This window comes from Gymnogyps californianus, chromosome 1 (genome assembly GCF_018139145.2).
Source record: "Gymnogyps californianus isolate 813 chromosome 1, ASM1813914v2, whole genome shotgun sequence".
Lineage (NCBI taxonomy): Eukaryota > Metazoa > Chordata > Aves > Accipitriformes > Cathartidae > Gymnogyps > Gymnogyps californianus.
In genome coordinates, this window is record NC_059471.1 from 162,777,649 (window position 1) to 163,014,097 (window position 236,449).

General features: G+C 46.7%; 7 protein-coding genes across 18 annotated transcripts; 5 read left to right on the forward strand and 2 right to left on the reverse strand.

Annotated features, from left to right (window-relative positions):
- The first annotated feature begins 1,085 nt into the window (after positions 1-1,085).
- EP300 (E1A binding protein p300) lies at positions 1,086-65,369 on the forward strand. Of its 2 annotated transcripts, XM_050915368.1 has the most exons (31): positions 1,086-1,517; positions 16,007-16,665; positions 25,453-25,629; positions 27,793-28,054; positions 28,827-28,940; positions 29,826-30,062; positions 32,670-32,763; positions 33,096-33,230; positions 33,602-33,719; positions 34,235-34,409; positions 36,532-36,609; positions 37,481-37,590; positions 38,086-38,241; positions 39,313-39,750; positions 40,283-40,471; positions 41,446-41,602; positions 42,171-42,289; positions 43,532-43,771; positions 44,342-44,430; positions 46,892-46,972; positions 49,486-49,542; positions 50,986-51,063; positions 52,144-52,211; positions 53,702-53,852; positions 54,190-54,336; positions 54,759-54,872; positions 56,634-56,799; positions 57,477-57,641; positions 59,714-59,875; positions 60,331-60,612; positions 61,948-65,369. In XM_050915368.1, exons 1-31 carry the CDS (start codon positions 1,424-1,426, stop codon positions 64,189-64,191), a joined length of 7,356 nt encoding a protein of 2,451 aa, XP_050771325.1. In that variant the 5' UTR covers positions 1,086-1,423; the 3' UTR covers positions 64,192-65,369. The 2 variants fall into 2 exon arrangements, with proteins under 2 accessions (XP_050771325.1, XP_050771326.1); XM_050915369.1 differs by lacking the exon at positions 36,532-36,609.
- A 10,149-nt stretch (positions 65,370-75,518) lies between these two features.
- LOC127029639 (histone acetyltransferase p300-like) lies at positions 75,519-78,492 on the forward strand. Of its 2 annotated transcripts, none has more exons than XM_050915371.1 (4): positions 75,519-75,718; positions 76,090-76,207; positions 76,723-76,897; positions 78,431-78,492. In XM_050915371.1, exons 1-3 carry the CDS (start codon positions 75,603-75,605, stop codon positions 76,786-76,788), a joined length of 300 nt encoding a protein of 99 aa, XP_050771328.1. In that variant the 5' UTR covers positions 75,519-75,602; the 3' UTR covers positions 76,789-76,897; positions 78,431-78,492. The 2 variants fall into 2 exon arrangements, with proteins under 2 accessions (XP_050771328.1, XP_050771329.1); XM_050915372.1 differs by having other exon boundaries at positions 78,410-78,451.
- A 3,307-nt stretch (positions 78,493-81,799) lies between these two features.
- L3MBTL2 (L3MBTL histone methyl-lysine binding protein 2) lies at positions 81,800-97,529 on the forward strand. Of its 3 annotated transcripts, XM_050915044.1 has the most exons (16): positions 81,800-82,063; positions 82,309-82,442; positions 82,801-82,924; positions 83,914-83,993; positions 84,919-85,036; positions 85,398-85,532; positions 86,232-86,320; positions 87,961-88,192; positions 88,914-88,990; positions 89,596-89,700; positions 90,908-91,055; positions 91,935-92,017; positions 93,677-93,911; positions 94,684-94,749; positions 95,693-95,815; positions 96,721-97,529. In XM_050915044.1, the coding sequence occupies exons 1-16, from the start codon at positions 81,838-81,840 to the stop codon at positions 96,828-96,830; spliced, it is 2,085 nt and encodes a 694-aa protein (XP_050771001.1). In that variant the 5' UTR covers positions 81,800-81,837; the 3' UTR covers positions 96,831-97,529. The 3 variants fall into 3 exon arrangements, with proteins under 3 accessions (XP_050771001.1, XP_050771002.1, XP_050771003.1); XM_050915045.1 differs by lacking the exon at positions 94,684-94,749 and having other exon boundaries at positions 88,911-88,990; XM_050915046.1 differs by lacking the exon at positions 85,398-85,532 and having other exon boundaries at positions 88,911-88,990.
- A 1,894-nt stretch (positions 97,530-99,423) lies between these two features.
- Positions 99,424-102,765, reverse strand: CHADL (chondroadherin like). The gene is given in 5 exon segments (XM_050915474.1): positions 99,424-99,649; positions 99,985-100,151; positions 100,855-102,516; positions 102,608-102,718; positions 102,721-102,765. Coding segments are annotated over 5 exon segments (2,211 nt in total).
- Positions 102,766-107,864: 5,099 nt separating this feature from the next.
- Positions 107,865-130,586, reverse strand: RANGAP1 (Ran GTPase activating protein 1). Of its 2 annotated transcripts, none has more exons than XM_050910169.1 (17): positions 130,516-130,586; positions 129,603-129,619; positions 127,965-128,102; positions 126,370-126,497; positions 125,376-125,435; positions 124,532-124,711; positions 123,091-123,225; positions 121,720-121,878; positions 121,417-121,530; positions 119,763-119,862; positions 118,936-119,020; positions 118,374-118,521; positions 117,764-117,877; positions 117,287-117,389; positions 115,386-115,474; positions 113,342-113,463; positions 107,865-108,754 (listed from the first exon to the last, which is right to left on the reverse strand). In XM_050910169.1, exons 3-17 carry the CDS (start codon positions 128,074-128,076, stop codon positions 108,685-108,687), a joined length of 1,719 nt encoding a protein of 572 aa, XP_050766126.1. In that variant the 5' UTR covers positions 128,077-128,102; positions 129,603-129,619; positions 130,516-130,586; the 3' UTR covers positions 107,865-108,684. The 2 variants fall into 2 exon arrangements, with proteins under 2 accessions (XP_050766126.1, XP_050766116.1); XM_050910159.1 differs by having other exon boundaries at positions 129,603-129,625.
- A 3,864-nt stretch (positions 130,587-134,450) lies between these two features.
- Positions 134,451-182,490, forward strand: ZC3H7B (zinc finger CCCH-type containing 7B). Of its 3 annotated transcripts, none has more exons than XM_050892492.1 (23): positions 134,451-134,659; positions 141,053-141,113; positions 143,055-143,088; positions 143,465-143,662; positions 144,532-144,690; positions 148,005-148,085; positions 149,648-149,707; positions 151,113-151,155; positions 155,221-155,480; positions 156,401-156,749; positions 157,680-157,738; positions 158,677-158,839; positions 158,926-159,087; positions 159,957-160,162; positions 163,655-163,755; positions 164,434-164,615; positions 169,303-169,388; positions 174,977-175,110; positions 176,409-176,514; positions 177,938-178,046; positions 179,785-179,918; positions 180,706-180,869; positions 182,264-182,490. In XM_050892492.1, exons 2-23 carry the CDS (start codon positions 141,061-141,063, stop codon positions 182,454-182,456), a joined length of 3,036 nt encoding a protein of 1,011 aa, XP_050748449.1. In that variant the 5' UTR covers positions 134,451-134,659; positions 141,053-141,060; the 3' UTR covers positions 182,457-182,490. The 3 variants fall into 3 exon arrangements, with proteins under 3 accessions (XP_050748449.1, XP_050748463.1, XP_050748456.1); XM_050892506.1 differs by having other exon boundaries at positions 157,683-157,738; XM_050892499.1 differs by having other exon boundaries at positions 149,651-149,707.
- A 12,485-nt stretch (positions 182,491-194,975) lies between these two features.
- Positions 194,976-218,107, forward strand: TEF (TEF transcription factor, PAR bZIP family member). Of its 5 annotated transcripts, XR_007767874.1 has the most exons (6): positions 199,928-200,160; positions 206,010-206,336; positions 207,831-208,051; positions 208,708-208,919; positions 210,841-211,061; positions 216,701-218,107. XR_007767874.1 is itself a non-coding variant. In XM_050913867.1 (5 exons), the coding sequence occupies exons 1-5, from the start codon at positions 194,976-194,978 to the stop codon at positions 210,860-210,862; spliced, it is 885 nt and encodes a 294-aa protein (XP_050769824.1). In that variant the 3' UTR covers positions 210,863-218,107. The 5 variants fall into 5 exon arrangements, 4 of the variants coding, with proteins under 4 accessions (XP_050769824.1, XP_050769870.1, XP_050769712.1 ...); XM_050913867.1 differs by lacking the exon at positions 199,928-200,160 and adding an exon at positions 194,976-195,078 and having other exon boundaries at positions 210,841-218,107; XM_050913755.1 differs by having other exon boundaries at positions 210,841-218,107.
- The last annotated feature ends 18,342 nt before the right edge of the window (positions 218,108-236,449 follow it).

Below are 236,449 nucleotides of genomic sequence, written 5' to 3' on the forward strand. Positions count from 1 at the left end.
GCCGGGGAGCGCCGAGGACCCCCTCCCCCTCCCGGCCATTTAACCCACCCCTGGGCGAGTCCCCCGCCCACCCCCGGCGTAATTTTTCTTCTATTTTATTATTTTAATTTTACCCCCCCTCCTCTTCTCGGAGGGGTCGCTGACCGGCCGCCTCCTTCCCTCCCGACTACCAACCTCTTCGCTTCCTTCCCCACCCGCGCAGAGAGAAGAGGGAGTCCCCGCCGCGCCCGAGCAGCGGCCGAGGTTTTTTCTCCCTCGCTTTTCGCGCCCCGCATAGCCCGTGGGTCCGCAGGAGCGGAGACGGGCAGCCCCCTCCCTGCCCGGCGCCAGCGCTCGCAACCATCCTCGGCCGCCCGGGAGGGGGGAAGGTAGGCAGAGGGGGGGGAGGGGCCGGCTTCTTCCTCCTCCTCCTCCTGCCGCTGCTGTGGGATCGGCCCCTCTGCCTGCGCCGGAGGGGGGGGCAGCCTGCTACTGAGAGCGAGAGAAAGAGGAAGGGGAAAGAAGAGAAGAAGGGGTGGGGGGGCAGAGAGGGTGTTGAAACCCGCCCCCCACCTTCCCATCCCGCGATCGGTGCTGCCTCCATCAGGACAACAACCCCTCCTCCTTCCCTGCACAACAAGATGTGAAGCGGAGACTCCTGGGACTTATCCTCACCCTCCTCATCCTTACAGCTCCCCTTTCTGCAGCCATTAACGACGGGCGAGGAAGAAGCGAGTGGAGCTGGGGACCCCGCGCACGCCTTGCCGCTCTCCCTGCCGCCTCCCCCCCAGCCCTGTCGCTGGCGGTGGGTATTTTTTTGCAGGGTGGTGTTGGAGGGGGAAGGAGCTGCTGCTAGAGGACGGTGATCTTTTTTTCTTTTTTCCTCCTCCTCTCCCCTCCTTCGCCCGCCTCCTTGTGGCGATGAGGAGGAGGAGGACGGCGCCGAGGAGGAAGAGGCTGATGGCGGCGGTGAGGAGGCAGCAGGAGGAGGAGACCCCCCGAAGGATGAAGATGATGATGGTGGCGGCGGCGAGGAAGCACCAGCAGCACAACAGCCGGGATTAATTTTACTTAAAAAAAAAAAAAAACACCAGCCTCTCTTTTTTTTTTTTTTTAATTTTTAAATTTTTTTAATTTTTTTTTTTTGGCGGGGGCTTTACCTGCTCTTCCTATCTTCGCTCAGCCCTTTCGCCTGGGGGAAGAGGCATCTTCCCCCCCCGCCCCAGCTCCCACCTTCTCCCTCCTTCTCCGCTGCCGCCCTCCCGGAGCCCGAGGGGCAGAAAAAGGGGAACTTGGCCCCCCTCCTCCGCCAGATCCTCCTCGCTAGCTCTCGGCGTTATTGTTGTTCTTCAGCTGACTCGGGGCCCGAGAAGAAGGTGAAGGTTTTGGGGTTCACCCCCCACCGTCTCTCTGCTCTGAGTGATTGTCTAAAAAAGAATTAAAAATGGCCGAGAATGTGGTGGAGCCGGGCCCGCCTTCAGCCAAGCGGCCTAAACTCTCCTCACCGGCGCTCTCCGTGTCCGCCAGCGACGGCACAGGTCAGTCTCGGGGGCCCAGGCCCTCCCCACCTCTCGGTGCCGCAATTACTGCCCTTTTCTCCCCTTTTCTGCCTAAATCTCCTCCTCCCTTTTGCTGCTGTTAACTCGTGCCTGCCTTCGTCCTTTCTGCCTGTCTGTTTCTCCCGTTTTCGCTCCGTTTGAACCTATTGGTGTTAATGGCATAAGGAGAGTGTTCGGATGTTTCTGCCGTTCTGTTTTTTTGGAAGTGATTGAAAGCGAAGCTGTTCAGTTTATTGTGCTTTTGATCAACTGCAGATAAGACTTAACAGTTTGTCATTTTCGTGTCTTTCACAATAGTAGTTATTGCTGAGCTCCTTGCTACGCATATACCTTTAATGCGAGTTGCAGAAATACAAAATAGTGCTAAAGATGATGCTTTTGTACACTTTATTGTTGAATTACGTTTGTACGTTCGTACACACAAATGTGTCTTATTTCTTATTTTATTTTGCCTATACAAGGTTTTTTTTACAGCTCGTTTAGAAACGAGATTTATTTCTGTTGTTTTTCTTTTTTCTACTTACATGCAGTCTGCTTATTTGATTTACTTTTTACAATCCTTCTTACTCTTCCTTGCAGAAGGATATTTAAAAACTGCTTTTCTGATTCAAATAGACCATCGACTTTAGGAAAAAACAGCTAAAACCAAAATCCAGATCTCAAGCTTGGGGCATAAGGTTTATCGAGACTCTTATCTTCTTAGAAATGAAATGTTATTTCACCTTATTTGCATTAAGAATCAATATGGAGTGTAGTTCATCTTGCATCTCCCATTTCTTCACCGCGAGAGCAAAATGTCTGAAATTCCCCTGTAGACTTAAGGGCTGTGAAGATAAAGGGGCTTCTCTGCAGTCCTGCTAAGGTCTTCGGTGATGCTGCGAAGGCAAGCTAAAGGTTGGAAATCTTAGGTGTCCCAATCCCTAGCAAATATGAACTGGTTGTACTGGGAGGGGGGAGGGAGTAACAAAGGGCTGTTCAGCTTTTTTAATGCTTCTTGTGAATCAGATGAGTATTTGGTGTCATTTTGCTACGAGAGTACTCGGTTACCTGTCCCACAGGAGTTTCTGAACTCACTTTAGATCTTCTTAGCCTGTGGGATATGGAGGAGGCCTCCTCCTGCCAGAGTCTGGCAAGTGGTGGCATTTCTGAAGCCACCGGTGGTCTTGTTCAATGCAGTTAACAGCTAGCAAGAAAAAGGAAGAGTTGTTTGTTGTTTTTTTTAAAAAAAAGCTCCTCATTTGACAGTAATCACAAGGTTTTAGTAGCTGGGTTTCGGTTGAGCAGTGGATGTGATTCTACTTGGAATCATCTTCAAAATTTTGATTTTTGCCTTCTCTGTTCTTGGTGAATGACGTATTAGTTTTGAAAAGTTTGTGTGTAACTTCTAGAGTATATTAGATACAGGCAATATTATGTTGTAACAGGAGGACATGACTATTCGTAATATCAACAGGTCTCTAATAAGAGAGAAGAGCATTGGAGAAGCTGCTCTTTAGCTAGAGCTAGTTGTTGGGTTTTCTTGTGCTAGACTTGGAAATCAGTACTTAATTCAGTAGTAACCATTTTTAATTTATCTTGATGGTGGTTATCTTCCTCTGTTTAGAGAGGTGAAATAAAAATGTATTTTGTGAGAGAAGTCCTGATACTTGAAAAATATGAAAGTTAAAGGCGTATTGTGATTTAGGTGAACGCATGTGTCTAAGTTAAGACATTTCTGATCAAATAAGGTTTGGATAATTTGTGAATGTATTCCAGTTTAACAGGTGCAGGTTTTCACAGAATACGTAGTCTATTTTAATTGTTAGCTTACTGGGCAGCTTAATTAATGAACTTTTTACAGTTATGGTGAAATACTAGGGATTGTTGGACAGTTTCAGTAATGCACAAATGGGATAATTTTTCTCAAAGTGATTGAGATTGTCATCACCTGATAGCTATGCAGAGGTTTATAGTGGTGCAAACACTTCATATATGCTACATAAAAACTATTAGGATTCTTACTCTTCTGGATTTTTTTTTTGTTGACAACTTATTACCTGGATTTGGGACAGTGCCACTTTCTGTGTTTAACACAATATCATATCTGTTTCTCTAATTAAATAAAATCAAACCTCTTAACCAATAAGCGTGTTTTGAGGGTTATATTTTTTCATTTGCTGCTTGAGAGAGTGCAATTTTTTTTGTCCCGCTTTTGCTGTTATGGAAACTACTTTGAAGTTTACATTTTTTAACCTATTTCCTCCTTAAATTTGCTTTGAAATAGTGCAAGCAGCTTTCATTAAGTAAATTCCACTTATAGAATCTGTTGTATTGTCCCCACTCCTTAGTTAATTATAGAAAATAAATAACATGGTGCTTATGTACTTACTCAAGCACTCTTTTTAAAACTGTTAGATTCACAGCATCATTAGAGAGAGGGAAGGAGAAAGGTAAGAAACTCGCACTGTTGATGACACTTTTTCCAGCACACATGCATAGTGGATCTTCCGGTGTGTTTCTTTTGCTGTTAACTTTTTGATTCATTTCTTAATCTGAAATACTGTTTTAGCTTGTTCGATACCTAAAAACAGTGACTGACTCTAGTTAACTTATTCCCAAACTTGCAGATGTTAAGTGTATTTACATTGAAGACTAAGTTGAGTCCCTAATTCACTCATGTTTTCACTGTAGACCTGGATAATACTGATATTCTGGGCTTGGAATGTACTAAACTCCTATGTCGGCGGTTTTCTTCTAAAAAAGTCGGCAAAGATTGTCCCAATAGGCTTGATTTATTGGCAGCAGCCAAATATAGCTGCGTTTCCCACTGTTGTTGCAGTGCTGCATCTTCTTCTGTCTTTAAAGTCTTAAATGGTTCGTGTGTTCCCTGGTCAAAATTTGCTTTGCCATAGAACATACTGTATTAGTGCAGTTTTCAGTTGCTTTATTAATGCCAATTCCTTCTTTAGGAGGTGAGAATAACATAGACTTAGAGGGAAACTGAAATGTTTGTAGCACATTTTGTAATAAACATTTTGAAGTAATTTAGAAAATCTTGGTATTGTCAGTGTTGTGTAGTGTATTAGAATTTTTGAATGGTTTCATTTTTTTCTTAAATGTTGGGTAGTTCTAGAATAGCTTCAGGAGCAGGACTCTGTGGATTCCCTTAAACTGCTAGAGATTTTTCTACAACTTTTTTTTCTATTTAAATGTTAAATTTGTTGCAAAGAAGAGTGGTAATTATACGTATATGTTGTCCAGACGTTAAGTTTTCTGAGGGCCATTACAACTCTACAGTGGGGTCACCTTTTGTTGGTACAGTATCCTTAGTATGGATGTGAGTTTGGTGCTACCACAGCTCTTCTGTACTAGGATGGTTACATTGGTATAAGTACTTTGCCAGTGTAGCTCGTTTTGCTTATCTTTCCTTACTGGTAGAAACACTGTTTTGATATGTTGCACCTAGTCTAACAAGACTTTCTTAAACATTGGCTTAGCAAACTGGTATACACTACTCTATTCCCGCCCCCCCCCCCCGCCCCCCCCCCCCCCCCCCCCCCCCCCGGCCCAGTATAACAGAATAATTTGAGTGCATCCTGAAGAGTTATCTCCTTGCATAAATGAGTGGAAGTCTTTCATAAAGATACATCTTTAACTGGATGCCTTAAACCAGTGATTTTTTTTTTTATTTGTGAACCCCTCAATTTTTCCTGCAGTAATGCAGGTGTGCTGAAATTGCCACATACAGATTTCTACATGGTATATTCAAGAAGGGAGAGTTTAATCATGTTTTACAGCCCCCCCTTAGAAATAACCTGTTTTCTGTGAACTAGGAAAGCTTTTTGGGCTCTGGGTTCACAACTGCTGTGTTTCGTCAAGAAATAGAAGTGGAGTATACTCTGCTGCAGCATGGTTGTATGGTCTCGTGTCTTTGGGTTGCTAGATCCGAAAATAGGATTTTAAGTGCTTAGTGTTTCTGGCTTGCTGTAACATTGGAAGTCAGTTTTCTACAATTAGTTGGCGTGTGTGTTATATCAGAGATCAGTGTACATATTTGTGGTATGTGCCTTAACATCTTTCAGTTTACTATATCCAAAAGTTGTATTTTTCTGAGTAATAGCACATCTTCAATCTCCCTTTCAGTACCCATCTTTTGTAAAGTTTCTGTGTTCCTTTTTTTTCAGGAACTGCTTCTGACCTTTAAAACTTTACTCTCCCTTACATCAAAGGTCTAAGACTTGTAACGAAACTTCTCGCCTGGACTACTGCAGTTTTGACTGATACTCATCTTTCATTTGTTCCAAATGTATCAGGATGTTTCTTTGCTCGAAATGAATCATATTAATCTTGTCTCACTGCCTTTTCCAGGGGCATATGCATGGTTATCAATTCTGTTTTCAGACAGCTGTGTTTTTTTCCCTAGTGTTTGTATATACTACTTTTAAAATTAAATACTTTTCACAAATGGTTTTCTGGCTAATGTTTAAGACCAAGTCATTAGCTACATTTAACTTACAGCCATCAGTTAAATATTATTATCCCTTCTTGTTGAGAGCCACATTTTTTTTCTATTTTTTTTCCAATTATTAGTTGTTATGAGATGAGAGATGCCTTAAAATATGGTTTGATGGATGGCATATACTGTAAATCAAGTATTGCAATGGTGGATGCTTGTGTGGCAAAAATGGGCATCTTTGCCTTGTAGCTAAGTAGGTTCTCGAAGTAACTGCATTAGGAATAAATCTAAATTAAGAGAATTTAAGTCTGCAAGATTTTCTTTAAAAGTAAACCGATCATTCATATGGTGCTTAGGAACTTTTTAAAGAAAATTTTGCAGACTTTTGAACCTCGTAGACTTCCAAACTGCTATATCTCTGCTTTTTTTGCCCCTTTCACCAAGTGGATTGTGTGTGTCTGACGTAGGTATGTACTTTTTCTGAGCAATGTTAGAAAGGTACCTAACTTTAAAAAAAAAAGAAATCCACTACAACACAAGAACCATACATATCATGCTGTAAAACTGAATCTTGAGCACTTACAAATAAAAAAACTTTTAAGACTAGAAAACTGATTTAAAAATACACATTCACAAATTTGATATTGCAGGGAAAACCTTTGTTGCTGAACTTGGGAATTTAAATCCTAGATTAAAAAAAAATACTAATTTTTGCATCTTGTCCCTCACGGTCCTAGAGCAGGGTTTGGATTTAGTCTAGAGGGTCCCCACTTCAGGTTATTGGTCAGTTGTGTATTTGCAGAAAACCAAAGTTTATCTGGGAAGGGTCTAGCGGACTCTAGGATTTAGTGTACGTTTTTAGGGGATGTGGGTTTCATAAGGTACTGGGGATAAATGCTGAACTTCTACTGTAGGAATTCTGGTTTCTTGTACCTTTACAACTTGGAGAAAATGACTTTATTATTAGATTTTAATTTTGTATGATTTAGTGTGTATTTCTTGCATCTTCTCTGTAGGCTGCTTGATTATCTCCAGTGCGTCACCTCAGTGTCTTGCTTAGCTGCTTTAACAGGAGCAGCCTTTCAGTGCTTGTTCCAACAATGTAATGATACTACTTTAACCTTTCTTGTCACCCAAACTAGTGCCCCCTCTGAGAGGGCTTGGCCAAAAAGCATTTAGATTTATTATTTGACAAATGGAGTAATTTTGCTGTGTAGATTTCACTGACAGATAAACAATGCACACCTGTCTCCAAGGATTTGGCTTTTCTGTCTTTAGTTAAACTGTAGCAGCAGGCTGAAGTAAAATACATCTGTCTCTGCATATGGTTGTATGCACTGACAAAAAACTTCCATGGTTACACTGAATTTGTAGAACTTCAAGTAGAACTTGAACTAGGGCAATTCACAGAAATCCTCTCCCTGAGCCGTAAGTGACGTATCTGACAACATGACTTTGTTCTCTTCCTAAATAGCAACAAGTTTCCTTAAAATGGATTGGCATATGAATGTATTTAAAGTTCTCTTAAAAACTTGATGTGCTATATTCTTCTTCAAGCATGCATTTCTTCCAAAACTTTTTGAAGAAAATCAGAAAAAGAAGTGTTGAATTCTGATTAACTCAAATCATAGTAATTTGTGGTTTAGCTGACTATGTCAGGTGTGTTTACAGGAACAGCAAGGAGATGCAATCATGGTCCAAACTAGGATTTTCTTTAAAAAGTGCAAGTTAAGTACAGGACCTTCAAAACCAGCACAGGTTACTTTCTATTATTGGTGGTTGTGAGATGGGGCAGAGAAAGATTTTGCTTTTTTCCATTTGATGGTGTGAAACACCTCTGTACTGCACCTTTTGTTGCATCTCCATAAGAGATGTAAGTAGAGTTTTGAGCCGTTATCTGTTTGCTTGCAGAATCATGATTTACTGTTTCTTGCTTTGTAGAACTCCCAAATACAAGTGAATAGATAATCTCTCTTACAACGTACTCTTACTGTGTTGATGAACTAAAATAATCTAGTTCTCAGGTTTTTTCTTTTTTAGAATTCTAATAAAAAATAAAATTCTGGCAAAACACTGGTGTATGGCTTGCTCAGTACAAATTCTGCTGAAGCTAAACTGCCTTTTACGTATTCCTGAATACGATTTCAGGAGCTCTGTGGAATTACTGGTTCAAGATAAAGAAGTCCGATCTGCTGACTTCTGTTTTTTGTTTACTTGTATATTTTTTTTTTTACATAAATTCAGCATTGCTTTTTGGTTTTACTTGGGAGTAATGTTGAATGAACTCAAGTCAGTAATACTCAGAAAACTGACTTGACTTTTTGGTAATTGTATATGCAGATTGCATCATTTCAAAGTCGTCATTGACAATGAAGTGAACTTTACTCTTTTCTTGAAACTGATGCGTGATCACTTCTAAAATGAAACTGATTCAGTGTGTTTGTGCACATATGGGTGTTCCCTTCCTATCTGCATGTGCCCATTTTTTGCCCACCAGTATAGCAGACCAGCAAGGCATCTCTAGCTTTCCAGACTTGTGTGCATGGTGGTCCACAATTTATCAGACTCCCAACTGAAATGCCATTCTTACTATTTGATGGTATCACAGACCAACAGTAGGTAACTTAAGGTGGTCTGATGGGAATTTCAGTGGCCTACACAGGATAGTCTTGGGAATATATTTAGAAACTTTTCACTAAAGTTAAAAGTAGCCCAATGAAATTTATGCAAATAGCAAGATGTTCACAAGGAAATTATTAACTGTGCGACTTCAGCATTTTGTAATTAGAATGTCAAAACTTCATGTTATTTGGGCCATCAGTGATGGCAAGACTAGTACCGTTGCATTGTGTTAGGTAACAGCATGAGTAGGCAGGTACACAAACAACAGTGTCTCTGAAATTCCCCCTTAAGTAATGTCAAAACATTAAACGTACCCTATCTTGGTTCTTGTACCCAGTCTTTTCCATATGATTACACCACTTCTGTTTCCCTAGAACAGCTACAATTCCATATTCCAGCATCATAACCATGGAATTTTCACTATGGTTTTCAGTGGTAAACACCTGCTATCATCTGTATCTCTGAATACTGGTTTTTGGAGAACTTTGAATATGACAATGAAAACGAAAACAGTTTGTTATAAATACAGTTTTCTTCTGAAGTTGCAAAACACATGCATCAACCAGAGTCTACTAAAATTGGCATTTCTGTTGATACTAGTTTGGGACAAGTATGACTTAAACTTGCAGATTATTGAGACTTCGCAAAATTGTCCTTAAACAAGAGTTGATGTGTTTGATGCCAGTGTTTGAATAGGAATTAGGATAGCTTAAAAAAAAAAAAAAGTGGAGTGAGGTCCTAATTTTAGGACTTCAGTAGATGTTGAACGATAAGTTGTTGCTTCTTTAGAATGATTTTTTGTTTACACTTGTAAAATACTAATGTTTATACCTGGTTGTTACAAGTAATAGTGAAATCATGTGCATTCTAGATGGTGAATTGGACTTTGACCAACAAATGTTTGGTTGTTTTTTAAAAAAAAAAAAAATCTGCGTCTGAAGTTGTGTGCTACCACGATGTGCTACCACGTTTTGTGCCTTTGCGTTTGTTGTCTTCCAGGGGTTTTGAGTATGTCCTTTTTAGATGTGTTTTCTGCTTGTGTCGTTTGCAGTCTTACTTCAGATTATCAAGTTTCTTGATGTAGTGAACAAATTCAGGTCTTTTCTGGATTAGCAGGGAAGGAAGGAGGCAGTGCTTCCCCACTTCCTTACAGGGAACAGAATTGGTATTGAAGGCTAATGCTGAAGACTCTGTTACCCAAATAGCGTAATACAGAATAAGGGTTCTCAGTTGCCATTACATAAGCAATAGCGAAGACCTCTGCATCATACTTCCACTTTGGGCGTGAGTAATGATTAGGGTTATATAGGCACTGATATCCTAGGATTTTGGAAGCAGTAGTTGCAACGATGAACGTAGACCTTAATATTTTAGGCTGATGTTGAATTTTTGCCCCTTCATTTTGCATCAAATTAGTAGATTAATTTAAATTAACTCTACATTTTAAGTTATGAAAAACAGTTTGGCAGAGTTTACCATTGGGTCATTGTGGCTTCATGGAGGATCTACATGAAAAGCCTTCTCCTTAATGGGCTTTAATGGTAAGAATAAATCTGATCTCCAGAATGCTGTATAGCAAAGTTCTCTCACACCCACCTGGTAGGAATCTTAGAGTTTTTGCCTCTTTCTTAGACGTGGTTTTTTTTCCCCCTGATAAAACTGTCTGAACATGTCTAGCTTAATTTTCTGCCATTGCAGAGGCCTTGGGAATTGATGACTTTCTTTATTAGCACTTTGTTTCAAGTCTGTGCTTCACCTTTGCTTCTGCGTTTTCATGGATACCTGAGAATCATCTTGTGAGAATGTGTCTCCTTATTTTGTTCTGCCTTTTTTTATTTTTATGTTTTGAGTTCTGGCTTTTTTTTTTTTTTTTAAGGGCATCTCAGACAATACGTTTTAGGGCCTGTAATGCTGGTGCTTGACTGCAAGCTTGAATGGCGGGTTTCTCTGGAATATTGTTTGTATCCTCTGGGCACTTTCTCTGTTACATCTAGGCCCTGTTCAATTCCTGGATAGCTTTCATGTTGCCATGCAGGGAAGATACTGACCTCAGCAGCTTATTGTTGTTCATTGTCTGAAAGCGCAGCAAAGGTATCATGTTTTCTGTGTAGTCCAACATCATCTGTGGCTCCTGTCAACCCTGTCACATGCATGCTTTGTATTCAGTGTCCTGTATTAAGCCTTGTCCACTTGTTTCATTGTGAACCTAATAACTGTGATATAATTTGATCCACTAATAGGTTTCTGGAGCCCAGAAACACTTATGCAAACAGGTGACCGTTCAGCAGCTTTCTAATTTGATATGTATGTGTTCAGAATATAATAAATGGGATGCAGGGACAGGAACTGTAAAGTCTCTTACCTCTGTAAGATCAGCAATGAGGTAAGCACTGGAGTAAGTTGTTGTCTTACATGTCTGGCATGCAGGGTTCTTCAGGCGTCACTGTTCACACAGGATGCTGTTTCTCCAGATATACCAACTCTTCTTTGAAACTGAATGCTTGAATGTCTTGAGTCTGAGGGTACAGTACACATGAGAGTAAAGCGTTCTTGCTATTTTGTAGCATGTGGGCAAGTTCTTAGGCTGCAGTGAATAATACTAGTTTCCTATTTGCCAGAACCAGATAATCTCCAATTAGCTAGAAATGCCTGGGTTTTTTTGAAAGGTGACTAGAGGTTTGTTGTCTTAATCCAGAAATGAGAAAATGACTGAATCATGACTGTAGGCTAGAAAGCATGCAGAAGAAACTAGCGTGTGCCACTTAAACCCATATATTGATTTATTTGCTAAGTAGTTAATATGGATATATTTTCCTTGCGTTGTAAGCACTGTCAGAAATGTCTACCTTGCCTTGCATGCTTTGAGAGCTGTTACATCACTGGTGCTGCCAGGTGCTCTTGCAGTAAAACTAGCTTGAAATAAGTACTTTGTAACTTGTTTGAAAATTGATCACTTGATAAGGCACCGATGTCTTATTGACTTAAGGATTTTGATTGCACACTCTGAATCTGTACTAGTTTAAAGTCCATTTTGGTGCCAGGTGGATTTCCAACTCAGGCCAGCAGTTTCTTTGCATCTTGCAGATCAGACACTGTCAAAGGCAGGCTTCTTAGAAGTAGGGTCCAAAACTAAGAAAATAATCCATAGTATGCAACACAAGTTAGGACACTGATTTTTGAAGTTGCTTTCTCACAGTTTAGGGTGCAGTTCATATTAATCCAGTTTAACTGGACTGCTATTGAAAGAAACGGACCTGCTCCATCTACTGTCTTTTCTGACCCACTTTCTCACTACAGACCTAATGTAGCCAGAGCAAGTCAGGCCAGTTTCTTGACTCTACAAAAAAAGAGTTACTTAAGTGTTCAGTAGTGGTACAGTTTCTAAAAGGAATTATTATATGCCTTTGCATGTTGAGACTACCTCAGGTTAAGACTTTCTGATGTTGTTTTGTGGAGGTACTTTCCTTCTCTTTCCTTTGAATCTTAGGTGGCAGTAGCAATGTATTCTATATCTTCTTGTTACCTGTGGAAAGAAATACATTTATAATACCATAAATAACATAATGTGGAATCACTCTGTGCCACTCTATTGAGATCAAGATTTAGCTCTAGCACTTACTGCCTGCATATTACTGGATGTTTTTGAGCTCTTAGGCCAGATACTGTCTGTTCTGTTACATCCCAGTTTTTCTGTGTCTGATTATACCCTAAGATGTCTAGGGATTATGAATCAGGTAGACAAACCTTTGGAGGACTAATCTGCCTCCTTCGCCTTCCCACAAGCTTTATTTTGTTAGTAAGAAATCTTTGTGTTTGTCCTTAATGAAACAGATTGCAAGGCTAGCAGTGGACTCGGTGTGCTGGAAAGTCAATCAGTTCTATGGATATTTATCACCATTGTCTTAAGCTATGCCTTTGGCTCTTGTGTGAGTATGTGCCATTATTTTCACATAGTCTGTGAGCCATCTGGCCTACCCTTGTCCATTTTTGGATTGGTCATAGGTAGAACTCTCTACAATGGGCTTTAGGATACGTGTTGTATGTAAAAGACTGAAATGGATTCCAACTGTTGCTAGATATACACAGTCTTACTGATCTTTATGGTCTTTTGAGACTGTTCGTGTTTCAGTCCTGTATCTGAAAACTTCTGCCTCCCAGCAGTTGACTAAAAATGTAATTTTCATAGTTAACCAGACAACTGAAAGTTTTTCTAGTTTTGTGTTTATCTATTGGCTGAAGAAGACTTTGAAGTTTTGTTTTCGGAAAAGATTTGCAAAAAGAGCAAACTCACACCAGAATATTACATTGTTGGTATTTACGACTTACGATTTTGGCTTGTAGCTGATAGTATTCTTTTATGATGAATCTTCTGTTGTGTATTCTCTAGGATTAAAAATCCTAACAAGTTAGTCTTATATGGAAAGAACAGTTTACATTTTTTGATGTAAAGAACTAATCCAATTGGGATTATCTCACAACCATTTAGGTTTGTTTTGTTTTGGTTGTTTTTTTTTTTAATGTAGCTGTGATTTGTTGTGTTTTGAGACATTAATAAAAAGAATTAAAAACATTTTGAGTTTTTATTACATTTTTCTTCCTGTTCATGGGTGGCACAGAATGACCAGGCCAAGTTGCTCAGGTAGCTTGTACCTGGATACTCCAGTTAGATATGAGCAAGTAAGCCTTAAAGCTGGAATTATCTCCTCATTTATGAGGAGGGGGAATTTCAAAAAGAATGAGGTCTTCAGAGAAGCAGATTAATATTTTGTTTTGAAGAAAGATGAGCAAATCTTTGTCTCTCAAAACAAAAATTGCACTGCCCCTTTGCAGTGTTATATCTGAAATCATCTAAATGGGTCTTTCTGAGAAAATATTCTGTAGTGGTTTGAAAAATGAATTAGTTCTTCATATTTAGACATTTACTGATCACTTCCCAGGTGGTTTCGTGAAAGGCTTAATGTATAATGGTCTTATCTCAAGAAAGGTGAAGTGGGGATTTTTGTTTTGGGACTAGCCATGTCCTGGAAGCTCTGTCTATTGAAGAGCAGAAGTTCTTTGCCCAGCTGCAATCAGTCACAAAACTGGCCTTTGAGCCGTGTGGGCATCTTTGCCTCAACAGCTGTTTTCCAGTTTGCGGATGGGAGGTTGCTGTGTGCTGCCATTATGGTTATGTTGTAGGTACAGGGTTTGTGCTGGCTCATGTTCTTCCCAGACACCTAATTTTCGTTTTCAGTTTTGTTTGTTCATCATTAAGGAGAATTATTTTTTTCTGGACAGCAGACTAACTTCTGAATTACTGATTGTATTTTTTACTCCTTCCTCACTCATGGACTACTTGTCAGGTTATTAGCCAGTGTTGTCTGGATGTAGTGCTTCAACATTTGCCTGTTGAAGGCATCCTGAAGCTATCTTAAACTGTCACTTTTTTTTTATTGCTTTCTTCATTTCCTTGATCTCCTTTCTAATTTGAGGGTCTCTTCCACTATAACTCTTACCATGTTCATCAATATTTAATTCTTAAGCTAACCACTGAGCACTGTAAGTTTTTTTGGGGGGAGGTGTGTGTTTTGAGGTAAGTGTACTGACAGAAAACTCTAAATTCATCATTTTAAATGGAGGAGAACTTGGACAAAGTTTTATTCTTCAGATTCTTCCTTCACTTCTGAATCTTCAAAAATACCAGTCATGCTGAAGAATACCAGTAATGCAAATGAAAGATCGGTCCTCAGTATGTGTTGCAAAGCATAACTTTTAGCACAAGATTTATGTTAATGAAGAATGGGCTAACTGATTTTAATAGTTTAAAACATAGTTCTTTAGTGGAAATTTTAATTCTGTCTCTGGTGCTTTGCAGTAATGAAGAATATATAAATGGAGTTATAAAATCTCCTCTGTTGTGGTATACCTGCATTCTTGCCAACCTCATACCGTATTTTCAGAATTCTTAAGTCATGATCTTATCTATGATAACAGTTGCGAAGTTGTAGAAATTCTGTTAGTATTGGAGCTTGGCAGTTTGGGTATGGTATTGTGTGGAACATTTTGAACAGATTTCTAATGCTGATGAGCTTTTCTGACTTACGCGCTGTTTAACTGTAGTCTTTTTCCATTAATGTTTGGACCAAATCATCTTGCCAGCCTCTCTAGAGTTCAGTGTAATTGACATTTCCTTTTAAATGCAGTTGCTGAGATAATGTGTAGTATTTTAGGTCATTGTCTAGAACTGAAATTTCTGAAAATGCAGTGCAATACCTCCTACAGAGCATCCATGAAATGACCTTTCTGGCAGAAGTGATGCTGAAATATTCCAATAGTTAAGATTTTTACCTCCTTTACTAGGTATTCTCAGATTCCAAATATTAAGCTTTACAACCTAGTTGTGCATAGTTATGTCACACAGTGGCTCAGCTTTTAGCCATAAACTTTCTAGGTTATTTTTGATTTAACTACCGTATATTAAATATACAGATCCAGGTGCATGCTGCTTCTGCAGACATGAGAACTTCTTGTTTTCTTGAGCAAATTGATTCTGGGTACTGTGTAATATTCTCTGTATCTATATATCCCAAATAGTAATCTTTCTCCACTTGGTTCCCTTGGGGATTGCTTTGCATGGGCTCTTGAGATGTGAATTTGATTTTTCATCCTGGCGTTTTTTTCACAGCTTCGTGGCCAGGAGGGTTACTTTTGATTGTTTTTTGACAGTGTTCATTGTGGGAAGATACTGGCTGTCCAGTGAAGTTCAATGGAATTTTGCAATTCTGTGCTGGGAATGACTGGATGTGGAAGATGTAAAAAAAACAAAAACAAACAAACAAAAAAAAAAACCCCAAAAAAACCCAACAAAACACCCAACAAGAAAAAAAACCAAAACAAAACCCCACAACCAAACCTCTATTATTTTATAAACAGTAAACTTTTTTTTGGAAACTATATTACTATGTTAGTTATGTCTGTTCCAAAAGTGACAGAGTTCAGTGAAAGTTAAAAATTAAAGACAGTGCTTTCCCATCAACCTTTTAATTCTTTGTAATAATTGTTGTCTAATTCCATTGGCTAACTCTGTGGGATTTTTTTAATACAGGGGTTTTTTTCCTCTCCTTCCTTGTCAAATTTCTCAAGTTGAGAGATCATAGTCTGAGATACCCAGTGATCTTTCAACACGAACTGTTGTAGGAGTGAAGTAGAATGGTCTTCTCTAGTTTAGACTCTGTAAAGTTTAGAGATTACTTTTATCATGACAAATTGGATAGTTTTCAGTAATGACTGATACGGGAATTTTCCTGGAAGATCGAAAGTGAAGTTTTGCTAGTTACTTGAAATAAAAAAATAGAAACTAATGAATAAGATTTTTTTCTTCAAGACACTACTGATTGCTCTGACCTCTTATAAAATTTGTTTTGTTTTTCAGATTTTGGATCACTCTTTGATCTGGAACATGACTTGCCAGATGAACTGATCAGCTCCACAGAACTGGGACTCACCAATGGTGGTGACATTAATCAGCTGCAGACCAGCCTTGGCCTGGCACAAGATGCTGCCTCTAAACACAAGCAGCTGTCTGAACTTTTACGGGCTGGTAGCTCCCCAAATCTCAATATGGGGGTTGGTGGCCCTGGCCAGGGCATGGCCAGTCAAACCCAACAAAATAGTCCTGGAATGGGAATGTTAAACAGCATGGTGAAAAGCCCCATGGCACAGGCTGGGTTGACTTCTCCCAATATGGCGATGGGTGCAAGTGGACCAAACCAGGGTCCTTCAGCCCAATCCACAGCAGGAATGATGCCAACAGTAAACAGTCCAGTTAACCAGCCTGGCATGGGAATGAACACAGGAATGAATGCTGGCATGAATCCTGGGATGTTGGCAGCAGGCAATGGACAGGGGATGATGCAGGGGCAAGTCATGAACGGTTCAATTGGAGCAGGCAGAGGGCGACCTAATATGCCATACCCAAACCCAGGCATGGGTAGTGCTGGTAACTTGTTGGCTGAAACACTGCAACAAGGCTCTCCGCAGATGGGAGGACAGGCTGGACTGAGAGGGCCACAGCCTGGAGCCATGAACAAGGTAAGACAAGCTAAAGTTGTCTTTGTTACCTTCCTTCTTGTTGTTGACTTTGTTATTCCTCTGCAGTATGGATTCTACAGAATAGGATTTTTTTTTCTTTTAAGAGTCCTGGATCATGTGGTAAATAGTTTATACGCTGCTCAAGTGGAATTTGTGGCAGTCATGGGAGGCAAAAATTGGGTCTTGCACAATAAGCAAGACTATTGCTAGATTAAAAAGCCTGTTTTAGAAATCTTGTGGCAGTATAGATTATCAACAACACTGAAAGGTAACTTGATTGTATTTTATTCTGTTTTATGCTTTGTCTACAAATGTATTTTCCTATCTAATGTGATGCTGGTATTGTGAGTGTGATGGGAATCCATCAGGACCTTTTAGATGTTGTGGTGCTTTTTTCTGTGTGACACAATGAGAGTATTTGTTGTCTGAAATCGGCTGAGTGTTTATGCTGTAGCAGGTGCTAAGAGGCACATACAGGTTTGAATGGATTGGTAACACTATGTGCTAAGACATACATGGGCCTTGTTAAGAAATAGGTATTTGAGTTAATGGTGGAGAATGAATGCTTGCTTAAACACCTGAAGACAAATGTTGGGTTCTTAAAAGACTGTTAATCCAACTCAGTTCTAGTTTTAAAATTTACAAAGGCTTTGTCTATAGAAGAGTAAACCAGAAAGCTGAAAAAAATCTTTTTTTATACTGGAGAGGAAAATAGATGTGCTTTTGTAATTTAGGAGATTGGAAGAAAGTAGTTCTCATGAGTCACTGAAAAGAAGAGAGATGATGAAGTGGTTTAAGTGACAAGGAGATGTCTAAATTTAATTTTTATCATGCACAATTAGCTTTTTTAGAGTAGGGGGCTACTTGAGTATTTCTTCTCAAGTTTTTAGTGTTTTGATCAAAAGCCTAGAAAATACTTAAATGTTTCAGTTCACTTTAGGCTGAGTATTTTGTGTTTCTTGGCTAACGAGGGGAAAGTTTTTTCCCAGGTGTTTTGCAATACCTGAATAGATCTATCTTGGAATGCCTAAAGCCCGTCCGCTTGGAGGGCTTGGAATGATAAGTAACATAGTCTATAAATGTATTAGAAACATAAATGAAAATTAGGCAGTGTATTAATGGTTTTGCTATGCTTTAATGTATGAAGTAAAATGATTTTCGTGTCTCGTGAACATATTAATTATGAAGTTCTTTGATCTTAGCTGTTTGCTTAAGCTCAGTGTGCTGCTAACAATGATTCTGAGAGAGAGAGAGAGAGAGAGAGAGATGTCTAGTAATGAATTGCTTTTGTGGTCTGGTTATTTCAGATATTTTTGCCTGACAGGAAAGTTGTTGCAAAGCTTGATTGCTACAGTTGAAAATTTTGTATGCAGTTTACAGTGGAAAGAAATATGTAACCACTTAGAAGTATTCTTGTATTGGAATTATATAATGTCTCATTCACTATTCCTTGGCTGTTTAAAAAAATAAATAAATAAAAATTACTTTTGTGCTTTTGGGAATATTCAGACCAAATATATGATAACTTCTGGTTTTTAGTTCATAGTACCAGACTGGTTAAAAATACTTAGAGTTCTTTAATTGCTGATAAAAAGCCTTGAGACTTCTAGTGTAAGTATGGTGGGTATAGCCCTCATAAAGGAGTTGAAACTGCTGGATGAGAAAGAACAGTCTGAAATGGAGGCTGAAATTCCAGAATGTCTTCAATTGGTTTGGTTGTTGGCAGGGAGCCTGTGTTTCACTTCATGCAGTGGAGTTAGCAAAATCTGACAACAGTAATGTCTGACCATTTTATCTCTCCACCCATCTGCTTTTGTTTTTTCCCACCTACAAATCTTCAAAAAGTAGATGAAAACAGAGGACCCTAAGCAGTTGTTTTTAAAAGCCAGTTTTTTTAATTGGTAAATTTAGTACTAGTGTTGCTGTTAATGTGGGAGTTTGTGTAATAACTTCTGTACATTTCCTTGTACGTTTCCTTCATCGCTGCAAAAAATGTGCATTATCCAGAAGCTGTCCTTCAGTAGGAGAAAAAAATAGACCAGACACTTTGGTTGTGTTCAACTTCTTCATGTTAGCTTGCCAAATTCAGCCCCTTTAGGTGATGGAGGGTTGCCTCTGAGTTCTCTCTCAGTAAAACAGAGGTGTGTTGTCTGCAGTGGTTTGTATGGAGGAATAGCTTAGGTTTGCTGTGCTGTTAACTAATTGGGAGGGAGGATGTTACACTCTTCTGGCAGTAAAGATGAGCTCCAAGTGGCTAGTCAATTTGGAAAGCAACATTGGTTACATTTCTGCTTTGTTCTGTTGTCCTGTGGAGTTACTGAAGTGTTTTCTTCCTCTCCTCCGAAAACACTGGCTAGCAATATAGTGGAACACTTGCTTTACACATTAGCCATGTACTTTCCAACTTTTCCAGTTCTGTGTGTTACTTTTTAGGACTTGAAATTCCAATTGTCAATGTAAATGATTGATTTGGGGTCACCTGGTACACATAAACTTGTACTGTCATAATCTGCCACTTACATCCTGTGGTCTAATGCTGTAGTTTTATGTATGACGTAAGCAGTCACTGACATACAAAGATGCAATTCTGTCTGCATGCCATCTCTGTTGGTGTTGCATGACAGGCTGTGTTGAGGAACTAATCCAGGCTTGAAACTCACATGGTCATTTAAAAAAAAAAAGTTTTAATTTGAATTGTTTTTCTGGTCCAATTTATACTCATCAGTTGGACAGCTAGTGCTGATATTAGGGAGGGGACATACTGAAGGAGTTGATACTGCCAGTCAGAGGAGGGTGTGGACCCTGCTTTGGTGACAGTACCAGCGTAAAAATGCCTGTGAAAGTCTAGCCTGAAAGGAACTGTTAGAAGTTTGGAGGGCAAAGGAATTGTAACAAGTTTTGCTTTCTTGAATAGCTTTTTGTTTTCTGTGTGCTTGGTTGTGTGCAAGTTAGGAGGACGACAGACATGCCTATTACTCTTAAAATTGAGTTTTGGAAATTGTTTGTAATGCTTAGATTCTTTCAGTGTTTAAGCATTTTTCGGGCTTTTTGTTTCACTAGATAGTTTTACAGCTTTGATTAATTTAAAAGTAAACAGATAGCAAATTCAAGCTCTATAGTGACTTCAGAACAAATTCATGTTTCCTGTTTTGAACCATTCTTCATTTGGAATTATATCTAGCTAAAACCTTCAGCCTGTTGTTCCACTGGGTTCAGTCGAGAGTGCCCAGTTACGGTCTTACTATCCAGCCTCTTACTAGGGGAGGAGGGTATTTTGTGTGTAAGTTGGTGTGTGCATTTCTGTGATAGCAGTGGTCTATCACAAAGTGACTTAAGTTCACCTGGCCTTCAGGTCATTTAGATTTCATCTCCCACTGATTCAAGAAATGTTCTGTTACTCAAGTAATGAAATGGACATGAAGGCAGTTCAGAGTAGTAATGCCATTACTACTGCCTCTGCTATGTGAGTATTTCACTCGCATGTGAAATTACTTGAAATGTTTACAGTTCCAGTAGTAATTCTTTGTCATTTGGCTTACTGTTTGAGTATATACAGGGTTTTCTCCTATTATAATGGATACACTTGGTTTTATCAGTTTAACCTCTGTTAAGAAGAATTGATGGCAATATTTTACAAAGACAAATGTAATTCTTCAGAATCTCTGTAACTTCCTTTAAGTAAAACAATAAGAAATTTCAGAATAATAAAGTTCTGTTCAAAGTTGCAGAGAGATTGAAGATGATGTCACCCTCAAATTGTAAAATTAGATAAAGAAAATAAAAGCACGTTATGTTCCTTAGTGTTAGTATATTCAGTGTCACATTTTAGGTAGGTCAGTGTTCTTGGTTGCCTTTTCATTAGCTGTTTGATTCAACAGGTAAATGTATCCATACTGTTTAGACTCTGTGACCAAGCATACCATACAATCAAGTACAGTAATCCAATTAAAAGTGTAGTTGTGTGTTCTGGTCCTTTGCTTTTTCTTCTTTGGTGAACCAAGGTGGAGAAATGGATAATTGCTCGCTTTATCCTGGTGTAAGGGAGGAATGTTTGTTTATGAGGGAGAAATGGCGCAGTAAAGACTTGTCTTTGAGTCTAAGTTTCTGGGGTGGATAGGGGAGTTTCTTGCAGAGATGGCAGTTAAATAATACTAGTGTCTTGCAATAGGTATCTTAAAACATTATGCAATCAAGTGCAAAGAACAATGATCGATAACAGTCCTTGGAAAGAATGCAGCAGATAGCACTGGCAAAATTTTGTTGTTAGATTATGCCTGGGTCCAGTAATGCTCTAGCAGTCAGTAGAATGGCACTAGAAAGTGATGTACAATAAATTCTTGTTTTTAAAGAGCCATCTGGAATTTACTAAAACTAACTGTTTTGGGAAAGTTAATTAACTTCTACTTGTAAACATGTGGATCTGGAGAGATACTAGATACCATCAGTATGGTCTTAAACTAGTGCACGCACTGCAGTTACCCTGATAGAGGTACATAGTTGATACTGCAAATGTTGGATTATTTGGAACAATGTTATTGAAACTTAATTCCATTTTTTTACTTCTCCATGCTTACGTTTATCTTTGCAAATCTTAAAACTGGTCATTGTTCAATACTATTGCTGATAGCTAGTTGTCTTTCAAATATTAGACTGTCGGTTAAGCAGTTGTTTTTATAGAGAAACAGTAGAATATTTGTAATGTCTATGTGCATAGATATAACAGGTATTCCTCCTCAATTTGTACTCTGTGGTGTCAACAGTAGAACTAGAAGCAGAGTTAGTTGCTTGACCTTCTTCCGAACTGAAGATGCATGTGTTTCATGGCATTAGAACAAAACTTTGGGGAATTTCCTCCACTTCTGTAGTTGCTATTCTTAGATGGGAGGAGTGTCCGAACAGTCCTATCTGATGCTGCTCGTGCTTGTGAACTAGGATGTTTCCTGAACTTGTCATCCATGCTCTTTACATGGTGAGAGTTGCACATCTTCCACCATTCTGGTAATGACAGCCCCTGCTTCAATTGGAGGCAGGAAAGTCAAGTTGTTTTCCACGGTGTATGTAGAAGGTATAAACATTGGATATTACCTTTGCTGTCTATTAGCCATGCATCATCATCTCTTGCCGTTTTCCTTGTTTCCTCCTCCTCCTCTTCTTTACTGTGATGTGGATTTCTGTCTTCCTTGTGTGCAAGTCCTTGCATATGTGATGAAAGTAAGTTGAGGCTGTGAGGTGAGGAGAGGAAGGAAGAACAACAGATGGGATGGATAAGAAGAGAAATGGGAAGAGCAGTGGAAGGAGGTGTTCCTCCTTCAGAGCAGTGGAAGAAGTGCAACCTCTACTTGCCAGGGAGGAGTGAGTAGAGGCTGCACTTGCTGACCTGTAGCTGTGATTCAGCCATGTATGTTTTTGCATGGTATTGCAGATGAAGCCTTGCACTTGTCTCATGCAGTGGTGCTAACACCACCTTTCTTTGGCTGGTTCTTCTGCACTTGGTTGTTTATCTACCCCTCACTCCTAATAGATCATTTAATATGATGATGAACTATATGTCAGTCTTTCTGGTTGTTTCCTACTGATAAAATCACGCAGGGTTATTTTTATCTTCCTTCTGTAGCCATGAAGTCATCCATTTCTTCCTGTTTCATGTTTTCTTTTATTCATGTTTCTCAACATATCACCATAAATGACATGAGCATGCTCCTGCTTCTTGTGCCAGGGTCACAAGGCCACCTTGTGCCAGGTGAAGAATCTCCCAAATGACCCTTCTCTTGACTCAGTCTAGAGTTGCATGCAGGTTGTTGGTGTCAGGTTAGTGGGTCTGGGATGGCAGGACCAGGGGGCATTGCTGTGAGGTTTAGCTGTGGATCTGGCAGGTGTCAGTCTCACCTGGACCAAATGATGGCTGCTGATTTGTGCCAGGACACCTTGAGGCATTTATTTTTTGGCATCCTTCTTAGGCGTTGCTTGAGTGTGTGGCTTCCAGAGTCAGTTTGGCATGCTTGCCCTCCAGCCTGGCCAGTGCTTCTCTGGTCTTTGCCTCTCCTGTAGGCTGAGACAAGGAACTGAGAATTACCCCTGTTGGGAGCAGCTGGGCTGAGCTGGGCATGTAGTCTTCTGCTGCCATGTCCCTGGGTACAGCGGGGTGGAGGAATTCCCTTTGGTAGAGTGGATGATGGTTCTCAGCCCTAGGGAGAGCGGAGCCCTGTGTTTCTGCCATGGAGGCAGCCTTATTTGAGGGGGCTGGTTTTGCACCCCAGACAGTGCCAGTGGCTCGTGCTTGAGAAAACATCAGAGATCGTTGTGCTGGGCCAGCTTGTTTAGTACATTTGAAAAAGCCTGATGCTTCACATAAAGTCTGTGTCCAGCTGTGTTGCAGATACAAAGGCTGATTGGCATGGTCAAACATCAACCCTGAGTTTCATTAGAAAGCTTCCATTTTGGGTGACATAGCAAAGGTGCTTTTTTAAGTCTAGGTTTGGGTTTCTCCCCCTGCAGTCAGCACAGAGCTGGCTCATCAGGCCACCGTTATTCTGAATCCTTTGGTATCAATGTGTGAAGTCCCCAATTGTCTGAGTTGGGCATCTTGATTTCTCCCTGTGACACCAGGGTGTGAAAATGTGCCTTCAGCCTTCAATTCTGAATTGTTTGGTTAGGGTTGGTTGTTTTTTTTTTTTAAGGCTGATAGCATAAGTTGCCGAAGTCATATGGGGGCAGTGTTAGTGATGGCCAACATAGTCTGTGCTTTAGTGTACTCTCAGGTGTCAGCTAACTTTGGGAGCTATGATTGTTAATGAACTTGAAAACTTTGTGTAGATATTTCTGGTTTTGGGGATGTTCCTGCTTTAAAAACCCTTTCTGGAGCCAAAGGGATCAGGCTATCTTACAGGAAAACATATGTTGTTTTCTTAAGGAAATAATTCCCGCTGTCAGTCTTTCACTAAGCCTTAAACCTGTTGGTCAGTTTGAGGCAGCAATGACGATGGGGAAGAGTCCTGAAAGTGTGTTTGCTGACTCCTTATGTTTTTCTTCTCCCTTTCCCTTCTGCTCAACTTGCACATAAGATCTTACTAGTCCTCTGAGGGAGACGCAGGAAGGATTTGAGTCTCACCTGTTCTGTTTTTGGCAGCAACTACCTCATCGGTCACCATATGTGTAGTCATCACAGTCGAGACATGGCAGGGATGGTGCCAAAGGAGACAGAGGAAAGGAAGCTTTTTTTAGTTCTGCCTGATCATTGCATAGTTTGTTTATCTGCCATGTGTAGAGATTCTTTTCATTGCTCTCTAATGAATTACTGCTGTGTGATTATGGTTATTACTTGTGTGTGGAGGAGGGGGGCTGTCCTCAAGGGAATTCACTTGTACATATCAGATGTCTAAAGTGGCAGGTTCTTCAGTGAATTTTGTGTTCCTTTTCCTGTAGCTTGGGTTTGATCCTGCTTTATATTGTAAATGCAAACTGAAGGCTATTATAATGGATTGGCAGATGTTACAACCTGAAAAAGGAAAGTGTTTGACTAATCACAGGTAATCTCCGGGCATGTAGGTTACTTCTCTGTGCAGGTTGGAGAAGCTTGGTAAGGAGTAGAAACAAGGTTTCTACTAGGGGAGGATGCTTTGAGAATAAATGTAGGAGTGATTGGAAACAAACCTACCGTAGGAGCCTGTATGCGCTTTTTGGGTGCAGGAAAATGCCCAGACTTGAACCAAAAAGCATCAAGGAGACTGAACATTGTCTAGTCAAATGCTAATGTGAATTGAAACAATACAGCTGTTTAAAGTCTTTTCATGCCTTTATTATTATTATGAGTTATGGCTCCTTGAAGATCCTGCCTCAGTAACGGTGAGAACTTGGTAATCTTAACAAAGATCTCCAGTTTTCCTGGTCCTCTATGGCTAGTTGTTTTCGTCCTAGGAGGCCAGATTTCCTATGAAAAATAGATGGGAATGCAAGGAATGGAAAAAAAAGTCAGAGGACAAACAACTTTATTGGCAAGATTGCTCCTAACTGTTCTTTAGGTTCTGGGGCATTCCAAGCCAACAAATGGTATATTCTGGTATGCTAAAACTGTTGAATATGCATATAGCTTGTGTGAAATACGAATCTACTCCCCCTGTGGATGAATGGTTCAATAGATTTGTTTTGTTTGCGGAGTTCCTTCCTACCATCTCCTTGGACCTCTAGTACTGCTCACTGCAAACGAGTTACTGTGGCTGTGTGTGGTGTTACCTATTCCTAGGGTGTATTCTTAAATTGAAAATGGTTGTGTACTGCAAGTGGAGACATGCATTGTTACGGCTGTCTGGAGAGGAGCTGTGGGAGGGCTGACAGTTGGGTAGGAGATTTTTGGGATAAACCCTGCTGATATGAATGAAGGTGGTATTTGTCTCCATTTGGAGTCTGCACAGATGCAGTGAGCAGAAGAATTCTTCCAGACTTGTGAGTTACGTAGTCCACGGTACAAATTTGTGATTGGGAAAGCAGAAATGAGAAATCTGTTGAACAAAATCTTTTCTAAAGAAATAATCAGGCCAATTCTGACCAGACTGACCTCAAAGTTTGGTAAGTTGGCTTTGCTGTGTTTATAGGAACTGTCTGGTTGAGGAGTTAATGTTGTGTGACTGGTAAATACATGCACATAATGGAGCAGAGGAAGCATGTGGATCAGTATTGCATTGTGGCTGGTTCATGGCTGTGATCACTCTTGCTTCTCTGAAGCATTCATTTGCCTTTTACAGTGTGAACTTAAACTATCTTACTTGAACATCTTGCCGTTTTAATTCCTAGATGGGAATGATGAGCAATCCCAGCCCTTATGGCCAGCCATATAGTCAGAATACCGGGCAGCAGATTGGAGCCAGTGGACTTGGGCCTCAGATGCAGAATAAAGCTGGACTGCAGAATAGCTTACCACAGTTTCCAATGGACAAGAAGCCAGTTCCTGGGGCAGGAATGCCTAACATGGTGAGTAGAATGAAGGGTGTCCCCAGAAAACATTGTAGTAGACCAAAGTGGAGCAATATGCTCTGGTGTGTGTTTCCATGGTATAAGTTTTTGCAGCTGTCATACCCAGTGTGAATGCATGCTCCTAAAAAGACTGATATAAAGGAGAGGGCCGAGTTGTGCTTTCTCTGTTGATAAGCTTCACCTCCACTCTTTGCCCTTCAAACCCTGTTAGCAGAGCAAATGAAATGGAGCTCCTTAACTGAAGTGAGCTTTGCCACCTGTTTGGGCACCTCTGCTCTCCTCTCCCATCCGTTCTCTTGTGGTTGGTATATTGGGCCCCTTCTCCTCAGTGTAGCTTTGTCTTGAGGATTGTTTTCCTGCTTGTACTCCCTGATGCTTTTGAGAGAGAGAAGTATCCTTTCTCAAACAGGTATTACCTATGATAGGGCTTAGAAGCCCCAGTTGTATGTTCGTTCCTGTTGTGAATTACATGAACACAAACAACAGTCCTGATGCTGGAGGTTCCCTGGCAGTTGTTGCTGTAGTAGCCCTGTTGCCTCCCCCCCCCCCCCCCGCCCCTGTTATTGCAGCAGGACTTAAAGAAAGGGGGGAAGTAAGAGCAGTGGGAAAAGTGGATGGCCAAAAAGTGGATGGCCCAAGCTTATAAATGATAAGCCTTAACATTAGGTTCCATAGCTTGAGCTTAACACTGGTGGCTGAATGTGTTTGCCTCGTTATTTTAGAAGCTTAAATTGGTTAGGGGTATGACATGCAACATGTCCTGCCTTTTTTCCCATACATATATTTTTTAATTTGGGAAACAAATTCACATTTCTGAATATAGCTTGTGTTTCTCTCTGCTTCAAAGTCCACCCTCCCACCCCCTGGGAGGGGCAGTCTCTTGATCTTAGTAACTGTTGCTGAAAAACCATTTCCAGGTAACTTTTGTGCCTTTGAATTAAAAAGAGCTCAATCCTCTGAGTTTTATTTAATGTTTTTTAAGTTGAGCATGAAACATTGGAAGTCTAGCAAACCAGTTGGTTGTATGAACCAATAAAGAAGCAGCTAAAACTTGCTATTCAGAACCCCAGCTGTCAAGCTTGTGTTCAGTGCAGAGTATGACTCTTTTGAAGTTGGACTGCTACCCAGCTGAACCTAGGAATGAGAAGTTGCTGCTATCTTGGTTGTCGTTTAGAATGACAGGCTGCAAACAAGGTAGTTACGGTCATGTTGGAACATATACAAACCCTGAGGGGACTGAGTAATTGGTGAAGTCTCCTTGTAAAATGGAAGGTTAATACTAGTATTGAAGAGCTACGGGAGAACTGGGGTTTAGGAATGCAGGTAGCTGAGCTCTAAAAATCTGGAGATCTCCAGAAACATCCTCTAAAACCCTCTGTGAAGAGTCTGTTAGAAACTGAAGGCTGTTGAACTGAAGTGATACAAGCAACACAGAGTCCCTGAGCCTCTCTTCTTTGCTGAGTACTCCTCAAATGTCACCTGGAAGAAATACGAAGAAGTCTGAAGAAATAAACAGTACAGAAGAAGTACTAGATGTTGCCATACTTGACATGAGTTCTGTGGCGTGTATTATCCTGAAGTTGTGCTTCATCTCTAGCAGAGACTAGGAGATGCTTGTTTTGAATGCCTATGTGCAAGTTTACCAATGGAAAAAGGTTCCCAGAACTTCCCCTTCATTCTCCCTTTCTAGGAATAGTCAAATTGAGGTACTTCATACTGAAATAGAGAGAAAACTCTATTCACTCTAAAAGATGCTTTCTTCCATTAATGCAAGAATTGTGGATGCAACTTTCTAGCCTCCAAAGTGAGGAGGAGATTTGAGGTCTAAGTGCTATTAATATTTTCTGGTTGGTCTAGCACCGCAAATTAACCTGTAAGCATGTACAAAGTTCTGCTGGTCTTTGATAAGGCAAGAGCTAGGACTAGGAGAGTTATATGGGGAAGAAATTGTGGCTGGCAGGAGAATTATTGCCAGGGCTGTTGCTAAGGGGTATATTTAATATGAGTTATCCAGAACTACAGATAGGTGGGCTATTCCCTTAATCACAGAATATAGTAGTTGTTTCTCTTCTTTGATTTTTTTTTTTTGGTTGTTTACTTGCTAAATGGATTATTCTCAAAAATAGATTTTTGTGGGAATTTCCTTTCCACCTTCTCCAGGGCCAGCAGCAGGCTCCCCAAGTTCAGCAAGCTGGGATGGGGCCAGCAGCTTCTCAAGGAATGGGGTCTGGAGCACCGACAGCGGATCCAGAAAAACGCAAACTCATTCAGCAGCAACTAGTTCTCCTCTTACACGCTCACAAGTGTCAGCGGCGAGAACAGGCTAACGGGGAAGTGCGACAGTGCAACCTCCCTCATTGCCGAACCATGAAGAATGTCCTGAACCACATGACACATTGTCAGGCTGGCAAATCTTGCCAGGGTAAGTGGAGGAGTGGTTATATAGATGCGGTCAACATTTGCAGGATGAGAAGGGCTCCTAGAAAGAGATGGAGAACTAGTGGGTGGCTTGGGAAGTAGAATTTTTTTTAACCTATCTGTCCCCTTAAGAATGGAAATCATAAACAACTTCTGAGCCTTTAATGTTTAGGCAAGTTAGAGGAGACAAGATAGCACAAAGATGAGCGATGATCTTTTGCTTAACTTTGTAACTCACTGTAAGATCTTTTGGATGCTGCCTTCTGATAAGGGTAGACACAAAGCAGGAATCTGCAAGTAGGAGTCTACCTGTCTCCCTTAAACGGAAGAGACAAATCTCAAGCAATAGGTAGCCAGGAATTAAGCTGCTACTGGCACTGCTGAACGCTTAGTCTATCCTAGTAGCCAAGGAAAATGTATGCTACCTTTTTGGTAGCCTAGGCTTATCTGGGTTGTGCCAATTGCTGGCATCTCAATTGCTTGGTACAGTCTGCCTGATGTATATGGTGTTATCCTTTGAGCCAGGGAGACGTAGGCTTGGGTGTATAACATAGAGCTTTCAAGTAAGCTTTAGTTGAGCCAATAATACTTGAAGAAATCTAGCTACATTTTCAGGGCTAGTTAGTGCTGAAGTATTTCAAGTAATACTTTACTGACCTGTGTTGATATAGATGTGTGCCCTGAGAGAAATAGTTGCTCCCTACCCAGTTTGTGTTGACCATGTGGAGATACTGGCAGTAGTTTGTAAAAGTTTTTCATTCCCCTCCCTTTCTCAGTGGCACATTGCGCGTCTTCCCGACAAATCATCTCGCACTGGAAGAATTGTACGAGACATGACTGTCCTGTATGTTTGCCTCTCAAAAATGCTGGGGACAAAAGAAATCAACAATGTAAGTGTACTGGGGAATTGTGTATATTGGATAAACCCTAAAATGCACGTTGGGAGGTAAACTTTCTTGCACGCAGGTGATAGCGGTGATGCTTTTGAACCTGAGAACCTGTAATATGATTTTCCTCTTGCTTCAGAGTCGCAGAGTATTTTTCTGTCTCTGATAGCTAGTGTTTATGGAAGCTTTCTAACTTTATTGGATTTTCCTAGCAGGAGAGTGGTAAGGGTGAACAAGTTGTAGCTCTCTCAACCAAACGATTGGCTTTTCACTACCACCTCTTCCAGCTGGGCAGATTCTGGAGACAGATGTGCATATACACAGAGGGTTGTGTCATTTCAGCCCTGATGATATTTGGTTCTGTCTTCATGCTTTGTTTGCATCAGATGTCTCTTCCCCCTTCTCTTTGTGTCCCCTTGGTCTTCCTGCGAAAATCTTTGGCAAGATTTTTGTCATTGTGTTACCTGTATGTTTTGGGCTCTTCTCATGACTAATGTGAGCTATTTCTTTTTTAAAGAAAATTAAAAAAAAAAAAAAGGCATTACAATGGCTGCTGAAGAGCTGTATGTACCTTTCTGGCTTTAGCCTCTGTGACATGGTGTGCTTCTGTTTTCAGTTTGAAGCAAACAGATGTGTCCTAAATACTTAGAGTGAGATTTCCTCTCAACAGCTCAAAGGGAAAACAGCATGTTGTTGGAATGGCTGGTTGGGTCAAAACTTGTCTCCCTGTTTCATGACAGGTTTTCCAGATCTGGCCTCTTCTCTGCATGCTCCTAGAAGATGTTTCAGTTCTGAACAGCCAGTGCACTCTTTATGTTCTTTCTCTGTTTTCGTGGACCTCTTTGGCTACCTCCTGCTGTCCTTATTAACTTGGTGTGTCTCTTCCAGCGCTTCTGGGCGGAGCTGCGGTAGGACTTGCAAATACTGGCTCCGTGGGCGTGGGGCAGCAGACAACGCCCAGCATAAACACTACCAGTCAGATAGACCCCAGCTCCATTGAGAGAGCCTACGCAGCCCTTGGACTGACCTATCAAGGGAACCAGATGCAGACACAGCCCCAGGCTCAAGTGAAGAATCAGCAACAAGGACAGTCACCCCAGGGTCTGCGCCCTATGAATCCTATGAGTAAGTTTATCTGTTAATGTTAAAATACAAAGTACAGCCAACTTTCCTGTGCTCTATCTAATGCAAATTTTCTTAACCTACTAGCTTAATACTGCTAGTTAATTTGGAAAAGGTATGGCTTTACAATATTTTAGACTTGAGATAGCAAGCTACTCAGTGGAATAGGAACATTAGAGGGCCCAGATGCCTTCTCTGGGAAAAGCATTTTCTTTGGAGAAGTGATTTTTTTAAAATTTTTTTTTTTTAGAACCAATTTTCTAAAGCATTTTATTTAATGTTATTTTGTAGCTTTATAATTGTACTGTAATGCAAGTTTTGGGGTTTTTAGGAGTTTTTAATTGGAAATGCATGCATTGGAATGCCTGTATTCCAGTGTACTTCCTTGTCACTCAGACTGCAGCATTTTACAGTTGTATCTCGGATATGTAATATTTGTTTTAAAAATGAATAGTAGTAAATAACAGACTTGCGCTCTGAATCCTGTCATGTGGACTTGTAACTGTAAATTGTCTGGGTGGCTTATTGCAAAATCACAAAAGACTACATAAGAATTTTAATTTGAAGTGCAATTAGTTCTAACCTGGCTATCACTGGTGTCAAATGAAGTAACCTTTAACCATCAAATCTAATTTTGATAGTTTGAGATTACATCACAGGGATTTTTCTCACCCCCTGCTCTTTGCTTAAGTTGCTTAAGTAGAGGAGGTTTTTTAATGGAAAAGAGCAAAGATGAGCTGGTAGAGATCTATCACAAGCTTGTATGGGATTGCAGTGTTCCTGCCTATATGCCCCATGACAAGCTTGCATATGGAATGAGTGCTGTCTATACACAGGAATTCCATGCGGAAGGATTTGAGAGATTGCAGAGGAAAGTAGCAGTTGGTTGCAGGCTGCAGTTTGATGTGCTGTTTCTGCACCAAAGGACATGCTACTTCTGAGTTACTCAGGAAAAGGTTGTTGGGTGGAATAGACTTGTTAATGAGATGACTGGTCCTCATAGGTTGCATGTGACTTGTATACTGCTAAAACTTTGCCTTCCAGTGTGTAAAGCATTATTTAAATAAGGAGAGGGGGGAAGTATCCTGAGAGCTTAGTCTTAAAACAATTAGATTAAAATAATACCATTTTCTACTGTGCATTAGAGTGTTTTACAAATAGAAGAATTTCTAGAAGCTCTAAAATGTTATAGTGAGGGCCTTGAAAGGTTGAAAGGAATGTCATCCATTTTTCTGAAGCAAAATGGTTCTCTGTTTTCATTTGTTTATAGACACAGAGTTTGGCCTGTGCATTCTTATTGGGCACTCCTTGTAGCACTGATAAGAAAACCCAATGAGATAGGGTTGAAAAGCCCTTGGAGAGTGAAGAACTGAAGCTTAATGTAGAAAAGACAAGCATGGAGTGTGTAGACTTTTGACTGTTGTTTCATTATTAGGAGCGAGTGGCTAAGGAGGGAATTAGAACAGGTGAGAGAGGAATTATCAGGTCATGGCTTACATGACAACAGGGCTAGTTTAGGAGAAACAACAGGATTTGGTGAGGACCGCAATGCGAAAAGGTGCAGTCCTAAGTAGATCAAACAAATGGTTTTGGCAGTTGAAAAGGGAGAGTTAAGGCAAAGGTTGACAGTTGTCTTCTACACCAGCTTGCTCTCAGATGGCAAAGTGAATTTGGGAAGAAGAAAGTGACTAAGGGAAGGGAGGCTGGAGGCAGCTTTATGAAAAGACCGTTAAACACTTGGTTGTGATATTAGAGGTATGTATTAGGCTTGATATACTTAATTTCAGTGGATTTCTCTTGTACGCAGTGTCTAATTTTGCTTGAAATACAGATTCTGTAGGATTCAGATGTCCTAAATCCATGTGAAGCTTGGTAATGGCTTTCATGCTACTCTCAACTTCACAAAGTGATCCATTCAGAAGCTCCAGACAGAAATAAGCTGCATTTTTCTTCAGTATTTGAATCTTAACTGTAGTGTGTGAAGAAAATAGGCAATTTTTTATGGTGATTGAGATATGCTGTGATTCAGAAAAGCAGATTTTTGTACATAACAGATTACTAAGGTTTTTCCTGCAAAGGATTGTCAGATTTTCCTTCTTAGTACAAACATTGGAGTTAGTTGTAGGATCCTTAAGTATGGAGTGGGTGAGAGGGGACCTTGTCAGATGTAGGTGGTAGCTGATGTTTTAAGTTTTTGAAGCCTTTGTGAATATATATCCTAAGCCCCTGAATGACAAAAACCCCCAACCGCTTCTAAACAAAAAAATGGAATTGGTTGGTAACACTGAATCTTTAGTTAGGGAGTCACAGAACGTTTGCAGCATATTAGTTTGGTACATAACGTTTGCAGCAAATTGAAATTGCTCATTTGTTGAGAAGTTCAGGAAGATGTGCAGAGGAGTAATGTGGTGTGATGCTTCACTTGGAGTTCACCAGTCTTGTGCCTCAGACTCTTTCTAAGTTTGTGAAAGGAAGAGGGTAAAGAGAGCAACAGGTAATTAAACTCCCTTCACAGAAGTACTTGAAAGTCTAGACCCTTGTTATTCCTGAGCAATTACGGATTTTGCACAGTAAATGGGCTGTTCATTTAAGAATACTTCTGTTTTCTAGGTGCAAATCCAATGGGAGTGAATGGAGGAGTAGGGGTTCAAACCCCTAATCTGCTGCCTGACTCAATGTTACATTCAACCATGAATTCTCAAAAGTAAGTTGACTTATTCTTTGCACCCCAGTGGTTTTGTTTTGATCTTGTGGCACTTCTTGCATAAACAGTGGGATAAATGCCATTGATGGCTATCTCTCTCTTTGGATTTTGTAGCTTTTGTTGCAGTTTTCCAAATCCTTGGGTAGGACAGCATGTACTCTTTCACGGAGTTGTTTTGGTGTCTGTGCAGCTATTTCTGCAGAGTTTGTCCATTGATTAGGGAATGGCTGAACTAGCACTTTGTCCTAACATTATTCTAAAAGAGGCTGTGACTGTAAGATGACTAAGCTTGGACTAGACTTTTGCCCTCAATTCTTGCTCTGTTTTTGAAGCCCCATGATGAGTGAAAGCGCCAACGTTGTCAGTTTGGGAGCCATGCCAACAGCTCAACCATCCAGTACTGGAATTCGAAAGCAGTGGCATGAAGACATCACTCAGGATCTCCGAAACCACCTTGTTCATAAATTGTGAGTAGCTAATATCAAAACAATCTACTGTTGGGTGAGTTGCTGCCTCTGAGGTATATGTGTGGGGCAGGAAGAAGCCTGGCTTCCAAAACTAGGGGGTCAGGGGGTGAGTTTTGTCAGGGTCCGTGGAAGGAAAAGCAGAAGCACAAAAGATGGAGGTGCATCTGCTGGCTTGGAGCTGTTGTATTGGAAGTGTCCCACTCTGTACTCAAGCTATCTACAGGGGGGCAGTGTCCCCCGGGAGCAGTAGCAGTGCCTCAGTCTGTCAGAAGATTTGCTTGCTGCTTTGTGTTCAGATCCCTGGGGTTAGTGCTGATGTCCCGGTCTGGGGATACTCTAATGACTTGCGTGCTTGGTTTTTTTCCCCCCAGAGTCCAAGCCATATTTCCTACTCCTGACCCTGCAGCACTGAAGGATCGGCGTATGGAGAATCTGGTGGCATATGCTCGGAAAGTGGAAGGGGATATGTATGAATCGGCAAATAGCAGGGTGAGATGCAGTCCTCTGTTGTCCAGTCGTGTGTATCTCTGCCTTGATCCCATAGTGGTTGGGGAGGAAGAGGAGCGAAAGCACAGATGAGACTCCCAGGCTGAGGAAGCGTGCGTTCAGGGGCTGCTGGATGGGGTCTAGGAACCAGCCAGCTGCTGGCTTCTGCCTGGGTGTGCCGGGAGTCGGGGTGGTGCCTGTCGGGGTGTGCTGTGCCTGAGACTTCTCGGGGTTCCCTGAAGGCAGCGTGAAGCTCTTCACTGCGATTGTCCCAAAGAAGTGTTGGACACGAGAAGAGACACGTCCGGTCTTGGCCTAATGGTTGCCAGCAGTGCCCTGAGCAGTGCCCCTTTTTGCCCTCCTGTCTGCCCGGCAGCCCCTGCAAAGGGAGAGCCACGCCCACCCAAGCCAAAATGTGTGTGTGGAAGGCTGTTTTCCAAGCTTGGATCACTGTGACCTGTTGCCTTTACTTCACGTGCGTGTCATGTCCTTTCCTGACTTGTATTCCTCCCCAACAGGCAGAGTACTATCACTTGCTAGCGGAGAAGATCTATAAGATTCAGAAGGAGCTAGAGGAGAAACGAAGAACGAGGCTGCAGAAGCAAAACATGATCCCAAGTGCTCCAGGCATGCCACAGGCTCCCATGAATCAAGGGCCCAACATGGGACAGCCGCAGCCAGGGATGTCTGCAAGTAAGAACAGTTGGGTTACTGACTACCTAGTGCAGGGGAATCCTGTACTGTCATTTTGGTAGGCTGGTGACCATTTTGCCCTTCTTTCATAGGTACCTGGCTTGCTCAAAGTTAAACAGAACTTACTTCTTTTTGTTCAGAAGTACTTGTAAAATCTCTGCTTTGCTTATGTGTTAATTAATGACTATAGATGATCTAAAAGCATTTAGTCTTCTGAACAAATTGAAATATTGTAAACCGTTATGCTTACTTTAAGGGTGGAGGGAATGGAGATTAAGTTGCATCCTTAACGTTGTAGAACTTCAGTCTCATTAGATTCACCTCTAGAATTAATTGATTTAAAGATAACTTCAGTTACACTAAGAGAAATATATTTTCATAATATTTAGTTGTGTGGTGTTTAAAATGATCATCACTATTACTATTGTTGCTAAGCAGAGAGAATGATGGTTGGAGTGCTTAGATATTTATGCCTTTGAAAGTTTAGATAGTGCTTGTTCTGTGCCACGTTTGTTTTTTCGGACAAATGGCCTTTCCAGCATGCAATGAAAACCAGATTTCACTTCTTTCCCCATGCAGCTGTCTTCTGTTTCACAGTAGTCGTGTTACTTGAATTGACCTTCCTAATGCTAAACAGATTATTATTATTATTATTATTATTAGATTCCCTGCTAACCATGCGTTTGTATATTAGAATAAAATTGACTTTGGACAGGAGTTAATGATCGAAACTATCATGCTGCTGAAGAGTGTAATGTCTCTTTACAACATTAGGAAGGGACAAGGCGTTGTAGGCTGTCAGGTACCTAGTATATTTTTATTTGGGTAACAGATAAGAACAGGTAACACAAATTATTGTGGGTGATATTTCTAGTTAGAGAGTGGAGAGAGGCATCTGCTGACATTGTAATCTTGTATTTCCAGTTAAGTCCTGTAAATCATTGAAATACAGGATTTTAAACTACATTTCTAAGTAAAATTGCATCCCATACTCTGATTTAACTGTGTAAGAGAACTAATATGTGTTTTTAACTATTTGAGCCACAATCTGTTTTAAGATGATTTTTTTTTTTCTCTGTGATTCTGGACTGACAGCTCTGGAGACTGAAGTAGTCTTTCTTAAAACTAAGTGCAGCAGTTCTGCAAACACACTTTCTAGAGCACTGCCCTTCTTCCCCCCACCCCCACCCCAACTCTCTCTCCCAAGAGCTTCCTTCTCAGAAGAAAAGGATTTTTCTCCTTGATTCTTTCAGTCTTGCATGTTCTTAGATACTTTGCAATTAAGAATGGAGTTCTTAAGACACCTCATGGAAACAGATGTATAGCTGTCAGTGACACTGTTTTAAGTTGTCTAAGGAGATACGGTCAAAATTTCAATTAGTCAACTGAGGAGACAAAAAACTTCCTGTTTTTTTCCTAACATTGCAGAAAGATCCAGTAGCTCCAGGCATGTGCTACAAGAATCTTTATCTGAGTTCTTTTTCTCCTGCTTAAATTTGAATGTATCTTGGTAAATCCAGTTCTGGGTCGTCTTATGGTTGAAGTCAGAACAGGATTTACAGAGATGCATTACCAAGATCCAATAAAGATTCTTAAAGGTTGATGCTGTGACTTTATGTGCTGTAACTTCTGTAGAAAGTTGATCTTCAGCAGTAGATGTGACACTTTTGGTTATTTATCATGTACTCCAGTAGTTCTCAAACTTCAGAGCTTTGATAAATACTCTTTTGAACCATATAGTTTTCATAGTGTTTTAAATCTGGAGGTGCAGTAGTGGTGTAGAGTGGTCTGTAGAAGTTCTTGTGGTCTGGAATGTCCATGAGCTACTGAGTTTGTTGTACCTCAATAACATACTTCAAATTTGTCCTCAATTTCCAAAAGCTGATTATAAGTTAGAGGATATTTCTGTCAATGGGACATGCTTATATTTTCAAGAAAGTTTTTGGTTTTGCTTCACACTTTGAGGACTGTTCAAGAGTGTTTAGAGTTACTAGTCTGTGTCCGTACACTTTTTATGTTTTTACATATGGGTTTTAGTGTGTAATTCTCACTAAAATGTTTGGTGGATAAAACCTGGTGGTCTTCTAAATGCCATAATCTTATTCCAATATCTTTTTTCCAGATGGTCCTCTTCCTGACCCAACCCTGATACGTGCCAATGTGCCAAATCAGATGATGAATCGCATGCAGGCACAGCCAGGTAAATATTTGATCAAAATTCGCTACTGTGATTTTGAAGGAATCTTGGAATTCGGCAGCTCTTGCTGAAGTGTCATAGCCCTTGTTCACCTGCAGTTTTCCCATTTGATTAAGAAAATAGCTGTCTATATTGTATAATACTTACATAACTATGTATATTATATACATAAAAAACTATATATATCTCTAATAGCATTTCATGATCTTGTGAATGTAAGAGCTGCACATTAGCTGTTTACTTTGTTAAATAAAGAACTTGGTGCTTTTGGAACTTCTGATCATGTGAACATAGGATGGTGGGGTCAGTCAAATATGGTAGGCCTAGCCAGCTTAGGTGAGGACATGTTGGTGGCAGAGGGAAGATGGTGAGAGTTATTGCTCAGAAGGAAGGGGCAGAACCTTTGTTACATATTCAAGAAGTATTGTAGCCAATATAGAAGGTACTTAAGGAAGTCAAGGTACAGGTTGGGATTCAATTAGTGAATTTGTAATATGTAATTAAGGTAATGCAACATTCTGTAGAAAGTTGATCAGCAGTAGATGTGACACTTTGGGTTATTTATCATGTATTCCAGTAGTTCTCAAACTTCAGAGCTTTGATAACAGTTAGTGGAAACCAGTCTTTCAGGGAAAAAAACCTAGTCTGTATTCTGAAGAAGTATGGTAGCTTGGACACTTTATATTTAAAATTATTTCGTGTAACTGCTTGATAGAAGGAAGTATTTCCTTTACAGTATTGCGTGCTTGAAAACTGGTTGCTAGAAAACTAAATTAGGAAGAAACTGACAGCATTTCTTCTCCAAATGTTGAATGGTGCCCAAAGGAGAATTCAGGCCTTTGTTTATAAGTGTTTTTTTGGCACAAACGCACAGGAATGAATCAGTTTGGCCAGATGAACATGCAGCTGTCACCGATGGGACCCCGGCAAACCCCTCCTCTTCAGCACCCTGGACAGCTAAGCCAGGCTGGGGCCATGAACCAGGTCAGTGTGTGTTTTGTCCAGGGTGTTGAGCTCACAGGTTTGCTTCTGTTGGCTGTGGTTTCCTTAAAATAAATAAATAAAAGGAATTTTAAAATCAAGCATTATTTCTTCATTCTGTTGACTCTTTGGTTCTTCCTTTTGCATCTCCAGTGAAAGATTTGTCTGGTCTATGGTAAGCCTTTAGATCTTGGTGGTAAAAATCGCCTAAAAACTAAGTTTAAGTGGCTTTTTGTGCTGGTGCATTCATAAAACAAGGAACAAAAATCAATCTTAAGTCACAGTCCCAATCTGAAATCAATATTCTTTTCCTTAGCTTACAACAGAAATCATCATAATTTCTGTCTTTTGAGAAGTTATAAGCAGGCTTTCCTATTGTATCCTACAGACAAGCAGCAAGCATCAATTTCTGCAACAAGATAAATGTTTTGGGTTTTTTTTTAATGTTATGGAGGTGTACGCACATTGTGTGAAATGAGTTCCTTTCTTTTCCAACAGATGGGATTTCCTTCACGTATGCAGCAACCAGGAGTTGGCCAGCCTTCTGGTCAGAATCAGTTTCTACAACAGACCCAGTTCCCTGCTTCATCCCCGGGAATGAACACAGCGAGCATGCCTATGACTCAGCCTGGCAATCAGACACCAGTTTCTCAAGTAAGTTTCTGATTTCTGGAAGCGTTGTCAGTGGGCTTTGTCATATACTGGTTTCATTGTTCAGTTTGTAGTAATGGAGAACAACTTATTTTCTCAAGATGCTTTTGGAATTATAGTCAACTGAAGTAATTTATTGAGACTCTGCATTTTCCTGATGTAGCACTGGGAATGGCAAGGGTGAAACATTGGCTTGTTCTCAGGCTTAAGTTTAAGTGTGATGGAGGAATTCAAGTTTATTTTTATGGAGCAAAGAATAAATTGTTACTCAGCATGCAGTAGTTAAGAATTTCTTGCTGAACAGCGAAGCAGCGTAGCCTGAGAAATTAAGAGATGGTGGAATGAGTCATAAAAAGGCATGTCTATCCAGGACCAATGTGTGTTGCTGGCTTTGGGGGATAGGAGGGTTATCACTACTAAAGATCTGAACTTACAGTCTAGCAGTTTCCTTTCTGTCCTTTCCCTCTCCCTTTTCAGCAAGAACCTTTCAGGCCAGGAAGAAGTAGGGAACGTCAGTTTGCTTCTCGTTGATGCTTCTTCCTAGTTTGCAGGCAAGATTATTGTGGAGTGACAGCTTTTTTCCTTGACGGATACAATTTTTTTCTAATCTCCTAATGGTACAGTTACAGCTGTACTTATTTCTGATGATAAATTCAGTTTCTAGTCTTGGGGGTGGGGGCTTGGGCACACTAAGTGTATTTGAATGCAATTTTTCACTGTGGTGCGTTGTCCCATATTCAGGATGTACAAATCTGCAGTTTTAGAAAGAAATGTTTTGCGAACTGGGAGTGTAGGTGTGCCAGTCTTTAAATATATCAACAAGTATAAGGTAGTCTATTGAAACTTCTCTTTTAGAGCTGAATAAATCATAAAACAGCTTTATGTTCGTGTGGAGCAAAATAAATCGAATAGACTGTTTCTCCTTCTGAAATAAGAGTTTTTAAAAATAAAACAGATAGTTTGTCACATTTTAAAAGTATGCCAGTAACTGTGGGACAGCAGCCATTTGACAGTAATTTCTCTCACTTTTTTTCTATTTCAAGTCATTGCAAATGTGTACTTGTTTTCCCACAGGCACAAATGACCAGCGCTTCCTGTCCTGTGAATTCTCCTGCAATGGCTCCAGGTTCTCAAGGGAGCCATATTCACTGCCCACCTCTTCCACAGCCTCCCATGCACAGAAATTCTCCTTCTCCAGTACCTAGCCGAACCCCAACACCTCACCACACGCCCCCAGGCTTGGGATCACAGCAACAGCAGGCAGCAGCAGCTGCCACTACTGCGCCCACACCTACTCCTCAGGCAATGCCACCTGGACCACAGTCGCAAACTATGCACCCCCCTCAAAGGCAGACTCCAACGCCTCCACAGGCACAGCTGCCTCCACAAGTCCAGCCTCCAGTTCCAGTTACCCCTTCTGCAGAGCAACAGCAGCCCTTGTCACAGCAGAGCACGACTGCATCTGTTCCCACACCAACAGCACCGCTGCAGCCTCAGCACCCCACAACACCTGTAAGGAAATACTTTAATTGTGCTTCCCCTGCAAATGTTAGAGTGTAAGGTTTAATTTTCAGTTGGTCCTTTATTTTTGTGCGAGTCTGTGATAATGGAGGTAGCTCCTGGCACGTTTAATATCAAAATAGGGTTTTTTGCATTTGGGAAGTAACCTTTTTTGCATCAAGACAAGTCTATAGATCATCTAGTGTTTCCAGAGAGGGAGTATTTTTCAGAATTGTAGTGCATGTTTTGAAATTCACTGTGAAAGATGGTTGAGGTCTTTAGTTATGTCTCCATATGCACAGTGGTGGTGTACAATAGGGAAACAGTATGTAATTTTCTGTGTACTAGGCCTTCCACTGCATGTTTCTGTTGCATGTTTTTCTGTAATTGGAGTTGTGCAGCAGTATGTTCTTCAGGTGAAGCAAGCAGAAAGACTAGAGTGCATTTAAACTTGGTGGAAACGTAGTATAGGTAAAAGATAGATTAGAGAAAGAAAAATAAGTTCATTAGAAGCCTATTAGTAATGTGTGTTTTGTTCCCTCAGCTGTCACAGCCAGCCGTGAGCATTGATGGGCAGGTATCCAACCCCCCATCCACCAGCAGCACAGAGGTGAACTCTCAGCAGACTGTTCCAGAGCAGCAGCAGCCACCCTTGCAGGAAGTGAAAATGGATATTAAAACAGATGAAGGGGAACCGGAACAAACAGAGCTGCAAATGGAGGAGAAATCTGAGGTGAGATTGTCGGCCATTTGTTGGGTAGAATATCTTTATCTAGTGCTGCTAGATGCTTTTTGTCTCCATGCAAGCCATTCCTTCCAGAGTTCAATGAGACCTGTAGGTGCTACTTGCTGCTGCTATCTTGATTGTTGTCTTCCTCTACTCCGTCCTAAAACTCCGTCCTAAAGAACGGTCTCTGTTTTCTGGTGAAATGGCGGTAGAAGCCAGTGGCCACAGGAAGGACCATGATAATGTGATTGCAGCTGTGAGGCTTTTTGCTAAATGCAGATGTAAGAGGGCACTCAGGTCAGTCTTTCAGATGTTATTGGCAGCTGTTAAATGTTAGAATAGCAGATATTAGGACGGGAGCAAACGGCCTCGAGTTGTGCCAGGGGAGGTTTAGATCGGATATTAGGAAAAATTTCTTCACTGAAAGGGTTGTCAACCATTGGAACAGGCTGCCCAGGGAAGTGGTTGAGTCACCATCCCTGGAGGTATTTAAAAGATGTGTAGATGTGGCACTTAGGGACATGGTTTAGTGGTGGACTTGGCAGTGTTAGGTTTGCGGTTAGACTCGATGATCTTAAGGGTCTCTTCCAACCTAAATGATTCTATATGTACATGATGGGCTGCTTTACTGGGCTCTGACAGCTTGTCACTAAGGATGGCTAGGAGTGTGGCCGCCAGTAGCGTCATCCTGGCAGCTCCAGTGTACGAGACACTGTTAGACCTGCCTGAAGAGCTGGATGAGTACCTGTGTGTCTACTTGCAGCTCAGAATGGTTAGCAGCTCATCATTGCTACTACTGCAGTGTTTAAAGATGCGTTCTAGCACATCTGCTCAAGTTTTAGGCAAGTTTTGACTACAAAGTAGATACCCTTAATCCTAGGGTAGAGTGGTGTGCAGGTTGGCAGATAGGTTTAAAGGACAGAAACACGGATGGGTGACTTCACAGGAGACTAAGTGACAGGCTCCAAACTACTTTCCAGGTTAAAGTAGAACCAGTCGTGGAGGAATGTAAACCAGACCCAATGGAGCAAGAAGAGAAGAAATCTGAAGTGAAGACTGAAGTACCAGAGGGGGAAGAAAGACCTACTACTCCAGCTACTCAGTCTTCTCCGGCAGCTGGGCAGTCTAAGAAAAAAAGTAAGCAGGAACAGTTTTGACTAAAATTCACTGCATCTCCCTAGGGAAATCTTTGGGGGGAAAAAACCCAAGCTTTCTTCATTGATACTGAGTAGGCTTATATGGATTGTTCTTTGTGGCTTTTGGACAAAAATGTCTAATAATACACATGCTTGTAATTGGCTTTGGACAAGTTCTTTAAGGCTTTAGTATTAGACATTAAGCCTTAGTAAAATTGTCAGTACAATAGAGATTTGAAATACTCTTTAGTTACAGATTTTTCTAGGCAAGTTTTTTCTTGGTACCTCAGAGGGGGGCCATATCTGGAATGTAAACGAGCTCTACTAAATTTAGCAGTGTCTTCCTATGATAAAAACAAGATTCTCTTTAATATTTTGGCCATCTTCTTGCATCCAGGTGATCATTTTAATATCCTCCTCAGAATTCAGTGTTGCAGAGGATAAAGAAGTCGTGCTAAGTACCCTAAACCCATTGTCTGTAGTCTTTTTCCACAGACCTCACATTTTCCAGCAGGTTTCTTCCTTACAGCTGTTTCTGCTATCTTTCTGATGTTGGTTGTTTTTCAAAGTTTTCAAGCCAGAAGAGTTGCGGCAAGCGCTTATGCCAACACTGGAGGCACTTTACCGTCAGGATCCAGAGTCTCTTCCATTTCGACAGCCTGTGGATCCCCAACTACTAGGAATTCCTGTGAGTGTCTTAGCAAGATACTTTCCTGGCTTTAATTCAAAACTACTATATTATGACATACCTGTTTGAGAACAGCTTAAGTCTGTCTTGTTAAACATGCATTTGAAGAGGTTTGGCTTAGGCAGTGTAACATACAATGTCTGACTTAAGGAAGTTTGTTTTTTCAAAAGCTTGTTCGGTTCTGTGTTCCTTCTGATAAATAAGCAGGTATACCATACATTGAAGTCATTACCAGCAGATCCCCAGTGCTGTGTGGGCTTTTTGTGGATGTTGCTTCATGTTGTGAAGCTTCTATTGCTGAATTCCATAGGTGTTTTTCATCATATATAAAACTTCACTGAATATGTGGGAAATTAAGCATATCAAGACCACTTTAAAAAAAAAAAAAGTCCATCAATGATTATTAATCTGTTACAAGCAAGGAAGAGACTATTCAAGTTATAGTTTTTGTTTAGGTCAAATTTTCTGCTTGTTTTAGAATTGTCTTCAGAAGACATTACTGTCCTTCAGCAATCTGTGTTTTAAACTCTCTGGATTGACTACACAAGTTTACTACTTATACACAACTATATATACATAGAAGTCCTACTTAGGTCCTTTGGGCAACATTTTTTGCCTGAAAGGTTTTTTGTTTGGTTTTGGTGTGGGTTTTTTTTTTTTAGGATAGATACTGCAAAAATTCAAGGCCTGCTGTATTATAAGCAGGGATAAATATTGCTAATATTCTTTAACAAGCTCTCAATTGGCTGTCATATTCTGAGGGCTTTTGTAGGAGAAGTGGTCCCATAACTGATGGGGGGATTGGAAAAATGCATTCTTTAGAGGAGACATGATATCTTTTATTCTTTTTGTTTATTAGGTTGTCTGGTCTACTAAAAACAGTTGCTTTCTATTAATGCTCTTGTGTATATGCTCAGATCACAGTGGCTACAAAAACAATGCCATTTCCTACTTTTTGTAATACTTGTTTTGCTGACTAAAATTAGAGTGGCTTTATTTCATCAGGAGTGGAAGAGCAATAGAGCCTGAGAAATAAAGGAATAATGAAAAGAAAGCACTGGGGAGTGATATGGTATTACTTAGAGATTTCATTTCATGTCACAAGCAGTTTGATGATCAAGTCAGGGAGGAACCTGTTTTTCTTGATGTACTGCAGAAGAATTTATATGCTGAGAATGCACATGCTGTCATGTCACAACATAGTTTTGTAGTAGTGTTTTGATATGCTGCGCACTCTTGCAGGATTATTTTGACATAGTGAAAAACCCCATGGACCTTTCTACTATCAAGAGGAAGCTAGACACAGGACAGTATCAGGAACCGTGGCAATATGTAGATGACATTTGGCTCATGTTCAATAATGCCTGGCTGTATAACCGCAAAACATCCCGAGTATATAAGTACTGTTCCAAACTGGCAGAGGTGTTTGAGCAAGAAATTGACCCAGTTATGCAGAGCCTTGGTTATTGCTGTGGAAGAAAGGTAAGAAAATAAATATTTTTAGTCTGCTGCTTGCTTCCTGGTATTGAAGGGGGAAAAATACAGCAGTTGCAGTTGTTAGTAGTTACGGTGTGTCAAAAATTTTGAAAGTTTACCAGGATTTAGCAATCCTGAGTAATCTGATTTTGAGGTTTTTATGGATCTTCTAATTCTATCTATTGCTTAAATCATCTGTTTGTATATAAGCCCTTGGGGGGAAAAAAAGTCAGTAACTGAAGGCTTATTTTGATTAGGGCGAACCCGTTTGCTATTGCAAATTAAACAGATGTGTTTTTGTAACTGCAGAAGTAGTGCTCTCTATTTCACTGTGTATTGAGACTGTATTTCCATTGTCTTGTTTTGATACTGTTTTTCCGTCTTTGGAGAAGAGCTAACTTGAGAATAGCCGCCCACTGAACATTTTTTTATGACTAGCACTTCATACACTTGCTGTACTGTGAGATCTGTGCACAGAATAAGGTGGAAATGATTGTTGTCTGGGTCACGCTTGCTTCCCATGGAGAGCAAGTGAAAACACGTATGAGTATTAAGATGACCCATTCCTCTTTGCAGTTGGAGTTCTCGCCACAGACTTTGTGTTGCTATGGCAAACAGCTATGCACAATCCCTCGAGATGCCACTTACTACAGTTACCAGAACAGGTAAGGAAAACTCACTTGGTGCCGTTTTGTGCATGCTGCAATCAATCTGTTAAAGGCATGCATGTATTTACGTATACACCCTCTTTATATGTGTACTCCTTTGTGTTTTAAGATAAAAAATTTGCTGGAAGTGCCCTTAAATAGTTTGCCTTGTGTGTTAATGATTTCTTTCTGCAAAAGTTCACTACAGCCTTTGCTTTTCCTCTTTTGTTTGCAGAAACATGATGTTTTACTGAATTTTTATCCTGCAGTTAATTAAATGTTCAGTTATCTACAAATCATATATACAAGTCTGTTGTCTTTGCTTCCTACTATGCAGCAGTATTTTTCATGCAGAACACTGAGTAAACTATGCAGCAAGTATATTAATGCTCATAATACATATTATACTTGGCAAGTCTTTTGTTTTTCTCATGATGTTAACATTGAAGAGCAAACTTACTTTTGTGATGCAAATTTTCATTGGAAGATTTGTGTATTCAGATCTTCAGTAGATTGATGCTTGCTTTTTCTCCCGAAGTTTTCTTAAGGGAGTTGTCTTGCAGTAGCTGTCAGCAGCTGTGTAAAGTGCTGTCGCTTCTACAGCTCTTTTGAATGATTTTTTTTTTTTTTTTTTTTTTTTACTTGGGGTTTAATAACAGATTTAAACCTATTTGCCTTCTGAAAGAAGGTTTCTTGCTAGGCATCTCTTTGCCAATTGTGGAAGCGAGGCAGGAAGAAGCAGGGAAATACATGCTTTAATACTCCCATATCCCCTGGCCTGTCACCAGAACACACCTGTTAGAGCGGAGGGCTGGTTACCTCCATCAATTTAGTTCCTGCTCTCCATTCTTTCCAACACCTTAAACAAACAAACAAACAAAACCCCAGAATAACAAAAACACTAAGGCTTTTACCTGAAAGCCAGGAAGATTTTGCAATAATTATAGTTTTCTTAAGCACCTGGTCAGGTGAAAGCAACTAAAGAGCTACAGGAGTTATATCTTAACCTTCTTAGGCTTCATAACGGAGGCTTCAGTGAATGGAGGTTTTTAGGCATGAAGAAGTAGAAAATAAGTTTATAGTATCCCATAATAACTGTTGTAGTTTTAGACTTACATAGTGTAGAGCATTTCATATCATGTCAGTATCTTCTGCTTATGTTTATCTATGGGCAAGCACTAGATGGACCAAAAGACTATTATTCCAAAATCTGATATGCTTTACATGTTTTCAAACATTAGAAGGGAATGTTTGCACTGTAAAAGGTGCATACATGTGACTTGTAAATTATTATATACACAGATGCATATATATCTATAGACTGAAATGTACAATTCCAGAAGTACTGTTCTCTGCATTATCTCAGATAAAAACTGGGAGAGAGGGTTGAGACCTGTCTTTTTAGCCTAACAGCTGCTATAGTGTTGGGTTGTGTGGCTTTCTTAAAAACTTGCTTGATTTTTCTTTTATTTCTTTTTATTTTTAGATGTCTTGTGCACTCAATTAACATGCCTTAGTAATGGAGAGGCCACAGCTTTAGACCATTTCTGAGGGATGGGGTAGAATCTTGAATTAATCACTATTTTATTCAAGTATAAATCTTTCTCTGCAATGCTTGCTGTATTGATGCCTGGACTGTTCGACACTCAAACTGGGCTATGGCAGAATCATATCAATGTAGAGCATTATGCGTGTAGTTAATGTTACGTATTTAGTTAACATACAGTTTGACAGTTCTATAATTAATGTCTAAGATTTTTGAGGACAGTTTTTATTGTTCTTGAAGCTTCTGATGTTTAGCTTTCCCTTTCAACTGGGAGAGAATCCTGTGGCCTTTCAGCATTTATATGTTTAAGATGGAAGACTATCCCTCTTCCATAGATCTCCTGCAGATCCTCCTGCCAACAGAACTGCTGTGCTGATGTACAAGTCAGAGTAGCAGTTCTTCCTTCCTTCTGCTCTTTCCCCTTTCTCATTTTAATTCTTTGCTGTACGTGGCATGGATTATTAAAATGAAGAGGGTATGGGTATGCTAAAATGGAATACTCTTGTTTAATTTGCTTTAATCATTTGCTGCTTGTGAACCCATTTGAGAGATTTAATGCTAATCTGTGCTTTGCCTTGGCTTTCTGCTTTGTGTTGTCTTGTCCTGCTTCTATGTTTTTGGTTTTGTCCTGCAAATCCCCATTTCTTTGTTTGTTCGTGTGTGTGTTATTTTTTTATTTCTCCTTCATGCTTGTCATTGTCTGCACTTGGCTTTGATTGCGCAAAAAAAAAAACCAAACCAAAAAAACCAAACCAACCAAACACAATGTGGGGCCCATAAATCTGCATCATTGAATATCCTTGTCGCCGTTGATGACCTGCTCTCTGCTCCTGTCCCTTCCTTGGCCTGCTGTGATTGGTGGCTCCGTTGCTTGACTTGGGCTGTGTTGTGTGGACGGAGCAGTTCACCCAAATATGGCCTTCTTGCTGACAGGTATCATTTCTGTGAGAAGTGCTTCAACGAAATCCAAGGGGAGAGCGTTTCTCTGGGAGATGACCCATCACAACCTCAAACGTGAGTTATTTGTGTTTGCTTGGGCTGTGCATTCATAAGCTGTACCATGGTCTATAAGGCTTTCTCAAAGAGAAGGAGGTTAGTTTTAGGTAACGCTTGCTGTTTGTAGGCTAGTAGAAGGTGGACCAGATATTCTTCATAAAAGCCTGGAGTTGTGCTGTACATTTTTTTTTTTTCTTTAAAATCTGGACTGAACAAACTGTAGTGAAAAATAAGCACTTAGTGCTTAAAATTGCAACTATACCAATAGAGGGGAAACAAGAGAATCGCTTTTTTGCTGAAAAAAATGTGAAAGTATTCTACTGCAGAAAAATAACCATGCCTGCAGGCAGGTAGGTGATAGACATAGTTTGAAATAGTCAAATGTACCATTCTGTTTATAGACTGGCTATGCTATTAAACTTGTATTCAACTTCAGATTGTTTTTCATGCAAATCAGAAGCAGGCAACCTCCTTTTGCCATACAAATATTTTACTGTTGGAGTGCCATCTGCTTATGAGAAATGCTGTGCAGTTGTTGAGGAGATCACAGTAAAAGGCTGTGCATGGATTTAGTTGCCTTTTCCATGCTGGTGGCAAACTGTTGGGACAGTCTTTCATTCTGCTGTACCCTCCTCATACCTCCCCCCAAAAAATCTTGAAACAGAATTTTGGGAGACTAAGGAAGCCCTTGAGGGACAAATGAGTGCCAAGCAGTTACTCTTTGAGCTGTTGAAGAAAGCTCTTTGGGAGAGGGTATTGCAGGAACACTGCAGATAGAAGCAAGTGAGAAACTTAGGAAAGTCTGAAGCCAAGGGGAGCGTTGTCAAGAGTTGGTAATTGGACAAACTGAGTTAACTTTCACTGGAAGTAGAAGTTGTCTTTAGTAGCATGTTACCAAATCCTGGTTGTGCTGATGGATGTATCTAGAACAGTAGTGAAAGAATCCATTGGGGCTTGGGAAGATGTAAGAGTACATCTGCCTTTCTGGAAGGAAAAAGGAAGAAATAATGTTTGCATGCTGGTCAGTACAATGGGCCATGTCCCTGTGGATAGTATGGATTATTAGTCTAGTAGAAGCAAAGACCCAAAGTTTAATCAATATTGTCCAGTTTTGTTAATATGAGAGGTGGGATATGAAGTACTTGCATATGAGAGAAGCAAGTATCTATATACATGTACATGAGAGAGTACGATCTTTCTCATACACATAAGTTGGAATGGTTTGCCACAAACTTTTGAGTCAGGGTAGAAGGCAGCATAGAGAGCTTTTGATTTTTACACTACATTTGGAAACACAGATGCTGGATACAAAACTTTTTTTTTTTTTTTTTCAATAATGAAGACAATCAAAAGCTCTTTGAACACAAGCAATGGTAAGAAGGTACTTCCAGCTCCTGGTATTCTTTTTCATAGCTGGTTTAAATGCTTGGTTGTTGTGTAGTGAAAATGGAGGTTATAGGCTGCGCGTGAGGAGCAAGTACACTTTTGAATGTTCTCTCACCCGCTTACAGGCTTTCTCTTAGGAACTCATTTTACTGGGGCATAGAGATCCTGCTCACTTCCTCTCTTCCCACAACCTGTAGGTAAAATGAACAAAAGCAAAAAAGATTAGGAATATGTATGTCAGGTCCTGTTTACAGTTCTACTCACCATATTATAATAATAGTTTGAAGTAATTGGGAGATTGAACTTCCCTCATTTATCTGATCAGGAGCTTGAAGTATTCTGCAGGTGGCACTATTCAGAATAAACACTAAAATAAAAGGATAGGAAGGTTAGTGCACCTCATGTAAACTGGATTGAGTCTCTGTCATTGCTTCTCCTAGAGGCATGTACTGATCTTCTCGTGTTATACAGCACCCTCTTTGGGGTAAATTCTCAGAGATCTGGGTGTTCTTGTATGATTTTTTTTTTTTTTCTGGACTATTTTGAACCAGATTGGTGTAAAAGATACCTGGGACCTCACTGTCATAAAAGATGGAATTTCTAGCCTTGCAAATGCTGTAGGGAAGGTAAAGATAGTGTAGAGTAACGGCTGGGCTGGGGTTTGCAGGGTTTGGAAGCTGAAATGTATCCTTTGAAGTTAATCTAGGAGGAGGGCTAGGGGAATCTGAAACAAGATAACCTACCTTTCTCAGTAATCAAAGGTAGCTGGAATTCTCTGCCTTCAGAATATCAGAGAGGCATATCAAATAGTCCTTTCACTATGAAATACTGATCAGACTGATCCAAAACTTGAATGTCAGCAAGTTTTACCATTTATTCTGTAGTAAAACTGAATAAGGGAGTAATGTGGTTCTCTGCAAGCTGTTGTCCCATAGAAAAGAATGTTTTGCACAGGCAGAGTCAAGGGTGGCATACACTTCAGTTGTCTGTCAGTTTGTGAAATACAACTCCTTTCTGTGTAGTGCCAGTAAGTGTTTAAAAAAATCTGCTTGCAAGTTTTGTCTTGGTGTGTGGATATGTGTGGTATGGCATGAGTGTATGTTGTCTTGTGTTAAAACTGAGTTTTATTGCCTGTTTCTCTGTAGCACGATAAACAAAGAACAGTTTTCAAAAAGGAAAAATGATACACTGGACCCTGAACTGTAAGTAATGCTGTCACACTTCGAATGGTTCTCATTTCATTATAATTGCTTTCTAAAAGACATGTTATTCATTCACCATCAGCTTTGTTTTTCAGTATTTTCCAAATTTCATGTAGCTCTGCTAGCCAGCAGGGGCTGCTCAGTAAGCAGCATATCTGGCATTCTGTGCTGAGAACACAAACCACCACAGCTGTACTTGAGAAATATGTAACGCTGTACGTATGGGCTGAAATTATTGCATTTTGTTGTCTTGAATGTGGATTCAGCAGAGGGATGAATGCAGATAACTCTGCTTTGAAACCCTGTTGTGGCAAATGCTCAAGTCTCAGAACTGATTTGAGTCATTTGGCAGTAGCTGTTTTGGTGCTGTTGGCTTTTCTAGTTGTCATATTTTACAGGCAGCTGTAGTAGAAGGAAAAGTTATTAAATTTTAGTCAGCCAGTTCTTCTACACTGCTCTGGAAGCAGAACTGTAGACATTCAGTAAAGTTAAGATGATGGTGACTCAGCTGCTTTTCTTCATATTCCTGAGGGGTTTTTTGAGGCCACTTTACGTGGTCCTGCATTAGACACCTATGCTGCTACTCTGCAAACATTATCTTCATTCTCGAATGAGCAAAAAGGATATTTATTCTTCCCACGCCATCCTTCTAAGGGCATAAGGGTCAGCCAGTTCTTCTGTTTTACAGGGGCTGTGGGAAGGAGAGAGTAGTAACTTGATTGATAACTTTTCTTTCCCTTTGTAGTGAAGATACAGCCTAACGCTAGAATACAAGCCTAACTTACAGTATGATACCATATGCTCTACATAAATGACAGCTATTCATTCAAAGTCTGAGACTCTTACAGACATGTTCAGGAGTCAAATTGTCCTGATACCTGAAGCAACATTAGGTATTTGGAGAATTCTGTTCACCAACATCTGTGAAGTAGACAATATCGCTTAACCTCAGTTGTCCTTAAATCTCTGCTAGTCTTCTGAAAGTGACTTTGATATTGCTTCTGTTTTCTTCCTTCCCACCTTTCTGCAGTGTATTTGCAATGTATGCCAGACTTCCAAGCATAGTGGGGCAACTAGCAGCCAACTATTTCTCCTGGTTCTTTGCTTCTGACACCTGTGAATCCATTTTCCTCTCTTCATTATAGCAACAAGCAGTTTACAGATTTTATCCGTATAAGGGCTTCACTTTAAAAAATGAGTGAAGTGGATGGCAGTAAGGCAAGCAAATGATAATAATAATGTGTCCCTGCGTAGTCTACCTGACTTGAGCTGACAGATTCTTAATTCATTCTGGAGGCTGTTCTCAGCATAGATATGCCTTCTATGTTAAATTGGCTCAAGAGCCTAAATGCTAGAACTCCTCTAATAAAATATTACAAAATATACAAGCAAGTAATAATACTACTAACCTTCCTTCCATTCCCTGTTTTTTTCCTTCTACAGATTTGTTGAATGTATAGAGTGTGGAAGAAAAATGCACCAGATCTGTGTTCTTCATAATGAGATAATCTGGCCTTCTGGGTGAGGAATTTCCCCTTCTTAATTAGAGAGTATATGATAGATTTACTAGCGTTATTGCATAAACTTCCTTATATTGGTTATATTTAAATGAGTGTCTAATGGAAGAAGTTGCATTCCCACCTGAAAATTTTACAGAATCTATAGGGTAACATCAAATTTAGATATCATATCTTAGTGTGTTGTGTGTGAAGTTGTTTCTAATCTTAAATGTTTCTAACATTCCTTTGTGTGGAAGAGGGCCTTTCAGCCTTATGTTTAAGCCTTTTATGTTTAAAGATACTAGTCCTTCATGAAAAGATGTTTTTAGTTCTGGTAACAATTTCATACTGATCTATTTTCTGTACAAATCATATTGCTTTGTCATCTTCAAAAAATTTTGTAACAACTAAAGAATTTAACAGGTGAATTCACTTTTTTGACCTCGGTGATCAGATTAAATCTGAAAAACAATCTAGTCTTCTTTAGATACTCCATAGTTCTTGATCAACATACTGAGTTTTCTTCTGATTGCTTTAAAAGCTTTTTAAACAAGCTGATAACTTATATGTAGCTAAAGCTCTGTAAGAGCTTAAATGTTCCCTTTCTTGACAAGAAAGCTATGACTTACCGTTCACTTGTCCCATCCACGTTGCTGCAGAAGAGAGCAGACATCCTGTAACTGAGGAAGAATCTGCCCGTCATTTCATGCTACAGTGTACTTGGGCGTTTAGGAAAAAACCCCAGCCTTTTGCTTTATGTGTTGCGGTATCTCATCTTCATCAGAGACAGCAGTTTGAGACTATTTGTTCCAAGAATGCTGTAAGCCAATATTGTTAGACCTGCCGGGCTTGCAGGTGGTCACATAGGTGATTGACAGGAGATGCACCTCCTGGAGCTTAGATCCTCCTCTGCAGCTCTGAAACAGTTGGGCTGTTTCTGCTGGCACTGTTCTTTGTGCTGTCTTTTATTTCAAATTTCACTTAAGGTATTTTCCAGACCAGATAAGATCTGGTGAAAGATTTTGCTTCTAATGGTAAGATGCTAAGGAACTTTACGGTCTAACTTGGGGTGGTTTTTCACTTTCTCCAATTTTTGCTTCAGCTTTGTCTGTGATGGCTGCCTAAAGAAAACAGGACGCACCAGGAAAGAGAACAAATTCTCTGCTAAAAGTAAGATTCTGAGACTTGCACCACCAAATCTTAAATGATTTGTTAAGAATGGGAAAGAGGTGGTTTTTATGCTCATTTTGCATTTATTTCAGGTTTTTTTGAGTTAAAGGAGGATACTTTTGGTCAGTTCTGAACACCAGTTCTGTGATGTTCAGAATGTTTGCATTCGCAGGTGGTGTTGTTGGTTAATAGTCTGTTGTAGAGGGTTAACATACTGTTTTAGAGCACTGCTAATGCAAGATACACATCCTTTTATCTCAATTGCAGTATTAATAGCATTGGGAAATAGTTGCTATGTGACTGCAGTCTAACTTAGATTTATGATAACGTGTTCAAGTCACTGTGATTACTGCTGCTCTTAAAAACTTTGATGGAGGGAGATAAAGGTTGCATCACCTGGTGACAAAACTCTCTATAGACTTTTCCTCTTGATCAAGGCAGCTGATTTGAAGGCAGTGTAGGAGGAAATTTGTGCAGTCATTGTCCATCTGTTCTATAAACAAAGTAAGTCTTTCAGAAGCCTCTTAGGTTGGTGTACTTCTTAGAAATAGTGACTATATTTACATTTCTGCTAAAAAAAAAAAACCAAAAACAAAAACAAAAAAAACCTGGCCAACCAATAGCATCAAGATTCAGCAATCCATTCAATGAATGGTTTCAACATTTGAGTCTTTTTCCAAAGTCTCCAAAATCAAAACTCCCTAGATTCACCAAGAATACAGGAAGAATACAAGGGTTCTTTCACAGTTTTTGCAGGTTTTTGATTCTAGCAACCTGTATGTATTGCATACTTAATGTAGTATAGTGATGCTTTACTGAAAGGTGTCAAAGTGGAAAAATGAAAAGCTGATTGGCAGATATGTAACTCTACCAGAAGTAATGGACAGCAATGAGACAGGCCCTGTTACACCGGAAGTCTTAAACTCCCTTTCAGCTTTAGGTTTTTGTCAGTTAACGTTATGCTTGTACTTCTTTTGTACGAAGGTTGTTTGAAAATGAGAAACTTCTAAACTAACTACGTTACTTGCACATACAGTTGTACTTAGTTGTTCTTTCCATTATTGAAATATATTCTTCTGGTAAGTGGAGAGACTAACTTGGCTATTGTGGCTTTATAGACAGAATATACTTTCAAATGCAACATCTGCTCTTGAAGCTATGTCTGAGAGCAGTGTTTTGTAATCCAGTTTAAGTAATTAATAGCTTCTATTCAGGAGAAGCCTTAACTGTGATTGACTTTTAAGACAGATAGAAATGGGGTTGAAATACAGATTCTTTCTTCATTTAAATAACTTATAAACGATAAACGTACCCGCAGGTGAAAAGCAGCTCACCCCAGCTAGAAGTGTTAGTGTTTAAAGATAAAGCTTTCATTTATGGTAACATACTGCATAAATTAAGAGTCACTTTTCATTTAACATCCGAATAGAGAAATCACATTTGAACAGTTCAGTTTTGTATATGTTTAGAGCTGTATTTTTCTCCTGCAGGGTTACCGGCTACAAGACTTGGTACCTTCTTGGAGAACAGAGTCAATGATTTCCTAAGACGACAGAATCACCCTGAGGCAGGAGAGGTTACAGTTAGGGTGGTACACGCATCTGACAAAACTGTTGAAGTAAAACCAGGAATGAAAGCAAGGTATGTTCTTTCCACTTCTAAATTTGCTTTCTTTTGGGGGAGGTGGAAGCTATTTGAATTTACTTACATGGTACTATTTCAAAAAAATATTCAAAACCTCACTGCTGACCAGTTCTTGACAAACAGATGTTACGGCAGCATATTAATTAGTTGTGATGAGTGTCATCTTTTTCATAGTACAAAGCGGATGCCTTGTATTTGAGTAGTCTGTAAGCATCTGACTTTAAAATTGCACTAAAATTACACTTACAGTAGCCCTCATCATTGTTGCCTTTACCTAGTGACATGTATTCTCCAATATGTGAATATATTCCTCTTTACCCTCTGTAATCTGCAGGTTTGTAGACAGCGGAGAGATGGCTGAGTCTTTCCCTTATCGAACAAAAGCGCTTTTTGCCTTTGAGGAGATTGATGGTGTAGATTTGTGCTTCTTTGGGATGCATGTACAGGAGTATGGCTCAGACTGTCCTCCACCCAATCAAAGGTGAGGAGCTGCATGAAAGTTTATTTTATTTTGGTACTGTCTCAGTTGCATGAACCTTCTGAGGCTTGTATAGAGCTTCAGTGTTGCATATGTGAAGACTCTGAGTGCTGTTAGCTTTTAGAATACAAAGTAGCTTCTGTAGGGAATGTGTCAGTTAAGAGTTGCTTCTTACTCGAGATGCTGGCTGGCAGACAGTATTGCCTTAAGGATCAGTTGTCAGTATTCTCAAGGAAGGGATTGGATAATTTTAGAGAGATGAGGCTAGGATATCAAAAGAAAGCTGAGTTCTAGAGGTAAATTAGGATCAGAGGCTTTGAAGATTGTTGTTGTATTGGATGCTGCAAATGTATAAAATGTGAATAAACTTGTAGAACTTCTTTTGAAATCTCTGCTTCTCATCATGCCTTTTTTGGTTTTTTTAGGCGAGTGTATATATCTTACCTTGACAGTGTTCATTTCTTTCGCCCTAAATGTTTGAGGACTGCTGTCTATCACGAAATACTAATTGGATATCTAGAATACGTCAAGAAACTAGGGTAAGTCTTTTAATGTTTTCTTCTGAGCAGCATTTGTGCTAGGTAGTTCTTATTGCAAATGAAATTACTACATCCTCTTGTGCAGAATATGGTGCCTAAATATCAGCTGATGATAGAATAGCTTGGCAACAACTGTGTATAGCAGAAAAGGAGAAAAGACAAAAAGGGATTGCAGGCTTTTCAGGAGAGGCTGATGCTTCAGATATTTTTAGGTTTCCAAACTTATGTAAAACTTCCTTAGGTCTAAGTAGAAAAAGTGAGCCTTTTTGTCTGGACCATAAAATTTTGCTGGCCTTGTTGATAGCGCAGTCCTCTCGTAATGCCTCTGATTTAATCAGGTCATTCCTCTGGGCTGGCAAGTAAGTTCTTACCCATGTTTATAAGGAGAAAAGAAAGTGTATTCTGTCTGTGCTGATTAACTCCTTAACAGCTGTGTAAGGCCACTAAGAAATCTCTTATAGAACGAGTAGTTGAAATTGTGACAAACTGAAAAGTTAGAAGAGAAAGAGGAGCGTATACTTGGGACAGCACGAAAGAGAACACAGAACAACTGAGGAAATGAGGAAGGTGGAAATTAAATGACCACGATTACTGAGGTAGAAAAGGCAGTGAAGTAAACATCAGTCTATTGTTAAAGGTATCTGGTGTAGCTTGGCAGAGTTATTCATGAAGAAACTGTTAGGGACTATGTTTAAAGTAGTTGCACGAGAAAAATTAGGGGAGTCAGAATGGAGGTGGGTGGTACTGTCTTCAGTACCTCAGTGAGATGATATATTCCTTAGTACTTCAAAGGCATACGTTAGACTTCTTTCTGCTTTTTTTATTGTGTATTTTCTAACCTGTGAGTCTAAAATTGCTCATAGAGCTCAGGCCTCAGTTTTACTTAATGGTGTTTTCTGTGCTAATGGGTAACATCAGGTTCTCATTTTGGGAAAACAATATTGGTCACGCAGTATCATCTCTCCCTTCTCAGGCAGAAGGAATGACAACTGGCTGCAGTTCCCAGGGTTTGGGTAGGGTTCTGCAGAGCTGTTTCTCAACACAGCAAGGATGGTTATTTTTCTCTAACTTGAGATTGGATTATTCCTCCTACTGGAGTTCTTTTGAAAAAATAATAGAGAAGAACTGAGGATGAAGAAGTGATCTTTGTGGTATTATATTCTCTGCAGCTGCTACTATTTGGATGTCATCTGTCTTCATAGTACTTAGATTGTACACCCCATAGCATAGGTTGACAGTGACTGTTTATTCCCAGATATAATTGTGAAACCTTTTAAAACTGATCCTCAAAGTTAAAAACCAGAGGATTTACAGTGGAAAAGTGAATTGTGTGTTTAAGTAAATCTGTTTTTAAAATGTTGCTAGATAATGAATGACTGCACTGTCTCAAGGAAAAAGAATTCTGGCTTTTACTACTGAAATACCTAATCTCCATCTTTCTCTTATTAGTTAATTGGGAGGTGGCAATTGCAGGTCTGTATCAGGCTTTGATTTTTATCTAGACTGGAAAACGTGCACACTTTATATAAACTACTCCACATGTAGCACTGAATTTTTAAAAATTAGTGAAAAGATGGTAATGCTATCGCATGAATGAAGCCGGAATGAACACTAGAATTAAAATCTTGGAGAGTTATAATTATTGTCCATCTGGTAACACCAGCCAACTTTGTGGTGGCTCCATCTCGTGGCAGAGAAGAGATCAAGCTCTAGTGTTAATCATCAGAGCCCACATGTACTTTTTTTGTCTAATGATGCTAGGTATACTACTGGACATATCTGGGCATGCCCACCTAGTGAAGGAGATGACTACATCTTCCATTGCCATCCTCCTGACCAAAAGATACCTAAACCCAAACGACTGCAAGAGTGGTACAAAAAGATGCTGGACAAATCTGTGTCAGAGCGCATTGTCCATGATTACAAGGTTTGTTAAGTGTATGTTTGTATTGGGGAGAGGGGTTTGACCAGTCTTGTCTTAGTTTCTTCCTTGCCTGATGCATTGTGCCTGATTCTTGGAGTTTACTTGTATTAGTTTTAAGTGAATTGAGCCCTAAAAGTTTAGAGTTAAAATATATCCTTTTCAAAGCATGTAGCTTCTGAAATCGTTCTAGCCAGAGATTTGAAATGATTCCTTAGAACAAACTAAATTCTTGAGGAATACTGTACAAGAGAGCAAATCTCATTTGATTAATACAAAGAAAATATATGGAATCTTTAATCTTCCTGTATTAAATAAAATTGCAGTGTTCGGCTGCTGACGCAGTTAGAAGTATGTAAAAATCTTTGGAATTATCAGGACTTCAGCTAGTGTTGACAATAGAGTGATCATATTGTCCTATTTGGTCAATATGCATATGGAAGCCTAGCACATGGTAATGATTTATTTCTTCGGAGTGGGAATATTTGAAATGTATTTGACAAACTGTCTGTAACTGATGCAGTGTTAAATCTGCACTTAGAATGTGCTCTCATAAAATGAATTGAAATATTAAGCTCTCCTTTGTTTGATCTGCTCATGCCTTTTTTTATTGCTTCTTGAAAAGGTTGCCTTTACTTATGTGACGTGTAATAGTGGTAACCAAGTGTTCTGCTCTTTTTCAGGATATATTTAAGCAGGCAACAGAAGATCGTCTAACGAGTGCAAAAGAGCTACCTTACTTCGAAGGTGATTTCTGGCCTAATGTTCTAGAGGAGAGCATTAAGGAACTAGAGCAAGAGGAAGAAGAACGGAAGAGAGAAGAAAACACTAGTAATGAAAGCACGGATGTAAGAATGCTTCTGTTATTTCATGATCTAATGTATAAGTTGTGATTACATATGGCTAAATTAAAAAAAAGGGGGAGGGGCCTAAGCACTTTGGTTAACTGGCTTTTCCACCTTTCTAGCTTCACTCTAATATAAATTTCAATTTTACATCTTATAAATACCACTAAGCTACATTCGTATGAGCAGTGGCTGTTCATATGGCCATAAACCTAACTAATTACCAAAGTCAATTAGATTGAAACAGCTGCTAGTTGAATATTTTGCTGCTGAAATCCAGTTGTTATCAATGTTCATGCTGCAACCTCAGCTTGGCTTGGAAGCTTTTTCCTTAAGCTTTAGCTTTTGAAAAGTGGCTAACTCTTCTCTTTCTAACTTAGATGTTATAATACCAATCTTAGCAGAATGTTCTGAGAAAGTAACAGAGCGCTGTGATTTGGTAGTTTACTCTCTATAGGTTTTTTTAGTAGAAAGCTTTAAGGCATTGAGGATCTGAAGCACAAATTACTGCTGAACTGTTGTTGGGCTACTTAAACTAGAGCGATTTCTTGCTGGTATCTTGTGCAATTTTTTTGGAGAATGGGTAACAACTGTGCTTTCCCATTCCACAAAGAACAAAAAAAGGTATGCCTCTTATTTCAACAATAAATTTGAAAATGAACAGATGCAGAATTTATGCATCTGCCTATCCTTGGATCTTCTGAGCTTTTATGGAAGAGGTGGTGAATCTAGGATGAGGTTAGTAGTTTTGCTCACACAGTAGTACTTGTTCATTAACTCTGTTTAAACACTGCTGCTTCATCACCTTATTAGATACTAGATTTTTGTTGGGCTTTAGAATTAATCTTTTTCCTAAAAGACCTTTGGATCAAAAAAGTCAGTTGGGTTTAACATCACAGCTAGACTTTGTGGTTCTCCTGTGCTGCTCTTTGCAATACCTCCTTTCAAGGACTTTGAATAAACTAAGTGCAAGAGTAACCTGGGAATTAGACAACTTGGTATCAAATTTGCATTAACTAACATCTTAGGAAGGTATTATTTAAAGGTTTGTTTTCCACTTGGCATAACTGCAAGTTCCCATCTCTCTACTATACCAGAAACCAGTCGTGAGGAATCTGACCTAGCTCTGTGTGAGGTTGATCAACACTTAGTTGATCCTTCACAGCAGTTTGGCCCCACAATCCTGCGGTGGGGGAAGCTTGCAGCATATTACTATTTAACCTTTATTGTTAAAAATCATTTTAACTCTTTATTGACCCCATGTTTCGCTTCTTGAAAATGAGGCAATGTACTCTCAAATGAAGTGATAGTCATTCATGTTCACTGGAAATTTCCATCCTGACAAAGTTATTTTAAGCTTAGGAAAAATGCTTGTTTGGATAAGAATTGCTTTGATCCTTGATCATCATATGCTGTAGTGTTTGGAGGGGCCCTCTGAGAAGCACAGAGAGGAATAAACTGTTCATTGCTAATTGATTATAATTGAAATTAAGCTGACCTGTTTTGTTCGACTGTTGCAGGATATGACAGGAGGAAGGTGCATACTAGAAATTGTGCTACTAATGCCTTCTGGACTCAGAAGAACAGCTTCATATCAAAATCAGTTTAATGCAGTCTATCAAAAAATAAAAATAAATCTGTCAGAGCTGTAACAAACTAAATCTAGGTGGATTAAGTCTTACTTCTGGTTAGTGCAATATCAGTTGTACTTTTCAGTTATTTTTAGTTTTGAATTGCATTGAGAAGCCATCTGCTGAACCCCTTTGTGATTATCCAAGAGGTTCTTCAGTGTTAAACTATAGCAGACAAACAGGTTTCAGTAAATAACATTTCCCTTGCACCTCCTGAGCATTTATGCTTTTAATATTTTTAGAACTATGTATTCCTCATCTTGATATCTTCGGGAGTGATTCTAATGGGATTAACTTAATGTTTCAGGGGACCCTGGTAAGTGTCTTCGGAGTAAATTATTGTAAAGTGTGTTTTGTCCTGCAGTTACAGAAGATGTGAAATTAATAAAATGCTGATGTGGTGTGACTTAGATACCTGACATAAAATGCCTTCAAAATTAATAGGTGAGCAAGGGAGACAGCAAAAATGCCAAAAAGAAGAACAATAAGAAGACAAGTAAGAACAAGAGCAGCTTGAGTCGTGGCAATAAGAAAAAGCCTGGCATGCCCAATGTGTCCAATGACCTCTCCCAAAAGCTGTATGCCACTATGGAGAAGCACAAGGAGGTAAGAGTTGATAGAATGAGAAATACGTATTTTACTTAAGTAGAGAGGTATACAAAGCTTTGATACTTCAAACAGAGTTGTGCCCTGTAAATTATACAGGTGTAGCTGGAGAATTGAGTGAAACACCAGACAAGTACCAGTAAGCCTGGGCACTCTTTGCTGCAAGGGCAGTGGGGATCAATACAACTGTGCTTGTACAGAACTTCCTAACAGTCTAGATTGTCACAGAAGTTTTACTGTTACTGTTCAGTCCAGTGCTCCTTAGCTAAGGCTTCTGAAGAAGGCGCACCTGCAGGGCGCCCAGAGGTTTGAAATTTCCCAGTCCTTACAAGCACACCACCCTGGTGGCACATCATTCAAGTGTTAGTTGGTCCTGGAATTGTACACTCTGTGTAATGAAGTTTGACCAAAACATCTTGACAAGTGGTGGCATATTAAGTCTTTTTACTTTTCAGGTCTTCTTTGTCATCCGTCTCATTGCTGGCCCTGCAGCCAACTCCCTGCCCCCCATCGTTGAGCCTGACCCACTCATTCCATGTGACCTGATGGATGGGCGTGATGCTTTCCTAACCCTTGCTAGAGACAAGCACCTGGAGTTCTCCTCACTACGAAGGGCTCAGTGGTCAACCATGTGCATGCTGGTGGAACTGCATACCCAGAGCCAAGACCGCTTTGTTTACACCTGCAACGAGTGCAAGCATCACGTGGAGACCAGATGGCACTGCACTGTTTGTGAGGTATGCTTGGTGAAGTTTTCCCTACTTGTGTCCCCGTATCTTTGTGTCCAGAGTGCTCTTTATCTGAACTAATTTCTCAGTATTAACTGATGGCAAAAGATCTGTACAGCTCATCCTCTGGCAGGTCAGAAAGAAAGGAGAGGAAATGTTTTCTGTAACAAGCGATTCTACTAATCTGCTACTTGGTGTGATTTTTGTCTTCTACTTTCAAGCTGTGGAGAACTGAAGTAGAATTGTATTTCCTGTAGTTATTTAAGGTGCTGCTGCTTCTTAAGCAGTTGAACTGTAGCAACTGCTTGAGCTGTAATGGTAGGATCAGCTGATTTTTTTTTTTCTGAAGAGCAATGCATCCTTTCTTCTTCCAGAGTCAGAAGTATTGTGCTGCCGTATTTCTGTAAATAGGGTACTCCATTGGTTTACTGGCATAGAGGTTTTGCTATGCTAGAAGTCAGATTCCTATACTTGGGTGACTCTTCCACTACCCTGTTGTCTCTCTGTAGAATGCTGCAAACAGCATTTTTGTCTTCAGAAGAGTGTGCAATACCAGTGTGTTTGAAGATCAAGTCCAGTGGTGTGGGTCAATGGTGTGCCCTCCAGAAGCTGGACTAACCTTGAATTTGGCTTGGAACTTAATTTTTTAACCTGCTGGAAGTAAATGACTGTCTCGGATTCAGTTCTGAAAAGCTCTGATTAAAATTTGATGCTCCCATTTCCTCATATATACCAGAAAATAAATTCTAAATTTCCTATGGATTAGTGCATCCTGAGGACTCGGATCTTTCTCTTAAAGATCAATTATTGAGCCCAAACTTGTGTGCCGTTGCTTTCACAGAATGTCAATGCTGTTCTGTTCTTCTGTCAGCACGCTCTGCTGTTTAACTCACCTGAAAACTGAAAATGCAGCTTTCATTCTCCTTTCTTCTCTGAAAATCGGTACCTCTCCTGCCACTCTTGCCCTCTTCTTCTGAAGCAGCAGCAGATGGGCAGCTATTTGTTTCTTGCCTTTTTCTTCTCCTTTCCTATCAGGAAAGAAAGGGATTTTTCTGGCCCAGCTGAATAATTTCCGATTTACTAGCTCAGAGCAACCTTGTTTTTCAAGCTATATGTATTTGTGTAGATTTCAGACACCCTTACACCCACAGACTTCCCCTAGCTATAATTTGGATTTATTCCTTCTGTAGTACCTTCTCTCATGGCATGAAAGATTGAATTTTTCCCTAGAGAAACAATTGCCTGGAACAGACTGGGAGTAATTTGTTGAGGTGGCATGACATCATTTATTTATTGTATGGAGTTTCAGGAACACTGATAACTTTTCCTTTGTTGTCTTTCCAGGATTATGACCTGTGCATCACCTGCTATAACACTAAAAACCATGACCACAAGATGGAAAAATTAGGCCTTGGTCTAGATGATGAGAGCAACAACCAGCAGACTGCAACCACCCAGAGCCCCGGTGATTCCCGCCGCCTGAGCATTCAGCGCTGTATCCAGTCTCTGGTCCATGCCTGCCAGTGTCGTAATGCCAACTGCTCACTGCCGTCCTGTCAGAAGATGAAACGGGTTGTCCAACACACCAAAGGCTGCAAACGCAAAACCAACGGAGGGTGCCCCATCTGCAAGCAACTTATTGCTCTCTGCTGCTACCATGCAAAGCACTGCCAGGAGAACAAGTGCCCAGTGCCCTTCTGCCTCAACATTAAACACAAGCTCCGTCAACAACAACTCCAGCACCGCCTGCAACAGGCGCAGATGCTCCGAAGGAGGATGGCGAGTATGCAGCGGACCGGTGTGGTAGGCCAGCAGCAAGGATTACCCTCGCCCACGCCAGCTACCCCAACAACTCCAACAGGCCAGCAGCCCCCAACACCACAAACCCCGCAACCCCAGCCTCCGCCCCAGCCTGCCTCGCAGCCTCAACCTGCACCTCCCAACAGTATGCCACCCTACACCATGCCAAGAACTCAGCCTCCCAGCGCTGTGTCCCAGGGCAAGGCAGGTGGCCAGGTGACTCCTCCAACTCCACCCCAGCCACCTCAACCACCAGTTCAGGGTCCTCCTCCAGCAGCAGTGGAAATGGCCATGCAGATCCAGCGGGCAGCGGAGACCCAGCGTCAGATGGCACAGGTTCAGATCTTCCAAAGGCCGATTCAGCACCAGATGCCCCAGATGCCACCGATGGGAATGAACCCTCCACAGATAGGCAGAGGGCCCGGTGGTCATATAGATCAAGGAATGGGGCCAGCAGGAATCCAGCAGCAGCCACCATGGGTGCAGGGGGGCTTACCCCAAGCTCAGCTGCAGCCAGGAATGCAGAGGCCATCTATGATGTCAGTAGCCCAGCCAGGTCAGCCGATGAATATGGCACCTCAGCCAGGGATGGGTCAGGTGCCTGGCGCTGCTCAGCCCAAACAACCACCTCTGCCCCAGGCGGCCTTACAAAACCTACTGCGGACTCTCAGGTCTCCTAGCTCACCCATGCAGCAGCAGCAGGTGCTTAACATCCTTCACTCCAATCCTCAGCTGCTGGCCGCTTTCATCAAGCAGCGGGCTGCCAAGTATGCGGGGTCCCAAACCCCCCAGGGGATGACAGGTCAGCCTGGCATCCCTCAGGGTCAGCCAGGTCTCCAGCCGCAGCAGGCCATGCAAGGGCAGCAAGGAGGGGTGCACCCCAACCCAGCCATGCAGAACATGAACCCCATGCAAGCAGGAGTGCAGAGGCCCAGCATGCCCCAGCAGCAGCCTCAGCAGCAGCCGCAGCAGGCCATGGCTGGGATGAATCCTCAGGCGCAGCAGATGAATATGAATCACTCGGGGATGGCTCCCCAGTTCCGAGACCTCCTGATGAGACGGCACCAGATGATTGAGCAGCAGCGCCACCAGCAGCAACAACAGCAGCAGGGAGCAGGACCAGCACTGGGGCCGGGGATGGCCAACCACAACCAGTTTCAGCAGCCCCAGGGCGTCGGGTATCCCCAACAGCAGCAGCAGCAGCAACAGCAGCAGCGAATGCAGCATCACATGCAGCAGATGCAGCAAGGAAACATGGGACAAATAAGCCAGCTTCCACAGGCGATGAGTGCAGAGACAGGAGCCAGTTTGCAGCAGGCTTTCCAGCAGAGGCTACTTCAGCAGCAGATGGGGTCCCCAGCTCAGCCCAATCCTATGAGCCCCCAACAGCACATGCTCCCCAATCAGGCCCAGTCCCCGCACCTACAGGGCCAGCAGCTCCCTTCATCGCTCACCAATCAAGTGCGTTCTCCGCAGCCTGTACCCTCACCGCGGCCCCAGTCCCAGCCCCCCCATTCCAGCCCATCCCCTCGGATGCAACCTCAGCCTTCTCCACACCACGTCTCGCCGCAGACCAGCTCCCCACATCCAGGACTGGTAGCTGCCCAGGCTAACCCCATGGATCAAGGGCACTTTGCCAGCCCGGACCAGAGTGCAATGCTTTCCCAGCTTGCTAGCAATCCTGGCATGGCAGGCCTCCATGGTACAAGCGCCACGGAACTGGGGCTCAGCTCCGAGAACTCAGACTTGAATTCAAACCTTTCACAGAGTACACTAGACATACACTAGACACATTGTAGCATTTTGGGAGCAAAAAAAATTAAAAAAAAAAGAAAAGAAAAAAACTTATTTTCTCAAGACTTTTTGTACTGAAGACAAATTTTTTTGAATCTTTCTTAGCTAAAACAACATTTTTCCCTGGAACACATCTGAACTCTGCAGCAGTAGTTTGTGGTTTTAAAAACAAACCAACAATGAACCTGAGGGACAGTAGAGTACAAAGAATATATTTTTGTTATGGCTGGAATCATAACCAGTCCTTTTTCTTGGTTTTTTTCCTCGTGTGCGTTGGGGAGGTTGGGGGAAGAGGGTGGTCTTTTGGCTGTTCACCAAAGGATGCCCTACTCATGCCTCCAATAGGTTTTTATTTTTTTTTAAATTAATGAAAATATGTAATATTGATAGTTATTATTTACTGAGGCAGATGGTAAACATTTTCCCTATTCTGGTTTTTCTTCATGTCACTGCAAAAAAACACAACAAAAAAACAAAACAAAAAAACCCACAGGAGAACCTTTTCCTAAAACCGGAGGACAAAAGGGGTTAATGTTGCTTTAAAAATACATTACATATATAAATATATATATATAAAAATAAATACCAATCTTTTCCTCTTTGGTTGGAAATATGTCAATTCTTTGAAAAATGTAAAAATATTAAATAACTCAGTCCCCTCCTGAAGTCTACTTTTGTCCTCCAAGAATTTTCTATACAAGAGTCTGAGCTTAAAAAGAACTTCAAGTATTAAAATAATTTGTACATGTAGAGAGAAGACAACATTTTTGCAAATACACAGGGGCAGCTGCCAAATGGATGTAGTATATATATTGTGGTTTCTGTTTTCTTGAAAGAATTTTTTTCGTTATTTTTACATCTAACAAAGGAAAAAAAAATAAAAAAGAGGGTAAGAAACAATTCCAACGGGATGATTTTAACCTGAGAAAAAGTCCCTGGGGTTTCTTCTTTATGCTTGCTTTCTCTCTCCCATGCCCCTTTCCCACCCTCTTCCACTTTCTGTAAAACTTGAAAATAGAAAGCAAAAAACCCTCAAATGTTGTAAATCATGCAATTAAAGTTGATTACTTATAAATATGAACTTTCGATCACTGTATAGACTGTTAAAAATTGATTTCTTATTACCTATTGTTAAATAAACTGTGTGAGACAGACAGCCTGTTTTTAATGTTTCCCTTCTCTCCCACATGTGTTGCTTGTTCTTAAAATGGGGGTAGCAGAATATATGCTACTTCAAATGTTCGCTATTTAGACGTTGGAGAGCTATTTAATGTATATGACTGTTTTAAAATGCAAATCTCTAATAAGGGACGTGGAGTAATAATTAGTCTTCTAAATGGACACTTTTGGTACAACTCTGCATTCGCGTTTGTTCCCGGCATGTATCTTACCAAAGAAATGAGGTCTGACCTCAACAGTTGTGCCAGTCAGCTGTACCCCATCCTGCTCTCACAGCCTGGGAGCAGCTGATCTTCAAAGGACCTATTTTGCATTTTGAAATGAGAACTATTGTTTGGATATGTGATATTAAAAGATCCTATTTCACTTGGAATATATTGTACACCTTTTGGCACTGAAGTGTGGGCATGAGGTAAGCTTGTGTGGATGTCCCATAGACACTGCACCGAGATGGCGTGTGGGTGCCCCGTCACCCTGTGTTGAATCTGGTGATCTGCCAGATGTAGGGCATGTGTGGTTGGTTACTGTATATTATATATATTTTGGGGATTTCCTGAACAGAAATGCTTCAGCTGTGGAGTATGTGTGTAGTAAACCCAGTTGTGTGCACGTGGAGTTAATCCCATCATGTAAGAACATGTTGTGTGTTGTGCACTGGCTGGGCACCATGTATGTGGCTGGTCCATTGAGGGCTTCCCAAAATACAGCCTTATTCTCTGCATGTATATACAGTGCTGGCTGCCTAGGCAATAACTCATACCAGGGCATTACACACCTGGAAGACCCAGATGTGACCAGAGCACAACATCTGCATAACACCAGTTGTGTTGTGAGCATCAGCATATCCACAAATCCCAGACAAATAGCAATGTGGGCAAGCTGCCCTTGGGAAACTGCTGGTGGAAGATGATGGAGGGGGGAACCTGGATGGATGGGAGCCTCAGCCAAGTGCCAAACAAAAGTAATGGTGTATTGCAATGTGAACGGACGTTAGAGGCTGTTAGAAAACGGGAGTTAAATGCTTGATATTTGGATATAAACACAAGTAGGACAACGAATCTTGTATTAAAAAAAGGTTTTTGGTAGGAAGCCTTCAGCAAGGTGGTGGAAAGTTCCTGGGAGGCTTAAGGAAAGCAGCCCTGTGCTTCGGTGTTCTGCCTTAGGTAATCCTCATACCGATCACCCCTGCTGGCACAGACCAGCTCTGCACCAAGCCCACAATTACCACATCTGCTTTGCGAGGGAGTGCTGTTGACCTGCTCTAAAGGAGAGTAGAAAACAAAAACCCACATGTTGAGTGCCAGGGCAGCAGCCTGGGATGGTTTAGAATTGTGTTCTCTATGCCAATCACAGCAAGCTTTCCTCTTCCTTTCCCCCCACCCAAGCAAAGCCTAGTTTTACTTTCAGCCTTGAGGGGCCTCTCAGGATGGAGTATAAATAAAATTCCTTCTCACCGCATACTGGCTAGTGAAGTGTAAAGTGTGCCCAGCTTTCTGGCTCGTATGCTTTTTGTGCATCCCAACTTAGCAAACAGCGGTTATTCGTGCCTCTGTTAGCACACAAAATGTGGTTTGAATTTGTCCCGGCCTGCATGGGAGCATCCGACCCACGCTGAAGTGGGGAAGCCTCGAGACCTTGCAGAGCAGCCTTCATTCAAAGAGCTATAGATCTTCCAACTTAGAATGCCAACATAGCAACTGGCTTAAAAGACGCCACGAGGCATTTCATGTGACAGCACAGCTGCTCTGTCCCTCTTTGTAGATGCTGTCTCTGAGCCAAGTTCAAACGTTTTATTGAGGCGGTGTGGATGATCAATGGCCTTGAATTTGCATGGGGTTTCTTTTCCCTACATCACTCCACCTCTGCTTTCCCTGATTCTACTGGAGAACCAGAACCCACCAGCTAGGGAAAAACTATGGCTGACTGGGGAAGCGGCAGGACTTCAGGATGGCAACAAAATTAGGATGTCATCTGTATCGCTGCCATGTGCTCTTGCCAATCAGTTGCATCCAAATTAGAGTAGGTTGTTTCACTTCCCACCTATTTGTTAGACTCTTGGACCAGCAAAAAGAACTCGCACCCAAAGTTTCAGCAATCCAATCAAAGATTTATTGTACAGTTTCAGTGATGGTAATGCTTATAGTCAAATAATACGCAGTTCAGTGATGTAAACTTTCTAACGTCCACCCCTTCCAATGCCCCTTTGAGTCCTAGGGTCAATGACTGAAGTTGCAGGTGGGCAGGGCTTACAGTGAGTTTGTCACGGGGAGGAGTATAATATTTATGGTTTCTCCCTCGGTCTTGGGGTCATCTGTTTGCAAAAAATACTCTGCACCTTGCTCTTTCCTGGTTCATTGTTCCACATAATGTACAAATTTACTGTTTATGGAGTGGTTTACATATGCTGCGTACTTGTTCTTTGTTACACCTAAAACTGGTTTTACCCCAGCTCCCAGTACTCTGATGACTTGGCCACCAGTGAATTCCTTATAGCTCTGGGCCTGCAGTATTGTCCTATGACTGTATGTGTCTACACTGCTTTTTTTTTTTTTTAAATTCTAGCATCATAGATACCCTATTCAATACAGCCACTTGTTATTACAGAAGCACAGAATGGCTGAGGTGGGCAGGCACCTCTGGAGATCATCTAGATCATCTCCCTGCTTGAAGCAGGGTCACCTAGAGCAGGTTGCATGGGGCCATGTCCAGATGAATATCTCCAGGATGGAGGTGCCACAGCCCCTCTGTGAACTCCCCCCACCAAGTATCTATACACGTGGATAAGATCCCCCGAGCTTTCTCTTCTCCAGGCTAAACAGTCCCAGCTCTCTCAGCCTCTCCTCATCTGACAGATGCTCCAGTCCCTTCATCATCTTCCTGGCCCTTTGCTAGACTCAATCCACTATGTCCATGTCTCTCTTGTACTGGGGAGCCCAGACCTAAACACAGCATTCCGGATGTGTCTCACCAGTGCTGAGGGGAAGGATCACCTTCCTCCACCTGCTGGCAATACCCTTCCTAATGCAGCTGAGGAGGCTGTTGGCTGCCTTTGCCACAAGGCCACGTTGTTGGTATATTGTTCAACTTGCCACCAGGACCCCCAGGCCTTTTTCTGCCAAGCTGCTTTCCAGCACGTGGTGGTGCATGGGGTTGTTCCTCCCAGGTGCAAGACTACGTTTGCCTTTGTTGAACTTCATGAGGTTCCTGTCAGCCCATTCCTTCAGCCTGGTGAGGTCCCTCTGGATGGCAGCACAACCCTTTGGTGTGTAAGCCACTCCCAGTTTTGTGCCATCTGTGAACTTTCTGAGGATGTACTCTGTCCCATCATTCAGGTCACTAATGAAGATGATGTGAAACAGTATTGTCCCCAGTACCAACCCCTGGGCTATATCACTAGTGACTTGCCTCCACTGGACTTTGTGTCAGTGATCCCAACCTTTCAATCCACCTTGCTATCTGTTTATCTAGTCCATACTTCCTCAGTTTGTGAGGAAGCTGTCAGAGATGGTGTCAAAAGCCTTAAGTAAATTCAAGATAAACAATGTTCACTGCTCTCCTCTCATTCACCAAGCCAGTCACCTCATCGCATAAGGCTGTCAGGTTGCTTAAGCATGATTTCCCCTTCATAAATCCATGGTGACTACTCCCGTTCACCTTCTTTTCCTTAGTGTGTTTGGAAATGGTTTCTGGCAAGATTTGCTCTGTCACCTTCCCAAGGATTAAGGTGAGGATGACTGGCCTGTAGTTCCCCAGGTTCTCCTCCTTCGAGACAGGAGTCTCATTCTTCCACTCCTCAGGAACTTCCCCCAATCACCATGACCTTTCAAAGATGATAGAGAGTGGCCTTGCAACAACATCAGCCAGCTCCCTCAGCACTTGGGTGTGCAACTGTCAAGTCCCATGGACTTGAGCATGTCTGGTCTGTTTAAATGTTCTCTAACCTGATTCTGCTTCACTGAGAATGTCTCCCTTGCTCCAGACATTCCCACTGGTCTCACGGAGCTGGGATTGCTGAAAGCGGGAAACTTCAGAGAGGCACCCAGATGTGCTGATTTCCCAAAAAAGTTATGAGAGCTTTCCCCAGGATGCTGTCCTCCCAGCACGTCCTTGTTTTCATGCATACACGTGGGCTGGGCCCCCATCTGTCATGTATCAAGATCTCCTGTCCACATCATACTGCAACCTTTGCTTGCCAAGCTAGTCCATCACTTCCTCACTTGATTGTCAGTTCTCCTGTCCCTCACTTGTTGTCCCTAGTTTAAAGCTCTTCTCCACAGGTTGGGCAGCCTTTGTCCGCTTAGCAAAGATGTTTTTGCCCCCTCGGTCAGGTGGATCCCATCTCTTCATAGCAGTCCTTGATCCCTGAAGAGGGTCCTATGGTCATAAAAGCTGAATCCGTATTGACACCAGCTGCAGTTGTTGACCTGCAGGCTGCATCTGTTCCCCCCCCAAGTACTTTCCCCTCACCAGCAGACCACTCAGCTCCCATACTCATGGCCATTGCATCCAGAGCCATGAAGTCACACTTGATATGCTCCGGGTCTCCCCTGGCAGTATCGTCAATGCCCACATGGCAAAGCAGCAGAGGTGGGTAACAGCGTGAGGGCTGGACAAGCCTTGGCAGCCCCTTCGTAACATCCCAGATCTGAGAACCCGGCAAGCAGCCCATCTCCTTAGGCAGGTTGGTACATGGTGACCTCTGTCCCCTGCAGCAGGGAGTCTCTCACTACCAGCACCCACCACTTCTGCACGGTGCTGCTGCATGGCTCAGGCCCAGGCTCAGGCAGTTCAGACATTTCACTGGACACAGCTCCCAGCCTCACATCTGCTGTGAGGGCACTGAACTGATTCTGTTGTTGTCCTGTACGTGTGCAGGTGGAGCAGGAGACATCCTCCTGGTGCCACAAGTCACAAGCTTCCAGCCTTCATCATTACGGGACTCACTGATTCCCAACCCAATGAGCACAGACTCTGCCTTCAGTACAGATGGGGGGTTCAGGCTCTTGAAACTGCAGGATCTCCAAGAAGATCCTGTTATGCCCCAGCCTCAGCCAAAGCAAGAAGCCTCAAACACTCCCTGCAGCACAAGACTTGCAAAGCCATATCCTCCCACAGGAGACCTCAGCCTGGGTGGAGGCTCTGACATTACAGGGAGAGCTGTTCCAGTGTCTGTGGGAGACCATGCCATGTGGCACATCACCATCACTGCTGAGCACGGGGACCCTCACCCTCTCTGTGCACCCCACTGTGCAAACTGCTGCATCTGTTAGCTGCTCTCTGGGAGCTGCACTCTAGGCCCAGCAGTTACATAACCTTCTCCCTAGTACCTGCTATCTATTGCTTACAATAATATATACGCAGTAAGTGTCACACCAGATAATTGCACAAAAACTAAAACAATGTTGGTAACAGTCACCTGTTCATTAGACAATTGCTGTAACAGTGAAACGAGCTACAACACAGCTCCTGGCAGGCCGAGAAAAGTCCGGACAAAGCCTGACAGGGCCCAAGTTACTCACATAATGCAGAGCCTGTGGCCTTTTACAAGCGGTGGCAGCACCATGACAAGGCTGAGGTACATGATGTGACAGTGACAGCCATTCCAGCTTCTGCTTCCTTTTCCAGTGCTTCTTCCAGTGTTTGATACACACTTAGTTCCTCTGCAAGAAACTCCACCTCCTGTTTCCAAGATGGTCTTTTTACACACACCATGTCCTTGATTGTGCTGCTCCCAGTTCCAACCAAACTCAAGGACTCTGGCCCAGCCTCTCTGGAGAGTCTGGAGCAGGTCCTGTATTGAAAGACAGCAGTGGTCAGAAGCATCCGCTCCTAATGACTGGTTCTGCCTAAGTGTGTGAAGAGGCCTCCTACCCTTTAAATGAGCTTTTCTTTGAAGAACAGCCATACGTTGCCCTGGCTGGGGAATGTTTGTTTTTACAAAACCTCTTAGCAGCTGCCTTCATACAACACAACCCTTGCGTAACTGTCAGTTTGCACAAGGAGCCATTTCCTCCCTCAGCTTGTCAAAACAGATCACGTGCTACAGATCCTGGCCTGAGACAGAGCCTAGCCCAGCCCCTGAAAGTGTGAGAGCACAACGAGCTCCATCTGCAGTGGTTTCAGCAGCATCCAGGCCTGCATCACGGGTGAAAAGCCACTGAACTGCTCCGTCAGCCTTGCCGGCATGTTGTGTGCATTGGCATTTGCCTGCCCGATTTTCATCTGGCATTTTGTTTAGAAAAATGGGGGTTTGATGATTTGCTTGAGTTGCCTTAGTTGCACTCCCTTAGAACAGGGTCTTGGTTGTAACTCCCCAGCAGGGATCCTGGGCACGGTGGATGTTTGAAAGGGAAACCTGTTCTGTAACCGGTGCTGTGGGTAGCCGATGGGCAATCAGCCATGGCTCCAGTCTACGCTCCCTGTTGTAGGGAGCATGGTGGATTTAGGGAGGGTGGAGGAATTGCTATTGGCACCATCGCCCATAGCCATCTTTGAAGCCCTTCATAGCTCCTGGTGAAGTTGGCATGGCTCAGACTGTTGTTTTCCCCAGGTGTGCTGGGTGGTGGCAGGCTCTGGCATATCTTGGGAGCACAGAGCTATGTGGGATGCAACCACGAGCTCTGTCAGTGGGTGTTTTGCTTCTCCCCATGCCCCTGCAGTCCCCAGGGCAATAGCAGGAATTGGAAGGCAGTGACAGTGGCATTACAAGAAGAAAGCTCTTTGCAAACCCCGCTCCTCTGGCTGAAAGGGCATAGCTTCTGCTGCCCAGAAAAGCAAGAAGTCCTTCACTTAGGTTTGTTTCCATCTTCACTTTTGCTTTTTGTTGTCTTTGTTGCCCCACACTGTTGCTGTAGCCTTTCTAAAATGGGGAAAGAATGCAGGTATGGCTGCGTACCCTGTGGAGGAAGAGTCACAGCAGCATGGGACTCTGGGGCTGGTGAAGCAAGGGCTCAGATGTAGGGGCATCCCTGGGCTGATATAGAAAGGATCTCCAAGGGCTGGAAGGCAGGACTTGGGTGTTAAATTTTGGCTGGGAAATGAGGCCTGGTAAGCCAGGGCCCAGCCCTCTGCACTACTGCCAGGGGTAGTGGCCACAGGGGTACGGGCTGTGGGGCAGGAGTGGGATCTGCAAACACAGCACTGGAAGCTAGAGCCCCATCTTCTGCTCATAGCAACCCCAGCTCCCTAAGCTGAAGGTCCTTCAGGCATTTGCTTTTCATGTGCTTTCTTGAGATCACAGCGAGAGCAACAGCAGCGGTCGGGGAATCCTGTGTTCTTCCTGTGCAAATGTGTTCTGCTGTTCTGGCAGCAGGTCGGTAACTTCAAGTTTCTCTAAAGAAAACCCTTGGGACAGGTATTTTGGACATTTTTTTTTTAGTCCACCTGCTGTAACCCATGTTCTTCCTCTCCTGGACTGTGGACCATGTGCTGTGTCTTGCCTGAAAAGGTATTACAGGGGCACGTGGAGAGATTTGGGGGAGGAAAAGGATGCCCGTCCCTACACAACTCACACAGCCTGCTTGGTTCATGGAGCAGCACATTTTCTTTTCTGCTCTAAGAAGATCTGAAAGGTTCTTCTGGGGAAAGGAGAGCTAACAACAGGTCATAGCAGAGGCACCAGCCTCTGCTAGCACCACCCACTGTAGTGCTAGATCAGTACTGTGCTGAAGTGAAGAATTTAATTTGCTTTGATCACAGCTGCGGTGGAGATTACATCTCTGTCCAGCCAAAGATTGGGACTTGCTTTTTAAGTTGCTATCCCAAACAGCTTCCAGCCTGTCATCTACACTGAGTCATGCAAACCCACGGGCAAGACAAGTCTCTGTCCTTGCTTAGTGTTGCCACTGAAACCCGCAGCGCACGCTGCCCAGCCCAGCTGGTGTTCTGCAACCTGCAAGACGAGATGAGCTAGATGAGATGAGCTAACTCACTTGTGCTCATCTGGAGTCACTAGGAGCCACCTTGCAGCTTCAACTGCCCTGTACAAGGTGGAAGACAGCGATTAAAGCAGCAGATGGGACTGGTATGAATGTCCTGCAGGATCGGCAGTGGTCTGCAGATGGTGATGTTGGTGTAGGAGACAGGGGCCCCAAAGCAGCCAGCCCAGAGATGCCACTTCTCAAAATGACTGGGGTGGGGGTGGAATGGATGCTGGGGGGAGTGGGGAGGGGAAGTGAAGCTGAACATAAATGGCCCCTCAGTGACTCAAAGCAAGTACCTATGGCACCCTTGTTCTCTTGTGTCTGTTTTGAAGGGGAATTCAGGAATCTCGTCTCTACATCCACCCTGTGATGATCAGCTGTGCAATAAAACAAGTGCCTTGTTTTAAAGCCAGATTCTTTCTTGGATCATGCATTGCTCTGCCATGACGGAGGCTTCTAGGCTGCTCTCTGGTACTTGTGATGCTTCTTGTCAGGCACCTATATAGCCTTACGGAGGTTTTAAATGTGCTTGTACTGCTAGGGCGTGGGTGGGTGGGGGTGGCAGGAGAGTGAGACTAATGCATTTCCATTCCCTGTTAGACTCAGCCATTTTCTGATTACAGAAGCTCATAGCTGTTTCTCCTGCAATTCAGTTAGCTCCAAGGAATCAAGGGGAGAACAAGATTTATTATTCCAAAGCAAATCTTTGTCCAGCACTTGGAATAGGGTGGGGAGTTAAAATCAGGTTTATTTCCAGGATGATTTTGTGGGTTTTTCCTTCCTCCTTTTTCCACCAATAAGGTGTGAAGATTGGAGCGTGGCACTGAAATGAGCTCCCAGCACAATGACTCCCTGGTGAGCAGAGGTTTGGGAGCCATAAAACGGATATTTCACCAGGCCTGTCAATTGAAAGCCAGGGCAGCCTAAGGCCTGAGGTGTGACCTGGGTCTAACAGCACCCGTGCTGCCAGGGCTTGCAACCACATCCACTGGCTGGGTTAGAGCCGCCAGAAGTTAGAACCCCAAAATCGTGAGTTTAAAAATGAAGACCTCAGGTGCTCTTCTGTTTGCTTGCTGTTTTCTCAGTCTGAGTTTGTAATGAAGGATTTCAAGCCTTTTTTCTGTCACCTGGGCCCAATTCCCCAGTGTCACCACAGTGAGAGAGGGCCCTTAATTGTGACTTGGCAAAGCCTATGTAAAGGGGTTTCCACCTTGGTAAACTGCATATTATGTGCCAGGCCATATGGATATTGTAACATCTTGTCTTCTGCTATTAGCTGGACTTACTGGTCTGCCGGGCTGTCCCTTCCGCTGGGGAAGGTGACCATGCAGGAAATGGTGGTGCCTCACATCTTCCCAGGCTTGCAGAGGAATCAAACAGGCAGCACAGCTCAGCACTCAAAAGCCAGATTTCTTGGGGGACTGGGATGGAGTACGTACTTAAAACTGAGGTTTATCTCCCAGACAGTTAACTTTTCTCTCCCCTTTTCAGGACAGCCTTGGAACTGGGCAAAGTTGTTTTTGTTTTTTTAATCTGGACACAATTTTTGTTTCACTTTTTTATTATTATTTGTACATAGAGCTGTGTTGACATATACTGGCAGACCTAGCCTGGTAGTAAATAACAAGAAAGGACAGGCTAACTTAGTATCTGTGCCCTTAACTGGGATGCTTGTTGGGTCTGGGCTTGGATTATTTGTTCACCACACGAACTGTTTAATCGCTATGTCTATTGCACAGTGTGATTTAAGGACAAGTTGCTGTAAATACCTAAGAACATCAATGCAACATTAAGGATGATCTGACAAGGGTTTTCTGTAAGTTCCGCAGCCCATGAGAGAGAACTAGAAAACAGCAATGGCTTAAATCTCCTACCTCTGAGTAGGCTGTTACGCGTTCTTACACAGTGCAGGATGTGCCTTCGCTTGAGGAAACACAACCACCACGCTGGCTGAGTTGCACTTGCGACGTAGATTCTGCCTGAAGATCCCGAATCAATACGGGGGGTATTTTTAAAAAGAAAAAAAAGGAAGAATTCCGTACATTGAGAGACCCTCCGCGCCTCAGAAGCGGTGTTGACCGTTGGGCGGCGCTGCGCGCCCTCCTCGGCCGTTAGTGCCTGAGGGAGCGGGGCCTCCTCCGCGGCCCCGCCCCGGGCGGGGCCGGGCGCCCTCGGCCGCCGTTCCCCCGCACCCCCACCCCGCGCCGGGAAACTCCCCGCCCTGAAGATTTTTTTCCGACGTTTTTCCGGTGGGGGCTGTGGAGTCGGTGCTTTCCTCGGTAAACTGCAGCAGCGTAGGTCGCCATGAGCCGCGAGAAACTCGGCCTGGGGTCAGGGAGCTTCTTCCCGTCCCGGGGCGGCCAGAAGCAGTGGCATGGAGACATCACTCGGGATCTCCGAAACCACCTTGTTCATAAATTGTGAGTAGCTAATATCAAAACAATCTACTGTTGGGTGAGTTGCTGCCTCTGAGGTATATGTGTGGGGCAGGAAGAAGCCTGGCTTCCAAAACTAGGGGGTCAGGGGGTGAGTTTTGTCAGGGTCCGTGGAAGGAAAAGCAGAAGCACAAAAGATGGAGGTGCATCTGCTGGCTTGGAGCTGTTGGACTGGAAGTGTCCCACTCTGTACTCAAGCTATCTACAGGGGGGCAGTGTCCCCCGGGAGCAGTAGCAGTGCCTCAGTCTGTCAGAAGATTTGCTTGCTGCTTTGTGTTCAGATCCCTGGGGTTAGTGCTGATGTCCCGGTCTGGGGATACTCTAATGACTTGCGTGCTTGTTTTTTTTCCCCCCAGAGTCCAAGCCATGTTTCCTGCTCCTGACCCTGCAGCACTGAAGGATCGGCGTATGGAGAATCTGGTGGCATATGCTCGGAAAGTGGAAGGGCGTATGTATAAATCGGCAAATAGCAGGGTGAGATGCAGTCCTCTGTTGTCCAGTCGTGTGTATCTCTGCCTTGATCCCATAGTGGTTGGGGAGGAAGAGGAGCGAAAGCACAGATGAGACTCCCAGGCTGAGGAAGCGTGCGTTCAGGGGCTGCTGGATGGGGTCTAGGAACCAGCCAGCTGCTGGCTTCTGCCTGGGTGTGCCGGGAGTCGGGGTGGTGCCTGTCGGGGTGTGCTGTGCCTGAGACTTCTCGGGGTTCCCTGAAGGCAGCGTGAAGCTCTTCACTGCGATTGTCCCAAAGAAGTGTTGGACACGAGAAGAGACACGTCCGGTCTTGGCCTAATGGTTGCCAGCAGTGCCCTGAGCAGTGCCCCTTTTTGCCCTCCTGTCTGCCCGGCAGCCCCTGCAAAGGGAGAGCCACGCCCACCCAAGCCAAAATGTGTGTGTGGAAGGCTGTTTTCCAAGCTTGGATCACTGTGACCTGTTGCCTTTACTTCACGTGCGTGTCATGTCCTTTCCTGACTTGTATTCCTCCCCAACAGGCAGAGTACTATCACTTGCTAGCGGAGAAGATCTATAAGATTCGGAAGGAGCTACAGGAGAAATGAAGAAGGAGGCTGCAGAAGCAAAACATGATCCCAAGTGCTCCAAGCATGCCACAGGCTCCCATGAATCAAGGGCCCAACATGGGACAGCCGTAGCCAGGGATGTCTGCAAGTAAGAACAGTTGGGTTACTGACTACCTAGTGCAGGGGAATCCTGTACTGTCATGGTCATCATGGTGGTGACCATTTCCCTCTTTTCATTCACAATTACCTTTGTAAAATTAGTCTGCTAAAAGTTAAGCAGAACACTTCTTTTTCTTATTATTTTTTCTGTTTGCTTGTTGGTTTTCTGAGCTGTTCTACCTTACTTTCCTTTTTCAAAGACAGCATTGTGAACGTATGACTAAGGGTTACAAGTCTATAAACACTTTTTCTTCAAAATGGCTGCCATCCCCAGTGCTGATGGCGAAATGTTATCGCTGTTTTTTGTTTTCTTACGGTGTCAGCGTAGGAAGTGAAAGGAGGAGCATTACTAAAGCTGTGTGCCACTTCCCACTGCACTCATGAATCTGGCAGCTGGACCTGTAACCAGAATGGCTGCCTCTTGGTGCCGGAAGTGAAACTAGGCCCATGGACTGCCAGGATTCTTATGAGCTCTTTGAAATGACAGAGAGTAGAAAACTAAAAAAGGAGGCTCTGGAGGAGCAGCGGATGAATTTATGAAGCCTGGGGACCTGGAGCATGAGCTCCCCACCCCAGAGCATGGGTGAGGGGACAGTCCCAGTAGACAAGCACAAAGAGCCAGTGTGCCAGTGCTCCTAAAGGAAGTTGTGGTGATGAGGGATACAGCTGGTGCTGAAGTACAAAAAGCTGCTCCAGCTGCACAGCTTGGAGCTGAGCGCCTGTGTCCAGCTCTGAGAAAGCAGCCTGGCCTCTGTCCTGCAGGAATAATCCCTCCCATTGCATCCTGGACTCCTGTGCTTTCATCTGACAGCAGCCTTTTTATAATGATCTTTCTAAAATTTTTATTTCAAAGGGCATCAAAACCGAGACCAGGCCCAGAGTGGCAGTAGAGAAGGAGACAGGAAAAGTGAAGTCTTACCTAAGTTTTGGGTTTTGGTTTCTTGAGATTATCAGTGCTGTTACATGCCTAAAGAAAGGAGCTGGCTTTACAAAGATATTACAATTAATGTTACATAACAAAGTTTTTATTATTGAAGAGAATATAAATATTCCATAATCAATTTGAATTTGATTCAAATTAAAATGAAATTATTTAAATACTATTACTTATTGAAAAGGTTTATTTAGAACTGCAATGACAAAGGAACAGCCATGGGATGGGGACTGCCTTTAAGCTTGTTCTGTGTCAACACAGAACTCATTTTTGCTTAAGCTTTTCAAGAAGCCTTGAGCCCGCCTGTCTGTGACCTAAGGGAGCAGTGCTGCTTGTTCCGTTCTGGGAAGGAAGCAGGGGATGCACATCAGCAATAGCTCATAATGTGTAACTTGAAAGATTATTGCAGCAGAAAGATGTAATGAGCCTTTGATTTTGTATCTGTGTCTTTTCCGGAAACAGCTTTGTTGTCTGTCATGCAGTGCACTGTCTAGCAGTATTTGCAAGGGAATAATAGCCTTTATAATTTATCTCATTATCAACTACCTTATTTAAATACTTTAAAAGCAATTTTCTGGTTTTTAACAGTGCTGGAGGATTGTTTGGAAAACCTGAACCTAGAGGACCCCTGACGCTACGGAAATTTGCTGATCAAGTTGCACACAGTAGGCTTTGCAAGCTCCCCGCCACTGTCCCTCTGAATTAGGCTGTGACCCCAATCACCACCCAGGATTCTCAGCGTGGTTTACATTGATAGTGACATTCTTTTGCATTTAGTGACAGGCTGTAGCCTCGCTTTAGCGCCTTTGGATTGTCTGGAAGAGCAAGCCATGTGTATCTGTAACATAGGTAAGCCTTTGGAACGAACCTTTTCCATGCTGCCTTACTTTCGCCTGCAACTAAGGCCGTACTATATGCACACGAGAGGAGCTGTGCGTGTGCTTCGCACGTTATTTGTTTAGCTACTCACTACAAAGTCTGTACAGAGTAGGAACGTTCAGTACAGGCTTTTTTTTTTCCTTCTTTTTTCTTTTTACAATGTCAACACAGTGAGGGTGATAACAAAATAAAAGGGGTAGAATGGGAAATGAAACTAACTCCAGGGGTCTTGAGCTTTTGAGTAAAAGAGAATCAATGCCAGAGACATACGGTGAGATGTTTGCTTCTTGGCTGTTCTTGACAGCGAGCTGGGGTGAGGGATGTTGCTACCAGTACCACTAAGACTATACTACTTTTCCATGGGGAAAAAAAAATCCAAAAGGGAGAGAAGCATTTGTACTAGGAAGAAGCTGTGCTATAAATGCATAAAAATTTTAAAACCGATTGCATAGCACAGTAAGCACTTCAAGGCCTCTTCTGCATAGGTAATACTGTCTTTGCCAAATAAAACATCTATTTATGCATGAAATCTCTGAGACTGATCATCTGAGGACACAGGGAGCAGCAGCATTAACTCGTGTGGGTTATTTACCGTGTGATTCTTGGATACGGCAGGGCAGGGTGGGAGTGAAGGAGCGAGTTCTCTGTCCTCTGCACCCTGCTTGCCTGGCAGTGCTTACCAGTTCCCCAGCCTGGGTGACACGCCGATTGTGTCAGCAGCACGGGACAGGGACAAAGGCGTTGCTCGTGTGCCACGCTGAAGGCGTTCCTCCCGTCTAAAACCAAATCCTTACCCACTTACCAAGGTTTCTAGGAAACCGTGCGCATCCTCGGTTATGTTTAAGACGCACAACTCCAGTTGTGCACCTCCATGGGGCTGACGTTGTTGGAGGGACACTCCGTTTGCACCTGCACGCTGGTGGTTACTGGGCATCAAATCCGTCCGTGGCGCTGAAGTTTTGGGGTTTGTTGGGGTTTTTTTCGTTTGTTTTGATTTGTTCACATAAGCTTCTGGGACTGAGAGAGCTAACCCAGAACTACGAGAATGGATGGGGTGGGCCCACCAGTGCATCCCGGCGGCGTGCCCGGGAAGCCAGGAGCTGGGCCCGGCCTCTCCTCCGCCCCTGGGCGGGGACCGCCGTGAGGTGCCGTGGCCACGCCTCACCGCCGTCGTGGCGGGAAAAGAACTACAGCTCCCGTCGTGCCCCGCGAGGAGCGCGGCGAGAACAAACTCTTCGCTGATTGGCTTTCTTTTCCCGGCTCCCACCAATCAGGTGGGCCGCTGAGGGGGGACGTGCTCCCCGCGCGTGAGGCGGGCTAGCGGCGTCTTGGGAGCCATGGAACAGGATCGTGGGGAGGTGAGGGGCCACGGGCCGGGGGCTCCTCCGGGGCCGGAACCGGGCCAGAGGGCGGCTCTCCCGTCCTACGGGCGCGGAGCTGCCCGCAGGGTGCTGGGGAAAGCTTTGGGGCACCGGGCTGGGCCCCCCGCTCCCCTGAGGGAGGGCGCGAGGCCCGGGCTGTGTTAGCGGGGTAACGGCTGCGGTGTGGTACTGGGGTAACGGCTGCCCGCGGCCGGGAGGGGGCGAGGAGCGCCGGGCCGCCTCCTCCTGGCCGTCGTGTTGTTGTGGTGCCCGCCGTGGCCGGCCGCCCCGCCTCCGTGCTGCCGGGGGCCGGGCTGGTGCTGGAGGGGATGATGGGTCTGACCCGGGTGGGATGGGCCTCTGCGTCCCCATCGCCTCTCTGAGGAGGTTGCGGGTGGTGCTGTCCTTGCTTGTCAGCCCTGGGAACTTAACATGTCCGCAAGTTTCATTCGCGTTTGGTGGAAGAGTAACGATCCAAAGACATTCACTTCCGACGAGCTGAAGGAAGGTGCACCCCCAGATAGGGGCAAGAAAGAGATGAATGTGCTTTTTTTGAGGAGTTAAGGCCTTTCAGACGTTGGGAATGCTGTCTGAGGATGTGGATCTGCAGGAGAGCAACTCTGTTCTCAGGGAACAATCTGGGTACCTTGGGTCTGTTTTGTGTGAAAGCCAGGCAGGATGTGGGGAGACAGCAGTGCGTGAAGTCTGATCTTCCTGTTCATGTGTCTATAATAATACCCAGGAGCCAGGGACTGGAGGGAATTTAGCACTGGAAGGTGATGGACTTGCTGCTGATCTTTTGTTGTTGCCCGCTTGGATGAACAATTGTATCCTGGTGCCTCGTGTGGCTGTTCCAATCTACCTTTCTGTTCCATCACTCCCTGTGCTGATGCTGACTTCTTGCTGCTCTTTCACAAGTTGCTAACACCTTTTCCCAGCTTCTTTTGCGCTTATTTGGAGCCCAGTTCAAGATTCTTCTAGTCTGAGAAACAGTCACTGGATTTCTGTGCTCTTTCTTCAGTCACTGCCTCTCTGCTCTGTTGCTGTAACAGCAAGTACAAAGAGCTAGTGAAGATGTTTAGTTGTGGAGACATCTGGTTGTAGGCAAAAACTCTTAACAAACGTTGTTCTGTCATCCTGCTGCTGCAGCTTCTGAACTGAGGTCAGCTATGGACTACGCAGTTTCCAAAGAACATGAACTTTCTCCAGAGTCGAGTTTGTCCTGCTGACATCCAGGCTGTACAGCTCTTGTGAGCTATGGTGGCCAGAGTGTGCAGCTTTGTGCTCTGCGCTGGAAGTCTGTGGTGACTTTAATGTTGATTGTGTCTGCACTGCTGTGCTGTGCAAGTGTGTTTGGAGAGACAGTGCCTGGAAGGACAGTCTCCTCTGTCTTCGTCAGCATGGCAGTGTAGTTCCCTGTATTCTTTCCATGTTCCTCAAACTTTTTTCTATGTAGCTGCAGCTCTGTGGCTGTTTGTTTCCTCTTGGGAAGCAGAATGCAGCCTGTGAAATACCTGTAAAGGGACCTGTTGTGGGCATAATATCTTCCCTGCTAGAGATTCAGACTTCTGCCTTTGGAGTTGTTACGTGGACTCATTGCTCACCCTGAGGCCTCTCCCCTGTCCAGGAGGCCCCCCCCCGGCAATGAAGGCAGGTTTATTGTGGGGTGTGGTGTAAAATGTCTATTTTAAAGCAGACTGGCTCTTTTTTCAGTTGGTGTCTACCTTCTGCCACAAAACTTCATCTTTGGAGCGGATGGAGGAGGAAGGCAATGACGATGAGGAGGACGATGAATTGGACATCTTTGGGGGTTATGACAGCTTCCGGGGCTACAACAGCAGCATGGGCAGCGACAGCAGCTCCTGTCTGGATGAGTCTAGTGACGATGAGGTGGCAGACCGGGAAGCTGGAGAGCTTCCGACCTCTCCTGTGCACCAGCTGTCCACAGGCCGGCTCACAGAGGACAGCAGCTCCGAGCCAGGTGCTGCACTGCCTGCCTGTTCTACCTAAAGCACGTGCATGATGGAAAGAACAAGGGCTGGGGGAGCAGAAGGGTGTATGTCTGCACCTTGAGTATGCTTTGGGAGCAGCACTGGATTGAGACTGCACTTTCTGGGCTACATGGGGGAGCTGCTACGTGTAATGAGGGTTACCTGGGCTCAGCTCTGTCCTTGTAGTGCATCGACCCTGCCAACTGCTCACATTTTTTTGCCTTCCTTCTCTCAGCTGTGTGCGAGATGTGTGGGATTGTGGGCACCAGAGAGGCTTTCTTCTCCAAGACCAAACGTTTTTGCAGCGTCTCCTGCTCCAGAAGCTACTCCTCAAACTCCAAGAAGGCCAGCATCCTGGCCAGACTGCAGGTGAGTCAAAACCCTTCTTTCTTCCCTGGGGATGGAGCAGGATGTGCCTGTATGCAGGGGTGGGTGGTTGCTCTCTAGTTAAAGATCAGACTGCCATTACCAGTGGCTTGTTATTCCTGCCTGAAGTCCCCAGAGGACGCATGCCAGCTGAAAGGTGGTGCTTCCTAGAAGCTGGGGAAGGACACAGTTATATTTTACCACCTGTTTCTTCTTATTCCTGTGAGCATTAGTGAAAATGCTGAAACCTGAAAATCACCCCAAGGAAGAGATACGTGCCCTGCTGGCCAGTTCCAGGGCCTGGCTTCCTCTCCTCTCCTCTCCTGTGCCACTAATGTTCCTAATGTCGCTTCTTTTGTAGGGGAAGCCACCAACGAAGAAAGCTAAAGTTCTGCACAAGGCAGCCTGGTCGGCCAAGATCGGGGCCTTCCTCCATTCGCAGGGCACGGGGCAGCTGGCAGATGGGACACTGACAGGCCAGGATGGTGAGTGTAGGTGAGGTGTGAGGAGCCACAGAAATGGGGACACCTGGAGGGCTGTAAGCTCTGCAGTCCTCTTTCTCACCTCTGGTACACTGCCTTGTACTGAAACAATGTGTGTGGATCGCTCCAACAGAGGCTGGCAGGACACAGGGCACATCTCTCTCCATCTCCCTGCCAGTGCTAACGGAGCCTTGATGGGTTCCTGCCCATCCCCTGTTGCAGCCTCATCCTTGCTCCTGGTGCAACTTGGACTGAAGCATAAGCTCTCTAGTCACAGTCTCACGAGGTACTGGCAAAGCTGACTTAAAGGTGCCCTGCTGCTCCCAGCCGTTTGCTGCCCCACTGCCTGTGGGGAGTTAGATTTAAGCCAAGTCGTTCACTGATCAACTTGAACAGCCAGTCACTGCAGCTGAAGGAGTAGGAAGCTGCTGTGTTAGGGCAAAAGTGAGCCCCAGGGGGTGGCAGCAGGGATTGATCCCTGAGCAGACTGCTGCTGGAGCAGAGCTGTAGCCTTGGATCAGAAGTGACTGTGGGATTAGTATCCCAGTGCTTCACTCTGATTTTCCCAGCACCCTCTGGGGAAACAAGTGCTGCTGATATGACCCTGCAGTGTTGCTGCTGAGAGGCAAAGCTGCTAAGTGGTTTAGCGCTGACAGGATGCAGTCTCTACTCTCCCCAGAGTGCTTGAGCCCTGAGCTGGATTTGACCCCTTTTCTTGCCCCTCCTGCCCCGCCTTTCCCAAAAGCAAGTGACAGCAAGGACTGATTAATAATATATTGTGCCTCGTGCGGGGGCTGGTCCCTGTGCACTCGTAGGATCTAGTTCCTCACCAGGGAAAATGCACTGGAATGCAGAGTCCCTGTGTGCTGAGGCAGAGGGCTCTGTCCCAGAGCAGGCCACAATTGGCTGCAAGCTGTAGTCCAGAGGTAACTGAGCCCTCTGTGCCTTTTCTATAATCTCACCTGATTTTCTGCTCTCATGTCTGCTTATAGCACTCGTCCTGGGCTTTGACTGGGGAAAGTACCTGCAGGAGCACGGCTTCAAGGCAGCCCCTGTCAGCTGCTTCAAACACGTGAGTTCTTTGCTGTGCCTTGCAGTGTGCACGAGGCGTGTTGTATGCATTGGGCTCCCCTGTACTCCTGTGACAAGTGGTGGGTAGAGGCCTGGGGAGCTGGTTATTGAGCCCCAGCTGATGCAAGGAAAGAAGGTGGGACTTCTCACAGCTAAGAATGGGAGTCCCACAGAGGGACCAGGAATTTAGGGGGAGGAAGCAGAGGGGGACTTGATAGAAGCACTGCTGGTGGCGATGGCCCAGTGCTGGCTGGGGACAGAATTAGTTCTGACTGGGGGGGATAGCGGAAAGCTCCCGGTTGCCTTTGCAGTTTGTGTGGATGAGCACAGCCCAGGGTGATGCGCAGGGAGGAACTCAGCTTATGTGGGCCTGGCAGTAGCTGCCCCTCCAGCACGTCTGGTTCCTGTCATACTGATTTGCAGTCCTTATGGGCCAAGTAGCCAAGGCAGATACATGGAAGAATGGCAGTTCTTAGGTATTGTAGCAGTCCCAGCCTCTCTGTGTATTAAGACTCACTTATGTTCCTTTCGACTTGTGATCTGTGCTAATACTAACAAAATTTCCTTTTTCTTGAGGACAGGTCAGGAAGGCATGGCAGTTTTGTTGATGGCTAGGGATTTTGATACCATAGAGGAATGGCAGCAGCTACTCTGGGATAATAGGACAGCTGGCAGTGAAATAGTTAAGTGTTGCTATACAATGTTCTGCCTTTTGGGCTCCTCAATGAACACCCCAGTGAGATGTTTGGGACAGTTCGGTTGCATTTCGAGCTGTTGGCAGATATAGGAAGGGTAAGGCATGCAAGCCTGTGCCTAAGGTGAAAGTGTAGCTGCCTAGAACATGTCTCTGAAAGCTAGAACAAGGGCCTGAGCTCTGCTCTAACTGTCAACATCCCTCTCCCAACGTGGCTGCCTCAATCCTTCAGGTGCCGCTCTTCGATCAGTGGGATGATGTGGTGAAAGGTATGAAAGTGGAAGTGCTGAACAGTGATGCCGTGCTCCCCAGCCGTGTGTACTGGATTGCATCTGTCATCCAGACTGTAGGTATGTCTCCAATGTAATTCCTGACAGCTGGGGATGGCTAACCTCTGAGGGAAGCTTTAGAGAGCCAAGTGTAGCTGGTTAAGCAAAACATCAGCTCTTTGTAGCTCTGCAACTGCTGAGAGATTTTGGAACAGGAAATAACACGGTGCGGGGTTGGGAGGAAACCAGCATCTGGTTCCTCTTCTGGTTGCTGGGCTCTTTGCGAGGGCAGTTCTGCCTCCAGATGACTGGAGAAGCTCTGATAACCTATGCAGAGCTCTGAAGGCTGTGCTGTAGGGACTAAGTCTGTGGTGCCCAACAGGGAGAGGAGAAATTCTTGGCCTCTAATGCCTTTCTCTGGTTGTCTTCCCTGTCCTGACAGGGTACAGGGCCCTTCTGCGATATGAGGGCTTTGAGAACGATGCCAGCCACGACTTCTGGTGCAATTTGGGCACAGTGGATATTCACCCCATTGGCTGGTGTGCCATCAACAGCAAAATCCTGGTACCACCACAAAGTGAGTGTGGGACAAGAGGGGTCAGCAAGTGCCTGGGCATGGAGGAGCCTTGGTATATGCCTAGTGCAGCGGGCCAGCTGCTCCCACTGTACATGGGACCGCAGCTCCATTTGTGCTCTGAGTTACAAGGAAGAGTTAGTTCTTTGGGAAGCTGGAGACTGCTTGGACTGCTCCCTCTGCATCTCCCTGTGGGTGACCTGGGGGTACTGGATGCAGAGCTGGTGCCAGACCTACGGACAGAAGCTAATGCAGGTGGCTGTTCCTCCTTCTGACCCACACGGTGGCTAGGCTTAACCTTTGGGGGAACTTTTTGGTCCTACATCCTGGACAGTGTCTCTGGGGAGCACGCTGGATCCAGTCCCTGCTCAGCTAGTAGTTAGGAGGATGCCAGTTTAGCAGAATTCTGGCAAGCTGAGGTTTGCTTGGTATGGCTCACGTGTTTTTGCTCTAACACCACTTCCACATCTAGATCAGTGGAGCTGGATGTCTGCTTGGCCCAGACCATTCTGTAATGGTGATCCCTTGCAGCCAGTTGTGAGGGCGAGCTTGCAGAACAGGGTCTGCCTGAGAGCAGGTACAGGATCTGAACATGAAGAAGGCCTTTTAATGCAAATGGACTCTCAGAGAGGAAGAAAGGTGTAGTGTGGTGCTCTAATTCCTTTGGTCATAAAGATGTGCTTTTTCCCTGTGCGTCTGTAGCTATCCATGCCAAGTACACTGACTGGAGAAGTTACCTCATGAAAAAACTGGTGGGAGCCAGGACCATCCCAGTGGATTTCCACATCAAGGTAAATGTGGGAGGCTGTCATTTTATGTGTGGAAATGAAGCTGAAGCCAGGAGATGTGTGTGCAACATGTCTCTTCTGGTTCTGATCTGTGCAACTCCAATGTGTCCCCTTGAAACCTGGGCAGGACAGGAGCAGTGAGACACCTGTCATGATGCTGTGGGTGATGGCACAGCCCCTATGCCCTGTCAGCACAACCATTTCTCCTTTGGGTCATAGATGGGCTTTAAAAGCTGTTGTCCTGTCAACCTCTGCTGGAAAATACTGGGGATGAGTTTGCTTTTTTGCTGAATAGGGAGGCCAATGCAGCTCCAACCTGGCCTTTTCCTGCCCTGTTTCAGTGCTGGGGAATGGCTCTGCGAGTCAAAAACCTTTGCCTTCAGTGTTCGTAGCACAGCAGCCTGCGGGGAGTGAGAGGGGCACAGGCTCCCTCGAAGTGCATGGAAGCAGCTGTGCTGTGGCCTTGCCAGCTTTATAGCTCTTGTGGTTGTTCTGTGTAGCCTGCACTGAGGTTAGATCTGTCGGAGAGAAGAGACTCTTTTGTTGCTGGCAACTTTGTAAACCACAGATAAGGAAGACGGTCCCAGAGACAGCAGGCAGGAAGGCAGGTGAGGGGTTTTCATGTGTGCAAGGTAATTGGTGATGCTGAGCTGGAGACCTTGACGTAGTTGGTGTTTCCCTTGTTGCTTCTCAGAAAGTTGAGAGGATGTTCGTAGATGCTTGTTCCTGGGCCACAGCTTGTAGCTGAGAGCTCACGCCATGGAAGGGAAGTGGTAGAGGGAGACAGATGTCAGTGTCTTTCTCCCCGCAGCATCCCCACTCCTACCTAATGAACAGGAGGTGGAAGGGGGAGACCTTCCCTTAAAAGTTCCTCTGGAATCAGCTGTAGGCTGGTTTGGATGTCTGAGTCTGTTTTGTAGTTGCTGCACAGCATTCTGGGATCCCCAGTGCCAAAATGTTAGGTGTTCTTTAAATACCTTTGGGTATTTGTGGATGTGTAGGGCTAGGCTGTATCAGCAAACTGAAGGTCTCAAAAAAAATCAGTTAGAAGGCAGCCAGTGACTCTTTTCGTGTGCCTGCGCCTTTGAGTCAGTCTGCAGAGTAACTCTTGCATTGGAGGTGGAGTTGGCAGATAGATCATCATGTTGCTCTACCTCTGATTCGAGTTAAAAAGTGAAAATAAGGGCCTGACCTCTTTTAAAGTCAACTGAAAATCCTGTTGCCCTTTGGGAAGCTACGCTTCTAACTGCTTCCAGCCTTGAAACCCTTATGGTCTCATGACTGAAAAAGGCACGCAATTCCTCACTCAGTTCCTGCTGCACAGAAGTGACATCTGTTTCCAATGCTCAGAACATTCACACAAGGTGCTGGCTGAGCACGGCAGCTGGGCCAGGGTGGGGTTAGCTGTTATGAGGCCACACGACAGGGGGCACTTAGGGTGCGTGTGCCCAACCATGCTGTTGTGCGGGGTTGGCAGCTCCCCGTCCCCCTGATGAACCCACTCCCATAGGTGTCTCCCAATCGGCTTTGGGCAGCGCAGGGGATTGGCTAGGATGTCTGTGGGGAAAGCTATTCTCTGAAGTGTTTGGGGAAGGAAAACACCAAGTGCGATTGATCTCACCTCCTCTGTTGGTTGTTGCCAGATGGCGGAGAGCATGAAGTACCCGTTCCGGCAGGGCATGCGGGTGGAGGTGGTGGATAAGAACCATGTGTCCCGGACACGCATGGCAGTGGTGGACACGGTGATTGGGGGCAGACTGAGACTCCTCTATGAGGACGGCGACAGCGATGATGACTTCTGGTGCCACATGTGGAGTCCCCTCATCCATCCTGTGGGCTGGTCACGGAGAGTTGGCCACAGCATGAAGAAGACAGGTAGGGATCAGGCCATCACAAGCATCTTCTGATTTGCTATGAACTGCCTGGACCCTGCTGTTGACACCAGTCTTAACATGCTGGGAGCCAGGCAGTTGCCTCAGGACCTGACAGATAAAGTCTGCGTAGTTGTGTGTCTGCTGCTTTTCCCCCTGGATAGATAAAAGCCCAGCAGTCTGCTGCCACAGGTCAGGACAGGGGGACTATAGGATTTCTTACCTGAAGCAGGTAGTCTATCCCCACAGCGTGAGAATGCAGAGTTTGCAACATCACAGATGTTTATAGTCTTTTTGAGGAAATTCATGCTGGCTTCTGTAAGACTGGATGCCATCAGGTTGTGTTTTTCTGGACTTTACAGAGAGGAATTGTTGATCAGCTTAGACTGGCAGAAAAAAACAAGACTTGAGCCCTGCTGATCCTTTTGGTTGTGTCTCCCTTCCTTGCTACCTCTCCCTGGTGATTACGGCTGCATGTAGAGGTGTCATCACTAGCGCTCAGGAAGCTCAGCCATCTGCTTTTGAGCAAGCCCTGCATCACAGCCCATGTTATGAGAAGGTGTAGAGGGACTGACCTGTTCTTTTTATTACTCTTCTCATGGTCTCTGATCTAGGTCTTTTATAGCAGCTGAGCTCTCACCAGGGAATTAATAACCAGTGTGTTTTCTTACTGCTGTTGCTGCAGATTTCTTACTGCTCTTTGTTTCTTCCATTCCTCACAGAAGAAAAACGCAGTGACATGGCAAACCATCCCACCTTCCGGAAGATTTACTGTGATGCTGTCCCCTATCTGTTTAAGAAGGTAGGACAAGTCTGCCTTTCTGTGTTGGCCACAGCAAAGGAAGCAGTGATACCACTTCCTTCCTTGGGTATATACGCTGCTGTGTGGGTTGTTGAGGATGGCTCATTTGTCTCTCTTACAGCTATAGGGCAGTAAGGTGTTTGGGGTGTCAAGGCTGTGGTTGGGCAGGGGCAGGCCAAAATAGAAAGATGGAAGAACTAAAAGACAACAACAGATTGAGGGACTCAACTGAAGGGCAGACAGTTGCTTGGAGCTTTGAGTTGGAGAGGGAAGATGATTGCATGGGAGAGACCAATTCTGACAAGGAGCTGGATCATATTGGTAAGGACTGAGATGAGAAGGAGGCTTGCTTTGCTGTGGAGTAGCCACTGAGTGCTGGGCCTGACTCTCTGACTGACCAGAGCCTTGGCAGGAGGTTGCTGACACAAACACAGCATTGGTTTGGCTGCTTCTTTGTATTTCTTGTAATATTTCTTCTTTCCCCTCCCAACTTGGGTTGAGCCAAGTAAAGAAGCTCTAATCCTCTTCGCACTTGGCACGCTTGGTGTCGGGATGGGACTGTCCCATACCCCTGACAGCACATGGTATACCTGAGTCTCCCTTAGGTACGAGCTGTGTATGCTGAAGGTGGATGGTTTGAGGAAGGCATGAAACTGGAGGCCATTGACCCCCTGAATCTGGGCAACATTTGTGTGGCCACTGTTTGCAAGGTAAGTTCAGTGGGCGGAAGGGGGTCTACTGTGTTTACCTGAGATAACCCAGCCTCTCGTCAGGTCTTTGCAAATGAGTAAGACCGGGTAGGATTTTGCATGAGGGAGAGGACAGGGCTATCAAGAGAGGTAGGCAGCTGGTGTGTGGAGGGAACGGGGGCGTTACCTCAGAGGTCTGAGAAGCTGATGAGACCAGCAGTTGTCCACGTGTGCCTAAGTGGACAGCATGAAGATGAGCATGCTTGGTCTGCAAGCTAACTGTCCAGTGTGTGTGACTGGCAGCCACCCTTCCTTCACCCTTGGGCATGCAGTAGGGAAGTTTTGTTCTCCAGTTCTTGGAGTGCATAAAGAGAGGCCTCTGTAGTGCAGCCATGAGGAGAGAAAGGGGAGGGGAGGAGTTGTGGGGTGACTGTGTAGGGAATGGGGTGTATCTGTATGGGCAGCATTCACTAGTGTAGGAAGCTGAGGATGGACATGTCTCCTGCAGTCTCTCTTGATGAGGTGGTAGTGAGCTCTACTCCTGTGCTAGTGTTGGGAAGTAAATTGCTTGGCCAGGTTTCCTCAGTGAGGTGTGTTACATGTCCTAAAGTATAGCATCGACTTGGGCTTTTCCTGCTCCCTCAAGAAGCTGTTTGCCCTCGTAGAACCCAAGCAGAGGACTTTGACACTTGGGGTTTGGCAGGGGGATGCTAGGAAAGCTCTTTGTGTCTGTAAAATGTTCCCTTCAGCCATTGCTTGGAAATGTGAAAAGGTTGGGGCAGATGTGCCTATCACATTTGGTAGGCACCAATTACCAGTGAGTGACAGGATGGGACAAGTCTTGTTGCTGTAGGAAGTGGCAAGTCTGAAGGTGGTGCCCTTCCCTTGTACTCAGTAACAAATTCATGACCTGGCTGGTGTAGAGGGTCTCTGGGCTGCCAAAGTCTGTTTCTGAGGGAAACGGAGCTCCTGACTGTTTATGGCTGAGTCCTTTTCACAAGGCCATTAGTGTTGGTCCCAGTCCAGCAGAAATTGCTGCTTTGGGGATTAGCTTGTGTCAACTAACACATCAGGAGAAGCTAGTGCATGCCCTGGAGCATATAACATTGCATTTTACTGTCTAGTGGCAATTGTGACCCATCTGTGGGGACTCTTGGGAGGATCCTTTGAGAGGAGAGGCTTTAGAGCAAGCAAAGCTCTACACTCATGCCCTTCACTCCCATCTCAGGTCCTCTTGGATGGGTATCTCATGATCAGCATTGATGGAGCCACGTCTGCTGATGGCTCTGACTGGTTCTGCTATCATGCCTCCTCGCATGCCATCTTCCCTGTCAACTTCTGTCAGAAGAACAGCATCGATCTGACCCCTCCAAAAGGTGAGATTTGGACTCTGCCCTGTGGTACAAACCTGCATGCAGAATCTGCTGGGCCGTGCTTTTCTGAGAGGTGTCAGGTTCAGATGGATCAAAACCACAAGGTCCCTATCTGCCTGTTTTTCAGGGAGATAGGGCTGGTTCAGAGAGCCAGTCCATTTGAGCTCTGCCCATATACCAAGTCTTGGTACTTTGTGGAAGGAAGTAACATCTCCAGAGGGCATTAATGGCATGGTGGTTAGCTCCTGGCAGATCAGTGGGAGAGGTGTATGATCCCCCAACTGAACAGAATCGAAGGTTTAAAGGACAAGGAGGGTGGGAAGGGATAAGTAGAGCCATTGCTGCATGACTCAGTACTTAAAAGTGGCAGAAGTCACCTCTGTTCTTCTTGTATGAATAAATCTGAGACCAATATTTCTGCAAAATCCTGAGAGGCAATCACCCTAGGAGTGTTTTTACTGCCTCATCTGGCCATACCCAAAAAGGCCTGTTCTGAATTTCTGTGTTGCAGCACTTTTGTGCAGTGGTATTCTGTCTTCCTTTGATGTTCCTGCTGGTGGGAGAAAGATCAATCTTACTGGTGTGTTTTGAACATACTTCTTCCTGCCTGCTGCTGCTTCTCGCTTTTCTCTGTGGTCTGGATATATGACTGGCATGGATGTTCAGAGTTGCAGCTTGCACTTTTCTGTGTTTGCCCACTGGAGGGGGGTGCTGGACTGCCATGGAATCTGTGCACTAGATTTGTGTCCAAGATCAGGCTGTATGTGCTGGTTCATGAAACTGCTTTGCAGCCAGCCTCCTTCCTGTCTATTCTGCCTTTTCCCCCAGCTGGTCTACCCAGTGACTGCCTTTTTCCCCTCTTACTATTTCTTTCTGCTGCAGGGCAAGATGCAAAGACCTTCGACTGGGAAAGTTACCTGGAAAAGACTAAATCAAGACCTGTTCCAGCACGGCTCTTCAACACAGTGAGTGCTGCCAGGAAGAAGAGATGTGTAGGGATGGTTGCAGTCAGCAAGGAGGAGCGCAAGAGCTCTGGCTGTCATAGAATGGTTGAGGTGGAAGGGACCTCTGGAGGTCATCTTGTCCAACACCCCTGCTCAAGCAGGGTCACCTATAGCAGGTTGCCCAGGACCATCTCCAGACAGCTTTTGAATATCTCCATGAATGGAGACTCTACAACCTCTCTGGGCAACTTGTGCCAGTGCTCAGTTGCCCTCACAGTAAAAAGTGTTTCCTGATGTTCAGAAGGAACCTCCTGTGTTTCGGTTTGTGCCCATTGCCTCTGGTCCTGTCACTGGGCACCACTGAGAAGAGTCTGGCTCCATCTTTGCACCCTCCTTTCAGGCATTTATACACATTGGTAAGATCCCCCTGAGCCTTCTCTTTTCTAGGCTGAACAGTCCCAGCTCTCAGCCTCTCCTTGTCTGACAGATGCTCCAGTCCCCTCATCATCTTCCTGGCCCTTTGCTGGACTCTCTCTACTATGTCCATGTCTCTCTTGTATTGGGGAGCCCAGAAATGGACACAGTACTCCAGATGTGGCCTCACCAGTGCTGAATAGAGGGGAAGGATCACCTCCCTTGATCTGTTGGGAACATTCCTCCTAATGCAGCCCAGGTTACCGTTAGCCTTCTTTGTCCCAAGGGCACATTGCTGGCTCACATTCAACTTGGTGTCCATGAGGACCCCTAGGTCCTTTTCTGCGAAGCTGCTTTCCAGCCACTCGGCCCCCAACATGTGCTGGTGCCTGGGGTTGTTCCTCCCCAGGTGCAGGACTTCACACTTCCTTTTGTTGAACTGCCTGAGGTTCCTGTGAGACCATTTCTCCAGCTTGTCAAGGTCCCTCTGGATGGCAGGACAACCCTCTAGTATATCAGTCTCTCTTCCCAGTTTTGTATCACCAGCAAACTTGCTGAGTTTGACATGACACTCTGTCATGAGTGTCAGGAGACAGCGTCAAAAGCCTTCCTGAAGTCAGGATAGGCAATACCCAATGTCTCTACTGGACTGCTCTTTGCTGCTAGTCAGCACTACTAAGGAGAGCCCAAGGCACAGGAGTATGTACTCTCCAAGTAAAGGCCCTGTTTGGCTGGTCAGGACAAGCAGTGTCATGCCTTTGTGGATGTCATGATATCTTGGTCCCTCTGAGTGTGACCTGCGATTCTCTAGTGTTTCCAGGAGCTCCAGGCTCCTGATGGGTTCTGCACCGCTTATTGCCTGTGGACATGTCGCTGGCACGTGGGTGGAGGGGGTCTGCTTTGCATCAGCAAAACTGCTGCAGCACCTGGGCCTGTGCTGGTCTTTCTGATTTCCCAGGGCTGTCTCAGGTTAATGGGTTTGATCGGGTGTCCCTTAACTGCTGCCTGCTGCTCCCCCTAGGTGAGGATCTTGTTTCTTCTGAAGGCTGGGCTGAGATTCACTAAGCACACAGCTGGCCTTGGGTCTGTTCATGTGTGCCTCCTTCTGGTATGCGACGTTAGTTCTGTTGCGCGACTGTGGACTTGTTCTCTCTGTGCTTGCTTTAAGCTGGAGGCAAGCCTGTTCTAGGGTGCTGGTGGTCATATGTGGGTTTGGACTGGGTGCAATGGCCTTGGGTTTTCTTTTTTCATTTTTTCTGCACCCAGGACTGCCCAAACCATGGCTTCAAGGCAGGCATGAAGGTGGAAGCAGTGGACTTGATGGAGCCCCGGCTCATCTGCGTGGCCACTGTGAAGCGTGTAGTCCACCGTCTCCTTAGCATCCATTTTGATGGCTGGGACAACGAGTATGACCAATGGGTGGACTGCGAGTCTCCAGACATTTATCCTGTGGGGTGGTGTGAGCTGACAGGCTACCAGCTTCAGCCACCTGTTGTTCCAGGTGAGTGAAGATTTTACTGTGGTTTCTAATGCTAGAGGCAAAGGTTTCCTTCCTCCTGCTCTGTGAGTGGCTCCTCCTTTTTTTGGGCCTTGTAGGGAGGAGAAAATTGCCTCCTTGGTTTGCGCTGGCTACCATAAGTCTTCCTCTGCTGCCACACGTTCTAGCAGCTGGCAGAGGGAGGAGTCTGGTGGGGAGAAAACAGCCTGAGATTTGAAGTTGGCTCTGTTTTCCCTCTGTTCCCCCACCTGCATACCAACAGAGAATTGCTCCTGATGAAGTTGGGTAGAGTTCCAGGTGGTCCTGTCCCTGCACAGCTCCCTTTTACTAAGCATACCTACAACCTCAGCCAGGTAGCAGGGGGAGCTCGGCCCCTGCTCCCTTTTCTCATCAATTCTCTGACTCTGTCTGTAAAAGGTAAGAGCATCCCTCTCAAGAGTTTATTCCTTCCCTTGTCACAGGGAGGCCACTGCCTCACCTTTGCAGATGTTTTCCTTCTTGTCCCAAGCTATGAATCTTGTTTCTTTACTGCCCCTGTCAAATCTCTACTGGGCCTCTCTCCCCTGTGCTGCCCCAGCCTGCCGCCCTGGGCCCTCGCCTGGAAGCACAGACAGCAACTGCACTAGAGCCTTGCTTTCCCCTCAGCTGGTTGTCTTGGGAAGAGGGCATTGGCTCGGGGGGACGGGTATATCTTGTTTCTCGCTTATGTCACTTCATCCCAGTTACCTACTGGTTATGGGACTTGGCTTTCGTTTCCCTCTCATCTCCATGACAGAGCCCACAACTCCAGTGAAGGCCAAGGAGGTGCCCAAGAAGAAGAAGAAACCCTATGGAAAGAAGAGTGAGTGATGTTTGATTAGTGCCCTCCCGCTCGCTCGCAGGCTGGGCCCAGTTAGAGGAACCCTGTCCATGTCCCGTCAGAGCAGGAGAGAGAGGCCTTGTCTTGCTGTGGATGCCCTCAGTCAGCTGTGGGTTTGACAACACAGCTTCATCCTTCTTAACTGCCCTATTACCTAAAAGAGCAGAGAGCTGTGTGTGTGGGAAGGATCTGTTTTGCAGTCTGTTTTCTGTTGGCTGAGGTATAGATGGCGCTTGCTTCCAGGCGTGAGGTTGTGCTGCTTTCCCTACTGTGTCCGTGGTTGGAGGGAGATTGTTTGCTGCAGCTGCAGGGTAGATGGAGAGCAACCCTGCCTGCTTTGTGCTCAGGGAAAGAAGGCCTTAAGATGGCTGAAGAGGCCAGTAGTGGGGCTGGACCATGTTATTGTTTCATCTTGTTGTTGTCGTCATTGTTGCAGTAGCTGTTGCAAATCATGTGTAGACAGGCAAGAAATTCCTTCCTGGGGGGTGGAGAGGAAGGGACACCTAAAGAATATAAAGACGTTCAACCTAAATAAAAACGTCAGCTAAAAACGAAAACATTAATGCTACAATGTCCATGCCTTGCAGCCAACATGCCCATTGCCTAGGACTAGACCCAGACAGGTAAGCAAAGCTGACTCCAGACTGATTCCAACAGGACCTGCTCCTTGGAAGTTAAGCACACGCTGAAGTGCCTTGCCTTTAATGAAGGAGAACACGGAGGAGCATATTTTGAGACGATGACTATAGAGTTTTTCTCCAGTAGGCCATGTCTGTCGAGTAACCAGTTGGCAGCTAATGACCATGTAGCTTGCCGGTCAGTTGTGCTGGTCCCTGGCCTGTGGTTTCTCAGTGGAGCAGGGTTGCTGATTTTCCAGGGGAAAAGAAACACACTTTTCCCCATGCTCTGTTATCTCTTTGTTAAGGAAAAAAGTTACCTGCCAAAACCCGCAACATCAAGCAGACTGTCAAGAAGACTTCTGCCCCGAAGATGAAACGAGAAGCAAAAGCTGCCAGCAAGGCTCTGCCAGAGCCAGCACCTGATGAGAGTAAGGGAGTGAGTTACTCTACCCAGCAGCCACATGCAACTCTCTCGCGTATGCCCTGTGTACCACTGGCCCTCCCGAGCCCTGTGCTGCCTCTTGGCCTTTGTCATGGGTGCCCCCAGGCAGGCAAAGGCAGCACCGTGACAAATGTCCTTCCCCACTCCTCCTTCTCCACTCCTCCAGAGACAGAGAGAGTGGAAGAAGGCCTTTGCCTGCTTTCCCTGGGAAGATTTGCCTCCTGAGAAGCTTTGGTGGCACCAGTACAGCTAGATATCTTGATACTGCTGATGCCTGCTGAGGGCCTGGTTGCCCTACTGAGCAGTCTGGTTGTGTGAAGTCAGTTAGGGAGGAGAGACAAGATGGACACATCAAAGGTGTGCTGTCACATCCCGGTCCCCATAAGGGCTGTCGGAGCATGTGAACACAGCCCATCGTGCTGAGCGTCAAGAGGTGTGGTGACCAGAAGAGCATCTGGCAGCTGGGTCACCTGCCAACCCTAGTGGGTGTTGGGGAAGAGTGTGCGTGAGATGCTTTGTGCACATGGGGATGGAGCCTCATGAAGGTCCCTGTTGCTCACAGAGGTTCAGTTTCCCCTGTGTGGACCCAGGCAGGTAGAGAATGGACCACACTGGCTTTTCCTCCCTCGGCCCTAAGAGAAGTTGTTCTTGGAAGCAGGCAGCTGAATGCTGCCAGGGTTTAGTCCTATCCTGGTTGCTGCTGTGACCATGGATAGATTTGTGCTGGCAAGACAGGGCTGCCTGTGGTAAGGGACCCTCAAGATGTGGGCTGGAAACCTGGGGCATTTTGAGTATTTGCATGAACAGAGCTGGTTCTGGGGTGCTGCAGGTAGAGCGAGGCAGCATGGGTTGATTTTACGTATTTATTTTTCCCTCTCTGTCTCTTGCTAGTCATTGCTGTGCAGGTGAAAGAAGAAACCATCGACCCCTCTGTAGTAGATTTTGGAGCCACAGAACTTCCCGTTCCCATCAGCAGCATAAAGCAGGAGGTCACAGACTGATCCTGGAATATCCTCCAGCTGCCCACAGCAGCCTGTGCTCCACCTTGTGGCTATTTGGGGAAGGTCCTGACAAAGGGAAGCAGAAGACTAAAAGGGCTTTCCCTTTTTGAGGCAGACCACCCTGCAACATCACAACTCTGCTTTCCTGGTGTGCAAGAAAATTTCCCCCAGACTTGTAATTTTAAGCCTTGGGAAACAGACTCCAGAAAGGCCGCAGGTGTGCTGAGGAGCATGACCAGGGTGGCTGCTGGGGTTGTGTGTGCCTGGCTTTGATGGCACCTTTCTGAGCAGGAGCTCCCAATGGGGAAGGAGGCTGCCAGAGCACAAAGGGGCAGTTTGGGTTCTGGACTGTGGCTGGAGGTGGCGAGCTGCAGTCTGAGATGATGTGTGCAGGTCACACGCGTCAGGAATTCGGCTGCCCTCGTAAGATGTTGGTGCTGTGCTCCCTGGTCTAGGCCCTGCATCTCCCGAGAAAGTCAGGACAGGAAGAGTGGAAAGAGGTGGGGGGAAAAAAAAGGAATGATGATGCCTCTTGAGGGAGCAAGAGACCTTTTTGAGTGTCATCATTTCTTACTTTTGAACCCAGAACTGCAGAGGACATAGTGCACAGTTTGAATTTTTAATTTTTTAGCAGTCCTACTGTAAATTTGATATATGATCTGTACCCTAAAGCCCTGTGAATTAAACTTGAGAAAGAGGCCAAAAGCTTGTGTATTGTCTTCTGGGTCACCAAAATACCAGGGTTAGCCAAGATGGGGAGGAGAAGAGGGCTGTAAGTGGGTAGGTATAAGTAAACAGTGTTTTGGGGTGGTTTGGGTTTGGGTGGGGTTTTTTTGAGGCATGCAATAGGGTTTTTCTGTGCATTCGCCGCTGTCTACTTGCCAGTTCTGTATAAGGGCTGAATATCACAAGAGCGCATTAGGTAACTTAAGGCAGGTGATGCCATTTCCTGCTTTAGGGCAAAACTGTAACACTCCTCTCTTTTGCCAGACTGGCCATCAAAGTTCAGGACAGAAATCGGAAAGGTCAGTATGGCAGCAGTGATGAAAAACAGTTTTAAATCTGTAGCAGGTTCCTGTGAACTTTCTGCAGATGAGGCAGTGCCCTGCCTGTCAGTGCCACTGCAGGGCCCGGCCAGCCGTAGGGCAAGTGCCTTGTTAAACCCTACAGGGAAATGGTGGCTGCCCAGGACACCGCCCTGGCCACAAAATGGCTGCCTTGGCCGTGCTCCCCTGAAGCTTCCGGGTGAGAGCTTGCGATGCCAAAATAGTTCCTGCTTTGCACAGTGGTTCATGACAAAAAAAAAATGTTGGCAAGCTGTCTAGAAAACACAGGGTAGAGGCTGGGAGTAATTAACAGAGTCTTCCTCTTTTCCCTTCTAAAGAGGCAAACGGAGCCTTTAACTGGAGAGGGAAGAAGGGGCCATGGGAGAGCAATGAAACACAAACAGAAAAAGCGTGGAGGGTCTGTGTCAAACCGGGCGTGAGAGCTGTGACATCTTGACCCATCCCTAACTGACCCCCTGGGAGGGCCCTGGGCTCCTGGGAAAACCGTGATGGGTTGAGCGTGGTGGTGGGGTGTGGGATTTTTATCGAAGGCATGTAATGGGGCTTCCCTGCCCACCTGCCCCTGCCTGCTTGCCTGTCCTGGCAGCTCTGCCTATCACCAGCTTGCAATAGATGTCTTAACGTGGGAGGATCTCTTTTCAGGGTAAAGCCATTGCATTTCTCTCTTCCCCTCCCTCTTAGGCTGCCACCTTTCCCCAGCCTTGTCAAGCAGCTGGGCTTGTAGGGCCACCTGTCTTTACAGGATGATAATTTCCAAATGCCTTTGGCTTTCTTCCTCCTGTTTTTTGCTGTAACAGTTCCATGCCCCACATGGTCGTTTAATGGCTAGAAGTGTTTGTCTTTTAAAGCCTTCTCAATTTGAACAAACTTCGGACTTTAAAATGGGGCCGGGGTGGGTCCCAACCTGGGCTGCCGTGGGGAATAGGTTGGGCACATCGCTTACGATGGGATCACTTACGGGATCAGTGATCCCATTCCACCAGTTGGACCACTGATCAAATTTTGCAGGAAATAGAAAGGTTTCGATCTGCTTATGTTTTAATTCTGAGGAGCTGCTGGGAATTCAGGCAATGTTTTCACTGACGATAATTTTTAAGTTTTCTGCTCTAAGATTTGAGCCAGTGCAGGATCTTGCGTTGGTGCTGTTTGCAGTCCCGCTCAGGGCTCTTTAATAATTTCTGAAGCTGTGAAAGCACAGCGCTCTTAAAAACAAAAACAAACTTGTGGATTCCAGCTTTTCCGCATGGCTGGAGGGAGCCTTGGGAAGAAAAAGCAAGTATTTGGCTTTGTTGTTTGAGTCATCAAAGCATGCTGCAAACACTATGGAAGCTTTTTGCACTAGTTCTTTCCAGGGTGTCCTGCAAAAACAAGCCCCGCATCTTTGGCAAATGGGCATCGCTCCAGTAGCGCCAGGCACTTTCCTTTGCACCTTGTGCAATATCCATGTCGCCACAGCGGGGACAAGTCTAGAAAAACTGCACTCGCCAGGCTGCAGGTATGGCCCTGTTGTGTCCTGCACACCTTTCCTAAGCTCTGCTCTTCTTGAAGCCTCTGGCCGGTGATTTTCCCGATCTCTTTTTCTTGCTGGGCTTGCTTGCAGCCTTGGTCTTGTCAGGACTGGCTCCCCCAGCCTCGCCTTGGCCCCAGCCAGGGCAGGTTTGGAAAATGGTGGAAAGCTTCACCTTCAGCCCCCGGGCTTCTGCAGGGGACCCGCAGGTGGCCCCTACGCGGAGGTTGAGTTTATCGATCCACCTGGAAATGTGGCAGGAGATCAGGGAAAGGAACGGGATGGGGCGAAGTGGGTGAGTGGGCATGGGTAGCTTCAAAGCCAGGCCAGGTTCCTCAGGGTCTCGCCTGGGTGACCTTTGAATATCTGAGTATCTGCCCACCCCAGCTTGTGGCTGCTTTCCCTACACCAGGAAAGCCCACACTACTTCCATCCTTGCACATAGGCAGGTGCTCCATCTTGCCACCATGGGAGAAGACCCAAAACGGCCAGTGTGCCATGAGCTTATGCCTCTGGCGCGGCAGGGTCAAACTGTCCCCCAGGTTGTCCCCTGGGGCTGTTCCCCACTCGTGGCACTCACCTGCGCAGGGGAAGGAGCTGGCAGTCGCAGTGGAAAGGCACATCCCTCAGGTTGAGGATCTCCAGACCCGTGAAGTTGCTCATGTCGGGGATGTTGCTCATTTTGTTGCTCTCCAGGTAGAGGCTTCTGATCTTGGGACCGAGGCCAGCAAAGGCACCGGGGGAAATCTGCAGTGAAGCAGGGGGTGAGTCAGGGGGGTCCCGATGGAGGCAGGGGAGCAAATCTCTGCCCCTGCACTGCTAATCAGCCTGAGGGGCTGAGAGCCTGTCCTGAACCTGGCGGCCCTGTGAAAAAGCTGTTTTAAACAGCTTGGGGACTGTTAATTAACCTAACCAGTTTTGGTCACGTTTTGGGACTCACTAGACTCTGCTCATTCTTCCTGGAAAGAAGGTGACACACAAGAGGTCTTAGAGTGATCCCTGGGCGCTCTTAAAGGTGGACGGTCGTTACGAGAGTGGTGCTGACACCGCTTTCTTTAGAGGATGGAGGAATTCAGGGTAATAGTGGTGAAAAGTCCCACAGGGCAGCTTGTAGCAAGAGCAGGAGAAATATGGCCAGGGCTGGGGGAAGGGGGTGGTTTCGGGAATGGTCTAGGCGCCACTGAAACTGGGTGTCTTTAAGGGCCAGGGGGAGCGAGCCTGTCCTGGGGGAGCTGACAGATAGGTTGGAGCGAGACAATGCTCCAGCCAAGCCCAAGGAAGCCTCTCCTCCTGGCCAGTCTACGGAGCATCTCCTGAAGCCTTGGGAGTTCGGGGGCATCTGTTCAGATGCACCTGTGGGGGCCACCAGCCCTGGGTGCTGGAAAGAGATGGGACCTATGGCTGTGCCCTGCGGTGCCCCTGCCCCTTGGGGGTCCCCAGCCACACACACCCGCTCCAGGCCCATGTTGTCCAGGTAGAGGTGCTGCAGGCTGGAGGCCACCGGCAGGAAGGCACCGTCCCCCACGCGCTTGATGGGGTTTCGGGACAGCTTCAGCTCGCTCAGGGCGGGCAGGCCCCACAGGGCTGCCGTGGGCACCTCCGCCAGGCGGTTTCCCTCCAGGTGCAGCTTCTCCAGCATCTTGGCAGCAGCCAGGGTGGTGGGGGCGATGCGCCCGATGGCATTCCCGGCGAGGTAGAGCCAGCGCAGCCCCCCGGCCCAGGCCAGGTCGCCCTCTGCCAGCTCCCCGATGGTGTTGTGCTGCAGGTGGAGGGAGATGAGGTTGGGCAGGAGCTGGAAGGCACCTGCGGGCAGACGGGCGAAGGTGTTGCGGTCAAGGTCGAGATAGGCCAGCCGCGGGGCCCCCTCGAAGGCAGCGGCCACCAAGGTGGAGAGGTGGTTGTCGGTGAGGTAGAGGTAGACCAGGCTCTCCAGCCCCCGCAGCGCCCCGGGGCGCAGCACCCTGATGCGGCAGCTCTGCAGGTGGAGGGACACCAGCTCCTTCAGGCCAGGGAAGGCACCTGGCGGCACCATCCCAAAGGTGTTTCGGCGCAGGTCGAGGAGGCGGGTGTCTCTGGGGAAGCCCCGGGGGATCTCCCGCAGGTCCCTGTTCTCGCAGGACCCGTGACGGAAATCAGGGGAGCAGGCACACCCCTGGGGGCACTGGCCACTGCCAGCCACCCTTGGCCGCTCTGATGGTGCAGTGGGGCTGGGGGGTGGCCGGGGGTGGCCGCATCTCATCTCGGGGGACCTCAGGGAGTCAAGGGACCGGCCACGGAGGGTGGGGGGTGCCGCACAGGACCCCTCCGCCTGCACCCGCGCCCTCACCAGCCAGTCATGGAAGGGGCGCAGGAGGCAGGAGCAGAGCAGGGGGTTCCCGGCCAGGTTGACCCTCACCAGCCCCCCGGCCCTGGCGAGGGGCGGCAGCCCCCGCAACTGGTTTTCGTGGAGGTCCAGTGTGCGCAGCTGGGGGCTGCGGGCGAAAGCGTTGGGTGCCACGTCCTGGAGGGAGGCGTGGTCTAGGAAGAGGTGCTTCAGGGAGGCCATGGCCAGGGCCTCCTCGGCCACGTAGGTGATGGGGTTGTGGCCCAGGTCCAGCTGGGTGGCCCCGTCCAGCCTGGCCAGGGCCTCACTGGGCAGTGCCTGCAGCTCGTTGTGGTCCAGACTCAGCCTGCGCAGGGCAGGCAGAGCAGCGAAGGCCTCGCTGCCCAGCACATGGAGGGCGTTGTGGGACAGCCGGAGCCACCTGAGGGCCTGCAGACCCTGGAAGACCATGTCTGGGAGGTAGACCAAGGCGTTCGCCCTCAGGTCAAGGACAGTAAGGGACCCCAGATGGCCAAAAGCACCTGGCTGGATCTCCTCAATGCGGTTCCCCTCCAGGATGAGCTGCTGGAGGGAGGAGAGCCCATCCAGGGATTCCTGGTAGAGGAGGGCTATGCCATTGGAGGCCAGGTTGAGGTAGACTAGCCTCCCCAGCCCCCGGAAAGCCCCTTCCTCCAGCCTCTCCACCTTGCAGCGCTGCAGGTGCAAGTGTGTGAGGTAGGGGGTGGCGAGGAAGGCTCCCACTGGGATGACCGTGAAGCTGTTGCCCCGAAGGTCCAGTTTTTTGGTGAGCTGTTGGTCACACAAATAAAATGCTGAGTTACCCCAGGGCTGCCATCCCCACCTCCTCTTCCCCCTGACCCCTGCCCATCCCTTCACCCACCTGCGGGATGGTGCCGGGGACAGCCGTCAGGTGCCTGTTGAGGCAGAGGACATGGGCACGGAGGTTGTCGCAGACGCAGGGTGCGGGGCAGCGGGCGGCAGCCGTCCCCCCAGTGCTAGGGCCCCCATGAGCAGGAGGAGCCCCCAGGACAGCCTCATGGCAGAGGGCACCTGCAGCCGGGGAGAGACGGCAGTGAGGCCAGGAGAGGGGCCAGGCTCCCATGCGTCCCCTAACAGCATTGCCTACCGGCATCAGGTGCCATGGAGGCTGTTGCTGTGACCTAGTGGGGCAGGTCTCACCACCTCTTGCTCTCACACTGTGATTTTACAGGTTATAAATGAGGAAGAGAGCGGAAGAAGGAGAAAAGAAATGTTTAGAATGAGGAGTGAAGGTCACAGATAGCAGGTCTCCACTTGGAAACAGCTTTTACCTGGGTCATCTAAACTCCCTGAGGGACATTTGGGAGTACCTATGAGGGGCTTGGCAGGAGCATGGGGTCACTTGCGGGGAACTGCCTTGGAGCAGACACCCCCCACCCCCCCCACCCCCTTTTCTTTGTATATCACTAGCATAAAATTGTCTTGATCTGTACTCCTTCTACAATCAAGGCTTGTTTTTTCATAAAGGCAAGCAGGTATAGCCACCCAGGGGATGTGATCACGCTGGCTTTCTGAGCTGCCACCTTTCTTTTAATTGCAAATGTCCCATCGGGCCACCCTGGCCAGCTCTGCGCCTCCCACCCTGCACGCTCCCTGCTCCTGCTCCCCACACCACCCAAGCTATTCATAGCAGTTTTTGGAATAGATCTCCACTGTTTAGCTGCAGGAAGGACGGGTTGGTTTTGGCCCGGCAGGAGCGAGCCCCTTGGGTGGAGGTGCCGGAGAGACGCAAAGGCTGGGGTGAGCACAGAGGGGGTGGCGGGGCTGCAGATATGGCCAATACACCCCCCCTAAGCTCTGGGGAGCAGCAGCAGTGGCGTCTGCAAGGCTCAAACTCGTGGAGCCACCGTGGTGCTCATCCCCTTGCCCACCGTGGCTCATCATCCCATGCCCCCACTCTGCCCTCCTGCCGCCACCACAGCCAGCCCTGCCTCGGCCCCCGCACACACTGGCGTCACCCATCTCCTGCGCAGCCACCGGCGAGTGCCACCAACACGATGCCCCCAGCTCAGCCCCCCATCCTGTGCCTGGGCACTGCTATGGGCCAGGCACCATCCCGCCACCCCCTCCCACACACCTGGGGGGGTCACGCACCCGGGGGGTTGGGGGTACCTGCTCCTCAAGAGGCGGCAAAAAAAGAGGGGGAAGCGTTCCCCCCCCACCCCCGTCCAGCTGCTGCCAAGCTCCTGCGCCGGTGTTTGCTCTCCTCACAGAAGCGAGAGCTGAATGGGCCCCGTTGTGTCGCTTTCCCAGCAGCGCTCGCCGGACGGAGCCAGAAACACGGGAGGAGGAGAAGAAGGAGGAGGAGGGGGGAGGAAGGGTAGAGCACCCCTGGAGAGAGGGCAGCAACCCAGACATCACCTCCCCCTTGCCTTGCAGGGGGCCGGGAGCACCGGCGCGGGGGAGCCAAAGCCTGGCGTGTTGCAGCACCAGCCTGGCCAGAGCCCATGTGGGATTTGCACTCACTGTTTCCAGGGCTCTGCCTTTCCTTTCCTGGCTGCATAAGTCACAGGAGCTATGGAGGTGCAGGGCAGAAAGGTGACATCCAGCCAAAATTGCAATGGCGGCGGTAAGCCTGAGCAAAAGGAAAGAGGCAGCTGGCAAGGTGGGCTGCAGGGCCATGCCACATTTACAGCCCTCTGTTCACCTAATTTTGTTTCTTTTGCTTGTTTTGAAGAGGCCAGGGGTGGCAGTGCCTGTGTGAAACATCATTTGCTTGCAGAAGGGCATGGAGGCCTTTGTTTTCCTCCCTGCCTCTCTCATTTCCCTTTTTTGGCTCTGCGTTTTGCTCTCCCAGGGAACACGAGCAGATCTGCAGCCGGACAAAAGATTTGATACTAATGTCTCTCTCCCCTTCAAGCCCTTCCCCTATTCAGCAATCATCTCAGCTGCCAGAACCAGTATGTCCCATCCCTGTGCCACCTGTGGGCGATGGAAATGCTGGCCAGGGTCAGCAAGCGTCCCCACTGCCAGGTGGCCAAAGCCTGCCTGGCCGCTGCCTTGGGCCGGCATCCCCTCCGTCCCTGCAGGCTCCCAGGGGTGCTTATTGCTCCTGTGACACAGGGTGATGGCCCAACCACACTGAAGCGATGAGCAGCTCGGAGGCACCAGCTCTCATGCTCATCTCCGCTCTGCTGTGCAGGGAGGACCATTGGGGATGTAGGTCTAGAGGGGATGAACCTGCCCTGGCTGGCAGGAGTCACCCTGGGGATCTCACTGCCTGCACATCACCAAGACTCATTTTGGGGTTGTGGCTGGCCTCAGGGAGAGCCAGGTGAAGGGAGTGGTGCCTGTTTTGTGTTACAGCCGTGCTCCGGCCAGCACTGGTTCTCTGGCTGGTGGTCTTCACCCTGCCCCAGTGCAGCTGGGCCCTCGTGCATCCCGAGCGGCTCCCACTCTGTCTAGCAGTGCTGCGTCCAGTGCCCCAACGCCAGCCTGTCCTCACTGCCCACTGCCATCCCCCGTGCCACCACCGAGATGACCTTGCAGCACCATCTCTTCCCCACACTGGAGGCCGGCTTTTTCCCGGACCTGCCAGACATCACTGCCCTCCACCTAAGGGGCAGCGGGGTGGAGCAGCTCCGGCCGGGCGCTTTCAGGGGCCTGGGGAACCTTGACCACCTCCACCTGAACGACAACCTCCTCTGCCCCGCTGCTGGCCACCCTGCATCTCAGCGGCAACCCTGTCCACCAGCTGACGTGGAACCACCTGCGCAGCCACCATCACCCCCACCACAACCCTGGCCACTGTCCAGCCCACCCTGCTCCCCACTGCCTGCCCCCCCCGCCCCATCTCCCCTGGCCAGGAGCCCCGATCCCTGCCTGGCCAACCACGTGGGCAGCAACACCTCCCTGGAGGTGGCCTGGGCTCTGCTGGAGGACCATGGGGAGGTCGAGGTGTGGTACCAGGCACCCAGGCACTAAAAGTGCCATGTCTGCCCTTTCCCCAGCCTCCCCCCAGGCTTTTAGTTTGTTCGTTTACCCAGCAATGATCTCGCCAGCTTTAGCTTCTACCGAGGTGGCAGGGAGGCAGCCGGTCTTCGCTCTCTCTGATGGGGCATGGGATATGAAGGCAGCACACTTGAACTTCCACTTGGTGGGGTTTAACCCACCTCTGCCAGGCCAGATGATAGATACTTTTGCTTTCCATTAAAGAAAATGTTTCACCTTTGCCTGCAAGGAGCCCGATCCTATTACTACCTCTACAGGGTTTCACTGCTCACAGATGCACCCAAAACTGCTCCATGCAGACAGAGCTCTGCACCACCGCTGCCTTGCTGGACTAATGAAGTTCAAATTAAAAATACTTCTGACAACAGTGGTGCTTTTGGGGTGAGATGATTGCACAAGACAGGCTGAAGCAGCCCTGGAACGACCCCATGTTCCTCCAGGGCACCGCTGGGAAACAGTCATCCTCTGGGAGCAACTTCTAATGGAAACCAGAGTTAGCAATTCCCATCCTCTTTTCTTCCACCACCCCCCCCAATCCTGAGGCATAAGCCAGTTTTAAGGAACTTCTGAGTCCATGTCTTACCTAGAAGCGAATCTGTCTTCTGCAGAGACTGTCACTTCTACCCTCACACACTCCTTTTTCCTATAGGCATCTAATCTTGACACTGAATACCAGGACTAGGAAAATCCTGTTTCTAAATATTGTTTGCTTTTGAAAGAAAGAAACTTAGGGACCAACAACTCACACTTGTTCTGCTACTATGGCTTGGCTGCTCAAAGCTTCCCGCATAGGTTCTCTCCACGACCTGGCCCACAGGTCTTTGTGCAAGCAGCAGCATCCCTCTGACCTTCGCAGGCTCTGTCGGACAGACTTGCACCCACAACACGCTCCATGGGACCCATTGCAGATGGCCTCCTGTAGAGGTTAACCCCTTGGGTTGGTCTCTGCATCTCCGTTCTGCATCACGTTCCTTTTCTCCATGACCCTCCTCCAGGGCAGAGGGACGCGAAGAGCAGCAAGAGGCTAGGGAGCTTCAAGAAAAGCTATGCTAGGTTCAAGACTTGCAGAAAATACAGATTCTTTTATGTCTTGGTTTTGCCCTCAAGCTCATGGCAAAACTTAACAGATTTGCTTTTGCAACTGACAGCTGAAGGAACGGGATGGGATGAGGCGAAGGAGGCAGGGCTCGGCCTGCAGTGATTGAAGCTCCTTCTGTAGGTGCAGGTACCTTCACTTCAGCTGATTTTTACCAATTTGGACATAGAGGAGTTCCAGCTTCAGTCACAGAAACTGGGAGAAAATGCATTTTGCTCTTAGCCTTAGGGCAGACTTTTTTAAGGAGGGGACACTGCTCTTACATGAAGGCCAGCACCTCCCCTGCCAGAGCAACGAGAGACACTGCTTTCCTGTGCCTGATGGATCATAGCCACACAAAACTTCCCACAGCCACCTCAGTTTCACCAGTGGTTGCCTTGAACAGGCTCACAACCTGGAGGAATTTAAGCAGAGAGTGCATGCAAGTAGGTCTCACACATACCACACACTTTATTTCAATCCAGTGCCCCAAATCCTTTCTTCTGTCCATGCTGCCTGCACATTCTGTGAGTTAACACCAGCTTTTCCTGCATTGAGGCCAAGCACATGCACCCTGCCAGCTGTGGTACACGTTGCCTCTCACAACGAAGGGACAGCTAACTCCATTTCCTTGACTTCTTCCTGGCACTGGTCCTATTTATACTGCACATCGATTGTAAGGTCGGCCAAGGGAGGATGAATAGTCTCCTCCAACTGAAAACAGAAAGGGAAGGAACAACCTTTTGCTACCTAAAGAGAAAGAGATGTGCTGACTCTCAGAGGCTTGAAAGAAGAGGGAGCAGGACCAGCCTGTGAGCTTGCGTGCTCAGGAGCGGTACAGGTAGGTGCCACAAACATGTGTAAGCACATGGACAATCCTCCACGCAGAGATTTAGGGGCATCTGCTGCTGCTCCTTCAGAGCAAGAAAAAAGCACAGCCCTATCCAAGAACGATCAGCACAGCCCTAATTCTTTGTGCTCTTACACGTGCTCAGCTTTCAAACGTGAACAGTGCACACAGTCCCAATGTTTTGCCAAAGGGAGGAGAAACGGAACACATATTCCACAGGGATTTCATGAATTGTATTCATTTCCAAACCAAGCCTATTTAATTAGGAAGAGAAGGGGAAGGGACAGGGAAAGGGCAGGAAGAGGGAACAACACAGGCCATGGCAAAAAAATTTACAATAAAAATATGCTTGCTCCCTTAAGCAATGGCCACCGGGGTCAGCCACACTACACGAATATTCCAAGCCACAGCAGCAGGGTAGTATATTAAAATACAAATCAGCCACACACTGCCTTTGACAAATGGACTTGAAAGAAGAAACAAAGGGGAGCACACCTTGCCCCTCTGACCCGGCAGCAGCAGAAGGGGATCAAGCACTCCCCTGACCTGGAGAAGCAGGGGAAGCAGCAGGCTCCCTCCTGCACAGTGCTGAATGCTATCAGGCAGGAGTCACAGTCCAATAAAATAAAATAAAATGCACAACTGGGTTGATCCTGATGAGAGCGCTTCTGGGCCCTGTGTTAGCCTTGGCACACCCTTGTCAATGCAACCAAAGTGGAGAACTCTTCTTTTCAATTCACGCAGAGCTCAGAGCAGCACTGACTTATTCTAGCATAAGCACCTGCTCTGCAGACCAGGGAGTCACTTCATGAGGAGTAGAAAAAAAAAATTCAGCAGGATTTGTCCAAGTTTATGAAAGCAGAAGGAAGGACAGACCTCCTACGGGGATGGGGGGAAAAAAAAAAAAAAAGAAAAAAGAGGAAGAAAAAAGAAAGGGCAGCACGTCTGTATGGGCTCTGGGATCCTCTCCACGCAGCTCTGAGTTCTCTGCTGACAACAGTCCTATGAGGAGGGAAGGGCACAGCAGCACGTCTCTTGTCTCTTACAGCTGGTGGAGTGTTTGTAAGAGCATGTGACGAGCAAATGAACAGGAGTCAAGAGCACGGTTTGGTCTGTGGAAAGAGGAGAGAGATAGATTTAAAATACTAAATTTAAGAACCGCTTTGTATCTGACTTTGAATGAGCAAATAAACACTATTTCAAATGCACTGGGCTTGCATGCCCAAAAGCCTACATCTTTTCCCCTCGGTTATCTCTTCTGCAACCATTCCCTCATTGCTGCATGGATCACTGCTTCCCATTCAGAGCTTGCTGTGGAAAATTCTCTCTCCTTTGCTGAGTCCGAGTCAGGAAGACAACAACCAAGAATCAGAACATTTATTTCCACATGTACAAAAATCAGCAACAGATTGTTGATCTCTGCAGCCCAGCGTCTCATTTTGGGTAGAACAAAGTGGGTGGGGGTGGAAGCCCCCTTCCCTCCCTTCTGGCAATGGGATTTTCCATATAGATCCACTGTTTAGGATCCCAAAACACAGAAGGGCCCCAAAACACAGAAGACAAGCCTGCTTGTACTCACATCTTTTCTCACCAAGTCATCTGCTATCTATGACTCGATGGTGACTTCGGTTTCAGGGCTTTTTAAGTCTTTAAAAGAGGCAATGTAACCTCCTGCCCTCCGCACCCCGAGGTCAAGTAACACCCGACTAGCTTTGCTGGGCCACCTTTCAGGGTGCCTTACAAATAGCCCATAGAACCTGCAGAACATCATCTGAAAGGGCCTCGCACAGAGACTGCAAGAGCGAGGTCTACCTCACACAGAATAACCTGCTCCTTGAAACTAGACGATGGAAATATACAGTCACAGCAGTGTTAACATGGGGCTAAATTTCCCCAACATTCCCATCACCTCCCAGCAACGTGTATTTCTGTTTCCACAGGCTGTTCTCTAAGCATCACTGAAACTTCTAACAGTCTGTATCCACCTACTAGGGAACTTCCTCCAAAGAATTTGAATCTAATGTTTTCCACTGTTCTGAGAATGGCAATCATTAATTTTACCTCTCTCATACCCCACCACAGCAGAATAACCTTTAATAATTAACAGCAGTGAGGTCTACTCAATTTGGGAAAGAAGGGTGAGCTGAAATAAAGATTGGAATATCTAGGTAGGAGCAAGAAGTTCACCTCTGGATTTATAGCAATAGCTGTAGAGGTGGTTTGGTATAGGGCTCCCTGTCTGCTGCGGTTTAACAGAAGCACATCTGGAGAAGAGTTAACCCTTTTTATTCCCCCAAGAGCCATTCAGTGCCCCACACTGAACAGACAGGACACAATTACAACTTGCAGTTTATCTTCGAAGTGGCTGGGTGAGGTATTCCAGTCTTCATCTTTGGAAGACCCAGCCCTGTTTGCAATGAGCAGGCTGATTCTGTCTAGGCAGCTCCCCATTTTCAGAAATAGAGAAACTGAACTGCTGATGTAGATCACAGCCAAGCTCCCTCAGCCTCCGCTCCTAACACCAAGCCTCCTCTAACACTAAGAGCCTCCTTACTTGCTGTGGAGTTAAACTGCCTGCCACTCTGTGCTAGACTGTTGAAAGAGGCCAGTGATGTGATCCAATCCAACAGCAAAGAGCAGCAAAAAAAAAACCCCAAAACCCAAAAACAACCACCCAACCCTTACAAAAAAAAACCCCACCACCACCTCCAGCAAGTCACAACTGGGCAGGCAGACATCCACATACTTTCAGTATGCCCACCTAAAAAATTATGGGAAAGCACATGTGGATTCACAGCACCCTCTTGTGTCCAAAAAAAGAAAATAAGGACATCAGCAGAGTAAGATGGATGCTGCTTACAGTCTGTATCCATAATTTTATTATTATTTTTGAGTGGAGAACACTACCTACATCACCACAAATTGTCACAAAAGAAAGGAGGAGAATGACTACTCTGAAGTAAGCCCCTTGCAGCAAAAGGCAGCAGAGCTTTACCCTAGGCAGCTACAAGAACTTTACAGCTCTAGAAGCCCAAAGGAGCTAACTCCAATCCTAAAGGAAAAACCTAGAAAATACCACAAAAATGCATACCAGTTTGCTGCAAATGAAGGACTCATGGGTTTGACAGAGTGGAAGTAGATTTGTTGCAGAAACAGAGCCCAAATGAGCTCTGCAGAGTACTAGGTTGACCAGTTAGAGGTTTGATTTAAGGTCAGGACGTGATTTTGTTCGGACTGAATTCCAAGGAAAGACAAGGGGTGTAGGTTAATTGAGAAGCTGTTTTAACTGGCCTTTGTGGTTCTTGAACTGTTATTGTTCTCTCCAGGCAACTGTAAAGGATTTAATAGCTGTTCTCCTTTTTCCCTTAGGGAAAGCATTTTAAGAAATACATATATTTATAAAACACAAAGGTATATTGCTTATATATAGTGTTGACTTCATTATGCTGCACAGGACATAAGTTTCCCTATGATAATATCACACCTTGCAACAAAGGGGTTTGCAAATCAGAGAAAGCTTCAGCTCCAAGAATTTCATGTCCCCACCAGGGACACTGCAGGCTTGGCATTAGCACCCTTACATACCAAAGGCAGGCAGACTGACCTGCCTTCTCCTGTGAGAGGCTCTTGGCTCTCACACAACTTTCACAGAACGTTTGAACAATCTCACACTTTCAGAAAGAGACTTTCCCCTCTTGTACTTGTAGCGAAACGCTGGCTATGGATTCAATGGAATTTTTGTTGATGAATTCATTAAGACCAGAATTTTACTCTTACTTTGTCACATACAGCATCATCTACAGATGAAAAACGTTTATTGGTATTTTGCAGGCCTGGAGCCTGGGAGAGGCCTACATACACACATACAAGGAGAGGGGGACAAGTGTCTTCTGTGAGCAAATCTGTTTAGAAGGACACGTCAAGTTGAGTTATGAGGCTACTCTAGGCACTGGAATCTGACATAAGCGATTAGAAGGGCCAAATGCAATGAACCAAAGTCCCCTTTTCTCTATTCCCAGCTTCAAGTGATTTAAATCCTCTGGAAAACTGGGGCTGATTGATAGACACTAAGTGGTACTTGTTTTGATCAAGCTGGGTCTCTGCATAATTAGCGCCTGATGAAGTAAGCCATCATTTTCTTCACCCTTTTATTTTAGGGCTGGTATTGGATCCTTACACTGTACATATCTATTTGATCAACAAGCAAGATCACAGGCACAGGCAGCAGTGTAGGAAACAGGAGAAATCCAGTGATCTGTCTGGACAACTTCACATGGCAAGTCCTGATACTTCTTGCTTAAACCTGTAATGATTGAGTTGGAGGTATATTTGTTCCACTGGTAAAGCATATGCTCATTGGCTTGTAACTGCCTAATTCTTAGCCTGATCAAGCCAAAGAGAGGAGACAGAACACAAACTGTTCCACCAGAAGGACCTCTACGTTAGCATTTGCACATGTGTAAGCAAGCTAGTTATATAATTTTATTTTCCAAAACTGACCTTAGCATGGCTGGTTGCTGGACACATACCACTGCTATGCATCAGCTTTGACAGCTTCAGCCACACCAACGCTTGGAAAAATTATTCTCCCCTATCACAACTGGCCTGCTTCCAATCCCAGTAGACCTAAGAAAAGACTGACTACCAATATTTGACTGCATCCCTATTGCCCATGTTTCGTACTGACCACAAGTATTTGATTCCTCTGCCTTTCATCAGCACAAGATTCCAAGCTTCGGCATATTTCCCACACCAGGAAGATCACGAAGGCTTAAGCCTTGTTCTGGAACCTGTTAAAAAGCTGCTCACCCTATGTGGCACATGGTCCATGCTGAGCCAAAGAGCCACTGAGTTCCAAATGGATTTCAGACCTCTGCTGGTTTTGCTTAAGGTGACAATTTTGAACTGTTTCTCCCCTTGACTGCTGAAGTCCTTGCTCTCTTGAGGAAAGGACTATTTGGGGTGTTTTTTCTAAATCATATCAACGCTACAGTTCACACTGACTTAATCCAGAAGAGATATGTCTTCCACTGCTATTGCATTATCTATGCTTTAAGACATTAAAGAAACTAAAGCTGGTGGGGGCAGGCGTTGATTCTATACCTATACTAGAAGTAACAACATTCAATAGAGGCAGGCAGTAGAAGCAGCTTCTTCAACACTTACGCTCCCAATTTAGTTCTCAAAAAAATCACTAGCTTTGTTGCTGTCACAGTAGGAACAGTTTCATTTAGGAACAAATTCAGTCTTTGTGTTTTGCACTGTTTTCATCTGCTTGTGTTCAGTGTTACACAGCATGAGAATTCAGGTAGAGCTCTGCTGACCCTCATACTCAGAAGGATGATTTGGAGGGCACAGTTAGATCCAGTGTACTCATAGTTCACTCAAGCAGTGGCTAGAAACCCAGCAGGTTTCCTTAAGCTCAAAACACCTCTTCCGTGACTGGCATCAGTCTCAGCTTCAGAGCCAGTTAGTTGCAAAGCCAGCTTTCCATCATTTCTTCTTTAGGATCAAGACTTTTTACTCTAAGCCTTGCATTCTGGAGCAAGCAAGATAAAAGCAGAGGCCTATCAAACTATTAATCCTTAATTTCAGAACAGATATTTAGTGGGCTTTAACAGAACAGGTTGCATGTAGCTGTTAACCCTCAGTTTCACTAGCTCCCATGGAGAAGACTGCATGGCAAGTACAATACTCACTTTGTGACAAAAGCTGAGAGAACTGGGGCCAGGGATTTAGGGAAATAATCCTGCTGGACCATATGGTTCAATGTCATAAGAATACCATAGAGGCTTGGGACAGCTTTGATCTTCTCTTCACTCTGAGAAAAGGACAAGAAGAAGGAAGTCAGACATCAGACAATCACCATTTTGTCTAATCCACTCTAGTTCATAGAGGCAATGAATTCTCCGTTGAATGAAGTGCTGCCATACACTGTAGGAGAAAAAGCTGCTCACTAGATTAAGTGCAATGTTCCTCAAGACAAAGGTAGCCAACTCCATAGCCTCCCAGCACCAGCATCTGAAATAAAGCAGCATCAAGAACATTCTCGTACTTATCAGTTAGAGCCTAGTCATTGACAGCAGCAACAATGGGGAAAGGGAAGTAATGAACTTGCAAGTGAAACAGCTAAATCTTCTCAGAGGCCCTGTGTCAAACTGTTCACCTAAGGAATTTCACCCAACTTCAATTCATAAAGAATTCAGTTGCCTTAATTACACAAATTTTTCTTGTATTATTCTGTAGCTCATTTTTGTACCATCTCCAGTTCTTAGGCAGGCTTCCTCCAGAACTTGATGTAGTATTCCCAGAACTGGTCTCTCAGTTATGTACAAGATAAAGCTAATAGTCATCCCTATTGCTGTTCCTCTGCTTACATGATGCATAAGTTATTCGTGCTCCTAATGTGATACTTACCTAGATGTCCCAACTCTTACATTGTTTTCATTTATTTCTCCACTGCGATCCCAACTAAAGCCCTTCATTCTGTAGGCAGGATCTGGACCTGTGTTCCTAGGCGTATGACCTTTATTTCATGGTGCTAAGAATACCTGTTGCTCGTGTGCTTCCAGCTATGTGGGACAGAAAATGATGGAAGCTGCTCCCTCTCCACATATGCCCAATTCATCAACAGTCCTCTGTATCACAGAGGACAAAAAATCATCTGGCTGATCTTGATCTTCAAGGGCTTTATTATCAATGCCACTTCCTGGTCTGAAAGAGTTCTTCTAGAACACAAGTCTGTGACTTGTGCCTCATGCATATTTGCTATTTTCTGTATGGGATAAGAGGCAGGTGGTAGTCCCCGAACAAGCATTCTGCAGAACAGAAAGCCATCTCTGGTTCTGTTGAACTGTCTGAGAAGTGGAAGGCTCAGCATTGGTCCAATGTACACAGGGAAAGGCTAAACTGATTTTTAGGAAATTAAGATGTATCCAAGCACGTCAACAGCTGTCTGTACCCCAAGCTGGCTATTACCAGAAGGAAATCTATAAATCTAATTAAGAGCAGGCTGCTATAACATAGATTATGGCTATTCTGTGGTTTAGAATTGTCTTGGTCCAAGTTTCCATTCTCAGCTTCTAGGTCTTGAGGCAGCAAGAAACATTAACCCTTGTAGCACAAGTAGGCAAAGGTGCTCCTTAAGTTTGCAGACAGAACCCCTCCCCAGTCATCTCACTGAAAGTAAAGCTACAGGTATTCTAACGCAATTTGCAGGCTTCCTACTGACCCTCCACCCTTTCTTGTAAGAAAGTTTATTTCATGTAACTATATATTTGACTCTAGTATTTGGCAAAAGACACTCCAAAGCATGCAGTTGAATGCTATTGATCTAGCACGAGGAGCTGGACATATGTTTTTGAGCTATGCTACTAAGAGGTGCCCTAAAGGACCACATTAACTAACAATATTGTAGATTAGACTCCTGGACATGGCTTTTTATAGACACCATAGTCCAGCAGCAGCACTATTTACTTACCTGACCATCCCTACCTTGAGGGAATGACTGAGAATGCAGAGCACATTAAACAGAAGAGGCACAAAGAGCTGACACCTCCTTCATCCTAATGCAACCTTGTAATTTGCAATTTCTGCTGGACCTGCAGACTTCCATTGTCCCTGGGCATCAGGCATGCACAGGCACCCAGCTGCTTCCATGGCAACATAATTACCCAAAACCCAGCCAGTCTGGTCTTCAACAGCCTAAACAGACCATAACTTAACTCTTTCCTGCTTCCTCACCTTAAGTAGTCCCATGTGGATCAAGAGGCTTGTGATGAATGCATCTGAATTAAATGTGGCAGAAGTGAAGGCTTTTCTCATCAAGGCATCTAAAAAGAAACGCATCATATTAAACAATACAGAAAGGGACGCTGTTATGGATTTTAAGATCAAGATTGATCATACAGGACCTCAGGGAATATCAGCTGTTAAAGGAGTTTTGGGAAGTAATATCTGTTAAGATTCCAGTTGTCTCCGCAGTGACTAGGTATAACGTCTGAAACACTGAGACAGGTAAAACCCAGTCCTTAAGTATAAGGCCTGATACAAAGGAAACAAACACACACACACAAAAAAAACCCCAACACACACCACAAAAACACCCCAAAATTCCCACACTGCCAAGCTTCACATGCTATTTGACCTCAGTCCAATACATCACAAAATGCTCTACTCAATGCATTTGAACATGCATGCTATGTACATACATGCATATAAATATGATCAGATGAAGTAGAGCAGCAGGAGTTAGAGCCTTGATGTTTTAAAGGCCAGCAAGAATTCACCTTTCATTTGAAACCACAAGAAATGAAAACACAATGAGAAAACTTGTTCAGCTGTTTTCTGGGCTCCCTCAGGACCAATATTCTGCCACAAGCTATGGGCAAACCAATGCTTTAGCCTCTCATGTCTACAAGGTAGGCAAGGCACCCATTTTGACCTCTGACTGTTCTGGTTTCTCGGAATGGGCAGAACCCACTAGAGCGCCTGTAGAACAGTGTCAGACATTAACCAGGGACCTCACCGTCAGCTGATGGTTACTTTTCTGGAAAGAAAGAAATTGCCAGGTTCTACCTTTCCCTAAGGAGCAGAAGTAGTAAGGAACAGCTATCGAGATAAATACATACACAAGCGCACTTCAGACAACAAGAATATCCTGTGCTCCATTTTTTGTTGGAGGCAACTTATAATGGGCGTAAGCCAACACCAGGACTAGCTCAACGAGATGCCAACTGACTATTTTTGGCTGATTGGACCCATAACCAACTACAGAGAACTCTATTACATTACTGTTTTACAGACAACAGCTAACACAGTTTCACTATCTATATGTATTCCAAACTAAGAAATTCCAAACTAGGGAAATGCACATTTGTTTGCAGCAAATCTCTCTAAGTGGTCTTAAAAATAATTGATCCAGTTCTTTTGCACAATATTGATAGGTAGCTCATGTATGGGAGAACTGTACTGCTGAGGGATTTGGAAAAGATGAAAGTGAGTGGTGAGATGCCTAGGAGCGTTTGGAAATTCCTGTTTCCAAGTGAGAACATGAAGGGATACTATTAGTCCACACAAAAATCAGACCTAACCCAAATCACTGCTCCACAATATACAATGAGGAACAGCCCCTTGCTGTACGTTAGCTTCTGTGCCTTGTCCCATGCTGCAAATCTCTGCTTCCTGAAGAAATTAAACATGTTTCAGACTGATAAGAAGAGACGCTAAGAGGTCTCTCTCTACACTCTCTTAATACTACACTGGAGAGGCTACTTCCTGCAAAATACTTTTTAAATACAACAGCCTTGAAAAAGTAACTGACTTTGGAACACAGAACTACTGGCTATTGACAGCCCAGCATCAAGGAGATGCAGTAAGGGCAGCACAGGTCCACTAAGACAGCAACTACAACAGACACTCATCATCAAGCTTTGGAAGCACAAGGTATGCTAAGTTCAGAATGAATGTCTACTTTCACTCCACACAACAGCATGGCACAGCTTGGTACTTTGTTATCTGGGATTTCCTGCTGCCAGGGACAAAACAGTCCAATGGCCTGGCCCACAGGCGCCTTCCTCTGCATCGCACTGGTGTCCTTGACACTGAAGCAGGTCCCACCATGAAGTGAAGAAAGGCCCAGTCACCTGTTGTTTCATGCACTGCTGTTTTCACTGAGGCTTCATCTTTGAAGACTGAGGATATCCTTAGGAGAGTTGTAACTACTTTCTCTACATCAGACGTATCTGTCTGAAAGACAAGGGGGGGAAAAAAAAAAAAAATCAGGGGCCATTCAGTTCACTGCTTACCAGCTACAGAAGATGGGTCTCTGCTAGGGCTGTGACAAGAATTACAGCCTTCAGCTGACTGATACCAGTTTTGCCTTTGCCACATGTCCTGCTTTCACCATACCACAAGGCATAAGCAACACTGTGAAACAAAGTTACCCTGTGCAGAAGCTCTGGTGCAAGTATAAGCTTAACTGCATCATCTACTTCCATAAGGTTCTTCGGGATCACTGGGGAGAAGATGCAAATCTAGGTCTCAAGAGAGACTGTTATCACCTCTGGGGATTAAATGATTCTGCGAGAGACTCAAGCACAGAAGACCACCGGCTCACCTACCTGCTGAGCTATCAGCACAGAGCACTTTGGTCCTAGCCGCAGCAGCTTCTCTGGTGATGGGAAAGCAAGGAATGTGGCAACATCCACAGGAGGAGATGGCACTGGAGTTGAATCCTGAAACAGTAAAAATCCATCTCAAGTTTACTCTTGGAAGTAAATAAATTGGTTCAACAGCAAAGGCACATAGGACAGGTCAGGACACAGGTACATCAGGTCAGGATTTGTTCTATTTGAAAACTATTTGAGGCTGGAATGAGCCCAGAGTTGGAATAGCCAGAACATGCTAGCACGACTGCATGGCATTGCATGTACAAGGTTCCCACCATTTTCTGGCCATGGGAAGACTTTTTCTAGCCGTGTTTGTTACAACCGCTACTCCGTCTTTCCCTCCATGCATGTGCGCACATGCACACTTTAACAAAACACGTTTCTAAGTCATCCATTTTCTTTATTTCCTGCATGTTATCTCCCTGACTGTTACTACAGCGCCAGCCCATGCAGGAATGTCAACTCCTGCCAGCACTCCAAGTTCAGACTCACTCCAGATCTCATTTCCTTCTTTACTCTCTTCCAGCTGAGGAAACAAGAATGCATCTGGAAGTAAGCTTACCTGTGAATCAATTATCTTCTTAGGAGTCAGTGACTCCTGTTCTCCCTGTCCTCTCTCCTTCAGCTGTTGCTGTTCTTCCTCCTCCTCTTCCTCCTCCTCTTCATCATCCTCCTCCTCTTCATCCTCCTCCTCCTCCCCTTCATCATCACTAAGGTTCGAGAGTTACATGTTACATTAATTACACACTTGCAATTCCTGTACACTGGAACTCCAACATTTTTTCAAGAACAAAAAAGCAGCCTCCCCTCAAGTCTTACTGCAAGAAGTACATCTCCATCTACAACAGATTAAGAGGACACTCAGGCTTCAGTCACTCAGTTGACAATGGCAAGCAAAGAGTGAGGAATGCAATCAATAACTAACACTAAGATAAGTCCATCAATGAAAACAAGATGCAAGGCTTATCCTGCTCATGGAATCCCTTGACTGTGCTCCACACTGCACACTCAGACCAACATCCATTCGCAATGTTACCGTTCTTATTTTAAAACGGATAGGTGAATGAAAGTGTGGATGAAAATTGTCAGGAAATTTCTGATTTAAACTCTGGTACCCTGCCTACCTCAAAGATCCCAGCACAGCTGCCATATTGAAGCCTTCAAGGATCTCCTGGAGTTGCTCACATCCCTCTTCCCCCAGACAGTTACCTAGGTTGACAGAAGAAAGGGAGTAGACTTAACAGATGCACACAGGTTTGTTTTTGAGGATTTAGCTGTATATTCTTGTCTATCTCTTATTTCTGAAATTGAACAGTTATCAGTCTTTTCTACACAACACCTTAGAGACAGTAACGCAGACTTCAGTTATCAGAATCAAACAGTTGTTAAACAAATTTCAGCAGCATTACACAACAGTTGGAAACAAACAAACCCCCTAATTTTTCAGAGTGTCTTTGAGAGACTTCCTGCTAGTTCTATAAACAGCTCTTGTTCTCAGCAATTCTAAAACAAGGACACATGGCATAGTACCACTGAAATGCAGTGACTCAAGGTATGAACAGCAAAAGCCAACATGGGTCAAAGTTCTCCCACTCTTCTGCAGAGACGCGCACAGAGGTTTTTGTTTGCAAGTACGAAATATCTGAGATGACAATGAACAATTTCAAAAGTTTTACTGAAAACAGGTATAGGTATCAGTTTAATCTTTCCACCTTACGAGATGTACCGGAACTGCTTAACTTCAACAATTAACTGAGTTCATGGCTTAAGAAAACTTTCAGGATCTAACTGCTTCCTGTCCCGAGGTCATCCAAATTCAGCTAATCTCAGAGTATCATTTTTTAAATGCTGACAACTGCAAGACTAGAATATGTGATACTGTCAACATTCTTCCTAGTGGTTTCTCGTTCGGATCAGATTAGACATACTTTGATCTAGCAAACTTACATACCATTGAGATCCAACTTCTCCAACTCTGCCTTATCTTCAATAGCTTCAGCAACAGTCAGAGCAGCATCTCGTTTGATCTCACAGAAGGACAAATTCAGTTCCTAAGAAGCAGAACATTTGTTTGCTGAATTCCTATTAACTTCTATCATCTCCATAAGCTTCATGTGCTCACAAGTGTTCTGAAAAGAATCTCATTTGAAGAGGCTCTTAGCAAAAAAAAAAAAAAAAAGTATTTTTTATTGCAAATAAAACCTGACACATACTCCTACTTCATACACCTAAAAGGGGCATTTTGAAACATATTAGTTAAGAGCAGCACTACTGAAGGTAACCACTTTACTAGAACAGCCACAGAGACCAGACCATTCTGACTGCTCACCTAAAAGGTAGCAGACATTTCAGTCCTTAGCAATCAGCTGCCTGGAGATCTTCACTTATTCAAGGGTCACAAGAGCATTCCAGAATTCACACACCAGTAAGTCTTACTGAAGAAGGATAGCTACTATACTAAATGGACTGCACATTTGCTTTTGAACATCTACGTTGCAAGCTAAGGCCTTCAAAAGACAAACTATGAGTGGTACTACTTCTGATAAACACAGCCAGCAGAGAAACAGTGTGGACAGACTGTAGTAAAAGTAAAGTTATTCAACAGACAGGCACCATCCCCCACCATTCCACATTGTGCTCAATCAATCCTTTCCTGAGAAGAGATTTAATATTAACAGCAAAAGGGAAACAGTCCTTGAACAGAATGAATCATCTATGATTGCTTCATGCTGCCCTCCCTTAACCACTTCTGCTCTAGAAAAAAAGGATTTAACTTCTGGCTGTTCATCTCAATACCCCCATTAGAATCCTTACTTAAGTTTCCCTGGGAGACTCAGACATAAGTTCCAGTAGAACCAGCAGAAGGCTGAGCAACGGATCTCACACCACAAAGCACCTACTTCTTTCTGTACCAGGTTCATATATGTAAATAAATATTAGCACTCAGCTGAATTTTTGTCTTTGACCGTAAGCTTGCAAGATTAGGAATTATGCGTTCCGCATCTGTCCCGGTGCAGTTGTGACCCATGGCATGTGTTTCTAGAGATCCTAGTTTACTTACATTACTGACTGGACTTAGGCCTGTCTAGAATGTTGTCAAATGCAAGTCCTGTGCAAATACTGATGTAGGAGGCTGTGGTATTGCCAAAAAACTAAAAATATTTGGACCTTTGATACAGGCCCTAACAAAGAAAAAGCATTAACTGCATGAACTCTGAAATGCTGAAGAGATTACAAGCTGTTCATGAAGAGGAACATCTCAGTCCCTGCTCATGATCCTCTGGAGAGGTTCTAAAATCAGATACTTCCATTATCAGATTTCTTCAATAGCACTTGCTCTGCTGAACCAACCGCTTCAAAAACATCAGGTGGAGTCTAAACAGATCACTGGTACACCTCCATGTAGAATAGTCTTAGCTGGATGTGGCGATACCACTGGTCTACAATACAGCTTATTGCTTTTGACTTGTGAGCAGAGAGCCTGCACTGAAGTGAATCCCACTTTAAAATAATCAGTAGTGCTAGGAGAATGGACAGAAAACCAGGAAATGGGAAACAAGGCATTTTCAAAAGAGATTCAAAGCTGAACAGCAAGACGACAATACCTTTAATTTATGAAGCCCTTCTTTAACAGCATCAGCAATAGCAACAGCACCCTTTGAACGCACCAGGCAGTCTCCAAAGTTGATCACTTCAATCTGCCGAAGTGCCTTCAGAGTCTGCAAGACAGCACAAATTTGAAAGTACAGACCTGCAAGTAAATGAATGTCCTATCAATCCTGGAAGGTCATCCTTCCTACCACAGCGTGGCATGTGGCTCCACCAAGCCAGAAGTGCTAATGCTAACTATATTCGAGAAGACTGGGAGGCAGAAGACAAACCCAAAGCAACTGCTTAGAACAACTCACCTCTGCCATGGCCACAGCTCCTTTCTCTGTGAAGGTGTTGTCATTCAAGTTTATAACCTTAAGCAGTGGGTTGATAGCAAAGGCCTGGGCCAGCGCCGTGATGCCAGGATGGTTAATTCCATTCTGTGGCATATGGACCTCTTCTAGAGTCCCAATGATCTGGGAAAGGATGCAGATGAAAAAAAGCTGTTAGGAGACATACTTCAACTCAAGAGTATAGTGCTCCACTCCTTAGGATTTGCTTAAAATTGTTTTCTTCCAACTCAAAACTCCACTAGCTCTTCTACATAGAACTATTTACCAGCATTTATGTCACAAATCTAAGTGAAATTGCAGGCTCATAGGAAGTGTCAGATTAATATAAAGCCCCTGATTCTTAGAGTCACATGTAGCATCCTCCCAGCGTGTCTGCTCTAGGATACCTTAAAACAAGAGTTCTTCACCTGTGATTCAACAACCCTGAAACAGATCAAGCAACATCGCTGGATACAATATTTTTTTAATTAAGATCTACATTTCACCCTGACTGCAGAAGCAAACCCGTAAGAAAATTAGTATGAACACTGTTTATGGACTAAACAGCATGTCATAAAACACAGTAATGAATCCCATTTTGGTAGTGCCATTCAGCCTGAATTCCTCATGAATCACTTTGTTACGCACCTCTCAAGTATTTAAGAAGTCTTATTTTTGCCATGATTACTGATTAGTCAAAATCACACCCAGACAGCTCTTTACAAAAAGAGCAACCTATAACCTGCAATATCATTGCTAATATACCTGACAATATGCTTTATAATTCAGAAGTCACTTTTAGCAGCAATGGAGGAAAGAAAAGGGAATTAGGTGGCCCTAACCACAATGAATTCTCTTCCTCTAACCGAAGTGCAAGTTGGCCAGTGACAGCTAGAGAAAGCTAGGCAGCATTTAGAGCCCTCACAGGATGATCCTAGTAAAAACACTAGGTTGCTTTTGCCAGATGATTGAACAACAAGGCAAAGAAGCACTCAAGAGGTCAGCTGGTACACCTACCCCAGTGCCAGATAACCTCCATTAGCACAGAGGGAGGAGAAGGAACAGGACTACTATTAAATTACTCAGGAGATGCCTGTTTCTCCCTCAAGTAACTACTTTACACAGCCACTAGTTACGTGTTTGGAAACTTAGGTCACAGAAACATTCAATCATCAATTCTAATTGCACTTGTTGAAGACTCCAGTTTCAACAGCAAACAACATCACGACTTTAGTGAACCAATAACCAGCCACTGCCTCCAAGCTGAGGCAAGCTCTGTGTGCATTATCTTTAACATTAGCACTTAAGCACACCTTGCTCCAATTTGCTGTCAAGCAGCTCTGGTTTGGTACTTACCCCAAAGGCTTCAGCCAGGGCAGTGGCACCATCATTCTCCAGACGGTTTCTGCCAGCCACAAATATTTTCAAAGCAAGAGGCTTGCCCTGGGCACTTGATTTCCTGTGACACTCTTTCAGAGAGGCTGCCAATATCTAAAGATAAAACAAGCAGTTTACACTACCTCAGTATCTCATTCCGAAGGAACCCAAATGTGGTTTGTATATCCAGTTTTCAAGAAATACTTCAGTCACCACTGAAGTGTACCTGCTTCTACAGTAGGGTATACAATAAAACTGTCTGTAATTACAACACTTGCACACTACAGTCTTAGGCAAGAAGTGATAATTTTGCAACACTAGAACACATTGACCCCATTAAGAACGTTTGATTCTTAAACAGGCAAACATATAGGGTCTCAGTGATAACAACAGTTAGTCCTGGTTTTCTGCTTCATCCAACAGGCATCCTTCAGTGCTAGGCTTGGTAATACTGTTCTCTCAAATCCAAGGCTACAAGCTCTCTTGACATAGAATCTAATGTTTAGGATAGAACTGTCTTCCTATCCTGGAAAAACAGATGAGCTTTTCATACTTCAGAATTTTATCCATGAAAACATGTAGAGGGAAGGGATCTTGAGACTGGAGAAATGGGCCAACAAGAATCTGATTAGGTTTAAAGGGAAATGCGAAGTCCTGCAAATGGGAAGGAATAACCCCATGTACCAGCATAAGCTGGGGGTCAACTGGGGGCAAAATAGCTTGGCAGAAAAGAACCTGGGGGTCCTAGTGGGTGAGAAGTTGACTATGAGCTAGCAATATGCACTTGCAGCAAAGAAAGTCTACCGGACTGCCTTGGGAAAAGCATTGTCAGCAGGTCAAGGGAAGCGATCCTTCTCCTACTCAGCCCTGTGAAATGCATCTGAGTACTGTGTCCAGTTCCAGGCTCCTACATGGACATACTGGGGTGAGTCCAGCAAAGGGTCCCAAGGATGATTAAGGAATTGGAGAATTTTACATACTGGGAGAGTGCTGAGAGCTGGGATTATTAAGGCTGGAGAAGAGAAGGCTCTGGGGGAGATCTTATCCATGTGTAAGAACAGCCAGAAGAACAGGATGAGGGGATAAGGTGGTGTAAAGAAGGCAGAGCCAGACACAAATGCACGCAAACCGATGCAGAGAAAATTCCATTTAAACACAAAAAACCTTTTTTTACTGTGAGGATTGTTAAACACTGGGGTACACTATCCAGAGAGCCTGTGAAGTCTCCATCCTTTGAGATATTCAAAACCTGACTAGACACAGCCCTGAGCAACCTGGTCTAGTTGCCTTGAGCAGGGGAGTTGAACTAGACAATCACCAAAGATCCCTTCCAACCTCAACCATTCTGTGATTTTGTGTAGGGCAGTCTGAAGCCAAGTCCTGGCTCTGACCTCATTCCCAAAACGGAGACAATCCTTACCTTGCCACCACCAATGCCCATGCCACAGTTATTGAGCTTGAGTTCCTGTAGGGTGTAGCACGCGGGGCTCTTCAGCAGCGCCTCAAAGCCACGCACACCGTCTGGCCCAAAGGCATTGTCACTCAGGTCCAGCTCCACCAGCTGGGCTCCAGCAGTGATGAGTGCATCCCCCAAAGAGATCTGTAAGGAAACAGATGGCAGTGGGTGGGAGGGAGCGGACTGACTTTTAGTGACAGCATCACTGCAGTGGCTAGGTATGACAGTGATGCTGCAAAAAATTTCCACTTTGAAGACATTCGGCAAAGCTGCATGGGGAAACAAAACTTTATATCTAAAGCCAGAGAAGAAGTTGTGCAAATTAAGCTAAAGATAACCATAAGGCAGTTACCAAGAAGTTATCCCATCCCTTTAGGTCAAATACACATTTTTCAAAGTGAGTTTCCCCCTCTACACTGCTAAAAGAAATATTGTTTTCATTCTGTTGAGTTTATCATGTCCTTGCTTCACAGGATTCAAGGAGGCAGGGAGCTCTATAATGCTCTTGGAAGAGATGGCCATATGCTTTTATTTAGAAAGCTTAGTTCCCATTCCATCTATCGGATCATGAGGATGTTTTCCCCAGTGACAAGCTTCTTCACTAGCATGGACTTGCATTTGACCTTTTAACAACTCTTCTCCACCTCATACAGAAGGAGCAAAAAAGAATCACTCACCTATTCTGAGACACTTAGTGTTAACAGCGTAAAGATCAGCTCTGTGCTAAAAAACATACTCCCACAAAAAGCATGACAGGTGAGAAAAGAAGTTATATTAGTCAGAAGTCTCAGATCTAGTTTTTACTTACCAAAGCAGGAGGGATCTCAGACCTTAGTCTCCCTGTGAACATGTCACTCCAATGACACCTCTAAAATAAGAAACACACAGATAGAAACCATTAAAATATTTAGGATAACACAGTTGTACAGAGGTTTACACATACAAGCTACATTACATCACTTGGGACAGCTTAATACTGCTTGCCTTCCCTTGGGCTTGTCATTTGATTGTACTAAAGAGCTACAAGAACTAACGTTACAATTATTTCACTTGCAAGGACCTAAAGCCACTGAAATGCACATTGTAAAAAACACCATACAAGAATTCTTGCTTGCATTCAAGCTGGAATTCTTTTCTTCTGAGAAAATTACCACAGGAAAAGGCAGCAGGAAACTGAAGGATACATTAGGAATGCAGATTTTACTAAGGTATGGACCTCAACAATCTGAACTTGCTTGAAAAGCCACACTTGGGTGATTAACGTGAATCAACGTTTCATACTCCGCTCCTGCAAAGGACAGTGCCTCTAGCAGCATAGCATCCTCCTAACATTAGGCTAGAACAGTAGTAGGGAAACATAGCTTGGACACGGAAAAAACCTCCTGGTGCATTTCCTTCATCATTTCTTCCTTATTCAGGCACTCTCTGAAGACTCATTCTTCAGAAGATCTGATCATTCTCCAGAGGATATGACCCAGCTTTTCCATTAGAACTTAAGTTTTGTTGCCACAGTTCTTTGTTTACAGATGCTGCCTCTGCAGAGAGATTCTTCCTTGCACAGCTTCCCAGCTTTAAGATTGGAAGCCTTCTGAGCAGGAACGATTAGGAAAGCAGAAAGTGTTCCCATTATCCCAAAGTCCCCCAATGCCATATTTTCATATGGTTGTTCTTCCTACCGGAAGAACCACCAAGCAAGCTTTGGGGCTAACTCAAGACAGGCTACTGCAGGAAGAGCATAGATAGGCCTTCAGTATTTCTACATTACTTCTTCCCCTTCACCACCACCCACGTGAGGATCTCACCTTGAGCTCTGATTTCTTCTCCAAGGCTTTGGCAATGACCTTTGCTGCCTCCACACCCACTGTGTTGCCTTCCAGGCGCAATGCTTCCAGGCCATCAAATTCCTCAATTTGCTTGATCACTTCTTCAGCTGCAAAAAGCAGACAGTCTAGTTGGCCTTTTAACTATCATCTTAGGTAGCACAGTAACACTCTGATGCAGCAATACTTGCTCAACTCTACCCTTAGTGAAAACAGCTGAGCAACATTATCTGAAAGAATCCTGAAACAGCAGTGGAGAACAGAGCGAAAATGTCAGGTCACTAGAGAGAACGTTCTCCATTCCCCACCCTGCCTGTTCATAATTTATTTCTAGTTCTATTCTCTGATAGCCATCCTCCTATTTGCAAAAGTAAGTTTCCTTACTTACTCCTTAAGATTCCTCTGCCATTCAGCACATGGTTTAGGAGCTAGAGTGCATGTGCCTACAAAGATGAAAGGACTAAGCTAAAAGTTGATGGGAATTAGTGCCACATCAACAGGAAGAAGTTCCCACGGACTGACAAAAGTAGATGCCTGTTTAGCAAATATGTCAGGGTCGAACAATTTAACTCTAGGGTAATCCTATGCAAGACACAGGAGCAGACTGCAGAATCTCTCCTGTCACTGGGCACTTGTTATCATTCTGAAGCTCCAAAGCCTTTCCCCATAGTTCAGTGGCTTTGCACTACATTGACATTTTTTACAATGAGGGTGGTGAAACACTGGAACAGGTCGCCCAGAGAAGTGGTAGATGCCTCATCCCTGGAAACATTCAAGGTCAGGCTGGACGGGGCTCTGAGCAACCTGATCTAGTTGAAGATGTTCCTGCTCATTGTAGGGGGAACTGGACTAGACGACCTTTAAAGGTCCCCTCCAACCCAAACTATTCTATGATTCAATGATACTAAAACGGCATATAAAAAAGCACCACCTTTGGAATCAGTAAAAAAGGTACGCACTATAGCAAACAATCTCTCTGAAGAACATGCTGTTTCTTGATGTGGCAGAAATGTTGATCTAAGAATATACACATATTCTCCAGATATTTACTACATTAGCAGCCACTGCAAGACATTTTAATTGGGAAACACACAAACGCCAGCAAGAGAGATATTCCAGAAAAAAAAAAAAATCCAAGAGTCTAACCAATTGATCAGAATTTGGGAAGAAACTGGACTATTGCAGCGAACTAACATATCAGCCCATTCCTCTGTGCAGGTCTTTGAAGCATCTGCTTGTTCCAAGTGCTGTCATGCACTTGCTTACTCTTTTTAAAAGGAGCACTGACTTCTAACGCACAGTGACCGTCAAAAGCACTTGGAGAGAACAGCAAGAAAACAAGAATCATACACCAGAGACCCAAACCCCAATCCCGCCACTGTAGCACAGTGTAGCAGGTCAAAGCAGGGTACAAGAAGGGGAGGAAATGTCTCTATCAGAAGCAGCTGTAGCTGAAAGACCCTTCCATCACAGCTAATATTATGACAACTTGGCCATGCAGGATTAGCAGGAGGTTTACCACAAGACTTTAGAATTTCAGGTAGACACTTCCCAAACACAATGGTATTTTCTCTTACCATCTTCAGCTGTATTGAGTTTAAGGCTCTGGCCTTTGAAGCTCAACTGTCCACCACCCACTTTGGTTTTGGCAAGTGACTCTGCAAGCTTAGTGATGTCTTCTGATGCCATTTTTCTGCTTTTCCAAATGTTAGGAGCTGTCAATTAGAAGAAACTGTCAACATAAAAAAAGCAAACTACAATATATAATCTGTATGAATAATCATATTTATCTGAACACTAACGTGTTTTTTGTTCCCGAGATATCGAATTGAGTTTTCAGTGTCATTAGCGTTTTCCCCATAGCTCACTTATGACAGCTAGGCTAGATTAATATTCCAAAGCCAGCCAGTCAGATGGTGTTGATTCTTCCAATACTGACAAGATTTGGGTTTTGATGGAATTATTACTCTTCATAAATAACCAGTAGCTAAAACTACGGATTAAGGCCGCAACACTTCTAAAATTAAAATGTAACATTCCTCTCTCCCCAAACCCCATCCTTTAATTATACACACTGTACATTTCCCCTGTTCTCCAAAGCAAGCTAGAATGAACACAACTGTTTTTCCTTTTCAGTGATATCCCCAGCAGTGCCCTCGTCAGCACAGTTCTAGAAGCACCGAGCTGCTGAAAACATCATGTGTGTTGCATACAAAACTCTCTCTCAGGTTTGTGGGTTCTCTTTCCTTTCGGATGTCCCACACAGATTTATCACACACATTAAACAGGATGATCTTACACTGATGATGGATTAGCGAACATTTTGTGTTGAGGCACAAGTTTGAAGCCAGCCATGCCTAGTAGCATCTGCATACCATTATTTAATGAATATCAATCACTTCATGAAGTAACTGGCCTCCATTCATTCAGCAACTTACTTATAAAACAGACTTCTGGTGTCAGTAGGGATGAAGGTTCATTCCTACAACAGAAAACTGGTTCCCTTCCATTCTTGTCTGACTTAGAAGTGGCCCCACACTCTTGCAGCTCTTTGAGCTCAATAGCACTGGTTTTAAAACACCCCCTAAACGAAAGTTGCACATACATCCTTTCCTCCTGATACCTAGCAGTGAAATATTTGCCTTCAGCTTCCCCAGAGTACTGCTTCTCTTCAGTTTTCATCAACTTTAGTATTGCTTTTGGACACAGCAGGAAAGAAACATCCCCAAGGTTGATCAACATCACTTTTCTAGGATGACTGTCCTCTCAAGTAGGTGCTGCCAGTAGGAAGATGCTCACATAACTTACTCCACCCCTACCAGGCCATGCAGACACCAGACTGATGGACATTCCCAACCTCTGCCAATCCAACACTGAGAAGGAAGAAAGAGAGGACATCCTCCAACCCATGAAGGCTTTACCAGACAGGAACAAAAGTTAGGATCCAAAGAAGTCAGTCTGTTCACCCAGTTCAATTATTAACTTTACTTTTAAATACCTCATCACTCTACTGTTTAAAAAACGAGTTCTGTTCTACTATGATGCTCTTCTATACAGGTGTACTCACTCCCTTTGCTTCCGTTTCCCTTAAATCCCCTTTTACTTTCTTCACCTTACACACAGGCTGCTTCCTAATTTCAACATACAAATTCATCATCACATCCTGAAGCATGTTTTATTGCAAACATGTCAGCCGCACCCAATTGTCAACCTACCAGAGGTCTCTTCACTGCTAGTTCTTCCACAAGGAAAGATAAAAAAAAAAAAAAAAAAAAAAAGAAGAGTTAGTACATTTGGCAAATAAAAACAAGATCTGGAAGTGCCTAAAGAGAGGTTTCCTCGTTACTTAAAGACTGTACAAAGCTGTACGCTTCCCGACAGTCAAAAAAGTTAGTTCAGCCGAATGCTTTATTTACAACAGTTTGTCCACGCCAACGGACACAACACACCAGCTAACTGCTGTGCTCTCCTAAGGAGGAGCCTGCTCTGCTCTGCTCTGCTCTCCCGGCAACGGAGGGCCCGGCTCCCGGGAGCGCTGGGTGACAGCCCAAGGTTACCCTCCAGCCAGCCCCTGACAGCCTCCCAGCGCGGCTTGCCCCCGATGACGGCCGAGGGCTCCTCTCTCCCCCGAGGAAGCTGCCGAGCGCCGGCCACGCCGCCACCTGCTCTCCGCGGCGGCCCCCGTGACAGCTCCCCCCTCCCGCCCCGGCCCCACATAACGGGCCCCGGGAGACGGCGCCGATACCCTCCTTCCCGCCCCACGCGCGGGCGGCCCCCGCCGTGCCGCGTGGCGCCTGGCGCGCGGGGAGAGCGGGGGCGTGGAGGGGGCTCCCGTGGCCGGACACGCGTGACCTGCATCCACGAAGGGGTACTCTCGCCTCTGCGTGGGAGGGGTGCGCGTGGGAGGGGTGCGCGTGGGAGAGCTGCGAGGCATTCCCTTCCTGCCCTCTCCCCCCCCTCCCCCCCCCCCCCCGCGCGAGGAGCCGGGGCGGCGGCGGGGGGGGGAGGGGGGGGGTTAGTCTGCGGGATCGCCTCACCTCACGCACACACCCCCCCTCCCCCGGCCACCGACAGTGCCGGCGCCGGCTGCCGCCTCGCCTCGCCTCGCCTCGCCTCTCCTCTCCTCACCTCCGCGCCGCGAGGGATCCGGCGCCGCCGTCCGCCGCTGAGCTGCCGGGGCAGGCGATCGAGTGGCGCCGGCCCAAGCCCTCACGCCGCCGCCGGGGACGATGGGGGAGGGGCGGGCGGGGGAGGCGGAGGATTTGAAAGCCGGCAGTTTTGCTCTCCCCTCCGGGATTGGCTGCGCGGCGTGACGTCACAGGGGCGCCCCCCTCGCCCTCCGCCCCGCGCCGGGTGCTGACGGCCGGCGTGCCGCAGCCGGCCGGCCTCGCCGCGCGTGGGCGGGGCTACGGGGCACGCGCGGCGTCGCCAGCCGCGGGGCACGCCGGGACGTGTAGTCCGGTGCGGGAGGGGGGTACCCGGCATGCCTCGCGCGGAGTCACCCTGTGAGGTGGCGGCCTGGGCCTGGGCCGGGCCTTCTCCCACTCGCGTCCCGTGGTGCGAGTGAGGCCGTGTGACGCCGGCCCTTGTCCCTGCCCTCGGCCACCTCCGCTCCTGCCTCTCCACAGCGCGGGCTCCGAGGCGCGGCACCCGTGCCACCGGTCTCGGAGGGCTGAGTGGATCTGCGGTGTGCGTCCGAGCCCCTTTCACAACAGGCGTTCAGGGAAGATGTCGCCGGTGGAGCTCTGAGTTGCTCTGCGGGCCTCCCAGATACCCACAGATGAAACACGAGTGCCTTTTTCTGTGAAGCCTCGTTTAGATGATGTCTCTGCAGATCTCATCTTTGTCCTTACGTGTTACTGTCAAACCTTTCCGCTAAGGAAAGCATTTCATCCAGGAGTGTGCAGTCATTCCTACTTAAGGATGCAAAAAGCATCGGTTTGCTTGACAGCTTCGTGTGTACACTGTGTGTTACATTTTCTTCTTGAGTATAGAAATAAAAGTACATCTGACGGGACAAGGTGAGCTGTGCCTAAATCTGCTTGCTACTGCAGTGTGTTTGCACAGGTCCTCTTAACCCAATCCCTCCTCTCCGAGTTGCAACCTACAGGCACTGATGTAGGTACCATTTCAGGTGGCAGCTGCAGATACCTGGTGAGACCAGTGGGTAATAGGCTGGATTTATTCTGCCATTTGGTCCCGGAACATTATAAGAGGCACTTTTCATTCTCTCACAATTCTCCCAACTGCGGTTTTAAGAAACAGTATCAAATGCTTATATGGACCCAAGAAAAGAATGTCAGTAATTGGCAATGCTGGGTGGCCTGGGAGACTGCGTAGAGGTTGAAGGGCATGGTAGACCTTCTTTGTTCTGGGGGAATACAAAAAGCAATTAATTTTTTTCATGGAGCATGACAGCTGAAGGAATAAAAGCCATAAACTGGTACAGCAACCAGATGGAAAACTTGAGCAAAATTTAACTCATAAATAACAATAAGAGTTTCTCTTGCACCTGAAGAAAATTGAGAAGCTGAGGCACTGACTAGATTACGGTGGTATGTGAGAAGCATAAAGCTGCCAGAAAACGTAGAGCAGATGAGGGAATAAATTGATGTGATCTCAGAAGGAGCTTGAACTTGGAAAATATAAGCAAGGAGTTTGGCACTTGTTATTAGTTCCTCACGATCTTTAGCAATAAACAGGATCATATCAAATACATCTCATTCCCTTCTCTGTTGTTCTCCCAAATATTGGCTAATTACCTGGGCCAGAGAGGCGAGAATAAAGTCTGTAACTGTGGATGCAGCTGTATTGGAATGAAGGTGTACTGTGCCACTGTAGCATAGATCCATAGATTCATTCTCCCTAAAAGAGTAGTTTTACAAATCAAAGTAATTTTTAGGACACTGTAACTAATTTGTAGCAGGGATTGGCAGCGTTTTGACTCTGCTGACTACCTGCACACGAGACCTCGATAACCATGCTTGTGAATTGTGAAAATCTTAATGTTAACCACTAAGGAAAGATGATATTTCATGAGAGGAGCGGTGCATGCTGGATCATGACCTTGCAGGATTCCTCTCAGTCTTACAGGCAAAGGAAATTGGGCTGGAGGGAAGTATAACAGGACATTTGATTGGGAAACGCAGTCTTGAAAACGAATGTTCTGGAATTAAAAAACAGTGCTTATTCCAGTATAACTCTTGATTATGTGTGTATTTTGGTCTTGTTCCTCTTTCTCCTCAGCTCCTCTGAGCCCTCGTCTTCTCATCCAGCTGTGATGTCTTGCCTTTCAGAAGTGCTGCAGGGTTGGAGGCATCCTGGGCTCTGTGACTCGTTTGATGCTTAATGGCTCCGTGATGTTGCCCTCCCAATGTGATCTGGCACATCAGGTCTCCCCGTTTTTACTTTCCCCCACCAGGCCCGCTCCACCTTTCTTCTGCCCAAAGCCATCCCTCGACAGGAATTGTCATTTAATGTACATTTTGCCCAGCGGCTTTTACAGCCAAGGCCCAGCTTGGTTAGACTCTACTCATTGTCACAGTGTCGTTGCCTAAAAATAAGAGGTAACAGATCTGCTGAAGAGGTAATAAAAATAAACATTGTCTTATCCATGAGTAACAGCAATCTTTGGATCATAATGAATATCTAAAAAAAAGTGCATTGTGATTGAATATTGTGAAGAGCGTAAGACAGCGTTCTCCAGTGTCATATGGTACATTATACAATTCACAGCCTATATTTCATAAATTATCAGTTTATTGTGTTGACAGAGCTGCCAGAAGCCAATCCTACTCAGTATAATAAAGTCTTTCCTTTTCTGATCAACGTGTTTTAAATATTAAACAAGTTTGGTAGACCTCAGATGATACCTTCTACCTGCCTCTGAATCTTGTTGGAGCTGCTTAGCTGCAAAGCACAAAATGACACTCTTTTGGGTCACTGTAAATAGAGAAGCAAGACACTAAGGAGTAAACATGTCACTGATTACATTGGAAAAGAGGTGATAATTTAAACCAGTGTCAGTCTGGAAATGATGATTTGACGGTAGACAGAATCCTTCAGGGATCTAGAAGGGAGGCTGGACTGGGAGCCGAGCACAAATCTCATTTCAGAGGGTTATTTGAAGTTAATGGTAGTGCAGCTGGGCAGGGATGGGTGAACCCCCCGTCGAAGGCAGTCTGTGTATCTCTGTCGTCACAACCATTTCCCATGACAGAGTAACGTGTGCCGCTGGGCCCCCGCTTCCCGCTGGCGCCTCTGTTCCTGGGGCTCTGCCGGCATGGGCTGCTGTGGAGATTCAGTCCACTTTCTGGAAATATTGAGGGATTTGGGATGAAAACAAGCCAAAGATCTGGTTCCAAAAGAGTGCCTAAACTCATACGTGTATACATAAATATAAAAATATATATGCATGTACATACATATATTATATATCATATATGTATATTGTATAATACACAATAGTATATAATATAATAATAATATGTTACATACACACACACACTGCGTATTCCTTTCCACCCAAAGATTTATGTTTTCAGAAGATCTTATTTACAGGGAACCCCCTCAGCGGTGCGGGGTGGAATAAGTAAGGTCTGGCTGGAATAGATAATTGCTCTGCCATAAGCTATGGCTCTGGCCCCCTTCCAGCAAACATATATGGGTGGGCAAAAGGGTCACTGCTTCACGTATACGATAATCCCATGGAGGGGTCTCATAATTCAGTTCACTGCTGCGCTTCTCATGCACGCAATCACTCTGCAGAGGCAGCTTTCCTTTCTTTTGGGGTATATTTTATATATCAGCAAAGACAACCAGGAAGAAGAAAAATGTTGCATTAAAATAAGAACGGAGCCTCGACTGCTTAAGCGCTTTCTTTTTTTTTCTTTTTTTTTTTTTTTTTAAGCCTAATTCACCTTAAAGAATCTCAAAACCAACCACAAGGGAAAGATCTGTGAATTTTTGTAATGGAAAGCGGTAGCCTCTAGGGCCCAGAGGATATGCAGGGAGGCATTTTCTCTTGCTGGTGCAGCTGAGAGCGAGCGAGCGAGCGAGCGAGACCTGGAAATGAAAGTAAAGAGATCAGGAGGCACATGGAGGGAGCTGCAGGGGCAGCCGATCCAGAAGCAGAATGCTGCCTTCTATAATTAAATAGCACTTACTATTATTATTACTTCTAGTAATAATACATTAATAATATCTCTAGTAATACAATACCATTTATCAAGGAAAGTTTATACATAGTGTGGGGGGGAAAACCCAAGGAGAGGTGAGTCCTTTATTATTATTTTGGGGGGAATATTTTTGTCTTAAACCAGTTCTGTATGTGTGTGTGTTTGTGTATGTAGAAAGGGGTGGACTTGAGAAACAAGAAAATCTGGATGTTGCTTCATTAGAAAGTAAAGGTTTCAGATAGTAACTGCATGGATGAAATGTTGTGTAATTGCAAATTTAAAAAAAAAGTGGTGAAAAATAATATGGGCGAGATTTTGAAGCTAACCCCCTCTTCTGCCAAAAATGTGGGGTTTGCAAAAAAATAATTGTCAGAGATCCTAATCCCACCCCCTGGAAAAAATGTGGTAGTAGTCTAAAAGTGGATAGCTAGGGGAAAAGCCCCTGGGTTTATATGAAAAACTTAGTATTAATTGTGTTTGTGCCTGTTTGTGGTTTGTAGGTTTGAGAGCTGTGTTCAGGTCTGTATTTAGGCTGCAGTTTCCCCCTCTTGTTTGGTATAAACCCCATGAAGCAGCAGAGAAGCCCTTGTGGAATAGCTTTTCAGATGCACCTTCCGTAGGGGCTTGTAAAGTTTATCAAATAAGAAGGTTGTGGGAATTTTTTATTCCCCCCCCAATTCTTTAATGCTTTAGACAGTTTCCGGGTGGCAGGGGAGGTTATATTTTTTTTTAATCTTAAAGCTGCCTCCCAGACTCCTGGAGATGTGTGACTTTTATTTAAGCGGATGGGGGGTGGGGAAGGAGGAAGAGTATGTTTTGGTTTGTTTTTCTTTTCCCGGGAAAGCCTGAATATCTCCTGCCGTGGGAGACCCCTCCCAGCAGGACCAGGGTGGCGGGGATGCCGGGGTGCCGGCGCCCGGCCGAGCCGCGGGGGGTGCGGGAGGCGCTGCCGGCCCCTTCGCCCCGGCCGGCCGAGGTGGCGCTTTTGTCCGCGGCGGCCGCTAGGCAAGGCCGGGGATCGGCGGCCTAGTGCTGGAGGTGGGGGGAGGAGGCGAGGGGGTGCTTCCACTCCAACCGTGTGGGAACCAGCCCCGGGATTTAATTTTTAAAACGAGGCAGTGGAGGCGAGCTGGGTGCGCATGAAACCAAGAGCAAGTGGCCGAGGGATGGGCAGCGTCACCCCATGGCCCCCTCCTCACTCCTTGGCTGCACTGCGGTGCCCCTCGGGCAGGGCCCAGTGGGCTGGGGCAGAAGGAAAGGTAGCCTGCTGTACATGGGGGTGTTACGTGTGGGGTGGCCTGCAGTACATGGGGTGTTACATGTGGGGCACAAGGCTGGAGGGAGCGGAAAATGTGATGGGGGCCGGGGTGGTCTCTTGAGGCTTTGGCCACCACCTCCATCCCCCTCTTGGGGAAACTTATGGTGACTGCTTTTGTTTTCAGCTGGGGGTGAGGGGGTTGTCACCACCTCACCCTGCATTCACTGGAGGTGTTGCTGGGGAAAGCTGGTGGCACCCTGATGACAGCCGCCCCAATGGTGCCACGGGGCAGGAGTGGGACTAGCGGGGTGCCGAGTTGTGGGAGAGCAGCCACGGAGGTACCTTGGGGTGGCCAGTGTGTGGAGGGACAGGGTTGTCAGACCCAGTGGGCACAGCATGGTGGTGGGGATGACTCTGAGAGTTGTTGGCTGTGAGAAGCCTTCAAACCCAGGGAATGGGGCATGGCAAAGAGCAGCTGCAGGAGCAAGCAGGAGCCCATGTTTGTAGTGGGCTGTGCGTCTTGTCCTCTGCTTGACGTGAGTCCGGTTACCTGTTCTGCTGCCCCACTGAGGTGGCCAAACTGCAGCCAGTGAAAGACTCCATGTTGCGGACTAGTGCATCCTGGAGCCTTTTGCCTGGAGGAGAGCGCACACAGCCTGGGACTGAGCTTCTGTCTCAGCTCTACAACCTGCCACTTGCATCTTGGTGCACTTATTTCTGGCTGAAATGTTACAGTCACAGCCTGGAAGTCGGTCAAGTGTGAACTCATTGCCATCCCAGAAAAACTTTGCCCAAATTCAGCTCTGGCGGGGTTGGGAATAACACCCAGGTCCTTGATAAGGTAAATTCAAGTCTTTCCGTTCATCTCGTAGTGTCTTGTAGAGCGTATCTACCCAGTTTATGATTGAGTCACCTTGTTCACTGGCTCATGCTTCCTTCTGAAGGCAAGAAAACCGTTTTGCCTGTCTGCAGCATTTTCTGTCTGGCAAATAGTTTGTAACTCATTGACAAACTATGAATAAAGTCCTTTCTAGATGCTGGACCAGAGAGGATAAACATCTCCGGACTGAAAGGATAAGAGCTTTGTAGTGGGGATATAAATACTCTGGATTCAAATTGTGCTAGTGATTTGAGCAGACAAGTCTGGACAGACAGATTTGGGGGGGGGGGGGAGGGAAGGACACTTAGGCACACTGCTTCATGAAATGTTTTCCACTGTGTTTCTAAAAATATTTAAAAGACCGAGAAAACAAAAGCTAAACAGGCTCTGCTTAAAATTAATTATGCATCAGCAGTGGTATGGTGTGCAGCAGAACTGAAGTGTTGCACGTATGGGTGGCTCACTGTGTGTTGGGTTTGCCGGCGTAACAAGTGTGCGGCTTGGTCCGAGGGTCGAATGAGACATGGTGAAGAGGCTGGAATGACGAGGGGAGACAGAAGTGACCGAGTTTGCCAGGGAGGTGGCAGGGGAGGAGGCATGAGGAGCAAAAGGAGGAGTCCGAACGGTAGCCTCCAGCAGTGGTGGGGCAGGCAGGACTGGGGAGAGGTCTGCCACGCGTGGAGGAGGCTGCTGGTGTGGAGTCAGATTGAAAAGGAAAGGTAGTTGTTCCCGAGAGATGTGAAAGAAGTTGTTAGGGCAGCAGCATGTGGTGTGCATTTTGAGGGTGTTGCCATGAGGAGATGCGTCTCATGTGCAAAGTCGTGACATAAGCCTGAAGGTGTGATGGAGCTTTAGCAGAGGAAGCTGGTCACCGACTTGCAAGGAGTGTGGGGCAGTATCAGGGAGAAACAGTCTGGAGAGGAGATCAGGCCTGTAGTTCATGTCTAGAGAAGGCAATGGAGAGTCTCGGGTTGGAAAATGTTCACTGTGGAAGATGAGGATAGGACTGCAGAGAGTAAACAGCATGCAGGGCACAGAGGGGTTTTTTTATGAGGGTTTTGTAGCAAGGATCAAAACTGTAGCTGGGTATTGTGGGACTTACAGAGGTGCAGTAGGTTGGTCAGCCATCCACATGAAGCTAGGATGGACATACACATGTTGGATGCAGTGGCAATGGTGGTGAGGAGAGAAAAAACAGAAGGGGAGCTCCAGGATGCGAGAAGAGTCAGGTAACTCTAGGAAGGAGACGTTCTGGAGCCTTTCCCTGTAGTCCTTTGGCTCCACTCCAGCTTTTGGTTAGTAATGTTTGAATGCCCTTCTCTGTGGGCAAGCAACAGTAACCAGTTCTCATTGTAACACATGCCCACATCCTGCTGTGTAGGATGTTTTAGCAGTGGGGTCAGGGTAGCCATGAGAACAGGTACTGATCTCTTTTTCGCTCCTTGCAGTAGTGTTTTAAAAGCTGAGCTGAGAAGCAGAGGTTGAAGTAGGCTGTGCGTATCAGAAGCTTTTCAAGGTGATGATCTGTTTTGTGGATACACACAGTTGTGAAAGTGTGCTGCGGCATTTTTGGAGTGCAGCCATTGACTTTGTGGTGACCAGTGTTCAACTGCTCTCCCCACAGTCGCCAATAATCTCCCTTTTCATCAGATCCATGGGCTGCTGCTTCACTTCCCTGACTTTTGTTCTCTCCAGCATGGCTCATGTCAGGGAGCAGCAAGAGCAGGGCTGCTCCTTCAGGGGGGACAACCTAGGAGCCAAAGGTGATGACAGCCACCAGCAGTGCCCTCACTAACTAGGGTATAGTCCCACCATATCTGAACAGCGCAGGCAGAACAAGAGGCTGATAGCAGGGGTCCATCAACAGTCCCAAAGAAGATGAGGTGGTGAATCGGGTCTAGGGTCCACCCAGCGAGTCCGGCAGTAGGAGATGGTGCCAGAGACAGGACTAGAGACAAGCTGCCTACAGTGTAGGTCCAAGGTTTGTCCAGGAGATAGGACTGAGGACAGGTCCATCTACAGTATAGCTCAGACAAGGCAGTGTGCCTGGACCAGAGCTGAAATGGAGCTCCTGGACCATGGGCAGAGGGTGTGTGGATGGGGGTCCAAGGTGAGGCTGTTTGGGGCATTTCAAGCCTGTTAGTGCACTCAGGGACCAGACAGCTAGAAATTCCTCCTTCCTCCCTGTGGTTTTTTTTTTTTGTCCTTGACTCTTTTCCCCTGTCCCCCCCAAATTTATCTCTTGTCATTTCCCATGGTGGCTCTTTCCCCACCCTTGTCTCTGATGGCCCTCGCAGTTCTCCTACAGTGCTCTGGGGTTGCTCTGTCCTCTTTCGTGGCTTTCACTGCTGTCTATGTAGAAATGGTTCCTACTGCTCCTCTTCACCTTGTCTGTTCTCTCTTACTTCTTCTGTCTTTGCAGAACTTCATACAAGGAGAAATATCAAATTAATTGTCTCTGTCTCTTTTTCTACCCCTCAAGCCCGTCTGCCTGTAGCGTTAGTGATCGTATTAACCTCACAGTCTCCTTGTTAAATTTCCTTCTTTCTTCCTGATTGCTTATTATCCAGGATATTCATAAATCATTCCAGGCCTTCTGTTGGTGTTGTACTGAAGTCTACCTGCTCTTCTCCATCGCTTCTCTTAAAAGCCTTTGTAGAGATGCTGATCATCACTCACCTTGTCTTTCCCTTTCTTGCTGCACTGCCCATCCCGTTCCAAATGCAGCTGCTTAAAATCTTCTACCTGCTGCTCGGACCAGATTGCTCTCAAAGGTAATGTCTGATGACTTACTAACTGCACAGTGTCACTTTCAGGCTCTTGCTTCCTTCTGCTACCACTTCTTTCTGGTCTTTCTCTCACTCCTGCCTTCCCCCCTTCCCCCAACTCTCCTTCTTGGTGAAGGGCAGGTATCAATTCTTCTACACTTTGCATGGCTCAGAGCACAATCAATAAGGGCTTGCTGAGTTGTCAGGATTGATTTTCACATACCTTAAAGGTCCCCTCACCCTCTTCCAGTCTGAATGTGCCATAGGTACCGTAAGATACGTTAGAATGATAAGGATGGTCTTAATGTAAAAGGGAGCTGGGCAATAATGGTCTCCAAGCTGTTGCAGTGTAGAGTTAGAGAAATTACTTTTGGTTTTCTCGTGATCTCTTCAGAGGCAATCCCAGGCTTGCAAGGCACAGTGTCTTCAGCTCCATCTCATCTCAGTGTTTCTGTGCTTGCTGCCTTTGTCCCCAAGTTACCATTCCTCAAATGCTGAGCATGGTTTGTGATCACAGCTGGTTGATGGCAAGGCTGGGAAATTCGCTGTTGCCAGCAACTCTGTTTCGCCACGAATGCCATCCCTTCTCCCCTTCTTTCTTCTTTTCTTGTGTGGCAGACCTGTGTACCTTGGGGAGAGGTCAGGGAGGAGCCGTTCCAAGATTTGTTCCCAAACTGCAGGGGATGAAGCTCATGTATCTAATGGTGTGATTCAAGCCCATTTTAGTTGAGAAAAGGAACATTACTCCAAAATGGCTCCATCATACTACTTATTCGTCTGTGCTCGCAGAGACCCAGACTGGATTTGGTCAAACCCAGACAAGTTACTGTGCCCATTTGTGTCCCTGACTAAGTGGGGATAACTCTCTGTTGAGCCTTCCTCAGGCGCTGCCCACCCCAATTTAAAACGCTGCAGGATGAGGCCCTGTTCCCTCTCCAAAGGAGTGTTCCCAAGTTTGTGCTGCTCTTGCCTGCTGATTTTCAGCATGAAATTCCCATTGCGTAGATTCATCGCTGTCCTTTTATGTGGACCACGGCAGGCAATTCCATCTCCTTCCTTTGCATCTCTCTCTGTGATATGTCTCCATATACCTTACATAGATTACTTGTTTTGTATGCCGTGCAGTAAACCAGTTTAAATCCAGCCCAGGTAAATAGTGGTCGGAACTGCTTATCATGGGAGGGTCCCAGCACAAATTCCTGAAATGACTGCCAATGCAGGGGAAAAGTTGATTTTTTTTTTTTTTTCCTTTTTCCTTTCCTAGAAGGCAGTCATGATAACTGTTGGTTCCCATTGCTTTATTTACTGGCAGTCTAAGTAGAGAGCTCAAATTGAAGTCATTCCTCTTTGCCCGTGTATCCTGGTGGTGGCATGTGAGAAAAAGCAGATGCTTGGTAGTGAGCTGCTTGCTGTTCTGTATCTGCAGTGTGTATAAATCATGGCCTTCGGTGTTCAGGGCATCTGGTCTGGAACATTTTGTTAGTAGTAAATTCAGGCACACACAAAATACTGTGCTGCTTAATTGCCAGCAAGACCTAAAATGACTCATATTGTGTTGTTTCTTTTTCTTCGTCCTCTGCAGCAACTATAATGGAGAGACAGAAGAGAAAACAAGAAATAGAGAAAGGACTTCAGTTCATTCAGTAAGTGGACAACCTCATTGTTTCCTGTGGCTTTGGAGGCGGTTGTCTTCGTATCGAGGATTGCAGGACCTGAGTTCTTCCTATTGACTGCTTTGGGTCTGCTGCATGGGAAAGAGATACTGGTCCTGAGGATTTTCACTGTGATTGTTGAGGGTGCTTCTTGTCCTGCCAGCTCTCTAAACTTGAAATTCTATCATTTTAATTTCTTTGGGTTTTGCCCTCTACTGCAGTTCCAGGATGATCTTTATAGTCAGCATAATGCTAATAGTACTTGGACCTTCTACTTCATCTTCAGCGTGAAGATCTCAAAGTGCTCTCTCAACAAAGTTATCCCACCTTTCTTAGGAAGAGAGATAGTGTTTCTATTTTGTAGGTGGGGAAAGCAAGGTTAATGACTTGCCAGGTACCCCGTATGGTGCCTGTAGGATAAATAGATGACCTGGGCTCTTTTACAGTTGCCAACCTGGTAGGTGCCTCAGGTCACTCTTCTGTGAATATCATGTGGCCTTCTAGAGCTTGAAGTGGTTGCTTATGTAGTAGTTACAAGTCCGAGTACTTCCGTATAAAATACGGTAGTGTTTTTTCCCTCCAGTGTTTGAGTTAGCAAAGGCCTCAGACTCAGGTCCAGGTTCCATGGTAAGGAAGTAGCAAGATGGTAATGAGATTGGTTTGGGGTTTTTTTAAGGTCTGCTTTGAGTCGTGCAGTTATTATGGCTGAAATCTGTGCATCTACAATAGGAAAAAACGCCAAATCTTCCATGTTACATATTTATATCCTGTGGCGTGGCAATGATATTTTCGCCCCAGTCAGACTAAATGGGGCTGATAACCCAGTTTCAGAGAGGCAATTGTAAGGTTTATTTTAGTAACATTTATAAAAACGCACAAGATTCCTGGAAAGAAAATAATTTAGAAATATGGGGTGCTGTTCATGCTTCTGGAGCGTATCTTGAACTCTGAACCAGGAGCAGTGTCATTTGTTGGCTTGTTTTGATGTGAAAGAGGGGTACTCCAATTTCATAAGCAGAATGAATGTTTCTTTCAGAGCCACGGCATTTCCTGTGGTTAATTTTAAGAAGCAGATGATGATTAGATTAAATGAAATCTAAAAAAAGTTTATTCTCTGACCAATAAGATCATGTATATAGCGTTGTATTTCAAAGGTGAGGAGGGCTATGAAAGGTGCTAAGGATTTCCCTAGAGCCTATGTTTTTTTCCTTGAAGAGAAAAAATAAATATGTGTGGACCAAGCCTTTATGACTTGGATGGTCTGATTTGAAGAACAGAACCTTTCTCCTAAGTCTCAGTGCTGTTGTGGGGTAGGTGTTATCCACACAAGCACTGCCAGTTTTGTGGCACAGCCTGGCAGCCTTGGCCAAGACAGCTGCAGTTAAATGGCCTCCCAAACCTGCCTTGTTTTCTCCCTTCCTTTTGTGGTGTAGGCCTAAAGGCGTGTGGCTAAGTTAATGCAGAAGAAAGTGATTGCATTTATCACTGTATGTCTTTGGTCTCACAGAGGATTTGAGGAGGTCTTGCAGTGCCAGTCTGGTGCCTCTCATTAGAGCCAGATGCATTTAAAATACGCTTGTATTCTCCATGACAATCTCTCATGGGACTTTCTCAAAGATGGGGTTTTTTTAGGTGGCTGTCTGAAGGCACATTACAGAGGATTGTGTATGTGCAGAAAATAGCTGAGAATAAGATTCCTCTGGTCTCAAATCCCTTTGGGACCTGACCATCTCTTGACACCACTGTGACCATCACTGAGCATAATGCTCCCTAATTGTATTCTCTTTGCCCCAGCTGCCTTTGAAGTGATAAAATGTTCAGTTACTCACTGAGATCATCCACACAGGACCAGAAAGATGATTTCTTCATCAGACAAAAGCCCTTGTTTGCATGGATGCCTGTTTCATGAGCATTTTCTCTTCTTTTTTTCAGGTCCACATTACCCCTAAGCCAAGAAGATTATGAGGTAATGAAGAAATTGTTTTCTGAAGTTGGGAACCCTCTGGTTAGCAAGATTTGTTCTGTTGCACAGCCAGTAGTTTACATACCAAAAGTGGAGAACGTGGGATGTCATAAATTGCCTGTAACTTAAAGTTTTAAGGTTCTGACAATAACAACTTTCAGGGAAAGGAGAAGACACTTGAGTGTTCAAAAAGAAAGGAGATTTGACTGGATTATTCTCCTTTACCAAAAGACTGATGTTTTACAGGATGGCGGGGAGGCAGGAGAATCTTAGTGGGCAGGAAGTTTGCTAAAACATATGGAAAGGAATGGGAAATTGGGAAACTTCTCCTGTCTCTGAATATCCACTTCAGTCTATTTGCTCTCTCCCTGCTGCCCAGGCCTTTCTGCAGAAGCTGGTGAGAAACCTGTTTGCAGAGGGCAATGATTTGTTTCGAGAGAAGGATTTCAAGCTTTCGCTGGTACAGTATGTAGAAGGGCTGAATGTGGCGGATTACGCAGCCTCTGACGAGGTGACCATCCCAAAGGAACTCCTGTGCAAGCTGCATGTCAACCGAGCTGCCTGCTACTTTGCCATGGTGAGTGCCTTCCCAAGTCATCCCTAGGGGCCAGGGAGGACATCATGGTTGCAGTGCCATGCAATTGGAAAAGATGTCAGGAGGGGTTTCAGTTGGTTTTGTCCACTCCCTGTTCCAACACTGGAGGAGACAAGGACACAGAGAAAACTCTTGATATCTCCCCACTGTCACACTGTGTCTTGTGAGACCAGAGGAATGATGTGAAGGAGAGGGGTCAGGCCTAAGGTACTGACAATGCAGTTCTGGTCCACGTTGGTGAGGAGTTAGTACAATCCAGTGCCTTCCAGTACTGACTATTTCTCTGGAATACTGTTTGAGTATTGCTCTGGAGTCTCCTGCCTCCTCAAGTGAGGCACTGGAAGCAGTGAGAAGGCTGTGGGTCTTCATGGAACTTTCAGCACACACATGGAAAAGGATTCTGAAATACTCAGGCTCTAAAAGGCTGCATGCTTCCATTTTCCTAAGGAATCTAACGGCTTTCTTTTATGGCACAACCCCAGAGCAGGTCCGTCCTGTTCATAATGAGACTGAGTCCCATGAAAAAAGTTAGCGAGCAGTCACATAATTAAAGACTGTCAAATGTAACATGCCCAAGGTAGAGGGGGAGACAAGATAAGGTTGCTCAAGCAGCCTTAATTCTGGCATTCACTGACTTCGAAGTGTTTTGAGTTTTGCAAGACTTAACAAAATGTTCTGTTACTGTAGGTTTTGTGTGTTTGTATGCTGGTCTGGGTATGAGGTAATGTATGTATTTCCAACTGCCTTTTATATTCCTGTTTTCTGCTGAGAGGTAAAACATTGGCATTCACACAGAAGGAGGGGTTAGTCTGCTGTGCATCAGCTGACTCAGGGTGGTCTCTTCCATGCAGGGGTTGTATGAGAAGGCACTGGAAGACAGCGAGAAGGCTTTAAGTCTTGACAAGGAGAACATCCGAGCGCTCTTCCGGAAAGCCCGCTCCTTAAATGAACTTGGAAGACACAAAGAAGCATATGAGTGCAATAGCCGATGCTTGCTGTCCCTCCCACATGTAAGTTTTTGACATACAACTCATCTTGATTTCTGTGGCTCACCACCTTCCTCCTCAGTAACATGCTTAGTGTGAGGCCAGAGGATAGTGGAGGAGGAAGCTGGGCTGTTCCTGGGAACGTGCTTATGCCCAGAAATTCTGTCTCTCTGATTCGAACAAGACGTTTGACCTCCCATGTTTGTTCAGTCCAAGTCACCCTCTACAGATAGTGCCAGCCAGAGACACCAGTTAGTGACAGCAGGTTTGATGGCCTATTTGCGAAGAGCAAAACCCTACCCTAACAAAATGTGAACTAAGGCCATGAGACTGTTTTAATTAGCTGGTTTTATATGTCTAATGGGAGTGACTAGGAGCATGGGACAAATGGGAACTGGAGCACTGGACAGAAAACGTATACTTTTCCTGTTTTAGATAAAAATGTCTCACATTTTACTTACTGATTGCTAAGGCAAGCTGATAAAGCTTTTTATTTCTTGAGGGACATACAAAGGTGTCCTTGACATCACGTCATAGTTATTTTTATGTTCACAGGTGTTTGAATTTTTGCATTCAGCGGGGACTATCTGCATATACTAGGCCCTAGATATTTTCCTGACAATGCTTTTGTTGAGTGTCCTTTTAGGCCAAATATTGAACAGGAAACCAGACTGATTAGATAGACTCTAGTGAGCACTGGTTGCCTTTGCTAAATTTGGTTCTGATCCATCACAGTAATGCTATTACAAGAAAAACGCGTCTACTTCAGCAGAAGTTAACTTTCCTGTATTATTAGTGTTACAGAAGCAATCTTTGAAGGCCTTGTTAGCAGTTAGTTATTCCTTTTGTATAGCTTGTAAATTCTAGTTTCTTTGACTTGGCAGAACAGGGTGACCAAAACATATTGAAGGTATCATGTTAGGGGAGTTCCAAAGAACTGTTTTTTAAACAAACCCTTTTATAATCAAAACCATCTGATATATCTGTTCATGTAAAGCCATATCTGGCTATATTTCACATTGCAGTTGAGCCACTTAATTGAATTTAATTTTTAACCATATACTTATGTTTACATATCTCCCATTATTATCATTACAATCATTGTGGTCTACAAACACTTTATCAAACTTCTCTGTGGCAGGGAAGTTCAGCCTTACAAACTCCATATCGAGTGATCTGCATTCCCTATTGTAAACAATTCAATCTTGTAAATTAACATACCCCATTGCCTTATTACCTGATTAGCAGAAACCATAAGCCTTCTATGCATCAAAGGCAAGTCATGCTATCCATCGTCTCAGTCTTGTTTCCATTACACCTCTGGAGTACACGGGTACTTCCAGCTTGCATTGCTGTAACAGCCGAGAGCTTTGTTGTGGTCAAAGCAGAGCGTATATTAAAACTTCCGGTGATGAAGGATCTGCCGCTCAGTTGACTCACTGTCTAGCAGAGTTAACTTGTTTCTGGGTGCAGATACTCAGTGCTGCTAGTTTGCAGAGCTTCCCAGCATGGTGAAGTTGATACTGCTCTGTGGTATGCTTTTTTTGGCATGGCTTGGGGTTTTTTTAGAGTGTTGGAGGAGAGTGTATTGCATGCCCTTGTTGAGCATCGCCTTATTTAGGTGGGAGGTAGTAAGCACCTGAAGGTGGCATTTGGCTGAGGGAAGGGAAAGCTAAAGGAAGATCTTGGGGGTGGCAAAGAGCAAATAACCCCCTACCCCAAACCTCAGGCCTGCTGACAAAAAGGACAATAATTAACTATGTGTTGTTGGGAAGGGAAGTGGAGGCAGTCTAGAGAGAAATACATTCTTGATCTTGTCCAGGAATCTGAGAAGACATCTCGGAGTTATGTTGGCATGTGGAGTTGGATAGGGTAAACCTGGTAGGTATGAGTATGAGATCAATGAAAAGAAATGATGTCAGGGATCTTTCTGGTGAGTTTTCCACAGGGAGCAAGAAAATGGCAGACTTCAGAAGACACCTGAGAGCATGTTTGGAAAGGCAGAATCGCCAGAGGCAAACAGAGCAATGAAAACATGATTGGTGTTAGAAAGATCTGAGAGGTGGAAGAGAGTGAGGAAGGAGCAGTGACCATGAGATTTGACCAAGACGAGGTCTCTGGAGGGTGCGGGGACAGTTTCAGGAGAAGAAGGTACATCCTGAAGGGGTGTCAGATGGGAAGAGAAGAGGAAATGGACAAAATGGGCAAGATAGATTTTGTTTTCACTGAGTTCAGAGAAGATGGTGACAAGACCAATGTTGAGGGTGTGGGGGAGCAAGTACAGTCAAAAAGTGGCACTCCAAATTGAAGGGAAAAGTTACTGATACTGTGGGCTGGAAGAACCAGAGGCTAGTGAGGGGCTGAAAGGGAAAAGATGAACCTGCAGGGAGAAGGAGGTTGGAAAAACCAGCATGGGAAGTAGAGAGAAGAGAGCAAGCTGAGGGAGGAGGTGTTGGAACATTAAGGAGGGATATCACAACAGGTTGGGCAGATACTTTTTTCTTCTTTGAAGAAACTGTTAAAGTACTCCAATATTTTTGCAAACAGGGAGAGAGAGGAAGGCAGAAGGAAAGAGTTGCTGGTGATAAATAAGTGAAGAAGGTTGCGGCAGGTTGTTAGTCCAGGCAGAACTGGAGAGGATGGAGCAGGGGAATGGAGCGTGGCCTAGAACTTTGTCTAAAGCCCATGGTGGTGTGTGAGTGGGCACGGGCAGTAAGCAGGGAGGATGGTAAATGGCACGCAGCAGGAAAAGCAGAAGGATCTGCTTGACTAAGCTGAGGCAGTTTAACCAGAGCTGAAGATGGTGAAAATACCTTGTAGCTAGTAAGTTGGAAACTGAGACTTGGTTTCAGCTTTAAAAACAAACAAGCAAGCAAAACAGGCTAGTGAATACTGTCTGCATATCAAAACCGATTATTACTCTGCGGCTGGCAGAGAGGGAAGGCATGCAGGCTCCTTCCCAGACATGGGGACCTTGTGGAAGCTGTATCAGCCCCCAGCAGCCAGCCTTGGCAGCCCCTCCAGCCGTCTTGCCAGCAGGACTCATGAACCCTGCTTTCGGAGAGTGGATGCTTTCTTGGAAGCAGACATTTGACTGATTTTCTGCAGCATCGAAAGAGTGTAGGGGAGAGCTCCTGGTGCAACCTCAATATCTCAGCAGGACTGAATGACAAGAGCCCTCAGGTCTGCATGGACTCTCCTAGGACTGCTCTGGCAATTGTCCACCTGCGTCTGTCTACAAGTGAGGCTTCTTGGCGCAGCCCAGTGTGGATAACTGTGTTCCTGTTTAATTGTGTGCCACAAAACTGAAAGTGTCCTGCCAATGATTTTGTCCCCAGGATGAAAGCGTCACGCAACTGGGACAGGAGCTTGCCCAGAAGCTGGGACTGAGGGTTCGAAAAGCATACAAAAGACCTCAGGTATGACTTCTTTTTTCTTAGAGGCTATCCTTTGGCTCTTCCAGATTTATTTTTGCAAAAGTGGTAGGTGCTGCTCTGCAGTTGTAGACACACGTACATTACCCTGCAGTTCTTCTAGCGGGCTGCTGGCCACCCTCCTTGTCCTGACCCTCTGACTCACTTTGCCTTGATCCATTTCTAACCCCATTGCTGCTGTGTGTCTACTGCCAGGATGTTTCCTGAGTCCCCAGTTAAGCCAGGCAGAGCTGGGCTGGTGCTGCAGGAGGGGCCTCCGATGCACTGGGAGCCTGTGTTTTTTGGAGGAGAGGGACATGTGGCCTGATCCCAAAGGAGGTTTTGCATCACGGTCCTTTCCCTGTTATGGGATGAGAAGGGTGGGATCCTCTGCTGCATTGGAGGCATGGCTGGTTTTGTAGTGCGATGGGTCGTGAAGGGTTCCTGCCCCACATCTAGGCGTACACCTTCTTTGTGGTGGAGTAAAGGTCTGCGCTTTGGGAGAACAACAGGTACGAATCTGGTCAGATGCTAGGAAAGAAGGCAGCAAAAAGCGAGTCGTGGGTCCAATTAATTGATGCCAGTGGCTGGATCCGTAACCTGGCTCTACAAGAAAGTGCTGCCGTAACTGGAGTACTGTTGGTGTTTAAATGTATACCCTGGGATGGAGCTAGAGGGCGTTAGGCCACTGCTAGCGCTCTTGGATAAAGCTGCCTTGGTCACGTAAAATCCCAGGGTGCGTTTTCAGGAGTAGGGAACATTAGCTAGTAGTCGAGGCTTACGTTTGCATTTGCATCCTCGTCCCCATGCGCAGTGGTGTGTTAAACAGCCAGCATGTTCCATCTCCAGAGGGGCACCTTTGCAGTATGCGGTGAAGTGATTGGTGGGCATCCAGTTTGCAGAGAGCTTTGGGGGTAAATTTGGCTGTAGCATCTTATTCCTCTCCCTGACCAACCTCACCTGTGATTGGCCTACCCCAAAAAAACCCTTGACATTGTAGCAGCTCTCAACACTCCGAAATGATTCTGTCTCAAAGAAAGGAAAGTTTTACGCAGAAATACTTTTTGTAGCTGCTCACCGTGTTGGCCTTGCCACCTTTTTGCTGCTGTCATGTTACTCAGCTGTAATGGGCTTAAACCACCTGTATGTTAGAAAAATAAAAATTAAGAACTCTAAAATGCTTTTTATTATTTGAAATTTAGTGATTGGTATTTTGATAACACCTTGCTATCTCTTATATTGACTTCCAGCTTTCATTCCAGTGCTGTAATGCGTTCCTGAAGTAGTAATTTTGTAATGAAAAGACAAAAACTTCTGTTCCTCAGGGAAGTTTTTTGCTTCCTGATTGTGTGTTGGATGTTGGGTGTTTTGCACTGAGGTGTCCAGAACAGATATATGGCCCTTTCAGTGTTCAGAAAACTGTACTCTTGTGTCACAGTGGTATGCCTTTTGGGGTGGCTTTTATTTATGGGCAGTGCCTGGAAGGAAACCATATTGTAACCCAGCTTTACCTAGTTTACAAGCATTCATGAGCTGTCTCTGTTCTAAGACCTCTCTCTTCCTTGCAGCAGGAATTGGAAACATTCTCGCTACTCAGTAATGGCACGTCAATCAATTTGTCAAACCAGGTAGAGTTTGCATCCTGTGGTTGTTACTGTTCATGGATTGTGCTACTAGAATGCTTTGCGGTTTTATTTACATGCAAATTTATAACTGTCTTTTAGGATTTAAATATATTAGTGTTTTCTGCTTTTAAGGAATATTGCCAAGGAAATTAATTTCTTTGAAAATACTTCTAGTGACAACATTTTTGATGTCAGTAATTAGATCACTGAAGATGGTTATTTTTCTTAGTTATTGTGAATGTTTGCTTTCTCTTGCGTTTTAAATAAGTTTTAGTTTTCAAGTTTTTACATAGTTAGGGCAACACTAAGTAAAAGTCAGAAAGTGCAACTGCTGAAGAAACATACAAAATTAAATCATGCGATGTACTGAGCAAGGTACATACACAGTTTATGTATTCTTTGTATTGTCCTGTCACCTGGGAGGCCCACCTTGGGCAGGGCACTGTACAAATACTAAGCTAAAATATAAGAAATTGCTGATTTCCTTGTTCCATCACTGGGCAAAAAAAACCCCAGACACTTGCTGTTTTTACAGGCTATTTGGTACTTCGCCGTACTCCTTAAAGCAAACAAACTATAAAAGCATAAAAATTGTCATTTTGGACAAGATGGGATACTAAAGAATTAGTTTACCTCCCACCATTCAGTGACTTGCCTTCACATCTTTCTAGGAAAGCCAGTCAGCTTTCTTTAATAGTTGTGCCTAATTTTTCATTTGAAAATCTTTCCTTTTGGAAGAAATGAAAATAGTGCAAAAACTAGAAGTTGCAAAAACTATTGTAGTAGATGCAGTATCTCAAGAGTAATGCTTTACTTATGCCTTTTTAAGCTTAAGCTGAAGGCACACATACTTACCTCTGTTTATGTTTCTGTAAAATATAGGCGCATTTTATTCCTTGCCTGGAGCTCCAAGTCAGTAGTTGTCTTGGCGGAAACCTTTTCCTGTTTTGAGTTTGCTGTAAGAGTTTGTGGTTGTTAGATTGCAAAATATGTGAACTAAGAAAAGGAACGTTGTGTAAGATCATGCTAATCAGATCTCACACTGCATGGGGCTGACCGATTGATGTGTCCTGGGACTTGGGACACAGCGTTCTCATCCACACATGAAAAAAACTGTTCTATGTACAGATTTGCTCACATGGTTGGATATTGTGCGGGGCTGGTATTCCTTTGCAGCAGCAGGGTTTGTCCGCTGCTGGAGGTAAAAATGAATAGGCTCTTTAGATTAATCTGCCTCTTAAATTTCATTGGTTTTACTGCTCTTGCACTGAAAGAGGCCATAAAGGAAAAGAAAGGGCCAGATGCATTTAGGAGTAGTAAAGAGTCTCATCTGTGATGTGTGAATATCTTTTTAAAGATTAATTTCTGGTGATATTTTTCTCTCCCCTTTCCTACACCCTCTTTGCAGACCACTTCCAATGGATTGGGTTCGATAGATGACATCGAAACAGGTAAAGACATCTCCTCTCATTTTTGTGGCTTTGGTAAGGTATCTGACCAGGCTGTGAGGCCTGAGAGGTTCATCATCTTCATTTGTGTCTCTTCTGCCAACTCCTGGCTTTGGTAACTAGGAGGAGGAAAAGGTGGTGGGAAGCAGGAGTGGTTTTTTTCCTGCAGAAAAGCTTTTTGTCCAGGCCCAGTGAGAGACACGTCTGGGAATTAAAAGGATCTGCTGAGGTACACAGCGCTCTCCAGTTGTGCTTTCTTAAAGCTGGGCTTAGCAAAGCTGCTGAAACTCTGCTCCCAGCCAAAACAGTCCAGGTAAAGTGAAGTTAAGGTTGCAGGCGGCTCTTTGTGCTCTGAGCGCATATGGTCCTCCAAGACGTTGAGGTGGAGGAAATTAAAACAAAGGGAGTTGGGAGGGACCCAGGGAGAACTGTGTTCAGGGTTAGGCACCCAGGAGGAGCAGGAGGAGGGCTACGGGGTAGCTTTTCTCATGCCGGGAAACAAGTGACCTTAACTCTGCCCCTGTAGAACGGCTTGCTACGTGCTTTGCCCTTTGTTGTGTGCTGGAGCATTGAACTCATGCCTCTGAGCACATCAGTCTTTGTTCCTTTGAAAGGCAGCTGTGTGTGGGACGGTAAGTGTGAAGACTTACCACTGCAAGTAGCAATTGCTCTTTTTATACAAAGAAACTAATTTCATTATTAGGGTGCATTGGAAAACATGTTAGTTCTCTGCTGAATGCCAGTTCAGTAACTGAATGCTATGTGCAATCATGAGATCCAGTTCTGTGAATTAAGGAGAGTTTTTCACATTATCTTGCTGTGCTGAAGTGAACTCGTACTGCAGAGTAAAGAGTGACTGCATCCAGTAAGCTCTTTATCTAATCAGGATTTGGTGTAAGAGCAGCATGCCACCTTTGCTGCAGTTCAGGCAGAGAGCATCTTTACTGCTAGGAAATCTTTTCGAAAGCACTGAAATTACGTGTTATCCCATTGCCCTGAGAGTGGTGTGCCACCAGGAGGGCTGTGGGTGCTGGGTACCTCGAGAGTTTCAGATTCAAAGCTTTTTTAGCAAGGGGTTTTGGTGTTGTTTGGTTGTTGTTTTGTTTTGTTTTTAAGATGCAAACTCCTGAAGCCCCTTCCCCCATGCTTTGCTTGAAGTCATCTGATTAACTCAGCCCTGCCCTGCTCAGATCTGGCTCAGTATGGCCTTTGGCCAGCAAATGCACTAGGGAACCACTGCTGTTTTGGGAAGCGGAGCTAGAAACAGAGCTTTTAAAAGCACTGTACTTGCCCCTCTGGGACAGGCAGGTGCATGGCCAGAGACGCTACCAGGTGGGGGGCATGGTATGAGAGACTTGGTTCGGGGGAGCAGATGGACAAGCCCCTCATTGAGCTTATAATACTAATACGTGGGGCTTAGTGTCATGGCAGTGGCAGAAATCAGAGGGAAGCAGATGTGTGCCTGTGATCTGCTCATCAAAGAAGGCTGTTTTATTTTTTTAAGATGGAGCAAACATTAGGTGAATGCAGGAGGTGCATGAGCTTTCCGGAAGGAGAGGACATGAGATGTGGATATGGTGGCTGGTGAGTGAGGTTAGCAGATGCGGTGTCCTGAGGAAAGCAGGAATGGGAAAGGAGGGATAGGGAAAAGATTTGACAGAGGGGAATGGGAGGAAGTGGCTGAAGGAATGACAGAGTTTGGGTGGTCAGGGAGCGGGGAGCAGACATCTCCCTTCTGCCCCTTGCAAGTAGTGGAACCTGTTGGTCCCTGCTCTTCTCCTTGCCCTTCACATGCACTGAGCTGTGGGGGGTCCCGTATCGTTCTCTGCCTTTTGGTCATGCATTCAGCTTTTCAGGGTTTTGGGCCTCTTAGGGTGTGTGAGGGCCTCTTTCCTCTGCTTCCCAGTCTGAGTGGGAACTGGAGGGCCTTGTTCGTTCCTCAGAGAAGGTCTGAACTTCTGGATCCTTTGGGGCCCTGTCATTGTGAACCCTTTTGCTCCCCGCTGCCCCTGTCCCCGGCCCTTCCAGCGTGTCCTGTACTTCTTGTTGGCCCCTGGAGGAATCTTGACAGTACTCCAGATTTACACATCTGAAAAATGGGAAGGCACAAACTGTCCCTTTGTACTGAGAGAAATCTGGCCGAGCTACCAGCAGTGAGGCCAGCACCGAGGGAAGCTGGATGGCTGGCTCCTGTGTGGCTGGGGGGCCCGTGCCAAAGGGAGATGAGCTGAGAGAAGTCATCGCAAAGGGGGCATGGGGGTTGGAACTGAGCCTGATCTGAGGGGCAGCTGCAAAACTAAGGATGTTTACAGCCTTCCTTTGAGCCGCTGCCTGTGGCGAATGTGTCCAGCTGCAGCATTGAAAACCTGTGTTGGATCCCGTAAGGTACAACATGCGCTTTCCTTCAATCGCATGCATGAGGTTGTGGAGAGGGACCTGTGTCTGTTCCTTGCTGCTTCCCCGTGCTTTCCCTGCCTTTTGTCACGGCTCGGCCTCCAGTGCCTTGCACAGTGACCTTGGCTGTGGTCAATCCACGTGGACCACTCACAACAAATGCTGGAGGACAGGTTGCAGGGGGTGGTGGTGTGCTCCTGGTGGGGTTAGAGATAAGGGGGCCTGCATGTGTGTGTTGTCTCTGCTGTTGTTTTGTTCAGGACTTGGGGTTTGCAGGAATTGCTGATTTGCTGAGCTCTCTAAGAAGGGCACCAACACAGTCCTTGGTCAGTGAACATGCCATGTAGAGAATAGCAACAGGGCTCACTTGCCCAGTCCCAGTTAGAAGGGGATGGCTGAGTTCTCATGGGGGCTGAGTGAGCTGAGCTTGTACAGACAGGATATAGCATTTCTCGCTAGATCAAGATTTGTGTCTTGGAAGCTTGTCTAGTTTCTTTCCTGTTCTTATCAGTCTTTCTAATAAAAGCTACTGTCTATCCTTCCAAACTTTGCCTTGCTTATAGCCTTAAACCATCATAGCTACAGTGCAGCCACTGCTATCTGGATGAAGAAGGCAGCATCTTTGTCTTATTTCTTTTCTTTTATTCCAGGACATCTGCACAGGGGCAGAATTAAGGTAGTTTGGGTGCTTGATTTGAGAACTGCAAATGTAACGCTGCATTTTCCGAATTTCTAACATTTGAACTTTTTTTTTTTTTAACCTTTAATTTTTTGGAGAATAAAATGCTCTTCTGTGAAGAATATGTGCTTGTAACCTTAACTTCACTTAACAGAGGTTTATATTGCATGATGAGAACATCTTACCGTTTCAGTACTGTACTGGAGAGGCAAGGAAGCCTTTGGGAAAATCACTGCCTCTTTCCTGCCCCAACCCTGGCTCACACAAGTTCCCAAGGGGATGTTTGCTGCTGAGGTGTTGAGGGGGAGTATGGGCAGCAACCTCCCACCTGCAGACATCAGGAATCACTCAAGAGCAGGGAATTTACTTGGGTAAAGACAGCTGAGTGAGTCTGATGGGATTTTTTGGGGTCACATTGTTAGCACAACCTGGTCTAAGCATCCGATCTCTGACTCTTCCCAGCAGGACCTTGTGTTTTTTGTCTTCTGCCATTTGGGATGCCTGAGGTTTTAGAGAGGGTGTGCGAGTAAGCAAGCTTTCAGCTGGAATATCGAAGCTCCAAGGAGTAGAGAAGGCAGTGATTTCTGGAAATGCATTAGTGAGGAACATTAAAAAAAACACCGGGTGGTGGGTTACAGAGAAATTGGATTATGTGCCTTTGGCCTTTAGTCCTGGCCACAGTGAATTCAGTAACTGCTCAGCCACAGGTTTTGTGTTGTTCCTGGTTACTGTACATGCTTGCCAAATCCTGACGGTCAGTCTGGGCACTGGCACTTAGAGTGTATTTCAGCTATCGGTGAGCTATTGGAGACTGGGAACAAAAATGAAAGGGCAAGAATGCTTCAGACCAGAGCCCCCCCCCTCTCGGAAAATTGGCATACTTGGTTTTCGTGATTTGATGGAGTTGTACAATATTGGTTTTGCCAGGCTGTGCTCTGCTTGCCCCCTGCAAGAGGCTCTCCTGGGTGACTGGCTCTGTTTCTTCCTCATCACAGACTGCTCTATGGACCTGCAGTGCCTCCCAGCTCCTGTGGCCACCTCCATCCCTGTGAGCGAGGGGCTGGCCCCTCTGCCCTCTGACTCAGATGCAAAGGGCTTGCCTACCTCGCTCCCTGCTGCCAGCTTGCTCCCGTCTCCAGACTGCGTGTCCCTGCCAGTGCCTGAGAGTGTGGAGGACTTCACAGATGGGGACATCATTGGGGAAGAACTGGACTCCCTCCTGGACTCCCTCGCCGAAGGGTCACCATACCCTCTAGTAAGAGTGGGCGCTGCATGGGTCCCCTGCTTCTTGTTCCAAATAGGTCCTTGGAGCATGTGGATATGCGTGCTGCCTCTCTCTCTCTCTTTCTGTCACTCTTTCCTCCTAGCTCTTCCTCTGGCAAAACTCATTCATTCCTTCCTTTATTTCTGCAACCGGCTTGTGAGTATCTAAAGAGCCTGCCTCCAAGCCTGCTTTGCTGTGTGCAACTTCATGGAGCTGCCCCTCAAAAGGTACCCAGGATAGCCTTCCCCTGCCATCATCTTCCCCCTGGCCTCTGGTGTCCATGGAGTTGAAGCAGGCCTGAGGGTAGAAATGAGTGTGCTGAAGCAGGAATGATGGATGTATTTTATACAGTGGGCATGCTCTAATCTCGTTGTATTTTGTGCAGGCTGCATTCAGCCTAAGCTCTTTGAACAGGTCTGGGAGCTGTAGAGGTAATCTGTATTCATACTTATGTTGGATTTTAGTTGCCAGTGTTGCTGATGTTATGCAAGCCAACTTGGGTCTGGAAGCAATATAATCATATTCATGCAGGACACCTCTTGAGCCAAAAAGCTCTGATGAGAGGTACCGCGAGTAATGGTCGTTACCCTGACCTTGACACTGTGTGTACTCAGCTGCACTGTTTCTCGACTGGAGCTGGTTTAAGTGCCCAGCGCAGGGCTCTGCCTTGCAGACTGATGAGCTTAGGTAGCCCAACACCTCCTCAGGGACCTTGGTCCAGACTGTGTGCAGTGTAGATAGATTGGAAGTTCTGTGGGAAGTCTGCAGGCAGATGGAGCTGCTGGGTATCCTTTTGCTGCAGATAATACAACACGCACTTGAGTGGGAGCCTGTTGCTCTCTGTGTTCACTCAGTCTCTGCTCTTCATTCCTAATTTGCTGTTTATCCTCCCCCTTCCCAATTCCCCAAAGTCTCTGGTCCAGGGCACCATTCCTGCCAACCTGCCAACGGAGATGCCTCAGCTGATCCCTGTGTTTCCGGGGGGAACTCCACTGCTGCCCCCAGTCGTGACAGCCAGCATCCCTGTCTCCACCCCACTGCCACCTGCCTCCTTTGGCCTGGTGATGGATCCCACCAAGCAGCTCTCCTCCTCCTCTGTCCTGGATGCCTTTGAGGCCCCGCCAGGAGGAAGTGGCGGCTCCACCTTACATTCGCTGGATTCCCTGGATCTGCTCCCCTACACAGACTCACGGCTTGATGCCCTGGACTCCTTTGGGACAAGCAGAGGGTCGCTGGATGCCTTGGATTCCTTTGCCATTGGTAGGTGCGGGGCTGATGGGGTTTTGTGCTGCTTTACCTCTGAATGCATGCCGAAATTATTTCCTTCAGTGCTGAGGACATCTGTTGTATAGCTGTGTCTGCCGATGCTACAGAATGGGAGTACAAATGGAGAATGTCTTGGACAGAGCAGCGGAATATGTCTAGCTCAGGGGTAATGAGAAAGGCTGTAGGTGTGTGTAATCCCACATAACCAGTATGTGCATAGTGTGAAATCTCAGAGGAGAAAGGAACACAAAGATGTATAACGATGAGTGATGAGATTTAAACCTGGCTTGGTGTCCAGGACACCTCCCTTGGCAGAATTTGCTAGGCTATAACGTGATTCCTCCACCCTCCCCAATGACGCTTTGACATTTTGGATCAAATGAGCAAAATCCTGGTGACTGTTTTAGATGATATAGGACCTTGTTGCGCTGGGCAGAATGGTAGAGGCCAAGATGGGTCTCTCCCATCTCTGGATTCAGGGCAGTGAGTGTCCTGTTGAATGGGGCACTGCACTCTCATGTCACAAGGAGCAAAGCTGTGGAGGATGGTGGGCAAAGAGTTCTTGGCTAACTTGTCCCCAGTATTACAGCACAAGTATTTTGAGAAGAGCAGAGGTTGTCCAGTCAGCACTTCAACACTCAGATTCACCTAAGCATTGGGCTACCTTGGAGTTGCCACCTTGGGAATGCCAGCGCTCAGCAACATAGAGTTGGGTTCAGTAGGGTTTGGGGAACAAGAAGGCCTTTCCTGGAGTTTTTCCAAGACTTAGATAGGTGGTTTGGGGAAAAAGTACTAAAATGTTATGAAATAAATAAAGCAAATGGATTTAATAAACATTTGTTTGTCTTTTTGTGAGCAGAACTGCCTCTGAAAGTGAAATGATTGTTTTTGTTTTGTGGGGCTTTTCCCCCTTCTTTTGCCCAGAAGAAACTAGCCCTCAGGAACTGCGACACCCACCTGGCAGTCAAAAACCATCCCCTGTGGTGAGTGAGCCTCTCCTCCGTGCTGATGTCCCAAGGTGCTCTGGAGCCAAGGTAGTAGTGACTTGGGTGATGTAGGTAATTTGGGCCCCTCTTCTTAACCTGCCCCAGTGAATGTTGCCTCCCATGTTGAGGCAAGGCAGGTAAAGATTTCCCCAGAGTCAGTAGGAAAATGTTTGTTCCATCTTCATTTTTGTCTGCAACTCTGCATATTGCCAAGGTAAACATGGTGTGACCTAGGTTGTAGGCTCAACAGGAGATCATGGAGGCTGGTGTCCCACTATATCTGGCAGCCACATAACACTGAAGGATGGAGCGGAGTAAGCCAGCTTCGTCTTAAAACTAGTGAGGTTCTTTGCTCCTCTCTGCCCCTGTCAGGAGGCTTTTCCAGATACACTGTCCTGCCCCTGTCCCATGTCTCCAGTCTTGGAGGAAGAGGGGAGAATTATCTATAGTTAGCAAGCTTGGAACAAGAATTATTCTTAAGTTCCTAGCATCCTGCTATCCCTGTTACTTCAATGCAGAGCCAAGTCTCTGTCCTCAGGTTAATCTGCTCCCTGAAGACTCACTGATTAGTGGTTTGGTTTTTTTCCAGGTTGGGATAGGGTTGATTTGAGAGTCTTCAAATGCAGAGTTGGTCATGATGGAAGGAATGGGAAGGAGTGAGGGGAGCATTTTGTTCTGTGGCTCATGATAGAACACTGAGGTCCCTCACCAAGAGAGAAAGAGGCCTGTCTTTGAAGCGAACATACCACACTGTTTGTTATCTTTGAAAAGGTTGCGTGCAGCTCTTTTGGAAATGTAGTTTCAGATGTGAACATTTTGATCAGAGAGAAAATGAGGAAGGTTTTTGAGAGACTGGAATGGGGCAAGGGTTTAGAGAGATTTCTTACCCATGTGGTTGCAGAGCTGAGAAGAGAGGTATGTGTGTTTTCACTCAGGTCAGCCTTGGTGGAGTGAGTCACTCAGCTGTGCCCAAGGTCACCGAGCACCTGCTGTCCCAGCCAGAACCAGTAATGCCCAACACAGCCCTGCTGGTGAAGAACCCCCTGGCATCTACTCACGTCTTCAAACAAGCCTGTCATATCTGCTACCCCAAAACAGGTGATGCGTTTGCTCTGCCACCCACAGTGCTGGCCTGGGCTAGGGTTTGCCTTTCCCCAGGCTGATGGGGTTATTCTATCCTGCAGGGCCCAAGGCTGGCGATTACACCTATCGGGAAGGCTTGGAGCACAAGTGCAAGCGGGACATCCTGCTGGGCAGGCTGAAGAACTCGGAAGACAAGACCTGGAAGAGGATCCGTCCTCGCCCAACCAAAACCAACTTTGTAGGATCCTATTATCTGTGCAAAGGTGATCTGGAGGGGATAGGGCTGTCAGTGGCTGGGAAGGGGCGGTACGGTGCGTGCCAGGGGAAGTTGGGAGGTGACTTCCAGTTGGTATCACCTGCTGTCTCTGGGGTTTTCCTATCCCATCAGTAGCCCATGAACTGGGAGGCTCAGTACAATGAAAGGCAATGAGCTCCCATGCTGTGGAGAGCAGGCAGCTTTTAAAGTGGTGGAGCAGAAGAGTTGCAAGGGCATAGTGAGGTGCTGTGCACAGCCAAGCACTCAGAGCTGCCCTGTTGACATGGGCTTTGCTGAGAACCTGCCTCCTGTACATGTGCCTGCATTAGTCCCACTCCACCCAGCAGCCCCATGGCAGGCCTGTGGTTCTGCCTAGGGAAAAGCTCTCTTTGCCTGCTCCTTTGCTCCAGCCCATCCCTCCTTATGTGCAGGCAATGTGGCCGGACTGGTCCCTGAGGCAGTGTCATTACAAAGTACCTAATGAGATGGGGAGATTGCACGAGCCAAGATAACAGGGCCCCTTAGTGCTGGGCTGCTAGGAGAACTTCATCTGAATTGGCTTTAAAAGGGGTTGGTTAAATCGTAGTCTGTCCCTGGCCCGGCACTCAATTAAAGCAGGCCTCCATTTTGAGACAGTTTCCACAACATAAGGCATTGCTTGAGATTGTCACTATTCAGTAGTTTGCATTAACTTTCCTGAATGTCTTGGTATAGACAAACTTGGGGGGAAATGTCTTTTCTTTTTTTGTTAACTCTGTATTTTCTTGCTTTCAGCTCCTTGTGAGGTGTGGGCAGGGGGAGGAGACGAGAGAGAGTTTAGTTTCTGACTGGGCCGCCCTCCCTGTGTGGTGGTGTGTGCTGTTTGTTGCTTTGTAGATATGCTTAACAAGCAGGACTGTAAGTACGGGGATAACTGCACCTTCGCGTACCACCAGGAAGAGATCGACGTGTGGACGGAGGAAAGGAAGGGGACCCTCAACCGTGACCTCCTCTTTGACCCGCTAGGTGGGATCAAGCAGAGCAGCCTCACCATTGCCAAGCTCCTCAAGGAACATCAGGGCATCTTCACCTTCCTCTGTGAGGTACAGAGCTGGCGGGAGGGAGCAGGCACCCTTCATCATCTCCTCAGTATGTATCTGGACCATTGATACGTTGATAGTTGCCATCACGGAAACATGATGGGATGATTCACACAACTGGAGTGCTGCAATGGATGGCTATAAACTTTTCAGAAGGGACAGGCAAGGCAGGAGAGGCAGTGGGGTAGCCCTGTATGTTAGGGAGTGTTTTGACTGTCTAGAGCTTAAGGATGGTGATGATAGGGTTCAGTGTTTATGGGTAAGAACCAGGGGGAAGGCCAGCAAGGCAGATATCATGGTGGGAGTCTGTTATAGACCACCCAACTAGGATGAAGAGGCAGATGAAATATTCTATAAGCAGCTGGGAGAAGTCTCACAATCGCTAGCCCTTGTTCTCGTGAGGGACTTCAACTCACCAGATGTCTGCTGGAAATATAATACAGTGGAGACGAAACAGTCTAGGAGGTTCCTGGAGTGTGTGGAAGAACTTCCTAACACAGCTGGTGAGTGAGCCAACTACGGAACGCGCCCCGCTGGGCCTGTTGTTCGTGAACAGAGAGGGACTGGTGGGTGATGTGATGGTTGGAGGCCGTCTTGGGCATAGCAATCACAAAATGCTAAAGTTTTCGATTCTTGGAGAAGTAAGGAGGGGGGTCAGCAGAACTGCCACCTTGGGCTTCCGGAGGGCAGACTTTGGCCTGTTTAGGAGCCTGATTGACAGAGTCCCTTGGGAGGCAGTCCTGAAGGGCAAAGGAGTCCAGGAAGGCTGGACATTCTTCAAGAAGGAGATCTTAAAGGCACAGGAGCAGGCCGTCCCCATGTGCCGAAAGATGAGCTGATGGGGAAGAAGACTGGCCTGGCTGAACAAAGAGCTTTGGCTGGAACTCAGGAAAAAAAGGAGAGTTTATGACCTTTGGAAGAAGGGGCAGGCAACTCAGGAGGACTACAAGGATGTCGTGAGGTTATGCAGGGAGAAAATTAGAAAGGCCAAAGCCCAACTAGAACTTAATCTGGCTACTGCCGTAAAAGACAATAAAAAATGTTTCTATAAATACATTAGCAACAAAAGGAGGGTTAAGGAGAATCTCCATCCTTTATTGGATGTGTGGGGGAAACATAGTGACAAAGGATGAGGAAAAGGCTGAGGTACTTAATGCCTTCTTTGCCTCAGTCCTTAATAGTGAGACCAGTTGTTCTCTGGATACCCAGCCCCCTGAGCTGGAAGACAGGGACGGGGAGCAGAATGAAGCCCCCATGATCCAAGGGGAAATGGTTAGCGACCTGCCACGCACAAGTCTATGAGGCCAGATGGGATCCACCCAAGGGTGCTGAGGGAGCTGGTGGAAGTGCTCACCAAGCCACTTTCCACCATTTATCAGCAGTCCTGGCTAACCGAGGAGGTCCCAGGTGACTGGAGGTTAGCAAATGTGATGCCCATCTACAAGAAGGGCCAGAAGGAGGATCCGGGGAACTACAGGCTTGTCAGTCTGACCTCGGTGCTGGGGAATGTTATGGAGCAGATCATCTTGAGTGCCATCGCGTGGCACATGTGGGACAACCAGGTGATCAGGCCCAGTCAGCATGGGTTTATGAAAGGCAGGTCCTGCTTGACTAACCTGATCTCCTTCTGTGACAAGGTGACCCGCTTAGTGGAGGAGGGAAAGGCTGTGCATGTTGTCTACCTAGACTTTGACACTGTTTCCCCCAGCATTCTCCTGGAGAAACTGGCTGCTCATGGCCTGGACAGGTGTACTCTTCACTGGGCAAAAAACTGTCTGGATGGCTGTGCCCAAAGAGTGGTGGTGAATGGAGTTAAATCCAGTTGGCAGCCGGTCACGAGTGGTGTTCCCCAGGGATCAGTATTGGGGACGGTTCTGTTTAATATCTTTATCAATGATCTGGACGAGGGGATCGAGTGCACCCTCAGTAAGTTTGCAGACAACACCAAGTTGGGTGGCAGTGTTGGTCTGCTCGAGGGAAGGAAGGCTCTACAGAGGGATCTGGACAGGCTGGATCAATGGGCCAAGGCCAACCGTATGAGGTTCAACAAGGCTAAGTGCCAGGTCCTGCACTTGGGTCACAACAACCCCATGCAACGCTACAGGCTTGGGGAAGAGTGGCTGGAAAGCTGCCTGGCGGAAAAGGACCTGGGGGTGTTGGTTGACAGCTGGCTGAATATGAGCCAGTAGTGTGCCCAGGTGGCCAAGAAGGCCAATAGCATCCTGGCTTGTATCAGAAATAGTGTGGCCAGCAGGACTAGGGAAAGCGATCGTCCCCCTGTACTCGGCACTGGTGAGGCCGCACCTTGAATACTGTGTTCAGTTTTGGGCCCCTCACTACAAGAAAGACACTGAGGTGCTGGAGCGTGTCCAAAGAAGGGCAACGAAGCTGGTGAAGAGTCTAGAGAACAAGTCTTATGAGGAGCCGCTGAGGGAACTGGGGTTGTTTAGCCTGGAGAAAAGGAGGCTGAGGGGAGACCTTATCTCTCTCTACAACCACCTGAAAGGAGGTTGTAGCCAGCTGGGTGTTGGTCCCTTCTCCGAAGTAGTGAGCGATAGGACAAGAGGAAATGGCCTCAAGTTGTGCCAGGGGAGGTTTAGATTGGATATTAGGAAAAATTTCTTCACCAAAAGGGTTGTCAAGCATTGGAAGAGGCTGCCCAGGGAAGTGGTTGAGTCACCATCCCTGGAGGTATTTAAAAGATGTGTAGATGTGGCGCTTAGGGACACGGTTTAGTGGTGGACTTGGCAGTGTTAGGTTTGCGGTTGGACTCAATGATCTTAGAGGTCTTTTCCAACCTAAACAATTCTATGATTCTTTATGTCCCAGCCAGTGCCCTGCTCCCAGAAGGGCAGTGAGCAGTGGATTCAGCTGTGTTGGAGAAAGGAGAGGTAGCTTTCCTCCTTAGCCCTGCAGCTGAACCAGGTGCACACAGCCTCATGGGATCACCTGTCTCTTCCTCTGTCTTGAGATGTTGCTTTGAATCGTAATTTAGCCCCAGCTACTTTAGAAGTCAGAACCCCGTAATGCAACAAATTCCCACTTGATGTCTGTGCTGAGCCACTGAGTTGGTCAGTTAAGGATTGGCTCATACCATCTTGATGCCCTGCAGCAGAGAGTTCCCCATGCTGGCAGCGGTACATGTAAAGGGACATGTTCTTTGCTGTGAACTGGCTGTTCTTTTATTTGTCCCCATCGTTTCCCCCTTGTTCTTGCTCTGTTGGCTAACTGGGAAAGAATATGTGGCTCTGCCTAAAATTTTTCCAACCACAATGGAAAATACTTTTGAGAGTAAGCCAAAAAATGTTGTCCGGAAGCTTTTCCAAAAATTCCCTTGCTTTATTTTAAAACCCTACCACAAAGTTTTCACCGGGCTTCTTCTAACTTCGAACTTTAGAATAGGCTGGCTCTGGTTCTTCTTCCCCTTCCAAGTGAAGTGGCTCTGGTTCACTGCTCTCTAAGATTTTCCCAGCATGCTAATTCTTCTCTTCTCAGATCTGCTTTGATAGCAAACCCCGGATTATCAGCAAAGGGACCAAGGACACACCATCTGTCTGCTCCAACCTTTCTGCCAAACACAGCTTCCATGACAACAAGTGAGTGAACATTTTTTGTGCTGATGGAAGCGATCTCTCGCAAGTCCAGCCAGTTTTAACTCCAGGGCCCTGGTCTCTTTCTTTCTTTCGTCCCTGTGGGTTCCAATCACAGGGCAGCTCAAAGCACTGTGTGCTTCACCCTGCATATTTGCTCCTGGTGCTGAGGGATTTCAGGCATCAGCAAAGTCCTTTGGAGTCAGCCCAAGTTTTCCATTGACTTAAATTGCTTTTCAGTTTGGCCTTTACATAAAGGTCAAACCAAAGATCCTCTAGCTCAGGATCCTGCTTCTGACTGGCTGGTAATGAATGTTTAGGAAAACAAGTATAAGAAACATGTCAAGTACACAGTAATACAACTCCTTCTGGTTCCTGGCAACCTGAGACTTAGGGACTTGCTGAGGCAGAGGAGTTGGTATCTTTGCTGCATATTTTGAAATGTGTCTGATCTCTGAACTTAAGCAGAGCATCACCCATGGGCTGAGGAGATTGAAAATACCTACCTTGGGTTGATAGGGTGGGAGGGCAGGGGTTTGGTTTTCCAAGTGGGAGTCTGCCTCTCCCAGAGTTGATTTTCTGTGTCCTTTGCCTGCCTAGTCAAATGTCTGAAAGTCACATGTAAGGAGGAGGGGGTGAAGATTTGATCCTCTGGTGCTTCATATTTCTCTGGCCTGCCTGCAGGTGTCTGGTCCACATCGTGCGTTCCACCTCCTTGAAATACTCCAAGATCCGCCAGTTCCAGGAGCACTTCCAGTTTGACGTGTGCCGACATGAGGTGCGTTATGGCTGCCTGCGCGAGGACAGCTGCCACTTCGCTCATAGTTTCATCGAGCTCAAGGTCTGGCTGCTGCAGCAATATTCAGGTGAGTGTGACTTGGTGCAGGGACGGTGATGTGTACACCTAAGTTTCCTCCAGTGTGTACCCGGGACCAGTTAAGAGGGGAAGAGGGTGATTTGGGAGTACTGAGAAGTTATCACTCACTTGTGCATATACTTACTCTGTCTCCTCAGGAACACAGAAAAGAGGGCCAAGGTGTTCTGTGAGATGATTTGGCCCTTGTCCCTTTACATGTGCTACTGTAATTTGCAGACCAGGAAGCCTTTCCCTTGGGACCAGCTGCATAAGCTGAAATGATTATTAGGTAGGGCTGAATCCCCAGAGGTGTTCTGGTGCTTAAATCCTGTGCAAGACCCTAAATAGCAATTGGGTCCCTGAGTGAGCATCTGTTGTAGTGAGAATGGCAGCATGTGCAGGTGACAACACAGTTATATAAAGGAAGGCTGTGCATCTCCAGTTTCTCTAAACAAATTCACCAACAGTGGGAAATGACAAGATACTTGGTGTTTCCCAAAAAGGCTTTGATGACATGCCTCTGAAGAGGCTATTGCAGAAATTATATTCAGGTCACTCATATAATGACACTGCCACATCTGGCACTTTCAGTGCTCTCTCTCTCTCTCTGACACGTTGGAGGGTTTCTCTTGCTGCTCTCCTGTTAACTGAGTAGATGCTGGTTCACCCACAATGCTACCTCCATCTTTTTTCACCACAAGGTCTTGTTTAGTGCAGGACCCAGCCTGCTAGTGGGAGTACTTCAGAGAGGAAACACGTTATGGATGTTTCTCACCATTCTTTGATGTAGTTGGGGGCAACTTCTTTAAGTTATTGTTCAAGCGCCTGTCACTGTTGTTCAGTGCAGTCCTTGGCCTTGGCTTGGCTTATGAGGAACAGCGATGAACAAGTAGCACACTGTGGCAAATGCCATCTTTTATTCTTCCCGTTTGGCCTCACTTACTTGTGGCCACAGGAAATTAAAAAATTACAACACCAGAGTTTCTAAGACAGCATGTTGCCTGTGAGCCGTAGGCCACCATTGCTGCCCTACATGCCTATGATACTGCCTGTAGTACTCTGGGCACTCTAATATTCAAGCACCTTGCTCTTTTCTCCACCCCATAGTTGGTTTATTTTTGTTTGTGTTTTCTTTTTTAGAAAAAGTTTCTTTGCTCCCTCCTTCCTTCCCTCCCTATTCCTTCCTCTTCAGCCTGTAGAAGAAATGGTTAGATTGATTTTTGCTTCTTGCTGTCGTGGTTTAGGCCCAGCCAGCAACAAAGCAGCAAGCAGCCGCTCGCTCACTCCTCCCCCCTGGTGGGATGGGGAGGAGAAAATACAACGAAAGGCTCCTGAGTCGAGACAAGGACAGGGAGGGATCACTCACCAGTTATGGTCACAGATTCGATTTGGGGAAAAATAAATCAATTTAATCTGTTACCAATCAAATCAGAGTAGGATAATGAGAAACAGAGCCATATCTTAAAAACACACCTTCCCCCCACCCCTCCCTTCTTCCCGGGCTCAGCTTTGCTCACGATTCCTCTACCTCCTCCCCCCAGCAGTGCAGGGGGATGGGAATGGGGGTTGCGGTCAGTTCATCACACGTTGTTTCTGCCGCTCCTTCCTCCTCGGGGGGAGGACTCCTCACGCTCTTGCCCTGCTCCAGCATGGAGTCCCTTCCCACGGGGGTCGGCCCTTCATGAGCTTCTCCAATGTGAGTCCTTCCCACAGGCTGCAGTCCTCCATGAACTGCTCCAGTGTGGGCTCTCCCACAGAGTCACGGCCTTCTCCGGGCCCAGCCACCTGCTCTGGCATGGGGTCCTCCATGGCTGCAGGGGAATCTCTGCTCCACCGTTAACCTCCATGGGCTGCAGGGGAATCTCTGCTCCAGTGCACCTCCTCCCTCTCCTTCTGCATTGACCTCGGTGTCTGCATGGCTGTTCCTCTCACATCACGCTCCTCTCTTCGCGGCAGGTTTTTTTTCAGCAGTCTTTTTCCCCTTCTTAAATATGCTATCCCAGAGGCGCTACCACCCTTGCTGATGGGCTCGGCCTTGGCCAGCAGCGGATCCGACTTAGAGCCGGGGAAGCTTCTAGCAGCTTCTCACAGGAGCCACCCCTGTAGCCCCTCCCCCACTACACAAACCCTGGCCACACAAACCCAACACACTTGCCTTCTTTACTTGAAGAAGTGATTTCCAAAGGGGAAGCTGAGGAGATGAAACAAGCCATGAGTTTAGCTGCAGAGGTGGTCACTGAGCCTTGTGCTTATTCCCATCCTTTCCAGCAATGGGAGAGCTGACATCACGCTGTTTTTTTCTGCAGGGCTGTATATATGAGCCTGCTTTCCTTGTGAGTTTGCCTTCCTGGAGTGGTAGTTTATTACCTCTCTTAAGTGTAGCCCTCATTATGGAAACAGAGATGAAAGGTAGTTGTCACCATTCTCTGGGAATGCTTTAGCTTTGGAGCAGACTGTTTGATTTGGGCACCATTTGCTCGGCAAGGGTAGGAAGGGGCATCATTCGTAGTAGCTTGCATTTGAAACCAGTGGGCTATTGCATTTCACAGCCATTTGAGCTTTTACAGAGCTTGTGGCTTTGTTCATGGGGATAAAGGATTGTAGTAGTGGAGTAAAGGTTCGCAACATCTGACAATGTGGACAGGCAGGACTGTTTTCTTGTTCACTGTGGCTTTTTACAGACATATCTTGCTATCTTCTTCCATCAGTGGAAATCACAGAGTCTTTATCCTCACTAATGATGTTGCAAAAGATGCTGAAATGTTGTAAGTAATCAACACATGGGCCTTTTGGCTCCCAGATCATCTTTTTCGGACAGTTCATGCTTTGGAGAGCTGGTGTATTGGAAAACATCCTTTCATATTTGGGAGGGTTTTTTTTCCCAACCACCACATTTCTAGACCATATTGTTGAGTTAGTTCAGATTTCTGGGACTTGAAGAAGGCAGTCACTTGCTAAGAACTTCATTTGAAATTCAGTCTTCTGACAAGAGCAGTATATGCTTCTCCCATTGGTTCTGCTCCCCGAGGATCACAGTGTGGGTGTGCAAAATAGAGAAGATGGGAGCTGCTTTGGCCCTTTCTCTGCCAGGTCCAGTGCAGCACATTAACTGTTTGCTGTGGTTTTCCCAGCTTTATAGTTTTTGTCCCCAAAGTACAGATCAGCGTTGTGTACAGCCTTGGAATACTTGGACATGGAAGAGGGAGTTGCAGTTTTTCTAACTCTACACAGTTTCTTCTGGGATTAATGGTTAAGAAGGAGAAAATCCACAAACAGCTCTGATCTGGGAGTAGTACCAGCTATGCAGCAGCTGCCATTTTGGAGGTCTGAGCAAATGTTGAAGAATGGTAAAGTTCCCTGAATGCTTTTCATCCTGTCCAAGCCCTGTACAAACAGCAGTATTGTTGCCTGGCAGGGACCTGGACAGCTGAAATCACAGATGGGGAAACTGAGGTCAGGAATGCTGTGACTTACCCAAGTTACACACAGCCTAAGCCGAGATGAAAACTTGTGTTTGCTGGCCCTTAAGTTCTGGAACATGCTGGCTCCCAGATCAAAGATTGTGTCCATGTGGCATGCCTGGGGAACACCTCACTTCAATAATAAAAGCTGTAGGCAAAAGCAAAGCAAGCAATTTTGCAACCTCTCTGTGCTGGGGGTGCTGCATCAAGGCCATCCTCAGCACCCAACTTGTTGCAGTCAGCTGGCCGTTTTAAGATACTTGCTTCAGTTTGTTTTGGCAGCTATCGCGGGTCTTTATAGCACTTAAATAACATGGCTTTTTTGTAAGAGTCCTCATGCTGACCAGACAGTTCCTACTCTTACATACTCTTGCTGCTTAGTGCTCTGAGAATTGTAGTGCCCATTTAGCTGGTTGGTGCTGGCAGGGGCTGTTCCCTCACCGCTTGAGTTGGTCAGGAGCTAATTCCTTAGATAATGTCTGACCAACCCTTTTTGTTGTCCTCTGATGTTGCATTTCTAATTCCTGAAACCTTGCAGATCTTTCCTTGCTGGTTACGTACTAGCAGCTGTTACTTGCTTGGTTTTGCACTGCTGGTCTTTCCTTGCTAACTTGATTGCCCTTGGTGTTTGCCTGTTGAATTTCAACTTTTTTCTTCACCTATTGATTGATGGGCAGCCCCCACAACTTGAAGCACATAACAGGCTAATTAATCCCAGTAGGGATTAGGTGAGACTTCTGGGGTCTTGGAGATGCTAGATGTCTCAGTGGTATATCTGTGGTCTTCCAAGGTAGTGGCAAAAACTCCAATATACAGTAGATCAACAGTAACAAAACATTGTCTTAGGCCCTTGGGTAGGATCTGTTGATATGGTGTTGGGGGACAGCCTTGGTCAAGGTCTTGACCCCTAGTCAAGAATCATCATCTTGGAAGCAGCATCTGGGTCCTTTGCAGACAGCCTGAGCAGAACACCAGGTCTGAATGAGCCCAGGAGACCGAACTCTTCCTCTTTCATTTGACTTGTGTGGAGAGAGGAGGTTCCTTAGCCTGTGCTTAAACACATTCTGTGGTGGGTCCTCTCACAACCCATGTCCTGACATTGCCAGTGGGACTGTCGGGAGCTGTCAGCCACACAGGGGTTCCTAAGCCCCAACGTAGGAAGTCCTGCAACCCCTCCCTCCCTCTCTTCTCTTGGCCAAAGCAGGGTAGCTCAGTCCTGTCTCCTTTTGTTCCCAGGAATGACCCACGAAGATATCGTGCAGGAATCGAAGAAGTACTGGCAGCAGATGGAGGCACATGCCACCAAACCAGCCAACAGCATGGTAAGTAAGGTGCATCTAGGGCTTGCAGCCTGGTTTAGCTCCCAACTGTTCCAGCACTTTCTGTCTTTTCCTCCCACTGCTGTGCCTGACAGGTCCCAGGCGGACCAGGCTGGCCATTGAGGAGGAGGACAGCTGAGAGCTTTCCTGGTTGCAGTGCTAGTGATGAGCTTTGTGCCTTGTTTTGCAGCGTTGTTATCTGCTCTGTTCAGTGGTGGGGTGAAGCCTCAGAGCAAGGAGGGCAACGCGTGGAGAATGGTGCTTTCTGCGACGCCTCGCTAGTGAAATCGGGAGACTTCAGGGACCATGGCCACACAGAGTGGGGACCAAAGGTGTCCTGCTGCCCTCTCGTGGCCAAGGGACGATACGGCAGTTTGAAGGACTAGGAAATCACTCTTGACCCACAGGACTGCTCTAAACGCAGGAGTGGGTGGAACTTGCAGCTCAGGTGCTGTTGAGGCTGGGCAGAGATCTTAGTGGCGCTTTGCCAGGAGGAGGCTGTAAGCTTTGCCTCTCTTTGTGCCACCAGTCTCTCAGTGTGGGAGAAGGTACCACTGACTGCACCCTCCAGTGATGCCAAGAGCTTTCTCTGGAGAGAAAAACCCTTCAAAAAAACCCTGCTGTGTTATAAGCAAAGGGCACCTCTTTGTTTGCTTTCTTCCAATCTGTTGGTTATGAGTGGCGCTGCCTTATCTTTTTTTCCCCAAGGGAGTGTTCTGTAGTGTAGGAGCAGAGCCCACCCAGTGAGGACAATTCCCAGCCCAGCCCTGAGGTTGAACTAAAGCAGTTTTCCCATTAGAACAGAGTGGTTTTTGTTCTTTAATTACTTTCAGAAGATCCGTCTGATGACATGAGAAACTTCATGCCTCCTAGCAAGCTCTCAGGTGTAGAAGCAATTCTCTCCCCTGCAAAATGGTGGGGAAAGTGTTGTGAAACCTTTTTGTTCCCACCTGACAGCTTTCTTTCCCCTTGTGGAAGCCTGAGCTTGCCACCCCTTGGCCTGTGCTTTACTGTCAGAGCAAGGCTGCTTCACTTTTGTTTGGGACCTCTCACCCAGGAGTCCCTCTGCAGAGACCAGCACCGAGTGCAGCCTGTGAGCACCCTGCGGAGGAAGTGTTTAATAGGAAAGGGATCTGAATCACTCACGTGGTGTGTAGCAGCTTTTTTTGGCTAGGTTACGGGCCAGCAGAAGTGTTCTGAAGGCTGTAGGGCACTGATGCTGGGGAAAAGCAGGTCTGATCGGCATGGGTTAGCCCAACAGGAAAGATGCAGGTGACTGCACTGATGCTTGCAGTGGGCTCTTTGTCCACCTATGTACTGGCTATGCTGCATGAGATGGAGTCATCTTTGAGGAGATGCTCAGCAACATACCTGTGCGGCCTGTTCTCCTGTTGTGGTCTGAAATGGTTGGGGGAGAGGAATGGGAAGCAGCAGTCTAGAGTAACCAAGACCTCTAGTTCCCAAAGCTGTCTGACTTGCTTAAGAAATATGTTCTAGCCTCTCAGGAAGCTGAGAGGACAAGTTTCTACAGCCTGTATTATATGAGAAGTGAGCCTGGATGATCTGAATGGTCCCTACAGACAGAGCTGGCTATGATCTCTTTCTGCCTCATGTGGGGACAGAGGCAGCTGCCTCCGTCTCCACAGTGGAGGAAACTAAGTGTGAATTCGCAGCAGTTTGTGGCAGTAGTTGGATTTATATCAGCAATCCCTGCCCCATGAAGAGTGAAGTCTAGTGACTGGTTCTGTCCTGCCTGCTGTGGATCTGCCTGCATTTTCCAGAAAGCTCTGTCTTGCCATTCTTTGTGCATAATCTAGGGATAAAAAAAGATAGATGGACAGCTGTTTTCCTGTAAGCCTTGCACCTTCAAATTCACCTTTGTCTGGAGGTGCTGCTGTTGGAAGAACAGGTTGTTCAGCAGGCGTGGTCAGAGCATGTCCTCTGAAGCACATGGGATCTGGATGCTGAGCGAGGGTTTCGTTTCTGGCTGTTGGGGCTTGCAGGGGGCAGAGGATCAGGAAAAGAAGTGCTAGCGCCTGCTACATCAGCTGTCAGGGGATGGGCAGGGAGCTACAGTTTCTGGACCCTGTGGGCAGTGTAAGGGCTGATGGCCAATGGCAAAGTCTGGTTGTGTCCCACAAATGCCTCTCACAGAGCTGGACTGCACCCTCCACCCTTCCAGGGCATCAATTTGTGCGGAGGCGAAGCAGCAGCCTTGTTTGTACAATCAGAAAGTGCCTACTGGCGGCACCATCAGTTGTCTGTAGGGATTGGCAGCCTGGCACTGGCACTGTGCAGGGAGACAGAGTCAAGTTGGTCAGATGCATGTGTTTGCAATAGCAAACCATGGCTTTGGCATCAGCATGTACTCAGCCAGAGGGCTGTGCTCTGGGATGAGACACTGGCTTGCTGCCGAAGACCCCAGGGGCAGGACTAACATATCTGTTGAGAGATGTTTACATTTGCCATTATTTTCTCCCGTCCAAGCAGGCTAACGTGACTCAGAGTTTTCTCAGCGTCCTTCCAGCTTTCGAAGTTGGCTGCCTGGCAAAGACAACTTAGCAGGAGTGCTGTAAAAGCAGACCCCTCCTTCCCACCATCCCGTATGATTCACGCTCACCCCAGTGCCCTCTGGTCAGCGGAAGCAAAGTCGCTCCCAGGGATTTTGCTGCAGTTTTGTCAGCTGCCAGCTGGACTCAGCGGCTGGGGCTATCCAGCTGTGGAGAAAAGAGGCAGGCAGCATACAGGGACCCAGCAGCTGTGATGATGCAGGTCAGGAGACTTAGCAAGAAGTGGAAGATGAAGACACACTGCTTGCTAAACACCTGCCAGGGATCTCACACCCGGCCCCACAAATTTGGCCCCATAGAGGCTGCTGTAGGAGTAAATCCAGTGGCTGCAGATTGAAGAGGCAGTCAGCAGGAGAGACTGTTTTAGGTAGCTGGGTGTCCTCCCATCACATCCCTAGGAACTGAGGGGTTTTAGCCCTCGTTTTTTCTGGTTTTCAAGGGCTATTCAGCTACTCCACTAGCCAGCTGCAGAACCCCCATAAAAACTGGCCACAGAATTAGCAATTTAAGCATGGAGAGGAACGGTAAGTCTCTAATAAGGGGTACCAACACCTAAGTACAGCTCACTCAGTTAGGTGGCTGAGTAACCTGGGCTCCTCGTATAGTCCCCCAAGGCACGTGGCTCCTCCAGAGAGCATTTCAGTGTCACTGAGAGGGGTTCCTGAAGTTGGGAGACACAAGTGGCCGTGCTGGGGCTGTTGCTTTCTGCAAAGCCTGAAGTGGAGAGCTGTCATGCCAAAGACTTTTATTTATTTGGTTGCCATGGTGCATAGCTAACACTATATTGTCTGGCTTCGTAGCAAGGGGTGGTGCCACAGCCTGAGGCACTTTTGCCTGGCTTCATCTGCTAGAGCCTCATGTGATACTAATTTCCACACTTGGTTATCAGCAGGCTGCCAGGTATGTGTCTTGCCTTTACAAATACAGTTGTGTAGCAGCAACAGCAGCAGGTTTGATTTTTTGCTTGGCTCCTAATCCCCTGGGAGCATACATGCCCACTGGATTGACCAGCAGTTTGCATGACTCTGATGAAGAAATGCACGGGGCTTCTTTTGGTTAAGAATTTGTGGAAAAAGCAGCCCAGATCACCAGAATTACCCGAGAAACATTTTCTTTATCTCTGATCTATTGTGCCTTCTGGAGCCACTCAATTTTTCTTTTTGCTGGGTCAGTAGATTTGAGCCAAGCTTCTTGTCTGTGCTGAGAGATCTGTTGCCTGGAGGATTATATGGCAGATAGCATTGCGCTGATAAAAGGGAATATGCCAGCAGTGCCATTTTGTTACCTTAGGCCTATGGGTTTGGTCGGTCGGTGGCGAGCTGTAGCGCAATTTCCTTTGGAGACCAAGGGGAGATTGAAACTACTGTTCAAAGGCCAGACATCTGAGAGGGAGGCACCTTACTGCCTTCTGTGATACCCCAGCTCTCAACCCTGCTCGTCCCACAGCCGGCCGCTTTGATGTGTTCTTGGTGGTCACCAGCACTGGTGAAAGCTGACAGATGAACGAGTCACGTGCCGGATGCCACCAGAAAGGCTGTCCTGCAGGCGAGTAGGCCAGAATCGCCGCCGCTTTTCAAGAGAGATGATGGTTCTCTGGAAGGATCCTTTTGCTGGGACATCCAGAGCAGTGATGGCCTCTTGTAGTCAGCACAGGCAAAGGTCAGCTGGCCAGTCAGCTTTTCACAGCGATGGAGGATGCTTTGTATGTCAGCTCTGCTTCTCCGAAAGACTGGGTCTGGAGGATGCAGAGTGGTAGTCAATAGCTTATGTGGCGTTTCCTGGGAGATGCTTTGATCCTGCACCACCTGTCCTTGCTGTTTTCCCTTTGCCGAGGGATGCGCACAGGGTCCATGCTACTGCTAATCAATTGCTGGCAGAAGCCTGCTCCTCGGGGACGTGGTTTGCCTGTCTGCTCCTTATTAGATGCTCAGGGTTAGAAGCCAAGGCATGGCAGCTGGGACGGGCTGCTTATGTGGTTAGCAGTCAGAGAACTGTTTTACTGGTACATGACCTTTGTGCTTCACGGTCGGCTCGATGACCAGGGTGTTCTTTTAGATTCTTGCTTGTACCCTCACATACTACTGTGCCCAGGGCCATTGGCATCCAGTCAGGTTTGCTCTTTGGTTTGGAAATGAACTGGAGACACCAGCCTCATGTCTTCCAGTGGTGGTACAAAATGTAAATGGCTTTCCAGAGATTTGCTCAGAAAACGCAAGGAACGGTGCTATGGGACTGGCTCCATTTTTTTTTCCCTCCACAGTATGTTAGTCATAATCCCAAAAGAGCCTTCACAAGGAGACAGGTAGAAGGCCGATGAAGTTAAGTGGCTGAGAGGGTATGAAATATGTGCATTGACAGTTATACCTCTGTCCAGAGATCATGATTAACTGCCTGTGAGGCCTGGTGCAAAGGAACTGTGAGGGATGGAAATCTGCCCAGAAATGGCTTTGAAGGGTATTAACAAGAGGACCCAGCTCTGACTTCAGTGTGTCAAGTGCTAGATGTGACATGAGCCTCTTGGTCCAAAAGCAGGAGTGGTGGGTCCTGCGCTGTGGCACAGCCTGGCCTCCTCCCAAGGGGGCTCTCTCAGCTGTGCGACTGAGCTCCATGGGTAGCGAGGGGGACGTGGATTGCTCTCCCTGCGGGGAAGTGGATTGCTCTCCCTGTGGGGAAGTGGGGATTAAGTGCTGGGGCAGGTCTCGCAGAGCTTGTCTGTACATGGCGATACGCTGCAGGGGTTTCACAGCCAGGCCTGGTCAGTGCTTGAAGCTGCCAGGCTGGCTCTGCTTTTGGCCAGACGTCAAAGCCCAGGAAATCATGCTGAAGCAAGCAGTGGTTTTGCTCCTGTCTGGTATCTCGACGGGCCACCAGCTAACACTGGCAAAGGAGAGCTGAGCTGTCTCTAATTCCATCTGGCTTGTTGCTGGCACGTGGGCATGCGGGGAGCCGCCAGCGTCTCCATGGCAGTTTGGGGGGTGCATTTTGGCTCTGTTTGCCTGAGGTTGTGGTTCTCTTCCCCAGGCTTCTCCTCGGGCTCCCACATCAAGCACCTTTGACCTCCAGATGAAATTTGTGTGTGGCCAGTGCTGGAGGAACGGGCAGCTCGTGGAGCCAGATAAAGACCTCAAGTACTGTAGTGCCAAAGCCCGCCACTGGTGAGCAATGCAACCTTCTCTTTCCCCCACCCCTCCTCAAGGGCAGGAATGTCTCCTCTTACCTTCTCCAGGGCTTCATTTGGCCTCTTTGGAAGAGGCTGTAAAGTTTCCTAGCAGCCTCTCGCTGCTCGGGATGTTTGTCACTATAGCAAGCATTGAAGATGATAGCTGTTTTCCAGTTTCCAGATCTCTTCTTTACTGTTTGTATTTGCTGCCAGCATTGTGCAAACTGTTAGTCCTGCTGCGTGCAGTCCAGCACCCACAATTCCCTTTTTTCCCCTTTGCTATCATTTTTTCTTAGCAAGGTCACTAAGGTAGTTCTCCTCTGCACTTGTTTATACTCTGCACTTGTTTATACTCCTAGCTTTTTGCAGATGTCTGTCAGGTCACTATTAGCAATGATTCAAGGTATTCTGCTTCCTTTTAAATCAGTTTCCTTGGCTCTTTCATTGCTTTGGTTGCTCTTCTCTGACGTGTGTCTTGTCTGTTTGCACCTCCTGGCTCCTTGGGGCCTGTGAGGATGTTCGGTGTGATAGAAGAGGAATATCAGCTGGGAAGTCACCACTGGGTCATGGAAACTGTGACACCTCTCACCCAGGCAGCCTGGCAGGATAGGATGGAAGGGTTTATAGGACTTCACTTCCCATAACACAAGCCACAAAGGCACAGTCCAGCATCCTATTGCAAATGTAGGTCCTTTGATGAAAAAGAGACAGAAGCAGCAGTTGCTGGAGGAAGTGAGCAGGTGAAGATCGCTTCCTGGAACGGGAAGGATAACACACACCTCTTTGTGCAGCTGCTGAATAGAGCTGGGGGTTTTGCCCAGGGTATCTCCTGGTGATTGCTTGCTTGTGCTGCAGGAGAATTAATACTTCCTGGCACCTGTTCATAAGACAGTGCTTGTAATGACTTGCATTTCTACTGCACCTTTCAAGCAGAAAATATTCCCAAATGTTTTTCATGGATCTGATTGCACAAGAATTGGCTGTGTCGAAGGGTGGAATGCAGGTGTTTAGTAATCCATGGTGATGCCACGTGAGACTTGGGGGAGACTTTTGTGGCTTTATGAGACGAGATACCCCAGGAAATACGTGATAAGTATAGGGAGAAATCCTCCTAAAACACCCTTCTTGTGGCTTCTCTGTCACAGATGTGCATGTCTAGGAGCAGCCGGATAGTGCAGGGACAAGCTGGACTGGAGGATCTGGTCATCTCTCAATATTTAAGGGTCTCTGAGGAAAACAAAACCTTGGTCTGCTCTTCCTTTTGCCTCTCTTGATTTATTCTCTCTTCTTCAGTTGGACAAAGGAACGTCGCGTCCTGCTGGTGATGTCCAAAGCAAAGAAGAAGTGGGTGTCTGTCCGACCACTGCCTTCCATCCGCAACTTCCCACAGCAATATGATGTAAGCCCTATGCCCAGCACAGCCAGGTGCCCCTTCCCCGTCCCTCCCACCATGGTGCAGTGCTTTGAGGGCTGGTCCCTTGTAGACCTGGCAGGGAGGCAGGCATGTGTTGGCTGAGGTGGGAGGCAAGGACAGACTGATGGCAGCAAGATCTCAAACACATCCAGCGAAAGGGTGGGGCAGAAAAAGGAGCAGCACCCATTTAAACCACTCTGCGCACGTATGCAAGTTTCTGACGTTGCTGTTAATGCAGTCACCATCTCAAGTGGCTGGCGCAGGGTTTGGGAATGAGATTTAAGTCTCCCCTTAGGTCAGGGTTTCTCAATGTGGGTGAGAGGTGAGACGGAGCGCTTGGGAGAAGCCTATCCCTGCCTTTGCTGTGGCTGTGCTGCTGTAGCTTGTGAAACTTGCTCACGGTGTGTTTTGAAAGCAAAACTAAGAACTCAGCTAAAAAGCCACATGCTGTGAGGAAAACTACAGATATCCAACCTCCAACCCCAGCCCTGAATATGGCAATTGATAGTTTCTCTCTCCCTCTCCTTTCCTTTCTCCCTTGAAGGAGAAAGCTCCTCTCCCCCTACCCTATGGGATCTGCTGCCCCTTAGTCCGTGGGCAGGGGCAAGGCCACGCGTGAGGCCTTGAGCGCTCTCCAGTTGCAGGCCAGTTGCTAGAAGCTGGGGAGGGGAGCAAGAGTTATTTACAGCTGCTGCAGTACAAGACAAGGCCAGCAGGTGAGTCGCAGATTGTGCAGCAAAGCAGGTTGCCATACGAGTGTGTGCGTTGCCCAAGCACCCACCCAACCCCACTCAGAGAGGGACAGCGTTGTCTCTTTTCCCCAGTTTGCGTGAGAGACCCAGCTGGTCTCCACACTGCTGTCCTCCTCTGGTGGCAGGACTGGGGGAGAAGGGATGATCGGTAAATATGATGCTTGGAAGGCTTCTCATTTTCTCTAGCAATGATGCTGTTCGTAGCTGGGAGGTAAAGTTGTGTGCGCGCTAGTACGGTCTAAGCAACCTGTGAGGCCACTCTTCGCCCGCTTGGAGATGGCTAGAGAATGAGTCATCACCTTTGGGGACCAGCAACATGACCAGCAGGAGACACTGTTGGGTCGATCCAGGTTGCTCCCTGGCTGTCTCCCCCAGGGCCAGTGCTAAGCATACCTGCACCCGGTCGCCTATGGAAATGGCAAAAAGAGAGAGGCCAGGTGCTGAACTGAGCTGCCTGCATGTTTATAGGGAAAACTTACCCTTTGTGTCATCAGGAGCTTGAGGAAAAGAAGCATGAGTTAATGACGTATGAAGTGTCCTGTTTGCAACCTCTCCTGCATGCAATTTAATGCCCCGGCTGTTTTTTTGAACCCACTTTCCCCTCTAGCAAGGAGTGTTTGTGCAGATGCTAAATTTTGCTCTCTGTCTTTTAACAGTTGTGTATCCATGCACAAAATGGCAGGAAATGCCAGTATGTGGGCAACTGCTCCTTCGCCCACAGCCCTGAGGAAAGAGACATGTGGACCTTCATGAAGGAAAATAAAAGTGAGTGGGGGAAAAATGGGCCAGAGAGTTTGGGGAAAGGGAAGAGGACATTTGGGCAGTGGATGCAGGGTCTGTTAAGACATACTCTTGACAACAGAGATGGAGCTGGACAGAGCTGGTACCATGAGCTTAGGTGGGATTATGGGGCAGGTCTGTCTACAGTGATTTAGAGTTGCACTTTTCTTAAAAGTGAATGTATATCTTGAGTCCCTCGCTCTGGGACTAGTGCATATTGGTCCCATGTCTTGCATTGCTCCATTGCTGCCCTCCCTTTCTGCAGCTCTTTGAATCTACCCTGTGCTGTCCCTCCAGTTGCCTGTACTGTCCCAGGCCTGGCTCCATATGGAGCTCTGCCAAAGCACCAGTCCTTTCCCTGTAGCTGCTCCTGTATCTTTCTTGTCTGTCTTGTATCTGCCTTGGCTTTCTTGCCCATTTCTGCTCATATCCCTTGCTCCTGGACTGTGGCACTCCCTGCTCATGGCATTGTATTCAAAGGGGTGGATTTGAGATCCTGAATGAGAACATCATTGGGTGGTGCCTTTGTGGAGGAGCTTGTCTGGAATTAATTATGCAGGCTCCCAACTTACCTTTTGGGGGAAAGCTGGGGGATTGCCTATGTCCTGAACCGCCAGCTCTCTGGCAGCAATCCTTGTTTTTTCAGAACAACAGCAAGCTCTTTGCAAGGCCCAGTTGTCCAGGTGCTCACCTAGCTCTGCTGGGAGATGCTGGAAAGCTTGACGGTTTTCAGGCCTGCCCTGAATTTGTTCAGTCTTCATGCTTGGATGGAGGGTCTTTCTCTCTGCTGGGCCAAACGCTGTTAGTTGTTACAGTTCAAGTCATTTTGTTGCTGAGGCCTTTAAAGCACATCAGACCAGTCTGGGTGTGTTTGCTCAAGCATGAAGGTGAATCTTCAAACGACAGCGTTGTTTCAGTTTGGGGGAATTTGCATTCATTATCCCCAATTGCCTTGAGTTTCTCAATTACCCATTTAGCGAGGAGCAAATCACTAACGCATCGCACTTACAGCATCACATCGGTGTCTGCAAACATTTATGTTTCCATAGCCTCTCTAAGGAGCTGGTCTTGGAAAGGCAGATGTGCAGTCAAAGCTTCCACCCAAAATTTCCCTTCCCACTAGTATGCTGAGTGGGTTTTAAACCAAAAGCACCAAGAGACATCGACTGTACTCCTCTGGGCAGGTTTTAAACTTGGGGCAGGCTATCATTAGGTCTTCCTCCCCTCCCCGGTGCTTCCTGTGGCCAGCTTGCTTAAGGGCTCTCCTCCCTCTTGAGTGCTGAGGATAAAGTTTAGGCTTAGAGGGAAGGGACGGGTCTGAATCCAGCCCCTGCCTTAGCTCCCTGGCTGGAGTGAGATGTCTGCTGAGGTCAAGCAGAATCAGGCCTGATGGAGAATCACCTTATGGGGTGAAGTCCATGGAGATCTTGAGGCACTTTCCCTCCTTCCTGAATACTTTGTGTAGCTGCTGTCACGGTTGCCCCTCGACTCACAGAAGACACCCCCCACGCCAGGCGGTGTGGTGTGAATTTGGTTCCTCTCCCCAGGGCTCTCATCTGGGGAGGTGACATCGGGCCTCCCGAGCACAGGCCCTCAGTCTGACAGCAGCTGCTGCTGCACGGGAGAGGGGAGGGAAGGGCTGCCCCAGCGTTCGTCCTTTTCTCGTAGTTTGTGCACGGTGCGGGAGGTTGTCTGAGTGACTTCACGGGTCGCCTTTGTGCAGTACTAGATATGCAGCAGACCTATGACATGTGGCTAAAGAAACACAATCCTGGGAAGCCTGGAGAGGGGACACCGCTCACCTCGCGAGAAGGGGAGAAACAGATCCAGATGCCCACCGACTATGCTGACATCATGGTAATCAGCTGATCTCTTGTCCTTCATCCCTCCTCCTCGGTGCTGACAGCCTGCCCCTCTCCTGTGCTCTGGGTGTGAGCTAGCAGGGACTGCATTGCTCTTGTGGGAAAGAGCCCGTGCTAATGTAGGTTAAATGGACAGCTTGGAGCAGCACAGCAAGGGCAGCACAGGTGAGGCGGGAACGGATTGACCCAGGGTCAGCAAGGCTCTGCAATGGCTTTTCTGTTAATCCTTAAGGCAGCAGGAGTCTACCTTAGGTTCCCTTTTGCATGGGCTCAGCCTCTCCCCAGGGTTCCTGCCCACTCCTGGGAAAGCTGGCAAAGCCATTGCTGGCCTGTTGGAAAAGAGGGAGAAGGCTGGAGAAGAGCTGAGTCTGGAGTGCAGAGGCCTGGGAAAACTAGAGGCAGATGTGTCTCCTTAGCCCAGAGGCGGTGGCTGGTGTACGGGTTTGTGCTCCTGAAGAGTCCTGCATTGCCTGTGCACCTGGGGGCTTTGCAGTCGGACCCCACCTGGGCCGTTAGCAGGGGCAGGGGGACAATGTCAGTGAACTGAGCTGTCCTGTTCTCTGAGCCTGTCTCAGCAGGGGGAGCATCTCCTCTGCTCCCCCTTAGTGGCAACACAATGTCCTAAAGATGACATGGCAGGGAAGTGCGGGAGGTCATAGACTGAGTGGAGCTTCCAGGACGCTCTGGAAGGAGAGGGGGAGAGGCAATGCCGGCACAGGGAAGGCCGATGGGTGGGGCTGTTAACGCACTGACTGGCCCTTTGCCCTGTCTGCACCGGTTAGATGGGCTACCACTGCTGGCTCTGTGGGAAGAACAGCAATAGCAAGAAGCAATGGCAGCAACACATCCAGTCGGAGAAGCACAAGGAGAAGGTCTTCACCTCGGACAGTGACTCCAGCTGCTGGAGCTACCGCTTCCCCATGGGCGAATTCCGGCTCTGCGAAAGGTACTGTTGCCTCGTCTCCCTCCTGTGCTGCTGCTGCAGGGACAGGGCAACAGGCCCAGGGCCTCCGTCATCCCTCCTCCTCCTCCTCCTTCTTCACCACCTCCTCCTCCTCTCACAGAGTCCCCAGGGGCTTCTGCTTGGAGGAGGAGTGGGACGAGCCGATAGGTTTGGGTGATGGTGAGGCTGCTGTTGGATCCCAGAGGTGCTCAGCCACACTACTGAGTAGTGAAAATACATTCCCAAGCACGTGTCTTTAGAAAAGGAGAGCAAGCTTCATGTCTGCACCTGTGCCCTCCATAGCCAGAATGCTCTCAGGCTGCTGAACAGTCTGCTTGGCCCGATGCTTGGGGGAATCCCAGGTGCTTTATTAAATGGTTTGAATGTCTCACACCCTCTGAATCAGCACCTTCAGGTGTCTTCAGAAGGCTTGTGATGGTTAGAAATGCCGTTTTGGTTAGAGAGAAGGCTCTGTCTCTCGTGGCTGTTACCTGGCATTTCCTCTCTTGTGCGGTGGTTTCTCCTCATCCCTGCTGGTCCAGTTCCAGCTCACATTATTTCGTTGACTAAATCCCCTCATAGATGTTGCTCTGTTCGCTGCTCTGTTTCTGTGCCCAGAACTCCGTGTTGCCTTCCCCGGCTGCACGTGGGTTTGTAGGAGAATCGCTTCGCCCTTAGAAAGGAGAGTTTGCAGGTGTCCTGGTTTTGGCTGGGATGGAGTTAATTTTCTTTTTAGTAGCTGGTACAGTGCTGTGTTTTGGATTTAGTGTGAGAATAATGTTGGTAACACGCTGATGTTTTAGTTGTTGCTAAGTAGCACTTATCCTAAGTTAAGGATTTTTCAGTTTCCCATGCTCTGCCAGCAAGCAGCTGTACAAGAAGCTGGGAGGGAGCATAGCCAGGGCAGCTGACCCGAACTAGCCAAAGGGGTATTCCATACCATAGAACGTCATGCTCAGTATATAAACTGGGGGGACTTGGCCAGGAGGGGCAGATCGCTGCTTTGGCATCGGTCAGCGGGTGGTGAGCAATTGCATTCTGCATCACTGTGTTGGGTTTTTTTTTCTTTTTTTCACTCTTTTTTTTTTGTTATATTCCTTTTCATTACTATTATTATTACATTTCATTATTATTATTGTTAGTATTATATTTTACCTTAGTTATTAAACTGTTCTTATCTCAACCCACGAGTTCTACCTTTTTTCCCGATTCTCCTCCCCATCCCACTGGGAGTGGGGCGGGGGGAGTGAGGGAGTGGCTGCGTGGTGCTTAGCTGCTGGCTGGGGTTAAACCAGGACAGCAGCATGTTTCAGTGGGCCCAGATCAAGTATCCCAGACGGGGAGCTCAAAACCCTGTCCTGGGGGTGCCCCCCTGATCGCACTGCTTGTGTCGGCAGGTTCCAGAAGAGCAAGGCCTGCCCCGAAGGAGAGGAGTGTCGCTATGCCCACGGCCAGGACGAGCTGACGGAGTGGCTAGACCGGAGGGAGGTGCTGAAACAGAAACTGGCCAAAGCCCGCAAGGACATGCTGCTCTGCCCCAGGGATGACGACTTCGGGAAATACAACTTCCTATTGCGGGATGGCGTATAGTAAGGGTTGAGGGGGGGAGCCTGTCAGCTAGAGAAACATGGGGCGGGTTTTCCGAGAGTGGCAGTAGCAGGGAGAGCGAGATCTTGTGTCTCGCAAAGAGAACTTTTTCTTTTCTTTCATTTTAAGATTATGAGACGATGATTTATTAGTGGTGAATGAAATCGTGAATTTGATTCTCCTTGGCCAGCGAACGCCATGCTCACTGAGTCTGTGATCTGTCTTCTCTCTCTTCTTTCCCCCAAATTCTCCTTCCTCTCCATCTTTTTGGTTTTGCTGTCCTTTATTCAAAGGAATGAATCCATTCTGTACTGGGCTGCGAATCGGAGAATTTCTCCTGCCCTTCAATTTGGAGTGTGGCTGCAGAGGTCCAGAGGACAAAGCTGAGAGAAAGGGCCAGACATCTGGTGAAAAGGTGACCATGAAGTTCATGTGCTCCTTTTCTCAGTGCTGCAGAGCAAGCCCCACTTACGCTGCAGCAGCCGGCCTGCTCTCCTGGGAGTTCAGTACCAGAAGAATTAGGAATTGAGGTGCAAAAGAAGGAAAACCACTACCTCTGGCTTAAAACATGTAGGCTTAAGCTCCTGCTGTCTCTATTGCCCCGAGGCAACAACTGGTGCTGAGGAGGGTAACAGCCGTCTGGTATAAAGAGTGTAGCTAAAAGCAGCAAAGTAATAAAACTGCTTGCAGCAGCAGGAACTGGATTGTAGGTGACTTCAGACTGTTTCAGCTGACTGTACCCAGAAAGCAAATTGGTGACTCCTCATTAGATGTCTTTCTCAGTGTGCGACAGGTATTCAGAGTGGGTAGTTCTGGTTTGGGTTTTTTGGCTAGTGTGACTGGTGCAAGTAAGACTGAAGCCATCTAGAAGGTGTAGCGGAGTCACCGTAGTCCATGCAGCAGTATCAGTCAGGAGGAAGGCTGTCACCAAAAGGAGCCTGTGTTTCTGTGTTGCCTTGCGTCCTGAAGTAAGGGAGGGAGGTAATGGGGTTCCCTTTTTGCTCTTTAAATGGTGTGTGTTACTGGTTATTTAGAGCTGCGTTTTTCCCTGCACTGCCAGAAGAACTGGGTGGGGACCCACTTAAAAGGACACGATCGAGCAGCACGGGCGATGCTTTGCTGATGGGAATCCAGCTGGAAGGGCGCTTACCAGCACCAGAGGTCCAGCCCCCTCCTCCTCGGAGCCGGGGCAGGGAGCTTGCGGACGCGCCATGCAGCCAGGATGCGACCCAGGGCAGGGACTGCGGTGGAGGGTGAGTGGCACAGTGGGACCCGGCCATGCACCTGCTCCTGTCCTGCCTCACATGTGCTCTGCCACGGTGGGGGAACCAGTGGTGCTGAGCTCTGGGCCAGGATTTTTGGCTTTTATAGTGGGAGCGGTGAGAGGCAGTACTGCTCTGTATGCCAGCCTTGTCCTTTCTGGCGGTCTCATCCTGTAAGCAGTAAACGTGTGTCCTGTCCTGAGCTTCCCTTTTCTCCTTTCTTCTGCAGCCCAGCTGCGCTCTGCAGTTTTGCATGCATGGATGGCACCATCCACTCAAACACAAACACATCTCCCTCCCAGCCTTCGTAGGGGATGTCTTTTTCACACAGAGTCTCCCAGGACAGCAAGCTCAGAGCCCTTGGAGCTGGCAGTGCTGCATCCGTGGCAAATACAATCTGGCCATGAACTGCTTGGTGCTTTGGCATTGCTGGGTCCCCCTTTTCCCTCCCTGCTCCCATATCCTTGGGGTTCCCAGCTTCAAGAGAGATGGGATGTGGAAATGCAGGAGATGCTGTGGGGGCAGCCTCCAGGCAGGTGCATCAGCTCCACTGGGGTAGTTACAGCCCAGGAGCAGAGTGCGCTGCGTGCTGGTCTTGGGCCTTTCCAGAGATACTGTGTGCTCCAAGTAAGCTGAATGTGCCTCTGAGCTTGTTTCCTCTCCTTTAAAATGTGGATGATGGTCACTGGGTTGGTATGAGCTTCCCTTCCTAGCTCTACATCACCTTGAGACCTGGCCTGGAAGGGGCCAGGACTGTAACATCTGATGATACACAGGTGGCTTATTGGGAGAAGAGGGGACAGAAGTGGTTATTTCCATCTCTGCCCACGTGTGGGGAGAAGGACGAGATGGGGAAGGATCCGTAGTGCTGTGGGGAAAGAGAGTGACCCAATGCCATATCCGACATGGCAGGTTTTGAGCGGTCAGGTGCTGTATTTTCTCCTGTGCCCTTTGCTGTAGCTGTCCGGATCATACCTTCTCCTGGTGCTCCTTGTGCTCAGCTGGTCAACTTTATAAACAGAGAGAGACGGGGGAGGAGGTAGGCATCAGCTCCTGGGTTATCTCGTTCTGCTCCTCTTGGGCAGAGACGCCAAGGAAGCAAATCTGGATCGGGGAACGTTGGAACATGTGTTTTATTTTTGAAACAAACCTGCATCTCTAGTGTGACTCTAGCGTTCGCTGCGCTGTGATTTCTCATACGATAACTTGTTTAGGTTACAGAGTGGGTCGCTGTCCCCTCTCCCCGTCTCTGCGATGAGAGCCGAGCTGCTCGGCGCGGCTTCGGAGGTTCGGACGGGGGCCGAGGTGGGGAGAGGGCGAGTGTGCGTGAGGCGAGGGAGGCCCACGGTCACGGGGGTTGCGTCGAGTATCTCTTTTTGTTTTCCCTGATATGATAACCTGGTCTGTGGTGTTGCAGTACTTTGTCACCAGACTTGTTTTAGTGTGTATATATGTGACCCCTCCCATGAAGCATATATACACAGGTATTAAATATATCGCTCTATATAATATTATATGTGTGTGGTATCGAAGGAATCTTTTAAATGAGGGTAAAGGAAAAGGACTCGGGCCAGGAAACGCAGCATCTCCAGTTTAAATATGAAGACTTTTATTTGGGTTAGGGAAAGGGAAATAACAAAGAGGGGAGGGTTTTATATAGATAGGTATAAATTTTGAGATGGGACAGGTTTCCCTGTTCACATTTTTGAAACCCCCTAGGATGTCCTCGCAGTCCCATCTCAGTGAAAGAGTATTATACTGCTAACTAGCGAGTAAAGTTTTAATGATAAGGCTTTGCTTATATTATTTAAAGGGACATTGTGAAAGGCAGGAAGCTTCACACTTGACTTCCCAGGCTCGCTTTATCAAGCCAAGAGGGTTTTCTTCAGCACATTATGTACTCTCAGCAGAACTGCTCAGCGCTCACGGCTCTACAGCAGATAAACCACAAGTTGTGGGGCTGCTTTAGTGGTGCGTTCACAAGACCCTGTGATAACTCTCTCTTTTCTTTATTCATGTGAGGGGAAAAAGAAAATTTTGCAGCACAGAACCAAATCTGAGGGTTATTAACAAAAGAAGTGACGTTTTAATTTTGTAACATTAGAAGAAAATCTCATATCCTGTAAAATCACCACAGACACACACACTCACACAGAGTAGAGACTTTGATTTAGATCAGCTTGTTAAATGCTGAAGGACTTAGTGAAAATCTTTTCCCAAATCCTTTGGTAGGGGCAGGGATTTAAGTGACGCTGGTGTTGGAGTTAACCTGACCTTTACAGGGGGAAGTAAAAAAACAAAAAATACCCTACTTAGCTTGTATGAAACTGTATGTCAAAAATGGATGGGTTTTAGCAAGTGAAAGGAAACGATAGCAAGGGGATGCTGCAGTTCTGAGCTGGGTAGTAATGATTTCGAGTCCTTTAATATGTCTTTGTATTAATATAATTTAAGAATACCACGCTTTACTATTAAAAAAGAACTTAGTATCTTTCATAAGGTCTAGTATCAGGATAATAATGTAGATGTTTTAACAACATTTTTGGTTTTGTTCTTAAATAAAAAAAAAAACCACAAACTTGCTTCTTTTAGCCTTTGTAATAGAAAATAAAAGTGTGCACTTTAAACCCTCTCCTGATCCAGTGTGTGTTTGCATTTTTCAAATAGCCCGCAAAGGCTTTTATCTTGGTTTCAGCTTTCCCTGCTGTAAGGAGGGAAGCAAAGGGAGGACTTCAAGCACTGGATTGCTTTCACTTTCTCCCATCTTTAAGTATAATCTACTGCTCTTCTTGCTGAGTGCAAAATTGCCTGTGTGTGTATTAACAGATTCTGCAGTTCTTCATCAGACGCACAGTTCTGGTGAACTTTAGATGTGTTTAAGATTTTTTTTATTTTTTTTTTTTTTTCTTTCCCCCAAGCACCAAGAATCTACACGTTCTGCATTAACACACAGTTTCAGGTGTTTGGGTAACCTGTGTTTTGAAACCTCCAGCAATCAGGTCTTGTAATCATCTTCATCTAGAGGTTGTTCCGCTGTGTAGGCTGCTCTGTTCAACTGGATCAGGCAGTTCTTTTTCCTGCCAGCGTGCACCCTGCCAGGGATGATGCCCTTAGCCCTACCCACCGAGTCGCATGCAGCTTGGGCCATGAGAGGCGTCTGTGCAGATGCCCCCTGGAGAGGATGCTGTGTTTGAAGACTGCACCTGGGAGAAAAGGTCAGTGTGAAAACATTTGTTGATAAAACAGTTTTATTTTTCAAATCCATAATGATGCAGATTAATCTTGGATTCTTGATGAAGCCAAAACTGGAGATGTGGCAAAGACAAGGGAGTCCCGTGGAGACACCCTGCTACTGCTGTTTAAACTGCCAGAGTGACCAGAAGGTCATACCCAAGCGAGACCTGAGGAGAGGAGACTTGTTACGCATCTCCCCACTGTGCCTGGATGCAAACATGACAACTCATGTCCTTCTGGTCAGAGGAGGAGAGGCCTGAGTACGAGCTTGTAGTGCAGAGGGAATGAGGAGACCGGTGCACTTATAAGGTGCATCTATTGAGTACGTACAACGTGAGAGGCATTAGTCTTACCCTCCACAGATTATTGAGGCCATGCTGACAAGAGTGAGGGCAGCTTTTCCAGTACGATGGGGACCAAAACTGTCAAACTGTGAGGCGGACAAAGCATGAGGAGAAAAACGACAGTGTTTTCCTTCCAGGTTTGAGCCTCTAGCTGTAAACCCCTCCTCACCGGTGTTTCTTCACTGAAGAAAATAAACTTGTATTTTGGAGATGCAGGGAAAGGAGTGGTGACTTCAGTATTCATGTCCTCCTAGGAGCTTCAACAGACATTGAGGCAAGGGGGAGAGCCCAGGTCAGCCAGGAAGGATCCAGGTCCGATGGAGGATTAAGAGGAGCAGCGGTAGAGACCCCTGACAGGTGGGAGGAAGGCTTCCTGCTAAAGACCTTTAATGCCATCACACAGCAGCCTGGCAGAGGGAGTTTGCCTTGCAAAGCACACAAGCTGCAGATGGGATTCCTAAGCAATTCTGTGACTGAGTCTGCCCACACTACAGGGAAACATTTCTGGGCAGTGACAGCAGGTGATGCAAATGCTGTCATCGCTCTTAATTGTGTTTGCTGCAGCCGTTGCAACCAAGAATAGGGCCATGTTATGTCCTATCCTATGCAAGGAGAGCAGTAGGAGCTGTAACCTGAGGAGGTGTGCTGGCCACTGGCTGGGTTGGAGGGCACGGGGAGGGGGGGAGGGGGTAACGCTATAGGGTACTTGAAGGAGGAAACATTGGGCAGAAAGTGATGTGTTAAATAAATGGTAAAAGAGGGCTGGATGGGAGTGACTGGTGGGAGGGAAGAGGAGCAGAGGAAGGTGCTGGACAGGCTTGGTTGGGGGCCTGTGGGGTGGCTCTGGGCAGAGGTCCTGTGGACAGCTAGCTCCTGGGGCTTCCAGGAAAGCCCTGAGCGCAGCTCGGGACCTCTGCACCATGTCTCATCCAGCCGCACCCCTTTCTCCCCAGGATGGGAGGGGACGGGGCCCATCCATTCCAAATAACCTCTTTCCCTCTGCAGCTCCCACTTCTCTGCGGTTCCCCCTCCAGGCAGGGGTGGTGTTTCCTGAAAGCAGATCCAGGTGCAGCAAGGACAAGAGCAGGGATCAGATGAGATGACAGCTCCAGCTGACTCCTTCCCCACGGCAACAGTCCTGGCCCTGGCAGCTCCTGAGACTGCCCCTGTCAGGGGTGCTCCTCTCTGCAGTTTAGCTTATGGATGGCAGCACCCCAGAAAACTCCTACTTTTTCCTGAGAGCCTCGGGAGGCACAGACATAGCAGAGTGTCCCAGAAGTAGGGTTATTTGTTACCATCTGGATTAATCCTCCCAAAAATGACGTTTACCCAGGGCTGGGATGGAAATCTCTAAACCCACATGCTAGAGTAGATTTGGCTTGCTTGGAACCGGAAAAATACTCAGTGCTGGAGGTGCTCTTTGGTGTATTTCCCTTGTTCTCTGTGGATTTCCTCTGTCTGCCTTAGCTGTGGGTTTTCGGTAGTGCTGGGGCCCTCCAGGCAGGCGGTCGGGAAGGATGAAGAGCTGCATAGTTTCTCTAATTGAATACCAAGGCACGCTCCCCCGTCTGTACCCCAGCAAAGCTCAGAGGCAGAGAGGGAAAGTCCCACTTCCGCGGGAGCGAGATGGCCTGTTTTTCCCAGCCAAACAGCTTGAGGATAACTGCAACATGGCTGGATGTTGCCCCTGGGAGCTGTGGTGGGGATTCAATACAGAAGCAGTATTTCAAAAGAAGCTCTCGGCAGGCTGGATCTTCTCCTGTTTGAGACCATTTCATATCTTGGCTTCTGGGGATCAGCGGCAGCCAAACTGCCCAGGCTTCTCAGGGGATTGGTTGTTGTCTTTCAGCCCACATGCCTTCCCCAGGCTCAGCTGACTCCTGTATCTCCATCGGGCTCTGACCTCTTGGGCCATGATGCTGCAGGATCCCTGTTCCTGCCAGGGGCCACATCATTCCCAGGAGAGGTGAGTGAGCCTGGGAAGGGAAGGGATGGCCGAGGGACAGCTGAGGTCCTTACAGCCAGCCTATCCATTTTGAGAAGGAAGTGGCCGGAGGAGCGTATATCTTCCTTGCTGTCCCACCCAACAGTCTCTCACGGACCCTGGCAGAGGCCCAGCAACTGCTGGCCTTGGATTTCCCTATCCTGCTTTAAACGCCATGGTTTATTGCTGCTCTTGGCATCTCCTGGGCTCTGCCTCCTGCCAAGGCTTGTTCAGAGAGCTCCCAAAGCCGGCTCTGCCCAGGCTCCCAGAGCGTTTCCAGAGCAGGGAAATGCACAAAGGCAGCTCTAGGTGTCCTTCCTGCCCAGGGCAGCACAACTTCTAGTGATCCCAAGAGCCTTTCTCACGTTTTCTCCCTGCCTAGCACCTAGTTTTCTGGCAAATGGCACCTCACAAGGAAAGGCCACGTGCAGAGGAGCAGAGCTGTAGTGAGCCCGGCTGCCACGTGAGCACCCCGAGAAGGGGGAGATGTCTTGGCGGGGAGGGGTGGGAAAGCAAAGCTCATTAGCTTTTTGGCACTCATTTTGGGGGATTAATTTTTAGAAAGCCTTTCGCCTCAGGCAGGAGGTGCAGGCGGTTCCTTCCATTGAACTGCAGCGCTCGCTCAGGGCATCCCGGCACTGCTCCTCCACATAGGGAGGCAGGCATGCATGTACACATACACAGACACGTGTATGCATGCAATACCCTGCCCGGGGAAGGGGCAGCCCCTTCAGAGGTGGGAAGGGGACTCGGTGCAAGGCCTCATCAAGCCTGCGTGTCTGTGCCCCACGCTGATACCATCAAAAGTACCCAAAGTGTTGCACGCCCATGTTTCAGGCGCCAGGCAGGGTCTTTAGCCAATGCAGAGCCCCAGTCCCACTTTCACCACCCTCAGCTGTCCACCCTCCCATGCTGGCTTCGTCACTCCTTCTCCCACCTCCTTTTCTTTCAAAGTAATATCTGCTGTGGATGCAGACACCCCTGGTCTGGCCACAGCCTTCCCTGCTGCTGCCGTTCTGGGTGTCCTTACAGCTCCGTAGATGCCCGCTGCCACTAGCAGCAACATCTCGGCCCCGTAGAAGACAAGGTGCTGGGATGCGGGGCAAGCATCCTTTCAGAAAGGCCATGGTGAAACTCAGTCTGCAGGCCCCTGCCAAGGTGAAAAAAATTCCCTATCGAGCCCAATGCAGTACGCAAATAAATAGTTAAATCTGGAAGCTGTCAGTGGAGTGTACAAGAACAAAAAAAATTACAGATGTCTGCAAAGAGGCAGTGACTGACCTCTGGCAAAGGGTCTGCTTGGATAAAAGAAGAAAGAGGAAACCACTTGCCAAGCTGGGTTTGGTGCAAGAACCAAACCCTGTGGGTGGGCCTGGAGCCTCCACACAGACCATGAGGAGCAGGTCTGATCTGTGGGACCTGCAGCAGAAGACATCCCCCTGTGAGGTGATGTGGGAATTCCCGAATAATGGCTGTGCTGCTAAGGTGAATGGTCTTGGGTGACTGAAGAAAAGAAAGATGTTTCAAGAGCAGCAGGATTTGTAAAGCTTCTAGAGATTTCTACAGGCTTTTGTCCTTATTTCCAGATACACTTCAGGGGAGTAACCTACCGTGTCTGTCACCAAAGTCCCCTCTATTGCTGGCTTCTGCCTGTCCCCTCACTACTGCCTGCCAGGGGCAGCACGTGCTTTGGGGTGTTTGCTGCCAATGCACATGCCCCAGATCAAACAGAACAAATAACAGCAGGTTTCCTCTCTGAGGAGGCATTAAATGGACTCTCTTCTTCCTAGCTTATCTGTCAAATACAAAAAGATATTTAAATATATTTATCCCTTTGCCAAGGTGGGCAGCATGTTCTGGGGAGGGAGGAGTGGATGGATGGATGGATAGATAATACTGTTGTGTAAGCTTTGTGTCCTTTGAAAATCAGACAAAAGTGGTTTTTATTTTCTAAGAGGACACATTCCATTAGATCATCAAGCCAAGCTTTCATCTCATTGGAGGAAGCTGAGAGAACAGCAATTAGTAATAATAACCAATAATGCCTTTCTTTGGTCAAATGTCACTGCTGCTGGTGGGTTCCCCATGAGCTGTGCTTTCAGATGCACATAAGAAACAACTAAGTTCCCTTCTGTAATGGTGGCCACAGAAATCGGTGTGCAGCCAGGTGCCACCACCAAGTACAAGACCCACAGCAACAATCTGCAGGAGTTTCTGACTGAGGAGGCACCCAGGTGTGCCACTGTGTCTTGTTTTGGGTCTGAGGCTGGCTGCAAGACACCAGCAGGAGCGGAGGCAGTGGAAAGGCAGTTCCAGAAGCGCTGCGGATGTGGCCCTGTGAAGGAGCTGAGGGAGCACTCCTGGAGCTGAGGGAAAGACGGCAACTTGGAGAGATGCACAAAGAGCCCCCTCGCCCAGCTCCTTGTAACAAACAGGGTTGTATCAGAGGTCTGAATGTCCGAAACGATTCTTTGGGGTCTCAGACTGCCAGGAAGGCTGTACCTACCGATAACACCTGAGCAGTGGTGCTCTGCAGTTCCTGGTGTGCTTCGGGCCTGATAGCAGACCTCTGTAGTGAGATCCCTCTAAAGACAGGAGTAGAATTAGGGGTTTTAAAAGAGACATTTACATGCTCTGGTACCAACAGAAGTATCTGAGCACTGCAGAGAGGCGAAGGGGTTGGGGTGGGGAGGGGAAGCAAAGGACAAGAATTTGGTTGTGCTTAAAAAAAAGGCAACTCTTTGGAATGAAAATCTAAAAGGAGGGAGAGCATGGACCAAGGCAAACGTTGAAGGACCCCGCTCCTCCCCTTGGGACTGCGTGCAGCCGTGGCACTGCTGAACACGCTCCTCGGGCAAATGTGCCAAGGGGCCCAGCCAGAACTGCTGAGCAGTGTGGGTAGCTGCACCACAAGACCTACAGAAAAGACACTGAAGGAAGCCCTGGCCTCTGCCATTTAAATTGGTGTTCCTGGAGTTAGGCCCTCTCTGTCGCATTAGGTGCCCCCTTCTGTGTGCCACCCACTTAGGGCTAGTGTAAGCTGACTATGCCTGGTTGAGTCTGTGAGAAAATGTGCTGTTAAGGGCTGACTGGGCTTCTGAGTGATGGAGCAGAGCTGCTGAGACCTCCACTAACATGGGATTACAATAATAATAAATAACGATTTGATAACAGTGCAGCCAGCCCAAATGATGCAATCTGTGGCCATGCCTGCAGCTTTCCAGAGGCAACATTTCAACTCCATTCACTAAAGCAGCTCAAATGCTCTCCGTGGCAGGGATGCAAGGGCAGATGGACACTCCTCACTGCTATGACTCTACTCCATAGTACAGTTTCTGCTTCCCTGGGGCTCGAAGTCAGCACAGTGTTGATGCATCCTGCTAGTGATGTTACACAAGCTCTTCTCCTGGGCAGGAGCTCATTTTTCAGGGATTATGAATCAAGAAGGACACACAGTGTTGGCAGGAGACTTTGTGGACATGGCAAACACAAGATGAGATATGCGCTCTCAGATCTCTAGACAAAAACTTACAGATGTCCCTTGCAGGCTAATAATTCAAAATGCTAAGTGACAATTTAGATGATCTTTAAGGTCCCTTCCAACCCAAGCCATTCTAGGATTCTATGAATTTCCTCTCAATGAACTTCATTTTCTGAAGCCATAAATGTCAGTCAATTGCTGCAGCAGCTCCTGCGAAGTCCTTTGGTCCCTCCAGACATGCAGTCAGATGTTTGTCCTGCTTTCAGGACAAGTTTGAATCTGGGGCAATACCAGGAGGTCCAGCTGCACCTGGCACTGGGCAGCTACCACGTTCCCAGTCACTTTACCTTGCCATCATTTGATGAGAAGCAGACCTAGGCATATATGACAGTAGCTCTCACAAACATTAGTGACGCCTGGCAAGACCGAGTGACCCCACTCTGCTTGCTTTGACCAGCCAGAACGGACCAGAAGATTTCAGGAAAGGACATGGACTTCCTGGCTGGCAGGCTGTGCTCCAGGAGAGAGAGATGTGATCGTTTCTCTTGCTCCCAGCAGCCAGCATGCACTGACCATCTGCAGGGTCTGTCTGCTGGCTCCAGCTTTGGGTGAGTGGAGGACACCGTCTCACCGGAAGACCGCCTAGGGTTAGTAGGGGACTATTCTCCCTGAATGGCTTCGCCACCGATGGTTATCACCGGCTGTTTTCTTACGTTCTCTCTGGGAAACGGGGGGAGCAAACCACAAGGAAAATCCCAAGAGGTTGTAATGTAGTTGTATCATAATAAGAATTCTACCAAAGCATCTACTGTGTGATTTCTGAGCCTGATTAGATTGGGATCTAGATCATGAAACTTCCCCAGCTAATCTGAAATTCCCAACCACCCAACCTGGCTAGGTAATTCTTTCATTTTGGTTTCTATTCGGTTAAATCAAATGCATTTCCTTACAGGACCAAACACCATGCTACAGGGAGCGAGCAAAACCCTATCACTTTTTAAGACTCTAAATGCTGGGCCAGTGAAATGCTTCACTTTAGGCACAAGAAAAGTCCTAATGACTTCACTCAGGCCACTTCCATGCTTAGAGCCATGCATGGTTTTGCTGGGCTGTCCCCAATAGCTGGGGCTCACAGACCAGCATTGGAATACCTGGTTCCTATCAACTCACACTGGCGCTGTAAGGCTGAGCCTGGCAAAATGGACAGGAGCAAACTGAGAAACAAAGACACTTCTGTTCTAATTATCAGACCCAGCAAAAGAGAAGACCCCGGCACGTGTTAGATGCTCCTTCCCACACCAGATCCTGATAAAGAAGATCAGAGCTTTATCCTCCTCTCTCCAATCCATCCCTCCATGCTAAAAACTTCCCTAACAGGAGAGGAGGGGCTTTGCATGCTCAAGATCTTACTTAATCAGCTGGTAACGGTATTTGCAGGATACATGAACTCTCTTGCCTTACATCACTGCTCTGAGAGGAGGCTGTCAGCTTTCTGATGAAACTCTGTGTCACTTATGAAGAGAAATTCTGCATTTTGGGGATGATGCACACTTGATAAGAAAGATGCCTTACGCTGTTATCAATATTGACTTAGGAGGGACACAAAGTAAGTGTTGCATCATATACAAATATTGTTACTCTCTGCATCTCAGAGCTGAAAAGTTAGCAGGCAGATACACACAGCGTGTGTATCTCCACGGGGCAGACTGCACAGCTCGGAGCTCCTCAGAGCCTCCCGAGAGCCCTTCAGAGGATCCCTTTGCTGTTGCGTTTGCAGCCGACATGTGTAACCCTGACAGCGTGCACGCTTGCTTCCCCCCCCCCCCCCCATGTGTATATTTGTTATAACACCTTGGGAAGAAAAAGGGTGCTGCCTTTGCAAAGTTAGATAACTGGCCCAGTTCTTTGCTGCCGGATTGGCTGGGAGAGGCCCTGTAAAACCACGCTGGCCAGCCGCCCGGCCCTGCAAGGCTGTAAGCTATTTCCACAATTGGCCACTTCAGAGTGGGAGAGGGGGAGGTGAAGACAGCCGGGCAAACTGCATCTCCGCCAGGCTGCATCCCTTCCTCCTTGTTTTTTCTCAGCCGGAGTAGTTTGGCAAGCCTGCTCCGGGTGCCTCCGAGCCCTTCTCGCAACGCCCAGACGAGTGGGGTGTAGCGTTGGCGGCCAGGCACCTGGCCCTCCTTTAGCGGTGCTAGCGCAGTCCCAGCACAGGACATGTCAAGCTGCAACAGCCCTGGGGGCCCCGCTGCCCTGGACTTTCCGGAAGTCCTGAAGTCCCTGCTGGAGTACTCCTTACCCTGGACCAACAAGATGACAGGTAGGATTGAGGGAATGCATGCTGGGGTTTCTGGTTTGATTTCTCCTTCCCCTCCTTAAGTTGCAAGGCAAGAAGGATGCAGAAGATCTTTGTTTGCTGCAAGCCCTTCAAGGGTGTGTTTCCCCCAAGTGTCCAAGTCAGACAGGGAGTTCTGGCACCGAGCGTCTTGTGCAGCTAGGAGGAAAAACGGCAGCAATGGATTGATTACAAAATCAGTCAAGAGTGCTGATCCTTTTAATCTCTGTGCTCAGCTACTTCTTGGAAACCCTCAAAGCTCTGTGCACAGAGAAGGCTTGGGCATAAATCTCTGTGCTCACATAGGAGCAACTTCCAGGATTGCCGTCCACGTTGCCCCATGGTTAGTAACTGCTGAGCCTCCAGACATTGCCTCTTCCCAGACACAGGCTGTCCAGGGAGCCCAGCCCGCGTGGGGCAGGCTGACTCCGTGCAAACTTTGTGTTTGATGCTGCAGTTGTTTATCAGTGGAAAGCTGGGGTAGGGAACACGGCAAATGTTGTGTTTTCTTTGCAAGAGCACTTCCGTATTCCTAGGCTTTCCCGCTCTCTGTGCAGCATCCTAGAAAACAAATGGAAAGGACCCAGGAGGTTATCTAATCTGCGCTTCTGCTGTGCTGAATGCTTCGGTCTTGCTGGACTGATCACTTTATTGCTGGGCATGCTCCAAGTGCCCATCGCACAACTTGGGGACTCTCTGGTTTTGGATAGGATGCCGCATGCCCTTGGCAAGCTGCTTTTTCGTTGTTGTGTTTTAATGTTCGCTGCGGAGTGCTGGGGAGGTGTGTGGGAATACCTTGGCTCAACAAGCTCATGTCTAGGCATGAGTGAGTTGAACTCACAGAAGCAAACATGCACTGAACTCGCTCTTCTGTAGGGAGTTGCTACCAGGACATGCAGACGGCTCTGCAGTCCTGAGGGGCAGCATGACCCATGAGCAGAAAAGGCAGACACACAATGTGGAGAGGGACCCTGCTCTCGCTCTGGGGTCAATGGGAGAAAAGGCTGCTGCTGCAGCAGTAAAGCATTCATGGCAGGAAAGGCAGCTGCCTATACCTCCTGGAATACAGCAAGCCCTGTGGCACCTGCACAGCCCCCTGTGGGAAAGGGGTTAATAGGGCAAGGGGAGCTGCCATACCCCCTAAGGGGCTCATTTTGTCACATTGCTCAGCTGCTGCCACCTGTGAGCTGGCTCTCTTCTTTGCTGAGACTTTGCCCACTAATGGGTGTGTTTACATATCACACAGCATGAAGCTGTGTGGGGGGACCAGGGCATGTTTTCCGAGCTGACTGATACCCAGGTAGAAAGTGGACCTGGCTGGGAGGAGGCAGTGACGGCCAAGGGAGGCTCACGTGGTGCAGAGCCTTGCTGTGGCTAAGCTTGAAGTTTGGCTCCCTCTCTGGGATCTCTGGTCTCCACAGCCAAGTGGATTGAATTAATCCAAGGGAGGAGCACTGGCAAGATTTAGCTGTTTGGCAAGAGTTGGAGTGGGGGGTAGAGGGGAGATCAATGATTTGCAGAAGGAATAATTTAGTCTAAACTCAATGTGGCTTATTTGGCAGCTGAGGGTGCTGTTTTGTGGCAGCTTTCTTCCTCAGCCCCAGGACCACCCTGCCTCTCAGCATCACCTCCCGTAACCCTTAGAATTGTCCTTATTATGTCGCCTCCCTCCCCAGGCCAGCATTCCCATCATGGCCCTCTTCCCACAGAGCTCAGTTCTCTCCTCCTGGGTCTCCATACCTACACACCACTCATCTGGATTTGCTGGGTCTCAGGCCTCTGTCTGAAATGTGTTCTGCTATTCAAACCTCCCAGTGGGGCTTGCTGTACGTGTCCCCCTCACCCTGTGCCTAGCGCTGGGCTGCTTCTCGCTTGCCTCCCTCCTGCATCAGAGCTGGGCTGTTCTGAATCATCTGGCCCTGACAAAGACTCCCAGCGGTAACAGCCAAGGCCCCTGCATTTCTCTCCTCACATCTCATTGTCCTCCTCTCTTCCTTCTCAGCTGCAGAGCAAAAGAGAAATTGTAAAAATCCAGGCAGATCCCAGCTTAACCAAGAAGGTACAGCTGATGGTGCAGCGCCCACTTTCCGCTGGCAGTGGCTTGAGGCCCTAATCCCCAGAGGCAGCAAGGAAAAGCTCTCAGAGCAGCCTCCCTCCTAGCTGGCAGGGCAAACCTAATGCCCAAGCAGGGTGATGTGAGAGGGAACCCACAGGAATGCTCCCCAGGAACTCCCTCCCTCCCGCCTTTGGGCCAAGCAGTTAACACTGTACAGGCTAAACCCTCTCCAAGCAAAGTCACAACCCAGTAGTGGTGCAGAACAAATCTTAGCACAGTGGAGTGTGGGTGGAAATGTGCTGGAGGAAGAACAGGGTTGATCTAAAGGGAAAATCCCTCGAGTAAAGGCTGCAGAGTGGTTTTAATAACCTCCATTCATATGGATGTTACCCAGCAAAGCAGTTGCCATTGAGAACTGCAGGGGGGATGCACGCAGAGCCTGTTCCTTGAAGGAGCGCTGTACAGTACTGAGACACAGCATCATCCCTGGGGGCCTCCAGCATCAACAACAATGGAACAAAGCGACCACGAGAGCCGTAACTGAACAGGAGGCCTGCAGCGCGCCCCGCTTAGGCTACGTCCCCTCGCCCTGTTCCTAGAAGCTGCTCCTGACCTCACTAGGTTGTGTTCTCTATCTGCCACCTACTGCTAGCTGTTTCCCAGGCAAAAGCATCGCTGTGAGGCCGCTGCCCCTTGCCAAGCTGTGTGTGCTGCCTCTGTCATGTGTGGTCCGATGTCTGTGTTTCATTGCCCCGTGTGAAGTGGCGTCTCCCTGTCACGCATGTGCTTTTTCCTTCTGCCAGCTGAGCTTGGCAAGGTGGAGGGAGTCCGTGGAGAGCAAGCGGCAGCCCTAGAGCATGCTGGGCAGCGGAGCATGACCTGTTCTGCCTGCTTCTTGCAGCTGGATTTACCGGCCTTGATAAACGATGCATTAACTGGTGCTGTTCCAGCCTGTACTAACAAGGTGGCCCTCTCCAAGCTCCCCGTTGGGCAGCACGTGCGCAGGAGTTGCATCAGTCGTCCTGCCCCTGTCCCCTGTGAAGGAGGCAGCAGATTCAGCCTCCCAGCCTACGCAAGAGAAGTAGCTGGCAGGTAGGGCAGCTCCCTGTCTGCCCAGGTTGGATGGAGATGCCCCCTGGTCCTCACTGCAGTAAGGCAATGGGGGAAAGCACCTACCCCATGCAACTTCCAATCCATTCCTTTTCCTGGGCCGCATGAGGAGGAACTCAGACCTCATTTTGTGTGACGAAGACTGTCAGGGTTTATTAGCAGGGGTCAGGTCAAGTTGTGCCTTGCCACCGAAATGAAATGTCTCAGGTTTGTGGAAGGGCAGCTGAACCAAGCGGATGCCTGAGTGTCTACCTGGGAAGAAGAGGTCCCTTTTCTGCTGGCACTTAGGGCGACACCTCTGCCCTGGCACCTGTGGCTCTGTTGGGTCCAGATGGGGCCATCCCACGGAGGTTGCACACCCTTTCTTTTCCCCGCTCACAGAGCTATGCGGTAGGTTTGCTGTGGCCGGCCCTTCTGCGGCAAGAGGCAGCAACTGCTGACAGGAGAAGCCTGTGGCTGTAGCGTCTGTCACTTCTGCAAGCTTATTCATTCTGCAGGAGAAGCTCCTCAGTATCCGCCTGTGCTCTTGGGGATGAACTTGGCAACATTTGCTCCCTTTGTGTGTTCAGAAGCTTAAATCCCAGCACGGCATCCCTGTTGCTGGAACGGGGGGACTGGCTGGAGAATCACAAGGATTGCTTGTGATCACGAGAACTTGGGAGAGACTCCCCCCTCTCCAGCAGCCCAGCCACGCTAGCAGCCGCAGTGAAGTCCTTCTCCCTGCTAACGTTATATAGGGCACGCCGCTGCGGCGGCGGCTGCTGCTGGCATGATGTAGGACAGAGGGAGATTAAATCCAGGTCATGTGGGAAAGGTGATCTCGGGATCCTAAACCAGGATATTTAAGGACCGGCTGGAGCGCTGGCACCGGCGGCGGTACGGCAGCGGCGCCCACCCGCCTTGCCCCTCGACGGCCGCCGCGGTTACCCGACCTCCGAGCCCGGGCCCACCACCCTCCCGCGCCGCACCGGCTGCCCTGGCGGTCGAGCCCAGCCAGGCCGGGGCTGGGCCCAGGGCTGAGGCAGCAGGGAGCAGCTTGCGGCTGAGAACGGGCTCGTCAGCGCCGCACAGCTCCGGCCGCCTACACAGCCCCCTCAGCCGGTCACGGTCGCCTCACGGAGCGGCGGGGGAGGGCCTCCCGCGCAGGCGCAGAAGCGGTGCGCCCCGCCCAGAAGGCGAGTGGCGGGCGGGCGCGCGCTCCCCGCGGCAGGCGCTGCTGCTGCTCCTCCGCCGCCCACGCGCGCACTTCCCCCCCCGCCTCCTCGCCCCCCCCCCGCCCTTCTTCAGGAGCAGCTGGCGGTGACGCAGCGCCCGGAGGCGGTGGGGGGGGCGGGGCACGGCATGCTAATGAGCCGCTGGAGCCCGCCCCTGCACGTGCCCCGGCGGGCGGGGGCGCGTGCCCGCGCCGGCCGCGGAGGGGCGGGGAGGGCGGGGCCTGCCCGCGTGGGGCCGCCCCCCGGGCGGCGCGGGCCAATCCGCGGGGCGGAGAGGGCGGGGCGCGACCACTTGGGTGGGCGAGGCCCCGGCGCTCATGAATACTGAAACACGCGCGAGGCGTCAGCCGGCTGCGCATGCGCCGTCGGCCTCTCGCGCACCGTCTGCTCCGTGCTCGTCGTTTGCCGACGGGTCCCGGGGAGCTGTCGCAGCCTCGCGCCGGGCGCTGCGGCCGCTGGCGACCGTTGACAGCCCGCCCGCCCGCCAGCTCGCGGGGAGTATGCCCGGCCGCGCCGCGCATCAGGAGGCGGCGGCGGCGGCGGCGGCGGCGGCGGGAGGACCAGAGCCCACTGCAGCCGGGGGGAGCGCGGGGGCCGCCGCGCAGCAGGAGCAGCGGGGCCTGGCGGGCGCCTTCCCGCTGGTGCTGAAGAAGCTGATGGAGAACCCGCCGCGGGAGGCGCGCCTGGGTGAGCGCAGGAGAGCGCGCGGGGTCGGCGGGAGCGCGCGGCACCCTCCAGCTTCCCCCTCCTCCCCCCCCCCCCCCCGGTCTTCCCGCCCCGTTCCTCGGAGGGCGGGACCCGCCGGGTCACGGTGGGACTGGCTGCGGTGTGCGCGGGGGGGAGCACCCGCAGGAGAGGCCGCACGCCCGGGCCTGGCGTCCTCCCCCCGGTCCGCCCCACGCCCCTTCCCTCCGCCCCCCCGGCCGGCCGTGCCAAGTGCCGGCAGCACGGGATCCCAGCCCGCCGGGCTCGGCAGGAAGGGCTCGGCCTCACGGGGCGGCCGCCGGGCCCGCCGGCTTGGAACCGGGCCGGCTCCCCGCCTCAGAGGCGTCGGGCAGCGGTGGCCGCCCCGCGGGCTGGGTCTCCCCGGCGAGCCGGTGCGACTGGAAAATTCAGCTGCCGCGATCGTCCTTTCGGGTGTATTTAGGTGCCTCCGCTGGGCAAAATAAAATGCTTCAGGTACGAGGGACAGGTAGAAGTCAGGACGTGACACGCTGGTTTTATTCCCTTAGCTGTCTGAAGCCTCCCCTACCTTCAGACACATAGCTGGGAGCAGCAGTGAAAAGGCTTCGAGTCTTCCGTGACCTTAATTGCTGAAAAGTTGTACGATGACACTTATAAACAGCAAATCTCTTCAGATTAGGTTTGGTGATAATCCATAAGGATATGACTGACTGCCTGCACATGCAATCCTGTATAGGCTGGAGCTGTCTCTCTCCCACTGATTATGCAGTCAGCAGCTGTGTAAATAACAGTGTTGGTGCTTATGGCCTTCGTTGCTGATGGCACACTTTATTTTTTATACTGCCAACACCTGGCAGTATTTTTGCCTTTCTGAGTATCAGTTTGATTTTGAGGAAGGCTCAGGTTTATCTGCACCGCTGTAATGCCCAGTGTACTGGTGTATAATAAAATAAGTCCTTACGTTTAGGAATTTTGAGGTTGAAAATCATTTTGGGAACATCAGACAATATCCAGGGTAGACCACAGGGCAAGCAAGGCTGACAAGATCATTTCCAGTGAGGATCGTAGTTAAGATCCATTTACTTTGTATTTCTAACATTGCACAATACTGTGTAAATGTATCCCTCTTGTGATTCTGGCAAGTATTTTTTCTCCTTTCTGTTAAAAATATGTCAGCCTCTGATAAAGGTTTTAGTTATGTTGCCATGGTGCAGGATGCTGCAGTACATAGAGTCTTGAATCTACAACATTACGAGATTTCTTAAGATATTTCTTCACCCAATCCTTTTAAAGGCCAGCAGGAGCAATTTAAGTTCATGTGTGGAAACTATGATGGTAGCCGACTGGGATATGGCGATATTGTCTTAGGGGTGGTTTTCTCGTCCAGAATCATGTGATCTGGCCTATGGAGATGTAAAATTTTAAAATTAATACGATTTTGAGGTAGTGCATTTTTCTAAAATTAGAAACATTTGATACTTTTACTAGATTACCATTCCAGCTTGGGAAGGTGTTCAGCTTGACTCTCTAAAGCTTGCTAGTGAGTCCATTGCATCTTGATTACCCCTCTCCATTCATGCTGTGATGAAGTTCAGGTTGTTCTCATTCTTAAAATTTCTCCATAGATTTCCTTAGTTCACTTCACACTTTGTGGAGCTTGTTGCTTTCTGTTTATTTTCATCTCTGATGCTTTTCTTGTTTGCATATTTGCAAGACAAAAGAAAGAATGCCTTCTGTGTTAGCAGGTAGTTACTCCTAATTTTACGAAAGACTTGTCAGTAGAATTGTGACTCAACTGACTTCAGAGGATCCTTGTTTATTTTCTGTTCCTTTACAGTATAGTGACACAGCCAAAATGTTAAATAATTACTAATTTATTAATACAGTGGTGTGTTTTCAGCAAGCTTTCTAAGAAAAGACCCTATGCCTTTTGTCTGGAGTGCCTGTTGACAAAAATACAATTTTCTGTCTTATTCTGCGAGAAATGGGATCAGCTAGCTGCAGTGTCCATTTATAGTCTCCACAAGCTACCTGTGGGTCTTCCAACTGCTGTAGGTAATTTGACTACCCAGTAAGCAAGCAGGCTTTGTAATCCTTCAGAGCAACAGAGGAGGACATCCAGTTCCAACTGAATGCCATCATCTTGAATGCCCTGCCATATACCAAGTATATCTGACTGGCCTTGCTGTAATTTGTTGTCGTGTACATTGTAGGGATTAAATAAATAAAAATAATAATCTTTTTATAAAAAGTCCTGTGGGGTAAGGGAAGAGAATTAATATTCTGGAGCAGGAGTGTAGGTCTTTCCTATTAATAACGAGCTGCTGCATAGTCTCCAAAGGATGCCTTAATCACCAGTTGTGTGCTGCTGTGGCAGGAGGAATGCCTCAACAAACATCACAGTAATGGGCATCAGGAATACAGAACCCTATAACCTGTCTTGTTCCATTGTCACAAGTGGGATTAAAGATTTATGGCGCAATCAGCCTTAGCCTATATAGTGTTTTCAGTATAATTTGACAATACTTTTTGATGAATGAGGGGAACTTTGTCAAAGAAGTGTTTGTTCTGTTTGTGGCTGGGATAGCACTTGACAGTTGTGGCCAAAATGTCTTTTGGTCTGGGTTTGGTTGGTTTGTTGGGGGTTTTTTTTGAGGAAAAAACAGAATGTGGAATAAAGCTCTTTCCAGGCTGCTGCTTTTCAGCAGTATTTCCAACAGTTCAAGAACTGGAATGCACTGCCTAAATTACTTAGCATAAACAAGTGACCTCTCTGTTAACGGCAGATGTACAGCCTAGTTAATAGGTCACAGTAGCAGAATGAGGGGGCTAAATCGGACATGAGCTATCAGCTGCAGAAGTACAGTCCAGATTTATGAGGGTGACCTTGAATCACTGCAAATGGAGCCTCTTAGGATACTGCAGCTCTGCTGTCAGGTAATACCTGTTTACACTATAAATATCATCAGAGAATTAATGTTTCAGGTCCCTGTGCTGGGGCAGGCGGAAACTTCCCCTTCAAGATGCAAGAAGTTAATTAGTGTTTCATTAGATATTGTGCACCCAGCAGGATGTTGTGCAGCAGAAATAAAGATTAAATGAATTGAAAGAAAGCCAGTGGGAAAATGTCAATGCAAAAATGATCATACAACAGTTTTCTCTTTTTACGTATCGTGTTTGAAATACATGGGCACCCAATACACATGTTAACTTCTGCTATTTTAATTTGTTTCAGATATTGGTGTTAGAAGGGGAGGGGGGGGAGAGAGACAGCATAACTAAACAAAGACAGCACTGGGGCCCCAGTGCTTGCCAGTTGTCAACTTGTAGCAAAAGGACAAAAAATTTCAGATGGTCTTCTCATGTAGGGGAAGGATCTGATCTGGTGTGAGCCAGGGACGATAGCAAGAGGAAGTTGGAGGGACCGCAGTCTTTTCAGGTTACTGAAGTACAGCAGGATCTAAAAGGCATTAAAAGATCTGAGAAGAGCCATGTACGCCAGTAGTATAGTCTTTTTGGCATCTACCTTCTGAAAAATATTTTTAAGCCTTATGTTTAGTCTACTAATCGCTTAAGGTTTCTTTTCTCCTCTGTTGGAGGTGTTGTATTAGATGTTGCAAAACAAAAGCGCTGCTGGCTTGCCTCAAAACTGGCATAACTTATAATGGAATACTATTGTTTTCAAGAGTAAAGAATGATTTTTTTTTTTTCTTTTTAGTTGATATTTGACTCAACATTCACAAGTTTTTTTATCATGTTGATTAAAAAATAAAGTGATTTACAAAGAATTAATTGTCACTTGCATTTGTTTTGGTGATGTCTTTGCTAGGATATCATCCATGACCCCCAATGTGAATCTGGGTTCAGTTGTGCTGGGCACTATGCAAACCTTGGGGAAATACACAATCCCTGATTCACAAGTTGGATGTAAAATGGCGGTTCTGATTTGGTGGGTTTTGCTTCAGTAGAAAGTGAAATCATCCTTGTATGTGGAGTAGATGCCATTTCTTTACTAGCTTCAAGTAGGAGCTGTTTAGAAACATTCGGGTTATTTGGATCATGACTGTTAACCTGCACACTTGCTTTGCCCAAGCAAAGGGTAGGAAAGTTGCAAAACTGCCTGCAAAAAGAGTTTTTTGCAGGAATAGGAGTTGGGAGGTGGCAGTTCAGAGGCAGCAGTGTGAAGTGGCAAGGGGGAAGGCCAAAAGCTGCAAGAAGATATTAACAAAGCTCAGGTCCAGGAGCTACGGGTCTGAATTTAACATGTGCTTTAGGTACTTGCTCTTAGTCTCAAGTCGGTGGCTGGTGAATATTTTCTCAGCTGTTTAGTTTAAAATTGGTATCTTCTTTTGTGTAAAATGTTCAGAGTATGGTAGATTAAAATGATAATTTACTTTGTATGGTAGCACTGTTCTTTAAGCCATAAAAAGCTCTTTCAGTCTCAGTTCCACACCAGCTAAGGCAACAGTGGAAGGAATGCCAGTTCTATCAGAATAGGTTTTATATAAATAGGCTTTTCTGATTTAGAGCAGAGTTTCACCCCGACTCCCACCCCCGATAATGAAAAATACTCTGTTAGCATATTGTAGGCAGTCTAGAAAACCCTAATGCCAATGATTTGTGCATTTTGTTGGGCTAACCTGTGTGAATACTGGAGATCCAAACTGGTCCACTGTATGCCCGTGGAGTCCTTGTTCCATTGAACTGAATATTTGTCAGCTTCCATGGCAAGACCCAGTTTGCAGTTGGTTAGGGTATGACTGGTGACCGTTCCTTTTGACGGCAGTGCTGGCTCAGTACCGGCAGTGCCGGCTCAATACTGGCAGTGCCAGCACTGCCTCTGCAATGCCTCCTTCAGTGCTGGTACAACTGCACGGCTACATGGAGAACTGGATCAGGAAAATGACTTGGGTTTTGGTTTGGTTGTGGGGTTTGTTTTTTTGGTTTGTTTTTTTTCCTTTTCTGCCAGCTTATTTTTATCTCTTAAATTATGTCATTATTCCATAACTTGAGTTTTCTGCTTGGATTCTGTCCCAGACAATTGTTAAGATTCAGTAGCTATGGGGAACATAGAAACAGAATATTTTCTGTAATATGTGCACTGTAGCACAGTAAGTGGAGAAAATTTCATCAGTCTTTTGTGGCTTGGGGGTGGGGTGTGGGAGTATGCCTTATTAGACTTCTCCCCAAAGAGTGAAAATTGTATGTAGGTACTCTGAGCTATCTATAGTGAACAGCATTTGGAGCTATTGCTTTGTGCGAACATGCTGAGTCATTTCAGAAATAAATGCTTTAAAATACGGAACAATAGACATCCAGGTCTCTGGTGTCCTGTGGACCTTTTGACTAATTATCAAATGTAATCTGAAAACCCATATTCCTTTCTTGTTTGTATCTAGATTATTCTTCTGCACCTTCTTTCTTTGTGCACAGAATAAACTACTCTGCTTCTTTGGAGTTTTCTTAATGGCTTCCCATGTAATCCTGCTTATGGACACTCACTTTTGCTGTCTTCCAAGATAAACCTGTGAAAAACAGGCTGTTTTGCAGTGACTAGTTAATAAGCTAGATGCACTATTATGTCACACTTTGGTAAGTTACCACAGCAAAGATGCTGGTCTTCAAGGCTGTTCAGATGTCTGGGGTCCAGCCATCACAGTGAGTCAGAGCATTCCATACTGAGTTACATATGAACGTATGAATGTTGCCTTTCAATATCTGATTTTTCAGATCATGTCATGAGGCAGAACTATAGCTTACTGAATTTCCTTTCATGGGGATTTTGTTAGACTCTTAAACCTTGAGTCTCTCCTGTGTTGCAGCTTGTACAGTGACCTACTTGTATCTTTCAGATAAAGAGAAGGAGAAGATAAAGCTTGAGGAAGATGAGGCAGCAGCTGCCAGCACTATGGCAGTCTCGGCTTCCCTTATGCCGCCCATTTGGGACAAAACTATTCCTTATGATGGCGAGTCTTTCCACCTGGAGTACATGGATCTGGATGAGTTCCTGCTGGAGAATGGAATTCCTTCCAGCCCTACTCACCTGGATTTGAACCAGAATCCACTCTTGCCTGTGGCTGAGCTGGAAGGAAAGGAGTCTGCCAGTGCTTCCACTGGTTCTCCTGCATCATCCTCTTCCACTGCAGTTTACCAGCAATCTGAAGCAGCCTCCAGCACAGGTAGATGGAATAATACGGGGCTCTGAGGGACTTTTGTTGTTCTCGTATTAAAAGGTGCCTCTTTAGATCAAAGAGGAGACATGCTAACCTGTCAGTGTTAGCTGTGTCAGGTTAAGTAACACAAACACGCTCAATGTAGAGCCTTAGTCCATGTGTCAATTCATGAAGATGCTGCCTCTCCTCTTCTTTCCCTCTCCCCCTCCTGGAAAAAATGAGTGAGTGTCTCTCAGTGTGCAGTCTGTTTCACTTTTGGAATTGGAAGAGCTGAAACGCCAACATAAAGTATTTGTTTTCTTGGTATTGCTAGTCTAGTGAGAAGCTGGACATGTTGAGAAAATAGTTTCTCAGGTTATTTTACAACAGATTTGATAGTTTGTGACAAGTCATTTGTGCTACCTTGGTGGCTTGGTCTGCTTGGGTGAACTTATGCTAACTTAATGTACCTCAAATAACAATGCTTAATAGAACAACAATGAAGCAATCTTTTTCATGCTAGCCTGTGAAATGTGAGAACAGACACTTGGAAAAGGTGTGTTAATGATGCAGTTTGTTCTGTGGTGCTTTGAAGTGGGAATGGAGGAACAAAGAAACAAAACTGTACTTAAATGGTGCTAGGAAACTTGTACTCTTCATTTGTAGTACGGAGATCTTCTCTATTAAAGAATTTAACAGCTCAGTTTGCCCTGGACTTGGAGTTTAAACATGATAGCCACTAAACTTTCACAGTACTATTTTATGAGCAGATTTTACAGAAAGCGTTTTGCTCAGGGCCTCTTCTGTGAATCTGCGAGAGAAAGGCAAAATGTAGAACTCCTTCAATAAGACATAGGGTGTGGCTTTTTTCTAGGTGGTATATGAAAAAATTATTCATTGATCACTATTTCAAATTGCACTGACATTTGCAATTCATGTGTATTAAGTTTGTAAACAATAGATAAATATGACAAAGTTCATATGAACACTATCAGTGTCAGACAATCTGTTGGGACACTTGTTTCCATGTGGCGAAGAAGTAGAATACTGTTGCATTTGTAACAAACCGACCTTTATGTAGTCCTTTGTTTGGAAATACAATCGTCTGACCTTTGAAGGTCCCAGGGACTGGGGTCTTTGGGCAGGCTTGTTTCCATAAGGCTTTCTGTGGTACAGAACTCAGGCTGATACAAGTTTCTCACTTCTTACTGCTGTGGAGGGCGCTTCGTGAGTGCATAAAGCATGTAGTTTTTGCCAAGGAAGTATTAACTCTTGTCCCACATCTATCTATTCGTGTCTGTTAGTCTGGCATATGTTCCTAGAGTTTGTATTACAAACTGGACTGTGTAGCTTCTCTCTGTACCAGCAGCTGTACAGCACCAAGCACACCTTAGGGAAATACCAAATAATACTATTAAATACTGCCCACAGTAGGGCAATAAAGAAAGATACCCAAGTTGGCTTCTTAGGTAATTCTCTTCATCCTGCTGAATGTATTGTAACTTCTCCTGTTGTTGCCAGAGTCCCCACCACAAAATGAGAGAAATACTCCCAGCCCCATTGATCCTGACTGCGTAGAAGTTGAGGTGAATTTTAACCCTGACCCTGCTGATTTAGTGCTGTCCAGTGTGCCTGGTGGTGAGCTCTTCAATCCTCGCAAGCACAAGTTTACTGAAGAGGACCTGAAACCACAACCAATGATTAAAAAAGCCAAGAAGGTTTTTGTCCCAGATGAGCAAAAGGTAACAGATTTATTGCTGCAAACTTCTCTAAGCCTTGATCAAAGTTCCTGACTTTGTCCAAACATTTTGATGTATAAAGCTAATGCGCTATACCTACGTGATTGGGCAGAAGCACTGCCAAGAATAGAATTGGCAAGTCAACTGCTGTTCTTGCTGTTTTGCTGGTTTGATATCATGAGATAATTACTGGGCAGGAGCGACTTATCGTGCTATACACAGAAATAAGAAGAACTATCAAGTCACATCCTCATCAACTGCACTTTTGAAGGCCATTGTATATATTTGCCCAGCATTATGTCTGATCTGGCTTTAAGCAGCCCAGACAACAGAACAGGTTGTTTTCTGTGGAAGTTCATTCCTGAACTGAAACTAAGTAAAGGGAGCATTTCAGTTGGACAGCTTCTTAGTAGCCAAGTCTCTTAATCTCCCTAGTTCTAGCAGTGCACTGGGTTTATCCTAAAACAAGGCTCATGTAAGGATGAAATCTTACAGTACTGTGTTGCCTGCATTTTGGTGTCGGAGCCCTGCAAACCAATGAAGGAGATTCATCAATATAGCAATCAGTGTGAATGTCATTATACAGTAAAGAGGTGTCTATTTGATATAGTTGTCGGGTTGGCATCTTTTTTTTTTTTTTTCCCCCTTTTTTGCTACAGGATGAAAAATACTGGACAAGGCGAAAGAAGAACAATGTGGCAGCAAAGCGTTCCCGTGATGCTCGGCGATTAAAGGAGAATCAGATCACAATTCGGGCAGCCTTTCTTGAGAAAGAGAATACAGCCCTGAGGACGGAGGTTGCAGAGCTGCGCAAGGAAGTGGGACGATGCAAGAACATTGTTTCTAAATACGAGACCAGATACGGACCCTTGTAAGCACACCCCTTTTTCTTGTTAAGGCTCCTTGTTTTAGCCTCTTAGACTTCTCTGCCTTCTGTAGAGACTCCCAGAAATAAATGGCTTTGCCATTTTGCACCTACACAAAAAAAAACCCCAAACCCTGTTTCTGTTGGCACAACTTGTTCAGGCCTTTTCCTGATCATTGTGTTGCCCAAAATCTTAGTGTCCATATTTACAACTTTGTTTTTAACACTGATAGAGCATTTTCTGATGTCATACAATAGAACAGATTCACCTGTCTGGAGGAATAGATGTGGATCCCTCCTGACTGGACAGGGCTTTTGCTATCTGTTCTAATCTCCATTTTAAGCGGAGAAAGAGCCTGAGAGACTCTCCTTGCTTTTTTTTTTTGTTTTTCCTTCCCTTTTTTAAAATTCCTTCTCTTTTCTCCCTCTCCACCCTGCCCACCCCTCCCAGTCAAACTGTAAAACATAATTTTAAGATATAAGTAGATGTTGCTGGGCAGCATCATGAAATTGTTTCCTCTCCCATTCAGAGGCACTAGAAAGTACCTGTTGTATAGAACTCTGTTCCTGTTGAAGAGGAATAAGGGAACCTTTAGGACAGGAAGACAGGAAAATATACAATCTCTTGTAAAAACTGAGGTATCTCGATGTTAACGCACAAGTGTTATGCAGATCAGAGTCAGTGCAGTGTTGATTAAAACACTGCTCAAAAGTATTGGTAGGTTCTAATCCTGGATAACTTCCAGAGACCAAGGAGAGAGAACAGTAGGGGATCTCTCACTTTGCAGATATGGACAAAATAATTTGCTGTGGGTTTTAGGCTGTATTTCTACCACCCCCCACCCCCCCTTTTTTCCCTTAGAGGGACTTCCCTCTCGAACTGCTGATAAAGCAGCATGTCACACTTAACTGAGAAGTAAGGGAGATTTAGAAAAAGAGGTCTGGCTCATTAGGCTGAACCTTGAGTCCCATCTGTTAAGGAATTGCCAGTACCTTATGCTTTGGAAGAAGGGGTTTTTTTTAAGAAGCAAACAAGCCACTGTTACTTTACTGCACCTTACCTGTTGTACAAGAGCTTGAGAAAGAGTTTTGGTCCTTTGCCTCGTGAACACTCTATGGAACAAGCTACACCCACTCTAAACACGAACAATTTACCTCACTATCTCCTGTGTAGCAGCATATCTGGTCTCTCCATGCCTGCTGGTTCTCTCTCCAGCATGTTTCCTGTTACAAAACTAGCACACAAGACTTGCCCTCTTGGAAGTAATCCATTCTCAGCACCAAGCGCTGCTTCAACAGTATGTGGTGTTAAAAGAAAAAATATGTTGTGTGTGATGTTGGGACCTTCTACATGACCTACAACTGCAAGAACCAGAAGCTTTAACAGAAGTATATGTCTAGAAGTCCTGTTAACAAGAGAAGCTATCTTAAGATAGTGGCTGTGTCAGAACTCTTAGGCTACACTTCCTGGGCTAATATTTATATTAACGAGTAAATGTGGGATAGAAGATGTTTAGGCTAGTTTCCAGTTCCCCTATTGAAATCTGAAAAGTATATTAAAAAAGCATTGGGGTTTCTTTTCTATACTAAAGACTTCTTGCCTAGCTTGTCTTTGAAACATAATGTGGAAATTGGTATGAGTTTAGACCAATTGTGTGTTAACTTCTTAAGGAAGTGGAGAAGCAAGCTAATCCAGAATGCTTAAAGTAAATGAATGCTTAAAGTAAATGTATGCTTTGAACTATCTCCCCCTCTGTTATGGTCTTAATTTGACTATGATGCAGTGTTGGTCTAATTTCTTTCAAACATACTAAAAATTGTCACCCTTTCAGCAGGGGTTTTTCTTTCACAGGGTGGTGTGTGGTGGTGATGGTGGGAAGTATGTTATAAATAAATTGTCACACTTAACACTTTGCTTTGTTTAAAGTGACTTATCTGATTCCGAGTGATGCAACTTTAAAGACTTTTAAAAACAAAGAAACTAAAAAGCACACATGAATCGCCAGTCTTCAGAGTGAGCAGTGAAATCTATGAGGTGTCCCAACACAAACAACTGACGATGACCCTGCCTGCCTGCTTGCCTGCAAGTACCCCATCTGAACTACCCAGGGCTGGGCATGATGAAAAGTGCAAAGTCTCCTTAATTCTGTATATGGCTTTCTTATCTGTCTTTCTCAGTGTAACTATGAACTACAATAAGCTTACTTATTCGGGTTTTGTCAAGACACTCAAAGTTCATGTCTCAAAGTCTGTTGACAGCCTGTGTGAATAGTGACTCTTTGTTTTGGCACTCGAGTGGAAGGAAATAGGGAGTTTTAAATGAAAGTGTCTGTATATGTTAAGAATTGCTATATTTTAAGACTCTTTTCCCTGCAGTAGAATAAATTTTATTTAATACTGCAGCTCACTTCTGGTACAGTGTAGCATCTTGTGAGTGCAGAATTAAAGACACCAGGAAAACAGCAGTCTGTGATGTGTGAGACTTCCAGTGCAGAAAAGTACAGCGGATGTATTGAAACCATCCAGAAGGCACCACAGTGTGCCATACAAAGAGTAGTAATAAACCTCTATCAAATAACCTATGTAACAGTAAAACACTTTGGTTGCTTTCCTGCTCCACAGCTACACTGCTGTAACTTGCCTTTTCCTTTGTTTCTTTTATGAGGCTCGCTTTCTTTTATGGTATCTTGCTGAAACAAGATCTATTCTTCTGTTAATGATTTAGCAATCTTGGAAAAGGTGCTAGTCTGAGCTGCTGATCCCCATGTCTTTTGGCAGTCTGAAACTACCAAATGAGTATTAGCTCCAGCAAAACAATGGCTATTAGCTGCCATATTACAATTTTCTGCCTCTTGACTACATGAGAACTGTGGTGGCAAAAGAGTGCTTTGTTCATCTGTTTTATAAAACTGAAACAGCCAATGATTTCTCACAGTTACAACGGGCAGCTTAAGTATCAAGACCCTTGTGCTGCTGTGGGAGAGCAGGTGAAAGCTTGGACAAATTGTGGGGATGTTTATTGTGTGTCGAAGATGGAGGAAGTATGTGGAAGTTCCTTTGTCAGTTTCATCAGCATAACAAGAATCTTCTCTTACATTAAGGAAGCTTAAGAGCTAAATTTGTGGGGGAAGAAAAGAGTACTTAATTTCTGGGAAAGTAGTACAGGGCCATGCTTGTGGCCAAAACGGAGCTTGTAAGACAGGAGTGTATTCATGCCTGGAGATTGATAAACAGCATACCCCTCAAGAAAAATAATTTTGAAAGCTTTCAGAAGCACAAGTGCTGAAATGATGAGGCACAACTAGTTACCAGCAAAGCTCAATGCTATCATGTTGAACAAGTATTTTGACTTTGCATTTACCCAAGAGATTCCACCCCTAATTTCAGAGCAGAAAGGCAAAGAGAAAAGGGTGCAAAGAAGCAGCTAATGTTGTAAACTTCATTTAAAAAAATAATAAAAGTCTCAAAACCCAGAATTCATAACCAGTTTTTTGAAGGCAAAACCTTTGTAAAGAGCATATACATTAAATGCAGTTATTGACCTATTATTTTTAATGGATTATGTTCTGAAGTCAAGAAAGTGCTTTTAACTTTTTTGCTGGTTACAAAAGTATACTTACGAGTGTATTATTGTAATTTGGGATTCTGAAGCTCTGAGATAATCTTGGAGTTTTCTCCTCAAATAGGTGAATAGTTTAGCTCCATGTTGCTGAAATGTCAGCATATATCTCTATCTGTATCAAGTATTGCTGATTTGGACTGATATTTTTTTGTACGTACTGCTTTTTGTTGTTTTATTTTGGTGATAAAGGCCAAACCATGGATTTTTAAGAAAAAACAAAAAAACAGCCAAAAAAAGCCCCACAACCCTGACAGCATGTAAATGTAGCAACTCTTTTTGCATTTATAATTTCTGAGTTTTCAGTTAGCTTTGAATGGTTGTTCTTGAAAGTCATGCTTCCTGTTTAAATCGCAAAGCTAAAGGATATTGTAACTGGGCAAGGAGTTGCTAGTCCTTCATTTGGGTCTTGCTGTCTTACTGCTTTAGGAATATCTTTTAAATACTTATATATTGTATACAGGATTTGGTTTTGCAGTATGTCATGCTACTTTAACAGCAAAATATTCAATCAGTGAGATTAGTATGTGCGATTCTATTAGCTTTTTCTGTTGTATTAAAAGCTTACACAATGGAAACTAACAGTGAATGTTCATTAGATCTTCCTTTCAGAGAAGACTGTTAGCAAACTCTTGTGCTTCCCTGTAGGACAGTGCAAATTTGCACATTCTGTGATTCATGTGTCTACGGGTTGCAAAACTGGAAAATCGCACTTTAGGGTGAGTGCAGCTTAACTTTTGTAGCTGGAGAATTTTTTTTGTTAAGAAGCAACATCTTTAAAGATAGATGAGAAGGTCATAACTATTTAAAGGAGTGTAGATATTGCCAGACAAAAAGTTATGTGCAATGCTGAATTCCTTTCTCAGTTTTTGCAGTCTCAGGAAGTTAAGCTTACTGCTTCAGAGCTCTCTGCTCCTCTCAGAACGATGAACTATACAGTCTTGTTTCTCTGACTAGGATGACAATCCTATCCATAAGTGACAACTTGGGTACGTTTTCATAGTGGTCATAAGAAGACCAATATTCTTTTAGCTCAGTTTGAACATTAAAAGATGCTGAATTGACACTGTTAAGAGTATGAAGTTCTCTAGCCTTGGAACATGCTCTGTAGAGGCCATAAGTGTGCCTGATGCCAATGTACCCCATTCCAGCCATAAAGGGACCATCTCAAGGGGAGAGAATAAAGGGAGTGCACCTTTCAGCATCATTGCAGGGATTGCCAATAAAGGGAGCAGTTTTTGACACAGCTGTACATTCATTAGGAAGAAGATTGACACCAAATGGCCATTTCACAGTACTAACTTTGAAAACATATAAACTATTGATGAGATTTGCAGGCAATGAGTGTTGTCTTATTCTACAGAAGAAACAGACTGTGAATAAATGATGTGCAACATTTAATACAGTATTGCTTTCATACATGGTCTTCTAATCTACACATAGTTATATCTCCTTGTAATAATGAGGTTTTGTATTTAAGAATTCCCTAGAAGCTTAATCTTTCACCCGTTGCCAAGATCTGCTCCCGCTGAAGCCAGTAACAAAGATCTCATTAACTCCCACAGGAAAAAGTCTTTACTCTCACATGGTTATCGTAAAGTTTTAGCAAGCACTGGAGTCATGGGTGTCTTTGCTTTATTCTGGAGCATTCTGTGCTGGGATCAGGTGGATGTATCTCAGATTGCAGGTGTAATGTTGGTAAACTGGTCCTATCACTTGTTCATTTACACAGTTAGTGATAGTTTTGATATTCAGATAATCTGAATTCTGCTTTTTTTTTTTTTTTTTGCCCTGCATGGACAGGATGAAAAAGTAGCGTACTATAAACTTGTGCTGGGAGAAGAAATTTATTTTTTTTAAGTGAAATGTGGCTTTTTGCAGTTCTTCTAGTAACATTTTATGTCTCTTCTGACAATTCTCCATTTCCCTGCTGTGCTGTTTGAAAGCCCAAGGTGTTCTAGCTGTAGAAATCACTTTCAGCGTTATCTGCAGGACTGCCACTAATTGTACCAAATTCATTTCAAGTTGGGAGGTGCAGTGGAAGGCCAGCAGCTTTGGGAATACTGTAATAAAACCACTTGTGTGGAAAAATATTTTTGTGTAGACAGCAGAAATAGTGGACTTGCACAGAAGAGAATATTGCTGCTTCAGCCTTGTAAGTCTCCTCAGCATAACAGGGCTTTGTTCCTTGTGATCAGATGCGTTCCTTTTTAGTGAAAGCGGAGGTATCACGGACCTCTGTAAAATCCAGATAGGCTTTTGTTCACCCTTACAGTTTTAGCTGCTAAGCACAAGATAAGAAATGCAAATTTGTCTTAATGCATAAATCTCATATTTTTGGCAACCTACATCTAAATCCATAAACAGCAAAATCATTTGTTAATGCTAGTGTTTTGCCTTTGCAGCACTACAAGACACTGGCTGGCTTTCTAGGTGTTCAGATAATTACTCTGATCTGTATATCTGCCACTGTAACATGGTGAAGATAGATAAACTCACAGTGGGAAAAAGGTAGAAAGAATAGGCTTAACTAAACTTCTGTGGAGATGCTAACATAATGCTAATTGAGAAATTACAATTATTTAATTCATAATAATGCAGATTTGTCATATAGAATGTAATTTGTTAGTTTGATAGTGTGCTATCCCCTAGTGAGTCACTTTCAGAATGCGAACTTCTTAAAGTTCAAGCAGCTACAGGAGAAAGGGAATCCTTTGAGGAAGATACATGTATAGATAAACATACAGATACTTGGCAAAGAGAGTACAGAATGAAAGCAGGTAGAGAAGAGTAATGCAAGAGTATGACCTGAGCCAGATTGTCCTAAAATTGTAAACAGTGAGGCTTCAGTTTTAGCAATTTGGATCCCCTCAGTTTAGCATCGTACAGAAGATACGTACTTGTTTAGGTTTTGGTAATCTCCTTTTCTTGATCTTATTTCCACAGTCCAGAAGAAAGTGAAAGGAATATACAGACAGGGAGGAGAGTTACTGCAGAAAGGCATGAAAATATAGCTGTTGCTTTAACTGAGTGCACTGTTGCACTGGGACTTGACCTGCTGATGTGAACTGATAGTGCTGTGTTGTGAGGAAATTGCTATCTGAGGCCCCTATATTTTAAGGCCTCAATTCTGCTGTCATTTCTGCATGGGATGAGCCCTGTATCTGTAGAGAACCATGCGGACTTCACAGGATCTGTTCTTGAATGTGAAGCTCTGCCCAGGCAGTCAGCTGCAGAATTGTGTCCTTAACACACGATCAGTTGTAGTTACAAGGCTGTTGATATGAAGTGTAATTTGGGTGCCTGTTACATAGCCAAAACCCTTGTTACTTCATTTTCCCAACTAAGGCATGAGCAGAAGCCCTTTGCTGTACAACATCTGTTAAAAAAAAAAAATAATAAAAAAAAATTACCGCGCATATGTCTAGTAAACTAAGGCATGTGATTTTGGTCTGTGGGTCTCAACAAACTTTGCTCGTGTACCTGCCTGAATGTTTTCTTAGATCTGCAGCTATGTCTCAGCAAGAAGGTATGGTGGGATTTGTTTTCCTGAGGGGGCACAATAGCAGCTCTTATCTGTCCTGCGGGTGACCGCTTGCTGCTGGCCAGGATCATGGATGAATGCAGCCTCTGCACTTTTATGTGAAGTTGTCTGAAATATGGTGATTAACATGATTATTGGAATACTGTATTTTGTATAACTTAGAACATGTAAATACACTTTTAAAACTAATCTGTTCTATGAAGTAATAAATAAGTGCTTCCATTGTAAGATCTGAATATTGTTAATGCTTCATGTAGCTTGATTTGGGATTATTTTTTTCCTAGAGAACTATGGAAATCAAAACAAAGATTGATGTTGTGGAAATCTAGTCTAGTTGTGATGCTTTCTATCAACAAAAAATGTTTTAAAAATAATAATGAGCTACTTAAGCAGAGAAACTGAGAATTTGAGGGAATTGATTCTTTTCCAGTCTTTCTTTAACAGTAGTCACTGATTACATTCATAATTGTACTCTTCCCATCCCATTAGCTGGACAGTTGATTTGTTGTTTGTGAGTAGCATTTGGAAAGTGGTGGTATTATTCGTAAAGCTTAGTGATTGAGGAAAACTAAAGGGTTGTTTGTTTGGTTTTTTTTTAACTATTCTCTCTTTTGGCTCAAACAGATCTGTCTCCACCCTTCAGCCAGACTGCAGCAAGTTGCAATGAAACAGTGAGTGACTGTTACTGAAGCTCATTTGTAACCTAGATAGTCTACATCTTTGTTAGTTCTATTATGTACACAGATGACACAGGTATCCTGTTACGGTGTGGAGAGAGAGAAAGTGATTAATGACTTGAGGTTTTGCTGAGTACATGTTCACTGGATGCTGCACAGCTGGAACTCTCATCAGCTTTCATGGTCTTTTCTATCTCGTGTTAAAAGGAAAAAACCAAAACAGTGGAGTGAGAATCACGAGCAGTCTGCTAGGAAATATGAACACTTGGGTTTTGAGGAGGAAGTGAGATTGATCCATCAGCCTTCATCTAAAGAGATTAGCCTGTGATGACACTTTCTCCAGCCATAACGTAACTTTGTCTTTAATGCTGTACTGGAGCAGTCTCCTCTCTGGTAACAGTTGCGTCTGCAGTGTTCCATAAATGACAAAGACACAACATCTTTTGTAGTGGGCAGAGATGGTGGCATCTCTTCCCCCCACCCCTTCTTTTTTTCCTCCCCCCTCAGTGTCTCTAGGCTGTAAAATAGCTATGAAACAGCTAAGCGTATGTGCAGTTATTCAGAAAACTCTGTTCCTGTAAAGCTTTTTCAGAGACATACAGTTTTTAACTAAATAGTTTGAGGGAACTCCTGTCTGCTATATTTGGCCTGAAATTCTGTTGCCTCTTGGATAAAAGTATTTTTTTGGCTTCAGATGTGACACTGATCTGTCCCATTCATTCAGTGGGATGGATGATAGTATCTGCATAGTATTTATATAAGATATAAATCTGATCTTAGTTTTACTGTGTGTTAAGTTGTTTAATCTCTTGGATGTCTGCTCCTTGAGGTTGTCTATATAATTCCTGTAAATGTAGCTGCTTTTTGAAGCAGTCCATCAAGTGCATTTGGGATCATCCTGACTGAAAGATTCTATAGAAATGAAAGAGATAATAAAGTTTGTAAAGCGGCTGGGTAAAAATGTATTGCCATAAATGGTTTTAATTTATATAAGAATCTTTTGTCCCAAACTGCTTGTTTTGTACATAAACCTACACACTCCTGGCAGCTGATGGGTGAAAATAAAGGTGCTTAAACAGCAATCTAATGAGGAAAGGGCATTTCACTGTTGCAGAGTTGGTATTATTTTATATTTCCATTTATTACACTTTTTTAAATGTATAAACCACAGATTTGAATTCTCAAAGTCTTCAGCTTGGATTTTGTGAGTAGTTTAAATCCTCTCACCTCTCTGCTCGTAACTGGTTTTTAAGAAAAAGAAAAGCTTTTGTTTAAAATGTAAAATTTTGACTGTATTAAATTCTGTTAGTACCCTTCCTTTTTAAGAAATAAAATGTATATTCCACTATGCTGAGATCCAGTAATTTTGTTCTCTAGATAGCATACTGTGTGCTGTACACCTCAACTGCCAGCATTACACCTGCGATTTGCATTGAAGTTGGTAGACGCTAAAGCAGCTGATCACCTTTTAGGATTAGGTTCTTGCTGTGCATTTCCCACGTGTTAACTGTTAGGTGTGCTGGTAACAGGTATACAATTTCCCACTTTTATTCTCTGGATTAATTGATTTCAAAAACTTTGCAAGGTTTTGCATTTGTCCTGTAGTGACTCTAGGTTGAGCTCTTGTCAGGTAGGGGGAGAAATCCTGAGAACTAGTAGTCAGCCATGGACACTCAGACCTTGCTTTGTCTGTTACTTTGGGGCTGATGACAACCACAAAATAATCAGAATTTAGTTTTCTTTCTCTCATGGGAAGAAGCAGAGTCTAGAGTAAATAAGTTTTGACCACAAGGACAGCTTTCTCCATTCCTTTCCATTTTTTGACCTAAACCTTGATTGTTTGATTTGGGATTTTTTTGTTGGTTTTTTTTTTCAAGGGCTGGTAGGTGAAGATCAACCTGGTAAGAAATGTATGTCTTCTATACATTCACTGCTTCTGACCGGAAGGGACAGCTTCCAGAAAAGGATGTGTTCACTTTCCTTGGCCTCTTACAATCCATGATATGTCTACCTGAGATGTATGCTCTCAAGGAAAATGAGATCACTGGTATTTTAGTTTATCTGGAATATTTTAGCATATCTGGAAACTGCAGTAAGGTAGAGTTCGCTAGTTCTTTGCTTTTGTAAAAGGTACCTTGTATCATTAGTGATGGGGGCTGGTAGGAAGGAAATCGAATTCTAAACAGGAGGAAGGGGAGAAGATGGGATTTCTGATCCTACTCTGCAGGTAGGGCTTTTATCTACACGGACACTCAATGACCGTTTCCTGACATTTGAGGAAGAGGTATCTAGTCCAGGTGTTAGAATGTCTATGAAGACTGGGTTAGCATCTCATGTGGTCATTCAGCAGTATAATTTTGAAACATATGTGTGAAGATGACTACCTGCAACATACCATAGCAGATTAGGAAATAAATTCAATATGGTTTTGCAGAAGGAAGAAATTGTGTCAATTAGTTGTTTTTCTCTGGCTACCTTCCAGAGCCATGGCATGATTAGTGACCCAGGAAATTTGTGTATAAAAGCTAAAACCCGACCTACTTGGAGGGAGGGTTCTGACCTGTACCATGTACTGAAGGCCAAGGGCTTGACATGGCCAAAACAAGGAATTGCAGTAGAAACTGAGTGGATACAAGGATGTGTTGGATGTATCCCTTCTGGTGTTATGTGGCCTTAACATAGAATCAGTGGAGGATATTTGGTATCTTCCCTGTTGCGATGGCAGCTGGCAGCAGCACAGATGTTTATTATATAGTGCCGCCTTTTCAGGGAGATTGTATGTTCTCTTGGGTGGGTGGGGAGCGAGTTTATAAATGTACTAACTCTGCACATTATATTACTAGTTCCCTTCAGGAAATCTATTTGCAGCCATTAGTGATCTGAAAGATGGCAATGGAAAAAATGGCAACCTCTTACTCAGCCTCCTTCCTGTTGTGTGCTGGGGGGATCTGCTGACCTCAGAACTTTAAATGCATTTGTACTCATTTTTTCTCCTCCTGGCTACACCAGATCCGCAAAGGAGTGGGGAAAGGATCTGGCTCCTGTTTGGTTTGTAGTGCTCTTTAGTGGCAACTGGAATGCCTTGGTTGAGAAATGTGCAAGAGCTGCATCCACCAAGCTCTTCTGGGTTTTTGCTTGCTGTTGGTTGTGGTTGTTGGCTAGACGTGGCCGTTGAGAAAATATTTTAAGTGTCTTATGTGGCTTTCAAATGATACACTTCTCTTAGAGCTGGGGAGACTGTTGGGCTTTGAGAGGCTAAATCTGTAGGGTGACCAGGTTGCAAAAGTGGTTTCAACTTCCACTTGCCCCTGAATTCCCCTTCAGGCATCCCATGGCATCGTAGCCCTGTGTGACTGTTCAAGCAAGAAGGAATGGAGGTGACTGAAGAGCAGGCTAACACCTTCTCTGCTGACATGCAAAGCTGGGAGGCAGCCTACGGTGTGCCTGGGGAAGCAGCAAGACCTGCAACAGGGTGGGGGTCCCAGCTCGTGAATGTGGGTGAAAGATTGCCGGAGACCCTGTGTATATACCTGACCCACCAGCCAGCATAGCCTCTGCCTGCAGTATGACACTGGAGCCCCTCTCCTGCCCTGGAAGGGCGGACGCAGAGGGGCTAGAGATGCAGATGTGTAGCGGCCTTGGAGTAAGAGGCTGTCTTCTGACCTGCCCCAGATGTCTAGCCTGTGATGTTGGGAGGGGAGGTGGGAAGGGAGATCAGTGCTGCACATGAGACCTGAGCAGGCTTCTGAGGAGTGAGAGGGCAGTGGAAGGAAACTAGGAGCAAACGGACCATGAGGGAGTCAAGCCAGAAGTTGGCAGTTTAGGTAATTGCAAAAGGACAACATGGGACCAGCCTTCCTCCCCTCTGGAAAGGGGAGGAGGCAGAAGAGGCTGGGTTGGCAGGTAGCTAGGCAGAGCAGAGAGGAAAGGTGCTGGCAGTATTCCAGATGTGAGTTCAAGTACCTTTTCCCTCTTGTGCTTGATCACGTGTTTATGGTCAAAACTGGCTCTTGAATGCTTTAATCCTGAAATTTGCTTCCAGCTTGCAAGAGCAGGCTCACCACTCCAGCCCTGGTTGAGCCCCGGAGCAGCAAGCCTTTGAGCCGGATCCGTGTGCATGTTCCATGGTGGCAGTGTGGTGGCAACAGGCCACGCACCTGCTCTGCCCTGCTCCAGACTTTGTGCTGCGGGTGCACCCCATGCCGCAGTGTTTCTTAACCCACTCATGCTTGAGAAGGTTGCCTTGTGGCTCCCAGCAGCTGCTTCAGCCAGCTCCAGTCTTTGTCATCAGTCAGCCGATGCACTCATTTTATCCTGCTGGCTGCTTGTTTGCTCCTAAGGCTTTATATGCTATCTATAAATGTAAAATACATAATTTGAGGAGAAGTAGCCTCCTCACATTCTGCTAGATTCACGTACTTCCTCAATCCAGCAAGCAATGGGTGCTCCAGTGTCCTACTCCTGTCTGGGACGCTGCTGCAGCCCCGGAAAAGGTGCCATTTCCAAATCCTTCTCTTCCTGAAGGTAAGGCTGGCTTCACCAAGCTACAAGACTGCAGACCTACTGCAGGACACGAGGTTTGGGGACTTGCTGCACATCCCTTCTCAGCAACTAGGAGCTGTCACGTACGCTCACTGCCTCATGCAGCACAAGCCCCATCAGAATGTGTGAGATCAGGGACATTTGCAGAGCTGAGGACACATGACCAGTAGCTTCACCACAAGGAGATCGCGCTACTCTTCGCGCTACCAAGGCCTGCTGACCCAAAATGGCTCCTGAGAAGGGATGAGTAGCATGTTGTTGTGGTGTGCCACCATTGGGGGAGGAGGGGAGGTAGCCTCGTAGTTGGGCAGAAAGCCAGTCTCCGTCAGAGCCTAGGCCTGGGGAGAGCCCCTGGGTGCTGCTGCCTGGGAGGGGAGAGACTTGTATGGTGCCCAACAGGGTGGCTGAGGCACCAGCCTGTGCCCTCAGGCTGGGGCAGTGCAACAGGCTGGACCTCCTTGGTGTCTGGGGAGCAGATGGCTGGCTGGGGTGCTTGTTTGAGCAGTGCTGCTGGAGGGTTCGGCTGTTTGCCGTCCCTACATTTTTGAAGGAAAATTTATTTTGTGTTTATGCTGCCTTTGAGTCCTGATGGGATCAAAACAACCATGGGCATGGTGAAAAGCTGTGGCTGCCGGTGCTGGGGACCAGCTCTCTTGTCCGTGCAGGGATGGCATGGTTGTGTGTTTGCCCACTGCGGTTCACGGAGGGGCACATCGCTCCCCCTTGCCCAGCGCCACTGGCCTCTTGAGGCTTCAGGGTACGTGCGTGCTACAGACAGGGCTGCTCGTGGGGAAAGGGAGGCGTTTCAATCCCTTTGTGCTTCCCTTCCCCAGTTAATCCTAGCCTCAATACCTACACCCAGCTGTGCAGTGGCTCACAGGCAGGGGTAAGTGGGGTGCTGCCGGTGCCCGCTCGGCGTGGCCCAGCTTGGCTCTGGCTGAAGGCATTAGGAAGGCTAGCACAGGCACCACCGCGCCGCCGGGCGAGCTCGGCCGCTGTCTGTGGAGCCCCAGCGGGGCTTTCGCCAGCCCGGCGAGCAGCCACCGAGCGAACACCACTCCTCGGCCCCGGCCAGCCCCCCGCGGCGCCCCAAATGGCGGTTGGGCCGCGCCCTTCTAACGGCCGCCACGAGGTGGCGCTACGGCAGCGCGCACCGCACCGACCCGCCCGGGCAGCCCGTGGCCTCTGCCGCCCGCCTCACGGCCCGGGCGGGAAGGCTGTCCCTCATGCCACACGGAAACGTAGGCCTGGGACTTTTGACTCCTGTCCTTCCGACCTGCGCACACCGTAGTGTAGTGCCCAGGTTGGGACACATAGGGACCATCCAGGGAATGTCCTGACCACCTCAGCCTGAAGGCACCCTCTCAACTGCCTGTGGTGAAGCTCCACAGAAGCCTAAAGATATGAACACAGCAGAGGGAGCAAGTGGGAGAGAGCAAAGGTGTCTCTAGCGCCCCTGAGCTCCTGCAACAGGGAAAACGCAGCCAAGGAGTCCCAGAAGGGCACTGCTTCCTACAGTGAACAACAGCTCAAGCTCCCCAGGTTGCCCCAGCACACCAAGCCCGAGGGAAATGCCTTCCTGGCCCTAGAGCTGGCTTTGTCTTGAGTGCATGAGCAAGGCGAACCAACACACCCAAAGCATGACTACGAGCAGCAGGAGTGGCCCTGTTCCTCCTCCCTGTCTCACCCCAACCCTGTGGCTAGCCCTGGCCAGAGAGGTTACAGAGATGAGGGAAATGAAAGAACTTCCTAAAAACCCGGAAGGAAAAGAGGTGACCCCTTCCTTGCCTCTTCAAAGATCTGGGAGGACCCTGAAGCAGATTAATAACATGTAACCAAAAGAGGATGCAACACACTGAGGTTTCAGCTCTGTACCAATCCCTCTGGGGACCAGCTTGGGGACATGATAGCAAGCTTTATTTCAGATGTGTGTATGGCTCATTCTGGGCTCCCTCCTTTCCTGCCCTGCAGTGACTACCAGCCGGCTGGATCTCTTACCAAATTAGGCTGCTTCTGCCCACCTTCCAGCCTGACAGGCTGTCGCAGAAGTTTATACCATGGCTGGCTAGGAACTTCTTTCTAATTTTAAGTCTAAATATATTTGTGATCCAGATGAGCTTCTAGGAGAACGAATTAGACTTTTGCCCTAGCATGTATTTATGATGCATGGATCCTGTCCCCCCTCAGCCTCTCCTGTTTTAGATTAAACAAGCTGCACACTCACAATGGCCACTCATAAGCCTGCTCTGTACCTGCTGCAGGTCAGCTCCATCGTTCCTGAGGAGGGATGTCTATAGCAGCATGTACAATGCCAGGTGAAGTGGTACCTCATACTTGTTGACCTCTCCACACTATTCTTTGATGGGCATATACTTGAACTGAGTGTCTTTATTCAGAGCCAAAGTGGCAGCCACACAGGCAGTGTCCACCCATTGCCTGTCTTCTGCCATCGCTCCGGCTTGAGGGGTGCCTGTCTTACAGCATTCTGGGGCAAAAAACTGCTGGTTTTGACAACTCTCCTTTCCCTGTGAGCAACACCGCCTCTCTCTTAGCCAGCTCCTCGCTCGCCTTGCCTCTCCCCTGCCGGTCCCCGTGCCGGCAGCGTTCAGTGGGAGATGAGACATTATGCAGTCCCCTGCTCCAGACCATCTGTCTCTTGCCCTCGCTCTGAGGGACAGGGTGGTGCTGGGGTATCATGTTTCCGCAGGAGAAGGTAGTTTTTTTCCCCATCAAGATCCCTTCCGCTCTGCTCCGAGGAATTGCGATAACCCTGCGGCTCAAGGAGGAGGGAATGACCTTTCTAAAGTTACAGGGAGAGGCTGGCGGGAGGAAAGGGGCACTGCAGGTCCTGCCGGCAAGCAGGGCCGTGAGAGGTGAAGGAGAGGATGTCAGGGGACTGTTGATGGGCAAGGAGTGCTGGAAGAGGACCTGTCCTCGAGGTACCACCAGCCCCATGCTGAGGCACTGCGTGTCCCTCTGTGGCAGTACAAAGCATTGCTCAGGACCAGTTCAGCAGAGTCCATCAGTACCAGTTGCCCCTATGGGCTGGACATCCGCACAGCCTGGCTGGTGCTGCAGGGAAGAGCTGGAGAAGGAGGGAGGGGGGAGATTTAAAAATAGTCCCGGTTTCATTTTTGCAGCTGTCATTCACGGTGCGTAAGCAAGCCTGAGGCCTCCCAGCTCCCGTACACACTGCGCCTTACATAATGGGAGACACGCGGGCATCACTTCGGGCTGGGAACAGGCACGGACGTGACATTTACGCTGCCCTGCCAAAGCCGATGAGCAGCTCCCGGGAGCCTGGGCCCTGGAAACAGCCTCCGGGCTGGGGAAAGCAGCTTGCGTGGCTGGCAGGGGCAACCCAGCCGCAGCCATGGGCTGGGGAGGAGGTGAGGGAGAGCAGGGTGCAGCCCGAAGGTGAAGGCTGGCCTCTTGGTATGGGCTGCTGGCAGAAAGCAGGCAGGAGCTGCCGAGCCGCTGCGGTGCTTCTGGGGCAAATGGCTGTGGGAAGGGGTCGGGGGCTGTGGGGAGAGCTGGGGGAAATGCCACAGTAGGTCCCGAGAGGTGACTGTTTACCAGAGGGGAAGATGTGGCTGCAGGCGGTGAAGGAGGAGGGGGTGCAGAGATAACACCGAGAAGTGAAGGAGGACAGGGCTTGCAGAGCAGCTCCCCGGGAGGATTAGAAACTGGGAAGGGGAGAGCAGGAGGCATGGGAGGACGGGTCTGGGGGAGGAGGAGAGGGATAGGCTGTGCAGGGAGGGACAGTGCTGAAGGGAGCTGGTGTGAGGAGGCGGCCAAGGGGGCTGTAGTGGATGGGGAGAGTTTTGAGAGGGAGGCAGGGTGAGAAGGGCAGTGCTGGGACCAGTGGGGGCTGGGGAAATGGAGGATGATTCAAGTGCCTGAGGGAAAGGTGCAAGTCCATCAGAGCCATCAGGACTGCCTATCCTTGTCTGCCTCCTCAGTGCTACAGGCCAAACACTGGAAAGGGCAAAAGAGCGCTCCATGTCCCCCCCATGTCAGCCATGCTGGGCTCGGGCGCTGCTCCCACATGCCTTTTCCCTACCTCCCCGAGCTGCCCCGAGCGCTGAAAACTGCTGACTCTGGGAAACTGCAGACACAAGGGGCTGCACGTGTAGCAGCAGGTCAGGAGGACAGAACTGGGCAGCGGTGGGGAGGCCGCCACTCTGCGCCTGCGAGTCTCAGCCTCCCAGCCTATCTCATCTAGAAACACTTCCACCCCTCCCACCTTCTGGCCAGGAACTGAGCCATATGTCTGCTCGCTGTAGGAGCCTCTCTTCTTCCAAAGATCACCGGCTTTCATGCTTTATACGCCAGCAGCCAGACTGCCTTGGGTCAGGCATGAGTCATTGTGGTGCAGTTATTTAAAGTGTGTCTTCTGAGCGTTAGCCACGTGCCTGTGCAGCACAGGCTGAGAAGGAAAGTGCAGTTGGACCCCAGAGTTTACATGCAGAGGGCCGGCCACCGAAAGAAAGGCTGAGACCTTGGCATTTCTCAGCAGCCCCCCCTCGGTGGGGAGAACAATGCAGCTCATCTCAGTCTCAAACAACGCCGAGGTATTTCCATAACCACAAACCAACCGTGTTTCACAGGAGGTGACTGTGTTGTCGCCCGGGGGCTCGGCAGGCCTGGGGCTGGTTTGGCAGCCACGCAGCCACCCGCTGCACAGGAGGCAGGGCCTGGAGCCACCGGGATGGTGCTTGGGTCCGTGGTGGTTGGAGCCAGCGTCCAACCCTGAAACTTCAGGCAGCTACGGACTTCTAACAACTGTTGGGGAAATGGATGTCTTAGCTAGTAAATATTTATGGCATATTCTAACTACTCCCTGCTGTTTTCCATTAGGACTGACATCCCAGAGCAATGAGTAAGTCCCAGTGTATGTCCTTCCTGGCTCCGCATCACTCAGCCGGACCTGCTGCGAGGCCGCTGGCCTATGAATGAGTCCAGGCTCGGGGAAGCTCATTCTCCCCCTGTGTCCCGCTGGCACCAACTGAGGTCCCGGGCACACACCATGCTTAGGCTGAGCCTTGCCACAGCCACCCCGTCCTGCCCCACTGAGGAGAGGTAGTAACAACTGCCAGCCCTTCGCCTCGTGCCCTGGCAGGAGGTTTGAGGAGTTGTGGCTGGCCAAGCTGAGGCAAGACCGGGCATTTCTAGTGTACGGAAAAGGAGGCGTCACTGGTGACCGTGATGTCTGCATTGGCAGTCAGCGTGAAGAGCTGAAAGAGCAGAGCAGAGTTTTGTGGGGGGACCACATGCAGGCCAGCTAGACGGAAGATCTCAGCTGTGTTTCCTCACGAAAGTGATTTTCTCTGGTCCAGAGCAGGGGAAGCACCTGCGATCTCCCAGTCTGGGGCAGCGAAAGTGCAGGGCTGCTCTCACTGCTTGCACGGCACCGAGCTGCCAGGATGTGTCCACAAATTTCCCTTCCTTTGGACTGGGCCCCCCTGGACCGAAACAGCCCTTCCCCACAGCCTGGCTGCTTCTGCTGCCTCTTGCGCAGGCCTGGCCCCACGTTAACCTCTCAGGGAGGGTCTTTTCACAGCAGTGCAATGCCTCCTTGAGTGCACACAAGATCACTTTTCTCTCCTGTGACATAAGTCATTTAGCTTCAAAGCGTCACAAAAGGTATCAGGGAAGGTACTTGTGCTAATTGCTCATTAAGCATTTCCAGAAAAAGCCAGGCTTATCTTTTCCAAGACAGCAACAGCAGGAGACAAATGTGCCAGGTATGGGAGCTGTTGTCCTCTTCACACCCAACTCCTTCCTGCCTCTTTTCTGGCCTGTTTGAGGGCTGATGTCTCTTTTCCATCTCTCCCTTTGTCTTACTCCTTGATTTCCCCTCCTTCCATCTCCTTTGCTTTCTAAGCTTAATTTTTCTCTTGGCTAGACTTAGATCTTCGCATTTCTTTTGCTCTGTCCTCTTCCTTGTCCTTTTCCCTCTCCCCCCACTGCCTCATCTCTCTCCCCCTTCATTCACCAGTCAGTGGTGGCCACTAGACAAAGCAGTGCCAGAGCTGTCAATACCACAGCCCTCCAACTCCTGCAAACTGTATTACAGCCCCAAACACCATTTCTACCTGAGAACATGGGCTCCAATTCCATCTGCAGCTCAAAGTTCTCCCAGCTAAGCCCTCCTCCTACGCAGCTCCACTACACTAGACCTCTGCTACTTGTTGCTACAGCTGTAAAAGCAGGGACTGACACAGCAGGGGAGGGATCGTAGCTGCTAAAACACGTGCTTCATGCACCAGCTCTCCCATTAATCTACATCAGGCCCATAGAGGCTGATGTTTATTGCCTGTCTGCTCTCCGCTGCCTGAAGTCCATGTACCGCAGGCCCCTGCACACCCTGGGGACTTCACTGCAGCGATGGGACACACTCACGGGCTATGTAGAGTCCACTTTGAGCCTGGCCTGACCCCCAGCTAACAAGCACCAAGCTGTTCTCTCAGGTCTCTCCCTGCACTATGAAGTAGTTTCTTCATCATCATCATCCTCATTAGAGGATCTGGAGAGGGCTCAAGACAGAGAGCAACAGTTGCAAAATGATATAGGGCATGAAGAAGTATTTACGTGAGGAACAGTAGGGCTTTGGGATTCTGCTTCCCATTGATGATAGCGTTATCCTGATCTTGAGCAAGGCTGAACTGAGCTACGATCCTGTTTGCAAGCTGAGACATCTTGGGCCTGCCTGGTATTAGGCCAGAAAAAATTACGGTTACTGGAAATGGCACCGACCACTTGGGAGCCAGGGCCGTGCTCTGTGGATGGCTCTGAAGCAATGCCCAGGCTGGGTGGTGGGTAGCCTGGAGCTGCTTTCAGGTGGGATGATTGATAACCTGATACCTTGACGACAATGTCTGGTGAATTAAGTCCTGTGGTATTTTTGTAATAGCAGAGATGTGAATTGCAGCTTCCCAGCTAAATTGCACTTGAGTAATGCTCTCATGACTTGACTATCTCCCCAACATTTTAATTAGTCATTTCTGTCTTCCCTACCGCGACACAGTATTAGTACAAAATTATTGTTATTAGTACAAAATGGCTGCCCTGACACCCACTGTCACACAGCTCTTTTCAAGATGGGGCTGTATTTCAGCAGCAATGGGTGGTCTTAAAGGTGTTTTTGGAGCCATTGGGGGAAAAAAGCATCAACATAGTGGACACAGACCCAAGAGCAGACCTTTTGACCCCTCTTCTTCGCAGCCCACTCGGGGGCTGACACCCAAGGGCCGTAACGCTCCCACCGAAGTCAACTCTGATATTGAGCTCAACAGAAGCAGAAGCAGGCCCTGGGGAAGGATGGCAATGACAAGAGCTTGGGACGGAAAAGATTCAGAGCATCCATGTATCCTGACTCCTCTGTGTGCATAAGCAAGCAGAGCTCCAGCTATACTCCTGCTTTATACAGAGCACCGCAGGAGCAGTTTGTACTCGTAGATAACACAGCGTGGTGATCACAAAAACCTGCCTCCCTTCTGGCTTGAGCAATTAGGCCGTACTCAATGTTTCCATTAGTAAGTGAACTGAATGATGGCATTAGGTAGTTTGACATAATCCTGTTTGCCTACAAAGAATATACAAACTCCTGCTTCTGTAAGCACAGCGGGAGTCAAACTGCATCAACAGCTTCTTTGGTCATAGCTCTAAGCCTCTTTTTAACCAGTTCTTCAACCTGCTTGGAAAAATTTCCTCAAGCTCTTGCTGCGTGTCAAGTTGCACGTTCTTCACTGCACGGCCCATGCACTTCTACAGTTTCTGCTGCCACTCTTCAGCCTGTCCTCCCCTCCCTCCCAGCTTCCCTCCATAGCTTTGCTTTGGGGTCCATAGTTCCCAAGTGCCTCAGGCCATTTGTGGTAGACACGCAGCGCAGGAATTTGGTGAGACGAACCCGTCTTTCATCAGACAATGACATTTATGCCCCTCTATCATCATATTGCATCAACATGCATGGTGTGTCAATGCCCCATTGCCACTTTGCTTCTGATTAAACACCACTGGGGTTTAATGAGTTTTCCTCCTGCTGTAAACCAGTGGTCATGGCTATGGTCACTCCAGTAATCCCAGGATAATTTTGGACATCCTGGGAGGAGTGGCAGAGCCAAATGCAGCTGCAGCATCCTTCAAAGGCTGAAGGGTGTTTTGGAGACTTCCACAAAGCAAGAATCCACCTCACAAAACCTATCGTCCCAGCTGGTCAGCAGAGACTGGTCTCAACAAGCTGTTCAGAATGAGCTCCCCTCATCTCCAGCCACGCTTCTGCAATCCTCGCATCTGCCACCTGCTCTGTCATTAGCTCTTGGGCCGTAGCCAAAGACTGTGGCAACACCTGAACTACTAATTGGGCTATTGCAGCAGCGCTAACAGACCTGGGACGCCTCTGCCAGCCAAGCCAACTGCTCCAAGATGCGCCAGCATGCAGCCAGCACTCTCGCTGTGCTTGAAACCCTCTGCACTACAATGCAGCGATGAGCTCCCACAGCTATGTGCCATGCAGATATTTTTGCAAATGCTGTTTGGCTGCGTGGAGGGCAGCTGTTGCCAGCCAGGCAGGGCATGTGCGGGAAGCGGAGAAGACCAGGAGGAGCTGTGGAGGGGGAAAAAAGGGAATCAGCCGATCACAGGTGAATGGCACAGGGGGGATGGGCCCAGCAGGAGCCAAAGGTACTACGGGAAGAGATATGGCTGCTTACTGGTGGCAGAACTCTCCCTTGCACCCTGCTGCTGGCTGCTGTTTGCTCCCAGGATCAGACCACAGCATTTAGGGAAAATAATCCATTGGAGCAAGGAAGATAGAGAGGCAAGGGAGAGGAGAAGGCTGGGGCTCTAGAGAAGGATGCTTCCCAAGTTCCCGAGGTGGATGAGTTCCCACCTGGGGAATACCAGCACCCATGGTGGCATTAGCTGGTCTCATAGCCAGAGAGCTGGGAAACCCTTCCACACTCTTGGGGTCTTCCTATAGCCTCTGGCAGCAGGTGCATGTAACGGCAAACATAGAGATGCCATTGCATCCATTCACCTTCCTTTCTAGTCCACAAGGGAGAGCAGACAGACTCAGCTGTGGGCCAGCGTGAGCGTTTAACTCCCTGAGGCCCAACCTGCTTTGCTTGGCAAGGTGTGAAGAGGCCAGCATTCACCCAGCACAAGTAAATGCTTTGGCAGGGCAGGCTCCAGGCAGGAGTGAAGCCGGCTGTGCCCCTGGACAGGAGGCTTTTGAGTGGCTGCAAGGTGGAGAGCCATGGCCCTGCAGCCTGCTTTGCCCATGGCAGAGCCTGGAAAGCCAGCCACTGCCACCACAAGATGAGTAAGATCCTGCCAAGTGACAATTACCTCCAGGATGAAAGGTGGCTCCCTCCAGGAGCAGCAGTTACTAATTCCCCCACCGATATCTTCAGGTGAAGAAGAAGGTGGCCAGCAGCCTCACCAGGCATGGGAGGAGAGGAAGAGCTCTCTGTGCATTTGGCTGGCACAGCCTGCGATGGAGACCCTTTTCTATCTGCACACCTTGCAGGGAGAGGGGGCAAAATTAAAGGCAGTGAAGTAAAAGGGGGGACCCCTTGCTAATCGTACCTTCCTCAACAGAGTTGTATCACAGAAAAATACCTGGGGAGGGTGTTTGGGGTTTTTTTGTGAGATCATAGCCAGCACCCTGTACCCAATTCTGTCAAGGTCACACTGGATAGAATCAGTGGAGTTTTTCAACCAGGCAGATACAGCAAACCCCCCCCCCCCCCTTTACCTCCCAGGCTGTGGAAGCCGAAAGGCACCTTCAGCCATTTGTGGGAAGCTTTGCTGCACCACTTGAGGCGACATGGGCTTCTCCAGTGGGGTGCCATGGTCTTGCTTTTGTGGCTTCCTTATGGTAATGGGCAGCTCCCACCAGCTCTTGCAGCCCTACGTGGGCAGAGCAGCTCTGGGGAAGACACTTGCGCAACTTTGCAGGACACTCCAGGTATGTTAAAGGAAGATGTCCAGCCCCAACCGGCTCTGGACTATGTAGCTCTACTGGCCAGGCAAGGGAAGGGTCAGCACACAGTTACTAACACAGACCTCCACTTCCTAGTGATGCTTTGCAGATTACTGTTGTGGTCCTTGACCTCGTTCAACCAGTTCATCCCGCTTTCCAGGAAAGCTCAGTGACAGGGGGTGGAGATCAATCGGGTGCTGCTGGAAGACCCACGGGTCCCTGCAGCAGCTCTTAGCAGTTACTCTGTGCGCTCAGAGGAGTCAGCGCTTCAGTCTCAGGCACCCCACGATATAAAACACTGGGGCCAAGGTTGGATGGACTCGGGTCCTTTCATAGCATTTTAAGCTGCACGTTGGGGAGCCTGGAGTTTTTTCTTAAAAATATAAAATAGGAACATCTCCTCAGCCATGATGTTGTCTGTGTGCTGAATATCTGTATGACAAAGAGATGTGGTCAGTGGCTTTCTCCTGCAATAAACACCAGTCTAATATGGCTTTGATGGAGTATGTGTTGGTTAGGTGTTGTATTATTCTCTACTTGCTATGGGGCTATTGCAGTCCCCACTGTGACCTCTGTAACCGCTGGCTTTGGGAAGGTTTCCACTTACATGCACCGGTTGGTCAAAAGTATCTCCGTGGAGGAAAATAATCTTTTTCAAAGAGCACTGTGCCTTTGGAGAAAAGAATGACTCCAAGATTTAAAATGAAGTCTTACCAGAATAAAACAATCTTTCTTACCTGGCTTTGTACCTACCAGTTAGTCTCAATGGCCAAGTTCCTAGTTTGAAGGACCGAGTGAGGTCTCTTTTGGGTGGTTTTATACACTTGATCTGATGTGCTGTGATTTATAATCTGGAATGTAGGAAAGTTTCTTTGGTTATGTTTCCAAAAATCAGCAATTTGTGGTTCCCTGTGCTGATGTGTTAGCACTGAGGCTGTAGGTTATAGCATTCAATGCCCTGTCCAACAGTGACTGCTTACGCAGTGAGACTGCTCTCCTCGGCAGTGCTGGGCACCTTTGGCTCTGCCTTGGATTATCACAGCCCACCTGCGCCCTTTCTCAGTTTATTTTGTTGGATCCTATTTTCGTCTGGGTTTGTCAAGCCCTTTCGCTTCCTCGGTGGACGGCTGGCAGTGGCGTGGCTGCAAGGGATAAGCTGTCCTCCCCCAGCGTGTCTCCATCCCATCCCTCTGCATCATCTCCTTTCCCATTCGGAGCAGCTCCCAGTGCTGGCGGGATCAGCGTGAGGCAGCAGGAGAGACCGATGGGTGCCGGCCCCAGTGCTCGTGCTCCCCGCGAGCGTGGTGAAGCTGCAGCCCCTCTCCGAGCCTCGGCATCTCCACGTCTGTGCTGGAGGCAACGACAGCCCTGTGACTCATGGGCGCCCTGCGAGAGCTGGCAGTGTCCCCAGAGGGGAACCACTGTGTCAGGACCAGCCCAGAGGGAGAGTTGGAGGACAATCGTGCATGAGAGTGTGACAAGCAGGGAGCCAGACGGGGAGGCTAACGTGGAGCTGTGCTGGCCAGGAAGGAGGCCTACACAGCTGCCGCCCGTGTTGGATCACCAGGAACACGCACTGTTTCACCAGGTGGTGAAGGGAAGAGGGGAGTTCCAGCCTCCCTTGCCTCCCTGCGACGTTTGCACCTGTGTGTAAACACCTCGGATGTCCCCAGGGTGCTGTCCTCCTTCCCTCTGCTCCTCTCAGTCCTTCCCTGGCTCATGTTCATGGTCTTCCAGACACCTCTGCTGCTCCTTTCCCCCGCGTTCTCTGCTGTGCTGCCAGTCTGTCCCCCCAAGGATGCAAACCCCAGTGCTCCCCCAGCAGATGAGGTCTTTTCAGTTCCCCCCTGGTTTTCCTGCGTGCCCATGGCCCCTCACTTGCCCGTGCATTGTGCGAGCACGGCCGCTTCGGCAGGCGGCAGGCTCCACGAGTGACGCCGGTGCATCCTCCCTGCAGCCATGTGCCGCACAGCGATGCTGGGCACAGGCAAGGACAGAGGGCAACTTCGGTAGATTTTGGAATGCTGAGGCCTGAGGCCTGGTGCGATGTTGCTCAGGCCTCTGTGGGAGCCCGGAGCAGCACGTGTTGACACAACCTGACTGCAGGAAGATCAGGAAATGCAAAAGCGCCTGTTGCTGAGGGAAGCTGGACTTGGCCCTTGCGAGAATTTGCCGAGCTCTGCAACTGAGGCCCATGAAAGAAGCATTTCCTGCTGCAGCAACATTGCCCATTGCCCTCCCTACACATCACCTTGTGTGGGTCATTTTGGGTTGTTGTTTTTTTTTTTTCCTGATGAAAGCCCCAGCTGCACCTTCTGCAAGCAGTTTCTGGCTGATTCACTTGAAGGAAACTTTGTCCTTGGTGGGAACACCCTACCAAGTGGGAGGGACACACTCCCTCCCGGGGATCTGCTTCCTTCAGCAGTCAGGCTGCGCCGGCAGCACAGCAGGCTGCAAGAGGCCAACAAAAATAAGCGGAAAAAAACCTCAACTAGGTCTCAGCAACTGCGAAATAACACAGGGACCACGCTCGCCTCCTCAGTGTTTAGTAAAGAGGGAGCGAGTTCCCCCGCGCCTCCACCTGCGCCATTCCCTGCGCCTCCTCAAGACAAAACGGCAAAATTTGACCCTGAACCTCCTTCACAGAGATTTCTTTTTCCTAACCCGCTGCCATGCCTCCGAGGGCTTCTTGGGGGAACAAAAATCCCATGTCCCTCCCCAGCACACGCACTTACCACGCTGGAGTCACTTCTGCCGCTGGCAATGGCCACACACAAATTGGCCGTCACGCAAATCGGCCCTTCACTGACCGGTACGACTCAAAAGCACCATGTGTGCCAGTTGGGGCTTAGCCTTCACCGAGACATCTTGAGGCCGGGGGGTGAAAGCTTCACTCTTTAGCAGCTTTATAAAAAGCAGACCAGCTTTCTGGAGGCAACGACGCAGGCGGCAGCGGGGGGGACAGTGGAAGAACAGCTCTGCAAGGGCCAGGGCGAGCGTGTTCCTGGCCATGTTTGAATTGGAGCCCAGCCATAGAAACCGAAGGAAAAAGCACAAGGTTTGGGAGGCAGCTAACCTTGGCCACAGCCTGTCTCTCGGCTGGTGCCTGCGCTCCGGTGGAGGACGCACGTGGGGTGGGAAGACCTGGCCGTCCCTCTGCAACCATGGCGTCAGCTTCGCCCCTCGCACCCGCCGGGGCCGGGGGTAGCGCCCGGGGACGCAGCCACGTGAGCGGGGAGCAGGTGGCCTTGGCAGGAGCACTCCTCCGGGATGCCAAGGACTCGGCGGGTCCCGGCCCCCCCACCAGTGGTGTTTTTCCACCTCCCGGTCCTGGCACGTCGGCAAGCGCTGGGGCACGGGGAAGCACCCGCTGTTGGCGGCGCCTGCGCCATGTGTTATTCAATCCCAATAATCCCAAGTCTCTGGGAGGCTCTGGGGCAGCGGGAGATGCTCTCCTGCCAGAGCAAACACAGTCCAGGGCACGGCTGCCTTACAGACGGCTTTTCACACTTGCATAAGGCTTTCCTCCGGGCGCCAGCCCCCTCCGTCTCCCAGAACAGCCCGATTCGTGTCAGAAACTGCTGCTGTCACAGACTGAAAAGCCCAAGGCTGAAGCGCAGCATTTTCTACCCAAGCTGCCTCCTCCTTTCAGGTAGGAGCCCGCCCGCTCGGTGACTCAAGTTGCAAGTTTCCTTCTTAATAACGGAGTCCCCTGTGATGAGTGTCTAAACAACACCCCCATACCCCTCGCTTTGGAGGCTTCAGGAGACAAGTCCCATCTTGTTGCCATGCCTTGCTGGAGCACCCTATTTGGGGACCGACTCGGTCATTGCCCAAACACCTGGCAAATATTCCCACACCCAGGCACCATCCTCCACCGGCCAAGTGCAGGGCTCTAGCACTTCCTTTCCTCTCTGAAGGCTGATGGAGGGCAGATCCTCATCCCTGCACACTGCTTCCAGGTGTTTCACCTCCCCACACCCTTCAGGCTCCCCAAGACAGCACAGGGGCAAATACCTCAGGAGGAACGAGGCTATACCAAGCCTTTTCCCTAATCCCTGCCCAGCTATCAGCTGTAAACGAATGCCAGGCCCTACCGCCCGGCGTACCTGTGCCCAAAAACAGAAAGGCTCCGTGCCTCCCTGCGTCACAGCCGAGCAAATGCAGGGCAAGGATCAGAAAGGCACATACCCGCCCTTGATTTTCCATTTCCAGAAACATGTCTCAGGGCAAGAGTTTGTGCGTGCTTTAGATAAATGATTACAAGGGGTTTGAGACACAAAGGGGAAAAAATAGTTTTGTTGCTTAGCAGAGTGTGACAGTCACGTGGCGCGCAGCAGGCATGAGCAGCAGCCCAGCTCCTGGGGCTGGCAAAGCCAAGGGCAAAGCAGCCCAAGCTCTTCCAGGAAGACATTCAGGCTAGAGGGGCTGAAGGGGCATGGGTAAGGATGCTAGCAGGAGCCAGCAGCCAGTACCAGCTCCACGTTTGGTTTCCTCAAGTACATTCAGAGCAGCTCCCTTCAACAGCTTTTTAAGGAGGCGGCACGGGGAGCTGCAAGCCACCCCTCGAGCAGGAGGCATCAGGAGCGCGGTGGGGCTGGGGAAGCTGGGTCACACAGCCATCTGGCACACGTGGGGTGGGAGAGGCATTTCAGCATCTTCCTCAGCACAGAGGGGCCATCTCATCTTGTTTTGCTAAAAAGGAGCAGCTCCCTCCAACAGAAATTCTGATTAAAGCTGAGCAATAAGAGGTTAGAAAGAGAAACAAAATCAGACCTTCATCATCACTGCTTGTTCTCATATCCAGCCTCAAGCCCACCCTGCTATGAGAAGTCACCTTGATGAACATTCACAGTAGGGAGGGCATGGCCTGCACATGCACCTTGAGGCTTCCTTTGCTTAGCAAGTACCCCAGATTCCCCAGAATAAACCCGAACTGGTTTGCAGCCCCTGGGGGGGAGAGGGGCCCACAGAGAGGGAAGAAATCAATCCATGAACAGCACTCGCTCTGCAGAAACCACTGCCTGGGAAGGCTTCATCTACCCCATGCGATGACACCAGACAGATCCCAGCCCGGCCCCGCAGGCAATGGCTGCAGGCAATGGCCCTGATGAGCTACCGCAGACGCCAGGTATTTTAGGAACTCTGCTGATTGACTGAAGGCCC

Excerpts from the sequence above, each read along its gene's own strand:
- ZC3H7B (XM_050892492.1), top strand. The coding sequence starts at position 141,061 with ATGGAGAGACAGAAGAGAAAACAAGAAATAGAGAAAGGACTTCAGTTC. Across the intron at positions 143,089-143,464 it reads TAAGCCAAGAAGATTATGAG|GCCTTTCTGCAGAAGCTGGT; the intron begins GTAATGAAGAAA and ends CCTGCTGCCCAG. Across the intron at positions 159,088-159,956 it reads ATCCTATTATCTGTGCAAAG|ATATGCTTAACAAGCAGGAC; the intron begins GTGATCTGGAGG and ends GTTGCTTTGTAG.
- LOC127029639 (XM_050915371.1), top strand. The coding sequence starts at position 75,603 with ATGAGCCGCGAGAAACTCGGCCTGGGGTCAGGGAGCTTCTTCCCGTCC. Across the intron at positions 75,719-76,089 it reads AACCACCTTGTTCATAAATT|AGTCCAAGCCATGTTTCCTG; the intron begins GTGAGTAGCTAA and ends TTTTCCCCCCAG. Across the intron at positions 76,208-76,722 it reads ATAAATCGGCAAATAGCAGG|GCAGAGTACTATCACTTGCT; the intron begins GTGAGATGCAGT and ends CCTCCCCAACAG.
- L3MBTL2 (XM_050915044.1), top strand. The coding sequence starts at position 81,838 with ATGGAGGAGGAAGGCAATGACGATGAGGAGGACGATGAATTGGACATC. Across the intron at positions 85,533-86,231 it reads AATCCTGGTACCACCACAAA|CTATCCATGCCAAGTACACT; the intron begins GTGAGTGTGGGA and ends GTGCGTCTGTAG. Across the intron at positions 86,321-87,960 it reads CAGTGGATTTCCACATCAAG|ATGGCGGAGAGCATGAAGTA; the intron begins GTAAATGTGGGA and ends GGTTGTTGCCAG.
- TEF (XM_050913755.1), top strand. The coding sequence starts at position 199,974 with ATGCCCGGCCGCGCCGCGCATCAGGAGGCGGCGGCGGCGGCGGCGGCG. Across the intron at positions 200,161-206,009 it reads GCCGCGGGAGGCGCGCCTGG|ATAAAGAGAAGGAGAAGATA; the intron begins GTGAGCGCAGGA and ends TGTATCTTTCAG. Across the intron at positions 208,920-210,840 it reads GAGACCAGATACGGACCCTT|TGACTTATCTGATTCCGAGT; the intron begins GTAAGCACACCC and ends CTTTGTTTAAAG.
- EP300 (XM_050915368.1), top strand. The coding sequence starts at position 1,424 with ATGGCCGAGAATGTGGTGGAGCCGGGCCCGCCTTCAGCCAAGCGGCCT. Across the intron at positions 30,063-32,669 it reads GCGCCCTATGAATCCTATGA|GTGCAAATCCAATGGGAGTG; the intron begins GTAAGTTTATCT and ends TCTGTTTTCTAG. Across the intron at positions 33,720-34,234 it reads ATGAATCGGCAAATAGCAGG|GCAGAGTACTATCACTTGCT; the intron begins GTGAGATGCAGT and ends CCTCCCCAACAG.
- RANGAP1 (XM_050910169.1), bottom strand. The coding sequence starts at position 128,076 with ATGGCATCAGAAGACATCACTAAGCTTGCAGAGTCACTTGCCAAAACC. Across the intron at positions 121,879-123,090 it reads CCCTGGCTGAAGCCTTTGGG|ATCATTGGGACTCTAGAAGA; the intron begins GTAAGTACCAAA and ends ATCCTTTCCCAG. Across the intron at positions 119,863-121,416 it reads AAGGGCTTCATAAATTAAAG|GAACTGAATTTGTCCTTCTG; the intron begins GTATTGTCGTCT and ends TCTGCTTCTTAG.